The sequence below is a fragment of the Dunckerocampus dactyliophorus genome, chromosome 4 (assembly GCF_027744805.1).
Source record: "Dunckerocampus dactyliophorus isolate RoL2022-P2 chromosome 4, RoL_Ddac_1.1, whole genome shotgun sequence".
NCBI classification, from domain to species: domain Eukaryota; kingdom Metazoa; phylum Chordata; class Actinopteri; order Syngnathiformes; family Syngnathidae; genus Dunckerocampus; species Dunckerocampus dactyliophorus.
Genome location: NC_072822.1, coordinates 21,507,843 through 21,787,894, shown reverse-complemented (window position 1 = coordinate 21,787,894; position 280,052 = coordinate 21,507,843). Strand labels below are relative to the sequence as shown.

Genomic DNA, 280,052 nt, shown 5'->3' with positions numbered 1-280,052 from the left:
TTTTAGCGCTTGTTTTCTGTACACTGCTGTAAAGTATTACAGCCAAGTGTTTCACAAACACACACAAAAAAATGTACCTTTTCATTCCGCCTCTTCAAAAGGCAGCCAACTTTCTTCTGGGCATCCCGCTCATGTCTTTAAAGACGGCATCCCTCAGGTCTGGCTCCCTTTTTGTTTAGTCAACTTGAAGCATTTATCTCATGTAGATGTTTTGGGGGTTTATGTATTTTTGGTTTGGAATCATTTCTGTGTTTGGAGCGTTTGGACGTTGCTGCACATTTGCACCTGTCGCCCTCCGCAAGGCCTCGGGCTGTTAAAATTTACTGATTATGTAAACAACAAATAATGTGTCCCATTCCAAAAATGTTTTTGTCCACCCCGAGGAAGCTGAATGTACCATCATGGCATATCCACAGGGTAAAGTCAGGCTTGTGTAAGCTTACACGTACCCCTCTCCCTCTGCAACCAAACTGCCTGTAATGCTTTGAATGATTGATGACAGGCTTTTTTTTTTCACCAATAGAAACATGCTGTCATGTTTCGTTGTTGGCTTTACTTTCGCTTTCAAAGCTGGATTTATACCATTTAATGATTCATATGCAGTGTGAAGTCTGCACTTTTAATGCCAGTTGAAACGGAGCACCAGCGTGGCTGCTTCATCACACTGTGCCACCTACCATGCTGTGTCGGATCCCGTATACGAGGCCGTGGACTCCCGAGAGTTAAGATCAGAAATATTTAAGCAGCAAGCATCTACCATATGTAAAATACATACAAGGAAAGGTTTATTGAGTGACTTATGTTTGGTCTTTCAATAACTCTGCTGCCTCAGTATTATTGAAGAAAAACATTTTACGTGTCTGTTATATACCGAAAAAACAAGCAATTTCTGTGTGGATCCCAAAAATGAGAAGTTACCTCTAAAGTTATCTTACAAAAAGTTAGCTTTTAAAAATCCAAATTTAAACCTTCCAAGGGCAGTGCACATGGACTACAAAATAATGTGTGATACGTTACAAAACTTTATTTCTGATCAACAGATTTACTCAGGGTCATACTTTTCCACAGGAAAAGTTGTTCCTCGTTTACAGTTTTTGCCAACTGCTTACACCCAAAAAGTGAATGCTTAGACCAAAGCTTCAAAACCCAAACTTCTTGTAACAATAGCTAAAACACAATGTGACAATACCTTAAACACCTTCTCTGGTTTGCGCTTTGCTTGCAGTTCTTCAACACGGTTGTCGCAGACCATTACAGTTGTCCCTCGTTTATTTCAGTTAATTGGTTCCATAGCCGATAAGTGAATTTCAGCAAAGTAGGATTCAATATCAATAAATGGAATATTTTCATATTTAGAGCATAAAAAAACCTGTTTATGACTTTCTATATATGTTTTTTTTTACCAGTATTAGAGCCCTGTAGACATAAAACAACACCACTATAGTCACCTGTGCACTCCTATTATTCTTGGTTTACACCACATTGTGCAACACTAACGCGCAGGCTATGGGATCACTATGGGGACATAAAAGACGGCTCATAGCATATAGCAAGCTACGGAATTAAATAGTTCCAATTATTTGTTCCAAACCTAAGAAAGTGTTTCAAATGGAGTGGGAAAGAAGGACAAAATAAGAAGCCAAAAATGTACCACTTCAACGCGGAGGTTAAGGCTGCCATATAGCCATATAGAGTTGTGGTTTGCACACAGAGCTGACGCCACGCACCGGCGAAAAGCCACAAAAGGAGATCATGCCCAAAGGATGGCCCAGGCACCATCCATGGCTAATTTGCCTTTGGCCCATGGCTCACACCAGAAACAAAATTTGCACCGTCTCTTGTTGTGGTCATGGCTAGCAAACTAGCTAACCGTGCGAGCTGCTTGCTATCCGCCAATACTGTAAACATTAGAAGAAACAGAAAAAGCTAACAGTGTGTGACTCTGAACGCTGTATGGTTACAAGTTTTCTCGCCGAAAAAAACCCCAATGTCGACGAAACGTTCTGCACCCAAAAGACAGAGGAAGCCAGCCATCACACAAAAAGTTGGACTTCTGGACATGCTGAAGGAAAGAAGAAGTTACGCGGTTGTAGGGTCATTACAAAATACTGTAAATGAATCTTCAGTTCATGGAGGATGACTAGGACAAGTAAAATACGTCGACAGGAGCAATATGTTTTAACAACGATACAAAAACTCTACAGCGGAATAGCGCCAGGACGAAGAAGCATGGTCATAGGAGTGAAATACATGTGAGTCAATTAATAATTTCTTGTATCCAACCTAGTAGGTCGATCATTAAAATTCAAATGAAATTTGAACTTTGAGAGTTTTTAAACAAGAGAGAAATGCCTGTCTGAGAAAAGTGCATGAAGTGTATTGTGAGGGGTGTTACAGCCTTAAAACATATATAATAATTGTAAAAAAAAATAAATAAAGTTGGCCACTTGCCAATTTCACTTACTGTGGGCTATTTTGGGAGCCTAACCCCTGCGATAAACGAGGGAGCACTGTATTGGCAAAACTAGTCATTTTTATGCTGACACAGTGAGGGTAATTGTCAGCAGCTGCTGAATGTAACTAATAGAGAAACGTGTAATCTAACTCAGTTACTTTTAAAATAAAGTAACCAGTAAAGTAACAAAGTTACTTTTAAAATGAGTAATCAGTAATCGGGTGACTTTTTTCATGTATCTGTCTAAAGAACCGAGCAACAGTACAGTACCCTATCTATCTTCTATAAACAAAGGTTGCATTGAATGCCTCATAATGAATATTTCACTTCAGGTCAGAGCCATCGCTTTTAATGGTTCCCTTCACCCGCACACGTAATGACTTACATAATTACCAGTAAGGGATATTAATGAACATTCACACTCAAACTGCCTGTAATAAGTAGTCAGTGGAAACAAAAAATAAAAGTGATTTATGTTAAAAATAAGTGACAGCAACTGGTTTATCAATTATTAAGCTGGCGCTGAAGGCCCAGAGTAATTCAGTGCATACAGCACGATGGCACACAACATACAACACACTTAACACAATTGTATTTGTATTTCAGTGTAGCTTTTATACTTCTTACAATTATTTCATTAGAGCTGGAATTCCAAGGTTCTTTGACTGCTAGGAGGCTCAAAAACAGGTAATTACTAATAAAACTAGTAATTAATTACTGATAAAATTTGTTACTAATTAATAAAGCGGGGTTGGCAATGTGATTTTTTTGATGGCACCCAGAATTCCTGGCTGCACCCCCGCTACTGGCTATATGATATGAGAAAGACCACTGAGGAAGGCTGGTCATCTCATTCGATGAATTCAGTTATTTTTCAGGTTATTTGCTTCGCCTTCTGACTGTCACGCACATACGGGCGAGTGTTGTCCACATGGCTGCCTTACTGCAGTTGCCATTTGACTGAAGATCACACAATGAGCCTCGAAAACTCACCACACTCTGTCAAGTGTTTGTTCTTCAAATGCCGTGTTAAATTGAAGCTTTTTAACATGATACCCCCGCTGGATAGTTTTTCTGGCATGTGTTGGCAGTTAAGTTCCACACGGCAGACATGATTGTTTTCATTTTGGCACGCATGCGCACTGTGAAGGCAAGCGGGAGGAGGACGCTGCCCAAAGCAAGGCATTACACTGCACGCAGGGATCGCTGCAGACTGCAGTAGTACTAGCCACAGGTGATCGGCTTTTGTGATTGGTGTTGAAAGGCATTTATCACATGATTTTTCATGGAAATCGACCAAGACTGATTGGCAGCCGATTGGTCAGAGCACCCCTAATAAAAACATAAAATAAAAATAAATAAAATATTAATATTTGTCCATTGAACTGTTATGTTCTGCTGGAACTGCTCTGCTGCCCCCTGTCTGCTTTCTCTTGCTGGTCCTGCCGGGGCGGAGCCACCTGCCCACACCTGAGAGCAATTTCAATCAGGCCTTCTTAAGCCTTGCTGGGAGACTCACTCTTTGCCGGATTGTTTCACGGACTTCACTCGTTTCTCGCATCAACCATTACCTCGTGTTGCGCATTCTCATGTGTAGCTCTTTCCGGTCGCTTGCTTTCCTAGCATCCTCGTGAGCACTTTTCGGCATGGCTTTTCCAGCAGCTCTTTTTGTTCTGTGTAGTTGTAGCACTACTTCCCTGCTTTGGCTTTTTCCAGAAGGATTTTTGTTTCCTGTTTAGTTACCAGTATTTATTACCTGCTTGGCATTTTCCAGCAGCAGTTTTCGTTTTAATTTTTGTGTGGATTTGCCCGGCGTTTTGAGTTGTACTTTATTTTTGTGTTGTATGTTTTTTCTGACTCCATTGGAGGGCACTTTTTGTATTAAACTTTTTCTCTACACCTTGGTTTTGTCTTCTCTGCATTGGGGTCCAACCATTGGCTGTACGCCAAACTTAACATGAACTGTATTATAAATGTATTTTCTGTATGATTCAAGTACACGTTTGCACATTTCCTGATCACATACGGGGCAGAAACCTAAGATAAGGCCATAATTATATGCCATGACGCTAATCGGACAATAAAATACATAGAAATGTCAGATGGGAGGCACGTGCAGTTCCGCTGCATCCTGAAGTGCTTAGGCGTGTGTGAGCTGGAAAGTGCTTGTCACTTGCACTGAGGGAAACTTGAAATTCCAACTAATTCTCAAGCAGAATAGCAGCTCAGTCTTTGGGAAACTCGGCTGCGTAGCAGTTCTGATAGGAAGGTGAAGGTGATGGAGTGGCCAAGTGTCTCTCCACGCCTAAACCCAATTGAGCACCTGTGGAAAGCGGAGCAAGCGGAACTGTCCAAGGAGTAGTCACTTGTGTTGGAAGTTATTTAGACAATAATGGCTGTGCTGAATCATTTTCAGAGGACAGTAAATCTACATTATACTGCTATACAAGCTTTAAACTGAGTACATAAATCCAAATGTAATATTGTCCCCTATATATGGGATATAAACACGTATATGCATATATAATGTTTAAAAACGTATGACTGTGGGTTCCATGTAATATATATATTTGAATTTCTGGTGAGCGATGACTCATAACAACACAACTCCACTGGTGCTGCAAATAATACCTCTGCAGCCACAGAACTACAGAGCACACATTTGAATGTGTAATAATATATTATACAATACACAAGTTAGCCTTTTTTTTCAAAGCAGTTGATGTTTTGGTCTGTATATTGTCCCACCTTTGAACGATGTATGGAAGCGAACGCTTCAAGGTTCCTTTATCTCCTGCAGTAATCCCACGCTTCCGAATTGTGGCGTGTTGCTGCCATGCACTCACCCCACTAAATTCTTTTAATTTCCCTCTGCTCACCGCATCACGTCTCATTTATGTTGTGGAACAAATTTGCCATGACCTATTTTCACGTTTGGAGGTTCTTAGGCTGTGATAGGCAGATGTGGACAAGTCAGAAACGTCTGTATCAGACATGGGCAAACTACGGCCTGCGGGCCATGTATGTTAAGCTTTTTAATCCGGCCTGCCAGATGTTCCCAAATGTTTTTTTTAAACCTTTAACATCGACAATAGGATTTGCAATGCTATATTTAAATTACCTTAAGTCTTATACTTCCAATAGTTTCTGACATGAGCGACTATGATATACGAGTCATCATAGGCTATGTTCACGCTGCAGCAAAATAACTTTTGCCTACCGTACCTGAGTACCTTCATCCAAGTTTTGGCAAGCACGGCAAAACACCAATTTTGATGACGTATGGGTTACATACAATTGCACCGTTCAGACTGCAGTAGCTCGGATACATGCCGGATTTATATCTACAGTACATACAAATGAGGCCTGAGTCGCATTTGAAAAAAATCTGAATTGTATTGTTCACACGAACATGAAAATATTTGATCCAGGTTCACAGGTTCACGGAAGTAAACATGTCCGCAATTCGTGGGCTGTCCTGTCGCATTTGTGGCAAATTCAAGGATTTTGTGCAAAGGTCCACATTTTCTTAACCAAATGATTTCACGTCGGAGATTATGAAGGAAAAGAGCAAGATTTTGGCTATGGCAGTTTGTGGGGAACTTTTTTGGATGAAAAGAATAACTTTAGCCTACATCTGTGAATACGTTTCCCCAACAAAACATGCCTTTCGATGATGTATCGGTCGGATATACGAGGCCCGAACTTTCAGACTGCTGTAGCATCAGATATTGGATTTATATCTGCATACAAAAGATCGGAATTGTATTGTTCACACTAACATAAAAAATTTGATACATGTCACATAATGAGCAAAAAAATCGGAATTGACCTGCAGTGTGAACGTAGCTATAGGGACTACATCACAGAAGCTCCAGGAAGATGAGGCTTTGATAGAAAGCAGACTGCGTGGGGGTCTGTGTACAGAGTAGCTGGCGCCCATGTGATGAGAGGGACAGAGAAGCAAGCTTTCAACAACTCTGCAGAAGGAAGCTCTGCAGAAAAATTCTATTTTATATATATTATATATTTTGTATTTCGCCGTATTGTTTGTTTTGTTTTGTTTTGTATTGTTTGCTTTTTTTGCTGTTTTCCTTGATTGCAAGACATGTTGAGGAGGTTGTCTGGGTCATTTACATGTACATTCTCCGTCTTTTAATCAAGTAAAATTAAATTCAGTTTTTTAAGGTGATCTGTCGTAACATTTTTAGGATACAGTAATGCCAAGCAACCTCTCTAAGTACTCCTGAAAAAAGGGACCCAAGCACATACAGCAGATTGAGTAACACTTTTAGATACGGCTAAAATAAGATAAATAATTCCATGTACTTACTATTATACGTATAAAATTATGTATAAATACAGTTTTTGTCATTAATCCGTTCCAAAAGGTCCAACGAAAACTGTAATGTACATAAAACGATTAATTTTTTCCCATTAAACATTGTAAATCCAATTAATCCATTCCAGACACCCAGAAATATTAACACAAGGCACATTTTATAGATAATTATAGTTTTACATGCAGAAAACAAAGCAATATTGAGCAAAACCTCCATTAGCATCCGACCCGATTAAGTAACATCGAAAATGTACATTTTATATCACAAAACGTCCTTAGCTTCTAACAATGAAGCTAGCTTGCTAAGAAAATTGCAACTGAAATCAGCTAACCTGTCTATGATGTCATAAGACTCAAAAATGTTGATGATGTAGCAGTGAGACACAACACCAACAACATCCTCCTGTTTAGTCATTAGTTATTTCTTGAATTCAGTTCAATTCAACAGTGCTTCTCACCTTCTTTAACAAAATGCTGGCAAACTTTCCTTGCCTCCATTTTGCATTATTGAGGTTCGAATTACTGTTGAATTCAAGAAATAACTCATGGCAAAACAGGAAGGTGGTGTCCGTGTGGTGTCTCGCTGCTACATTAGAAGAGTCACATCAAGAATCACATCTTCAAAGAAGGCAAAAATAACCTTAAATGTTCATTTATACCTTTCATTCTTCATTTATATGTATTTATACTTTGTCCTGTTGCTGTCTGTTTTGGTCAGAGACGGACCTTCTGGAACAAATTAATGACCCTAACCAAGTTTCCACTGTAGGTATGAAATGAATAAATGAACATTTAACATCACTTAGTGGTGAACACAGTGATGAATCACTGTAGTTCAGCTATCACCAAATGGCGGACCTCAGTCGGGATACGGAGTCAGTGATGGCCCTGTGACCAGTTAAAATTAATGGGAATTAGGAGGAAGGAAGGAGACAGAAATGTAATTGTTCATGATTCTGTGTGTTCTATGAACAAATAAAACACCCGCACACACATAATAAAGATGATGAAAAGATTCCCTGGCCAGAATCTGTTTATTGTGTCCCAACTCTAAAAGAACCTCGATCTATTCTTCACAGCGATTGAGTCACCAACCTGTGAATGCTTTGTTTGGGCACTCAATTAGTTTTTAGGCGCACTGTTTGGCTGTACAAAAACTGAGACATATTTGTGGCAATAATTTTTGTCAAAATCAATTCTCTGAAAACCAGAGAATATACCAAAACCGAGGTTCCACTGCATGTACAGTATAGTGTGGCCCCCTTCAAAACCCAATGTTAACCCAATGTGGCCCATCCATCCATCCATCCATCCATCTTTTACTGCATATCCGAGATTGGGTCACAGGGGCAGCAGCCTAAGCAGGGAGGCCCAGATTTCCCTCTACCCGACCACTTTGACCAGCTCCTCCCAGCGGATCCCGAGGCATTCCCAGGACAGTTGGGAGACATAGTCTCTCCAACGTGTCCTGGGTCCTCCCTGAGACGGACCCAGGACACGGAGGAGTAGCGGTTCTACTCTGAGTCTCTCCTGGATGACAGTGCTTCTCACCTTATCTCTAAGGGAGAGCCCAGTCACCCTACTGAGAAAACTCATTTCGGCTGCTTGTACCCGCGATCTTGTCCTTTTGATCACTACCCAAAGCTCATGACCATAGGTGAGGGAAGGAACATAGATGTAGAGTCCGCATCACTGCAGACGCCGCACCAATTCACCTGTCCATCCTTCCCTCACTCGTGAACAACACCCCAAGGTACTTAAACTCCTCCACTTGTGGAAGGATCTCATCCCCGACCCGAAGATGGCACTCCACCCTTTTCCGGGTGAGAACGATGGACTTGGACTTGGAGGTGTTGATTCTCATCCCGGCCGCGTCACACTCGGCTGCGAACCAATCTATTGAGATTTGAAGTTCACGGCTCGATGAAGCCAGCAGGACCACATCATCTGCAAAAGGCAGAAACTCAATCCTGCAGCCACCAAACCATAACCCCTCAACGCCCTAACTGGGCCTAGAAATTCTGTCCATAAAAATAATGAACAGAATCTGTGACAAAGGGCAGCGGCAGAGTCGTGTCAACCAAGACACGCCTACAGCATCCAGGGCCTTAAGGAAGTCCGGGCGGATCTCATCCACTCCCGGGGCCCTGCCACCGAAGAGCTTTTTGATAACGTCAGCAACCTGAGCCCCAGAGATAGGAGAGCTTACCGTGGAGTCCTCATAGGAAGACTAGGTCTTCTAAGTATTCTTTCCACCGATCCACAACATCCAGAGTCGAAGTCAGCAGCACACCATCTCCACCATACACGGTGTTGACTGTGCACTGCTTCCCCCTCCAGAGACGCCGGATGGTGGTCCAGAATCTCTTCAAAGCAATCCGGAAATTGTTCTCCGAACTCCGAACCCATATCCGAGTTTTTGCCTCAGCGACTGCCAGAACCGCAGACCGCTTGGCCTGCCAATACCTGTCAGCTTCTTCAAGGGTCCCATGAGCCAAAAAGGCCCAATAGGGCTCCTTCTTCAGCTTGACGGCATCCCTCACCACTGGGGTCCACCAACGGGTTCTGGGATTACCACCACGACAGGCACCGACCACCTAATGGAACATGGTCGAAGTTCTTTCGGAGGTGGGAGTTGAAACTCCTTCTGACAGGGGACTCTGTCAGTCATTCCCAGCAGACCCTCACAATACGTTTGGGCCTGCATCCTCCCCCACCATTGGAGCCAACTTACCACCAGGTGGTGATCGGTTGACAACTCCGCCTCTGTCGTCACCCAAGTGTCCAAAACATATGGCCGCAAGTCTGACCACAAAGTCAATCATCGAAGTACGGCCTCGGGTGTCCTGGTGCCAAGTGCACATGTAGACACCCTTATGCTTGAACATAGTGTTTGTTATTGACAATCTGTGAGGAGCACAGAAGTCCAATTACAAAGGACCGCTCAGGTTCAGATCAGGGGGGCCGTTCCTCCCAATCACTCCTCTCCGGGTCTCACTGTTGCTGCCAACATGAGCATTGAAGTCCCCCAGCAATCCCCTCCAAAAAGGGCGGGTATTCTGAACTGCACAAACAACAATCAGGACCCGTCCCCTCACCCGGAGGCGGAGGGAAACTACCCTCTCGTTCACCAGGTTAAACTCCAACATTCAGGCCACAAGCCGGGGCGCAACAAGAATTGCCACCCCTGCTCGCCACCTCTCACTGCTGGCAATGCCAGAGTGGAACAAAGTCCAGCCCCTCTCGAGAAGACTGGTTCCAGTGCCCTTGCTGTGCGTTGAGGTGAGTCCAACTATATCTAGCTGGAACTTCTCAACCTTGTGCACCAGCTCAGGTTCTTTCACTACCAGAGTGGTGACATTCCACGTCCTCAGAGCTAGCTTCTGTAGCCAAGGATCGGCCAAGGTCCCCGCCTTTGGCTGGCGCCCAGCACACTCTGCACCCGACCCCTTTGGCCCCTACCATGAGTGGTGAGCTCATTGGAGGGGGGACCCATGTCGTTTGTTTGGGTTTTGCCCGGCTGGGCCCCATGGGTGCAGGCCCGGCCACCAGACGCTCGCCATCGTGCCCCTCCTCCAGGCCTGGCTCCAGAGGGGGGCCCGCATACGGGCAAGGGAATACGTGGTCCAATGGTTTGTTTCATCATCTGGATCTATTGAGCCACTCTTTGTCTGGTCCCTCACCTAGGACCTGTTTGTCATGGGTAGCCCTACCAGCGGCATAAAAAATTAGCTCCTAGGATGATCAGAACACGCAAACTCCTCCACCACGATAAGGTGGTAGTTCAGGGAGGAGCCAATGTGGCCCACGAATCAAAAAGTTTGCCCACCCTTGGTCTAGTGATGTGTGTGAAGTATCGATACTTTCGATACCAGCTCTTCATGCTGGAAAATTGGTAATAAAATCAAATATTGATACTTTTGATACTTTAGTCATTTGAGGCCCTGTTTGACTGTTGAAACGATGACCGACAGTAAACGGAGCCATGTGTTAACTGTGATTTAAGTTTTCATTCTTTTCAGTAGTAGTTCTTAATAATTAATCATTCATTGTAACGGTTTTATTATTTCATGTATTTTCTTTTTTTTATTGTTTAATATACCATTTTCACATATTTATATGATTTTGTCCTCGATTTTGTCCTCGCATATGTTTTTTCCTGTTGTTATATATTAGCTTGGCCCCACTTCCCCAATAAACTTCAGTGTATACTTAAATAAATAAAAAAAAATACATTGTTATTATTTTGTACATTTATTTAAATCAATAATTTATTTAATTCATAGATTAATTAAATGTCTTGTATTATTCATGGTATGATATGAAATACACTACTTTTCAGACACAGAGTATCGGTATTGGATGAATTTTACTCAGTATCAGATCGGAAACAAAATCAATGGTATCATACATCACTACTCTGGTCTTCTCTGTGTATTTATATTTATAACAATATGAAAAGCTATTTTTTGGACACTTATTCATTCATTCATTTATTTTTTATGCCGCTTGACCTCATTAGAGTCACAGGTAAGCTGGAGCCTTTCCCAGGTGGCACACTGGGCAGGTAAACAGTCACTCACATGACACATCCTGACACTTACTGAGAACAGAATATGCTATGAATAAAATTAAACTCTTTGCCTACTTCTCTCGTATTTGATTATTTCGCTTCAGGGTCCATTAGGGAGAAGTTCTCCCTGTTGAAAAAAAGTGTTGACTTCTCTAAGCAGAAGAGAAGCTTCTACCAGAACAAACAAAGGTGTAGTGTCACCACATGCACTCACCTCACTTTGCAAATAACTCAGCCACTAAATTGCATCCCATGAAACTTTAATGACTGTCTGTGACTGACTAAGCTCTGAATAATAGAGCAAACAGACGACTTGCTTTTCTACAATATAATGACTCCCACAGAAAGAGGGCGCGGGAATTTATAAATAGTCTAATAATTACAGCAAAAAAGACTATGACCCCGACTTCTAAATATGTAAACTAATTAACTGCTGAATTACACATACAAAATATGTGAGCAGCAGGTAAACATTTCTGACACAGAGGATGGCACCCAAACATCTGTCACACATTATCCCTTGATGCTTCTTTGACAAAGAGAACGTGCTGCACACTGTTTTTTTTCACTTTGGTTACAACTTGCATGAAGTCTCCTCAAACCTGATATCAGTCTGTGAGCAGCTTCTGGAAGCCTTTTGCTTCTCCAAACGTAAAGAGATCTGATAAGAATGACTCTTGTGGTTCTCTGATGATTGAAAACCGCACATTCAGTTTGTCCTGGATGCATATTCTGTTTTATTATAGGGAGCCTATGATGAGCATTTAATCACTATAAGTAAAGGCACATGCTGAGGCACCGCAAACAGAGGACATATAATATTTATTTAACTATTTGACAGAAATACTATTAAAACACATGTTTTTTTGCAACCAATGTTCAGCAAACTGCTTTTAAAAATGTTTAACGTTACTGGTTACTCACTAGTTATTCCTTCATAAATGTAATGCGAATGTAATTACCGCTTTATTTTTTTTTAAAAACGTCAAATATGTAAAAGAATTTGGATTTAGCTTTGTAGCGGCATGTGCTCTTGAGAGATGTTTGATGATATTAGGCCTGAGGCCTGAGCACGTGACTTGCAATATACCGAAACGCTAGCAGGCAGTATTTTCCCGATAGTGAGCAACCATCACCCTTGTTGACTAGCTACTTAGCTTCCTGTGTAGTAGTAGTAACAATGGCGACTGAAGCGGCAACCAGATTGTTGATATAGATATCAGTGCATAATCACGTGCCACATTTCACTATCAGTAACTGGAACGACATTGTAACGTTTGAAATAGCAATTCATTAGATTACCTGTTACTGGAAAACAATAATGGCGTTAGCAATGCCGTTATTTTTAGCACCATTACTCTCAATACTGTCTTCAACAATAGTTATAGGATTGTGATAACAAATCTTAAATACAGTAGTACCTCGCATAACGTATACCTCCTTTTCGTAAATTCCACTGAACGTAAAGAATTTATGTAAAGGTTTTGCATCGTATTCCGTAAGAAATTCCATATAACGTAAAGCGTCTTTTTTTTCAATCAACTTTATTAATGCCTTTCAAATTACAATAACAGTGCATCAAACCATGGGCTTTGAAAAATAACAGTTGGATAACAAAAACACATAAAATGAATCATACAGAAATCGAGATTAAAGAAATAAAAACGTAACAGAAAAGTGATACATAAATGTAACAATTTTTTTTTTAATAAAGATAATAATAATAATAATGAAAGTAAGTTATGCCAGGGGACATGAGCAATGAAAATTAAATTGAATTAAGGATATTGAAGTGGGAGCACAGATTTATAGTCTTGATAGCTTTCTTGTTATTAGCAGAGGATATTGATTTGAAGTACAGCTTCAGTTCTTTCATGAAAACATAAAAAAGGGGTTTCACTTTCACAAATTTAAAGTCGGTGCAAGTTTGTTTGTTTTTTTTTAAGTCGGTGCAAGTTCAGACTAACAGAGTACTTGTACACTTGGTGAAGCCTTTCAGTTTTATTCATTTACATTAATCTTATTTATTACCTTATTTTATATTGGAATGTTACTCTACTATGTCTATGCTAACGTTTTCTTATATTTTCCCACCATATTTGGTGGACTTTGAATATTTTGAAGGGCCGAAGGGGTGAGTTTGGGAAGATCTTGGAACAGATTAGGCTATTTACATGTATTTTACGCTTCGTATAACATAAAAACCCTATAACATAAACATTCTCGGAACGGATTATTTACATTGTATGGGCGTCTACTGTATATTGATTGTTCGCATGGATATGAAAATGATGTTAATAGACCTTTGCACTTAAATCTGAGTGATGCAACTATATCATTTGTATTCCACACACTTGTTTGTACCTTAAAAATGTGCTGGTACTGTACTTTGTGGTGGTAGGTATCCTGATACAGAAGGTCCTCGGTCTATGTCTGAATTCCGTTCTTTCGACGGCGATGTGAAGTCGAGTTTTAGTGAAAGTTCAAATTTAATTATACAGAAATTAACACCTAAGTCACTCACACTGTACACAAAACACATGAAAGACATATAAAATACAGTAATAAAACAATTAAATACAATAATGAAATGAAACAGTAATAAAAAAGAGAGCACTCAACACCTTGCTGTTATCCCTTAGGCTGTCTCGCACAGTAGAAGTGGCATTGCAAGGGAGGGCGAGACAGGCTTAACGGGAAGGGCAAGTTTCAACACCTTTTCATAGTAGAAGATCATCGTACCATCTTTAACCTTGATGATGGTTGCAGCATTTAAGCAGCTTTGAGTCTGCATTTCGCCCTTTCCGTAGCATTCCACGATGTCTAGTTTCACTTCACTTTTCACTTTCACTTTCTTTCAGTCTGCCTCAATCCATTTTCTGCATTTACAGCACAAATAATGAGGTCAATGAGGTGGAAGAAGTGTTACTCTTATTGTAAGTAAAAAAAGAAAAGAAAAACAGGATAATCACCCTGAAATAGAAATTTAAAAAAATGGTAGCACTTTACAATGAAGCTACCCTTCGTAAGGGTTTATAAACAGTTTAGAAATTGGCTAAGGATGTTATAAAATCTTTATAAATTGTTGATAAACTGCATTTTGTGTTGGCTTTCAAGCTACCATCTTAACAGTAATTGTGTTCTATTCTGTCACCAGGAGCTGATAGCATCCACAACTGATGTAAGGAAGGTCCTAGGTTCATAACAAAGTGTAATGAAGAGACAATTAATTGCATTAAGCACATCCTAAATGTGTAAAATAGTACTGTACAGAAAATACTGAAGGAACGAAGGAATAACATCCAGCACTGCTATTTAGGAATCTACTAAATAGTTTGAGTACTGAACACATTTAATTGCGTATACCGGGGTATCCAAAGTGCGGCACCAAGGCCATTTTTTGGCACATAGCTTTGTTTTTTACGGGCCCTCACATTCTGAAATTTAAATGAATTCATCCATTCACTCTGCCGCTTATCCTCACTAGGGTTGCGGGTATGCTGGAGCCTATCCCAGCTGACTTTGGGCGACAGGTGGGGTACACCCTGGAGTGGTCGCCAGTCAATCGCAGGGCACATATAGACAAACAACCATTCACACTCACATTCATACCTACGGACAATTTAGAGTCGCCAATTAACCTAACATGCATGTTTTTGGAATGTGGGAGGAAACCAGAGTACCCGGAGAAAACCCACCCACGCACGGGGAGAACATGCAAACTCCACACAGAGATGCCCAACGGAGATTCGAACCCAGATCTTCCCGATCTACTGACTGTGTGGCCAACATGCTAACCAATGAATCAATCATGAATAAAATATATGATTGATGAACTATTGTCTTTGTCACCAGTCACACCAAATGGATGTTGTGCTCAGATAGCTTAGCATATCTTGGTTTACACTGGACTGGTTCTAGAATCTTTTAATGTACAAAATGTATCAAAGTGGACCCCTGCAACCCTTCATTTTTCTGTATGCAGCCCTCGTTGGAAAAAGTTCGGACACCCCGTGTATCTGCTGTATATTACATGGCAGCACTGACGGCACCACTGGCAAATCCGTGCTCATAACTGTATACAAAATGAACTTTTGCAGACTGTCTACTGTCTATCCGCTGGGTGACATTGGGATGATCTACATTAACATCGTTTAGCAAAGGTGAATTCACCTCCTGATCTTGCTTAATGAGGTTGGAACAGGTTAATTGTGCTACATATCAAAGAAGTGTGATGTGTCGCCTGTGTCTTTGCTCTCGCAGCCTTCTGTTAGCAGCAGTTATAGATAGCGGTTATCACCTCTCTGAAGATGATTGCATTGTAAATTCCCCGCAGCAGCCACTGATGTGCGCGCACTCAGTTAATTTTGGATGTTTTCGCACAAAAGAGGAGATGCCGTCGATAGAGTGATCATGAAAGTGCTTTTTTTTATAAACCGATACAGTCTGCCTGAGCAGTCACAAAGGAACACCTTTGTGGGTAGTAGATTGGACTTAGATTGACTCGTGCCGTGGTTTTCATCAAGAAAATTGACATAAGTATTGGGACACCTTGCAATACACTTAAAATATGGATTTTGTCCGGCTGTATAATACTGTACAGCTTCTGCAATACTTTTAAGTTTAAATATTTATCCAGAAGAACATTTGAAAGGAGGTCATTGGCTCGTCATCTCTGGTTGAGTTTCATGGGCTTGAGGACACCATTCTTTGCCAGTTCTTCCACACCACACTTTATGGAGCATGCTTTGAGTCATGCTGGAATAGAGCATACCCTTTTTCAAAAGGTTCCCACAAAGTTGGAATTGTCCAAATATATACAGTACATTGATAACATTTAAATATAGATAGAAGGAAAGAATAACATTTAGGAGGAACTAAGGGGAAATAATCATTCATTCTCAGCCAAGTTTTGATACAAGTTTTGATACATGATTGCTTGCTGATTTTGTATTTCAGGATGAGTTCTCTTTGTGGACACAAGGGGTCGCTGATATCACACGGTTGTATTCCATGTAAGGTCAAAGCAGAAAGAGCCCTGTGTGGAAGAATAAACAAGATATTAGCACAAAATTCACCCTCCCTCATCTCCTAAATTGTATTCCTTCAGGCTGTAGGAGGATTTAAATTTTTGCATACGTCATCTTCTCCTGATGTCCGAGGCTATCAGCATCACACTTAAGTGGAAATAGTCATCAGAATATCTAAGAGGATGACTGCATTCATCATCCCTTCAACTTTATCATCAATAATAAATGGGAGAACCAGATAATTAGCAGGCTTTTGCTCTCTCTTTGTTGCATGTTTGTCCCATGAAAATATTTGACTTGAAAAAAGTGTTGCCATCACCACTTCTTCTCATTACAATTGGAACTGTGTTACTCTAGTAAATACGTGCAACGGCAGACCATGAAAGTGCACGTGTGACAGACAGAGAGCAAACGCGAGAGATCTTTGACCTTTAACAAACGGAAGTTAAGAAATCGGTCCTTTTTGATGAAAGAATCACTGAACCATTTTGAGCTACATAGCCGAGTTCAGTGGTTCTCACCCTTTTTTCAGTCAAGTACCCCCAATCCCCCAATGGAATATTTAATTTCAGCCAAGTACACCCCAAACAGAGAAAAGCATTTTTGGTTGAAAAAAAGATGTAAAACACAGCACTGGACCAACATTACTTGCATGCATTTTTTTCTGATTTAAATTGTACTTTTTACATTGTGTCCGTCTCAGTTGCAATAAACATACTATAAAAGTACTGCGCTTTATATAGCTTTGTCAGGAATTACTCAGTTATACTTATTTTCCCCCACTGTATAATTTTTTTTCACCCATTTGAGAACCAGTGCCAGGACAGTCATAAATAAGTGCAGTAGTGCTCTATTGTTGTGCAGATCTATACTAATGTATCCTATTCAGAGCTGGCTGACCCATTCGGCAATAGGGGTGGGGGGTGGGGGGAGGGGCGTATCACTGTATATTAAAAATAATTATTGCTATTAAAAGAAGACTGCACTTTTTTGCAATTTTGCCCACCATCCACAATCCTTGTGTGAGACATGAACACGTGTATTTCTCTTTTCAGTGCGTTCCAAAGATATAAAAACAGATAAAAAGACACAGCTCCTTACATTAATGCACGTAATGGGAAACACTTATTCGGCCTATAAAACCTTCTGGAAAGGGCTCTGAAAAAAGAGTTCCATTTGCATCTAATGTGACGTGCATATTAAACAAGCTACAGTGACATTGTTATTAACATTGTTACGCCGATCGAACTACGCTACTGGCGCATTGTCACTTCTCCATAACACATGGCTAGCTACCAGCTGGATAGCGACCAGCTTCACCACACACTCGCCTGCAGCGCCGTCACTCACAGTGCCTCAGACCACTACCAAAAAGGTAAGGCTACATCTTGGAGCTCGCCACTGGTGTAAAAAAAGTGCAGTTGTCCTTTAAGTCTTAAATTGGGTAGGCCCGGCTCTGACCCTATGGAGCCAATTGTAGGACTCCAAGGTAACTCTGTACTTCTGTTGCTCCAAAAAGCTACATGAATGTAGCTGCATTGTAATGTCAAGTGTAAGAAAGTAGAAGACAATAAGCCCGGCTTCTTCCTACTCCTTTTTGGGCACATTTAATTGTGCAAGTGTGACCATGTGATGTACTTCAATGTAACTTTGTTAAGCATGTTTGAAATCAACATATGAACCGTATTTTTTTCTTAAAGTAGAAGGCATATGGTTTGGTAATATCATTTTGTGCACAGTGGCCTCGTGGTTAGTATGTTGGCCACACAGTCAGGAGATCGGGAAGAGCTGGGTTCAAATCTCCGCATGCGCATCTCTGTGTGGAGTTTGCATGTTCTCCCCGTGCGTGCGTGGGTTTTCTCCGGGCACTCCAGTTTCCTCCCACATTCCAAAAATATGCATGTTAAATTCATTGGAGAGTCTAAATTGTCCATAGGTATGAATGTGATTGTGAATAACTGTTTGTCTGTATGTACCCTGTGATTGGCTGGCGACCAGTCCAGGGTGTACCCTGCGGGAAGGCAGCTGGGATAGGCTCCAGCATACCCTAGTGAGGATAAGCGGCATAGAAAATGGATGGATGGGGTTTTCTAACAGGAAATGCCTTTTAATATTGCTTATATACACATATAAAACCGGTGATTTTGAATCATGGGGCACACACTTACCTGAAAGAAACTTAGGGAGTTTTGCCTGTGTGTATGCGCGTGTTTGAGGGTGTGAGAGAGCGATAGAGAGAGAGGGAGACAGAGAAAGAGAGAGAGAGTGAGTTGCGTATCCCTCCATCTGCGCGCCACACGATCACTGAGCACAGAGAAGGTTGAACAAGCAACTCCTACCGCGCACCAAGAGTGAAGGCGTCCTTTTTTCTTCATTCCCGACGGAGGAGGATTAAAACTTCCCGTTATGTGTTGTTTCTCCTCCAAGTAACGATACCAGTGCGCAGGTCGACTCCCATCCCGCAAGAACTGCTTTTTTCCCCCACATTTGAGCACAGATTAATATGCTCTTCATCCATTTAATTCACAGCATTGCGCCTTCCCTCAGAAACCATGGGTAAGTCAACGAGATTTTTTTGTTTTGCCTCAACTCTGTTTTTTTTTTTTTATTACATCTTAACACATTCTTTCAACTATTTCACTGGGATTTACGTCCATATTCAGCAAGACTGCTATTTATTTCATGATGTTGTACTCCATCTTTCCCATAAGCCACCTCAAAATAGTTAATGTCAGGCTGCTAAATTCTTCATGAAGCAGCACATCTTGCACATCACACGTTTTTCTCACTTCATCATCCTGTGTTTGAAGAATAAAGAAATTGACCTCTTTACTTATTTAAATGTCTTTGAGCAAAAATTTTCTAAAAGCAATGCGGTGTTTTGATTGCTTGTGCCCCACTTTACGCCCAAACAGGTTCTGTGATGTTGGACTGGAGGTTTTCATGTGTTCTGGTGCAGGCAGCTGTTTGGCTGCTGCTCAGCAAGGGGGAGAGGACGTGCCCTGCAAGTTGTCGCTGCGAAGGCAAGCTCGTCTACTGCGAATCTGGCATTTTCCGAGACATCCCAGAAAACATCACCACAGGATGCCAAGGTCTCTCCCTGCGTTATAACAACCTGCTGCTTCTGACGCCATACCAGTTTGCACATCTCAATCAGCTTGTCTGGCTCTACCTGGACCACAATTCCATCAGTGCTGTGGATGTTTTAGCCTTCCACGGCGTCAGGAGGCTCAAAGAACTCATTCTCAGCTCTAACAAGATAACCGTCCTGCAGAACAACACATTCAGTGCCATCCCAAACCTGCGAAATCTGGATTTATCCTACAACAAGCTTCAGTCCCTGCAGCCAGGACATTTGTTTGGCCTGCGCAAGCTCCAGAATCTACACCTTCGATCTAATGGATTGAAGCAAATTGTTGTCCGTACCTTTCTGGAATGCCGTAGCCTGGAGTTCCTGGATTTGGGTTACAACCGCCTGCGGAGCCTCACCCGAACAACCTTTTTAGGACTCTTTAGGCTGAAAGAGCTTCATTTGGAGCACAATCAATTTTCAAGGATTAATTTCTACATTTTCCCACGCCTCACCAATCTGCAGGCTCTTTATTTGCAATGGAACCGCATCCGAGCCATCAGTCAAGGCGTACCGTGGACCTGGCTTAAATTGCAGAAACTGGACCTTTCAGGGAATGACATCCAAACATTGGACCCCATGGTTTTCCAGTCCATGCCAAACTTACAAACGCTCAATCTGGAATCCAACAAACTGAGGAGCGTGCCCGTGGAAGCCGTGGCAGCGTGGTCTTCAGTGTCCACCATCAGCCTGGCTGGGAACTCCTGGGACTGTAGGCCGAGCATCTGCCCGCTTATGGGATGGCTTAGAACTTTGAGGGATGCCAAGGACATAAGCATGATATGCAGCAGTCCCAAATCTGTGCAAGGAGAGAGGGTTGTGGATGTAGTGGCCAACCACTCCACCTGTGTGGACATGTCTCATGTGTTTTCCACAACTGCTCTTGTTATATTGACTTCAACCCCCTTTGAAAAGAACAGACCTCACCTTCCCCTCCCGGGTGTCACCCAACTGTCCCATAGTGAGCCACCAGTGCAGACGTCACCACCTTCAGCCTTCTGGCCTAATAAGACAGACATAGAGACAGTAAAACCCACAACCACGAGCTCCTCATCACCGCCCTCTCCGGAACCTTCTACCTCGTCCTTCCCTGAGATACCATTTGAGCATATGGCTTTCCATAAAATCATTGCAGGCAGCGTAGCCCTCTTTTTGTCAGTATCATTGATCCTCCTGGTTATTTATGTCTCATGGAGGCACTACCCTAACACCATGAAGCAGTTGCAGGAGCACTCTGTCAAACATAAGCGCAGGAAAAAAGGCCGGAAGCAGGAGCAGGACCTTAATTCTCAGTTGCAAGAGTACTATCTGAGCTACCATTCAAACTCTGAGACCATGGATTCGCTGGTGAACGAGACAAGACCGTGCACATGCACTATATCAGGATCAATAGAATGTGAAGTATGAGAGCTCTGCTCCTGGGACTAGATGTGACAGCTTTTTCATTAGATAAGTGATTTTATAAGAAACGGCTTCATGGGATGGTCCACTGCACTGACAGAAGTGTTTGCGTCAAATATAGTGTAACTATGTGGACAGAGCAAGGAGATATTTTAGGAAAGACCTCATTAGCGCCATGACTGACATGAGAGCAGTGGCAGTGTCAGCCAGGTTACCTGTGGATGACCCAAACTGACCAGAAGTCAGCTCTGTACATAGCTTGACCCTTTGTTAATCACCTGTATCATTATAACACATGTAAACCAACAGAGACATTTTTTACTACTTACATTGTGTTACTTACTTAACCTGTAAAGTATTTACTGTGTGGGTGCATCGTTGAGAGTAGAAATATGTACAGTGTGTGTATGTGCGTGTGTGTGTTTGGGAAGGGAGGGGGGCAGAGCGCGTGTGCCAAGCGGATGAGTTAATAATTTGAAGAATTACAGGCTGATAACAATTGGCACGGTTATTCTTTTAAATATTTCTCATACTAGTGCAACTTTTACCAGCATCATTATCATATCAATTTGGGAAACAAACATGTGTCGCTCTTGCATGGTCTCACCCACTTTATGAATGATTCCCATTCTGTCTTACTTAGATTGTTTGTTTTAAATCTGCATTTTCAATCACTCTGGGTTTGAATAAAAGCTCAGACTGTAAGTTTTAAAAAAAAATTACATATGGTCGTTAACCAACACATTACGATCACTTGCACAATCTAAGACCTAAGCTCCAATACAAGAGCTGTCTCTTTAAAATGATAATATTGCATAGTATTGATAAACACTGTTAATTAACAATATGTATATATATGGAGAGAGTAACAGTATGAGAAACGGTAAATTATAACTACAATAATGCACATATTGTGAAATCAATAGTGTTTCCCACAAGACTGCGGTCCATTCCTGACATCTTAATTGCATAATTGGCCATGTCGCATGTGCATGTAATATTTATGAATGCTATAGGAGACAACAAGTGAGAACAAAACATGAAAAGCAGAACAAATGTTTAGAAATACAAATTCACTTTTTCTTTCACTTCTTTTTAATGTCACAAGCAAGATGGAGCCACCTGTGAGTCTCCAAAAGTGTCCAATAAGACCCGAAAAAGTCACCAGGTTTGTCTCTAAATATAGCGACACTGATCCCTCCTGCTACATCTTCTTATTCCCTGGCAGAGCAGGTGCGTATGAGGTGTGGTAAGACGCAGAGTTACAATGACGATCTACTGTACTGAGTTGGAACCACAAGCTATATAGACAGTTCCATTATAATGTGCTTATGAGGAAGGACGTGTCAAGTGTGCACTATAACGCTGCATTCAAACATGAGCATTGTCATCTTTGAAAAAAAGACACATAAAGATACAATTCTTGCGTTCATGTGCAAGTGATCCTAATGTTTTGGTGTATTTGTCATGCTATTGATAATACTGAGCTTCCTTTTCTTATACTTATACATCATTTGTGTAAAGACGTAACAAATGTGGTTACTAGGCATTGTGTGTGATGATAACTTTGAAATTTAAAAAAAGTGCTGATGATGAAAATGTTTACTGGTGACAATATTGATTTTGTAAAGGAAAGGAAATAGCCTCAAATTTTGCACTTGCATTTAACGGGACGGCTACATCTGTCCCCTCCTGGCTGTAATATCATTGATAAGAGTATCAATGAAATGTGGCTCTCACACACAGCGTTATTATTGCTGGAGTTTAGAAATGAACATGTGTGTAAAGACTGGAGTCCACCTAGACAATGTTATACATAAAAAAAAAGTCAAAGTGGAAGAAATGATATTTGAGGCAGGGCTCCAGGAGGATTGTGGCTGCTCGGAGTCAAGTCAGAAGATATTATCTATCTTTATCTGTCATTTTGCCGGGCTGTACTTCCATCTCCGTTCATGCTCATTGTTTCCTTGAACGCCTGTCGATAACCTGCACCGGGGGACGTGTGGGCATGTGTTGAGTCAAGCAGGATTAACTGATGCTCTAGCTTATACTGTAAAACATATCAAAACGGTTCTTTGATTTCTGGTGCACTGCCATGCACTTTATTCCTCATTTTTGCTTCCTGTAAGTTTAAGGTATAAAGTTTCTGACTTGTCCGAATGTTTGATTTATGATGCAGTCTAATTGATATCTGCAGCATTACTGTTGTGTTTTTAAATTTATGACAAATTCCTTTGAAGGACCAAAGGGGAAAAAGACAGAACAGAACAGTACAAATGATTTGTTGATCCAGGTTTGACAGATATTGTAATTACTGATTGATTAGTCATATAGTGACTGATGAAAAGCAATTCCCTGTATTTTGAAATGTTTTGGTGCGCCGTGTAGCCCAGAGAAGAATGCTGATGAGAGCGTTGTGGTCTTGCAGATCATTATCGGGGTATTTGTTTGGGTGAAATATTACAGCAGTGCACGGTATTGACTTAGCAACAACAATGCACAAACAGTGCACAAATACAACCACGCTCCACCTGCTAATTCGGACGGCAACAACTCTATATGCTGCCACATTCCTGAAATGGAGTTGATGAAAATATCCTAGTGTGGACAGCACAAACAAGCAGATGACGAGGGCCAAAAACAGAATTGCAAATATCCTGCCGGCAAACATCCAGCTATATGATTGGTTTTCTTCATGTTCCTGTAAAGTCTGTGTAGACTGTGAAGGGTCAGCTCTCTTGGCAGGCGTGAAATTCTGATTTACATCTGTCACTGCACGCACTTTTTCGAACATAACACGAATGCAATGTTCTCCTCATGTTTGCCAAAGGTTGCAGCCTAATTTAGAAGGTATCAGAGCAACATTGATGGCACTTTTTATGTTTTTTTTTTGTTCGTGCTATTGCTTCATTTTCCATTACATGAGGTTAAAGAAATCAATAGATTGCCATTTAAGATTTTTTTCAGCAACTTTGTAGGGCTTTCCATTTGTTTGTGTTTCATGGTAATGTGCTGATATTGTACACTGCATCCCTAAGATTGTCCCCATTTCACACAATAGCAGTTCAACTGACACTGTGGAAATATGGTGGTAGATGACCACAATGTATCCCCCTGGACCTCAAATTGTTCTCAAAGTGACATTTTCATCAGCTTTCAAAAATAAAGTTTGTAACAGCTTTCATGCCTAATGTTTTTTTTTTGTTATTTGCATATGTCATGTCGGATTAGCATGGTTAGCATGTTGGTCACACAGTCATAGTCAGGAGATGGAGAAGACCTGGGTTCGAATCTCCGTTGGGCATCTCTGTGTGGAGTTTGCATGTTCTCCCCGTGTGTGCGTGGGTTTTCTACGGGTACTCCGGTTTCCTCCCACATTCCAAAAACATGCATGTTAGGTTAATTGGCAACTCTAAATTGTCCATAGGTATGAATGTGAGTGTGAATGGTTGTTTGTCTACATGTGCGTTGTGATTGGCTGGCGACCAGTCCAGGGTGTACCCCGCCTGTCACCCTGGAACCCTAATGAGGAGAAGCGTCATATAAAATGGATGGATGAATTACAACTATGTATAATATACCTTTCACATTTCAGCAATCATTTTTGTTACAGCATATGTTCTCAAGGGACAATAATAATGTATAATAATAATGTATAGCAGTATAAATTTGCTCTCCACTGAAAATGAACACAAATCAGTGATTCCCAACTACCTATGGACAATTTTAGACAGGTTCTGTGGACAGGTCAGGTGAGTAGGGAGGTGGCTCCAGCACGACGATGTTCTTCTTGGCCAGGAAGTGTCGGATGCCCTGGGCATAGTTAGCAGCCACGAGTTGTCCTGCCACAATTTTCGCCTCATCTCGCGAACTGAACAAAGCAAACGCTGCAGGATCTCGCTGAAGATGACAATGACAATATCAAAGAGTGCGATCAACATCAACAGTCCTGGAACTTTTCTGACACACCTTGTACATGTTGTCACTTGTTATAAAAGAGCGGTTGCCTTCTTTTTACACTTAAAGGTCTTTTTGCACTTCTTTAAGAATGAGGTGCATCTATGCCTTAAATTACCTTCACATTGGTGTTAAAGTACACGGTGGTTTGTTGTTTTTACGTCCTTAGATGAACATTGATTAACTTCTTATAAGTCAACACGCAGTCTGAATAGCTGGCAACGCAAGTGAGTACACGTCATAGTTAACAAATTATGCCCCAAGTTCCACTCTGTGAGCACTGCTTTAATCCTCTAGGGCGTGGATGTTAGACCTTGCACTTGAAGATGTCCCACAGGCTCTCAATTGTTGCGGTCTGGAGGAGACATACTCCATCACCTTCACCTTCAATTTCCTCAGCAAGCCACTTGGTGGTGTTTTGGGGCTTGTTGCCAAGCGGTAAAACCGCCATGTGACCCAAGGGAAGTTTTCCATACCTGTCAATATTTGCATAAACACTGGAAATGGTATGGAGAAAATAAGGGAAAATGAGGGGAAATAATGGAAATTCTGATCTTCCACAGTAATTTACACCAGGACCAACCTCCCCCCATCCTCCCGACACAAGAAAATGTTTTTGGGGGTAGGGACTGGTGCAAAGACCTGCTTGCGTACTGTGGTGCAACCGTGTTATTTTACTGCCGTGCTTCTTTAACTTTGAAGGCCTGACAGGATGTAATAAGCCAATGTTGCCTGCGTGTTGCCAAGTCAACTGGAAGCTGTGCTGCTTCAGCAGAACTGGGGAGGATTTTTTATTTTTCATGAAAGTTATCCATCCATCTATTTTCTATGCCGCTTATCCTCATTAGGGTATGCTGGAGCCTATCCCAGCTGACTTTGGGCGAGAGGCGGGGTACACCGTGGACTGGTCGCCAGCCAATCGCAGGGCACATATAGACAAACAACCATTCACATTCACATTCATACCTATGGACAAAGGTTTCCCAAGCTCATGGGGGTCATCAGAGGACCCGTTTTGAAGACGTGGACGACATCAAGATGGTCATGACAACAAAGCTACAGAAGATTCCTGAAGAATCCTTCCAGGAGTGCATGAAGGCTTGGCAGAGAAGGCTGGGACTGTGCAATAGACTCCACGGGGATTACTTTGAAGGGAAAAACTTGTTGTTTGGATTTGAAACATATCTTTTGTGACACCAGTCATGGAAGTTTTCTGCAACACAATGCATTTTGATACTGTAGTCCTACTGCTTTGAAAAGGATCGTATTTCAAATACCATCTTGTGTATATTCTTATTATTTTCACAAGTTCTTCACTTTACCCTCTGTGTTGAAGCTGGTCATTCTTTTGGAATAATTAGTTTAAAAGAAAACAGCATAAAGCATCATTTTAGAAGGTACTGTGTCTTTTTAGCTGACTTGAATACTCGCAAACAAGTGTTTTTTTTTTTTCAATACTGGCTACCACTACCATAATGAGAGGCAAATTAGTCCTAGGTTGTCAGTCATGAGTTACATGGTGGTCAGCATGCTGAACAGCTCAAGTGGTGGATTTTCGGATTTTCCATGGGGAGCAGATGCTGGTGACACAATGCACATTACCACGAGCTACGACATTTTATACCTAATTTATGACAAACATTGTCAACTGATGGTGGAGGTAGGTATATTATTATATATATATATATATATTGTATATTATTATTATCCAGAAAATGGGAACATGTTGTAAATGAAAATAAGCTGTCGGTGCACACAAATCTCCCAATTGGAATGCAGCTATTATTTTTAGGATCTGTCAACTCTCCTCAGGAGAGAAGGTCACTTATAATGTCATGGCTTGGTTCAAGCAATAATAACTGCTTAAAGGTTTGTTGGAGAACAGCTCCATTTCCAAATGAGAAACTAATTGCTGCTAGTAATGTCAGAGAGACATCTTCATTCATAGCTGGAAATCAACACACGCAGATACGACATTGCTGACATTGTTGCAAAGCTAAACAAACCATCTCTAGCTCCTGACTTGCTTGTCATTTATCTCATCCTTGTGTGATCTTCTCCATTATACCTGAATAAAACATTTTTCCAGATGCAGCCATTGGCTTACTTTGTGTCTGTGTCTCAGTTGGCGCACTTCCACACTTCCACTTAGCAATTTGAGTGCACTGAGAAGTAAATGCAGTGAAAATGAAAATGTAGTGTGCCGTCATTACTCAACATGCCCTAAATGTCATTTTTAAACTTTTTCTTAAGCAGAAATCACTGAATTTGCACATTCCCCGATCAAATACAGGTGTTTTAATGTCTTCTGAATGTCTGTATTTATATTTTAGTTAATTTAGCCATTTTTATGCTTAGAAATCCTTAATTTAGGCAAGAAAATACATGAAAATACATAAACCACGAACCGGCATGGTTTATTAATTAATATATTTTTTTAAATGTGATAGAAGTGGCAAAATTTCAATCTCAATGTGGCGCAGGACGACTGTCTATAAATAAACACTATATAAAATGATAATACAATTATTTTTTTCATTACATACAATTGCAAAAATAAAGCAAAAATAAAGTAAATATGTAAACAGATGCAAAAACTACTATTGGGTCTCATTTGTTTTTTTGCCCCTAAAGCCAATAACTTATTCCCTGAGTTTGTAGTCAATAAAACAATATTTATATCTAAAAAAAAAAAACATAAAAACAAAAACTGCAGATATTTGTGAAAATAAACATAGAAGACAACTGAAAAATATGAATCTCAATACGCTGGCATCAATCCGATACTAATACTACACTTGGTATCGATACTATCAATAATTGGATTGAATCATCCACCCCCTCGTGTTGGATTTGAGGACACAGCTGGAGGCTGCTGTATTTTATTCCACAGCCTCCTCTTTACTGCAGCGGCCCTCAGTGTCCTCTTGGATAAAATTCTTTCTCTTTACCGTGGCAAAAAGCCACAATTTCCCTTTTTAAAAAAAAAAAGAAAAACTAAGACGAGTAGTAGAAATTGTGCACTGTGTAATACAACTGCAAGGTCGTGGCAAGGGAATGAGAATGGTCACCATGTAAAAAGTCTCTTTAAAGTACCCACTGGCACATGTGACTACAAAAATAATATTACTGTATATGATTATGTTTGTTTAATCTGCAGAAGAGTTTGTATTTGAACATCAGAAGGCGGCTATGAGTTCAGCTACAGTATTTCTTATTTCTATAAAGGGTCACTGCTTTCATTATTGCTGCTTTTATACTTTGCAGCCTCCCATCCACTGGAGGGGATTTCTTCAAGGATGACTGAGTCCTAAATTGGACAAAATTAGTTCACAAGATAGACAAGATGTCCTTTCTTCCTCTCTGTCACACTAGTGGAATCGCAGCCGCTCGTGTATGAATTTAAACATTCAAACATTTACTTCCTTCCAGCTACCTGGACAAAATAATGAGTTCCCGGCTGTGAAATTAAAATGATTAAAGTCAGCCTGAAATAGAGTCAGCGAAGTATGAAAGTATATGGTTTCCTGTGTCTTGCTTCAACCAAACAGGAGTTCTTCGTTATGCCGCCTTTTGTGTAGCCCTTGTCACCTGTAAAATCCATTTCAATACTTTGCCGCTACTGTTACTTGTACAAGTGCCAGTAAAAACTCAAAGGCGAAGACTTTCCCCTTTCTTCCTTACAGTTCGCATCAAAGTGAGTATTTTTAGCATATTTGTCATATTTAGCAATGTACACATCTGTGTCCTGTCTGGGTGTTACTGCTTCTGTAATACACATTTCTAGACAGTTTTTCTAGAAGCATTCATACACGGCAAAAACTACATTACAGGAAAGTAAAAAAAGTCCCATTTTAAGCAACCATTTCTTTTTTTTTTCCCTAAAAAGAAAAAATATCTCATCTACCAATTTTCACTTGAAAAAAATAATCTTATATTAAGAAAGTATAACAAGCCAATTCTTTTGAGGTTATTTTTTTTTGCCAGAAATTGTTTTTCTAATAACAAGCTAAAAACCTTATTTGGATTATTCTTCAACAACAGATATATATATATAAATTAAATATAAATTTAAATATAAATTTATATAATATATAAATTAAGACTAAAACTGGTTTCTAAACTTTCTAAATTTAAGAACAAACTCACACACAGAAAATATATCCACACTGCAAAAACTACATTTCAAGAAAGTAAAAAAGTCCCATTTTAAGCAACCATTTCTTAAAGATTTGCAGATTTCGGACCAATGTGAAGGCTGCACAGCAAATTTCTAGAGCGTACCAGGATTTTCTATATTAAATGTAGTCCTAAAATCTGTGTAAATGTGTAAAAGTATTCAACTTGATTCAATAAAATATTATTCTCTGTTTATTTAGTTTATAAACCGAAAAACTATTGAATTTATATGCAAATCATGCCAAAAAAATTCTGATAGTGTTTATGCCAATTGGTTTTCCTAAATTAAGTGAATTTCAGATACCGTCACACTTTTTTCTTTTAAAATAAAAAAGTTCCATCCATATAATTTGCTTCATGCTTGTTGAAAAGCTCAGAGCGCTGAAGAAGTAATCGATGTAACTAACATGCCAACAGGAAGCTGTGTGGTGGTTGCACTGAGTTATGTTGGCCCACAATCGGGCACCCTGGGTTCTAATCCCTGTTGGACCCTGTACACTTCCTTGAGGGTGTTTTTTGTGTACTTTGGCTTCCTTCCACCTGACTAACAACATACATAATAGGTTAATTGGACACTCTAAAAAATGTGTGCATGTTGTAATATTAACATTTTATTTAAATCTAGTGATTAAGAACAACTTTGGTTATTTTAGGACTCATTATATTCTTAAAAGTCACAACAAAGATCTTGTAGATATAAGAACTCTAAGCCAAGCAAATTTTGCTCACAACACTGGCAGAATATTTTGCTTGAAATGAGAAAGGTGGTTTCTTTTTAATATGATTTGGGCTTCTTTCAAGTACGGCTGTTTTTGCAGTGTAGAGAGCAGGGGTCCCAAGTTCAACTTAGCTGAGTCTGGGGAAGGCTGGGTGGCATCAAGTATTCCACAAAAAAAGTGTTTCAAGTATGCCAGAAAAAAAAGTACAACTGATCCAGTCTTCTCGATGTTTATTAACAGTTCAGAACATGAGCGGTTGTTCAGCAGCGCTTCCTCTCACACAGCGTCACTGGGTGTCACAAAATGGCGCGTGGCCGGTAACAGGATTCCAGAATGCAGAGAAGACACCAGGATTTCGTGTAACAAAAATGTATTATAGTTCACAAAAGGGTGATAACAAAACAAGATAGTCCATGGGGCAAAAATCAAACACAAACACCGAGCTGAGCTGCGGGGAAAACGTAACAACCAAATACAACTAAGGACGCTGCAGGCACGGACTAGCAGGATAAAAACATACACGAACAAAGCGTCTGTGTAGGCTCTCAGTCGTACAGGGGTTGTCCATCGAGGAAAAGGCTTCTTGAGACGTTATCTGTATTTCTGTGAAGAAGGTGTCGGACGTTTCGCTCCTCATCCGAAGAGCTTCGTCAGCGAACTAATAAGTGCTGGTAGCTTAGGCCTTAAATACAGTAAGAGTGGGCGGAATTGGTGTGCCAACACCCTCCTACTATTGATTCCTTACACTAAGCCTGGGCGGAGTAGTGGTATAATCCTATCCTGCTGGCAACACCTCCGATAAAAGGGAAGTGTCGCTCCCTGAATTGGGTATGAACGACTCTGATACTGGCTCGTTAGCATCTATTGTTCTGGCTCGGCCCTGGCTTCACCTCATTAGCAAGACTAAGAGCTGTGGGTTTTGGTCTCAGTAACCTGCTGAACACAGGGTCCAAATTAAACCTCAAACCACCATTCCGATTCAATGATGGGTTCTGTTGTTTGACAAAAATAGCTTCCTTTACTCCTCTTTCAAACCATCTGTTTTCTTTGGCCAAAATCTTTACCTCGCTGTCCTCAAAAGAGTGATTGGTAGCTTTAAGGTGTAAGGTGTAAGGTACCAGCACTACCAGCACTTATTAGTTCGCTGACGAAGCTCTTCGGATGAGGAGCGAAACGTCCGACACCTTCTTCACAGAAATACAAATGACGTCTCAAGAAGCCTTTTCCTCGATACACGAACAAAAAAACACTACTACAAAAAGGTAGTGAGGGAAAAAAGTGATAAAGTAAAGTAACTGCTGAAAACCAAGCAGTAACGAGAAACGCAGGAAATAACCAAAAATCACTGCTGCTAATCAGCAAGCAGGAACAAATACTACAAGTAGTACTGACAATAGTAGACAGGATTGACCAGAAGCTAGGGAACAAGGTAGACTAGGCAAGGCGAGAGCGGGAATAAGGTGTGCACAAAAAGACAATCTGGCAACAAGTGAGAGGCAATGCAGGGTATAAATAGTCCATCGTTGATTGCCAACAGGTGAGTCAGAGCTCCTCCGCTAGGTCGGTTGGTGTGCTGCAACAATAGCTCGTTAGATGGCAGCAGAGCAGCACCCTAGCTCATGACACTGGGAGTGTGTCCGGCTTCCCAGCATGTCTTGCGGAACTTGTTTTGTGAAAAGTTGCCACCGTTACAGTACGTGTTTATTATTCTGCATAGTAGTAGTAGTTGTGTGGTTGCGTTTTCAGGCTGTGACAAAATGCGCATGACAGCAGGTGCATTTGTTTTTAATTATGTTTTTTTACTGTTTTTTTAAAATTATTTCACTCATGTATGGATTTTTTTTAACACTGGAGTGGAAGAAATTTTTGAAAATATCTGCATTCATGTCCATTCATTCTTGCTTGAAATTTCTTTCCGATTCTGATTCTTTCTTTCTGACAGTCTCTGAGGTGGTGAATGTATCCCGGCTGCTAATTGGATGAAACACGAAAAGGGAGGGGGATACCATTGCGGATATATAATTGTGCTTGTTTTGCCGTGGTTGTTTGTTTCAATAAAGTGTTGATCACCTTCTCATCATCCTTTCAATGTCCGGGCCAAAGCTACAGTATCTTATATCATCACAAAAACGTCACAGTCCGTGAGATGTGTAACTTGGAAGAGTTTGCTGCTGTGAAATGGGCTGGTTACACATTTCCCAGCATGCGTTGCAGTAGTTAAAATGATCCCTTTTGACTGCCTTATAGCTCTTCAAGGTGTTATTTTGTACAGACAATATGTAATAGTTCAAGTGGTATCATTTTTAGCCAGTTACATTTTTGTTACCTTTCGTCTGATGCCATAGGAGTAGTTGATATCGGAAGAATTACCTGATGAAGCAGATCGCTGCATGCACTTTTTTTATTGAGGTCCTCAATGCCGGCCATCTCAATGATATATTCCAAACAGTTCTGCGGGCTGGATTAAATTGCAGCGCCGGGCAGATTTGGCCCGCAGGCCTGAGTTTGACACATGTGGTCTATTGGTTGACTGGCAACCAGTTGAGGATACAGTTTGATTTTCGTGGGATACGCTGTAGCTCATGGCGAACCTGAACAGGACAAGATGTAAAAATGGGATGGATGGAGGGCAAATATAACCATAATATTTAATACAAATTCTTATTTTCCTCCCTAGCGATGCTTTGCCTGCTCTTTCACTTGCTGCTTGTTTGTGGCTGCTGTCACTTTGTCTTCAGTAAGTGGAAAAATATGCTCTACTGGCCTGAGATCAGACCACTGACTGACTGACAGCATTGAAGAATATTTAATTTCTTTGCAGTCTTGAGTTGTTTCTTCTACTGAACTGCACTAAGACAGCTGTGGATTAAGGCAGACTCCTTTCTTTCACACAAGTGAAGAATACTAATCTAAAGTATACAACATGGTCTGAACCACTAGTGACATTCAAGACATTTGAAAGGTAAATAAATTGAATATGGGCAACATAATGGAGGTGCTCCATTATGATCAGTATTTTATATCTAATGACTTTCTAAGTGGTGCCATAGCAACTTTGGTTCACTTAAAGGAAAACTGCACTTTTTTGGAATTTTGCCCATCATCCACAATCCTTATGTGAGACATAAAAACATGTGTTTCTCTTTTCTGTGCGTTCTAAAGATATAAAAACACATAAAAAGAGACAGCTCCTGACTGCACGTAATGTGAAACACTTATTCAGCCTATGAAGCCTTCTGAAAAATACTCAAAAAAGCGCCAACAGCGCTCCATTTGCATAGAATGTGACGTGCATATTAACAAGCTACAGCGACGTTGTTATTATTATTATTAACATTGGTACGCCGATTGAACTACGTTACTGGTGATTGACACTTTTCCATAACACACGGCTAGCTACTAGCCGGCTAGCGACCGGCTTCACCACACACTAGCCTGCAGTGCATCAGCGCTGCGCTCACAGTGCCTCAGACCACTACCGAAAAGGTAAAGCTACATATTGGAGCTACTGCTGCTGTGTCTTCATTTTTGAGTTTGGAAAAGTGAACTCTAGGTGTTCGTTTCTGTGATGCTATGTGATATCAATGTCCCCAAGAAGGCAGTTCTGGTAATGCTTAAAAGGACCAAAATACGGCAAAAATAAAAATAAGTATTACATGTTATCATGAATGTACCTGCTACTGCATGGTCACAGCATGTATATGAAACTAATAGTGGTCTTTATAGGCGGCATAGGTGTGTCCCATTACATGCAGTGATGAGCTGTCTGTTTTTATCTGTTTTTATGTCTTTAGAACGCACAGAAAAGTGAGTGTGTGTTCATGTCTCGCAAAAGGATTGTGGATGATGGGCAACATTTTTTTTTAAAGTTGTGCAGTTTTCCTTTAACATAGGGAATTATGTGCAACGTGATCCTAGTTGCCGCAAGGTGATCTAGTGGTTAGCATGTTGACCAACACAGTAACAGCCTGGAGATCGGTAAGACCTGGGTTTGATTCTCCTTTGGGCATTTCTGTGTGGAGTTTGCATGTTCTCCCTGTGCGTGGGTTTTCTCCGGGGACTCCGGCTTTCTTTCACATTCCAAAAACATGCATGTTAGGTTAATTGGCGACTCTAAATTGTCCATAGGTATGAATGTGAGTGTGAATGGTTGTTTGTCTATATGTGCCCTGTGATTGGCTGGCGACCAGTCCAGGGTGTACCCAGCCTGTCGCCCAAAGTCAGCTGGGATAGGCTCCAGCATGCCGCCGCGACCCTAAAGAGGAGAAGCGGTATAGAAAATGGATGGATGGATGACCCTAGTTAAAAATGGAATAGATGGGACTTCATGCCCCATTATGTTACTAAGTACACAGACTGTGTGTTGTAACAGTAATATATTGCTTTTCCCAACAATTGCTACCTCTTCATGTGATTTATTTCCCATGATTCTTCACAAGTTCTACTGCCAACATCTGGGAAATCCAACAAGCCTGACAATTAACTGCATATGATTCATAAGCACACTTTTCATATTGGCAGTTCCTGTGCAATAAAACTTTTACCTTTGGTAACTGTCTTTATAAAAACAATATATATATATAGTGGCATTTTTTCTTTCACTGTATTCACTGGATTCACTGTACAATTGAAAATATAGTTCAAACATCGCTGTGGTAAGCACACGCAATATACAATATATATACACTAAGTCCCCAACTAACGAACACAATTGGTTCCAGACGACCGTTCTTAAGTCGAATTGTTCTTAAGTAGGGGAAAAGGTAATATTACCAATCATATAGGTACTACATGTACGTGTATACATATACAGTATATGTGTATGTATGTAAATATGAGTTTGGATGCAGTAGTAATATTAAACGAGGATAATTAATGAAAAAAAACAATAATAAAAGTGATATAATAATACGTAATGATAAATGTTATTTACCTTTGAAGAGTGGTCGAGCATACGTCGTTGTGGAGGAGTTGGAGGAGGAGATATTGAAAAAAAAGGACAAGTCGTCGTCGTCGTTAGACTCTTCTAAAAGAGGTAGTGTTCTGTGGGTGGTGTAGAATTAAGCAGGCCTATTAACGCTTCATAAACTTTAATCACCCGCTCTGTCGGGGTTGTATCATACAACTACAATTTAGCTTTGCATTTAGCTTTCTCTCCCCAGCGTCTGTTGGTGCCATTAGCAGTGTCACAGTGCCCTCTACTGGTCAAGCATGTAGCAGTATAAATATGGAGTTACAAAAGGCAAAATACATCTCCAGTCAGCTTTGTTCGTATCTCCGAATGTTCGCTAGTCGGATGTTCGTAAGTTGGGGACTTAGTGTACAATGTACTGTGTACTGCAGGGGTGTCCAAACCTTTTCCAGCGAGGTCGGCATACAGAAAAATTGAAGGAACCAGGGGCCACTTTGATACATTTTGTACATCAACAGTCGCTCTAAAACTTTGCAGACTTTATTTGTGATTGTTGCAGCCTAAAATTCACGATTTTGCGGAAGCTTTTTAAAAAAAAAACAAAAAAGCATGGCAACTGTTTGTGATTTAATGAGTTTGTTATCAATGTTATAACCTTTATAACCCCAAAAGCAGAGGATTTCAACAAATGTATTTGTGTAATAAACTCAAATGCATAGAGACGTTTTTGAATATTGACAGAAATTTACCAGTCCCCCTTTGATCTTTTTCCCAAAAATTGCAACGGAAGTTACAGTGTTTTTTAAGTGTATGTTGCAATGAAATCAGGGGAGAAAGTGAAAGTTGTAATAAATGGTTGTGGTTTTCCGTCTGTGTAATTATAATCAGCGAGTTTGTTGAAGAATAAATAACCAATGAACAAAAAGACTTTGAAAAGACTGGACATAGCACACAAAAATATGCAAAATTAGCTTTATTCAGCATAGGGGTATCTTAGAATGGTCGACTATTCGACGATGTGATTCAGAGGAGGAGTCAAATCATATAAACATGTGATCAAGAGTGTGCCATTCTGGCTACATGAGGGTGGGTGGATCGATCCAAATATTATCGATGACAGGGTAGTATCAGTATCGGATCGATACACACGTGATGAGATTGATATTTTTTCATTCTCTTCTATGTTTATTTTCACAAATACGGTTTTGTTGTACTGTTCAAATATAATCTTATATTTATATTGTGTTATATTGTTATGTTGGTAATAAGTTCTTAGACACAGGAGGTCTTGGGGACTAAAAGCCTTTTTGCTTATGTTTATTTATTTTGCACGTTTGATTTATTTTGCTCAAACATTTATACAGTATGTAGTAAAAGGGACTACTTGTATTATTTTGATGCTATTGTTACATTGTCTTATGTTGTTGCATATACAGTATAAACAGTAATCCCTCGTTTATCACAGTTAATTGGTTCCAGACCCAACTGTGGCAAGTGAATTTCCGCGAAGTAGGATTCCTCCTTTATACATGGAATATTTTTGTAGTTAGAGCATAGAAAACCTATTTACGACCTTCTAAATACGTTTTTTAACATTAATAGAGACAAGGAATAACACCCCTATGGTCACCTTTACACAGGCATTATCCAATACAGTGAACATAATAACTGGAAATATGATATATTAGACATAAGTAAGGAAGCCATAACATAGATTCACTACAGATTGGCTACATAAGGTAGTGGTGAGTGGTGAGCATAGCTTTTTACAAAGAATGACTTTTTTAAAATTATAAATAGCCTATTTTGATACAAAACAGCCCAATTTGTACCAATAAAGAATTGAAAATGACATGCGTGTTTAACAGAAGACCAATACTTACCATGCATGAATAAAATCACCAGCTTATGTGGCAAAGGAGCTGAGGTGAGCGCTGGCTTTGAACGCAAGGAAGACCATCAATGTTGACTTACTTATTGGCTCAGAATGGCTAGTAAAAAATCATCCAAAGTGTGGAGTATTTTGAAAAGGTTAATGATGACTCCAGAAAGTGAAGTGTGTCTTGTGGCAGCAGCTTCTTACACATCACGCTTCAACCACTAACATCAATGGATAATCACTGAGTTCATTTCAGTCAAAGTTCAGGTTGGAATGTGTTTTGTGCGCTGCATGGATTTGTAGTGTGCTGAGAACGCGAGAGCAGTGCACGATTGCGCACGCACACAGCTTAGAGGAAAAATTGATATGCGCATATACCTTTTAAGCTCCTTTTCAATATATTCTTTATTCATAAATTGTATTTTAAGGAGTGGTGTATTTACCTACATCCCTTAAACAATAGTGTGTTCCATCTGCCTCCATTTTTACTCATGTGACCAATTCCCACAAATGCGTCCATAGTTTGGAAAACACATTATTGTGAAGCCCGGAAGTGTGCTATTTTTTATTTTCGGGCTCTTGGCGGCTGTGTGGTGTTACGGTGAGACAAAAAAGTGACTCCCAAGATTCAGGGCTGCTGTCCTTTTCAATGCGTTGAACTTGCACAACATCAGTGGATATCTTATTAAGACCCACACAATCCAAAGGACAAACTTGGAGATAATTCCAGACCGTGGCTATACGAACTGAGCTAGCGAGCTTGTTGCTGTTTGGCGCACTGGCCGATATAATGTTCAGCAGAAAAACAACATACTGATATGACCCCGCTATCTAATTTTTATACCCATATCGACATCCCTAGCAAAGAAAATGTAAAAAAAGGAAACAACATTTTTGAAATGTATCACTCTTATTTTCTAGGCCATATATTACTAGAAATTTTAAACTGTTGAACCACCAAGTCTGAGGGTCGAATGTGTTACATTCACGTTCTTCCACTAAGATGGTAGACACGCTTGTGTTGTAATAACTATGCTTTGAATTTATGTATGAAAGGTTATTGTCATTCTTTTTCTTTTATTTCAATGCTGTTGAGGCACATTATTTCCAAACCAAAAAACATGACCGTTAAAGATTGTCCCTGTGACAAACATTCATAAAGGTCGTTGCTGGGGGTTTCATTGTTTCCACATGAATGATGGCAGCCTTAGAGAAGCTGTGGCATTCAGCAACATGGTGCAAAATTAACTATCTGATCTTTATTACCACACCATAGGGTGTTCTAGACCAGGAAATAAACAAGAATTAATGGGTGATGAGTGGCTGGGTCACTAATGTTTCACCATATTTCACAATTTGAACCTTACGGATGCTGAGAGTCCCTTTAGGTCACCCTCAGAGTGCCGTGTAAAAGATTTGTTAAGAAATAAAATATTTACTGACTTGTAATGCCTCCCTGACATTTCACAATGATGATTAAACCCTCCCCACTCACAAAAAGCTTGTTTGGTAATTAAAGCCAAGATTATTCCAGCAACCAACATAATTGCACTGTAATGCTTGAAAGTGTAATCTCAGGCCAAGAATGTCTATGTGTAGCCTATTGTCATTGTGCAGGGTACAGGTACACAGATATACAGTTAGCATCTAACCAGAAGTCCACGCTGGCGAAAAGCCCTCCCAGCGACGTAATGTCCCATTTCCCACACTGTACTTATTTCAAGCGAGGGACAGAAAGGCAAGGCAGTCGGCTACAGAGTATAGGACAGTGTACATGTCAGAGAGTATAGGCGACAACAGCCGCGCGGCCTCGCCAATCTGTGTCGGCAATGAGCGAAGGTGACTCGCACGCGGTGGACCACCTCAGCTCTGTGCCCGCCTGGCCACGCACCTCTTGACCCAGGCATATAGGTGCGGTGCACCTGTTTTTGAACACTTGCAATCCGTAAATGGGTAAAGATCAATGTATAAGATGAGAGCAGCGTGCTTCCATTGCTCAGTAGGGATGAGAATGCTACAGCACGCTGAAACTATTAACGTGGCACTTCAGGTCTGGAACTTTACTAAAAGCTCGTTCTTTGTTCTTTCTAATGAAATATATTATTAGATATTACACAAATGTCCTTTTTCAGCTGTAAGATAAATCTTATATAGCCTGTAGTACAATATACTGACCTACATGGGATTAGTTTTAGCATGTTTAATGTACACAGCAAGGAGGCCTGTGTGTGCTCAGCAATCAGAAAAAAAAACGGTCTCATGAGCAATATACCTGGGATGATAATAAATTAATGAATTAATCACACAATAAATGAAAATTATTAGATAATTTTGCCGGCCTCAATACCTTGCCATGTGCACGTGTGTCTGTTTTCCTCATCTCCCGCCTCCAAACAGGCAGGAAGAGGGTTCACTTTGTGCATTGGTTTCAGTACCTTGGGGCGTTTGTTACTTAGAACAACGGCATGAATCCAGTGAGCCCTTTGGTCACTCATACGGCCGCTTTGTCTTGGTAGGTGGAGGCAGGGCCGCTAGCATACACACAGAGTGCAGAAGAGCGTAACGTTGTAGAAATTATATTAGTAGATTGCAATATAGTGTAATATATTTTTTCACTGTACTTTTCCTAAAAGTAAAGTTAAAATCGCATCTCGTCTCGTGATCTGAGTGTCTCGTGACACCCCTAGCATTAAGCATCTCGGCTTCCGTAGCGAGTGAACAATGGACATTGAAGAGAAGGTTCTGGAGCTGAATGTAATCTAATCATTTCAACAGTCACTTTTATGGCAAATGTTGATCCAAAATCAGAGAGTGTCAACATCAAGCTAGCAGGAGGTTTTGGATGGGAGCTGTGTGTCAAAAATAAAAATTTTTATGGGGATATCAATTAATCGCAGATAACTCGCAGGAACGCAAACCCTACGTCTTGGTATCTACTCTTTTAATCACAGATGTTGTGTGATAGCATCCATCCATCCATTTTCTATAGGGTCGCGGGGGCATGCTGGAGCCTATCCCAGCTGACTTCGGGCGACAGGCGGGGTACACCCTGGACTTGTCGCCAGCCAATCGCAGGGCACATATAGACAAACAACCATTCACACTCACATTCATACCTATGGACAATTTAGAGTCGCCAATTAACCTAACATGCATGTTTTTGGAATGTGGGAGGAAACCAGAGTACCCAGAGAAAACCTACACACGGGGAGAACATGCAAACTCCACACAGAAATGCCCAAGGGAGAATCGAACCCAGGTCTTCCCGATATCCAGACTGTTACTGTGCTGGCCAACATGCTAACCACTAGACCACCGTGCGGCCTGTGTTAAAGCAATTTCCTTAAAAACACCTCGCAATGCAGTCTGGTGGCTTGTTGATACATTTTGGGAAATGGGCTCAGTGGATGATGCCAAACGCTATCAGAGGACATTTTTGATATTTCTGACAGTACGCAGCAGAGTCTTTCAAAAATCATTACAAACCTTCGCTCAACAGCATCAAATATAAATACCAGTGACTTTCTGAACTACTACTAGTATGTTCACACTTCAGCTAATACAGGTGGATGAGTCAATGCAAGAAAGGTATAAGATACTATAAGCAGTCCAAGAGGCGAACGTGAATAGAAAAGTGCTGGGCTGTGCAAAAAATGATTTATTAGTGCAACAAAGACATGGTTATTTTGATGTGTTCAGCAGGGTCAGAACCTCTGGAAGAAGCTCTTCCCAAGCCTGCTAGCGCAGGAGCCGAGAGGGATAAAAAGTCCATGATTACTTAAGGAGGCATCTTTGATCATGTTCCTCGCCTTGCCCAAACAGCATTTTTGATAAATGTCCTTGATGGAGGGCGAGAGGGATCCACTAATCTGTTGAGCAGTTTTCACCACCCGCTTGAGGCTTTTGCAGTCAGATGCGGAGCAGATGGCCAACCATACTAAGATGCAGTTAGTTAGTATGTTGCACAGCAGTAGAGGTCCACCGCAATCGTAGGACAAACGTGAGCCTTCTCGTGGCTCTGCTCTCGTGCTGCACCTTCTTGAGGAGGATGCAGGGAAGATCAGCGAAGATGTGAGAAACTTGAAGCTGGATTAACACTCCACTGCAGCACTGTTGATGTGGATGAGAGATGAGATCGATCCAAATATTATCGATGACAGGGTAGTCTCAGTATCGGATCGATACACATGTGATGAGATTGATATTTTTTCGTTCTCTTCTATGTTTATTTTCACAAATACGGTTTTGTTGTACTGTTCAAGTATAATCTTATATTTATATTGTGTTATATTGTTATATTGGTAATAAGTTCTTAGACACAGGAGGTCTTGGGGACGAAAAGCCTTTTTGCTTATGTTTATTTATTTTGCACGCTTGATTTATTTTGCTCAAACATTTGTACAGTATGTAGTAAAAGGGACTACTTCTATTATTTTGATGCTATTGTTACATTGTCTTATGTTGTTGCATATACAGTATATACAGTAATCCCTCGTTTATCACAGTTAATTGGTTCCAGACCCAACTGTGACAAGTGAATTTCCGCGAAGTGGGATACCTTCTTTATACATGGAATATTTTTGTAGTTAGAGCATAGAAAACCTATTTACGACCTTCTAAATACGTTTTCAAGGATTTTTTTCTGCCTCAACGAATCGCTTAAGTCACCAACGTGCTTATGTCACCCACGCAAGAAGGAAGTTGACGGCGCGGGACAATCAAAGAGGCGAGAGAATGCGACAAGGCAACGAAAAGCACGAAGGAAAATAAAGTTGCAATTTAGTCGCCAAACAAAATGTAAAAAAAACAGACAGAAAATGTGGCTAAACAACCAGTTGAAGACCGTGAGGAGTATCCGTTGTAGCGCGGCACTTACATACCACACCAGCACGTCGTATATGTTGCATCATCTCCTCCCGGATGGAGCGTAAGATCCGAGACAAGGTTAAATTGACATAGGGCAAATCAGTGAGATTAAGGTTAATGTACCTTACTAACATAACGTTAGCCGTGTGGAAGGGCTAGCTTTCGCTTAATGACTACTGTTGAATGTGTGGCAGTTTATTACCATGGTAACGTGACTTCATACAGGGTTTATTTCATCTGCAAAAACACAGTAGCTGCTCATTTCTAGTAGACAAAACTGTGTAGTGGAACAAGGAAGTGCATGTCTCACTCATTCAGCTGAGCGTAATGTGTTACTACAGAAGGTGTCTTCATTTGAACACCACAAAAACTCAATATCTTATAAATCTACATCTCATCTTGTGTTGTTTGGAACCTGACTATCTGGATTTGTCCAGTGACTGCTGAGAAAGATCAACTGACGACAGGGGAAAGACCTTGTGACAGCATGGAGAGACAGCTGGCAGGAGGGGATAGACCCGACCGGGACAGTCTTGGGTTAGCTGCCCAGATTGTAGGTAGTCTCCCAATGCTTTGCAGCATGTCAGAGACACCCCTCATTAGCTACGAAGAAGCAAACAAAGAGAACACCTCCAGAGTCTGCTAGAGTGGGGGCGGAAGAAGACTCATCGGCTGACAAAATGGTAACGACTGGACCGGAAACGACTACGAGTAAAGACAGCACAACGCAAGTGAACACCACAGCAACCAACACAAGCTCTGCCACAGCAGCGGACCACAAGCTGCGGATATGTAGCTGCGGATGGAGGAAAATAACATCTTTCCGAGGTCTAAGGATTCACCAGGGAAGGAAAAGGTGTTTGACGGAAGAGAGGCAGGGGCCTCGCATTGACTACTTCCTGCGGAAGGGGTCAAATCAGTCGAATGAAGCTTACCAACTGGACAAAAAACATAGCTTGGAAGGCATCAGCACCCCCGTCATGGAAGAGGTAAGCTCAAGCACAGACCTAGCGGTGGAACAAACATCAGCAGAGGAACCCACCCAAACTCCCCGACTTGCAGTTGAGCGGAGCCTCCCAAGCTACAGACTGCGAGTGAAGTGAGAAAAAGCTGTGGGAAACAGTGAACAGTGACCTGTCTCTGACCCTCCATCAACTGCGAGGCACAGTGGAGAGGAAGTTGGAGAAGATGGGAAACATCATCTATCAATATGGAGCAGAACGCTTTGGGGTCCTACAGTCGAAAGGTGCTAAACAGACTCCCACTCCACCAGTCTCCAGAAGACAACAGAAAATCAAATGCCTTGTTCAAGAAAGGAGACAGCTCAGAAGGCTTTGGAAGAAGGCCTCGGAAGTGGAAAAGGAGGGCATAAGCACCCTCCAAGCTGACATTAAGACACGTCTGGCATCCCTCCGTAGAGCAGAGAATTCACAGAAACGAAGGACGAATAAAGAACAAACAAGAACTCGGTTCTATAAAGATCCCTTCAAGTTCCTGAAGACTTTTTTCACCAAGGAGAAAAGTGGAGTTTTAAAAACAACAAAGAATGACCTGGAGGAGCACCTAAGATCAACGCACTCTGATCCAAAGCGCTACGAACCCATGACCATCCCTCCAGACATGCCACCAATCGACCTCCCAGAGCATCAATTTGAGACCGGTCCTCCAACATGGAAAGAAGTGGAGAAGATCGTCCACCGTGCGCGAACAGCATCAGCTCCTGGGCCAAATGGTGTCCCATATAGTATAGTATACAAGAACGCACCAGATGTCTGCAGGTTTCTCTGGAGCCTTATGAGTACGATATGGAAGAAGAGGACCATACCCAAAGCGTGGCGTAGGGCAGACGGGATCCTTATCCCAAAGGAGAAGGATGCATCAAACATCAGCCAGTTCCGCCCCATTGCCTTGCTTAATGTGGAGGGCAAGATATTCTTCGGAGTCATTGCACAACGGATGGTCCAGTACCTGCACAGGAATGGGTACGTGGACACATCTGTGCAAAAGGCAGGAATATCGGGCTAGAAAAGGGATCTCCACGCGATCTTCCTGGATCTTGCAAATGCCTTTGGCTCTGTGCCCCATGAACTCCTCTGGACTTCCTTCGAGTTCTTTAACATCCCGGACATCATAACAACCCTAATCAAAGCCTACTTTCAGGACTTGCAATTTTGCTTCACTACGCCTGAATTAACCACCTCTCGGCAGTGACTCGAACTCGGCATCATGGCCGGATGCACAGTCGCTCCCTTGGCTTTCACCATGGCGATGGAGGTCATCATCCAAGCCTCAAAGTGGGTTGTCGGAGGACAAAGACTTGACTCTGGCCGGCGCCCTCCTCCCCTCAGAGCCTACATGGATGACATCACCACCCTGACTACCACCGTCCCATGCACCAGGAGGTTACTCAGAAAACTTGAGGAGAACATCAGCTGGGCCCGCATGAAGATCAAACCATCTAAGTCACGCAGCATCTCAGTGGTGAAGGGAGCGCTTACTGACTTGCAGTTCTTCATCGGTGATGACCCAATCCCCACACATATCTGAGCAGCCAGTTAAAAGCCTTGGAAGGCTCTATGATGCTAGCCTGAAAGACAAAGACCAGGTGAAGCAACTGCGTAATGACATCAAAGCAGGCCTACAGGCAATTGACAAAACCCAACTACCTGGGAAGTTAAAGGCCTGGTCTTTCCAGTTTGGTCTGCAACCCGGGTGTTGTGGCCCCTGGCAGTCTATGAGGTGCCCATCTCAACGGTAGAGAAGCTAGAGAGACAAGTCACTGTCCACATCAAGAAGTGGCTTTGAGTCCCGCTTTGCCTCACCACCATAGGCCTCTACGGAGACAGTATGCTCAAACTACCCCTCACGAGCCTTACAGAGGAGTTCAAGTGTGCCAAAACACGCCTGCAGATGACCTTGAACAAATCCAAAGACCCAGTGATCAGAGAAAACGCACCGACTTTGGCTACTGGGCACAAGTGGAGACCCGCAAGAGCAGTGGAGGAGGCAACAGCAGCTCTTAGACATGCTGATATCGTAGGGAACGTTCAGCAAGGAAGGGGAGGCCTTGGCCTAACAACTAGCAGCCCAGCCTGGAGGAATGCCACTGCTCCAGTGCGGAGGAAGATGGTGGTGAAGGAAGTGCGACGTCAGGAGGAGATGGCAAGATGGGCCAAGGCAGTCGCCCTTGGCAAACAGGGACTGTGGACACAGTGAGAGAGTGTTGAAAGGAGGAGGTTGAGCTGGAAGGATGTGTGGGCCATGGAAGCAAGGGGCCTGAGCTTTGCCATCAGGGCCACATATGACGTCGTCCCAACACCAACTAATCACCACCAGTGGTTTGGGGAAGATCCCGGGTGTGTCCTGTGCTCCACGTCAGCCTCTCTCCGGCATATACTCACGGGGTGTAAAACCAGCCTTGCTCAAGGACGATACACTTGGCGCCATAACCAAGTCCTAAAGAGCCTTGCTGCTACACTGGAGGAAAAACGAGCCAGCACCAACGCCCTAGCACTGCCAACGTCTAACACTCCAACAACACCATGGACAGCGGCCTTTGTCTGTGAAGGGGCTACAGCTACCAGAAGCAACTCAACTCCATCAGAGAGAAGCCAGCTGTCCCTTGCACGTGACTGGAAGATGCTAGCAGACATTGGCAAACAGCTGGTGTTCCCCTCAGAGATTGCCACCACCACCTTGAGGCCTAACCTGGTGCTCTGGTCTCCCTCCATAAAGAAGGTGTACATAATCGAACTTACCGTAGCCTGGCAGGATTCTATGGAGGAGGCTTTTGAGTGGAAGCATCTGCGGTATGCTGACTTAGCCGCCGACGCAAGGCATCGTGGCTGGAACACGGAAGTCCGCCCAGTGTAGGTTGGGTCCAGAGGGTTTGTGGGAACATCCACCACAAAACTGCTGAGGAACTTGGGAGTTAAGGGCAAGAACCAGCACGCAGCCGTCAAAGCTGCATCGGAGGCCGCAGAAAGAAGCAGCCAGTGGCTCTGGCTGAAGAGGAACGACCCCAGTTGGGCCAAGTAGGTTGACAGGAGGTATGCGGTCCGCTTAGGCTTGACTCAGGGAACAGTCCCATGAGCTGTCCAAGGTGATTCTCCTGGCTAATTGGACTTGGAATTGGACGCAAGCTGAGGACTGATCACTCTACAGCTGGCCGCCTCTGGTGAAGGTGTATAGTAAAGGCCGAAACACCTTATGACCCAGAGGAACACTACTGAGGATGCGTCCCGTGAATTTCAATTCTTCCCACAACCTCCATCAAGTCTACTGTCCACTAACAGTTATTTGCGTGTGCTCGCACAGGAAATCTACATCTCATCTTGTGTTGTTTGGAACCAAAAAAGAAAACTTGTCTTATTTATAGTCAGTCTGTCTAAGTGTAGGATTTATAAATGGAAAGCCATCAACATAATGTAATATGTAAATTAGTCTTAGTAATGTCTTAGTAAAGTAATTATTATTTTTCTCCTTTTCCAGGAAATAGTTATAGTCTGGGATGGATAAATTCATGTAGAAAAGCTCCTTCAGGTAGTCCATCAGCCCCAAGAAAATACAGTTTGTTCCTATGAACAATGTGACTTTAAGAAATAAAATGGTTGAGTATGTAAAAAATATAACCAATTGGTCATTCATTATTTTTTTAAATGCTTTATTTTCTATTGTGTATTTCTAATTGCTCGTTAACCAAGCAAAAACATGTTTTCCCGATTACTCTCATGGATATACATTTTAAAATATGTGGCTTTTATGGCTGTCTTAGCCAAAAAGGTTCCAGAACCCTGTTGTAAGCTGTCTCGTCCTTTCTATCTATCTATTGTCACCTTCTGGTTGGACTGCGTGACCCCAGGACGCAAAGAGCAAGTAAAAGAGTCTTTTTTGCTGCACGAGCAGGTGTAAAAAAATCACTGCTGCTGGAGAAGGAACAAAAAGTAACTAAGTACTGAGTAAAACTAAATAACTAAGGCACTAGGAGGAAAACAACTACACAGAAGTAGCAAAAGTGAATGAATACAAAACTTTGTTTACCGTAACCCGAAGGAAGACATGAGATGCAATGTCTCACCTGTGAAGTAAAGTCGCTGGCAATGGTGAAATCTATTGTATTTCATGCAGTGCAGTGATCACACACATGAATAAAAATACATAAATGTATACACCTACAGGTATGTCCTTCCCCAGCAAGAAAACAAGACTCATCAGTTTGTAATCTAATACCATCTGACCTTCAATTGAATGAACGTGAAACTAAATGGCATGTGCTGAGGCAGCACTTTAGTCATGAGTGGTGTAAGATGCTTGATGGACATCCATCTATTCATTTTTTTAAACTGCGTGTCCTGATGAGGGTCACAGGTGAGCTGGAGCTTATCCCAGATGACTTCGGGAGGCGGCGTACACCCTGGACAGGTTGCCAGGCAATCGAGGGGCGTATTGACAAACAAGCAATCACACTCATGATGACAACAAAAATAGCTCATAAGAGTTTACTTTAAGAGCTGATATGTAGCCATTTCCATAGTCACACAAAAAATGAACTCGATCATTTTGGCCGCCTCGATATATTGCCATGCGCATGTGTGTCTGTTTTCCTCAGGAAGAGGTTCACTCTGTGTGCTGGTTTCAGCACCTTGGTGCGTTTGTTCCTTAGAACAACGGCGTCAGTGGAGTGAGCCCTTTTGTCAGTAATACAGTCTCTTTGTCTCGGTGAATGGAGGCATGGCCGCTACCAGACACACAGTGCAGAAGAGTACAAAGTAGTAGAAATTATACGAGTTGTTTGCAATATATTGTCATATTTTTTAAATATATTTTCATTGAACACTATTGGTAAAAAATTTTAGAACACTCCAATTTCTCTGGAGGGAAAACCTACATGTTTAACTGTTAAGAAGGTCTGTCTCGCATCCATTGTTAATTCCCTTTTTTCTTGCCATTTTTGTAGCAACAAATTATTTTCTCCAGTCCAATGCCGTTCGACTGATAGGCACTAGGGTATAGTACCACAGTGTGCTCCAAACACTGTTTTTAGGCAGACAGAGGAGGTAGTAAGTGCTCCAGGACTTGGAACACCTGTAGGAATTAGCTGCACCAACTGCCAAGGCTTGATCGACCTCCATTTCTACAGAGCAGCTTTAAATTGTTGACCCATTTTGTTGTCCCTGAAACAGACCTTTTTGTATAATTCTGAAGTACACATTATTTTTCAGGTTTTTTTTAACTATGGTAGTTTTAGGTAAAAAAAAAATGTTAACCTCTGGCCCTTCACCACTTACCTTTGTACCATTTCAAGCTTTTCATTGGACAACTTGAATTTCAATAAATGACTGGAAAAACTGGGGTGTTCTAAAACTTTTGACTGGTAGTGTACTTTTCTTGAAAGTAATGTTAATCTTGTCTCATCTCATTCTTGTAGACCCAATCTCGTGTATTGTCTCGTCATGTGAAACCCCTAATAGCTATGGCATTGTACTGCCAAAAAATTAGTCTTATTTTTGTTGTCATTGTTATATTTGTCCAAACAAATGTGCCTTTACTTGTACCAGGTATTAAAATTAGCAAGGAACTGAAGAAACAAGGGTGGTCTAATGATTTTTTTCCATGACTGTATCAGTGTTGTGCAAAAATACAGAACCTGTCAATAGTTCGGACGCACCTTCTCATTTAATCGCTTGAGAAAGTACGCCCAAACTTTTGGCTGGTAGTGTTAATGCTTATACCTCATTGTATTGTGGTGAAAATCACAACACACATTAGCAAAATAACAAAACAAAATTGAACTGAATAACATTCACGTTTCGAGCTGATTGCAAGCTTCAATCAAACAAATGTAACTGCCAATGACTAAATGTTTCTCAAAACTGTGGTCCCTTGATGGTCCCTTGCCAGAGCTCCTAACCCAAAGACAAATGTGCTCCCTAAATAACCCACAAACATTAACTCCATCCGAGAGCAATATTTCTTTTTTTTCTTCTTCTATGGCAATATATAATCCACCATCCAGCTCATTAAGAGCACTTTCCTCTGCATTAAACACTGGAAAAACTCAATAAAATATGCTGTTAATGCTTCTAGCTGTTCGACAACTCTGTTTGGGAAATTGAAAAAGACAGTTGCGTATCTTTTTGTGAAAATATGAAGAAGTGTAAATAGTCGGCAAATGACAAGAAATAAAACACTACAGGGGCTAGAATAAGAACAAAACTTAGGGATCAATATCTGCGGTTTTGCTGATACTTACAATTGTATTTTGCATTTGTTTTTATATCATTAATTTTGCGTACTGACATGATCTGCAATAAGCCTTTTTTTCAACCACTTAGTCCAAGGGTGTCCAAACCTTTTCCACGGAGAGCCACATACTGAAAAATGAAAGGATACAAGGGCCACTTTGATATTTTGCAAACCTACTGTTTGATTCAAATAAATTTACTATAGTGCCCGACTGTGATCCAAAGCCCTGTAAATGAGGGATAGGACCCCTTGAAAGCAACTTGCATGGTTTTGACATCGGGTGCAAACTTGTCAAGAACTTTTGTCTTCGGGTGACTGCAGGGGTGGTTCTGCACCATTTAGCACAGGAAATAGAACAATACAAGACTTCATCATTGTTGCATGTGATTTCTATTTGAATACGTTGTGCAATATGTAAATGTGTCTGTTCTGTGGACTTAGTGGGATAATGGTATGGTAACCTGCTAGGTCATGTGTGATGAGGATTTGATTTGCCTGATTGAATCGACATTTTTAAATATTTAATTTTGTGTGTTGGTTTGTTAATGTGTTTGTCTGTTTGTTTATTTATGAATGCATGCAAAAATCTTCAGATGCAATATGGTTTCTGTTTTGGCTGCGTGCATGTTTGATGTGTCTGTGGCATTTATCAAGTCTGCAGGCCACCGAGGAAGTGACAGCAACTGTAGAAAATTTGACTTGGTAACATGCTATTATCAGCCGAGGACATGGAGGATGTGCATTTGGACTGTCCACCAAACACATAAAAAAGATGATGTGAAGCCATTTAGCAGCATATCACAGGGAAAAACATCATCTGCCTCTTTTTCTTTGAAATTGAGCTTGACAGAAAGTTCTGCTGCTTTGACGATGCTTTCATTTAGTTTACAAGCAACAGTGACACTTTGCTTCTCAAATATTTTATGTAAGAACTTGCAGTTACTGCCAACCAATCCCATCATTGCACTTGGATGACTATGTAATGTATAACTATTGTATCTATAGCAGAAGAACATAAAATGAAAAATAATGTACCGTAAATTCCGGTGTGTAAGCCGCTACGTTTTTCTTAAACTTTAAACCCTGCGACTTATACAGCGGTGCGGCTAATTTATGGCTAAATTATAATCTCGTGATATCTGCTTTACTTCAGAGCTACTACAAATAGTTTAAATACTGTGCCGCTCATGAGTCAGCGAGGAAACAGTAGCTCTTTCTTTGGTAGGAGCCAATCACAAGCTATCAGTGCACTCACAACGAGCTTGTCAACCCATTGGAAATTGCGGGAGGTCAGCATATATGACAGCATAACAATATAACAGTCTGACTCACTGTGTCATCTTACAAAGAACACTCAACTCATCACACTGAAACTTAACACTCAAAAGGTATAACTCAGAAATATACAAACATGTACCAAGACGAGAAATGGGGAAAAAAAACTACTTTTAAAGTTTTCCGGTAATGTATTGCGTCTGACCATCACATTCATTTGGGCGCTGCAGTGACGGTAGCCTCACTCTTGGCTCTGGGCTCCTCTGGCTCCATCTGCTGGACAGAGACAGCATTGCGGCGCCATCCACCACTTTCTATGCTGCTTGTCCTCCAATGAAATGCTTTGCTCAGATGCAATGTATTATGGAAAAACTTGAAAATGTTAAACTTGTATTGGTACATGTCTGTATATTTCTTAGTTATACCTTTTGAGTGTTAAGTTACTGTGTGATGAGTTTGGCATTCTGAGTAAAATGACACCATGAATCAGACTGTTACATTGAGTAATGACCTCCTGCAATTTCCAATGGGTTGACAAGCTTGTCACGAGTTTATTCATAGCTCATGATTGGCTCCGTCACATGAAGAGCTGCCAGGCCCTCACGGACTTGTGCGCTCTACAATATGCCATTTTATGACATGGACATGTGCGGCTTATACTGTACACCGGAATTTACGGTAGTTAAACTAGCCGATGTGATGCTATAATGATTTAAATAGCTCATTTTAGACATCTATTTGTCTAAAAGACTAACCTTTTCAGTTTATTTGCACATGGAGTGATGAAGAGACACTTTCTGTACTTTTATCACTCCCTCTGGGCTTTTCTGCAACAACTGCAGCTTGAAACAAGACAAATGAGATCATTTTATTTGCGTTTGCATCAGATTAGCACACTTAAAGCAATATTCACACAAAGGCAATTACATATAAAGAGCATTTTTAATGACCTTGACACTAAAAAGTTCAGTACAAGAAATACAGTAAACTATGAAGTGCATCTCAGGTCTATTCATTTGGAGTTGATCCAACATTGTATTTATTTAATAGGCCTCAGCAATTGCACCAAAAAAAGAAACTAATGAAAATAATGATCTTTGGACTTTGAAGGCTCCACTGCAACTCGACAGAGACATGGACTAGTTGCACTTTACCGACCTACCAATGTTTTTGCAGCATTTTGTGATGGTATAGCAGCACGTACAGCAGTGGCTTGACAGCATTCATCTTGTTCTTTCCTTTTTGGTGTTTAATGACGCTTAGCAAGAGGACGACAGCCAAGAGGACCACAAAGAGAAAGAAAGACATTACTGAACTGAGGATGTAATGGTAGTTCTTTTCACATTATGTATTCAGCAAAAAAATGAATGTTTAGGATGTTCTGGAGGAAATGCATGACATAGTGTCATAATGTGAGTGTTCCTCAGATACTCATAGAGAATATTCTATGACCAGCTACCATGAGAGAAAGATATTTTGAAATATACTGTACTGTATGGAGAAATTCCTGCTGTCCTGTTCTAAAGGTAACCAGGCAACACTGCACTACATTCGCTACTATTTTGCGAAGTAATTTAACATACATTTGTACCAAGCAGTGGTAGTCCAGCAAGGCCCTTCTCCTGGCCTAAACACTATCAGAAGCACTGACAAACATTTACAATTGAAAACCTAGTATTTGTTTCATTAATTTATGTCTATAATCCTCATCTTGCAGTGCATCTCTTGGCCCAGGTACCAAATGGTTTGCCTCCCACTGGTATAAAACAAATAGTAAAGTGCTGTTATGTTTCCAACAATGGCCATTCTGACTATGGACCATATGGACAATTGCCCAAAGCTGCATTCTCTTGGGGCGCAGCAAAGGGGAAAGAAAACAAATTATTGTGTTCAGCTCATTTCCTCATCAAGTCAGACTGTTTGGCAGATGGGTGCCCTCTACAGGCGGGATACTCGCGCCCCATGCTGCTCTGACGTCATAAAACATCCACCACGTGACAAAAGGGGGGGCCTCAGCCCTCAGGTTAATTACGAGGTAAAAAAAAAGGGAATTCCAACAATAATTGCTCAAAAATAAAACATTTCATTCTTCATATTATGTTTATTATATCGCAAACCAGGAGTGTCAAACAAATGTTATTTCACTACTGACGTGAAATAAAAACAAAAAAATAATCTTTTTAAAGAAAAACTAGTGCTAGTGCTAAACTAGTGTAAGGCCCTGTCCATACGGGAACGCTACTGAGATTTATTTTTGGTATTTTTCACTGCTTTAGTAAATAGTTGCATCCAGACGTTGCATCAGAAACAATTACGTCATCGACCCGTCTCCACCTCATCGACGTCACATGGACAGAAGTGAGCTTTGACGACAAGCCAACATAATATCTGAATATGCCCACGGACAAGACTCAGCCCGGTTGACATTCTCCTGATATTTTGTTGTCTTATACTCCATAATGACTTGTAGAAGAAGTAATTCCACTTTGTCATACTTTCTTCTTCTATGGTTTGGTGTGTTACATGGTTCCATCTGCGTGTCTGTTCACAGCGCCACACGTAGGTATGCCTTGTGTATTACATCGTTTTCACTCATTGAACTATTTACTAATCTGACACAGTGTGGACGTGAATTTTTTTTCAACTCGCCAAAAAAAAAAAAAAAAATCCCAGGAACGTTCCCATGTGGACAGGGCCTCAGGAAGCCATTTTCCAAAAATACCGTTTCACCCAGAACGCTGTTTCCGTGTAGATGAGAGGCTGAAACAATGAAATACTTTGCCATTTTGACCTGAAAACAGTTCCGTGTTGATAGCCCCTAAATTTATTTGTGTGTGTCTAGGGGGGCCAAAGCGTCGGTCCGCCTATGGCGTCATTCAAGCCACAACCGCCACTGGATACAACTGTCTGTCTTCAGTGGACTGAAGTGAGGTATTTCTGTTCCTTTCTCCCCTTTTTACTTCTGTGTGTATGTGTGTGTGTGTGTGTGTAATGTCTTTGTGGGGTTCTTTTTTGTAAATAGGTTGCGTTTGGTTTGGGTTTATGGTTTTTAATTCAAAGTTGAGGCAGCACGGTGGCCTAGTGGTTAGAATGTCTGCCTCACAGTCAGATCTCTGAGTGGAGTTTGCATGTTCTACCTTTGCGTGGGTTTTCTTCTGGATACTATGGCTTCCTCCCACATTCCAAAAATATGCAAAAAAAAGGCTAATTAGTGACTCTAAATTGTCCATACATGTGAATGTGAGTGTTAATGGTTGTTTGAATATACTCTGTGTGCCCTGTGATTGGCTGGTGACCAGTTCAGGGTGTACCCTGTCTCTCACCCAAAGTAGAAAATAGGTGGCTGGATTCAAAGTTGACTGTATCAAATTCAAATCTAAATACCAATACCCCGCCTCTCACCCCAAGTCAGCTGGGATAGGCTCCAGCATACCCCCGCGACCCTAATGAGGATAAGCGGCATAGAAAGTGGATGGATGGTAACATTTGAACATAGGAAGTGAACAAACTATCAGTAATTGCTAGGACATGTGTAAGTGAGGAAGCAAGTGTGAACTTCTGATGTTCCTCATTGATTACTTGGTAGGCGTGATGAAATAAATTACCACAGTCACGACTATCCATCCATTCAATTTCTATACTGCCTGTCCTAATTAGGGTCACGGGTGGTGATGGACACCTGTCACCTGTCAGTCACACGATGCATACAGATAAACAACCATTCACACTCCTATTCATGTTTAGATGTGTGAACCTATGCAGGAAGCAACAAATAATCGCATCATCAGTGAGTCCACAGTTATATATTGAACAATTTAATGGCTCAAGGGGTAATTTCCTACATCCTAGTTCTCTTTAATACATTATCAGAGAACATGACCAGACCATAAAAGATCAGCAGAACAAGGAAGTGATCGGTTGTAAGTAAACATGGATAAGAATGGTGTCGCTTTGGCTGCTGTTGACATGACGACAGCATTTTTGTGAGTAAAATGTTCATATTTGAAAACTCTATCATCATGAATGGCAGAGCAACAGCTGTGTGTGTGCGTGTGTGTGTGTGTGTGTGTGTGTGTGTGCCTCTCGACATAATAAGCTTCTCCAGTCAAGTGTGACCAGCGGAGACACATTATTGACGTGACTCAAATTCCTGACCCAAATATGAGTAAAATATAAAAAAGTGTGTTTTGGATAAGATGGTGTATACAAAATACAGCGTCTTCAAGCATCGGTGCAGATCATGGAGATCATTTTAAAAACTCTGTTGTATGTTCTCAGAACTTCTTTTTTAAATAATAGTTTTGTAAACGTTTTTCGTCTGTAAACATGCCTTGAAAGCAAGGCACATACCTCCCGTTTTCCCCCTATTTTTTCCATTCTTGCCCTCCCGTTTAAATAGTTTCCCTTAAATGTATATTTTTTTTTACTTTCATCCATTGCTGGAGGTGACAATGGTAACGGTGTCCACACTTGAGCTACAGAAATCTGTGACGAAAAGCAGTGGCATTGGTTAGTCGGAAAGTGTCCCTTATTTTCCAACGCAAATGTTGACAGGCATGGTAAGGCCAGAGACAGCAAATAGACACGAGCACAATACACAGACGCTCAGGGGATCATAAAGAGGCCATAAATAAAACAACAATTGATTGTCTGATTTGTAAGCCAGTTAGCCTCAGGCATGCTGAGTAAATAATCACACTGAGCAGAGCAGGGTTGGGTTTTTTTTAGATCTAGTCCATCCAAATGCAGTAGTTAACATGGTAAATCACAATATATAAGTAGAACACAATTCAATTTTCAATTATGATCACGATTCAAATCATGATAAGAAATAAAAATAATAGTCTCAATGCAGCTGGTGGAGAAAGATGGTTGGTTCAATCTCTTGGCGTACTGCTGGTGTTCACGCTATCTTTATTAGTTTTTCCTGTATTGTGGTCCGAAACTTGCTCTGCATTGACTTTTGGACAATATGTAGTTTTTTAACCTAAAACAACTGCAAAATTAGGACGCTATCAGACCATAATCAGCAGGTTTTATGGTTGTCCAGTTTATTTTGGGCACACTTGCAAGTGCAAAACAGTTTAGCTTTTGTGTAAACAGCTTTAATGATTATTAAAATCAAACATAAAAAAACCTGAAAACTGCCAGCAGTTAACAATCCAAGAAATAAAACACTCAAATAAAAATTGAAAAGCGTACAGAAAAACTGAAGATGAGGGGGAACACTTTGATATAGTTTAATATTCTAAACTATGTAAGCTTTTTTTTAAAGGTGACAAAGCACATTAGAATAATATACAGTAATATATCTCATTAAAATTTTTTTTTTTTTTTGGACCAATAAAAAACAATCTGTGGATCCAAAATGTGCCCGGGGGCACACTTTGGACAACCCTGGGCTATGTTTTTTTTGTGGGTGGGGTTTCTAGGAACGTGCGACAATACAGACAAGTGCAGCAGCAAGCATTTGAATAGAGTGTATTAGTATTGGATATTTAGTAAATGAAAGTTCCTTATTGGTTGAAGTGCAGCGTTTATAGTTCCAGCTTGTAGGGCAGTTCTCTACTGATCTCTACTGAACATTTCACACTGCTTTTGTCTTATCCACTTTGTTCTTTTATGTATTTTACTGGGAAGGCCAAGTGTTCAAAAACAGGAAACTTAAATGACAAAAGTCAAACCTGGCTTGTGGCCATGACTCCCGACTATGGTTTGAATGCAACGCCTTTTCGTCCACTTTTTGGCACACTACCCGGCCTTGTGAAGATGCATTGCAACTTCTGTTCCGAATGTGCATCTCCTGTCCTTCACTTTTAATGTGTAGCGTGTGAGAAATCGGTACACCTATGTCCCAAATAGAAGGTCCAATACTAAAAAACAGTGATTACAAATACACATACTGTTACATCCCTCTCTGATATCGTCATAGCAAGCCTGAATCACTGACTCTAGCTGTCTCCCATTCTCTAATATTACTGCATCTTGTCTTTACAGCGGAACCTCTAAATTCCAACACCCCTGAAGTCATGTGATTCAAAGATTGAAGCAACGTTGTGCAAGAGGTGACATTAGACGGCAGAGACTTCGATACCGCCACAAAGGTTACCAGTGATGGAGAGAGGAAAGGGTGATGATGAAGTCTGTGAATATTTGTCACTAATCCAGGTCAGTATTCTCAGTGCAGTGAATCAGTTTAAGCCTCCATTCACACTGCAGGTCAATTACGATGTTTTTGCTCATCTGTGACTTGTATCTGACTTTTTCATGTCAGTGTGAACAGTACAATTCCGGCCTTTTGTATGCAGATGTAAATCCGATATTGATGCTACAGCGGTCGGAACGTTCGGGCCTCGTATATCCGACCGATACGTCATCGAAAGGCATGTTTTGTTGGGGAAACACATTCACAGATGTGGGCAAAAGTTATTCTTGTCATCCAAAAAAGTTCCCCACAAACTGCCATAGCCAAAATCTTGCCCTTTTCCTTCATAATCTCCTACGTGAAATCATTTGGTTAAGAAAATGTTGACCGTTGTACAAAATCCTTGAATTTGCCACAAATGCGACAGGACGGCCCACGAATTGCGGACATGTTTACTTCCATGAACACATGCGCGTGACGTCCATTACGTTCACATTGTACACAAATGCAAGTCGCATTTTTTGGCAACCCCCCCAGCCAAGAATGGTTGGTTGATTGTAACAAACACGACAGACACTTTTGGTTTCAGGTGCCTTCATGACCATTGTTATAACTGTTGTTGACTGGCAGAGGTCTCCCTCCTCCATCTTAACGACTGTTGTTGGTTGGGGGGATAAATACTTGGAACCCATACCAAACTCTCAGACTAGACCCGCCCTATCTAGCACAAACTGATGAAGCCTGCTCGGATGAGAGGCGAAGCATCTTCTAAGACAACCTGAGCGGTCCAGTTGCAATGGATTCAATACCCAGAGAGTGATGATGAACATCCATTTCTATTCCACGTGAATGAGGGCCATTGTAACCCAGGAAACTTTGTCCTTGATGCTTGTTACAATAAGAGTGAATAAGTCCACATCACTGACGAAAGAAGAGCGCAATGTAAAGAAAGAAAGATTGTAAAGATTAAACAGCTTCCACAGCTTGTGTTCAAACTCCGAGGTTCCACTTTCAGGGAATCGAACTTTTTGAAATATTCTATGACATCATATATATGAAATATTGTGTACTTGTTAAGTGTTTTGGGGGTAAGCTGTCTGAGGTATAGTTGTTTTATTTGAGTCTTTAAAAATGGCTCCATCTCATCACAGCTCCCTGATGTGTTGGGGAACGATCAGCTGTCATGGCATCAGAAAGCAGTGTGAGATCACGAGGTTGTATATATATAAGAAAAAACAGTTTCCCTCCCACTCCTGCAAGCGAGATTTAAGAATTGTACTCTCCATGGACTCCTGCTGTGTGCCAAACTTGACTGGGTTTAAAACGGGAAGCACAATTTATTGGATTATAGGGGTCTAGCATATATGCTCACATTGCTGGCGGCTGTGTGTACGAGTGGGGATATGTGTGGGTGGGCAGCTTGAGAACTGAGAGAGGGATGGAGCCGTAAATACAGGATGCATTCCCACTTAACTTTCTATTTGAAATGCCAGATTCCTCATTGAGTCCTGTCTTTTTATGTCGGACCAGCACTCTCCCTGCAACTATTGGTTGAACGCAAAATACTCACATGAGAATTTACGGAAAAAAACAGTTAATACCATGTACGCCCTTCACACAATTCAGCCTAGGTGGTGTGGGTGTTGTTCCAGCTAGTGATACAGTAAGCTCTGGTGGTAGATGGTTCTCTGGAAGAACAACGGGACACCGCAGATAGGGAAAATTCATGAATGTGCCTCTTTATTAGAAATTCTAAAGCACCGAGCATGGCATTTAGCAGAACAGCTGAAAATACTCTCCTTACAGCGTGGGAGTAATCATACTGTATTGACAAAGCAATATGGTTACAACGTATTACAGACTATGCTGGGTCTATATTCATCACTGGGTTATTCACACCTGCAGTTTGTGCGTTTTTAATGTTCAGAAGTAATTAAAGCAATGACTGGAATAATTTTCACAGAGAGACCTTTTGCTCACAGTCATTCAAGTTGCTTAGGAAAACAGACTGGATTTCTCCCATGTCATTCCTTGACTTCCTCCTGCCAGAATCCTCATTTCATACCTTCCCCAGTGATTTCCTCTTTATAACAACTGATAAAAACACAATTATATTGTCCGTAGAGGCGTATATTTACCAATAATGTGTGTGGTCGTAGTTTGCAGTTGTGTGGAACTGTCACAGTGTGACTAATACGACAGATCCCCGCTTTTCACGGGGGGTTACATTCACAGGACCACCAGCAAATGGCAAAAAACTGTAAGTATAGTGGTACCTTGGTTAATGTCCGCCCCAGTCAGCGTGATTTTCGGTTAACATCCCAAATTTTTGCTAACATTTTGCCTTCGTTCTCCCACTTGCTTAGCATGCAATATGGCATGTAAAAAAAATTGTATTTGTGCTTGGTTTGTTTACATAGCCATCTTGGAATCTCGCTATAATTAGTTCACCCTTTACTACGGCACCCTGTGAGGCAATGAAGTGGCCATGCAATGGACCCTTGGTGTTGATGACACCTGTCAATGCATTTTCCATTGAGTGCCACGAACTCTAAATAAGCCGCTAAGAGGCCAAATAAGGTTGCGAGTAACAGCAACATTCCAAAAAGGATGAAGACCACTAGTGAATTTAAGAAAGACGTCATTGCAACGTACCAAAGGTGCCAAAGGTGTTGCTGATGTACGGCTGGGCGATATTATTGAAATGCCAATATTTCTTTTAATCACGATATCAAAAACAAACTAGACTTGATTTGCGCTGTTCTCTTGTATCTTGACACGGAGGTCTGTCTCATTGCTGTGTGTGTCAGCGCTCCTGAGCTGCCGCCCCGCACCACTCCGTGCTAAATCTGTCGAGATTACAAACATTCTTGGCAAAATATTTTCTCAAAAGCGACTAGCGACAACTCTAGCTACTTTTTCTGACATCGCTGGAGAGTTTTCTGGTATTTGGGAACTTAGAGTGAAAGTAAAGCCCCCGTTGCACACTGCATAGTGGAGATCAACATAAATACATCCGAATATGAGTTTTGGTCCAAATCGGCCAGCCATACGCTGATGTGGATCAACAGCTTGCGGGAGCTAGTTGGAGCTAGCTGGAGACAAAGCCGAGGCTGCTGCCTATGGATCTAACACAGTAAGAAATTACTGCGTCTGTTGGCGACTTTAAAGCAAGCAGAGGCTGGTACAAAAATGTAAAAAAAACAACCGCCATGCACAGCATCGTTTGCAAATGCAGACAAACGTGCCTCCAAACTTTATCCCACCCCTTTGTGGTTGTTGTTTGCCAAGGGTGTCCACTACAGGTAAAATGATGTGAAGTGTTCATTTCTCCATGTCATATGTCATGTTTGTGGCATTGTTTTTTTAATGTAAAACTGTGCATGTTAAAAAGCCTTTAACAGACCTCTCTGCATAGATTATTTGTTCCTCATGAGTGCAATTACCCTCCAAGCATAATCTCCTCTCCTCCCACTCCCTCTTTGCAAAACTGAGTCTGATGTTAAATGTTAAGTTTTCCATTCATTTGTCCTTTGTAATTATTTTTGCATCATTTTCTGCATGTAAAACTGTAATGAATTGTCTATAAAAATGTGTTTTGTGTTCACATTTTTGGGTGTCTACAATTAATTAATTGGATTGTCATTATTTTCTATGGGACAACTTGCCCTGGTTAGAGTCCGTTTTGGTTTGAGTCTAACCAAGACCAAGACACCGCTGTATCTGATTTCAGATCAACATTTGCAATAAAAATTATTGTTGGAAATATTAGATTATATTTCACTCCAGACCTTCTCTCTATCAACTCCCATTGTACACCCGTGACACATAGCGGGTTTAAACCCAAAATATGCCTCACACATTTATTAAACACATTTAAAGTATAAAATGTATAGTTACTCACCACTAATGCATGATAATGTGAGATCATCAGTGACTAATAAATAAATAAATAAATAACAGACTAAAATTAAGTTTTTAATTAATTTACTGTATGGGAGTGTGTTTGTAACCACAAAACATCGTAACATGGCAAGTCGTAAACCCAGGACCGTTTGTATACCCATTATTATTGTTGGTAGAGAGGTAAGTTTAATACAGTGAAGTGTGATGGGCATGTGGTTAGCATCTCTGCTCACATTCAGGTGATTATAGATTCAAATCACAGTACAGACTTGGATTTTGCGTGCTCTCCCCATGCCTTGTTTTCCTCAGGTGCTGCGTTTTCCTCCAGCAATCCAAATACTCGCATGTTAGGGCTCACGCAAGGTAAACATTTCAAAATGCATGTATTGGATGTCATTACACATTATTATAATGTTGTGGATTTCAAAGCCCAGATAAAAGATGAGAGATTATTTAAACTCTACAAAGATGGCTTCCCCTAACTTGGTTCTTGGACTTGCCTCCCTTACTGCTGCAGTGTCCCATTTTAAAAAGATGTATACGTGTTCTTAACTGGCTCTCTGACATTGACACACTGTGAGTCATGCTGTCGTGCTATTTCAGTATGCCTTCTGGCAAATGCAGCCATCGTCTTCTCGCATTGGTCATTTATTTGCTGCCTCTTGCAAAACCGGTTTCCTTCTGTAGTCCGTCAAGGTGATGTGTTTTATGGTCTGCGGTGTGATACCATGTGTAAGACATTAACACTCATATGATTATGCCAGCCTGGGTTGACAAAAAGGAGGATTCAGTCACAAAAATATTTCATGTCCATAATCAGTCTTAATAGTCGTCTTGTGGCTCGTCCCACCTTGGTCCTCTCAGATGGTCTGCTCATGCAGTTGCCAGGTACCCATCATTCACTCGGGGAGGGAGGACAAAGGCAATTAGCCACCTGCTGGTAAAGCAGCCATCCTGTATAGCATCACATTCCCGTGACATTTGCCGAATCACTCATGCACGAATGAACAGGTAGATTCATCGACGCACCCCCCAATCATGGACTCCGGACGAAAATGAGGTTGCAACATGAGAAGAGGCTCTGATTCCCGACGCACTGATCAGGCTTCTCGCTGAGCGTTACTAATTTGTTCATCTCCTTAATGAACATTATTGGCAGAATCGCATTAACTCAGCACTCCAGTGGCTTAATCACTACCGCCATGCTCACCGCTCACATCCCATACAACTCACTCTGACATGATCGATACATTCAACATAATTGTCTCTCTTTTAATTTTGCCATCATCAGCCACACTGAGTGTGAATGAGCAGCATGAAGCTGTTTATGTAAGCCGAAGCGCCAAATAACATAGCTCCTGTGAATCATTCATGAGTGATAAGAAGTTCAGGCTTGATGATAAGTCAAACAAGAAAACAAGTGATTTCCTTGATTGTAAAGGAAAGGCCTCGTTTCTCGCCCGAGTGCTGCAGACGTTCTGTGATTTGCAGTCGTGCCTCTCGGTGCTGAGCCACAAGCCAACAGACACGTCTCATTGTGTGTATGTGAACACTACACGGTGTGTATTTACAGCCGTGCCAGGAGGGTTTGTTGGGAACTGTAATGTTGAATAGTTTACTGTCTCCTCCTTGAAGAATTTACAACTATCCCGATGATGAACAATGCAGTAGAGATGGGCCATATTCAGCCCGTTAAGCTTTATTTATTGAAATTAGTTTTTTTAAACTTTTAACATCGAAGCTGAAGCCGGCAATTCTATTTTTTAAATTACTGTAAGCCTTGAACTATTTCATTTACTCCAATGGCTTCTGAAGCGAGAGATCCCGCGCTTTCTAGTGATATACAGGTCGTTACGGGAATCACACAGACTACGTCACAGCAGCTCCAGGAAGACGGGGCTTGGATAGAAAGCAGAGTGGGTAGGGGTCTGTGTACAGAGCAACTCCGGCCAGTGTGATGTAGAGCGACGGAGAAGCAAGCTTTCTACAACAAGTTTCTGCAGAAAAGCGATATTGTATTTTTTATGGGTGTTTCGTGTTTGTTGCTTTTTTTGCTGTGTTTTGCTTGATTGCAACATGTCAAGGAGGTTGTCTGTGTCACGACGGGGTTGCTGCTGTCGAAGACGTGACCTCCAGTATGCAGAGAGGAGTCGGCAAAGTGCAAAAATAAAAGTAATTTTATTGTACCAGACAACAAGAACGAAACCAAAAGTGACAGAGGAAAAGCTCTGTGGGAAAAATAATACAAAAGTAATATAGACAGGTAAGGCAACGAGGTCCATGCACAACAGCAATGACAACAACAATGAACCAGCGCTGGTCTTTTAACTGTCACTGATGAATATTGACCGCAGCTGTGCAGCCACCAGGCGTGGAGCGGCAGTCCCTTCCACCACACCGGAAGCACCGCTTGCCAGAATAATGGACAGGAAGTGCACGCTCCTGTCCTGCGTAGCGTGACAGTCTGGGGAGTAAACAAGGAGGAACATTCACACACTCTCGATATTCAGTGTTTTATCCCCCATCCCCCATCATTTATTCACGTACATTCTGGGCGTCTTATTCAGTAAAAACCTGTCAAATTCTATTGCATTCGGTCGTCTGTCATTGTAACATTTTTACCAAGCAGTTATGAAAAGCGACCTCCAGATGTTTATCGCGCTCCTGAAAAAAGGGATCTAAGCACATACAGCAGATTGTATAACACTTTTACAGCTCAAAAAAGACAAATAATTCCATATATATCACGAGATCTTGCAACACTCCTGATTAAAACGTGACACGATTTCTCATTTGGAGAAAATACTGCCTCGTGAGAACAGGGCAACCAGAAGCCAATCAGACAGTGTACATTAGTATCGCCATGCAATGCTGGCCTGATGCCGGTCTGAAAGCCTGCATAAACCCTTCCACAATGCAACCCAACCGCTGACCAGCAACAGAGCCAAGAAGCTTAGACACACTCCTCCGTTGCTTGGCAACACCTCACCTTTCTGGCAAAACACACATTGGTGTCCAAAGTGTGCCACAGGGGCCATCTGTGGAACGTGGCTCATTGTAGAAATAAAATGAACACAGACCCAGCAATAGTGGAAAAATAGAACAAAAAGACATCATGTAACTAGAAAAAGCTTAAATGTTGGTGCTAACTAAACAAAGATTTGTCTTACATATATGTATAACGTTGTGTTTTGAATCATAAATTGTTTTTTATTATAATAAATGATAATATTATTATAGCATTTCAAGAAATGCTGCAGATGTTTAACAGACAGTACGAATTGTCTGTGAGAAAATATACAGTATCAACGCCAATTCCACAACTTTACAGACTTAAAGATGACATATTAAAGAAACATTGCATAATTATGATATATTACTAAAAAACAGCGAATTTGCGAAAGTGAACCCCGATAGAGGGGGGAACATTGTATTATTATTATTATTATATATTGTCATAAAAATGTTGACAATAATATTGTTTAGCGTCAATTTGTGAGACAATTAACAATGAGAACGCACCTGCATTGTTTTGTGACTCGGTTGACACAGTCACGAGACACCTAACTCACGAGACGAGATGATGCACAAGATTGGGTCCGCAAGGGACAAGATGAGATTTTAACATTAATTTTAACATTAATTTTAAGAAAAGTACAACAAAATAATATGGCTGGATAAACAAACCTTTTTATTTAATCGAGTCACAAAGCCATGCAGGGGGTTTTGAAATTCATCCACTTTCTATGCCGCTTGTCCTCACTAGGCTCGTGGGGGTATGCTAGAGCCTATCCCAGCTGACTTTGGGCGAGAGGCGGGGTACACCCTGGACTGGTCGCCAGCCAATCGCAGGGCACATATAGACAAACAAACGTTTAAATTGTTGGATAGTCCTTGGACACAGGAGGGGCAAAAAGCGATATTATTTGAATGAGTTTTTGCTTTTGTTAATTTATTTTGCACGATTGACCTTATTTGGCTCAAACAATTGCAAGGCAATAATTTTTTATTTTGTTGATATTGCTACTGTATTGTTCCATTGTTCACAAATGAGGCGTGTTGATTAAAAAATATGTTTTTGTTTGCCAAAAATCTTTGTTCTGTGTTGAAAAATGAAAAAAAGGAAAAATGACAAAATCATTCAAGGATGTTGAAAAATGTCAAGTAATAGGTATCAGTATCAGGATCAGCAACACTTTCACTGGACTGTATTTACTTAATACTGGATTGACACCAGAATTTGCGATATTGCCTCTAGACCAGGGGTCACCAACGTTTTTCCTTGTGAGAGCTACTTGTACAAAATGAAAATGACCAAGAGGTACCTATTTTTGTAACATTTATTTTCAGAGCTTATTTCAAACCCAAACAAAGCAAATATGCTTGTTTTACCAGAACATGAACAAAATGCTGGTGTCCACAACTCACATTTTGTATTTCAGAATGCATTTCTTTCTACTGTTCTTTCATTAGTAACTGAAAACCTGAATGAAAAGCAGGCTTGCGGGCACCTCATGTGGTCGTGGGGGGCTACCTGGTGCCCGCAGGCACCACGTTGGTGACCCCTGCTCTAGACAATGACAATTACTTCTCAGTTGGCTTACATGATCGAAAGGAGGTTTTACTACATTTATAACAACCATCATATTTTATGTTGTGGTTCCATAAAAACAGGAAGAATTTTGCTGTAAAAAAAAAAAAACAAAACATGAGAGCTGTTAAACATGTTGATCATGAAACATGAAGTGGTGCAGCAACATAGTTGTGCACCTGCACAATGTGAAGGCGGGCAATTATTCACCTCCTGCACAGAAGAACATTTATGGACAAGAAACACTGGCAGAAAACAAATTAAACTCATTTCATACACTCCTTGATGATTCATATTTTTGATTAGCTTTAACAATTAAAAGCAGCTATTGTGTGGCTTTTTAATAGTTTGGTTGGCTTTGTCATTTCAAATATAAATCCTTCCACGTCTGGGAGTGGCCTCAAGCTGCCCTATGGACAGAGAAGGTGTGGTTTTAGTTAGTGCAGCTGAGTTTCACCTGACAACTTCAGCAAGCCAGGTGTCACACACTACACTTTTTCTGTTGGATTATTTTGTTTAAGGTATGTTGTGCTTTTTTATATTGCTTTACTACACCTTCTCCACAACACAACACAGCATAGTATACTAAGTGTCTGTGTTTACTTAAGAGGCAGTTCGTGTTGCTTGTGTTTGATTAACATTGGTATTCAGGTTTATTCAAGTGTCTAGCAGTTCAAAAACAAGGTACAAAGTGGCAGCATTCAAATGTTAAATTTAAGGCCTCTGAAGCTTTAAAGCAGCCTTTTGTTAGGTGATCAAATGAGGCAATTGGAGACAGTTTTTAAGACTATTTTCCCACTTGCTCTCAGGTTTATGATGGAGGCTGCATTGACAAGAACGAGGCTGAAGTTGGCTGTGTTTTTTCTGGTAACATTTCATCTGAAGACAGGTGAGTCAGATGAGCTCCTCCTCAGACTGTGGAACATATTCTATTTATACAACACATTCTCCTTCAAACAATGATAGGCTGATTCGGGCAGGTACAGGATACTTGATGACAAACAAATGGTTGGTGATTCATGCACTTAGCACTTAGCACTTAGCAGAGGGTCTCAAAGTAAAGCTGCTGCGTGAACTGAATTTCAGATGTGCAATGAAGCGTGTTTGTATCATGTGGTGGGGGCTGACTGGAAGCCTGCATTGGCATCCAGACATCCAGAGGTTTTTGTACGCCCCGGTTTTCATAGAATTTGGTTTTCGGGGAAATATATTATCATATGGCCAAAAATTGCACCTAACAAACTAGTCTGTTTGCCCGTGTATCATTCCGCAGAAGTGATTGCCCAAACAAAGCTTTAAAGCGTTTGTGATTAAAGGGATAGTTAGGATTTTCTGACATGAAGTTGTATGACATCCCCATCAGCAGTGTAGTGCATCAACAGTGACTTTTTCCCCTCTTTGTCCTGTGAGACTGGTCTGTTTTCGGTGTTGAGGAAAGTAGTTCTGGCTAGTTAATGGGGTCACTTAAGTAATGCGTTTTGCTTCTCAAAACAATGTGGGTTCAAAAGCGTAATACATTTATATCACAAAGTCAGACCTCACAATGGCTCTGTGTTATTTTCACTCTTTTGGTATCACTGTGGGCTGCTGCAAGCTGTCAACTGTTGCACACATTTCCATCACCTGCTTCACAGTGTTTACTGCTGGGATAGTGAAAGTAAACACGTCCCACTGTGAAACAAGTGATGGCAACATTCCTTCTAGCACGAAGCCAAAGGGATACCTTTATGAACAGGAACACGCTGATGCCGAACTTCGTCAGATGGGGTTAGAACGGGCAGAGAGAGAGGAGGGACAGAGAAGTGTTGAAGCTGGACCCACAGCTGTAGCTGTGAGTAGACTATACCTATATTCACTTTTTTTATGTTATTTTAACTGATTTCCAAATGACACTACACGTCTACGTCAGTTTTTTTTTAGAAACTCGCATACGGCTAACATACATTACTGTATATATCGTGACTGGAAGCATACACATAGAAACGTGGAGACGATCCACACGTCACACGTACATTACTATAATAATAATAACAGTCATCATATTATACTATGTTATGTAGCGGCTTCACTGGTAATATGACACTTGCTGCTCACAACCTTACCAGCTGATTCTTGATAGTCTGTTCCAAGAATACGTAAACAAGGATATTGCTTTGAGAAGCAAAACGCTGTGCTAAAGTGACCGCACCAACTAGCCGGAAGTACTTTCCTCACCAGACCTTGCCTCACGGGATGAAGTGGCGGTAAAGTCACTGTTGATGTACTACACTGCTGATGGGGGTATCATACAAATTAATGTCAAAAATATTCAGAAGTTGGGATTTCCGAGTTCCAAGTCGGAAGTTTGAACTGGAAGGCCCATGTCAGATTTCTTGCTTGGAAAGTTGGAGAATTCTCACTACGAATTGTTTTTGAAGATGGCTGCCCCAAGTTTAAACAATAAGTGGCAGCTCCTGTAGTAAGTAATAATCTGTTTATTGAATTTCTGAGAAGTTTTTGTTGAACTAAATCAGTCGTATTATTCCCCTTAGTATTGTTCACCCAAAGTCAGCTGAGATAGGCTCCAAGATGCCCCGTCGCCCATTGTGAGGACAAGCGGCATACAAAATGGATGGATGGATGGATGGATGGATGGATGGATAGATACAGTACATAAATTATATATGGCCTAGGTTTCCATAGGTACGCCAACTATAATTGGGGTACATGAATAACAATGAAAAACAATTAGCGCTTAACACTCAAAATTAGGAGTGCGCTTGCAGAACGGAGCAGAAAGGAGGGAGGGCACAAAGTTGTGCATTGCTCTGTGTGCATCATATGAACAAATAAGTAAGACTGATGATTGTTTTGCGTATTAAAAGTGTTTAATCTTGAGGATTTCATGCATATTGATGTTCCAATCCCCGCACGGTGTAGCGGTGAAAACCTCTCACTGTGAGTGGGGATTCTCCCAAAAATTAGGCTTTATCATTGGTTGTATGTATTTTTGTACTTCGGATGCTGCTTTATCATGATTGTTAAAGGGATAGCTCAGATTTTTTGGCATGAAGTTGTATGACATCTGCATTAGCAGTGTAGTACATCAATGGTGACTTACCACCCCGCTTTGTCCCGCAAGTCCAGTTCTAGTCGGATTTCCTCAACAAAATCAGACCTCACAAATCGCCTCAGCGTTACATTTGTCTCCTCCCCGCTGTGGAACACCCACCTAAACAAAATGGCCACGGCGCTCCATCGCAGAAGATGTGAGCGTCTTCACCACATACACAAGAAAGCACAGGCGACAGAGCGCAGGGATACGGCGGGAGACAAATATAACGTTGAGCGATTTTTGACGTCTGATTTTTGTGATGCAAATGCATTACTCTTTTGAATGCATATTGTTTTGAGAAGCCAAACTCTTTAGTGGCTCCAGCAACAAAATATCTACTACGTTCAAATATCCGAAGGGGTGCACGACTGTAAAAAGTTTGGAAACCATCGATAATGTTGCAGTGTTAATTACCTTTTTTCATGTGGTATATGCGAACTACAGCGCAGGTAAAAATAGCCTGGTCGATTGGTGCGAGACATGTTTTTATTTATGATTTCGTGACCTGTTTATTTAAACGCAAAAATAGCTTTCGTGAAGGTGGCCATCTTGTTTTACGACTTTGTAACTGGAAGCCGCTACCTCAGCTTTGACGTCATTCTCTGACTTGAATGTAACACAGCATCAGTCTCTGGTTCTTTTACAGTTGGGACACTATAGACACAATGCTTTAATCATGTCTAACTCTGAGTCTGTCTCCTTTCTTAGTGTGGGAGCAGGCTGTATCAAGCACTATGCTCCCTGCGCTGTGCGGATGCTGACATGATGAGGCAGTTCAAGTGCACTGCGTAACTCTGTTAGTCAAATAGGCTTTAAGAAAGTCTTTGTGCTTTTCTTTTTGAGGGCAGCTGCAAAATAACCCACCATGAAGCCAAAGAAAATTGTAGCATACTGTTGAGGGGATGCGGAGACACGACAGTGTGACGTGTTGGGCTGTAAACCGGCGTGTGTGTGATTGCATCAGTTGATGTAAACAAAGTTGTGTGAGCACGCAGTGGTTGTCCGTGCATTCTTGGATATAACACAAGTGCCAGCACTTTGATAAATAACATGAGAAAGACTTCTGAATTGAAGAGAGAATTTGTAGCAAAGTACAGAGGTGGCCTCCATGTGGCTCTCCGCTGCCCTCCTCCCATGCCACTCATTGATGTCTTTCACAAAAACAGTCTTCAGTCAATCAATCAGTAATTTATCCCTTTTATTAGTCATTTATTTATATCGTTTTATATAGTTATACACAGTGGTGTGAAAAAGTGTTTGCCCCCTTCCACACTTCTTATTTTTTTGCTTGTTTGTCAAACTTAAATGTTTCAGATCATCAAAGAAATGTAAAAATTATCCAGTGGCAAAACAAATGAACACAAAATGTAGTTTTTAAATTTAACTTTTTTTTTTTTATTACAGTGGGAAAAAAATCCAAACCTACATGGCCCTGTGTGAAAAAGTGATTGCTCCCTAAACCTAATAACTGGTTGGGCCAATCTTTGCAGCAACAACTGCAATCAAACGTTTGCGATAACTTGTAATGAGTCTCTTACAGCGCTGTGGAGGAATTTTGGCCCACTCATCTTTGCAGAATTCTTGTAATTCAGCCACATTGGAGGGTTTTTGAGTATGAACCGCCTTTTTAAGGGTCATGACACATCTCAAGGTGATTCAGGTCAGGACTTTGACTAGGCCACTCCAAAGTCTTCATTTTGTTTTTCTTCAGCCATTCAGAGGTGAACTTTCTGGTGTGTTTTGGATCATTGTTCTGCTGCAGAACCCAAGTTGGTTTCAGCTTGAGGTCACAAACGGATGGCCGGACATTCTCAGATTGCCCGATTGGAATTTGCACAAGAATGCCAAGCATGGGACATTGAAAGGCAGAAGAAAGTTTTATCTGATCAGAAAAAATGTAACCTTGACGGTCCTGATGGCTTTCCACATGCCTGGCTGGCATGACAAGGAGATCCCACCTAAGATGTTTTCTACACGGTGGAGGGGGGCGGCGGCATCATCATCTGGGGTGCTTTTTCCTTCCTTTTTCCTTCAGGTTGTGCAGGGGCGTCGAACGGCAGATAGCTATGTGCAAATGTTGCAGGGTGCATCCCTCATGACTGAAGGCGCTTGTCTGTGTGGTGATGACTGGGTTTTTCAACAGGACAACACTGTAGTTCATAATGCCCACCTGACAAAGGACTTCTTCCAGAGGAATCATGTCACTCTTTGGGACCATCCTGAGTGTTCCCCTCAACTAAATCCAAATGATAACAAGGGAAGTTTACAAAAATGGACATCAATTTGAGACAGTGTGTGCCCTCCGTGAAACCATCTTCACCACCTGGAGCAACATTCCCACTTGCCTCCTGGAAACACTGGCATCAAGCATGCCCAAACCAATTTTTAAGGTGATTAACAAAAATGGCACAGTCTTAAACTTTTGATCAGCTGATGAACAGCCTATATCAGTTTAATGGTTGTTTGCAATAAATGCATCAAATAGACTTTTTTTTCCCTTCTTTTTGCATTTTGATGCTCCACTTAGAACCTCCTTAAGGTTTTCAACTGGTCTTAACATTTTGATCAGGAGTATATGTAAAATTTGCTTTAATATATATATTTTTTGACTAACAATAGGCCGTATTCAACCAAAAGAGCATGATTTGTTAATTCATATATTTTGGAAAAACCTGTGATCGAGTGAAGCTATGAAATTGGTAAAACGCAAAATGGTGAAGGATTACAGTGTTTTACATTACGAAAATAGCTGAACAAAAAAACGAAGCACGTGAAATTGGATGACAGCTGATGATCTGTCGCAGCACATACAAGCTTTGATGACTCCTATCCTATCCAATGTAGACAGCATATGAATATTATCAAGTTTTAAGTAGTATAATTGCAATCCATGACAATTTAGCTTCCTTTCTGCTTGTACAACACGTCTTGAGAAGAAGCATTTTGCCCAAAGGGGTGACCAGTGGTTCTGTAGCTGTAAACATTTGACTGACTAATCTGAAGTTTCCCCAGAATGCCTTGATCACATTTGTCACTTTCAGGCTCTAATGAATGACTCAGTGTATATTTTGTTTGTAGCGATAGCATTAAGGTGCCTTCCGAGTGTTTGTGTGAGGAGATTTAACTGCAACGAGGCTGACAGGATTTATCAGCGTGGTCCATTAAGAAATTTAGTGAAGGTCAAAACATCTAAATGGGAAAATGGGGAGAAGATGAATGACAGCGTTGCTAAGTTTAAATGTGTCCAGTGCCGTCGTCTCTCCATAAAATGATGTGTTGCAGTTAAGATGCACGTCACAGTGTGGCTGCGGGGTTTTAAATGCACTCGCTTGCGATTCCAGACCATTTATGTAATCAGATGGTCTAATTTTAATGTAAACTGCTGTAACAAACCCTTTAGTCTTCAGTTGGAGTAACAAGGCCAATTATTTTCAGATCAGCGCTCTTCTCTTTTTAGGAGCACAGGCCCAGAGCTTGAATAGGCAAGAATTAGGTGGCAAACTGTCTTGCATTTTCAATATTTTTTTTTCTGTCTTGTTTTGCATTGCTGTTTGGTTGACTTCTACAATTCATAGAAGCAGCATTCTGGTGCGATATTTTGCATTCGTATAATCTTTTCACTTAATTTTTCATTTACATTCCAAAGTATTTATTTCATATTCTTTTTCGTCTTCTTTGTCTTCTTTTTCTTCTTCTTCTTCCTCTTAAATAGATAAATTTAATATTTTCGTAGTTAGAGCATAGAAAACCTGTCTACAACCTTCTAAATACTGATTATCAGAGCACTCCAGACATGAAATAACACTTTACTGTCACCTTTATGCTTGTATTATCCAATATAGTAGACATCACAAAAGAAAATAAGACATATTAGACATCAATAAGACATAAGTTAGACTCACACGTGAGCATTGGGAGAGTTCCTTGTTCTTTTCTGGACAGCATACTTCCTGCAGTGGCTACTTTCTCATGAATGTAACATTACTGACACTTTTTGACCAGTGTAGAATACTACATATCATGTCTTTGAATGTGTCTTCTGAATGCCTTATATATTTGTATTTTTGTTCATTTAGCCATTTTATGCTTGAAAATGATTAATTTAGACCAAGAAATTCGTAAAATTTGATTAAAAATGCATTATTTTTACTAATAACAATAGGCTGTAGTCAACGGTGAAACAGAGATAATGTATTCCTTCATTTATTTTGAAAAACCATGGTAGAGTGAAGCCGCAAAATTTGAACCGCAAAGCGGCGATGGACATTTTATACATTTGTATATGCACTTCTTTCAATGTTTCCCAAACATTCGCCACAAATGAATTCAGACCGCCACAGATAGATTTGAGTCTACCTGTTTGCCCTCGCATCGACAGGGATCGGTGTTGCCAACTTAAAGATTGTGTCGCTATATTCAGCGAGTAATCAGACCCCTGTAGATACTCTTGTTCAAAAAAATGCAACTAGCTACAAATATTGTGAAGAGACTTTTGGCGACTCCGGCATGAAAGCGAGCAGCGAATGCTGCTGTGGACCCCTCTCCCATCCAAAGCACTCACAGGAGGCTCGGCTCTGTCTTGTTTGTGACATTAATTGACAAATAGAAACGACAGAAAACGTTCATTTGTATTTTTAAAAATTGGACAATTTACCTCATTCTATCAAACCCGCCCCCGCAGCCCACAACACACGCACCCCCCCCCCAAAAAAAAAAAACAACTCACCACTGCCACAAATATACTGCAGTCCTGTGGGAAACACTACCTGGCACTATTCAACTATTGTGCAGATTGCGTGTTTAGGAATCTTACTTGTCTTGTTTGAGTAATGGAGCCAGATGCATGGATATATGAACAATATACTGTAGCTGAGCTGAGTCTTGTTTTGACCACATAGATTTGACAGAGGCGATGCAGGTGACATCTTCAGGCCCACAGACCATCCAAAAGGCCCAGGGAGAAAATGTCCTGTTGGGGTGCACTTACACCCCTGGAGTCCAAGACATTGGGGAGTTGGACATTGAGTGGTCCAACGTCAGCCCAGACATGACGCAGAAAGACAAGCTGGTACGCATGATGTTGTCTTAGCAAATATAAAAATGGAGTAGTATTTTAGCTCTGGGCTCTGTCGGTTGCAAAACCTGCTCTGCTCTCTCATCGTGACTAAGTGTGATGTTTGTATCTCAGCTTTTGACCTATACAGGAGGCAGAATACACAACTATGACCCCAGCCTCTCCAGCAGACTCCGCTTCATAGGAGACCCCAAGCAGGGGGACGCATCCATCTCTCTGTCTAATGTGAGGCTTTCAGACACGGCCACCTACCAGTGTAAAGTCAAAAAGGCCCCGGGTGTCGACATGCGGAAAGTGACTCTTGTAGTAATGGGTGAGGAAGAATTCTTCTCAACAGGTTTTACCTGTTCATTTTCCTCTCGCTCGAAAGGAATTTCTTTCGCATGTTGTTCCCACTCTCTGCCTTCCCGCTCCCAATGACATATCATTACTTTTCTTTCACCAGTACCCCCCTCTGTGCCAAAATGCTGGGTTGACGGCAAGGAGGAGAAAGGCAGTCCTGTCTCCCTCCTCTGCAAATCATCCCAGGGATCGTCGCCTCTCACGTATACGTGGACAAGAGAAAGCGGGGGCACCATGCCAACCGTTATGGCAGGTATGGGCTGAAACAATGCAGTTTTCTCAGCAGGCTTACAATACAATACCCAAAAGCATGCTTAATAATGTCTCCAATCTGAATGTTTCTCATTAAGCAGCAGACACTGGGGAGCTTTTGATAAAGAACCATTCTGACAGCTATGCTGGAAGTTACGTGTGTGAGGCCAAAAACCCTGTTGGCAAGACGCAGTGCAGATATTCACTGAAGGCACACAACCGTAAGTAAACGATAACATCATTCCCAATTTTACTTTCTAAACCCGAGTACATATTTTACGTATAGTTCGAAATATACAAATCATGACACAACAACAATATTATGACCACTTGTATAATATAATCTGCATCAACATGACTCCAAATATTACAACAGCAAATACAGTGCAGCAATATCCAGATGCAAAACACTATAATAAACATGTTAAGTTATTACCTCTCTGACTGTGTCACTCAAAAGTCAGAATTATATTTGTTAAGGGAGTCTTGTATTGGATCGTTTCATCTTTAATCCAAATGGCTTCTTCAATTTCCTATTTATGTCTCTGGTGGGTTGTATCCACTGGGGGTGGTCTCACTAGCGTTGTTGTAGTTGTTGCCAGACGTGGCTGGTCGTTTGCCTGCCTGGTGGCAACACAGCTGCTTAGTGATCGTGGAATGAGGCAACCTTTGGGGGAGAGGGTTAGGACATTGTCGTAAGCGTACCTCCTCCTCTGTTCAAGAAGTTTGATATAAATGGCTTCTTTCACACCTCTTTCAAACCAGCGGTCCTCCCTAGCTAGTATTTGAACATCGTTCTCAAAGGAATGTCCCTTCTTTTTGGAGATGCAAATGAACTGCTGACTCTGGGCCAGAAGAAACACTGTTGTACCATGCATTTGTATAAGGCAGAGGTCGGCAACCTTTACCATCAATGGAGCCATTTTGCTCCCTCTTCAAGTGAAAAATAAATAAATAAAAAATAATCTGGAGTGGCAAAACATTTCACAGCTTATAAACTTTTACAAGTTTTAATCTTTTTTTTTTTTATTTTACCAGCTTCAACAACAGAAGTCAACTAATAGAAGTGCAGAGTGCATGTGTAGGCCTACTTCTAAATCATTTAAACACTCAACGATACAGGCTTTTTTTGAGTCATTCCCGTATTTGTGTAAAATTAAAACAAGACATAGCCACCTTTTACCATAAATAAGCCCATTACATGTCTGCCCAATATCATTTACATCACTAGACTCATCACAGGTAGTTGAATATACAGTACTTGTGCTGAACTAATGTCATCAGTTTGTCTACTGGTGATGTTTGTTGCCATTCCTGTTCGTGTCCTGTTCATGACCGTCTTTGCAGAGAGAGGTACAGTATTTTTTTAATTTTCTGAATAATTTCCTGTTTATTTTTGAATTCAGAAAAATATATGCGGTGATATTTTTCTAATCAACGATTCTTTTATGTCTTCTCCATCTGTGAACAACTTCCCCCTCCTTACGATCTCATGCGCAGCCACAATGCTAGCAGCTGTAGTAGAGTTTGGAGCATTTACGCACTTCTTGAAAGTGTTTGATGTGCTCAACCTTCCGCAGTAGTTTTTTGTTGTTTGCTAATTCCTTGCCACATATCAAGCACACGGGTGGGTAAGCCAGTGTCATTGGCAGTGAAGGCAAAGGAATATGTCCATTTTCTTCTGTGATTTCTCATGGCTATGGATAGCTTACCGCGGGGGTAGCACACAAGATGTCCTTTTTGTGCCTGAATGAACACACTTGGCCCCATCTCCCTTCCCTTGCTCATCCAATCAGCAATCAGAACAAAGTGTAGATGCATTCATGGTCCATGCAGTGAGTCAGGTTTTTCAAACTCTTTTTGAAAATGCACATTTCCTCCAGTGAGGTGTTTTTTTTGTTGTTTTTTTTTAAATAAAAAAAACATGGAAGCTGAAAAGTTGCGTGCGGGTTGCTGACCCCTGGTATAAGGGTTGCCTGGCCTCTCCAAAGTAGAGGTCATTGCACTCTCCACAACACTGCACTGCATAAACAACATTGCTCACTTTGTCTTTGTGGTGAACCAGCTTTTGTCTGAGGGTGTTTGTGGGTTTGGTGTACAGTAGGTGTAGGTATAAATGCAGCTTAGAGAGAACTGATACTATTAACTTAACAGCTAAAAATTAGCTTTCAAGCTAGGCTAAGTTTGCCGTGATTTTTTTGTTTTTTTTTAATGAAATAATTTATGACATATGCTGGTCTCGGAAAGTTTGCTTGTTTTACACATTTGCCCCATTTAAGGGCTCGTGGTTTGAATAGTCTTCTGAAGTCAGCTGCCGTAGGTTATTAGGCTACCCGCAACCCTCAACATGATAAACCAGTGACTCCAAACGACTGTGCCACGGCACATCATAGTACTGAGGGAAATTATCCACATTCTCTTGATTTGTCCGAACTTGCAATTCGTTTACAACAAATAACGTATTCTTGTCCATCGATGTATAGCGACAGGCAGAACAATTAAATGCTGGATGGCAGACGGTACATAATTAACCTGTGTATACTGCATACTGTATTGTTGGTGACATTTTTGGCACGGCCTATTTTGGGAGAAAAAAAAGTAAATACACTTTTGATTTTAAAAAATCTGCTTATTTTGGGGGTCATGAATGCTGAAATCATGACTATGCGGGGATCCACTGTAATGTACTTGTTAACAGACTAAGTTAACCAACATCACATGCTATCTTCCAGCCACCAATAAAGTGGGCGTCATAGTTGGGGCTGTGATAGGTGCTCTACTGCTCCTCCTCCTCCTTCTGCTCCTCATCTGGCTCCTGGTGTGCTGCTGCCACAAGCGTCGCTATGAGAAGGAAGTTGCGAATGAAATCAAGTACAGAATATCAGAGAGCATTTGGATCATTCATGGAAAAAAAGCAAACATTTTCTGACAGAGACTTGTGTGTTTGTTTCTTCAGGGAAGACACCCATGCCCCAGAGAGCCAGCCCCCTAGCAGAAACTCCAGCTACCGCTCAGTACTGGGCTACCGCACCCACCAAGGGGTGTCCTACAGCTCAGTGGGGAACCGCCTGCCCAGCGTCAATGAATCGAATGCCAGTCACCCCAGCAACAGTGACAAGGCTTCAAAACTAAGCGCTGCTGCAGCAGCGAAACCGCTTCCTCGCCTCCAATATGACCATCGCTATGGTTACCCCGTGTAAGCACGATTTGTACACCTGACGGACTTCCTTAATGAAGCGCAGTGCATTTTATGACTTCTCAGTGTAGAACATGCTTCTTATACAAAGCAGCATGGATGTTTGCAGCTACAAGACTTTAAAAAAATCTTACCTCAGCTACTGGAGTGGATGACCTTCATGATGCACTGTAACATAAACTATGTGGGTATGAAGAATGCATATTGCCGTGCCATATTATGCCATATTAACTTGATTTATGCAAGATGTACATAGCAGATGGCTTGTATTATGTTGGAGTGCTTCCCTTTCCATGGTGTAAAGCTACATTTTTAATAAGCACACGCAATAAAAATGACTTTTAACTGACAAGCCAAAGAGAAAATCCCACTTGTGGTATACAAATCACTCAGAATTCAAAATCAGGTATAATGAAGCCCGAGAGAGGACACTTTACGTCCTTATCGTGGGACATTTCCAGCAAGCAATTTGGGAGAGTTTGGAGCAATGCATTAAAATGCAGATGGCGCCCAGTAAGCCATTCTGCTGTAAACAACTTACCATCTTAAATTCTGATGACATGCGTAAACAAGGCCAGACAGTCGCCTTGTTCTATGAATTTGCCTCTTGGAAAAATTGTATGTGCACAGAGTCGTGCGGCACCATCGCCTCGTTGTACGTTTCTTGCTCAGCGACCAGTAAACTACTAATGAGTCTACTCTAGTGGCGAGTCGGGGCACTAAGCCTCCGTTGCCACACTGTGGAGGCCGAGTCAGCACTCTGCCTGCGGTCCCACCCCTCTTCAAACGGCCCTCATTTAGCCTGATGGCGTTTTTTTTAGCGCTGTATGTTGAATTAATAAGAGCTGCAGGATGGAGCCAACATAGAGGCCTTCAATAACAAATTCTGCCCTGGGACTCCTTCTGGGCAGCAGTGGTGGAGGAAGAATTTCCATCCTTTGCTCAAGACCAAATAGAAAGCCACAATATATGCACTGAATATAGTACTGTATATGAAGTATTATTGGAAATACTGTATGTACTCAATACTCTCATGTGCAGTATTGGTAATCACACTGAAAATGTCTTTCGGAGACGAGATGATTGTGTTATTCTCTGTGTGCTGTTATCATGATTATATTTAGCATTTTCTGCATTTTCTTGCTTGGTTGAAGTGGATTATAAAGTGAATTATTTAGTTTTAAAATAAATTCCCTTCTAATGGATGCTATGAATGGGGTTTGTTTAGTAACGCACTGTGATGATTTCTTAAAGTACAAACTGTGCATGGTTTACCCAAAAGAAACTCTTTCCATTCTTCCTTTTTTTGATCATTTCTCCTGTGTTCATGCAAACTGCATGAGTTTTGTCAAGCTAGTGTGCTTGTTTTTGACCTTATTTCCATCTTATTTCTACGCTCAGTAAAGGAACTGTCACGTACTGAGAGTGTATGAGTGTGTTATGTGCATGCGTTCATGACAAAACCTGGCATTTCAAGGGATAAAATCTTTTTTTAAATTAAAGACTATTCTATATCTATACTTTGATCAGATGTGTTCAATGACAGTGGAATATACCATTGACTGCTATCTAAATTCATAATAAAATAAACACAGTAGATCCCTGCTTACAGTAGACTGTAGCCCACCAGCAAATGGTAAAAAATGTAATTAATAAGGTACATGGCTTGCTCGCCTCACACAGCAACTACGGTGCATTCAAGGACCACCAAACAAAGTGTGAAATCTCAACACTTGATGAAAAAACTGTCAGTGAAGCATAAAAACATAAACGTACAAAAAATGTACACGTATGCTGTACATTTTACCTGTATCATCACATATTTCTACATTATTACCGACTTATAGTGAATGAGATGTGTTTTCTGTTGAAAAGACGACCTATTTTCAGAGAAAAAAAACATAATTTTTTGACCAAAAACCCGTGACTTTGTGAGAAAAATTGCTAGAATTTGCATTTTGCACATTTGGATCTTAATGAGGTTTTAAGTAGAGCTACAATATTCAAAAACAAAAAGGGGGAGTGAGACAAAAAGCATTTTGAAAAAGTAATTTATTGAAAACAATTAAACTGAAATAGGCTGTTTATCAAGTGATCAAAAGTTTAAGACCACAGGCTATAAAAGCCAAAATCTGCTCAAAATGTTCATTTTCTGTCAGGCATTCACACTGTCATGCCCTCCTGATGGCTAAAGCTAAGAAGCTTTCTCTTTTTCAACGTGGTCGGATTGTGGAGCTGCACAAGCAAGGCCTCTCGCAGCGTGCCTTTGCTGGGCGCAGTAAGATAGTCATTCTACATTTTTTGAGAGATCCTGAGCATTATGGAACAAAAAAGTCAAGTGGTAGACCCAAAAAAATCCCACCTGCGCTGAGCCGGAGGATCTGATTGGCTGTCCATCAAGACAAAGGGCGATCTTCCACCCAAATTAAGGCCTTACTGATGCCGACTGCAACGCAATAGCCATCAGACGGCATTTGCGGGAAAAGGGTTTATAAAACAAAAAAGGAATTCAAAGACCTCATCTCCTTCAACGTCACAAAACTTCCTGTTTAGACTTTGCCAGGGAGCATCAAACATGGGACATTGAAAGGTGGAAAAAAGTTTTATTCTCTGATGAGAAAAAATGTAACCTTGACAGTCCAGATGCCTGCCAACGTTACTGGCGTGACAAGGAGATACCACCTGAGATGTTTTCTACCCGGCACAGTGGAGGGGGGTCCATCGTGATATGAGGTGCTTTTTCATTCAGTGGAACACTGGAGCTGCAGGTGGTGCAGGGTCGTCAAATGGCGACTGCTTATGTGCAGTTGTTGCAGCGGGCATCCCTCATGACTGAGGGCCCTCGTCTGTGTGGTAACAGCAGGGTTTTTCAACAGGACAACGCTGCAGTTCCCAATGCTCGCTTGACCAAGGACTTCTTTGGGGAGAATAACATCACTCTTTTGGACCATCCTGCATGTTCCCCTTATTTAAATCCCATAGAGAACATTTGGGGATGGATGGAAAGGGAAGTTTCTAAAAATGGCCATCAGTTCCAGACAGTTGATGCCCTTGGTGAAGCCATCTTCACCACTTGGAGCAATGTTCCCACTAGCCTCTTGGAAACACTCGCATCAAGCATGCCCAAACCAATTTTTTAAGTGATTAACAAGAACGGTGGAGCTACTCATTACTGAGTCCTACTGAGAACATTTTTTGTTCTGGTTTGGAGAGTTTGCTGGTGCCTCTCCCAGCTGACTTCGAGCGAGAGGCGGAGTACACCCTGGACTGGTCGCCAGTCAATCTCAGGGAGTGTATAACACTGCACAAAAAAAACAATAAAAAAAAATATCTGTGTTTCTGCTAATCACTGATATATCCTGAGGTATTTGAATTGGAAACACAAAAAAATATTTGAACATAATATAATGAAAATGATTCAAATATTCATTTTTTTTCCATCTGAAAGCGTGATGGCATCATGACTAAAGGCTGACATTCAGAGGTTTCAAATAAAAAAAATGTTAAATAATCATTTGATATCAATAATTAGATATGATGCAGGTCAATAAATATTCATGTACAATATATAAATAATAGAATAATATAATTTTTTATCGCTTGCTTTAAAAAAGCTATTTTATATGTAAATCAAAGCAGCTATGTCAAGACTTTTATTTAGAGTAAAAACATTCAATTTGTAATTCAAATATCTCGGGAAACGACATCCATTAGTGTGCGTGTTCAATTTTATGACTTCAACTCTATTTGAAAGCTTCTGTATTTGCACGATGCATTTTAAATACCTACCTTCTATTTGCCCTGTTGAAACTGTTTAAGACATGCACGTCGGAGTGACAGTGCTTAGATGGCTTCAGTGTGTTTATAGAGGGGTGTTGAACAGTGTGAATTCCAACATGAAGTGGAGAAATAGAGATGGTGGCTTGCAAATATTTGTCTGGCAGCTTCAACCAGAAAGCTCATTTCCTTTTGAATTTCAGTTTGCAGTGGCTGAACTCTTCAGCTTTAAATGTAGCTTTACCATTGCAGGCATTTCAGTCCCTGTCAGTGCAATGAGAAGCACAATATTCATTTCTGCTTGTCGCTTGACGACGTCAATGAGACATTTAATAAAACATAGATTGTTAAAAGCATAGCATTCAACTATTTCTCAAGGTGATTTGCTTTTCTTATGCAAATAGGAATGTGTGGTCTGGTGTTTGTAAATATGTGGTCAGGCTTCAGGAATAAGCTTGCATGCACACTCCTGCAGAGCTGTCATGGTGAACTAACCAAAGTACAGGAAAATCAGCACCGGTTAGCCACACTGAGTACATATCCTGTGCATGCTATGTCAATGCAAATAAAGCCTCGTCACTTCCTGTGGTCATGGCTGATGCAAATGACATGCAACACACGCACATATAAATCCCTGTCCATCTCGGAGCGTCACATTGATTCAACGTCAGGCAAGGATTAACTGTTGGATAAAGAAAAGCAAAGAAGAGGAGAGCAGCCGAAGGTGTTAAAACGTGTTGTGCGGAAGATGTAAGCAGACATCTTAAGTAGGATTGCAAGTATTTTTTAATCAGGACGAAATATTTACTCAGTTTATTTGAAAGACAAAAAAAGCAAGTTTTCTCAGATGTGCTAAGAGTAGATCTCATCATGCTCGGGACAAACAAAATGTCCCTGTGGGTCATGACGGGCCTCTTGGCTGTCACCACCGTGTTCTTTAACCTCTACATCTTCTTGATGAGCTTGCACAACTACAAGCAGAAGAGGCAGTGGAGCCCCAGCGAGACCATCATCGTGGCCCTGTCGCTGGCAAACATCACTCACCAGCTCATCTGCTACTTCTGGATGAGCATGGACGAGGTGGACATCAAGTGTCACATTGCCCAGATGCCCTACACCATCATGCTGGTGCTCATCTTCAGCTTTAAGTTCACAATCATGTGGGACAGCAGCCTCCTGACGTTCTACTACAGCACCAAGCTGGTGAGCACACCCAACCGGTGCTACATCAGCATCCAAGCCACCATCATCAAGCATGTGACACCTGCCGTGTTTGTCATCCTTCTGTGTGGCCTGGGCACCTGCATGCCCATGCTGGTGGTGTTCCATCCCGCTAATGACACCTCAGTAGACAAGGACTGCGGTGTGTTGATGCCCGACACAAAGCCTGGACATATTTACGAGGCTCTCTATCTGATCCTCGCTGATGTGCTGCCAGGGATGTTTATGATTAAATGCTGTATCTCCATCTCCGTGCAACTGGCTGTCCATCTTCGCCACATGAAGGCCAGCACCAATGGAGCACACGCCCCAAAGCTGGGCACCCAGATGAGAGTGATCCAGATGGCTCTGTCCCTGGTGGCTGTCTTCCTCATCTTTCTCGTGGTCGACCTGTACGTTAACTATCAGATAGCGGTCTATCACGAAAACGCCATCACGCTCACGTTCTTCTTCACATCCGTGTATACCACCATCAGCGCCATGGTGCTGATCTATGGGAAAAAAAGTCTCTGGAAGATTCTGCTCCATGAATGCAACATCTGTATGGATGCTTATCCGTGTCTGACATGTCTGAAGGTGCCAGAGGAGAAAGTCAATAGCCGCAGCGGTCCCCCTGCAAGGATCAAGAACTGAATGGTGTCGCTACTACCATCCATAAGTGCTTATGTGTTCATTATTCTTTAGTTTGTTAATCAACTGCTGTAAGGACAGCAAAAACACCAGTGACCTCCTGCTTGGCATTTAGTGAGCCCAAGTCTTTGCTTTGCCACTTTGTTCGTTTGAAATTATAAATAATACATTTTTACACTTTACAAACATTTAACATACTAGACAATGTGCCAAATAATGAAACTTGCCGTTTATTGATGATTTATTTTGACTTTAGAACAGGGGTGTCCACAGTGTGTGCGGCCAGAGGACCATTTGCGGCCGATGGTTGTTTTTTTTTTTTTTACTGGCCCATGGCACATTCTGAAGATAAAACAGCAGTAATTTTATGAGACAAAAGTCCAAATATTACCAGAAGAAAGCTGTGCTATTATGAGAAACAAAGTTTTCATCATGTGGGGAAAAAAGTTCTCATTTTACAAAAAAAAAAAGTCATAATATTCTGAGGAGAAAACATCATTTTTACAAGCAGAACGTTGAAATGATATTTTCTAAAGCCATAATATTAGGACAAACAATAATTTGGGAAAGTTAGTTCGGGAAAAAGTTATATTACAAGAATAAAATGTAAATATTATGGGATTAAAGTCATAATATTACAAGAAAATGTAAAAGTTGAAATATTTGGGAAAAGAATTGGAAAAACGAGCAAAAAAAAAAAAAGTAATTAGTGGAAAAAAGTTCATACTAATAATATACTTTTCCCACCTGTATTACAGAGCTGAGACGCAGGCCTAGATGTAAAATATTAAAGTGACCCGTCCACACTTTGATTTTTCAAAAAGTTTGGACACTCCTGGTTTAGAACATGTGGTAAACGTGTTCAAATTTGTGCTGTCAAATGATTAAAATGTTAAATCAGATTAATCACGTGGTCGCTGTGGATTCATTTTCGATGAATTACAGTTACATATCTTTCCCTTTTAATCTGTTTTAATCACACTTAATTTGGCATGAGCTAACAGACTCACGATAGAACACGGACGACATGTTAGCCAAAGTGCTAGCAGAATCCCAGACTAACATATGCGGTATTATTGTGGTATTTTAATCTATTGGTGCTTCGGTGAAGAGAAAAGTCTTTTTTTTTTTTTTTTTTTTTTTTAAGAGTGTGAATAAAATGTTGTCAGTCAATTCTTCCATCGTGGTTTTTTGGGTTAATTGTGTTAAAATTTTTTAATCAGATTAATAATGATGATGGATTAGTCCGCATTAACGCGTCAATAAATCTGAACATTGAGCTAAAAAAGGGAGTGCTGTAGTGCAGTTCTGCCACTGCAAACTACAATGATAAAACATATGGAAGAGGAATTAATTCTATACCTCATCAGGCGTATATTTGTCAAGGCGATAACTTGCACCACAGAAAAAATGTGTTCCATCAGAAGAGAGCAAACAATGAATATGAGATTAAGATTAAGAAATGATGCGTCTGTGCATACTGTGTTTTTGCTCTGTGTCACTTCACATTTTTGCTTCTACCTTGACAAATATGCTCTCCGGGGAGCAGATCAGCCATGCACACATCACGGCCACCGAGTAACCCATGCACTCGCTCTTCGGACACACACATGCACAGAACCTGTGTGTTAATATTTCATTGGAACAAATAACAGACAGGCATACGCAAGTTGCCTGGACCGCATGCAAGTCCCCTGAAAAAATGTTGAAAAATACATGTGACATTGAGGGCACAGAGCATATGAATAAATCAGCACTTCAACCCACAACCTGAATACGTTTTCTTTATCAGAGAAGGTGCAAGAGTTCTTCCTCAGGTCACAGATTCTTGTTTCGCTCCCACTCACAAAAGCAACAGCAATCGCAGTGGGGCACTCTCACTTAAAAAAAAGAAAAAAATACATACATTTACATACTGCAGTTTACCAGCAGAATTGATGGCTACATGGCTTGCATATGAGTGTGAGTGCATGGGGGCAGGGCAGTGGGTGTTCCCTAAAAAGAGCCCTCATGCCTACAGCAAACATATGCTCATGGTAAATAGGAAATAAACCTGCAAAAAATTAATATTTGCAATACATGAGGGGTTTGCACCCTCTGGCGCCCCCAAGTGAGGTTCAAAGCTGGAATAATCCCTCACCCGCCTATGACGCCTCCAGCAAGTGATGGGACAAAGTAAGGGAAGTCCATATTTTCTTTTTGATGAGAGCAGTTAAATCATCTCAAGGCCTCAGCCTCCATCTTTTCCTGTCTTCATCCTTTGGAGAGAAGAGTTGAGGCTCAGCATACTGAAATGGAACCAATGCCAATATTCTAAATTGTTTTGACATCAAAGAATTAGAAATGTGTGCTGTCAAAGCTCTTAATAGGCAAAATATTCATGTTTGGTCGAAATGAACCTCAGACATCTCACTAAGATTTCATTAGATATACAGAAGATCCTTGCTTTTCACAGGAGTTACATTCTGGGACTGGAAAATTCAGACAAAAATGACTATGTCCCCCACTCCTCCTGCTCAGAGTATATAAGGTAGTATACAAAGTATTTGTATTTTAGTTTATTTCGCCATTTTTGTGTTTGAAAATGCTTAATTTAGGCCAAGAATATATCATAATCATATGTGCTTTAATATACATATTTTATGACTAATAATAGGCCGTAGTTTAGTCATTTATTTGTTTAAACCATGATAGAGTGAAGCCGTGAAATTCAAACCTCAAAGTGGCAAGGGTCAACCTCAGTTGTACCGCCTATAGGGGTGATTCAATTAAGTGGCATGATGAACAGAATGCAGTGATTCAAGGCTATAACCGAATTAATATTTATTACAAACACATTGATTACACAGGGGAAACAGTGGCAAATATTTTCTTCGTGCCTGTTGTGTATAAAACACGATCTGATGTCAATTCCAGCCCGTTCGCACATCGTCATGTTGTGACATGCAAAAGTTTGTCTCAAAAACTATGGAATAAATAATAGAAAAGGGTGGAACTTACGTTGCAGCTGCTGTGATTTCTGAAGTATAACACCTCATCGTGCACCAAACGCATTTTTCTGCATCCAAAACGTGTACTTTCAATTTTAGCTACATTGTGTGCGGACTACACGGTGTACGTTCTACTTCGTTAAACTATTTAGGGGACTGTTTTTGTTTGTTTTTTTTTTACATCATGCTTCTGCGGAAGCTGAAGTGTGTTACTCTTGTGCTAACTAAAAATGCTTTAAAGCGTGTGTCGAACTCGTGCCATGGAAGCTCGAGACGCTGCAGGTTTTCTTTACAGCCAGTCACTAAAGCAGGTGATTTTAATGATCAACACCTCCTTCAATTTGACCGGAGGAGCTTGTCAATTAAATCACCTGCTGGAGAATCCACGAGCTCCATGTTACATTCAAGATACGTGGCCGTTTTGGAGCATGTTTATGACAATTTAAGGTCAATTTAAAGTATTTATAGTGGTAAATATATATCTACATATTATCGATGTCTAAGTGATATTTTTAATATGCAAATTGGTTAGAAAATAGTTTAATTTGTTTGCTATGTCATGCTTCTTCAGGGAAAATGGCACCCCTTTCAGCAGACTGACCCAAAAATGTAAAAAAAAAAATCAAAACCTTTCACTTAAGACTTATTTAGTCATACAAAGTGCAAATGAAGCTATAATCATGAAAATAAGTAAATAAATTAAAGCATTTTTAATGTACACTTTACAATTGTGGAAATGTGATATTTAAAGTTTTTTTTCCATATACTCAAACAGAACAAGTGATTTTTTTATTTTAATATGCTAATCGTTAGAAAAAACTTGCTTGCTGTGTCACACTTTTGGTATCACTTTCAGGAGAATGACAGCTATTTTATTTCGCATTTTACTGTATATAGTTATTGCGACTCTAAATTGTCCATAGGTATGAATGTGAGTGTGAATGGTTGTTTGTCTATATGTGCCCTGCGATTGGCTGGCGACCAGTCCAGGGTGTACCCCGCCTGTCGCCCGAAGTCAGCTGGGACCCTAATGAGAAGCGACATAGAAAATGGATGTATGGGGGTTATTTGTATCATGTTTCAGATTAGCATTTATTTGTGTAATTTGTTAACCATGTAAATTGGGTGACACGTTTTCTTACAAATGAAAGACAACAGTAAAACAATGCCATTCAATTTCTTTTGTAAGCTTCTATAAATCGCCGATGGAGGGGGCACCATATAAGAACTTGCAGATCAACATTTGCAATAAAAGTGAAAAGTCATAGTTGTTAGATTAGATTAGAATTGTGGGTTTTCTGACAGCGGTGCATGTATGCGCTACTTTTAACCTGTACTACCATGTATTTATGAATTACCGACTAAGGGCACATGTCTACTGTGGGGCAAATTGCCTATTTTCAGAGAATTACATTTTTTTTTAACATTTTTAACCAAAAATCTGCAAATTTTCTGGGCTGTGAATGTGCGGGTATCCACTGTATTGAATGGAAATTATAATACTGTTATAATTAAAATTTTAAAAAAGTAAAATCAAATATTTACTATAATTTTGTTATTTTAAGGTCTTTGTATTGGTAAGTGGTCTCGAATGATTTTTTTAAAATGATTTTTTCCAAAATTGACATGCTTATACATTTTCCACCCGACTGATTTGATAAGCACCTTTTAAAGGTTGCTTCAGTCACATCCACATTTCCACAAGCAGTGACCTTCTAGCAAGCCTCTTCATAACTCATGATCCATTCTACCCTTGGGCTTGAAACACATACGACTGCCGACGGCATCAACTTGCAAATGTAAAAGTATAGAGCGAGTCTCCATGGCGACCAACCACAGCATTGGGCAAGCAACGGTGACATCACCTCAAAGAAGTACTGCTCATGGGAGATTCAGAGTGATACCCGGTAGGGCTTTCCCTGACAGGAAGAAACAAGTCATTACCAATCCAGATTGGCTAGGAGAGGAACCAACACACATCTCCTAAAAACATCCCATAAACTCCTCACAATGGAGAGCCTCCTCTGTAGCTGCTTATAACAGGGAATATTTCCCATCACCTACACTAATTGTAGGTGCAAAGCATCCACCATTTGTTTCAGTGCCATGGTTTCGATGCTGCAGTTTCGAATAGGTCATGTTCCACAAGAGAGAATCTCTTGTTGGTATGGTAACACCATAATAAGTAGAAATAATCAAAAGGTTGCAAAAAGCTTGCTTACATACTGTAAACATGACAGGAAAGGCTTGTTCAAACATTTATTGATTGGTGTGTGCAGTAGAAAATGTAAATCCCTTGTAAAACAACTTAAAAGCTACAAATACAATGAAAATACTGACAACTTAATTGAAATCCATTTGATGCTTGGTAAATGTGTTGAGGTCACACTGTACAGTTTTTGGCAATCTGAAGGTACACAGTGTACTGTATATACATGTATGTTCTGATGTACTGTATGTTGCATAAAAATAAACCATCTCTCGACACACTGCTGTTGTGCAAAACAATACAAGTATTGGAAAAAAAAAAAAGATGAGCAATAACTTAAATTTCAGGAATGAAGTGAATAAAAAGGAAATTCTTCAACATTTCAAAACGCATCCATTCTTGTACCATACAGTGTTTAGGATTCTTCAAAGGAATAATTTGATATTGATATGCCCTGATATGCGCAGTTGATCACAGTTGCGTGTCACTTTTAGCAGACAGAATGGCAATTGACTTTTGGCATATCCGCAGCAGGATGCCTGTTTGATTTGATTTGCATGACAACTGCGACAGGGGGATGAAAACATTAAAGGGCCCTATCCTGCTCATTTCAGGGGCTTGTTAAGTGATATTGCATTCCATAACCCTTTTCCACTGTGGCTGGTTCGGACCTGGTTCAGAGTAAGTTTTCTGAGCTTTTGTTTTCCATTATCATGGCTCCACAGGGGTGCTGAAATGGAGACGCAGTTTTTGGTTCAACTCTGGCTTTAAAAGCTTGTTTGGCTGAGTGCTGAAGCCTTTGCATAATGAAGTGGGGGAAGGTGTTACCTCAAGTAAATACCTGCCTTTTACCTCCGTTTTGACTTCACTGACTCTTTTTTTGTAAATATGAGAGCCAGAGCAGATTTAATTTAGTCAGCAGATGTCACAATTTTACCATCCTATTATGCAAATGTCTGAAAATATTTTTGCTCCTCAGACCACAACGTCCGTCAAACAATTCAGTGAATGATGTTGAGGATTATTAAAATTTAAATGTATTACTAAATCACTATCTGATATGAAGTAGTGTGTTTCCACCACATACACACTAGAAATATAAACATGAAAGTCACCATCTAGGTTCATTTTTTAATCCACACTTACTGCATTCACATTATGGTTTTTTGTGGTTATTTCTACAATACAATCGCACCATCCTCGTGGACAGAAGTATTTTAGGAGAGCAGGAAGTGTTTCATCTCCGAGAGAGAGCTGTGTTTGATCACTGATTTATGGTAACATTCAAGAACAAATACTGTAGTTATTCTTGAAGATTACACGCAATAACAGCTGCAAGTATTTATTTTTTTTAATTATTGATGCCTGGTAGTTTGTCCAATTCTAGGAATCGTCAAAATAAAAGCTCCAGGCAACTCATTGCTTTTCATTGGGACATTTGACAAAATAAACATTATTTAATTTGCGTGACTCACGCTGATCTCCCTTTTGTTATTTCCTGATTGGAGGCATAAGCCTTGTGACGTAATGACACGGCTCCCCAGGATAATGGAAAATTAATCCTGTTAAGCCTGTTCACAGCCAACACTGGTTCAACTCTAGGGGGCTATCCACTCGGAAACGTTTTCAGGTCAAAACGGCAAAGTATTTTATCATTTCAGCCTCTCATCCACATGGGACCAGCGTTCTGGGTGGCCTGAACCGGTATTTCTTGAAAACGGCTTCCAGAGTGGGAAAATCTGAAAACGCCGGCTTGTCTTTGCCATGTACACAGCTCTACACGAGAACGATGACGTCAACGACCCACTGCCGCCTCGTCGCCGGCACGTGACTAGAAGTGAGCTTTGACGAAAAGCAAACATAATATCTGAATATTCAGGCTCACCGCAGTCCACATTCTCCTATTTTATTGTCTTATACTCCATAATGATTCGCAGAAGTAATTCCACTTCTCGAAAATCTAGACGAGCCTTGGAAAGTAAAAGATGACTGACTTATACGCATGCGTTCTTTCTTCTTCTATGGTTTGGTGTGTCACGTGGTTCTGCGTGTGTGTTCACAGCGGCACACGTACTGCAGGTGTGCCCTGTGTATTGCATCGTTTTCACTCAGTTATCCTTTCCCGTCTGGATGCAACTATTTACTAATCCGGCACAAAAAAATAAAATCCCAAGAACGTTCCCGTGTGGACAGGGCCTAACTCTGCACCAGCACCAAAGTTCGCTGCAGTGGAAAAGGGGTACAAGTTGGGCACTATAGTAAGTTTCTTTTAATAAAATACTCCATAAATCTCAAGTTGTGTACAGGGTAAATCTGTATTCTTCTTCTCTTGCCCGATATGCTCAAATTCTGCAGCCTCCTCCCCAACCACGTCTACTCTGTTGCTGTTGGTCAGGGATCAAAGGTTGGCCTCATGCCAAGAGTTTATTTTAAAACTTTTGAAATCCTAAATTTGACCAGACATGAATGTTTTATCTTCTATTTGACAAGAACTTGATGAAACATTATCATTTCAATGGCAAATTGTGCTAACCATTAAAGAATAAAACCATTAGTTGTAATATTGCCAAATAATGATTTGATTCAGTTTAGCTTTAAAGATAGCCAATTGTTACTCTGCTTGGCGGTTCTCCCTGTTTTCACTCACGTTTGAAGCTACACCAAATGACCCAGGCTATATACAATATTTACTCTACAGTTGCAGAAGTTTGCGGTTTGAGCTTGGTTTTGATATAAATGTCAAACTATTCCTTTGAGCAAAAAGCTTCCCTCCAATGTACATCAACATGATGCTATTTGGAGGCAAAAACGTTACAGTATCCACATCATAAACAAACAGCAAAAAAATGTGCAGCACATTTAATTATGCCATCCAGTGTCTTTGAAATATTAAGGATTAGATCATAACACCCACACCGCCATTGGACACAATAACAGCAACACTCAGCAGTTATATCATGCACAACGTAGTCCCTGCTTTTGATCAATATAAAGTATGCAGTACAGCTTCATCATGTTAAAATATGGAATGCCGTAAAGCAGCGCCAAGCTTTTTTTTTCCTCGATTGAGAAAAAATCTCTCTCTATATATATATAAAATCAATATACATACAAAACTGGTGGCCAAAATCGTATGCCACATTATCTTTCCTTGAGGTTTACAAAAAGATCTTTGAACTGCATATGAACCAGTAACTACGTGACTCAGATGATCCTGCATCTCTAGATAACCGTGGTGGTCTACTGTCTAACAGGGAAGAAACTTTATAGTCTGTGCTGCGCTACTGGGGGCTGTGCTCATATGAGGGGAACATGGACTTGCGTGTTTTTGGAGGCGGCGGCGGAGGCTTGCTATCAACTTTCATTGGTAGCGGAGGAGTGAACTGCAAGAAAGGAGAAACTGGTGTTATATTTCTGAATATTTTAGCGTTTATATAGCATTAAATATGCATTAGCGGGTGGGATGGCATTTTCTCTGAGCAGGTGCACCTCTGAAGAGAAGCCTGTGTTGTCAATCTCATGTGGGTGTTTCTTTGGAGGCATCGGTGGAGGGGTCCCTGGGGTGTCAATGGCATTGGCATCATTGTCACTGAGTAGTGATGAAAAGCCTACCACATAAGAGAGGAAATGAAAATCATCCAGAAGGTATGCATCTGTGAATGTGTGAGATCTAATTTGGGCTTTATACAGACTGTTCTAACACAAGGTGTTAGACACAACACATGTGTGTCATTTTGTGAGTGTAGGGCATACAATAAAAAAAAATAATAAAATGATGACAGAGTGGTGGTTTGTGTTCCATACTTGAGCTGCGTGGAGTATGAGGTGTGTGGGGAGAGGCAGGAAGAGGACTGAGGGGGTTGGACAGGCTGAGCTGAGAGGAGACACCGTGGAATAAGGAGAGAGTGAGCCGTCTGTCTCCTAATTGTAAACTCTTGGGTCGTTGCTGCTTCTCAGCAGGAGTCTGGGATAAAAGTGTAACACAAAGACATGAGTGAAACAGGCAAATTGAGATACTCCCAATTCACAGCTGGATAACAACACTTCATATGAGGATGCTATTGGTTGATGCATATTTGAATAGCTCTGAAGCAGAGGACTCACCTCATCTGCATCCGACTGTCTCTCCAGCAGGACCTGAGACTTGCTCACGCTCCACTCTTTCCTATTTTTCCTCGCAATCCGGTTGTCCTCCTCTGAGCGGGACAACACAGAGGTCCTGCGATCGCTGGGGCGGGACAACAAGGAACTGGTTGTGAATAATGGGGGCACAGAAAGAGATGCAGGAGGATGAAAAATACAAACAGGAGGTGTGGAGATACTGTGAGTCTATACAAAATAAGCCTCGCCTCCTCCAAACCAAACAACCACAAACATTGACTAAGGGTGAAAAAAGGAAGCAGCGTGGGGATGCAGGGACTAACTCTTGGGAGGAAATGCACGAAGGTCCGTCAGATGATGCCGAGCCACTAGAGAGGGCCGAAGAGGCGTTGGAGAGGGTTGAGACGGTGGACATGCGACGCAGTGTGGAGGACAGGATGTAGGGCATCACAACAGAGCCCACGCGACTCTTCTTCCTCTCAGTGAGGGAGCAGGGCTGGGACACACAAATAGGATTAAGCATCATTAGGGAATCCGGCAGGGGATGGGCACAATGACAGACGCGAGCCACAAAGGACCAGCTAAAATGTATTATCCTGGACTAATATAATGTACACTCTGCTTTGAATGCGAACAATGTGAGAGGGAGGAAGCAAAGGGGGGCCAAAGGCTTAAGTTGGCACTTTCTTCCTTTAAATTGAGTTTGCAGCTGGCAACACACCAAGGTTATGACGCCGTAATGCTTCTCCACTTTCTCCCGAAGGTCCTGGAAGCATGTAACCAGACGGTTGTGTAAGGGCTTCAGCTGCTCTGTCGTCTTCTCCCCGTGGATGCGAATACCATCTGCCAAGACAGGGATCTGGAGGGGAAGACGGGCACTTGAAGAATTACGCAACATGTTGAGCTTGAAAGGCCAGTGTCAGTAACAAAGCTGGTGCACAGATTTACCTGCAGGGCGATGAGGTGTTTAAGGACCTTGATACGCTCGCGGTCTTCTGGGTGCTCGTGGATGTAGGTGTCAGTAAAAAAGGCCTATGGAGGATAAACATTGGGAAAGCGTGGTGAGCATGCACACTTCAAACATTGCTGCGAGCTACACAGGACACTTTTCCGCATCTTGACAATGAGGCTAGAGTGGCTCCCATGTGAACAGAGCGAGCCCAAGGACACTAAGAACTGATGGTAGTTACCTGTGTTAGGTGTTAAACATACACTTCAATTGTATTTGAATAGGAGGAAGCAGATAATCACGTTTTTTGCTTATCAATATAATATCAAAGTATATATTATATATACACTGTATAATTTGTCAAAATATATAAATAAGACATCTGCATAAAAAGGACAATCAGCTGAAATGAAAACCCTATTTGTCCATTTGTATAAATATCCTGCTCCGTACAGACATATTTTTCCAATAATAGAACAGGCAAGCCTCATTACTTGTTATGTGCGTAATTTGGCATGCTATAGTAGCGTCAAATTATTTTCCAACTCAATTATTTTTGAGCACGTGTGCACACATGCAGAGCCTGATCCCACATGCAGCTAAAATCACAACAGTGTGACAGTGACAGTTGTGTCACTGGAGAAGAAAGCCCCAAACCTTCTCATAGTTTGAGAAGCCTCCCATGACGGCAGGGTCAACAATGCCGCTGAGCATCATGGACAGTGGGTTGATGGACAAAGAGCGATCACAGGCTTGCTGCTGCACCAGGTTACTCAGCTTTTCATTGGCCATCTCCATGGTCTCGATGGCGTTCTCCAATGGACTGATCTCCTCCTGGCAGGGAAGAAAAATTAAAAATGAAAGATGAGTTAGAGGAATGTTAGGCTTTGAATAGAAAAAAACATAAGGAGGCTGCTTCTTACCACTGAGACAGATTTGACTTCAAACCATTTCAGAATTCCAGGGAAGCGATAGGCGGTAAAATAAGTGGTTCTCTCAATCCACATGGTCTGCAAGGGAGCATTCATGTCAAGAAAATATTTTTAAAAAGTGATTTACGGCCACATAACACAGAGTTGTTTATACATTTTGAGGAATTTATGGTCATGGGATTACAAATATAATCTATAATCTGTCAAGAAAATTAAAAGGCACTCACTGCAAACTCATTGTCCGGATCCTTTTCCCCTTTTCTGAAAGGTCTAGAGTACTGGAATTGGTCAACTTCATTGGTTCGGTAATAGCTGCAAGAAAAAGGAAGTTGTGAGTCTGTGACCACAGAATTATAAATCACAGGGTGTCCAAAGGTACTGTTATTCACTTTAATATTTGCTCTGGAACCCCCTTGTCTTTAAACTGGTGTGGAACAACAAGTACTGGCTTGACAGTAAAGCACTGGATGTCTGAAGTTCAGATAAGGATAACGACAAGAAGTACTATGAAACAGAAGTCATTTAAATAACATTCTTTCTTTATTTGCTGATTGTGTGCCTGCATCCACAGAAAGTGTTTGGAGGTTTGATTGAAAAATCTGACTTTCCATTACCTCTCCATTGTCCCCACCTCCATACACATGACTAATATGTGTTTGCCAAGATTAAATACATACTCCCTCCTTGGGATGGGGGGCCACTTTGGTATTTTTTTATTCATTTTTCCAAAGTTTTGTATAAAGGCTGAAATAAAACTTATAACACAAAGCCTTGTCTTTAAATATATATTATTAGTCATTCCTATCAACATTTCAGCTGCCGGTATTTATTATTACATTAGCCTTTTGCTGTATTTGTCTGTTTTTTGCTAGTTCATTTTATTTCTACAATATGCCGCTGGCAAATAAAAAATGAGTCACGGGCCGCCCTTTTTTGACAGCTCTTCGTCAGGGATGAATGCATGGCGTCAACTCTGTGATAATACCACAACTGTGATAGACAATTAGCTTGTTAGCTTCCTTCGCTGCGAGTGAACAATGGTAATTAAAGAGAGAAGAGTGTTAATGCATCTGGAACTAATCCACGCATTATGACCATCATCATCATTTTTTTTTTTTTTTTTTGCAAATGTATATCTGAAATCGGAGGAGTATGCGGGGGTGGCCTCTACGCCCTCCGAACGAGTCGTACACACACGGGAAACGATGTTCTTTTGCGAGGTTAGATTTCTTTGGAGGTGCATGTCACGCCATGCTAGAGAGTTTCAAGGGGGATGAGCGAGCCGGTGCAGTGTACGCTGGTGCCTTGACACAGGAGCATTATCCAGGTTTCAGTTACACTGAACTGGTGAAATGCAACAAAATGCGTACTTGGAGAGCAGCGAACAAAAAGACATATTTTATCTTGTTTTAAAAAACATTTTCCAAAAGCTTCATATCAATTTACAATACTACCGAGTAATATAATGTTTCTTTAAAAAAATAATGTCATTAAAGGATACACTGTGCAGGGGAGTTGCTAATGTTGTCTCCAGGAGGTGCTGTGCTGGTCATCCGGACAGCATTTGGGAACTGAGAGAGCAGCTTTAAACTGAAGTCTTCAAGCCACTCATACTCTTTGCCTCTGTATATGAACATTTTATTCTGGAATGAAAAATGTGGATTTTAAAACATATTTATATATACATTCAATTAGTACCCCCTTTTATATGTGGTATTGCATCAGAATGTACACATTTCTTACATTCGTACATGTGTCACTGTCACACATTGATTGCTTTTTTGTTTTTGCTAATTAACCAAAAAACATGTCACCTTGGTAGAGGTTAAAAAAACAGTCTAACATAATCTATTAATGGGACATTGCTCTTGTACAGCAAAAAGGTGATAACATAATAAGAGCATCACTGCATATCTTCAGAAATGTCATTACACTGCGTAAGTACAGGAGCATGTTTCTTTATTTATTGAAATAAGCAATCAGTTCTTACCCTGAGGAAAGAAGGGAATCCAAGACCGTAATAGCCAACAGCAAAGTATTCTGGCTGTGGTCGCATAGCATGCATTATTTTTTCATAGAACTCTGCTTGCTTTTTCTGCAAAACATAAAAAAAAATGCTGACATATTATCTGTTTTTTTCTGTATTTCCACCATCAAAAGCCCATCTTTTGGCTGTTTACAGAATAAAACAATTCATAACCTGCTATTCTGGATAGCATAAAAAAAAACAATAAATGTGTTAAATACGATTCATTTTGCTTATTACACAAACACTACTGGGACACAAAGACAGTAAGGCAAACTGAATTCTTGAAGATACATTTAAACTTGCATTTGCAGACAGACTGGATGTAAAAGTGGGTAAACACAAACATGCGAGCACATACTTATCTCTGCTTCACATTCTTGTTTTGTTGTTTTAATTAATTGCACTCAGCCTCTAGCAGTGTGACACACATTTCCACTATTATTCATCAGGAACATTTACAGTACAAGTATGAGGGGGAATTTTAAATAAAGCACATCTAGGTTTGGTTGCCGTTTTGGGATGCTGCATTAAACTATTTCTATTGGTGAATTGTAAAGCACATGCATCTTCTTACCAGCAGCTGGCTGAGCTCCATGAAGTCAAACATGTGGCTCTCGTGCATTTTGGCCAGCTGTTTGCCGAGCTCAATGGCCTTCTCCCACATCTGGGAAGATGTGCATAACTCAGTTAAAAGGATGCATAAAAACATGTGCACACTACTTCTTGTTGTGGCTTCAATGACAAACTGCTGATAAGCAGCACTGAGTAACATTGGAATCATGATGAAACCTGCATATGTATGAAACATTGGCACCTCGTTAGTTTCAAGTATGTTTTTGAGGAGTTGATACATTTTGCAAAAGCAATTAATTTGTGTCCTTAGCACAACTGGAAATACACACCTTGCCTTTGTCCAAGTAACATATGATCTCCTGGAACAGCCTTTCTTTAAGTTCCTGTTGCGTCCACACATGCTTCCCATCTCGAGGAATCAGATGAGGTGCACAGGTTTTGTCCGACCACTGGGTCAAAATGAACAGGATGTGTGTAATAGGAGCAACATCTTAACATGTCAAAAGCAACATCTGAATATGTTACAGACCTCAAGTAATTCAGCATGTAGCAGCAGAGTGTAGGCAGCCTCTGTGTAGTTCTCACAGTCCAGGTGTAAATCCCGCAGCTTGTACAAGTACCTTGTTATGACAACACATGAGTAATGTGCATTTAATCCAAAATTCAGATGTCAACGGCTCTGCCTGACTCACCGGATATAAATGTCCTCCCTCTTCTTTTCCTTGTAGAAATTCTAAAGGAGAGAATAAATTAATTACATGTCTCTGACATCGGTTTGTGGGTATCACTGGCTTAGCACAAGCACAAATGTGTCAGCCTTCTGGTGAACATAGGAACAGGACGTACCAGCACATTGACAGTGCAGCTCATCCGATGCTCAGGACTTTCATCATGTGTGATGGTACGGTATGCCAGGAGATTCTCCAGCAGGCTGCTCAGCAGCAGCGCCAACTCCTCTCCTGACTGTGACAGATATCTGTGGCGTCTGCAGTGCTCTAGTAACCTGGAGGTACAAACAGTCTTTCACTAAACAATCTTCAGTAATCTTCACAGGATTTCGTCAAAGCTGTTTTCCATCTGACAAAGCAATTCTCAAAAAGATTCCCAATTATTCTCATTGTAAGACAATTTGCCAAAGTTTCCTACCAGTTCTATGTGAATTAACTTGCATGTTTTTCTCCAGAACTGTTAACATTTATTCGGATACAAGAAGAATAAGAATTACGTTTTTTCCAGCAGGACTTTGTACTGTTCGTCTCCTCGTCCGCCTTCAACCTCTTGATCCAGTTTTGTTATCAGTTCATTTTCAAACTGAAAAGAAGCAAAGGGAATTATGGGTATGTACAAAATATTTTTTCATGCACCTGTGCAAATATTTGTAATTTCTAGACTTCACACTTCAACAACACACATTGATCTTTTGATTATGTATTGATTATTGTACAGTATCCCCACATATTGAAGTGTGTCAGTCAATGCTGATAATGGCACACACTGAACCCATCTAGACAATTTTCCACTTTAAACATTATTTGCAAAGAATGAGATGGCTTAAATAGCTTAACTCTATAGTATAAATATAAACAAGTGGATGCAAGCTAAAAAGGCTCACACGGAAACACACCACAAATGATGCATTAAAACAACTTCGGCAGTATAACAAAATACCACAGTGCATAACATTGGGGACTGTACCGTTTCAAATGTGCGCCCAGGGCTGAAATTGTGCTCACACTGCATCATATCAAAAAAGATGGGAATGGTGGCCTTCCTCAGCTCAGGCTCAGGCACCAGAGTGACCTCCAAAATGGGTCCGACCATGGCTGGGATGAACTTCATTTTATGGGGGCCTGCAGGATGACAAAAGATTACCACTTAGAAGGATAACAGTGTGATTTGAGAAGGCAATAAGCTGCGTCTTCATCTACCAACAAACACAGGACAATTTAATAATGTGGCAAACAAAAGAGCACAATAAAACTGAACAATAAAAAACACTGTCTTGTAGTTCTCCCCCTGCATTACTGGCTGACACCAAATAATTTCACAAACAAAATAGATAAAAGACACAATATTAGAATATGTTAAATACTCACCAAGATTGTGCCACATATCTCTGATCTTGAAGCCAACTGCTTTCCTCATGTCACCATATCTGTAGCAAATTTGAATCAATAAGTAATAGCAGTAAATAGTTGTCTTGTACTTAAACTACGAGTCTATGTTTGTTTAGGTCCATGCTGAGATCTCAAAACGGTTATAAATGCAGTAAGCATGTGAATACCATGCTGTGACCCTATACTCTGCAAACCAAAATTTCTTCTGTGATAGTGGATGAACGGCGACAGGTGGTCTTCGGGTTATGAACGTGTTCCATTCCTAGACTGTGACGTTATGAGTTTTAGTGTAAGTCGGAAATTTTGTACACAGGACACATGACACATGAAGAACATATAAAATACGGTGATAAATATTAAATACAAGAATTTACCACCTGCAGATTTTTCATATCAATACAAAGACCTCACTTGTTTAACATCTTGTTGCGTTTCTCTTGGGAGAAGGATTCCAGTTGCAGTGTCTTATGAGTGAGGAATGCCACCGTCAAATGAAAGTAGTTATTCCACAGCTGTAAAAGGTGCAAAGGTTTCAAATAATAATCATATAATTGCCCTCTCACAAAATTAACTTAATGTTTGAATAAAAATTAAAAAAAAAACGCAACACCAACACAGTCAATGACAAAACAAACCTGTAATTCGAAATGCGCTTGGTCTAAAAAATACATGTTGAGGACATCTGAGTACTGGTTGATGGCCCTCAGGAAGACCTGCATCTGCACCAGGTTCATGATCATCCAGTCAGCAGGAAAGACTTTCCCCATGAGGTCCTTAAACATGATGAATGTCTCCATGAGGAAGTCCTGACATCAAAGAAGAAATTTAGGAGTGTGTGGCAGTCTGAGACATAACTCAGATCTAAACGTTGGGATTGCTGCATGTCCAGGACTCATGTTCTGATCACGTATAGTAATGAAGGCACCCTGGCACCCTCATCATGACATCCCCATCAAGCGCACAATGTTTTGATAATCAATTTTCTCTTAAGGGGTAGCAAAGTGGTCTGGGTGGCTTCAAGTCTGTTACTGATGAGTTGTTTCAGTAAGAGCAGTAGATGCAGCTCACAAGGGCAAAACTGGGACACTTACGATGATGTCCTGTCTCGTCTTAAAGGTGCTGATATAGTGCGCATAATGCATGTCATCCATCTGCTTCAGGATGGCCGTCATGCAGGCTAAATAGTGGCCCTGTCAAAGAAATATTACTTATATTAATTCACAGCAAAGCACCCACACAGAAGAACATTTACAGCACCTGCTATTTGTTGTATTCTAGCAAATGTAAAAGTGACACGGTCTAAATATGTTGTTCCTTTCCCGTATTTAAAAAGAGAGCAAATTTTGTGTACTAATACCAACAATATACAGTAGTGGTCAGAATATTACACACACTCATCATGGCCATGAATGTCACTCATCTTTTTCCAGGTTGGAATTATTACAGTTGGAATTGCTATAAATTCCAAACTGATGAAATTATGCATACTGTATTTCAACATTACACTTACAATGAGTGGGGAGGACCTGTCCATGCTGATCACAGTTCGATTAACCCTGCGAAGAAGCCGCTCCATTATCAGCTGAACATGCCCTCTAGTCGGACCCTGCATAGACAAATACATATGTGCTTTTTTTGAAAAATAAGATATCAGTTAAGTGAAAAATACTTATCAGGTTTGCAGTCTGTTTAGAATGAAAAATAATAATCATATGCTGTGGAATGCTCCCTCTATGCTAAAAAGGACATATATCGCTTGTGAAACTTCCAGAGGATGAGACCGCTTCTTTAAGGAGACTATGGATGTGAGAGTACATTAGCAGGTCTCCTTAGGCTTACAGTAGGTGGGCTCCAAGTGAGAGAACAGTCGGCGAACCTGGTGTCTTCCACCGCTGACAAAGGCTGCTCATCTCGTCCAGTGAACAGCTGTCACAAACACTCCGTCAAGTGTTTGTTCTTCAAATGCCGTATTAAATTAAAGCTTTTTAAATTGCTACCCCTGCAAGACAGTTTATGTGGCATGTCTTATCAGGCAAGTTCCATATGGCAAACATGAGTGTTTTTGTTTTGGCAAGGAAAGTGGGAGGAGGACGATACCCAAAACACTACACTGCATGTGGTGATCGCTGCAGGCTACATACATTAATGAGCCACAGGTGATCGGCTTTTGTGATCGGCCTTAAAAGGCATTTATCGGCATATGCGATTACATGATCTTTCATGTAAATCGGCCAATAATGACTGAAGCATCTCTATTAGCAACATTTAAAAACAATGGTGAAGACTGTCCAGCCAATGATAAGATCCTGTTTGCACGTGTTTACTTACACAGCAAATAATTTCATTAATAGCGTGTTATGTCGTACATGACGCTGTATTGCAGGTTAGTGTATAGCCACTGCTGCAGTAGAGTTAAGAACGCTAAATGCTGCTTGCTAACCCTGTATTATGACGAAATGAACAGGCAGTGCCACATCCACTTACCGAGCCTTTCACGGTGGACTGTCAGAGTATGTGCGAAGAGAAGGACAAGAGGTGAAACTGAGATTTTTTGTTTTTCGAATGAGAAAGGGCTGCTCTGAAAAACCAAAGTAGCAAGCAACTTTTCGGAGTGAAAAGTGGCGTATCCGTGCATGTTTTAGTGGAGTGCTTTTAGTTTGATGGCCGGACTTATCGAATATAGGAAGTGTTACGCCGAGTTTGCTCGAGTGTTGCCGAAGGGACTGGAAGGTGGTTGTTTTTTGCGGTTGAGATTTTTTTTTTTTTTTTTTTTTTTTTAGGCAAAAGTAAACGTATACGACAAATGTAGCATCAATTTCCGGACGACTGAGAGCCAGAACCTGCTTCTGCAAAACACAAAGGAAATATGGAAATTAAAGTATACATAATAAAAAAAATAAACGGTAAACAAGAAAAGAAATGGAAAATGAAATTATAAACGATGAGTTTCCTACAAGATTCAGCTCGTTAATCGGATGCGATAGTTGGTTTATTTTGTCTGAGGTTGACAATAAAGAAAGCTTCATTATGAAATACATCTTGCCGTCTGTTTGAACCCACACATATACAAAATACGACAGAATGAAAGTTGGACTCCCTCAAGTTCTCAGGTTTTGGACTGGTGTGATACTACAGTGTGCACGTCTGATGGCGCTCACAGAGGTCCAAGGAATTCTCAGGTCGTTTGTATGTATGCTCAGACTTAAAAAATTAGGGGCAACATTGATACTGAGGCTTTTGGGGTGTTTAACTTTCTCACAGGCAGACCCCAGTCAGTCAGAGTCCACAACCGCACATCCAGCTCAAGAATTGTGAGCACTGGGACCCCACAGGGGTGTGTGCTGAGTCCACTCCTCTACACGCTCTTCACCTACGATTGCGTGGCCTCCCAGAACACCACCAGCATCATTAAATTTGCGGATGACACTACAGTCATCGGACTGATCACTGGTGGTGCTGAAACATCATACAGAAGAGAGGTGGAGGACCTCATAGCTTGGTGTCGTGATAACAATCTCCTTCTCAATACAGATAAGACTAAAGAGATGATCATTGACCCAAGAACAAGGGAAAAGGAGCCGCATAGACCCCTGTTTATTGGTGAGACTGAGGTGGAGAGGGTGAAAACCTTCAAGTTCCTTGGCACACACATCAGCGAGGACCTCACCTGGTCTCACAACACCCAGCAAATTCTGAAGAAGTCCCAAAGGAGACTGTACTTCCTGAGAAGACTGAGGAAATTTGGCATGCCCACCACAATCCTGAGTTGTTTCTACAGATGCACTATGGAAAGTGTCCTTACCGCCTCCATCACTGTTTGGTACGGTAACTGTACAACACGTGATAGGAAGGCACTCCAGCGGGTGATCAAGACCTCACAGAACATTGTTGGGGCAGCCCTCCCCTCACTGCAAGACATTTATACATCTAGAGTCCTACGCAGAACACACAACCTCATCAAGGACAGCACACATCCACAACACTCATTCACACTCCTACCGTCAGGCAGACGCTACAGGAGTTTGAAGTCCAGGACCACAAGGCTGGCAAACAGCTTTTACCCTCAGGCCATCAGGCTCCTCAACGAAGCACTCGCACACGCCGCACGCAACACACGCACACACTCATAGCACTTTATTTATTTATTTATATTATTTACTTGTATTAATGTCTCTTCTGTTGTTGTTGCTTAATTTATTGGTATTTATGTTTATGTGTTTATGTTTCTTATGTTCTTATTCTTTCTTGTGTTTTCCTTCTTTTCTTGGGAGAATGAACAGAATAAGATTTTCATTGCATGGTATAACTGCTGTTTTACTATGCACATGACAATAAAACTCTCTTGAATCTTGAATCTCTTTGCTACATCCCAATTATCCAATAACATTGGACAACTAACATTATCGGCATAAAAATTTGACATCGGGTCATATTGATATTTCTGCCATTAATGATATCGGCACAAGAGTGATGATGTGCGCCACAGATTAACAACATCAGTATGTCCGCAGTTATTTCTGTGTTTTATCTTCAGATTATAACATAAACTCGCATAACATAAACCTCCACTGAACCACTGAACTCCACTGAACATAAAGAATTTATGTAAAGTTTTTGCATCGTATTACAGAAGAAATTCCATATAACATAAAGCATCAAGTCAGTGTAAGTCTTTTTTTTTTTCCCCCAATCAACTTTATTAATGTCTCAAGTTGGTGCACGTTCAGAGTAACACTTGGTGACGCCTTCTGACGCATCACGCTCTCATTGGCTGATTTTCGGGGCAGCGCCTCTGCTCTTATCTCATTGGCTGATTATCGGGGCACCGTCTACGCTCTCATCTCATTGGCTGATTATCGGGGCACCGCCGACGCTCTCATCTCATTGGCTGAGTTATACAGCACGTATGTGAGTTTGTGTGAGAGACAGGCTTGTCCCTTCAAACTCCTTCCTCTTCGTAGTCGTCCTTAAACTAACTTAAACAATTAAGTTAAGTTACAAATTAAAATTTTGCACACAGCATTATCGTGTAGTGCGTGTGCGTTTGTCAGTGAGACCAGCTGACTCTTAGACTCTTTGAGTCGCGTTTTGACTCAGGCTAGTCGTCCTCCTCCTTCCTGCCTCCACTTGCGTGCTCCTGATCAAGACATCTCGTGAACGGTAGGATTGTTTTTGTTTTTCAGTTTTATTCATTTACTGTACAGTAATCTTATTTATTACCTTATATTGGAATGTTACTCTACTATGTTTATGCTAACGTTTTCTTATATTTTCCCACCATATTTGTTGGACTTTGAATATTTTGAAGTGCCAAAGAGGTGAGTTTGAGAAGATCTTGGAACGGATTAGGCTATTTACATGTATTTTACGCTTCGTATAACATAAAAACCCTATAACATAAAGGTTCTCGGAACGGATTATTTACGTTGTAGGGGCGTCTACTGTATACAATTTTCAAAGTGTTATGTTTTGCTCCTTAGGTGTAATGTGGTTCCACCTAAATAGCAGTGCTGATTACTAATGAGAAACCTGTACCACTACACACGCTTTCCAGCAACCGCAAAGCAGCTGCATATCACGCCAAACACAAAACAGAAAACCGAATTAAGAGTACAAAACAGGAAACAACATGAAAACTAAGGAAAACCAAACTTAAAGTCCAATCTACCATGCGGAACATGACATAAAGTGCTGGTTATGTGATGGGATAGTAAGGTGTCTTCCTTCAGTACTACTAATCAAGTATCATAACTCAGGAAGAATCACTCGCACCCTGCGTTTAGGCACTTTTTAGATTAATTGTAGTGCATATTGCAGTATTTGTGTTATTTTTTATTTGTGAAATGCATCCAGTAGCATCACAGTAAATGAAGCATAATGGGTTCATTAAACGAGTTGATTAGTTCATTACTCATTACATGAGTTCATTAGTTTGAGGGAAGAGCTGCTGCCTATATTGGTATCGGTTGATATCGGTATCAGTAATGAAGCGCAAGACCAGGGGTCACCAACGTGGTGCCTGCGAGCACCAGGTAGCCCCCCACGACCACATGAGGTGCCCCTTTTCATTCAGGTTTTCAGTTAATAATGAAAGAGCAGTAGAAAGAAACGCATTCTGAAATACAAAATGTGAGTTGTGGACACCAGCATTTTGTTCATGTTCTGGTAAAACAAGCATATTTGCTTTGTTTGGGTTTAAAATAAGCTCTGAAAATAAATGTTACAAAAATGAGTAGCTCTTGGCCATTTTCATTTTGTAAAAGTAGCTCTCGCAAGGAAAAACGTTGGTGACCCCTGCGCTAAACAATATTTGATATCGGTAAGAAAGCCAACGTTGAGCATCTCTAATCTCAATCCAAGCTAGAAATTGTAATTCCATGTGAAAATTGTACATTGATAGACGATGCAGAAGATGCATATGGCATGTGTGTAAATGCTCATCTTCAGTAGTCAAACAATAGGAAGAAAACATTGTTTTTATGCACAAGAACATTAGAGTAAATATTTCTCTCTTACCATTCACATGGATTTATCTATTTAAAAGCAAATCCACACAATGCTGCACTTGATCAGCAACATTTTCACAGTAGAGCCTTTTATTTTTCTGTCTTCTATCTGCACATCTATAAACCTTGCCCACGTGTGCCTGTAATCTTGTTTTGACAAGATGCTTCTGAAATTGTATCCTGGGGTGCCAAATATTTTGATCTCTTTTGGTGTGACAAATTACCACATCCTTGCGGTCCAAAATGTCCAACACTGTGCTAAGCAGTTGGACACAGGCCTCATGGTCGGGTTTACTGGAGTGGTCATCCAGCTGCCCACTCAGCTGGTCAGTGACAAGTGGCAGAAGCACCTCTCGACAATCTGTGAGAACAGAAGAGAGAGAAGTGGTCACAGGATGACACGGTACATTTCTAGTTCTGAGAGGGGATGTGACAAAGTTGTATACGAGCGTGAGGCACGTGGTTGCAGTTTACATTCCATCTTGTGTGAAATGCCATTATGTGGCTTCAAGCTTCAAAACTCCTACCTGGCTGCAAGAAAAGGTCACTCTCCACCATTTTGCACATGCAGCCAAGCTTCTGACGTACAAGCTGAGAGTCAGGAATACTCTCGATAAACTTTGCAAGCAGAACGCTGAAAGAAAAAAATTCAGTGCATCTCAAATCATACGTTGTTATTATTGTCACATTCGACAGCAGTAGGATTGTGAAAAATAATAAGAAATAGCCCCCCTAGACAGTTACCTTAGTTCCACAGGATCAAACACAGACTGGATGTCATTAATGACGCCGGGGAGGTATTTCAATATTGCTCCCTGAAAAACAATGAGTAGGTTGTCATCACGTTGAAGTACAATAACACATACTGTAAACTACACAAGATTTAAAGTAGAGCTTTTCCTCAACCTGCTGACAATGACAGCAGCCAGCTCACAACGACTTTGCATATCATTAATTTGCCAAACCATGTAATAACTTATTGGTAATTAATCATATTTTGATAACTGCAATCAATGCACGGTTCTTTCTCCTTGCCAGCACAGTGAAATATTTTTAAGCTTTTAAATCAAGGACGAACAGGAAAAAAACCTAACCACTACATCGCTGACCTTTATTTTGACTCCCTCATCAAGTGGTCTGTCCATGAGAGTGTTGAATGAGAGGAACAGAGAGCGAATTGAGTTGAAGAAAGCATCCCCGTCTTCACTGTTTCCATAGAACCTGTCAAGGTGGATCACATTACAAGGTATTTTTACAAGATATAATAGATTATGACCTTCCTACCTTAGGTAGAGGATCCGAGACTGGACAATAAACCTGAACAAATACTTGAGAGCCTTCAGCGCTGCATAGAGATTCTCTGTAAGGGCAGGCTCCTCTGCATGGCCCACATAGTAGTTGAGCACCCTGGTTAGTTTCCTGAAAAAGCAAATAAGTCTGACTTTAGTTCTGCTGGTAATTACTCTATGATGTAGGTGGGGAAGATCAGAACAAAATAAAGAGTGCCGTGTTGCAGGCAGAGTGAGGTGAGAGAGACTCACATGTAAGCCAAAGTGGCACTGAAATGCTTGTTAATGTAGGTTTCAAGGACAGGGTTAAAGTGCTGGAATTTGATGTCGCCAATAAGTGTGATGATAAAAACCTGAAGAAAATATAGAGATTCTTGAATGAGTTCAAAGAATGGACATACTTTGTATGATTAGGTCTCGCCATTGCCATTGATAACGTAACAGGTGTCAGACCAAACACTAACCAAAGCATTAAACACTAGTGTGTCATAGGTATCTTTTTCTGATGTGTCCATCATGATGTTGAACAGAGCATCAAGAGTGTCCTGGAGAAACTGTGAATTAAACAGAAACCTATTATAAAAGTGCCATTAAAAATGTCTTTAATATACAGCAGCATATTAAATATTTAGTGTAACATTTGCTGTGCAGAGCACTCACTTTGACTATCTCCCCTCCTTCAACCTCCATCAGCCTCTGTAGGTTTTGTTCAAGATCTTTTGGGTTAGATCTCCAGTTCAACAGGCCAAGTAGATCCACTAAAGATTTTTAAACACATCATTAAAATATACAGTATATATGTTGCATCATTTAGGATTGAGTGTTGTTTTCCTTGAAATACAAATTACAGTATCTCTAACTAACATCATCACGCATGCATCAATAAAAATCAATCTGTTCACAGAATATAAGCAACAGAAAATAGCTGAATTAATTTCAAGGCAATGTGGGAGGCTCTGTGTGATGTGTCGCTATCCATTCTAGACCATCTTTTATCTCCAAAATGACTTGTGGACATGAAACATTTTAATTAGCAGCCAGATCATAGTTTGAAGAATTAATATTCAACACAATGCCGTGTTACCATTCTGAGTGAGTTTAGTGGAGCAGGTAAGCGTGGCAATCTGGAAGCTGTCCTTAGTGACAGGGATCACTCCTGAATGGTGGAACTGCTTCCCCATTTGTTTCTCTTTTTCTTCTACTTCAGCCCAGGTCCCTGGCAAGGTCAGATACACTTTGGCATCTTCTGTCTTTTTCACATCAACCTAAGAAATTCATAAAATAGGGAATCAGTCTTGAATCATACAAATCAATGGATATCTAATTCAAAACACATTGATTGAAGCGGATCGCATAATAATAAACCCACGCACTGACAGCAATGCATTAACTGCAATGTTTATGCGGTTACGGTAAATTAAGTTGATACATATTATGTGCTTATTTGGCACACACACGTTTTTATACAGTATGAATGTACAAAAATATGAATCTGCATTTGAAACTACCTTGTAGACGATAGGTTCATGCCTTCCGTCCCTGAGTGTTGTCCCGTCTTCTCTCATAAGTCGGACAAAAGCCATACCAAAGGGTTTTTCTGACTTGTCCCGAGCTGAGGGATACAGAGGAGCGTAAGATGAGCTCTATTTATCATGGTACAGGGATTACACGTGGGTGTTTGTCATACAAATAAGTCAGAGTGACTCACAGTCCTGGGAGGATCTATGTCGAAACATCACCCTGAGGTGACAGCGGCACACGTCTTCAATGGGAATTGTCACCTTGCAGAGAGGAGACAAAATTAGATGAATTAAGACTGCAAAATAAATGACTGCATATGAGAAAGATAAGTTGTAAGGTTGGAGATTATTAGCATATTCTCAGTCCGTAGCCTTCCTTGAAGATGAATTTATTGCACTGAGCGGCAGTAATTCTATTTGACAAACCAATTAGAAAGCAAAGAATGTCATGCTCTGAGTTACATGTTGGTCCATGACAAGCTTACCTTCACTGTTTCATTCCAACAAGGCTGCTTCACTTGGTAGTAAATGACAGACTTGTACTCTGTAATACCATCGTAACCAGCTCCAGGAAATATTGCTTTCTAGAAAATGGGATTTGAAATACACATTAGTGCATGTGACAGCAATAAACACTTAACACACATAAAGACAAAACCTATGGGTGAGGTACTACCGAAAAGAGGTAAATGCTTACTTCAGAATGCTAACATACTTGTACATCTCCTCTTTACGGACCTAAAAAAGTGTCTGGCTTGGGTTTTAAAATTCTCCAAGATTTTATGACCGCAGTTGAAAGGCATTCTTAGATTTTACCATGGCTTGCACTTCACTTTACCTTCACTTTACCTTCTTACCATTCCACCTTCTTGCTATCATGAGCCAGTCTACATGCCCATCATTATTACAGTGGATCCCTGCATATTGGTAGTTCAGCATTCACCACCCCATAAGTTAATGTATTTTTGGTTATTTTTTTTCTCCAAAAATACAAAAAATTTTCTGCATAAAGATAAAATGTACAGTATACATGTAGCACTGTTAAAAAAAAAACACACACAATGTGCAACGGCAATTGAAGAGACAGGGTTCTGGAGCTGAATCTATTCTAATAATTACAACAGTCCCTTTTATTGCAAATGTTGAACCAAAATCGGAGAACTTCAACATCATGCAGGAGGGTTTGGACGGGTAGGAGCCAGCCAAATTTTTATGGACGTATTGCTGATTTTTACAATTCTCTGGTGTGGAACATAACTCCCATGAAAGAAAGAATTTAAATGATTTACTTTAAAAGGCATCTTATAGAAGTAGGAAATGGCATTGTTTTGTTGTTTAAGACTTTAACGCCTGAATTTATATAGCTGTATATAAAAACAAAAATGTTTTATGTGTGTTTTTGCCTTTAAGTAGATGGTCAATTATGTTGACATTGTTCATTTGACTTAAGCACTAAAAATAAATTGAAATTTGGATATGTTGCAAATTTGCAACAACAAGCATAATTGTCATTAATAACACAGTAATATAACAGTAAAAACGATGTTGTATTTATAACAGAACATAAAACAATCCACAAATAACATACAGAACACATTCTAACACATTCCTCTCACTGGTGGAATGCACGGAAGCAGTTTTTGTTTCGGTTCAAGCACATTTTGAATGAAAGTGGAAGTGTTAAATGTTGTCATGTACTCATCTGTTTAATTCACCCAGGCTTCATCACTCAAGTGAATGACTAGATATGGGTGTCGACCGTTTAACTGTTCGACTTGATTTGGAGGTATCTGATTCGACTACCAACTGTGCTGTTGAATCGTATGGAAATGTCATGTGATCAAGATTGTACCACTCTGACAACATGCGGGTGCCCACAGTTGATGATGAGCATACATTTTTTACATATAACATCTGTTTTTGTTATAAATAGCGTATTTTGATGCAAAATAAGCCTAATTTGTGTTAATAAAGAATTGAAAATAAGGTGTCTGTTCAACTCTAGACATATACTTACTATGCATTAATAAAATCACCTGCTACAATCCAAACAAAGGAGCTGAGGTGAGCGCTACGACGATTGTCAACATCGGCTGACTTACTGGCTCATAATGGCTACAAAAAAAATCATCCAAAGTGTGGAAGTATTTTGAAAAGGTTAAATATGACTCCAAGAAAGTGAAATGCAACTTGTGTCAGCAGCTTCTTACATATCACACAATCAGCACGGCAAATCATTTAAAAAAGGTACGACTGTTACGCCCACTTCATTTTATATCCTGCTGTGGATTTTAATCCAAGAAAATAGGCTGCTAAATGAGAGTGTTGGCGAGTTGTTGTTTTTCAAGCCATGTTCCTATTTTATGTGCGCTTTGCTGATGTGTGAGATGCCCACTTGCCGACAGCAACCGTGTTTTCAATTTTGTTCATCTTGCTTTCTGTCTCACTACATAAATTAAGTTACTGTTGTTGCACACCTACCATGTTTATTGTTTGTCTGAGTGTTTATCGCAAATTACATCTGCTTATTTGTAGAGATCCTCATTAGCTGTGCTCTTAAAAAAAAAAAACTGCATTCGACAATTACTAGTCGACTGTGAATAAGAACTAACGCATCAGATTCATCTATGAAAATCCTGAGTCGAAGACAGCACTAGATGTAAGAATAATTTATTGCCAATGTATTCAGTAATTCAGCTGAAGTTTGAATCCGACAACTTGCTCTGTAAATTTAAACAGCATCCTTATTGTACAATGAGGTGAATACCTTCAAGTGAATTAGTGACTCTAGAAAGCTCGAATCATGAGTCAAAGACATAATTTGCTTTAGTCACTTGACAATTTTACCTCCATGGCATTGCCTTCATCATCATGCACACTCAATATGACCTCTACGTTCTTGGGTGTCTTCTTTTTGCCACGGTCAAACTCTCCCTGCAGCAAGGTTACGTAAATATCATTCCTCACGTTTCCTGGAGAATGGAGAAGAGATGATCAGGAAAATGTGCCTAAATTTATGTACTTCCTTTTGCTTCTGTAGGCGATGAGAATGAACATGACCCTATCATATGTAGAGCAGTGCCCAGCAACAAAGACTTAAGTCACCTGGGAGAATAATTTCTGGAAAGCCCATTTTCCTCACGATGGCTGTGCTGCGGTCCACAAAGTGAGGGTAGTCCTTCCTGACCTGTGCTAGATCCCCTGGGAGCAGCTTCAGGGTCACAAACAATCCTGCCAGCAAACATGAAAAGAAACTAAACGAGGCAGACACCAAAAAGTTACACGCTGTAGACACTCACACATGATTTATTTCCATCAAAACAAAAAGGTCAATTTAGAACGACCCTCTAAAATCTCAGGGGATAGAAAGTCTGCGAGTACTTCATTTTACCCTGGCCCTTGTGATTGACCTCCCTCGTGGCAATGACTTTGTTGAAAACAGCAGTGAGTGGCTCATTCTCTCCAATGACTCGAGATGGGATGAGAGGCGACATGATGAGCTGCCTCTGACGGATGTAGGTCTCCATTGCTATCCTGGAAAAATGCATCAGGGTGAAAATATGAAAAAATGAGCAACCACCCTTCCATTAGATGACAAACAAATGGACGGAAGCAAAGGCAATAGAAGGCTTTCTGGAGTTCATGTTAGTTATTAATAATTTGTGAATCTCATCACACATCACATCCGATTGTCAGGAGTGACAATCACACACACACACCACAGTTCCGCAAAGTATTGACAAAAATGGAAAAGACAGGCACCAGGGTATAAGACTTCAGAAAAAGTTGTAAAGATAGAACTTTTTTAAAGTCTTTTATTGTGTGTACCTACAACAAATATCTCACCCCAACTTTCACCATCGGCGAGGTAAAAGCAACAGTGACAAATATGTGCAGCTGCATTGAAAATATAGCATTAAGAGTGTCTCTGTCAGAAGCTGAGACATTTCTCTGCTTCTGTTTGTCCTTTGTTTGATCAAACATTGTGTAAAAAGCTAAATGCTGTTCTAGATATTTTTTCCATCACCGCTATGTGACATTCTAACACAAAGCTAAACCTGTTATAAAGGTACAAAAAGTGTGACAACATCAAAACACTCACTGCTGAAAAGGGATGAAATGCTGTTTGTCCTCGTCGTCTGTTTTGCCATGAGCAATATCTGTTATGTCCATCACTGCAAAGACAAAGACACCACAGTGTAAAGGAGACTGCCCAGGACAACCTACTGTAGTTTGCCCGACGTGGAGCATTTCCTTTCAAATATAAAACAACTGCAAATCAAAAGAGCACTTGAAAAGACTTCCACCACGACCAGTTCACATAAAATGTTGGTTCTATACAATTGCTGGCAATATTCAAACAACAACTGTTTGTGTTCGTGTAACTTGCTTTTTTCTTCCAAATGCTTACAATATTGTGCTTCTGGGCATTTCAAGTGAAACACTTGTGAAGTAAATTTAAATAAATACAGTATATACAGTTGTACTCCAAATAATTGAACCCCCATTGGAAATGACACTGTACAGGTATACATTTTCAAAATACACTCCAGATCAAAAGTTGAACAGTTGAAAAACAGCAAGACTTTCCATTTTGTGCTGTTGGATCTTAAGGAGGTTTTAAGTAGAACTTCAAAATGCAAAAAATATACATGAAATGGGAGTGACATAAAAAAAAAGACTGAGTAAGTGATTTATTGCAAACAACCATTAAGATGAAATAGGCTCGAACCCGAACCTCCCCCCAAAATAAAAATAAAATGTTAAAAAAAGAACTCAGTAATGAGTAGCTGCACCATCTTGTTAATTACCTCAAAAATTATTTTGGGCATGCTTGATGGCAGTGTTTCCAGGAGGCTATTGGGAATGTTGCTCCAGGTGGTGAAGATGGCTTCACGGAGGGCATCCACTGTCTGGAACTGATTTTTTCCCCCTCATCAGAGAATAAAACTTCCTTCCACTTTTCAATGTGCTGTGTTTGGTGCTCTCGTGCAAATTCCAAACGGGCAATTTTGTGCCATTGAAGGAGACGAGGCCTTTGAAGACGTTTCTTGTTGTTAAAACCCTTCTGTCGCAGATGCGATGGTCTGATGGATCTGATGGTTATCGGACTGCACTTGTGTCTTGATTGGCAGCCTCCGGCACAGGGCCGGTGAAATTTTTTTGGGTCTACCACTTGACTTTTTTGTTCCATAACCCTCAGGATCTTTAAAGAAGTTTAAAGTGACTCTCTTACTGCGTCCAACCTCAGCAGCAATGGCACGCTGCGAGAGGCCTTGCTTACAGCTCAACAATCCAACTGCATTCAAAGAGAGAAAGCTTTTTTTGCCTTTGCTATCAAGAGATCATGACAGTGTGAATACCTGACAGAAAATGACATTGAATCCACATTTTTGCCAAGATTTTGGCTTTTAAAGGCTGGGGTGTTAAACTTTTGATCAGCTGATGAACAGCCCATTTCACTATAACGGTTGTTTGCAATATATTATGTCTCTCTCCTACTTATTTTTTGTTCTTGTTTTTTTGCATTTCGAAGCTCTGCTTACAACTTCTTTAAGATTCAACAGTGTAAATTCTTGTAATTTTTCAACTGGTCCTAAATTTCTAATCAGGAGTGTATATAAACTTTCAACAGATGACCAGTTTACTTGCAGTTTACTTATGCCTTTGCAAATGAACTGAATTCACAATCAGGGTTGAATAATTTGGAGTGCAACTGTAGAATTCCTAAAACAACAAATCAAATGGTAGACAAACTGTATATACTGTATAGGACCAGGGGCGGACTGGCTATCAGGAGTACCAGGAGTTTTCTTGGTGGGCCAATTAATAATGGGCCGATTGACGACTGTTTACACCTTGCCTTGGTAACTATGGTAACTTGGTAACTAACTAAATGCCGCTGGGACACAACACAACAGAGGGGGTGTGTTGGCACAGTCAGAGCCACTACTGCTTACACGCATGGAGCAGGAGGGCCCTGTTTGTGCAAGGGGGGCATATGTGCAAAGGATGCACATTGCTGCTGTGACACAAACATGCAGTGTCAAGTCAGTCCGAGGCTCTGTCACGATTAACAGAATAAAAATGCAAAATCCATCCACTCTGCTGTCAGTCTCTGTTGGTGTTATGGTACATGTTTCTCCATGTCAAGGTAGAAGGTGCAGGTTGAATCGCCACCATGGATTTTTTTTTAATATATATATAAACAAGAGGAGGCCTGTAATGGGGGGGTGGGGTGGTGCCAGGCTGAACCAAAAAGTCCAGTGTCCAGTCCACCCCTGTATAGAACCATTAAAATAGTGTGCAGACACATTGACTTTTCTGTGCACTCAGCTGTTCAGCGTTTTTCAGGTTTAAAAAAAAAAAAAAAAGCATTTTTCAAAAAAGTTGGAGGAAATACTCTGTTACAGTATAAATATGAACCTATGTCCCGCACAAAACAAAAGTACAATTGTGTTCTCTCTAGCTGTGTACTAATTCCATAACTTTTGGTTTTTGCACAAAATAGGTTAAGTACTCAATGGAATTTGGGCCCTCATTGGGTTTAACATTCTTCTGTATGTGGTAATTTGAGTGTGGAGCAGACTGGTGACATCTTAAGAAATCAAAACTGTCCTGTTTTACTCATCCTCATAACCACATCTTTCTATCAGAAAATAGAACTTTTGCTAGAGCATAAGGAACTTTGTCTTTCATCAAACAATGTAACTACCACAACAGAAAGAGAATGAGTTTCAAAGTTTTGTCCCCCACACATTCCTCAGTTCATTCAGTAAGTGTTTCTACACTTTAAGTATGTTTACAATCCTTTGTTTCCAGATTTAGAGCTTACAGTTTAGAACATAACTGCTACTGTGTGTGTGATAGCTTGTGTCAACATGCAGCACAGTACATGATATTAGCTGTCAATTTGCAATACACCACTGGACTGATGGCCGCAGATGTATGACAGGTATAATAGCAAAGAACTAGAGATGTGTGTGTCTACTAGAGATCTTTGGTTTAAGGTTTACTGTCTGTACAGCTACACCAACAGGTTTTTTATCCTCTAAGACAGGGGCTATCCTCTAAGACAGCTCTTTGCCGAGCTCAATATATATATACACTGCTCAAAAAAATTAAAGGAACACTTCGAAAACACATCAGATCTAAACTGAGGGGAAAATTATCTTGAATATCTTTCCTGATAATAAGTGGGTGATGTATTAGTAACAAAATGATGCCACATAATTTGATAGAAATGAAAATGGTCACCCTATAGAGGGGGGAAATCAAAGACACCCCAAAAATGAAAGTGAAAAAATGATGCAGAACACTGGTCCATTTTGCTAAAATGTCATTGTAGCAACTCAAAATGATTCTCAGTAGTTTGTGTGGCCCCCACGTGCTTGTACGCATGCCTGACAACGTCAGGGCATGCTCCTAATGAGACTACGGATGGTGTCCTGGGGGACATCATCAAAATATATATATATATATTATTTTTTATTTTTATTTTTTTAATATAAACGCAAAGTGAAGGAAATGTGCATTTTCTAAAAGCGTTTCAAATATCCGACTCACTGAAAATCCCTGAATGCATCTACACTACATTCAGATCGTTGATTGGATGAGCAAGAGAAGGAGGAGGAGGGCCAGTGTGTGCAGTGAGACACGGAAAAAATGTCTTGTAGAGTGTGCTACCCCCGCGGTTAGCTATCCATAACCATGAATATGTTCCTAAAAATAAAAATCTCAGAAGAAAATAGAGAGCTTGTTTCTGAATGGACATAGTGTATTTCTTCGCCTTCACTGCCACTGATGCTGGCTTACCTGTGTCCTTGATATGTGGCGAGAAATTGGCAAACAACAGAAAATGTAACTTTGACAGACATTTTCAAAACAAGCATTCAGCTTTTTCTGAAAACATACTTCTGAAAACATACTTTCAAGAATATTCAAGAAACGCTCCAGACTCAACTTCAGCTGCTTCTGTGGCTGCACAGGAGATCGTAAGGAGTGGGAGGAAGTCATTCACAGATTGAAAATACATGAAAGAATCGCTCCTAAAAATATCAGGGCATCTATTCTTTGAATTAAAAAATAAGCAGAAAATTATTACGAAAATTAAAGAAATACCGTACCTCTCTCTACAACGACAATCAAGGACAGGACCAACAGAATGGCAACAAATATCCCCAGTGGGCAAATTGATGACATTTATTCAACGTAAGCATATTCAGTTGCTTGAGTCAAGTGGTGTAAACTATTTTGAGCAGACAGCACTGATATGCAGTGAACGTTTTGTTTTAAATTTACACAAATATGGGAACGACTCAAATAGCCCTACACACAGTAGCTCAGTGTTTAAATTATTTCAAAGTACAGTAATCCCTCATTTTTCACTGTTTGTTGGTTCCACACCCAACCGTGATAAATTAATTTCCGTGAAGTACGATTCCTTATTTATAAATGGAATATTTTCATAGGTATGGCATAGAAAACCTGTTTACCATCATCTAAATATGTTTTTTTTAACATTATTAGAGCCCTTTAGATATAAAATTACACCGCTATAGTCACCTTTACACTTGTATTACCCAGTATAGTATATATAATTACAGAAAATAAGCCATTTAAGATACCATAGTTTACCTTGTAGGAGAGCAGAATGGGTGGTGGACAGGCAGTGACGTGGGGGGATCAGAGTTGAGTTTTAGCTTGTTGTGGGCTATGGGCGCAACATTTATTATCATGATGATGATGATGATTATTATTATACTTATTATTATTACTAGGGATGTCTGATAATATTGGCCCGATGGCATAAAAATGTGATATAGGCAGACATCGGTATCAGAATTTTTCCTGATAATGAAACATTAAAAACGTGCTGTATAGATGGACATTTTATTTTTCACATGGCCAGGATGACACCACAGTTTGTTCGCATACAGTGCAAGCCCACCTCCTTTGCGCTTGCAGGCTCTTGTTTCTAGCCGCTCAGACTGTACTGAAGTTGGCTAGCTCCTCACGTTATCCACTGGGACACTAGCTGTTAGCCATTCAGTGAAGCACAAATTTTTAAGGTCTTGACGTTCTTGCCAGCTCGTCGATCTTGCTCGGTAGTGAATTCAAGTTTCCCGTGATAATATAAGGTACCGAAGGCTTGAATCTCCACTTCCTTCTGGCCTTAACTTTCATCTTAGCCCCGGTGTGGCCGCCTCGATATCAATGGGTAGACAGGGAATCACAACGACGCCAGACGTCGCTCTCATGGTACGTAAAAATGTGCTTGAATAAACAAACAGAGCTGCTTGAAAGGCAGCCAATTGTGGCGGCGGTGTTAATTCCACGACATACAGACATAGGCAGATAGATACTTTATTACTCTCCAAGAGAAATTCACATTTCCAGCAACTCTGAAAAAGTGGGCTCCCGTATTTGCCGACGTGCAAAAGATGACCTCATCAAACCGCCTCTCAAGCGTGTAAACAAACATGGGTGGCTAGTAGCAAACTAGCTTGCTCCTTCCATCCATCCATTTTCTAGATATGCCGCTTATCCAAAATATGTTAATTTTGGCCCGGAATTACTGTGTACAAGCAATTTGTAGTGTGATATAGAAATCAATACAGTGTGCTGATGCATTATGGCGGAGCTACGTGGTGGCCAGGGGTGGCCGTGGCCACCTCACTGGCCATCTAGACATTTTATCTAGATATCAACTTATTGCCACCCATATGCGAGTAATAATCTCAACTTGACTGAGAGTTAGGTCTACATGAAAATTATGACACTTAATTTTCTTCCCCGGACTTTTTGATTAAAAAAATAAATAAATGGCTATTCTGTTAACTTTTACAACAAATGTCACAGCCTAAGAAGCCTAGTGGAAAGTATTTCTCAGATGTTTTACAATGTTGTACAATGTTGTTTACAGCCACATTCAGAAGCTAATTGCTGACTCTGTATCCATTATCTTCACAACAGTTAATTCCACCACAGGAGATATGTCATGTTACACATATTGGTATCGATATTGGAAATTGAGAGCTGGACAATATTGGCAAAACAGCCAATATTGGACATGCGTAATTATTATGTTATTATTATTTGCCTGTGAGATAAATTAAACCTGCAATAAAAGCCTGTTGTTCCAGGCTTCGGGGGGACATAAGGACAAAGGACAAAGACTTCATATATATATAAAGGTGCAAGAATGTGTGGCCGTGTAATTGTCACTGAGAATGCATGAAAGGAAAGGGGCTGCCCTCCACCTCCCAGAGAGCCCCGCCCCAAATAGCCAGGCCAAGCCCCCGCCGCCAGAAGGCCACCAGGCCCACAGGGGCAGGCAGCACAAGGATCAGTGCCCCAAGAGCCAGCCCAGAGAGCCCTCCGCCCCGGGAAGACCAGCAAGGGGCCGAAGAGAGGTAATCCCAGCCAAAGACAGGGCGCCGGCAGGCCGGAGGACAGCCAACCCCTGAGACCAGCGAGAGATCACACCCCACAAAGGCAGACGAGTACCGGGGGCCACAAGCCGGCAGGCCCAGAGACGCCCCCACAACCGGAAAGAAGCCTGCCCATGCCGGAAGCGCCAATCCCCGCCACCGCCATCCCCACCCCCAGGGAGCGGAGCCCAGCCCGCCCCGGGCCAACCCCCGCCCGGCCCCTGACACAGGGCCTCCCCGCCCAGGGATGCAGGAGGCACACCCTCCACCCACCCGGCGGAGGCACGGGCGGCAGAGATGTATCACCCAGCACTCGACCCCACGGAGCAAACCCCTGCAGGCCCCCCCCCCCAAATAAATAACAAAAATAAATAAATAAATAAAAGTACACGCACGCATGCACATACATACACACTCCTACGCACCCACACGCACGCACATACACACTCCTACGCACCCACACGCACGCACATACACACTCCTACGCCCCCACGCGCACGCACATACACACTCCTACGCACGCACGCGCGCACACACGCACGCACACACACGCACGCACACACACGTACGCACACACACACACACACAGTGGTCGACTGCCCGACACCCGGAAGCCTCACCCTATCCCCCCTTGGTAACCCAAGGAGCAGCAGAGCCGGGGACCCCGGGGTCCCAGACATACAATCCAGAACCCAGGCGCGGAGAGCACGGACCGCCGCGGAGCAGGAAGACACCAGGCCACACCCTCCCAACGGTAGGACGTCGCCAGCAAGGCAGACAGAGGAGCCAGCGAGGAGGAAAGCGGGAAGCTGAGCAAGCGGGCGGGAAAACGGGCGAGCAGCCAGGCGAACCACCACACAGCGCCAACCGACACCCGCGGGCCAGCAAACCCCAAAGAGGGAGCGGGAGCACCGCACCCCAAGCCACAGGGAGGCCAAGCACCAGAGCCGAGAAGGCGAGACCAGCAGCAGACCAGCCGGCGGACCCCACCAACCACCATAAGCCAGACCAGCCACATGCCACCAGAGCCGACAGCGCACCACCAGCGCACCGGAGCCCCACCCCCGACCAGCCCGCAGACAGACCGGGGGAGGCGAGGACACAGACAGCGGCCCAGCAGAGCACAAAGCGCAACGGCGACAAACGCCCAAGCGCCCGGCAGAGCACAACCCCCCCCCAGCGGGCCCGGCACCAGGGCACACGGTCCCCCCCCACCCCCACACCACAGTACCCACAAGCATGACCAAGCCCCAACCCACCAGCCGGCCCGGCGCCCCAGCAGCCGCCGCAGCGCAGCAACCACAAGCCCCTGCGGCGGCACACGGGCCACCCACAGCACCGGCACCGCTCCCCGGAGACCGCCGAACCCGCCCCAAGAGCGCAGAGGCGCCTGCAGCACGTGTCAGTCCAGGGGAAGCACCACAAGCCCCGGCATCAACAGGCCCCAGATGGCCACCCCAGGGAAAAGCAGGTGAACCAGACAAAGGCATCCCACAAGCCAGGCCACCCCGGGCGAGCCATCGCAACGGCCAGGCCCCCGGCCACACCACCGACCCTGGCGGGCAGGCGCCACAGAACAGGTACAAGGCACCCCAATCCAGCCCGCCCCACCCGTGTATGTGATAAGGTGTGATTGTGTCTATAATGCAATTAAAAAAATAATAAATAAATAACATAAAATAAAAGAGGACAGCTATGAAGAGTTGGTGATAGGGGTGTATGTGGATGATAGCTAATGATGCAATTAAAATTGGGGGACAGCTGCCGCTTGGAGGGCCCCTCACCTGACCAGCCCCCCCAAACCCTAAGTGTCTACTCTGCGATTAAAATTGGGGGGCAACAGGTCAGTGGCACGGCAGGGGCAAAGGAGCCCCGCAAGGCAGCTCCCCTCCCCAACCACGCCCGACCGTAGGCCACCCCCCAAAGTCCTATATGTATGTGAGGTGGTGCAGTGGCACAGGAAGGACGGGGGCCCCATACCCCAACGTCGCCCAAACCGAGCAGGGGATGACCAAGGACACATGACCGACCGGCCACCCACCACAGCCCAGGCTTGGGCGAGCCACAGGCCGCAGGACACACCACAGGCCTTACCCGGCCCGCCAGGATGCCCAGTCCAGCCCACCCAACCCCCCAGAGGCGATACCCCCAGCGCCCCCCAACACCGGAGCCCCACCGGAGGTAGCGTCCACAGCGCCACCTCCAAACCGCCAAACACCACGGACCAGCCACACACCCCAAGGCAGATCCGACCGCCACCAGGACAGCGGGAACCGCGCCCACGCGACCCCCCCCTACCACCACAGCCGGCAAGGGAGAAACACTACAACGACCACAAGAGCACCGGGCCCCACATAGAGCGGAGCACGGCCACACCCACAAAGCACGCAAGCCAGAGGCGCCAGGGAGGGACAGAGAAGCAAGCACCGCACGACAGGGCCCACGAGAGGCGCCCAAGTGGATGCAACCGCCCGCCCCGCCCCCCGCCACGCCGCAGACCGGCCACCACTCCATCCCCCGCCCATCCACCAACACGCCAAGGGAGAAACCCCGGAGGGAGGGAGACAACCGCTGGCCAGGAAGCAGAGACCAGCCAGACACCAGAAGGTAGCAGGGACCGCCCGCCAGCCCCACCCCCAAGCCCCCGGCCAAAGCCACCCCCGACCGCCCCACCCCGAAGCAAGCATCGCCCCGCCGATCCCGGCCAGCGCCACGCAAAAGAACACCCCACCGCCCGCCCCCACGCGCAGTCGAATATGCAGTTTCTCATACATTCATTTATTTGTGGTGGTCTGCCACAAATAAATTTGGAACGCCACAAATAGATTTTGCACTACCTGTTCACCCTAGCTTGTAAACTGTGCTTCTTAACACACCTCATACACACCTGGTCCCCCCACCCCCGTCTAAAAGCACTAAGAGGCAAAAAAAAAAAAAAAAAAAAACCACGAAAAGAAGCGACAGAATGTTCTTTTTTATTTCTCTTGCTTTTCATGATTTTTGCTCACCATTTATTTCATACATGAAAATGACATGCATATGCATCATGGCCAATTGTGCAAATTAAATTAGTCGATGGTGTACCCTACGCAACCCACCGCCACATGTGGATTGCAGTCCTGTGGGAAACACTGATATGTATCAAACCTTCCCATAGTAGTACCAAGGTACTAAGTAAACTAAAATTAACTAAAATTTTAGCAATTTATCCATAAACCAAATTTCAATGCTTGCTATAAACTCTAAAAGGTATCTCCTTTGAGACAAAAGCTGTTGTCTGGCATGATATCCAATGAAAATATCCTAGCAGATTAAGTGTTCCTGATCTCCATCTTACAAGAATGGGATGCTTCAGAATTGTGTATTCTACCCAGCTCTTTTCTTTAAGTGTGCTTATTTTCCTGGCAGAGAAGAATAATGTGACTTCTGCGTTTGACACTTTTTTTTTCTGGCAGCGGTTTCATTCCATTTGCTGAGAAGAAGGCCTTTCTCGTCAAATGGGCTAATTGTCAGGCCAAAAACAAAAAGATGGTTGCTCAACTCATTTCCACAGACTCCTTGCCATAGCCGAATGGAATTTATTTTCTAGGTCAGAAAACAGGTGTCACCATTTCATTCAGCACATGCCTCCTTCATTTTACACTTCAGTACAAATCAAGAAGGAGCAGCGCAACAAAGAAATACCATTTTCACAGTTGAATGGGTTCCGAATTGGCTAAACAGATATTAGACAGAACAATGTGAAAAGCATCTCACCAGCTACACCAAACGGTCTCCTCAGTCCGCCAGTTTGTTTTTTTCCCTCTTTCAGCTCCATGCTTCCTACTCTGATGATCTGACACACCAGGAAGAGACGCTGCCTCATTAGGTCACTTCTGCTAAGGTCCTAGATGCAAAAAGTCAACCACAAATATATTTGTGCGTCTGAGATGAACTACAGTGGAGTTCATTAATATTAGGTGCTGAAACTCACAAATATAGAATCTTTCTATCTGTACATAGTCATCATTTGGATTTTTTTTTTTTTTTAGGTCAAATGAGTCTTGACTTGCTTTGAGAAAGGTTTGGCATTAAATGTGTCTCAAATCCCCTGCAGCACAATTGACAATGCAGTATTGTGTTGTATTGTGGCAATTTTAATTAAAGTTCAAGTCAAATGCTGACTGGCATAAACACAAACAACTGAAATATCATCTATTCAAATCGTGAATTATTTGTTAAAGATGTGCAAGGACTAAGAGCTTAGTTTAACTTTCAAGGAATGATATGCAATTCAGGAGCAAACTGTCCGACTTGTCACAGACTTCAGGTACCTATGGATATTATCTGTCTGAAGCAGAAGATACACAGCAGAAATACAGTCACTGGGTTGGGATTTGCTTACCGTGAATAGTGCCGGCAGATTGTTGAGTTTCTCAATTTCTTTAGGCATCCCCATACTGTCCCACCGCACCAGGAAGTTCTCACTGTACGAATTTAAACAAGAATCACTTTAGGAAATGCATTTTTAAAGCCTCAGGTTCCATTCAGGGAAAAAAAGCATCCAGTCATTCATGCATTAATTTTTTAAACTGCTTGTCCTCATTAGGGTCAGAAGTGAGCTGCAGCCAATCCCAGCTGACTTCAGGCAAGAGGCAGGGTACACACCCGGAACTGGTTACCAGCCAATCACAGGTTACATATAGAGAAACAACCATTCACACTCACATTCACATCGATGGGCAATACAGTCTCCAATTCACCCAACCCACAAACCGGGAAAACATCCAAACTCCACAAAGAGATGCCCAAATGGAGATGATTGTCTTGGCTGACATGCACTAGGACACAGTGCAAGCAAAGTAGAAATGTATGTAAGGCAAAAACTCTTCAAATATAAGTATCATTATATGAAGACTGTAAAGAAAAAAGCATAAAGAAAACAAAACTAATGTCCATGTCATATTTTGACAGAATAAATACAAGTAATGCTGCATATTAGGTTTTTATTTTTGACAGATATTGCAGGTATAACATGACACGATATTCGAGGGGGCTGCAATTTTGCATCTCAAAAATATTACTTCTGCTTCTTCTGTGTTTCTCATACATTCATTTATTCGTGGTGGCCCGCCACAAATAGATTTGGCACTGCCTGTCACCCTCAATCATAAACATTTTATTATAATACGTGTTGTTCCAACTAACCGCTTCTTAACAGACCTCATACATACCTGGCCTGCTAGAGAAGAAGAAGATGTAGCAGGAAAGATCAATGTTGCCAACTTAGAAAGTATTCAAACCCCTCTAGATTCTGTTTTTCAAAAAAGCAACTAGCAACAAATCTAGCCACTTTTTCTGGTCTTACTGGACACTTTTGGAGACTAACATGAAAGCACGCATCACTCCTCTCAATCTTGTCCGTTATTCAACTGCATAACGACAAAGTCTTTAAGTCTTGATAAAAAAATACAGTATGTACGCCCCATATTGAGCTATTGAGTTATTTCTACTTCTCATTTTCATTTGAGAGGTGTTTCATCATGCAGTAAAATTTGATGCTACTGTACATTCGATGGCACTCACTAGCACGACACGTTTTAGCTCATTAAAAATAATTGCTATCTACTATTTGGGACCAAGATGATCAGTCTACATTAAGTTGAAAATAACCTTGGCATCACACTATATAGTTCAAGGAAAGGTGAAGAGCTAACCTGATGAATTCTGACTGATCTGGGTCATAAAGAGACATGAGCAGCTCAGCATCTTCTCCAATGTTGCATACAAAGTTTTTCAGGTTCATGAGGAGACTGTAGGTGTGCACCGTATTGAACAGAGCCTGGCGCCGCATTTCAAGATTTTGTAGTCGTGTCTGCAAAAACCCCGGGAAGGAAGTATAAAGAGAGAAATTAGGTGAAACAGACAATTGCTGAAAATACAAATAACTTTATCAACAATGAACACTTATACCTTCTCTTCTTGTATCCTGTCATCAACACTGCGGGATGCAGTCTCATGGGCACGAAAGAGACTGACAGTGCTTGTGCAGTCAGGATCCAGTGTGTTTCCTGCATCATCTCGCACAACCAAGTCCAAGCCCAGAATTCTGAGCACCATAAAGAATAAGGTAGTGCAAGATGGAGTACTGAAGTACTGCAGTGCCATGACTAAAGCATATGGGTGATTCTCTTGAAAGTGGTACCAGGGAGGGTACGGTCACTTCAAAGGGCATAACGCACAGACTACAGTGATTTGAAGCTATAACTATATAATAATTTATTGCAAACACATTAAATAAACAGGGGAAACAGAGTTGAATACTTCCTTTGAGTCTGTTGTGTATAAAACATAATCTGATGTCAATTTCACCCGTTTGCGCATCGGCCTTTTGTGACATGCAAAGGTATGACACAATGATGCTTCAATAAAAAAAAAAAAATGTGGAACTTGGGTTTCAGCTGCTATGATTTCCGAAGTATAACACCTCATCGTGCACCAAACACATTTTGTGGCATCCAAAACATGTACTTTAACCAAACACTGTCTTGAACGTGCACGGTACACAATATAACTAAAATTTAATGGAGGGAAACTATATGCAAATGAGCTGACGTCTACATTGACACACAATGTGAACTTGAGAGTATTTCCGGGATGTTGATCCAGTTTTCAGTCAACAATTCAGATATAACGAAAGTGACGCTGATTCAAAATGAGAAATACGGCGTAGTCTCCATGATAAATATAAATATTTTTATTTATTTATTTTTATTATTATGATTATTATTGTTTATAAAATCAGTGCACTTTGGGGAACTCCTGTTTTACATCATTTTTCAGCATAAGGTGAAGTATGTTACTCTTGTGCTAACTAACAATGCTTTGAAGAACAAAGTGTTGTCATAAACTGTAATAGAGTGCACAATACTGCACAATATCATTTTTCCTTTACTGTTTATGTATATGCACAGACAAAGTAAAGAAACTGAGAGGCACTTGTTAATCACACTGACGCACATAAATGCACGTAGAAGTGTCAAAATATTTTTGAACTTAGAACTCATTTTCTAATACAAAGTGCAAATCAAGCATTTATCAAAATAATAATACTAATAATAATAATAATAAAAATAATAGGTACCGGTAAGTAACTTTGAGTACTTTTTATGTCAATGTTACAACTGAGATTTCAGTGAAAAACGTGCCCTGCTGCCATGAAGTATATCAAAATGTAATATTTTCTTGCAAGTTTTTCTTCACAAACTGAAACAAAAAAACTGATTTTCTTTTATTTATTAAAATTTATTATTTTGATATGCAAATAATTTAAAAAGTTAAAATTAAAAGGTTAGAAAATAATTTCATTTTTGCTTGCTATGTCAGGCTTTTGATACCCCTTTCAGTAGAATGACCCGTGTATATTTTACAATGGCGTCTGAGGGCAAAGTATTGCAGGACAGTTAGGTAACATGATTCATACCTGTTTCCGTAATCTATCTTGGCAGTGACTTTCTTTTTGAGTTCTACAAGGTCATCCTTGGGTAGTGTTCCTGACACTATCTGTGATCGATATTCAATGAGACTGTAGGCCATCTGCTGAACAGTCCGGAACAGAGTGCCTTTGTTCACCTGTCAGACAAACATTTAGAAACTTATAACACTGGAAAGGTGCATCTACTTAAGAAAACAGAGTGGCTTTAAGCATACTGGTGTACACCCTAGCTTCCCAAAGTGGGGTACGCGTACCCCCAGGGGTAAATAAAAATAAAAATGAAAAACAATTAGCTCCTAACATTCACAATTACAAGTGTGCAAGGAAAACGAAGCAGGAGGGAGAAAGAGCATAAAGTTGTTCATTGATTTGTGTGCATTATATGAACAAAAAAGTCAGTTTGATGATGGGTTTGTGCATTAAGTGTGTTTCATCCTGAAGATTTAATTTATATGGGTGTTCCAATCCCCGCACAACGTAGCGGTGAAAACCTGCCACTGTGAGTGGGGATTCCCCACGAAAATTAGACTTTATCATTGGTTGTGTGTATTTTTATACTTCGGATACTGCTTTATCATGTTAAACTTTCCCCTTCAATTTGGTATTAAATTAATATGCAGACTTAAACCATAGCCTTCGTGGGTGGACAAAAAAGTGAAGCTCAAATTCAACCCATTCATACGGAAGGATTCCATCATCAGGCTGGACTAAAAGATATGTAGGATGATTACCCATCTATTTATCAGTGCTGTAAAATTTTATCAAAATGTGACCATGTAAAATACACATTTTTAATTTTATTCAATATTGGAAGTTAATAAGGATAAATAGGTTTACATTTTCTAAGTGCAGGAGTAGGGGGTATGGCTTCAAGTCAAATGTTTGAAGGAGTACGTGACTGTAAAAAGTTTGGGAACCACTGGTGTACACAATTGTATGCAGAAAGACATAAGGTGCAGTGTACATACCACAAAGAGCTTGTGCCATATCTGCGCCCATTCCCTCAGAGTAGCTCCAAGCTCCTGCACCAGTGGTAAATCTGCTGGAATAATTATTTCCTGCTGGCTACCAGCCACAAAAGCAGAATAATAGGATATTGGAAAAGTTGCTCATTGCTCATAGATCACATCACATTATATCATTTGGAGAGGGACAAGAGTATTTGTACACATGATGAATAGATGGACGCTGTTCCTTTCACAGCCAAGAAGAGCACTTCTCAACCCACACTTAAGATAATTGTAAATGCACTGCTATGTCGCTGGCTTTGCAGCACACTAAAAGCAAAGTGTATTATTACAAAGATGGCATGCTTGCTGATATGTGATCTTACCCTATTCCCTCCACTGACGCTTCCTTTAAATGGATGTAGGAAGCTGGAAAAATGCCCTGAGGAAACAGTTAGTTACAATGTAAGGGTTGTTCATGTATTAGTACAATACCGTAAATTCCGGTGTATAAGTCGCACCGGTGTCTGAGCTGCGCCCGCTTAATTTAGAGAAAAAAAACAGATTAGATCTGATATAAACAAGCGGTATACAAGCCATAAAGTGGCATATTGTGGCACGCACGAGTCTGTGAGGACCAGTCAGCTCTTTATTTGACAAGAGCATATCATGAGCTATGAAAAAAAACTCACAACTTGCTTGTCAACCCATTGGAAATTGCAGGAGGTCATATTTCAATATAACAGTTTGACTCAGTTTCATCTTACAAACAACATTAAACTCGTCACACAGTAACTAACACTCAAAGGTTATACCTCAGAAATATAGAAAGATGTATCAATACGAGTTTTATGTGAAACAAAAGTGTTAAAAAGTGTTTAAGTGTTCTCATAATGGATTTCGGCTAAGAAAACCATTTCATTGAAAGAGCATCACAAATGGTGCTGCAATGCTGCTTCTGTCCACCAGAGGGAGCTAAAGGACCCAGAGCCCAAAGCAAAAAGAGGGAAGCTGATGTCATGGCAGCGCCCCAATGAATGCGTTTCTCAGACGCAATGCCTTATGGTAAAACTTTAAAAGCACTACAAAGACATATATGTTTTTATCTTCTCATTCCAGCCTGTACAGTTAATGATTGTCGTCCTGGTGTTTGTACTTCCTTGCTCGCGTGCCAGCTTTCACATTCAGTTTGAGTGTTGGGCTCGATTGTGGAGTTTTTTGGCATGAAATTAAATTGACCAAGAACATGAAAACAATCAAAATTGCCTAGCAATGAAACAGTTTTAGGCGAACCAGTCTTTGGTCTCAGACAACTTCCAGAGTGAACTTCCAAGTGAACCAACGATAATAATATTGTAAATTTCAATATTCTCTATGATGTTGATGTGTTTTCAGTATGTTAACACAGCCCTATCGCCTCCCTATTGACAAAATGCCAATACGAGAGAGCAAATGTCCCATTTCTGCACGCAGTATGTCACTCTATGTAGGAGTACGACATTGAAGTGGATGGGGTCTGCACTGCTAAGTAAACAATAACAGGTATTGTACTCAAGAAACACCACTGTATTTAAGCATTTTCTTTCAACATTTCCTTATATTCCGTATAATAGACAATGTGATCAAGTCACCATAATTGCCACCTTGGTATGAGGTTTCTAAAATATAAATATCTTGTTAGAGAATATTTTAGAAGACATACAGTAGAAAGGTCACATTTGTCATTTTGCAGCCTGTGTTAAGATGAGAAAAATGATACACTAATGATGCTCATACCTTATGTGATTTCTGGCGTAGCGTGTAGCCTCGATACCACCCTGAGGAAATTTCAATTAATAGAGTATCATGTTAGAGAGAGACAGTGAGAAGGGGGTAATGACAGTCCAGGCTATCAGGGGTACAATGTGGCAGACTTCACATTCGTTTCAATTATCACACAGAGCATATTTAATGACATTTAGCTCAACATCTCATCTTAGTTCCTGTCACAGCTTGCTCACAGAAGAAATAGACAGATGTGTTGAGGCCTGTTGCATATTCAGTATCACTCACCTTCCAGTTTCTCCAGTATGTGTACTGTGTCCCCAACCTGTAAGCACAGCTCCAGCTCACCACTGGGATCATAATTGTAGATTGCTAAAATAATAAAAAGTTTTAGTTTAGCTATTAGTTGTTACAGAGTGACTTACAAAGGTACTGCAGCAAGTTAAACTCATTTTGCAATTGGAACCATGTCCTGAGTTTAACTGGTAGCTTAAGACAATGTTTTAAAGGCTGTGGCTTTATGCTCTTTATTTCATCTATCATCATGTCATTGTGGCTATTGGTCAATATTTACACCCTGCAGGTTCTGTTTCTGTCAGCTGCCTCGCTCATAAACCCTAAACTTTCCTACAATCATTCTGCCCAGCAGTTATCCTGAAGGTCACCCCCTTGCGCTGTGCTTTTAAATTATCACCATTACAGAGTTATGGGCGCTATCAAATGACAATACAAGTGTGCAGGCAAACACATACACAAAAAAGCTGATTTCCATGGAGAAATTCATATCACACATCCTTTTCATGACTTGGGGGAGCAGCAAAGGCCTGCAGTAAGTCATTCACATTATGAGCAGGTCTCTGTCCTGACTTGCATTGGCCAGGGGCTACATTTCACTGCACGTTTCAACTGGCTAAGGTAATCATACTTTGGTCTGAAGGCCAAATGTTGACAAAACATTGAATGTTACAATCCTTCTCTTGCAATGAGAGTTCTATAATCTTTACAAAGACAGATCTCCACAGTGAATCAGTTTAAGAGTGTTTGTATCCTCTGCTCCTGGGCTCTTATAACATGTCAGAGTCATATCTAACAGCACATTAACTGCAAAGACTCCAGTGACTGGCACTTTCTTGCAAAATCATTCATCCACACACAAAAAAAGAAAAGAAATCCTGAAACCAGCATGACGCTACAATCAATGACATCAGTGTGACATTTCTGAACAAATGGAACTTCTGACCAACCCAAGTGAATCTATAATTATTCTTTACTTTACTAATCTCTCCGTTTTCTTTAAGAATTCCAAAATGCTGAAAGATGAGTGAGTTAATGCCCATGATGGCAATCAGAAGCTTAACAGTGTGTACAGGACTGGAAACAGCATTGTACATCCACAAATAACAATGATAAAAATGTATTGATTTTTCCAAATGTTGACTGTTAAGAATAATTAGTCACTACAAGATCATTGTATCATGAATACCTCTGTATTTGTGCAACTTGTGTAGCTTGGGAGCATGTTTTCAGCTGATCGACTGACACACACACACACACTGGGGTGTTCCGTACTCACTCCTCAGCATGTTGACATGTAGTCAGCTTTGTGAATGGAAAAGCATTTAGCTGAAAACAGCCTTTCTGTTACATTGTCTGCCAAATTAGGCATTTAACGTTACATGCAACAATGCATGTGTCTGGTCTTGGTTCAATGGCACTATGCATACTGTCACCCAGATGTAGATGTCACATGACATCAGTCAGCTGACATCAAAATCCCCGCAAGTGGAAGCAATCAGCGGCTTCTGATTGCTGGCAGGCAGATATAGCTGCACCAAATACATTTAATTTAATTTAAAAACTGGACTACTTGTTTTTTATTGCCCTTCTGCTTATTCTAAAAAAAATTATTACTTCATGACTAAGCAGATATCAGATATGTTATTAGATATTACACTAAGTTGCTTTAACACCAATAACACAAAGCTTATATGTCTCTTAATACCTACATTGGATTGGTTTTAGCATCTGTAACGCACCAATTGTATACAAGTGGCCCCCCCCCCCACATTCTTCAATTGTCAGTTTGAAATTTGAAGTTTTTTGTGTTTAATTTAAAAAATCATTAACCTGCTTACACAAAAGCTATGCAGTTTTATATGTTGCCTTTTTAGGGGTGTAACGATTCATTCACTACATCAGTGCATCGATGTATATTTTTATGATTCAACTACATCGATCTGTGTTCAGCAAGTTTCCATTCGTGACAACATATATCGATCGAACGATCGTTTAAAATGTAATCAATATAGAAGCATCGATTGAATCAATAATAGGAAATAAAGCACTGAATTTAAGCACTGTAGGCTTTATACAGATGGGTGTTTTTCTTATTATTTACTCTTACTATTTTAATTTTTTTTACTCTTTTTTTAGTTACTCTTTCTTTTAGTTACTACTTTAATGTTACTCGAAGGTTTGCCTGTATGTGATGTCATCGTCTTCCGGGTATGTGGTGGTCATGGGAGTCGTAGTGGACCTGTGAAATACAGTTGATTTGCTGCTACTTCTTTCGGTCATTTGATTCACTTTATTCAGTATTTATATTTAACTCATCTGTCCTTGTTTGAAACTCCAAACTTTATTGATCCATTTTAATGCCTAGTAGAACTAAAGGCACATTTGTTTGGACAAATATGATAACATATATAGCGCATACGAGTTTAATTTAAGAGCTAATACCTAGCAACTTCCATGGTTTTCTTGATAGTAACCAAAATCATTTAAGTTCTTACATGAATAGCAATAGCATTGTACTGCCAAAGAATTTAACTCTTACGAGCTATTTTTGTTGTCATTGTTATATTTGTCCAAACAAAAGTACCTTTAGTTGTTTCAGGCATTAAAATGAACAAAAACTGAAGAAACAAGGCTGTATATGCGCTGCGAAACTTCTGTCATTTGTGTATTCTTGCTTGTAGGAGACAGGTTGCAAGTTTGGCGGAGAGCACTGTATTTAGTCTGCACGGGTGTAGAAGGGCGTGGTCACGTGGGCACGGGTGGGTGTGTACGCTTACATACGTGGACGCAATAAATGGCGCGCACTTGGTGAGAGAAGAAAGGTTGGGAAGCCATAATTTTTGTTGACCGTTTATTCGTTTTGTCACACATTTACATTTATGTCTTATGTATTCTTCTTTTACATTACCACATTTCCTTACACTGCTGCACGCCATCTGCCATCACTTCACAAGATTATAATAAACCCACCACACTATGGTATCCTGTTCAGTGTCTCTGTTAAGCACGTCAAGACGGAGTACCCATCCCGACCCTCTCGCAGCAAAAGGTACAAGGAGGCCACATTACTTGCTAGTTGCTGCACCATTCTTTCAAATGTCTGCTCTGATCTGGTGAGAAAGTTTCAACACCTAATTGAAGATAGCACACCACATTCATTTGCTGAGGTATTTGCATAATGTCCCTCACCTGTGGGTGCAAAGCGCAGGTTTGGATTACACTATTTAAAGTAAATAATCATGGCAAGCTATACCAACCTTTGATCATCCTGATTTTGTATTGCATTTTCAACTAATTTTTTGTACTCATTGATAATTTATTCTTTAGTATGTCAGCATTATTAATCATTTATACCAGATGCCGTTACAAAAAACAACGGGAATCTAGGAAATTTCACCTGCCCTGTCCAGTATTCAGGTATTTATTTCACAGTCACACTGGTTGAATTTTTGGATAAAAAGTTACTGGGTCGATATAAAGTTACTGAATGTTTTCGGAGCATATTGTTCTAAATAAACCAATATCACCCTTGAATCGTATCGGCAACCACGGATCGTGATAAGAATCGAATCGTTATTAAAACAAATCGTTACACCCCTATGCCTTTTGTTCCCTTACTGTAACGAAAATGGTTCACTAGATAGTCAATCAAAACGTTGTCTTCAAATGCTCATTCTGTAAGCGATGACTCACTGTCTGAACCAAAGGCATTTGCCAGCATAACTGAGCTGTTCAACTCTCAGACACACTTTCTTCCTAAGACAGCTGCTGTTGTAACTTCCAATTAATATTTCTATAGGTACAGGTTCAAATTAATGTGCCCGCTAATACAAAATCAGAGTCACTCTGATGCACGCTAAATAATTTACCATACTGTAGCAGTAGATTAGTCAACAATTAAAGAATGTCACAGCTGAACAGTTTGAGCAGCTGCTGGCAGCTCATTAAAGTTAAAGAAAATTAATGAAGGTCTATAGTTTTATACACTGTCTGGATGAACCATAAAAAGACATTCCAAGTTATGGCAAAACTGAATAATTGATTCTGAGCGAGAAAGCTCTTCAGTCTAGACTATGAAAGACAGTAAATGTCATGCTCCTTCAAAGAGCTAAAATAACTATTGTGTAATTTAGTTCCACAGTCCAGTTTCATCCATCCATTTTCTATTTTATTTTAAGTCTTATTTAAAGTCGTTGCGCATACAGTCGCCCCTCTCCACATTGCGTTTCGAATTTCACGGCTCTACTCTATCACAGTTTTTCAAAAATGTTCTTTTTTTCTCTTGGAGAAAATCTCTCTCTCTTGGAGGTAAAAAAAGTATCTATCTATCCACTAAATCATGCTATTTCGTGGTTGAATATGAATTATTATTAGTAAAAGAAAAATGCCTGGTTAGCAAATCATAGTTGTTTTTTTTGCCCAAATTGAACTGAAGGTGTGCGTCCCTTTATATCTGGCATAAATTTTGCATTTGCATTTCAGAAAAAGAACATCATACCAACAGCAAAATATGGTGGTGGTAGTGTGATGGTCTGGAACCGTTTTGCTGCTTCAGGACCTGGAAGACTTGCTGTGATAAATGAAAACATGAATTCTGCTGTCTACCAAAAAATCCGGCCATCTGTTCATGACCTCAAGCTGAAACCAACTTGGGTTCTGCAGCAGGAAAATGATCCAAAACACACCAGCAAGTCCACCTCTGAATGGCTTAAGAAAAACAAAATGAAGACTTTAGAGTGGCCTTGTCAAGGTTTTGACCTGAACCCTATTGAGATGTGGCATGACCTTAAAAAGGCGGTTCATGCTTGAAAACCCTCCAACGTGGCTGAATTACAACAATTATGCAAAAATGAGTGGGCCAAAATTCTTCAACAGCGCTGTTAGAAACTCATTGCAAGTTATCACAAATGCTTGAGTGCTGTTGTTGCCGCAAAGGGTGGCCCAACCAGTTATTAGGTTTAGGGGCAATCACTTTTTCACACAGGGCTATGTAGGTTTGGATTTTTTTCTCCCTTAATACTACAAATTTTCATTAAAAACAGCATTTTGTCTTCGGTTATGTTGCCATTGACTGATAATTAAATTTGTTTGATGATCTGCAACATTTAAGTGTGACAAACATGCAAAAAAATAAGAATTCAGGAAGGGGGCAAACACTTTTTCCACACCACTGTATATGTATTTTCTGCGTACTGCATGGTCTAAGCAAGTGAGAGTGCACTAGTCAGCCTTTATCGTGCATTGGATTTAGTGGCAGCCCTTGGAGGAAACTGGTAGGTAATTATGAGAGGGAGTTACAAGCAACTGTAAGGTTATAGGTATTAATCAAAGATGTTAATGATAAAGGCATAGCGTCTTTCATACTGAGGAAGTCCTAGTTAGAATTGAATGATATGCACCACTGACAGACACTTCATCAACTGCAATAAAGCTAATTCATTTATATTTTTACACAAAGGCAACACTGTAATGCAATGCAGTTCAGCCGAATACAGTACAACAAAACACAAAGCATGATAAATAGAGTGCAGATAGTAATCATTGTTTAGTTTAGGTCATTGCGGGATGTTTTTGGCTGATATTTTGTGTGCTAAATTAATTGGTTACATGCCTCATTAAGTAGTTCAATTCCTTTTTTTTTTTTTTTCTAAATAGGCCATTTGCAAAATTTGACTGAAAATATTTTCCAAGTAGTGCTATGCTTGGTACACTTAAATTGTGTTTTTCAAGCAGTGCTTAACCACGTTTGTTCAAAGAATACAGGAATTCAGTTGTTCTTTTTTCCTTTTACAAAGCACAGTCTTGTAATACAAGTTTTATGTTTAACCTTAACAAATACTTCTCCACACAGATTTTTTTTTCCCCCAATGTAGCAAACTTTTTTCCATTTAGTGGAACTGAACGCAGATTCATACAACACAACATATCTTTGCAATTCCCACAATCAATGCCAATATGCTTCCTAGGAGGCATACGATTTCAGAGCGATCTGAATGAACGCACAGAAGGTCCCTCTATTGAGCGCAATATAAAAGAGCAGAATAATGGTAAGTGGAACATTACTGTATGTTTTTGATGACGAATAGCATTAGTGTGAATACTAGTCTCTCAGTACTGAAACTATTTACTACTGCAGGGTTTCTTTTCTATATTCACATTAATCAAAAAAGTGAATGTATGTGAACTTTAAATTAAATATAGGTTTAAAAAAAACGAACTATTACTATCTCGTTTTATTTAGACTGAATACAATGACCCTGCATCCTGGGAAATAGGGCTTTGTATACAGCTGCTCATAAAGAAGGCTTTGCTCAACAAAGCCATAAAATGTGATTATGGATAGCTACAATACAGTAAGCACAGAAACTGTACCATGTAGGAATAACCATATTCTTCATCTGCTGATGCAAATACACTGTAATAATCTGTAGCCTGACCACTAATGTTTGAGAGAGGGCTATCCTATTATCATGGTATGGTTCAGTTCAGATTGCTGCGGTACAATCAGGTAAAGTACAGTAAACCCTACGAAATCTGTCTTGGTTGTCTGAGAGTCAAGTCCCTAATCCAATTAAAAATACAATTGGAAAAAATGGGTGTGAAAAATATTTTTAGGGGAGGACTAATCATTTGACATGGTTATAGATCAATTTGTGGTGTGAGAATATATGATTTTTTTTAACAAACTCTTGTGGGGCCTGATGAAAACTGTTATTTTTGTTTCCCAAATTCTGTTTTTTCCGTTTTAACTTTTTAGAATTCTGTTTTTTACGTTTTCCACTTATTTTACCAGCATAGAGTGTGTGCTATTCGGGTTAATGAATGAAATGCAAAAATGCTTACGTTTATTGATGCAATACACCACTGGCCAATTTTGTCCAGTAATTGAAAAATGGATGTAACTTAGCTAACTTTTCTAATGTCAGCCTCAGCACATATTGCTACAAAATCTTTAACAAACTGTAATGCCCATGCTTGTGCTTAAGGAAGATGGCGTCACAGATTTTGTTTACACAATTAGACAAATGTGACAAATAGTGCTCTTACTTTGAAGGACAAATGTGACAAAGAGCTCTCTTATTTTGAAGGCTGGAAAGTGTGCATTGAGAATGGCAATTGACGGTTTATATGCGCTGGGTGCAAGAGTAAATGTGCCTCCTGTCTTTTTTTCACTTAGAACCTGCACATTGTCAGTAGGCATTGTAAAATGGTCCTTACATTAAAAAACACAACACGGTGAAAATACTGTATACTCTGTATACTCGCCAGCCTGAGTCGCGCGCACACAAACAGCTGCACTAGCTAAACTAAGCAAACCCCGCTAGTTTCCATTCACGCTCTGTAACAGAGGAGTTTCCAAGGTTTTCCGCCACCGTTTCGACATGTTTAGTAGTGTTTGTGCAGTCCCTATTTCACCAACCAGCAGTTACAGCAGCAAGCTCCCTTCACCATGACGCAGCAGTCCGGGCACAGTGAGAAGGAACTACCGCTGTAGCTACAGAGCCAAATAGCCGACGTCCAACGTGAAACTAACTTCACCATGGTACACTACGGACACGTCTGCATGTCGGTGTTGAGTTTTCATCTTCTTGCGGGTGGCGCGAGTCGAGTGGCAAGCAGCTTTGAGGAGCATTACACCCACCATTTTGGAGTGTGGCTCAGAGTTCCAAACGTGATACGGCAACCGGATCGGCCCGATCTCGTGGCGGAAGTCGATATTATCTGATCTTCACAAATACAGCGGATCGGCAGCCGATCCTGATCCTGAAGATCAAGCTTAAAATATTTTGGAAAAATGTTTGTGCAGTCAGCTGGGATAGGCTCCAGCATACCCGCGGCACTAGTGAGGATAAGGCATAGAAGATGGTGGTCAAATATGTAAAACCACATAGCACTTTCCACTCGAAGTAGGAGAAAAAACAGCCAGCAGAAGTTGCTGCCGACCAGAGAACCATCAAGCAGGTAGTAACTAATTTTCCACCCAACTCGGAAGAAAAGGTGCTGTTATGTCACCGTAACCACGCACTTCATTACTGATGACTGGAAGCTAGTGTCTCATGTGCTACAAACAAGAATAATGAATGAGAGCCACACGGTTGCGAATATGGCTGAGCTATTCAATAATGTTGCAGAGGAATGTTGATTTCTGGTGCCCTATTCATTTGTGTTTTTTGTATTATTTTGTATTATTTGTATTATATTTGTATTATCTGCATCTATATTTTGCATGTTTTTGACTTTACTGTAGAGAAAAAATATTATTTTGTCAGATATTCTCTGCTTTTGTTTGAATTCAGAAGTCTATTATTTATTCATGAATAATGGCAGATTTTTTTATGTTGGTTATTCAGAATATGCTGAAGTTTGTGTTAATTTTATACATGCTGCTGCTGGCGCAATTTACTTTTCCTGGTGGTTCTGTACAATAGGAAATATGTTGGTAGCTGTAACCTTCCAATTATTAAGATAATGGAAGTAAATTAATCTGTTTCATGTTTATTTTAATTGTGGATAATTACAAATATGCTTTGTTTTAGTAGTACACGGTGACTAAAAAGAAATTATAAATAGAAAAAATTACACATAAAAAAAATTGACAAACTATTGATCACAAAAAAAGATGCATCGAGATGCATCGCTAATCATTTTATCCTGGCATCGCAGGCCTCTGAATCGTAATCTCATCGAATCGTGAGGTGGCCAGATTCCCATCCCTAGTCTGTAGGTAGGATAGTGATAGCTGCATCAACTATGTAAGCAGTTTGATATCATACCAGTGTGACAGTGTGAGACACCAGTGAATTGAACAAAGAAGCTAAATGGAACACAGTAAATAATGGGCAATGTTGATCTCAGGATTCAGGAGGATTTTTATTGCCAGAAGATAAGCTCTGTTTGACAAAACACATATTTTGTGTACTTTCCACCACAATGATCAAACTGATGTGATGATTCTCTGTTAGACAGCCAACATACTGGCGTCGACAGCGTGACATCATGTATGAGAAGTTGAGATACACTCATGATGACCACCACAGATAGATTTGGCGCTCCCATTTTTTTTTGGCGCTACCTGTTCACCCTCACTCGTAAACACATTATAATGGGACTCGCGAAACGCTTCTTAAACACACCTCAACGCACATACCACAACTGACTTGGTCACACATTGTAACGCATATGTTCAGCAATAAAGTGAGACATTAGATGGACAATCACGTTATCTTTATGACATTACACATTATCTTTACTATCTGTGCACACACTCCGTGTTACAAATCTTACGCATGCATTGCACGAACACCATAAGCCAATAACGATGTGTTCTGTTGTTAAATAAGGTTTAAAAACATGACATAATGTCCCATATTTCTTATGATCCAAACCCAAAAACTCTGTTTTACCTACCACAAAGTCACAAAGACACAAAGTCAGAGTTTGTGCGGCAAACCAGCGCCACTGATAGATTGCAGTCCTGTGGCAAACTGCTCAGGTAGCATAATCCTGCTCAATACAATACTAAAAAAAACAGAAAAGCTTCTTTCACACAGAAATTCCGTAAAAATTGACGTATCACAGAAGGAAAGCCGGCATTTATTCGCTTGTATTTATCACACTAAACCAGGTAAAGCGGGACTTTGCCGAGTCTGTGTGCGGGTTCACACTGAAACTCGACTTCCTTTTGCGATGTAAAACAGGGGTCTCCAACTTTCATCACTATTAGATAAACTTTTTTTATTAGGAAACTATGACAAAAAGAAAGAGGTGAGATATTTGTGTTTTATTTATATGACTGGAAACATTTACATGGTGCTTTGTTTATGAAGCAAACACTGCAGCCATTGTTTTTATGCTATTTTGTGGTAATTTGTCATTAAATAGAGGGATAAAGCTTGAATTGAACAGTTGTAAAAATACTAAGAGTTGCAGCAAATATTTTTTGACCCTTTGGTGAGCTACTCAGAATCAGGTAGTGAGGTACTGTTGGAAATCCCTGATGTAAACAGTCAGACAACGAAAACTTCTTTCAATGGAACAGGGCGGAAGAAGCGAGCCTCGGCTGTTAAACTTCACACTTCTGTTGCAGTTTTCCGCTATTCACTTCCACACAGCCGTGCCACCTCGGTTACACCTCTGATACTCCCTCAGAAACTACCAAATCTGCAGTTAGACCAACATTCCATGACAGCAAAAGAAGGAATTTTTCAGGCTTTAACAGGCAAGTGTGAAATGAGTTAGAGATTCCCGCCTCCCATTAAGTTCATATTTAGAATAACAATGAATCAGTTACTGTGGTAAAAAGACGGAACATTTCCGGCTTTAACAGGCAGTGCATAAAGTTAATATTGACAAAATAAAAATGAATCAAAGAATTGATTGCTAATTTTCCACATAGCTGATCAAGACATTTTAGTCAAATACCCAACCCAAGTCAGTTGTCTTGCCTTTGACAACAGAAGTGCAAAAACTGTCAACCGTACTGCTCTGCACTGTAGTTTACTGTACAGTACTGCTTGGAGTATATGGGCATTAAGAGGCTGAGAAAAGTTCAAAGGGTATGATACCTTAAGCTCCACGTTAGTCACAGCTCTGATGAACCGACTTGAGATACGATATGATAATATCAAATACCTTGTAATCTCTTCTTTCATTTCTGTTTGGCAGAAAGGCAAAAGCAGACTAATCGGCTTGATAAAATCAGATGTTGTTTCAGGTTTGATGGCTATTTTTAGGATGAAATACAGTGTGCCCCCTGGGTTTACAGCTTTGTGGGGTCGTATATTAGGAGGGTGGGGAGGGGCCCAACTGTAATGTGATTGCTCCTCACCAGTTTCATATATTAATCAGCCCCCCCCCCCCTAAATGAGAAGACACTGAAATAGAGTCTTAGTGAATCCTAGCCTGCACCTGGTGGAGAATGGCAGGAGAATGACACCGACTACAGAATCAAGCAGAATAACAGCTTAAAGTCACAACAGTTGGGAGCTAAAAGGATTAACTCAAAAATTCCCCAACCTCTGCCGTTAAACACAAGGTCATGTCTCGCCAAAATGGTGATGTTTGTGCTTGTGGAGCACATCGTACTCCACATTAGGGCTGCACATTCTGCAAAAAAAATGTAAATCATGATTTTCCTGCTTAGCATGTTAATGTCTTTGTGTTTACGTTTAAAAATAAATCAAACTTACTTTTACTGATATTATCATTATTGTTAGATGCTCATTGTCTTGTTCCGCTTACAAGAGTTCATCATGGGAGGTCCCCTAGGGCCCTATGATTAGAATTGCGGACGGAATCGCGGAATTGACCAATACAAACGGGATCTACTGTTAAACGTGGCATCTCACAGAAATTGACATAATGTGAACGAAATGCAGTCATTGTCAGAAGAAGGAATGTTTATGTGGGGAATTATTTCATTGGCAGACCGCTCAATCATGGCGGAATCTCATCCCAAACAATACCTTGCCTCCTCCTGAACTAAGCATGTCAAAACGGCGACCTGAAATACCGGCAAACGTTGGGGGGAAAAAAACTTTGAAACTCCTGTGAATGGAAGCTAGCGGGGTTAGCTTAGATTAGCACAGCATGCTAGTTGGCTCTGTGTGTGCGACTCAGTCTGTATGAGTGCGTTTAGACAGTGTTGTGTTTTACCGCTCGTTAATGCAAACAAGCGTCTTACGATGCCCGTTGACGTTGTACAAGTTGTGAGTAGAATAAAGATGAGAGGCATGTTTATTCTTTCTCCCAGCTCGTCTTAACCGTCAGCAGACATTCTCAACACACACAACACATTTCCGCCCTCCAAAATAAGAGTGCTTTTCACCACATACTGTCTAATTGTGTACACAAAATAAGGGTGTCATAAAAAATACAAATATCTTAAATTAATAACACAATTGGAATTGCATCAGGGACTACATCTGCCTTAACGACAAACATGGGCATTACAGTTAGTTGAGGATTTTCTAGCAGTGTGTAGAGAGGCTGACCACCCACTAGAAAAGTTAGCCAAGCTACATCCGTTTCTGAAATACAGGGCAAAATTAGCCAATGTTGTATTTCATTAATAAATGTCAGGATTATTGCATTTAATTAACGGACAGTCTATTTACTGTCACAAAAGTACACACTCTATGCTGGTAAAATAAGTGTAAAAGGTAAAATAACGGAATTTAAAAAATTAAAACAGAATTTGGAAAAAAATAAAACATATTTCATAGGGCCCTAGTCATGGAAGGACAAATGAGGAGGGACTTTCTTCGTAGAAACGACTAGAAAGACTAACAGTCATTCATTCATTTTCTATGCGGCTTGTCCTTACTAGTCCTTGCTGGAGCCTATGCCAGCTGACTTTGGGCGAGAGGCGGGGTACACCCTGGACTGGCCGCCAGCCAATTGCAGGAAGACTAACCATAATTAATCAATCAAAACATGGCACGCTCAATCATTCAACAATACGTTCATGCACGTAATAAAGACAAGGAAAAAGAAAAGTCAATTAATTCATGTGATTACTCCTCCTGCGACCTGATGAACGATAGCCATTGAGCCAGGGCAGGAGAGCCGACTCACCATGACCGGCTGTGATACGCAGAGAAGGGAGAGGAAGTGTTGGCCGTCATGCCAATGCCAGAGCAGCCTGAGTACTTGAGTAAAATGGCAGTGCTTGTTAAGTTGCAAATGTTTTAAAAGTGCTATTAATTTCGGAATTATGATGCATGTTAGTGTGAATGGCGATCGCAATGGGGTTTTTTTTAATTGTTTTGCGCAGCCCTACTCCAGATCAGTGTTTCCCATAAATATATGCATTTGCGGCGGCCCACTACTAATAAATTAGGACCGTCACAAATGGATTTCGCACTACCTGTTAGGTGGCAATATGCATCGGAACTCGAATTTTCCCACACAACACGGATAAAAAGTGAAGGAATCGAAGTGTTTCTTGCGTTGTGCATTTAGTCTGTAATCAAATACAAGCAGTCATGAAAGGCAAAGTATTTGGCACGGGAGCAGAGATCCTGATATGCAGGAAACTTCCACAAGTGTGCATTACCACCGCTATGAAAAGTGGAAGCATGCAGAACCCCAAAAGCATGAAGCCCAGCCTTTGACTAGCAGGAAACATGACTAGCAATAATGGTAAAAAATTTAAAAAATAAAAATAGAGCCTCTAGCCTCTTCCTTCATATGGAATAACGATGTCTTTCCAGTGAAATATGTAAACCAGAGGTGCCCAAAGTGCAGCCCGAGGGCCATTTGCTGACTGCAGCTCACTTTTTTTAATGGGCCTCAGGCACATTGTAGAAATAAAATAAAAAGAATGTCAAAAATGGAAAGTGTAAAAGGGCATAACATATTGAGAAAAAGTTGAAATGTTGATACTAATCGTTTATAATAACAAAAGCATTTATTTATAACTTTTAGTGGCCTTTTTAATAAACGACATGCACATGTGTCATGGCCAAATTATACAATGTCACTGTTACACACCGCACGCAACATACCACCTCTGATAGATTGCAGTCCTGTGGGTAACACTGCATGTCATTGGGAATACTGAAATGATATGAGCTGAAACAGCAGCAGGGCAGTTAAAGAATACTACTGGCATTAAAATACACTATTTTGGGCACCACGCAGATGGACAACACACACTTCCACAGCATAACCTCATGGTAGGCAACACATCTGCACATATTTAGCTAGATCACGCCGGCCGACCTGTGCAGAGCATAAAGTCATTACGGTGACAGCAAAGGATTTGTCACTCAGACAGCAGTTGTGCAGCAGATTTGCCTTGAGGGTGTGGAGGACGAACAGCCTACACACACACACATACACACACATATACAGTACAGTACAGGTAACAAGGCCACACCTTTATGAAACCACAAGCAGTAAAAAGTCAAGTCCAAGTGTTGCCAAAGGACTATTGTGAACAAATGCATTGCATGCATGCAATTCTCTTGAATATAAACTACGACAGTCCCGCTTGTCCTCATGTGGCACCCTGCAGGGGTCCTAGAGGGGGCTTTCAAGCAAATCTAAAATTAATGTGGACACTTACTCCAAGTAAGAACATACACAAGAATGGTTGGCATGCCCACTGAACTCTTGAATCCATCGTTGCAAAGCTCCTTAGGTAACTACCGTGAATTAACTAGCGTTTAAAATAAACGGTTATTTGTATCCACCATCATATAAGCAACAACAAAGTCGCCATAAAGCATATTTTTCTTGTTGTAAAGTCTCCTTTATCTTGAAATGACTTCACTTGGCTGCGAGTTTACTCGGCAACAAACATGAGCTCACTTGTTTGGAAAACTTACCCACGCCGTACTTCTCTTTCTTTGTGGGAACCCAACGTGTCATGGCGTTGGACGGCGAAGGGGGATAAAAATGTGTCTCTAAATAAATAAATAACTATTTACAATAGATAAACGAGGGCGGGTGTTGCACTTTTCCTGCTCGTCCCGAACTCTACTACAGTAGTTCCGCCATCATGCCTGCTCCACGGGGAGGGGAGGGCGAACAGGCTGAGAAAGAGGAGGGGGAGGGGGAACGTTACATTTGAAATAATATACTCTAGTGTAACTTTTTTAATTAAATACTGTGTGTGTAAACTTGTGCATGCACAACTACAAAGGTTCATGGCTGGTGAGACACAGACTATTTTGGAGGGGGTTTTTTTTATGTTACCACAGGTTGCTCACTAAGAGGATAGCCAAAAAAAGAGGACAATAATTCACTCTGGTTAAAAAAATGTTGAGAGAATGTTTTCAGAATGTTTACGTCTTTTTTTTATAAACTGAGAAACATTTGTGTCCTTACCCTATATTTGTGTATGAAGTACTTGCAGCCTTTTCTTATCCAGGAAAAGTTCTGATACCTTGTTGTAAAAGTCTGATCACCTCTTGGTGAGTTTCAGTATATAATCCTCCAGTCAAATGTCAGTCAAATTCATTCATTCATTCTCAGCAGAACAAAAAATATATTGAATGTATTTGACTGACGGAAAAAAACCGCTGTCTTTTCCACTGTGGAAGGACGTCGGTGACCGTTCACATACGCCCCAGGATGCAGCGGTAATGCAAGTGCCTCCCATATGACATTTGTATATATGTTATTGTCTGATTAGCAAGAATAATGACGTCACATTTACATTAAAAACATGACACAGACTGTACAAAGTCATGGTGTATAATACATGATTCTGCAAAATTATATTATTGGCAACATACTGACAAACACAAACTGGCAGGTGCCATGATCCAACTCAGTGTGCACTCAGATGGTAGGCGGAGTTTGCGGGGCCACGCTCACAGTGGCCTCACCTTAGGTTTCTATAATGTATTTGATCAGTAAATGTGCAAATTCAGCCATTTTTAATGAAGAAAATGTTAAAAACGATGGAATCATACATAAAATAAATTTATAATAAAGTTCAATGGACAAATATTAATATTTATTTTATGTTATTATTTGTTTTTGTATTTTTCATCATGAGCCTCACCTGGCTCCCCTGTCCGTATATTATCTACTAATATGCAATTCAAGGGATAATTGTATAATTATACTGCACGCCATTGTCTGAGAAGTTATTACATTAATTATACTGTGTATAGTATATAATATACCGGTACTTGTAATTTGCAGTGCGGGTAAGTACTGGCACCCCGGGTCGCACTTTGGACAACCCTGCATTACACCATGCTGAGGGGTGTTTGAACATTTGGGTCACAAGTACTTTTACATTTACACAAGAGGGGCGAAATATTACAAAGCTCCATAATATGATGTAGTGCAGTTCAACACATGCTACAATAATTAACTTATTAGATTTATTACACTTTATTATTTTACCAAAATGGAATTGTCTTTAGACCATGCTGCTTTAATGTGTTTGGTTAGTTGTGTTAGTCATAGAGGGACATACTGTATGCACAATTTGATTCTGAAGGCTTTACAAGCAAAGGAACGATCAGTTCAGGGTTGTTGCATCTCTTGGCAGTTTTTTTTTTTTTTTTTTTTTGGGGGGGGGGGGGGTATCCTTCACCTTGCTCAAGGGGACCTTCAGAAGCAGACAACAACTAGTCTTCATTCCCATATTTTTGATCTGCAGCGAGACCCAAAGCTGAAATTGCCTAACCAGCATCCTTAATCCTAAGCAACCACTGCGGGCCCCTAATAGTAAAGCCATCCATTCATCCTTTTTCGACACCACTTCTCCTCATTAGAGTCACGCGTGAGCTGGAGCCTATCCCAGCTGAATTGGGATGGACAACATGGAAAATTTAGACGTTTGGTTTTTTGGATGTGAGAGGAAGCTGGAACCCACACAAACTCCACACAGCATAATAGAGTACTAAATGGAACCATTCTGCTCAAGTGTACTAAATTAAGTGTATATTTTTTATCTCCATAATTAACATCATGCCAAAAGCTTTGATGTTAGCATCAAAAACGACATACTACATAGCTATCAGATCCTTGGAAATTATTTTAAAATGCCAGACTGGATGTGTATTTTCTATAATTCAATTCTATTCCTGAAATTAACATTTTATATATCCCTCACTGGCAAGCCTACTTAATATAAGATAAAAGCATTCCTATTGCATTCATGAGTAGTGGGATTTCAGATGTCATATATCTGCAATTACATCTGCAAATGAGATCTTTTGAGGAAAGAAGTCCCATTTCAGATATCTACAATCCAATTAGTCATAATGTTTGATTACATAATCCAAAAGGAAAAATTGTTCCAGCTACCCATAATGCAATTTCAAATAATATTGATTCCACCACCAAAACAAGGCATCTGTACCTACATCTGTCGATAATGACAAGCCGATCAATTACAATTGGGACATTTTTTCAATGATGCAAAGTAATATCCTTCAAGTATGAAAGTTGGACTGCACTTCCCACAAAATTACCTCCCACAGACACACACCTCAGGGCAAATTATCTTGTTGAAGACCTGGAAAATGACATTAAGACCAAACCGTTCCCCTTTTGCTGCCCTGATGGTGTTGGTTCTGTTTTCAGTGGCAAACTATCAGACAACGGAGACAATAATTTGCAGCTCTGATTGGTCATAAAAACAGGTTATTGTTTTTAATTTCAAATGCCTCTCATAATTGCAAACAGATGCGCACCCTGTCACGAGGCCCTACAGGAAATAATTGGAGAGATGTTTCAACTGCAACCCAATTAATAGATGAAAATAACACATATGCATGGCCAGAACAGCAGTGTTTAACATGTCTGTCAGTGAGGCCATTTGCTTAATGCTGCCTAATCATTGTCTGCATATTACAAGACACACTCATGGCCTTTTCCCTACTCATGCAAGTATTTTCCAGCTGTTGGTAGAAGTCTGGATGTCCTCTTAGCCTTTTGTTTGCCTGTCTTGTGTATCTTTTTTTTCCTCCTGCCAAATGGTGCTGTCAGTAATGTTTAGCCACCCGATGCTTTTGTTGCTCCCCCTGACAGGTCAGAGTACTTTTTTCCATCTATTGAGTGATCTGTCTGCTTTAAAATACAGCCGATTGCAATTAGGAAGGCTACACATGTGACAAAAACAAATTACTGAGAGGCTGTTATTGAATAGTATTGCAGTATTTCACAAAGGGGTAGAATAAGTGGAAAGGTAATGGGGGAAAAGCATTATTTCAATCTTTTTTTCACAATTTTACACCACCCATGACAGGAAAGCAATGGTTTGCATTCTTATCGAGCAGCTATTCAAACACATAAACTAAACTCATCCGAAAACCCTTGCAGTTTGCAGTTTGAAGTAGTATTTTTATAAGCATTTTAAAGGCTATGACTTCAAGTCAGGAGATTTCTGTGAACTATTTTTGTTTGATCTGGGTGAGTAAATTTATTGTGAGTGTACACAAGAAATGCTTTGACACTTTTCACTTCAGATCAATTGTAGTGCTTTCTCAAACTAAACCTGAAAAGTAAAGATTTGCTGTGGGTTCCTTTGATCTTTGGGAAAAACTAACAACTAACATCTGCAAAACGAATACACTATTGCCACCACCTGACTACTCAACGCTACTGCACACAGTAGGTGGTCACTAAGAAAACCTGAATTTTTTACCTTTATTCTATCAATTATCATAGTTCTGTGTCTGAGTGACTCTAAGCTATAATGTCGTTCTACAGAGTCACTAAAAATAAATAGTATCATTCAGACATTGATGGATATCATGCATCAGTATTGTAGTATAAGAAGCAGTGCCACCCGTCCCTGCACGCAGAACATGCAATGTACGTACTCCAAAACATGCATTTAAGTAAATTCAGGTTCAAGTCAAATAGTATAAAAATAGCTTTTAATGGGTCAGTTAGGTCCTAAAGATGTGGTGACCACAGCTGCCGGGGGGAGCCGAATGTGATTTTTTTTCATGGGGCCCAGAATTCTTGGCAGCCCCCTAGCTGTTCATAATACAGTCATTATAATTTGGCCAGGGGCGCCCTGATATGAAGGCTCTGTCGGGAATAAGGACAAGCTTCACCAACAAGTCCCAGTCATGTAGAAATCAAGAATTGTGCAAGAATGCAAATATGTGTGACATTCTTGCATACAATGTAAGTTAGGCAATGCTTCAGCAGATGGTTGCTATAGTAAAAAAAAAAATCTACATTAATTCTTTTTTTTTCCCACAAAGTAAAGATTCAATTGTAATAATTATCAACATGTTGTTTGGGATTGATTTCCTTAGAGTCTCACTATTACCTTCTCTGGTGGTTTTCCTGATCCATCTTTCCCGTCTTTTGTCTTCTGTGTGGTGCAGTGAAGCTCCAGGCTGCCAAGGAAACAGCACAATTCACATGACTGTTGCATGTGATGTTGTCTATAGCAGCAAGTGGCTGTGCACTTGTGTGACCTTGAATAAGAACCAAGCCTTTCTAATTTTAATATTATCAAGTATATTGTGGAGTTTTATGTAGTAAATTGCAATTGTAAGTTTCAGTTGAAAGAAGTTGGTAGCATGACAGACAATAAGAGAGAGTATTACAGTTTTCGAAATTGTGAGTGCCCCACTGAAAGCAAAAAAGACAAAAAAAAAAAAAACCCACACAGCACTAACTTTGTTCACTGAGTTTCTTGCCCTCAGACAAAAACAACCAGACTGATGAGTCCACAAAGAGACTAAATCAAGCTGGAGTTTACTATTCACCTGTCTGGTAACAGTTTGATCAGGCAATGCTTGGTGACAGCACATCTTGAGGCAGCATTTGATTGTTATTGACTTTTAGTCCTGATTTACTTAGGTTTTATTAAAGAATCTGGCATCTGCTGCAAATCCTATTAAGCTTCTTTTGTATTCACAGGTTTCACAGTCTTATACGCTCCCTATTTGTATCCATGGTGAATATTTAGAACCTTTCTAATGGACACATTCGGAGCACCTGAAAACACACCATAGAAAGCAAAATATTGCTTTTCATCGTTAAATAGTATTGAACATAAACAGTGTCAGTCTTCCTGGCCAACACAAAGGCTTGTCTGCACACTCATTTAATTACGGGTTTCACTGAGCTCAACAGAGGGAGCCAAAACTCTTATCAAAGGCATCCTTTTCTTGATGGAACAAAAGCCTGCCTGTGCAAAACCAGGCAGCATGGCTGCCATCACTGTCTGGACTTGGTCTGGTGCAGTGTGTTTCTTTTAGTGCTGGACACACCCAACAGCAGCTGAATAACCACAACTGCAAGTGCACCTTTCACAATGAAAGCATCATTTGTCCAATTGTGTAAAGGGTTTTTCTTAAGTAAAAATTAAGTAATGTAGTGCAGCAATGTTTCCATCAATGGCATTGTATGTTTCCTGAATTACTGGATTCTATTGTCAGACAATTTCAGCTCAGTATCAACTTAATTAATAATTCAAAGGCCATTCCTTGCATCAAACTGCAAGGCAATGTAAGACTCTGCTGCTAGTACTCCAGCTCATAGAATATATTTCAAACTTAATTCCAACACATTGTTTTTCTGTCTACACCATCCTTTTGAAACGTAACATGATTAAATTGCCATTTGAAGCGGATCAAGTAGCATTCAAACTCTTAGTTATCCACAAGAGATGTATCTATTTGGGTTAAATGTAGCAAAACGTCTTTGTTTTACTGATTACAAGGCCCCATGTAGTGGAGATGACATCTCGTCCACAAGGAAAATAAAAGACACAACTCATCAACAATTGCCTATAACAACATTGATTAATAAACAAGACTAAACTATGCCAAATTAAACTATTTGTATTAAAGCAATACATTTCATTCATTGATGCATTCATTATTGTCAATGCCATTGCTTTACTTGTTTTTATTTTAATGTTTTCACTTTTTTATTTTTTTTTTTATTAATAACGCATTCCTATTTTTTTGCTAAATTTTACTTCTATTTACATTTTTATTTCTTCCTCTTCCTAATCGCTGTCATTTTTAACTCCTGTTTTGATATATTTTTCAACACGTTTCTTTCTTTTTTAAAAAAGAAAGTGAACTAAATTTAAATGACAAAAAATAAACAAATAAAATATTATAATCGTCAACATGTACAAGATATGGTGTGAAAAGCAGGAAAAGCAACACCAAAATGGAAAAAACAAAGACGATACAGAAAAAAACAATGACAAAATGGGAAAAGCAATGACAACATTGAAAAAGAATATGACTACATTTGTATTTTTTTATTATTGATTCTCTTTGTCTTTCCACGCGTATTTCCTTTTAATTTTGGCACTCCTGTGATTCCATAAATAATATTGGTTTTCGTGCCAAATTGCTAGCTAAACAACAATCACTGTCACTCGTCTTCACCTCTGTGCAGTAAGCATAATAGAGCTGAGCTATTACTGCTAGTAAAACAGATCATACTCATCACAGCATAATATCAGTGAATGTTATTCTTGGGTAATTGTGACTATGTCACTTTGTTAGCGTGCTTTCATAGCTGTGTTTGTTTGCTGTGCTTGTAGGCTGTTCTCAATGTGAATTGCTAGCTAAACATGGATGGCTGTCAGTAATACTTAAAGTATTAGTGACTGTTATTATTGTGTTATTGTTGTGAACATGGCGCTATTCTTGGTTTTGCTGGTAGCTGTTACCTTCATTCCTCTCCTTTCCAGGGCAAACCTCCACCTCTCTAGCTTCTCCTCCACCTGTTCCCTGCTCTCACTGCAGATCACAATGTCATCTGCAAACCTCATTGTCCATGGAGATTCCTGTCTAGCCTCGTCTGTCAGTCTGTCCATCACCATAGCGAACAAGAAGGGACTTAGAGCTGATCCCTGATGCAGTCCCACCTCCACCTTGAACTCCTCTGTCACACCTACAGCACACCTCACCACTGTCTTACAGTCCTCATACATGTCCTGCACCGCTCTAACATCCTTCTCTGCCACTCCAGACTTCCTCATACAATACCACAGTTCCTCTGTGGGCACCCTGTCATAAGCTTTCTCCAGATCTACAAAAACACAATGCAGCTCCGTCTGGACTTCTCTGTACTTCTCTATTAACATCCTCAAAGCAAATACTGCCTCTGTAGTACTCTTTTTTTGGCATGAAACCATACTGCTGCTCACAAATGCTCACTTCTGCCCTTAGTCTAGCTTCAACTACTCTTTCCCATAAATTCATTGTATGGCTCATCAGCTTTATTCCTCTGTAGTTGCCACAGCTCCGCACATCTCCCTTGTTCTTAAAAATGGTCACCAGCATACTTCTCCTCCATTCCTCAGGCATCTTTTCATTATCTAAGATCCTGCTGAACAACCCAGTCAGAAACTCTACTGCCACCTCTCCTAGACACTTCCAAACCTCTACAGGTATATCATCAGGACCGACGGCCTTTCCACTCTTCATCCTCTTCAATGCCCTCCTCACTTCATCCTGACTAATCTTTGCTACATCCTGGTCCACAAAAGTCACCTCTTCTAGTCTTTGTTCTCTCTCATTTTCCACGTTCATCAGCTCTTCAAAGTATTCTTTCCATCTTCCCATCACACCACTGGCACTTGTCAATAGACTTCCATCCCAATCCTTAATCACCTTAACCTGCTGCACGTCCTTCCCATATCTGTCTCTCTGTCTTGCCAACCTGTATAGATCAGTCTCTCCCTCCTTACTATCCAACCTAGCAAACAAGTCATCATAAGCCCCTTGTTTGGCCTTTGCTACCTCTACTTTCACCTTACGCTGCATCTCCCTGTACTCCTGTCTACTCTCCTCAGTCCTCTCAGTGTCCCACTTCTTCTTAGCTAACCTCTTTCTCTGTATACACTCCTGTAGTCTACCTGTGTGCTCCTACCTCCACTCTTATAGGTCACCCTATGTTCCTGCCTCTTCTGGAAGAAAGTATTCACTATAGTCATTTCCATCCTTTTTGCAAAGTCTACCACAATCTGTCCTTCTGCATTCCTCTCCTGGATACCAAACCTGCCCATTGCCTCCTCATCACCTCTGTTTCCTACCTAACATGTCCATTGAAGTCTGCACCAATGACAACTCTCTCTCTTCTAGGTATGCTCTGCATCACTTCATCCAAGTCCAACCAGAATTTCTCCTTCTCCTCCAGCTCACATCCTACCTGTGGAACATACCCACTAACAACACTGACCATCACACCTTCGATTTCTAGCTTCAGACTCATCACTCTGACACTCTTTTTACCTCCAGGACATTCCTAACAAACTCCTCCTTCAAGATAACTCCTACTCCATTTCTCTTCCTATCTACACCATGGTAGAACAACTTGAATCCTGCTCCTAAACTTCTCGCCTTGCTAGCTTTCCACCTGGTCTCCTAGACACAGTATGTCTACCTTCCTTCTCTGCATCATGTCAACCAAACTCTCCACCTTTTTCCTGTCATAGTTCCAACATTCAATGTCCCTACTCTCAGTCCTATACTCTTAGCGTTCCTCTTCTCTCTCTTCCTACGGACACACTTTCCTCCTCTCCTTCTTCGACCAACTGTAGTCCAATTTCCGGCACCATGTAGGTCAACAGCACAGATGGCGGTCGTTCATAGGTTTTATTCGCATGTTTGATTTGGCAAAGGTTTTACGTTGGATGCCCTTCCTGACACAACCCTCTGTATTTATCCGGGCTTGGGACCGGCATAATAAGACACTGGCTTGTGTCCTCTTGCGTCCTTGTCTTGTCTTCCTACATTTTGCCGCAGGCATCATGAAAATGCCTCCTCAAAAAAATCAGACCTCACAAGTCGCTCTGCGTTATAGTTGTCTCCCGCCGTGTACCTGTGCACTGTCGCCTCTCCATTTGTGTGTATGTGACGGAGCGCCGCGGCCATCTTGTTTACGTGTGTTCCAACATCTTTGCAGCAGATTCCTAAAAACAGTGCTGTCATACAGAAAATCTTTCACTAGCTTTTTTGCAATGAATATGTTCTTAAAAACAGCAGTGTTCCTTTCATATAGAACATCTTTGGCTCACCATCCTTAAAAACAGCAGAGCATTCCGTTTTGCTGTGAGTCCTTAAAAATGTGTAGCCTTCCTGTATAGAGGATCTTTGATGAGCATTTTTGCAGTATTTCCTTAAAAACAGATGCTTCTGTCATATAGAGGATCTTTCCAGTCTAACATACTGTATTTCTTGTTTCTTGTTTAAATTAATTTAGACTATAGCCATTGGATGAGGTAAATGTTTAAAGGTTTGACAGAGCCTTACATTGAGATTATATACAAAAGTCGACTATAGTACACTGACTACAGTACACAGACCACTAACAAATGACAAAAATCAGCGAGTAATATGGACACGCAGAAAAATTTATATTTTTGACATGACTCGCTCCCCCTGCGAAGCCTGCTGCTAGCTTGACGTTGACATTCTCATCTGAGTGAGCTGAGTGATTGTTAAATGTAATGTAATTATTGCGTTAAATTTAGCTTCACGACCCTCCTCACAATATGCCTCACACACTTAAACTTGAACACATTAAAAACATTATCATTGAAGCATAAAAACATACTTCTTCTTCTCCTTTCAGCTTTTCCCTTCAGGGGTCGCCACAGCGAATCAATTGCCTCCATCTAACCCTGTCTTCTGCATTCTCTTCTCTCACACCAACTACCTTCATGTCCTCTTTCACTACATCCATAAACCTCCTCTTTGGTCTTCCTCTAGGCCTCCTGCAGTTCAAAACTCAGCATCCTTCTACCTACTGTATATATTCCCTATCTCTGCTCTGGACATGTCCAAACCATCTCAGTCTGGCCTCTCTGACTTTACAGTATCTCCAAAACCTCGAACATGTGCTGTCCCTCTGATGTACTCATTCCTGATCCTATCCTTCCTGGTCACTCCCAGAGAGAACCTCAGCATCTTCATCTCTGCTACCTCCAGCTCTGTCTCCTGTCTTTTCCTCATTGACACTGTCTCTAGACCAAACAACATCGCTGGTCTCACCACAGTTTTGTACACCTTTCCTTTCATTTTAGCTGAAACTCTTCTATCACACATCACACCTGACACTTTTCTCCACCCAAACATAAACATAAACATGTAAAAAATTGTAGGCTTTTCTAACAGTGGTACACTAACAGTGGTACATGTATGCTGCAGATTTTACCTGTGTTATCACGTATTTATAAATGATTACCGACTTACTGCGGAAAAAAACTGCCTACTTTTGGGGGAAAAAAACAAAAACTAAAAAATGCACTATATGTTTTGGACCAAACATGTGAGAATTTGTGGGGCTATAAATGATGACCTTAGCTTTCTAAAAAGTGGGGCCCAGTGATTTAGCTGAAAAGATGTGTATTTATCCACAAAGAGCTCAGCTCCACTTTTAGTACTCTGCTCGTGGTTTATGTATTTGAATCCAGCTTGAAGAGCATCATTAGTCTGCTTGAGTGTTTTAATCAATAGGAAAACATTTAGCATATTGCTATTGCTTTGAGTGGCAAAAAGGGTGGGTGCAGCCAAACTCTTTGAAAGTAGTATTTCTGATGATTAAATTGAGTGCTCTGCTGGAATGGCCAATGCCACACAGAAGGAGGCTGATCATGTTGTTTGGCTCAGGGCGGGGTAAACCAAGGACAAAGTGGACAACGAGAAAGAGGAGACACATGCAGTGTAGTTCAAGTCATTGTCATGTCGAATGCGGGCTCTGCGTCAATATTTCATAAATGCACCAAACGTACCTTTATACGTGTTGTTTGTGTGTTCTGCACATGCTCAAACTCTATTTAATTTCTCAGGGGGTGTAATAAGAAAAGATATTGAGCGTGTTATTTATTTAGCTGATATAGATTGAGCCTCTGCAGATGCCGAAAGGAAAACCTGACATCTTTTTTCTGGAAATAAAACAGTCTGCCCTCTGTCAAGGTTTAATGCAATGAGATATGTCTCTGCTGCTCCTCCCTTAGTCATTTCTCCTCCAAATATCCAGCGTCCCCCACCCCCCATCTCTGTCCCCTCCCTAATGAAATAATGAAATTTCCATTCCTGGCTGTCCTGCAAGAGCTGACACTTGGACAGATTCACTGGTGCAGTGCACTAGCTGAGTCATAAAGGTTTCAGTGTGAGTCGGTTTATAGACAGGGAAGAGGATGAGGGTGAGACATGAAAGAAAAACACTGACGTCAGCTCAGTGATCAGACAGACTAGAGATATATCAGAACAATGATACGCTGACTCAAAATAAACACAACACCTCTTTTACTTTGCTGCTTTATTCAGTTAAGCTGAGTCATGCAAAATCTCAAACTTCTCGGCAGCTGAACAATCAGAACACAATCTCATTTTATACTATATATGCCATATACACTCCCTTCCAACGTTTTTGGAGGGGAGGGTAGAGTATTCTATTCATTATCCATGGGGCAAAAATAAGGCACTTTTCAAAGCACCTTGACATGAAAATATGTTTGGCCATTTTTCAGTTTTATATTAGCATGGTACAAGGGAACGTTTTAATTTGGAAAACAGACCTTGTGTTTTACCAAACATTTTATTTGTATAACAAAAAATTAAAAACACTGCACAAGCTTCAGGTTTATAAGGCTTCACGGCTTTATTATTGCAACACATTATGGATTGCGAGTAGACAGTATGACTCTATTGCATGAGCTTTCAGGCATATTCTGACGCAACAGCACAAAGGTGCTTGCAAACAAATCTCCATAAAGATTTTTTAGTTTTGATCCTTGTGACATTCTCATAGATTTGATAATGAGTGTACATGCAACAGATAGGACTTTCTTCAGCTGTAGCATACAAACATGAAACAGTAGGCTACTCGACTTTGCCGTTTTTGTCGTCAGCCTCTTCTTCCACTTCCATTTCACTTTCTTCCTTCTCATCTTCACCGTCCTCGCCATCCTCTTTCTGATCAGATTTGTTCTCTTCTTCTTTGTTACCCTCTCTGGCGGACTCCTCTGCCTCATATTCTTCAGGAATAAACAAGATTATTATTACAATATGACAGTATGATGTGTACTACAATATATATAAGAATTAAATCAACATCACTGTGACCGTGTCCCTCAAAATTGATGATGGTTATTTGGAAATTATTCATTACATTATTCGTTACATTGTGCAGTGTTTTAGCCAGTGAGTTTATACCCGTATATGAACACTCTGATAAATAAAACATACTCACCTTCCCCCTCAGCTTCATCCGTTCCCTCTTCTTCAGCTTCCCCTCCCTCCTCCATTGTTTTGTCCTCTTCTTCTTGAGGAGGGCTCGCCTCCGCTTGCTGTGCATCACTTGCAGATATTTTCTCCTCGGTGGGAATTGTTGATCTATACAAGCGGGGGGTCAGTAGGTATGGAGCGGCAGAATGCAATTGGGATTGCATAGAGACCACAGTTCTTCCAGGAGGTGCACCAGCAAACATAGTTTGAGAGTAAACAACAGAGGACTTCTGGCCACAGCGATCTAAGCGGTTCTCTTCTCCTTCAAGCAGCTTTCTAATGTTGAAATAAAAACACACACACAGCATGGAAATATAATTATTAGTGGCATTCATTTCTCAAAAATCATACAGTGTGTACAAATATGACCTGTAGGCTGCAATTTCAATATCCAAAGCCATCTTCACATTCAAGAGATCCTGATAATCTTTCAAGTAGCGAGCCATGTCATTCTTGTTTGCTCTCAATTCTTCCTCCAATTCCTTTATTGCATCCTGTGTTGGAAAATAAAATTGTACATTATTGTATACAATTCACATTCAATTTAGGAACGGATTTAAATCATCTTTAATATTATAGTCCTTGTAGCAACACTGTCTTTCAGTTTCTCACCTGCAGTGCAGAAATCTCAGCACTCTGTTTCTCCTCCACTTCCTGCAGTTGGTTTTCCAGAGCTTGGGTTATCTCTCTGCAGGCATCAATCTCCAACGTCCTATTTTTGATCTGCCTGCGATATTCACCAGCCTCGTCTTTGACATTACGCACGCTCTCTGTATTGCGAGCAGTGCCTACCGCCATCACATTCATCTTGTTGCAGAACCACTCCTCCGCTGACTGCCGATTGCGTTGTGCCAACGTCTCATATTGGGCTCGGATGTCCCGCAGAGCGACTGATAGGTCAGGTTTAACAACATTCATCTCCACTGACACCTCTGTGCTGTATTGTATTTGGGCCTGGAGTTCTGCAATTTCACTCTCGCAGAGACGCTTCAGGAAGGCCAGCTCATCCAGCAGGATTTCAACTCTTTTCTCAAGTTCCACTTGTTCCATGGCTGCCTCATCTGCCTCCTTCCTGGCATCCATAAGCCTGCCCTCTGCTTCCTCCCTACCAAGCACTTCATCCTCATACTGCTTTTGCAGGTTCTTCAACAAGCCCTCCATCTCATCCCTGTGGTGTTCGGCAGCTTGTCTGTCATGACGGGCCTCATCCACTGCAGCATTTAGCTGGCGGATCTCGTGATCATAAAGGGCCCGCAGGTTTGATGGCTCTATTTGACGCTGCCTGAGCAGCAGGCGTTCAGTCTCCAGAAATTTGTTTTGCTGCTCCAGTTCATGAACCCGATCAATGAAGCTTGCAAAGCGGTCATTGAGGTCTTGCAGCTCAGCCTTCTCCTGGGTCCTTAATCGTTTGAATTCAGAGGTGACTTGTGCTGCTTGGTCAAGGCGCAGCCCTGTGGCAACTGTCGACCCCGGAGTAGAGAGCAGGAAAGAACTGGGGGTAGCTCGACCGTATGTAGGAAAAATTCTGTATGACGATGCATAAGGCGGTGGGGCAGAGTGACTGGCGTATGCAGCCCTTGACTCTGCACCTCCACTAGATCCATATCCCGCACTTCGCACAACCACTCTCCTCTTGTAAGTAGAAGGGAAATAAAGGTCGAAGCCAGAGGAAGTCATGACTTGAGACAATCTGCTCTCTGTCTTGAGATGTAGCTGTGTCAACTGCGCAGTGATTCTGCATTACACTGGCTTTTATAGAGCCTGTAATGACTGTGACGTAAGATGCTTTTTGCAGGCATGCTGACAAAAGGAATTGATAATGGAGCCAGCAAACCAGTCTCCGCCAAGAGAGAGAGGTGGGGTGATGATGTATGTGAGTGGCAGAGGCACTGCAACAAGAAAGGGTCACCGAGGACAAAACCCAGTGTTACTTCTAAAACTGCAGGCGATTCCATTATGTTATTAAAAACGTGTTATCCGGCGAAATCATAAAATGTTGGTTGTTAAGGAGAAAAAAACATACAGGGGACATCATTGTATCTATGTTATCAGTAAATACAGTTAAATCCACTGATGGGGGTGAGGCTTTTTGCAGTGGAGCCAAACAGTCTCAAATACTGTAATAGAAGACCCTTTCAAAGATTATTGTACACTTTTGCCCTCTGGTGGGTGTTTGATTACTATGCAGGTTGATCATTTTACCTTCCTAAGAATGTCTTGCAGGTCAAACACTAAGTCGGTGTTATTGTTTTTCAGATTTTCTGTAAACTTTCAATTTTACAGAATACTAAACCACGAAGGCAGTGTGCTGTTATCGGAATTGTCGTTAAAACGATCTCTGATTAATTAATTTACGAATAAACTCGTTCACTGCAATATTATACATCTGTTTCAAACATATTTTTACTTGAAAAACGTTGCTCAATATGCTAATATATGATTGGCCAGGCGATTACTAAATTGGCCAATGAGCGATGACTTTACTAGTGAGTTTCTTACGTCAGGCGCCGCTGAGATGCTGCTCACTCACAAGAGCAGCAACAAAGGCTGATGAATTGATTAAGTTTCTAGTTAAGCTTGTACTCCATTTGAAATCATGGTTGCGAATATTGCCTGAGTAAACTAACATTAAAGCTATAGTGCCTGTCGAGGTGGGAATGAATGGTAAGTCTGATTTTCTACCGATAGATTCCACCGGTAAATGAAGCACTGGCCATCCCAAATTTACGTCTGCCAACATTATGGAACCCATGTTTTAGTCGTTCCTACTACGTTGAATTTCTATTCGTTACAATTATAGCACCACTACTTAAACGGAGATTGGCGAGACTTTTTATTTGTAATCCAAAAGTGTTCCCTGGCAGAGCTAAGCTAACTATGCTATACTTTCATTGACGTGAGCCAGGTTAGCTAACATTAGCGGTAGTGTTGTATTTGACCTATCCAAGCACAAATGACTGTAACATTTGTTGGCGTCGCATCAACCTTGCCAACTCGTTAATAGAGCCAGCCAAGAGGTGCTGAACAAGGAACAGAAGCAAAGGTGGTTGGTCTGCTCTCAGATAGCACATCATCTGTGTTCTAAAAATGGTAAGGTGCTTTATTGAACGGCTGCACGGTATTAAAATTGTGCAGTCCCCACACATAAACGTCTGACTTTGGCTCGTTTTACAGATTCGGATCGCAGCATTGAATGCGGCTTCGACAGCTGCAGATGAGTCTCAAGACCCCCTGAGAAGTAAAAAAAGTAGAACAAAAGAGGCACAGGTACGGGCACTGTGAATCAAGCCATACAATGCCTGCTCAATATTGCAAATATTTTGCTGATGTTATTCTGTAATTTCTTCAGGAAGCAGAAGCATTTGCTTTGTATCACAAAGCTTTAGATCTGCAGAAACATGACAAGTTCGAGGAGTCTGCTGAGGCGTATCATGAGCTGCTTAAAACACCACTTCTCAAAGAGGTAAAGTAGCATGCAACAGTAGTTGTGGAGTATGACACTTGGTGACCATAAAACCACAAACAATGAAAGAAATCCTGCAAGTTCACAGACAAAACCAGACTACCAGGAGTGCCTGACCCACAGTGCATTTAACAAAGACATAAAGAAAACTTTTCATTCCACCTCTTCAAAAGTCAGCCACTTTCTCATGGGCATCTCTCTCATGTCTCATGTCTAAAGACAGACATCCCTTAGGTCTGGCTCCCCTGGGAGCCTTAATAATTTCTGTTTTGTTCCGTAAACATGCAGTATTTCTGTCCTGTTTTTGGGGTTTGTGTGTATTTTCGGTATTTGCAGCATTTTTCTTCTGCATTTGTTTTTGATCTTGCAGCATTCACGTGGTTGCATTTCCTGTTGCATCTGCTTTATGTTGTTTGTGTGTTTTTGGTTTTGGGTCCTTTCTGTGTTGGACTGGTTTGTCGCTGCATGTTTACCCCCATCAGCCCCCATATAAAACTGAGCTTTTTGACTTGTGTCATAAGAAATGTGCAACATTATATCATGTATTTAAATCTTATTTAACAAAAGCACAGGAGTAATGAAGTTATAGACTTACAGGTGCTGATTTAACTTCGTGCAATGGTAGATCCGTGCGCATGTGTGACGTATAACACACATGGGTGATTACAAAAAAATGCATTTTTGATGTCTCAAAGTACACAGCATTGTACATCTAATATGTCACTATATTGTCCAACTGGGGCATCAGAAGGGGCGACAGTCACCTGTGGTTCCTTTTTCAGGTTTTTGATTGGCCAAAATACGCATGACAGTAGGTGAATGTGTTTTTTTTTTGTGTTTTTTTTAAATACCACTTTTGTAGATGGAGATATTTTATTTTAACATCAGAGTGGGGCTAATATAGGTTTTTGAAAATATTCACGTTTGTGTGAACATGGCGTTAATTGTAAATAAATGAATACATTTACTTTGAATGTTTAAAAAAATAAACATTCACAATTTAGTTTGTTATTTAAACTGTGTCCATCTATTTAAGTGCCTCAATAGATTATTTCTCTTATTTTAGGCAATGCCCTCAGAAGATCAGAGCATGGGTCTCAAGCATCCCGGACTGATGTTGAAGTATTCCACATTTAAAAACTTGGCCAGTATGGCTGCATCTCGAGATGACCTTGATACTGCAATGGAGTTCTACTTGGAGGTCAAACAATAAAGCATTGATACAGCCACTACAATTAGAGCACGACCGATATGGGATTATTGGGGCCAGTGCCGATATTGGGGGCTGAAAAAAGCTGATATCCGATATACTCTATTGGCCTATCACCGATATACAGTATCGGCCGATATATGAGCCCCTGTAAATCCTGCAATGGAAGTATGAAATGAAGTGGGACACTGTGTAGCTTATTTTAATGGTGGACATGTGGGTTAACAGTTGCATCTATCTTTGTTTATCTGACAGATGCACAACAGTTAAAATGCTGTAAAATTTGTGTAAAACTTGCGTGAAAAAAAATAGAATGTTCTTTGTGACGGGCCCTGACAGGCCGTGTCCGCAGGGATGTCATCCAGTATAGTGTAGTGTTATATTGTTTTACAAAGTCACAGCTTACCATTGTCTCGTATTCTCTGCAGCAGTCGAGTGAGTGAGACAGGAAGAGTTGTGCTTGCGTGTTAGGGGCGGGGCCAGGTACTCCGGCAGGGAGCAGCACAAAGACACACACGCAGGAAGGGAGCGACAGAATCTCCGTGCAGCAAAAAAAAAAAAAGTTTATATATCGCTATATTGGCTGATATTGATTAGTCGGTGATAAGTCAAAATCGGCCCGCTGATATATCGGTCAGGCTCTAACTACAATGGAGTCACTGTTCAACATTCTAAAGTTGTTCATACCCTGTTTATAATCTTTTCTGTGTTTTGTAGGCTGTTTTGTTGGATTCCACTGATGTGAACATGTGGTACAAAATTGGCCAAGTGGCCGTGCGGCTGTTGCGTATTCCTCTAGCTCGGCACGCCTTTGAGGAGGGATTGCACTGTAACCCGGACCACTGGCCGTGCCTGGACAACCTGATCACTATTCTCTACACACTCTGTGACTACACCTGTGCGTTAAACATCGCCATCATCTCTTAGCTATTTTCTCACATGACATGTCTAAAAATGATGAGCATCTGCATAAATATTCCAGGTTGTTTGTACTTCATCAGTAAAGCCCTTGAAAAGGATCATTGTTACACTAAAGGCCTGGTGTTGAAAGAGAAAATCTTTGAGGAACAGCCCGGTCTTAAAAGGGACACAATGCAGATGTTCAAGAGATGGTGACTGCAGTTGTCGTTCTCTTCTTTTTAACTTATTTAAAAAAAACCTCTTAGAATGAGCTATATCACTTTGAAACCATTTTGTGATATGTGTTTTTATGCAGTGATATGTCTGTTCACTATGTGGAAGTGGAGGAAGAGGAACACAAGACCATTGTGGAAGAAGCTTTGGATTTACGGAAACGCAGACAGGCTCTCTCTTACACCGAACCCACCCCTGATCTTGTCCTGATTAAGCCCATCCGCTGTCTCTCGTAAGTTTTTGAATTGTTTTTTTTTTGTTTGAAGTACAATATTTCCCCGCTTTTCATGGGTGAATAGGGAAAATCTGTGTGCAATTCAGTCGCCCATAAAAATGTCTATTTTTGACACACTGCTCACTCCTACCCTTTCAAACTTTTCTGCTAGCTTGTCTGGCTTCTGATTTTTTTTTTTTTTTTTTAAATCCAGGTAGCCCCCCACAACCATATGAGGTGCCCGCAAGCCTGCTTTTCATTCAGGTTTTCAGTTAATAATGAAAGAACAGTAGAAAGAAATGCATTCTGAAATACAAAATGTGAGTTGTGGACACCAGCATTTTGTTAATGTTGTGGTAAAACAAGCATATTCGCTTTGTTTGGGTTTAAAATAAGCTCTGAAAATAAATGTTACAAAAATGAGTAGCTCTTGGCCATTTTCATTTTGTAAAAGTAGCTCTCACAAGGAAAAACGTTGGTGACCCCTGGTGTAAAGTGTAAAATGTGTTGGTACTCACCACTAATGCGTGATGATGGTGATCGATAAAACAGATCAATTGGAGTGACGTGCTAGTGCGACAACCAATGTTACCCCAAATTTTTGAAGTGTCTGAGCATACACAAAAATGACCTGAGCATTCTTTGGAACTCTGTGAGTGCCATCAGACGTGCACAGTGTAGTATCGCACCTGTCCAAAACTCAGGTAGTCCAACAATCATATATTCACTAGTGTCCACCTTGCTGCAAGTTTAAGGCCGGATTATCACATAGAAGTTCCACTTTTGATTTGTTTTAATATTTGTTACCTGGAATGCTGAAAAAATGTTTACCAAATACTTGATGAAATGATAAAGTATGGCGGTAATATTGATAAGATTATGTTAGTTAGTATGTTAGTTATACCTGCAGAAACTACAACCATAACATCTATCCTTCTGGAAAGACTTTCTCTAGATTTGATAGTTTGCCTGTGGAAATTCTTGTCCATTCATCCAGAAAGAAAATCAATAAATGATATATGTTAATAAAATGTACTAAATATTAGAGATATTTCAGACATAGTTGCAAATGGTGATTAATCCGTATTCATTTGAAAACCGATTTAATCTGATATAACAATTTTTTTTATTAATTTGACAGCCATAGTTGTTCACTAATGAATTGATTTAGTAGGTGTCATCCATCCATCGATTTTCTATGCCGCTTATCCTCACCAGGGTCGCGGGGGTATGCTGGAACCTATCCCAGCTGATTTTGGGCGAGAGGCGGGGTACACACTGGACTGGCCAGCCAATCGCAGGGCACATAAGATAAACAACCATTCACACTCATACCTGTGGGCAATTTTGGAGTCAGGAGGTGTCATGTGTTTCTATAATCGTGTCTGTTTAAAGTACAGTATTTCAGGACATTCTGGGTTTTACTTCAAATACCTGGTTCCACAATTTGATGTGACATGGGACTGTTGTATAAACACAGGTGGAAACATGTTGGTGAAAGCCTTGTGGCAATGTACAGACATCAGACTACATGCGGGCCACCACGACTGAGTCTTGGACGCAGGATCGACTTATCGTTATACCGTGACCCAAACCTCCTCCAAAACCTTCCTGAACCCTGCAGTCCAATCAGCACCGTCCAGACAACTGTGCTGAGCAGCAGCCCCAGCTCATCTCTGCCACCTACTGTCCTCTCTGAGCCATCAGCGCTTTCTCAACCTGCCACACAGATTTCCATTGTGGAAATCACTACGGCAGCTGCATCTGTTGGTTAGTTGTAGAAACAACTGCTGTTTTCTTTCTTGATGCCTAATACTATTGTTTAAAAACTATTGTTAAAACTATATATGCCTTTTAACATAGTACCTATTTGCAGTTACAGCTATGGATGTTTGCCTGACAGACAAGGCAAAGAAAGCACCAAAGAGGAAACGTACGGTAGAAGATAACGGGGAGACGGCCAAGCGGCGCTCTGCACGTGTTCGGAACACTAAATGTAAAAAGGAAGAGAAGATTGATTTCCAGGAATTACTTTATAAGTATCTTCCTTCTAGGTAGCCATCATCTCTGATAATATCTCTGTCAATTACAGTATGTTTGTTCTTTTGTGTTGTACTGTATGCAGTTGTATTGATTGATATTTGTTAACTGTCTTGCTGTTGCAGCAAATTATTCCTTTTATAACAGATGGGTTGAACTAAAAAACCCATGCTCTGGTTTCTTAAAGGCTAAAGAAGTTTGATCCCGATAATGAAGATGAAAGTCTGAGTAATATTGAGACACAGTGTGACGGGAAGGAGGACATGCAGCCTCGACATGGGAGCTCCCTTCCAGTTGATGCAGTTGAATACATGGAATCTGGTACACTTGGCTTTCATAGATGTTTATGATTGTCACATCTTTCCTTTTTATCAAATCATTTTCTTCTTTGTAGAACAACAGGATGTTCATAACTTCCTTCTGAGAAATATGACCAATGGAGGAATACTGGACCTGATGTTGTGCTATCTGAAAGCCATGGGTCAGAAGTTCATGGAGAAGTGGCCTCCTGGTCTGACTGCTGTGGTGCTGGAGGTCTACCAGGCTTGGAGGAAACACAGCTGTGGTCTTCCTAACCCTTTGTTGCGGGACTGTAGTAACCAACATATCCGGGTAAATGAAAGATAGCGGAGTAAATATGTGCTTTTGTATTTCCTGTAATTCAGAAACACAGTAGCAATCAGTTTGGATTTACCTACAATTTTGTGATCACAATGATTACATTCCAATGAGTCGATACATGTCTACTTCATGTGCAGGAAATGTTAGAAATGAGCTTGGCCTGTATGGAATTGCAGTTGGAGCAGTGGTCGCACAATAAAGGCAAGACTGGTGGGTATGGTTAGTGTTCTTTAATTAGGCACTCATCAACCAAATTGGAGTGTTTAAAATGTGTTTAATGTTTTTTTTTTTTCCCCCTCAAAAGTGCGCTGTCAAATAGAGGCCTGCATTTTGAGTACAATTGATAATATAGATATTTTGTTATATTTTGGAAGGTTGTTAGTGCCGAATAGCAAGTAAATAACAAGCTTGTTTTTCCTTTTTAGTGTCTCCTAGAAGAAGCAGCAGTGGTTCCTGCAATGACACAGATGAGAATGAATTCCCTGGGCAACATTTCCAGGCTGATTTGTTGCTCCTGGCTTTAGGTTCATCCCAAAAAGATCTGTTTGAGGACAACTGGTTAGATGTCATGGTGCGTGTCTACTGGCTGAAGGCTCGTTCCCTTGCCCTCCAGGTAGGTACATGTTTTTTAACCTCTTGACTGTATGAGTCCTTTACACTCATCTCAACCAGATACGATAAGGATATTTGTCTCTTTCCTCTTTCTAGGGAGACATGGACTTAGCCTTGGAGAGCTATGATGTCTGTACAGGGCTGTTGCAGAGCAAACCCAAGTCCCCTGAAGGGAGATATTATACAATCAAAGTGCCAAATTTAAGGGTAGATGCAGCAATCTCTGTAGAGGAGGTCCGTGTACTGGTTTATTGCCCACAAGATGTTTTAATCAATTTGTTGCTTTTAATCCTTTATTTTAATCAAAATATTATTTTTCTGTTTTCATGGACAGATTGACAAAAGACTGAAGTCTCTGGAACGCTGTCAGTCATTGGAGGAAATCCAGCGGCTCTTTGAATCATCAGACTTTGAGTCAGTTGTGCGCCTGTTGCAGCCAACTCTTAATTACGGCAGCAGGAGTAAACATTTGGACTTTGTTAGTTCAGCACCAGAACGTCCTGCTCAGCTTCTGCTGCTTCAGGTTAGATTATGCTGCATCTCTTAATTTAACATCAATGCATTTCTTCATGGAATGTAATATACTGTATGATTGCTGGTTCATAGGCCTACCACGATAATCAGATCAATTAAACGCACGATAAATAAAAACACTCGATAATTTTGCCGGCCTTCGTAAAATGACGTGCATGCGTGTTTGTTTTCCTCCTCTTTTTCTACCAAACAGGCTGGATGATGAGGGTTCACTCTGTGCCTCCGTCGCAACACATGGGCGTGTTAGTTCTATAGAAGAATTAACAGAGTGCATGAACCCTCTGTCAGTCATACAGTCTCTTTGCTACACACTAGCGAGTGCACTACTTGCTAGCTGTGTGTGTTGTGTGCTACACGATCAAATACTTTTCGTCCCTGTTGTGCATAAAGCACAACCTCATGTCAGTTTCAGCCCGCTTGTGCATTGTCATTTTGTGACATGGAAAAAGGTTGACAATTAAATAAATTAGGGATTCTCAGATCAATTGGCCACCAGTCATTATCAGCCGATTTTTCCATGAAATCATGTGATCAGCATAATGCCGATAAATGCCTTTCAACGTCGATCACAAAAGCTGATCACCTGTGACTAAAACTATTGCAGCTGGGATGGAACTTAACACATGCCACGAAAATTATATTGCGGGCGTAGCGCGTTAAAAAGCTTTCATTTAATACGGCATTTGAAGAACAAACACTTGACGGAGTATGGAGCGTTTTCGAGGCTCACGGTGTGATCATCAGTAACGGCAGCTAATGCGGCCATGTGGACACTTGCCAGTATGTGCGTGACAGTCAAAACGCTAAGCTAATAACCCGAGAAATAACTGAATTGATTGGATGAGAGAACCAGCCTTTCTCAGCGATGGAAGACACCAGGTTCGCGGGGCGCTCTCTCACTCAACTGGAAGTACTGCAAAACTCCACCAATATACTCTCACATATACTCTCACATCCAAAGAAGCTGTCTCATCCTTTCAAGAGTCATATATGTTGTCTTGAAAAAGTAAGTGAAATGTTTTTTTTTGTCTAAATTAAGGTGATTTTATGGTTCCTTTTTTTCATAGCACATAGCCAATAGCGCTTATCATAGATAAATTTTAAAAAATTATAATTAATCCATGTGATCGGTAGTGGTATCGGACGATTTCAGTTCTGGATGATCGGAATTGGCAGCAGAAAACCCTGATCGAAGCACCCCTAAAATAAATTATACAAAATCGTGGAACTTTCGTTCCAGCTGCCATGATTCCCGAAGTATAACTCCTCATTGTGCAAGAAACGTGTACTTTCTGACAAAACGTTTCACCCCATAAAACTTAAACAGCGTACTCCACACATAATATAGATAAAAGTGAATCAAGGAAGTGTATATACACAAATGTGCTCACATCTGCCTTGACATACCATAGTATTAACGGGTTATTTCGCATTGAAAAGCAGAAATATTGTGATCGATTGTTTCTTTCTGCTAAAAGACTGAAAGGCCATTTTATTTTAAGTTTTTTTTTTTTTTGTCTTCTGTCAAATTTAGTACAGTATGTTTGTTTAATTTATTTTATTTAAAAAAATCTTGGCAGTCCAATTAAAATTGTAAATACTCTTGAGAAATTAAAGTTAATGGCTTTTAATACGGTGTACTCGCATTATTATGCCATATATTATCATTACATTAATGAAAAAATGGTCTCAAAATAATGTTGACAATAACATTGTTTATTGGCAATAATTTGTAGCACAACTATCGTCCATCAAAATTTGTTATCGTGACAGGCAATCTTATTCTGTCATGCCATCATATTTTGCCACAGAATTCCCTGTTGAAGCTACAAGACTACCAACAATGTCTAGAAGCAAGTGAGCTGGCTATGAATGAAGCCTTGCAGCAGCTAAACTCCTCTCCAACTAGTTCTCCACCTGCGAAGGAGGAATGGGTTGGCACCATTGCAAAGCTGCTGGATGGCATTGAGGTCTGCTTTACTAAGGACTCACAGCTCCTTAGCAATGTCTCCCACTTCTCTAGTATGGCTCGACTGGCAAACAATCTAATTCAGGTTAGAAGAGAGCTGATATCGTATGAATACAAATTCACTAATTGTATGGCATTAGTTTGTCTTGGATGTTAATATATCCTGTGTTTTTTTTCAGCTGATTGACCTTAGCATGACTATTTCCGACGATCCCAAAGAGCCTTATTTCTTCTCAGTGCTGCCATGGATTATTCTATATCACATAATCAAACATGAAGAGGCTGCCTTTAGCTGTATACTTCAACAGCATATGGCTGTAGGGGATGATGAAGGTTTGTTGAGTCTTTGTTTACATGCAAGTTTGTGCTTCGCCATGCTAGCCGTTGCACTGAGTGATTTGTGTTAACATGAATTTCCAGATGACTCAGACTCACCGATGCTGCCATCCTCTCTGATGCTTCTGAACACTGCTCATGAGTATCTTGGCCGTCGCTCCTTGTGTTGCAGTTCAGATGGAGCACTTCTCAAGTTTTTTGTAAGTGTTTCTGTGGACATACAGTATTGTATACTCCTTGAGACTTCACATAACATAATTGTCAGTGTGACTTATTTATAGCTGGAACAAGTTTGACAATAACTGAATATTATACCTGCTTCCATATAGGTTCACATTTTGGAAAAAGAGTTTGCAGCCACTGCCAAAAATGATTCACATCCCTATAAAGAGGAGCTGGAGATGGCCTTAGAGCAGTGCTTTTTTTGTCTATATGCCTACCCTAGTAAGAAGAGCAAGGCCCGCTTCCTTGAAGACCACTCATCTCCACAGGTAAGATACTCCAGTTCTCATGGAAGTCATAGACATGCAAATATATAGTATAGTATAGTGTATATATGGTATAGTATAGTAAATATACGTTATATGGCATTTTTGGACTGCAGCAAAATACTTGGATTCAATTGTAATTAAATGCTACACCTCAGTTACTGTATATACCACTGAAGCAATTTATTGACATATGTTTCATCATATGAATAATTTTTTTTAAACTATTAACCAGGACATTATTTTTCTCTATCCAAAACACTAGTGATAATCAAATAAATAGACTTTGTAAACAGTAGGTGATTTAATCTCTGCTTAATTAGTAAACCTGCCTGGTAGGGAGATTTAACAAAAGGGGTAAATCAAATACCATCTAAAGATGACAATTTTCAGTTTTATCGTTAATGGCATTAAATTACTAGATGAGAAATTGATCAAAACAAAAGTTACTTACAGTACTTGTATTTTTTTTATACATACGACCACTAGGGGGTGACATTGGTTGCAAACGTATTTGAAGGACACCCTTTTCAGTACTTATTCAATACAAAACTCTTCAAGAGGTTCCACAGGAAATCCCAATACAGTTTAGTGCTTTAAATATTATTTGCTAGTGACAGTTTGATACAATAACATTACAATGAAAAGTATAATCTTGTGACTGGCCTTTGGAACTAATCAATGTGTTGCAGGTGGAGCTGTTGTGGAGTGATGCCCTTTTCATGTTCCAGTATTTTAAACCAAAGTCACTGCCTGAGTTTGACAGCTACAAAACAAGCACAGTATCTGCAGATTTAGCTAATCTGTTGAGGAGGTTTGCAGGAATTGCCCCCCCAAGTGAAACTCCCACACTCACCATGGAGGAGGTAGCTGCCTACATCGAGGATATGACACATAAGGTCAGTCTGGGAATGTGTAGAGCAGACAATGCTCAAGTGTGACAAGCTGTATTTATTTCTCTATAAATGTGTTGTGTCAATGGGATATACTTTTCATTGATAGTTTTTGTGTTAAATGGGTTTTCCGCTTCTTTTTAAATACTATTTGGCGTTCAAGTTTTTCAAGTAAAATTTTGTTGTTTTCAGCCAAACCTCCAGTACCTAACTGAATTAAACTTTACACAAACTCTTATGTATTAAAAGTATAAAAGTATTGCTGACCCACATTATCTATAGAAAACAGTTCCACTCATATATTTTCAATGTGTTGTTTTCTAAGGTTCCAAGCCTTCCCGATGGAAGCCCTCCTGCCCCTCCAATCATAAATGAGATCTACTACCTGCTGGCTGATTACCACTTCAAGAACAAGGAGCAGTCCAAAGCCATGAAGTTTTATATGCATGATATCTGTGTGTGTCCAAACAGGTATGTCATTTCTCTTTTGGCAGTGATTAAGTTTGGGTTTTGTATAAGTTATCGAATTAGTCTGCTTACCTTTGTAGATGCTGCTTTTTTTTTTTTCTCTCCACTTTGCTTGCACTGATGTTCAATATGTCTCTCTTGGCAGGTTTGACTCCTGGGCAGGAATGGCCTTAGCAAGGGCCAGTCGTATTCAGGAGAAACTCAATTCCAATGAGCTAAAAAGTGACGTGCCCATATGGAAACACTCACAGGCAGTGCTCAACTGCTTTAAGCGGGCCCTGGAGATAGACGGCTCTAACCTGTCGTTGTGGATTGAATATGGAACCATATCATATGCTTTGCACTCCTTTGCTTCACGGCAGCTAAAGCAGTGGCGTGACGAGCTTCCCCCAGAGGTAGTAAAACAGGTGAGGCAAATGTTAACAAGCTCAATTTCAATTTCATACCGGATGTCAGAGGTGTCACGTCACTTGGTGGTGGTAGTAGCTGCGTAGTCATCAAAATGACATACAAAAGCTCTGCTGTGCCTTTGTTTTCAGATGGAGGAAAGGAGAGATTCCATGTTAGAGACTGCATCTCAGTGCTTCCAGGGTGCTTCACGTTGTGAGGGAGACAGTGACGAAGAAGAATGGCTCATTCACTATATGCTGGGGAAAATAGCAGAGAAACGCAAACAGCCGCCTGTGGAATATCTGCAGCTTTACCAAAAGGTAAACGGCTCTGGGGACTTCACTTGTTGTGTTTGGTCGTATCTAACCATCAAAGACCTCTGAATACAGTGTATTTTTAACAGTGAAGTTGGGTATTTACAATAATAGACAACAACCATTCACACTAACATTCACGCCTATGGACAATTTAGAGTCTCCAATTGGCCTAACGTGCATGTTTTTGAGATGTGGGTGGAAGCCGGAGTACCCGGAGAAACACACGCCAGGGTTTCCCTTAGAATTTTTTGAAGCTGTGTTGGTGGGCTGCATGGGAGGGCGAACTGCCACTGTGTCGTGCCGCTCCTGCATCTTTTTTTTTATGGCAAATTGACAATTTTATGATTTATTTATTAACTTATTTAACTACAGAGATGGGGGGGGGGGGGGGGGGGGGGGGGAATTTTAGTTCATAAATGCTTGCCAACTCTTTCATCTCAAATCAACATGCGTAAAGGTACTAAGCAATTTCAAAAAGAAGAATAAAGACGAAATCTGAACTTTGGCATCTAGATCTTTAATATTATGGCTAAGCACAGATTAATAATAATAATAATAATAAAAAAATCCAAATAAAGAAATTAGCAATTTTCAGAGATGTTTTGATATCTTATCTTTCACTGCTTCTCTTTTTCTCTTATTATTTTATTTCATTGCTTCAGTGTGAATTTGAAAAAACTCCAACCTTGTATTGTATTTTACATTGGAAGTTTAGGTTAGCTTCAGTGTATATAGCGATCGGTTCACTGTGTGAAAATACAGACAGCCGTCAGATAAGTTAGTTGCATACACAAGCATTTTCAGCAACTGTACAGCAGAGGGCGCTAAAGTCAAAGCAACTGTCTGACCCACAGACGGCTATTCTAAAATGGACTTCTTGTCAATTTCTGCGTCAGGTCACAGACCTGTCATCGTGTATAAACCGCACCTTGATTTTTTGCTTCTTACCAGTGGAAAAAAAGTGCGGTTTATACACGGTGCTTTACGGTATATACTGTATCTAGATATATAGAATATATATCCATTCATACAATATATTACTCAACATTGTTTTCAAATAAATTAAAAAAAAAAACCTCGTGGTGGCTTTTATTTTGTTGTGGCACTGCGCCACAATCAATTACATGTAGCGGAAACCCTGCCCGCACAGGGAGAACATGCAAATGCCACACGGATGTTGCAACAGATTTTAACCCTTGATCTCCTGTCTGTAAGGCTGACATGCTACCCCACAAAAAGTTTAATTTATATTTTGTTTTTGTTAATTAGAAAACAAGGGAATCCAATTGAGGTCTTAAGTTATTATCTATTCTTAAGTTATTATTACTATGTAGGCTGCAAAAAAAGGAAGGTGGTTTCATAATCCACCTACAGAAACAAAGCTTACCGCATCTCTCCTCTCATAAGACACCCTTGTCATTTGTGTTTTCCCAAGAGAAAAAAATACATGGCATTAGTCATAGCTCTGTTATGATTAAATTGTTGGAGGCAGGTGAACTTTTGAGATTTCAAACACGATGTCATTGAGGTTGGGTGCAATTGGAGGAGAGGGGGCGTAGTTGCTATCTTACCAAGCATAGAGAATCCTTATTACAGCACTCAACAGTTTCCCCTTTTCTGTATAAAACCCGTCCTGTCATTTCATCTGTTTATTGATATTGTCATTTGATTCTTTACCGGTTTGTTGAGTGTCATCTTTTTACATTTGAAGGCAGCACACTTTCTGCATGAAGAGGCTGCCAGATACCCTCGTAAAATCCATTATCACAATCCACCTGACCTGGCTATGGAAGCCCTGGAGGTAAATCACTCGTAAATAGCTGCTATATTAGCCTAAGTGCCTGCAGGTCTGAATTATGAGAAACTTAATGGCGTTTGTGTGTGAAAGCACTCAGATTGAAAGGAATTGTTAAATGTACTTCTTCTAGTTGCATTTTCGTCTCAGCACCACCATCCTAAAGCTACTGGAGTCTAATGAGCCCAGTCTGGACCATGAGGCCTTGTTCAGTTTGTTGGTTGAGGCAGCTTTAGGGCCATTTGCCAGAGGGGAAGAAAAGAATATGCCCAGCATACCCAGGTCTAATGAAAAGTAAGTAACCATTAAGACCCTACAGGAATGACTAAAAGCGTATTTTATTGTATAAATACATTTATTTGTTTTTAATTTCAGGGAGAAATCTACCTCTCTGATGGATGAAGACTTTAATAGCTCTTCAATAGGCATAGGGAACGTCCTCAGCTCCTCACTTCCATCAGTTGCCACCCCAGGTGTGACATCCCCTCTCTACGTGGCCACGCCATTTGACCACGATTACGCCAAACGCAAAACACTTCGACGGCAGCAGTGGCAGCAGCAGCGGCATGAGGAACAGCAGGCTGATGGTACAGTCCCAGTCCTAGACACTGTCTCTGGGCTTGGGCCCTTTGCCCTTTTTTTGCACTGGGAATGGAATTCCACTTAGGAGTGCTCAGATTGATAATTCCCATGTTATGTGCTTTGGTTAGAATGATCCCTGTACACTGGGTGGTTGGGATGTGGTGAAATGGGCAATATGGCTACTTGAATTCTTTTCTAACGGCAGTAGACTTGCAAAGGCTACAAAGGCCTGAATGTGCGCATGTAAGTGTTTGGCTCATCATAACCTTGTCCTTTTCAACTTTGCTAACCAGCTTGCTTCTCCTTATATTCTACATAAAGCCCATTGATTAGTCAAATTAAAATCAACAAACAAGCTTATTTACATGTAATAATAATGTAGAAACGGGTAATACAGAAACTGATGTCAAAAATAAACCTTAAGTAAATAGTCATAAAAAGTATACGGGAAGATTAATCAATCAAGATAAATGAGCAGATTATCGAAATAACAAATTATTTAATAATAATAAATAATAATATAAATAATAATAATAAAATATAAATATAAAAAAACAACTTCCACACACAGTCAGACAAAAGTGTTACTTTATATGAGCATTAATTACATTAGAATGAATTAAGGATGGACCTTCATTCAGTAAACTGAAAAAACTTGACTCATCAAAAGGAAATTATATATGGACTTATCTTGTAACACACCACTTTTCAGTCATTTAATTAATAAATCTAGGATGGTTCCCTTAACTCTCCCTGATTCTCATTTTGTCATCTTAACAAGACATTTGGGCAATTCCGTCCTTCCAACTCACAAGATCCACATAGGCATTTTAGGATGAGTTTGGTGTGGAAGAACTTGAGTGGTCTGACCCATCCCTGTCAAACACTTTTGGGATAAAGAAAAGATATTTGTAGTCAGGCCCACTTGTCTAACATCCAAAATGTCTGACCTGACAAATGATCCAATGCTATATGTCCCAGTACTTAGTCTACATAGTGTATATTCTCAGGCTCAAATAATCCTCATGCAGATATGTTTGTAAAACTAAGAAGCGAAAGTTTATTAATGATTGTGTATGTGCGTGCGTGCGTGCGTGCGTGTGTGTTATGTTTTCCACATGCTCACGTGGGTTTTTCTCCATTTTCCCTGGGCACTCTGGCTTCCTCCCACATCCCAAAAAATGTATATGTTAGGTTAATTGGAGATTCTAACTTGATCATACATGTGAGTGTGAATGGTTGTTACTCTGCATCTGCCCTGCGATGCGTTGGTGACCAGCCCAGGGTGTACCTCGTCCAGTCTGTTGGGATAGGCTCCAGCTCACCCACAACCCTACTTGAGGTAGAGAAAATGGATTAATGAGTTAATGTTAAGTCTTATACCTGCGATGTTGTTTAAATATTTTGAAATTGGCATTATGTCATCCAGGTATCACATTACACAAACATTTTATCCTTCTGTGAAATACATGGAAGAGTTTCCACAGCTGGGGAGGATTTAAAGGAAATTTTGTTGAAATGATTAGACTAAGATCATGTCCACCAGGAGAAAAACCATATACTGTATTTACATATTTCCATGCATCACATGTTCATCTTAAGCTTGAATGTGTGAAAAATGCAGCCATATTGCCCATGTTGCCAGTTTTGTCCCTCCCTTTTCCAGATTCTGTCCTACCTCCCTACCTACATTCCTACCTACCTACCTACCTACCTGCCTGCCTGCTGCCTCTTTTGCCTGCTTGCTATTACCACCTGCTTTGCCATTTTTATGCATGTAGCTCTGATGGGGGGATTGTCTCCACTACTGGACGAACTGAGTCCCTTAACACAATTCACTCCAGTGTCTGGTCTGGTGCTTCATATGGTGTCTTTTGTAGATTTGGTGTGGGCTCAATTTGACGAAAAAATCTGGACTCCCTGCAGATGTCTTGTCCTGTGTGAATCATGTTTTTCACACTAATGAGACATAATTGGAAATTATATCCATTTAGTACAAAGGAGCAAAGTCAGAAACAATGTGGGTGGTCTGTTATTGGCAAAGAACTGAAACTCGTTATTAGAAATGTGGGACTATGCGCATAATAGCCAGTCTCTCTGCTTAAAGCACATTAAGGTGATAAGATTGTAGGGCCTGATTCAGACATTCAGTTATCAGTTGTTTTCTCTTAATTGTGTCCAGGACAACACTAGGATATGCTGCTGTCCTGTTGAGTGTAAAAAGCACCTCGTCTTACATTGATTATTTTGAAGATATAGGCAATCTTGTTTCAGGCTTAGATGTGAAAAGGTAACTTTACATCTATTGTAATGAAGAATAATTGTCTGAATTAGGTTCTACAGGGGGAGTGGCTTTTATCAAAGTGCCCTCATTTGTCATTTGATTTTGTAACTTTAAATGCAATGTATAAAATGCATTCAGAGGTACAGTTCTGTTTGATATTGTTGTAAAATCAGCTCCCCATATCTTCAACAGCCTCACCAGAGTTTGACCATGATTACTGCTTGCCCAGGTCTTCAATATGGCTGGCCTCCCTGAATGGTACTGCTCTCCAAACCCACCAAACTCTCTCAGAGGCTATGTCTTCAGTCAGAAAACAGCTCTGTAATGAAGTGCATTCTTAATAGAGGCACCCATTTACACAATTTTAACTTCACATGAGGCTTACAGTGCTGTAAGATATTTGCTGTTTACTCATGACTGTGAATCCTTTGAAAACTCCTGTATGTGTTACCCTCAACTCCTGATTTGGTCATCTACAGTTCTCTGCCAATGATTCTCCAGATTTCTGATAATAACATAGCAGTTAAGAACTCTGGCATAGATTTGGACTCCTTTCCAAACTAACCACACCCAAGCCCACCTTTACCCAAACCTCCTCGTGTAACAACCTCCTTGTATTGTGATTACTGATATTCTAAGAAGGATTTGTTAATTTTGCATTTTGCACCAGAATCTTTGAACAATATAGACAGTATAATAAATGTAAACTAAAGAACCATGCATACCCACATTTTAGGAAAAAAAATTGTATATGCCTTTTTCATGATTTTCCAACAACAGTTATTCATGGGGGAAAATGACTTGTGTTGTTTCTCATTTTCACAGAGCGCAGTCAGGACAGCGAAGTGGTCTTGCTCTCTGACTCCAACTCTACCCAGGATGCCTTCACAGATCCCACCAGCTCACAAGACAGCAGCCACATACCAGCTTCTGGGAAAGTCACTTCTTCATCATCAGAGAGCACAACGCCTGTGAAGGAAGGCCAACCTGCCCCCGAGGACATAGGTACACACAAGGACCAACATACTCGCATTGGTGATGACAACGCTCCCAATCTGAATTGAATAAATGCCAGAACATCGTTATATAGTTATAATATATATAGTTATATAGATATAGTTATATAGAGTTGCTGTACATCTACGTGGATCCCCACATATTCGCGATTCAGCATTCATGCCCCAGCAAATTTGTGAATTTTTGGTCAAACAATTTTTTGTACATTTTTACTTTTGCAAATAAGCCATTTTTTCTGAAGAAAACAAATATAATTCACCCTATTCGGTAATAATTTATACATGCGTGATAAACAAATAAAATAAAATGTTCACATTTATACAGTACAGCATAATGTAATGACGTGATGTCAGTGCAAGATGGTGGCGCCCTTTTCGTGTGGCCTTAACTTAGTCAACTCTTGAGAGTCGGGCCTCAGAAATTGCAGTGAGGTGCACAACACAACACAACACAAGTTAATATATTATTGTAAGTCGTTACTGGAATTACAACAGGGAAGATTTGTGGCTTATGTGGACATGGCAGAGAGAATCATCTTATCTAGCCTGCTAGCCTCATGACCATGCTAAAGGCCTACACCGGGACTTCGATTCCATCTGTTCATCCATCATTACATTATCGTTCATTAGAAGTGACTACCTAAATATTTTATACTTGAAATAATAATAACCTCTAATAAGTGATGCATATTTAGGTCTTAAACCTGGATTGTGTTGCGAGTGAATATTGGCAATTGAAAAGAGAGGGCAGGGTTCTGGAGCTGAATCTAATTCCAACAGTCACTTTTATCGCAAATGATCGAAATTTGGAGAATGTCAATGACAAGCTAGCAATTTGGTTTGGAGGGCGAGGAGGACATTTTTATGGACATCTCAATTAGTCACATTGTTTTTTTGGGTTTTTTTTTGCCATTTGCGTGTGGTTCTGGAAAGTAATAGTGGGGATCTACTTTAAGCTCATTTTGTTCACTCACATCAAAATAGGTCTCCTTCCATTTGACGTCAGTGCTCATCTTGAAGAAGAGTGTTTTGAGAACTTATGTTTTTGCGGCTTCCTGCTTTTAGAGTCACGTGAAGAACATACTGGTGCCCAGACAGAGGAGAATGTGATTGAAGAAATTGTGGAAATGGTGGTGGTGACACTGCCTGATACTTCAACTCCCAAAGTCTCGATGGACTCCTGCCTTCCTCCCATGACTGTCCCAGCCACCCCACCAAAAGTAGCGTCCTCTCAACAGGCTGGTTCTCAAACCCTAGCGAGCGAAGGCAAAAAGAAACCAGAGCCCCCCGCCGAGTTGATTGAGGTACCAAAGGCCCTGCCTGCAGAACACACCGACCAGAGACGAATGCTGGTGGAAATGTGTGTCCGCGCTCTTTTCCTCTGTCTTGGGCGGTTCCCTCAGCACTATAAGAGTCTCTACCGTCTGGCTTTCTTTTACACCAACAGCAAGACCCACCAGGTCAGTCTACCTCTTATTGCAACTATCAACTATGACAGTCTGCCTTTGTGTATACAACCAACAATGTCAGTCATTAAACTGAAACCTTTGCAATAACATTAGATGTGGCCTTTTATACTAGGTAGTGCTTGCTATTTACTGTGGTATTCTTGGACACTAATTACAATATCAGCTGCAATGTCTTGTTGTTTTTTTTCCTCACACTAGTTGCAGAAAGAGGTTGCATTAGCTCTGAGACTCTGTGGGTAGAGGTATACGTGGGCGTTAAACCATGCTTTCTCAGCCAGTTTGGCACAGGGAGGTTGTGTTGCACTTTACTGTGGTGGCATCCTTCTGTCAGTACTCTGTTAAGCCATTGTAATACAAGCTCTGTGCCCACTTAAACTATAGAAGGTGAGGAAAGCTCCCTGTTTAAATGTTATAACATTTCACAATGTCATTATGCCTTTTTTAGGTTTTATTTTTTAATGCAGCATCAGCTATTAAATATATTTTAGGCTTTACTAATTGCAGATTACTGTTTTTGTAGATGTTTATACAACATGCCAGTATGTTTTAAGGAAGGTCGTCACCTGATTCCTCATTATATTGAAATGTAATCATGTATGTTTTTTTTTATTAATTTATTTATTACCACAGAACCTACAGTGGGCCCGAGATGTGTTGCTAGGAAGCAGTGTCCCATGGCAACAACAGAAGCACATGCCTGCACAAGGACTCTTCTGTGAAAGAAACAAGACAAACCTGTTCAATGTACGTTCAGCTCACATTGCCTTTTTCATTTGTTGTGTTTCCCATGTCCGTTTCTAAACATAAATATCCTATTTGCTTTTTGTTGACATTAGCCATGTTGTCTTAAACACTCCCAAGACAATAATAATTATGCTCACTTTTGATTGACACTGTCAGAAATTGAAATTGAAATATACTGAGTATTCCTGTGATCTTTTGCTTTTCCTTATTTAGTTACATGAAAAGGCAAAATATTAGAAACATCTCCCAATATGCTTTCCCAGCTCATTGAATTGATTGCAACTGGTCTGTTCACGTTGTCATAGATGTTTCACCCCTCATCCGAGCAAGCTGTCCGATGTAGTCTTTGAGAATGAACTGATGAAGCCTGCTCGGATGAGAGACGAAACGTCTTCTAAGACACTCTGAACAGTCCACTTGAAAGCTGAGAATACAATGAATTGGACGAATGAGAATATTCATAGACATACCTCCCAATATGATGCAGCACATTTCTACACCGCTGCAAACTACAGTAAATACCTTCTTAAATGACCTCTCATTTGACATTTTCAATCAAACATGAGCATTATTACCGCCACTAAGCTTGAGATTATGAGTTGAGAGTTTGTGTTGGTTGTCATTTGTTGGTTTGCTAGTTAATAAGTTTGCTTTTATACAAAACTACACAATAAGTATTGTAAGGGCCAAGATTTAAAAACATGTATCCAGGTGCAAACTGCAGAGGCATCTTTTACACAGTTCTTGTATTGGATCTTATTAGATTTTGCAGTTGTTTCTAATGCAGCATCCAAAGTGTAACATAACTCTGTGTGCAGCTAAAGCAGAATCTCAGGGGACATGCTTGTGAATTTCTGTCTGTCCTCACATTTGTGACTAATGATCTGCCGCTGTGTTTGCAATGAGTGGAGGATTGGCATGCCATTGGGTTTACCCTTTTTACACCAGTGGCTGACATAATTCAATTGGCCGCTCAAAAATCAGGACTGAAAACTGATCATAAGCAGCTCTATAAATGGAATTTCACAGTGGGAGATTAGAGAATGGCTTGTCTTGGCTTCCTGTGGAGACTACTAGTACTTTGTTTGTCATCTGTTTTTCCACCTTTCCTCTCTGTAATTGAAGGAGATACTCTGGGAGTTGAACGGTCCCTACTTACTTTTCTCACAGAACAGATAACCCATGCTTACATTAAGTCTAAATCAGGTTACTGTCAGTGTTTTTCTGTAGTGTATATTATCTTGTACATAGGTGTGTACACTGAAGAACCCAGTGACCAGTCCCATTGAGTTTCTGATATCAGACTGTAAAGGCGATGTGGGCCACGTCAGAGCAAGAGCTCTGCAGTGAGCTGGCTCCCACAGGGTTCTCACAGAGCCCCTTCTGGAAGCAAGCCTTCCATCCTGGTATACCAACTGTCAAAGCTTTACTGTTCCTTACAAAGCAAGCACAACCATGAGACAACCTTTCTTAAATGATTGCAAATAGGGGTGTAACGATTCGTTTGAATCACGATTCGATTCATATCTTGATTCATTGTTGCCGATACAATTTAAGGACAATATTGGTTAATTTAGAATGATACAATCCGAAATGATTCACTAACGTTGTGTGAAATCCCATGGCGCCTTAGTAGGTGGTTGGAGAAATTTGTCGTGTTGCTATGTTATTTTTCTTGACCTTTACATATCCTACAAACAGCGAAAGACTTGGAACATCTTCCTCTTTGCAAAAGCCAAAGTGTTTCTACACACTGGACCGCAATGGTGGCTTAATTATTTCTCGCTTGCCAGTTTGTCCTCTGCCATCCGCCACGCTACTTTTTGTTGTCTGCTGGCTTATGGCGATGACATCACAGACAGACTGAATCGAGTAACGTTTAATGTCTTTATCATTAAAAGTGCTTAAGAAAAAAACAAAACACATTCATACAAAGCCTGCCGTGCTTAAATCCAATGCTTTATTTCCCAGTATGGATAAAATCGATTGATTTATCTTTTAAACAATGTTAGATAGATAAATGTTGTCCGGAATGGCAACTTGCCGAACACAGATTGATGTAGTTGGATCATAGGAATAGAAATTGATCCATCCATGCTGTAGATCGTTACACACCTAATTGCAAATATATTTTCCTCGAGTCACTGAGTTTATGGTGGGTGTTGCATTAGCAATGTCTTCTGAATCTGCAAGCCTTTCGTTTCCTTGTTGTCACAAGGGATGTCAAATCTGTGCAAAAGTAAGAGTTGAAGGATAAAAAGTCCTTTCTCTGCACCGACTTTTTTGCCTTGTTGATATGGGTGTCAAAACTGTGGAGCGGCTAACTTCTCTTAAGTCGGTGTCGGCTGACAGGTGTACTGACATCCTGACAAGTCTTTATTGTCTGTGTTTTTAGAAGACAAAGTTTGTGCTCGAGTCATCTCTCTGGTGACAGAAACACCAAGGTAATTCACAACTTTACCAAGCCAACACAGTGCACAATGTATGACATTTTGAAGTCAGGTGACATGAGTCTGGAGTTCTCAATTGAGGTCACAATGCCCTACTTTTCCTACTTGCCATGGTTGAGCTGCATTAATGGGGCTCTGTATAAACTAACTTATTTTACTTCTGTTTTGAAAGGATGTTGTAGCGTGGCTGTAGAAAACATCCATTGGATATGCATGTTTAAAATTAAAATAGCACTTGCACCATATGGCCAAACTTCAGTTGGAAGATAATGGGGTCATTGAGTGGGATTTTTAGTCCATTACAGTCATCCCTCGTTTATCACGGTTAATTAGTTCCAGATCCCACAGCGATAACTGAATTTCCGTGAAGCAGGATTCACTATTAATAAATGGAATATTTTCGTAGTTAGAACATGGAAAACCTGTTCTGACTTTCTAAATACGGTTTTTACCGTTATTTGAGCCCTGTAGACATGAAATAACACCTCTACAGCCACCTTAACACTCCTATGATTCTTTAGCGGTTATAATATTGAGGAATCAGTGGTGTCTGCTCGTATGAGATATTTCAGTAGTTGTGATGAGTCTTCCTCACATCTCCAACATACACACTCGTGTATGTTTACATGCACTAAAATTAGATCATGTTTGACTTTTTAAAAGTCAGATTAAAATACCAAGGTTATGCGATTGGAAAACGAGTTCTCTCTCTTGCTTGTAATAAATTGAATAGAGGGCAACAGTTGTCTGGCAGGTAATTGTTTTGCGTAATCACTTCAATTTTATATTTTTATTTTTCAAGTGATAGCACAGCACAACGTAGCTCGTAGAATTCCTCCTTATGCACATTTGCAGCCAAGACACAGTTGCCAACATGTCAATTGGAAAAGTCAAACTTTTACCTGTGATGAAAGGAGCATTAGCGCCATCTAGCGTTTTGGGAGGCATACAGCGCACGGCCAATAATCGCAGTGGCGATAGTGCATATAAACAGGGATGTCACGCTGAGGTGTGAGAAACTGAGAAACCAAATTACAAAGTCTTCCACCCACAGGTACATGCACACTCACCCTTTATCCTCTCATGTTTCAAACGCAAATGTAAATCTCATATTGTTACAGCCTTACTTAAGCAGTCTTATTGAGAGGGCCTTTTGTAGAATGTTACAATAGTCTTACATGGAGTAGTTAGTCTTACATAACTTCCTTCGGTGTGATGTATGACTCAAACGTGTGTGTTCAACTGCATAGTGTGGTGTATGTAGGTGGAGCTCCACTTAGGAGAAAGTTTTTTTTTTTTTTTCTTCTTAGGGGAGGGTTATTGGACAGTGAAAACATTTTGCTAATGTTTTGATTTCCATGTTGGAGGGTTAGCCCTGGCTTCCAGAAGGGATTCCACTGCCTCTCAGCTCTATTTGGTTGAGCTTGACCTTTTTCAGCACTTTGCTCTTCACTCACACAACAGGAAGCAGGATAAACAAGTGTGTGTGTGTGTGTGTGTGTGTGTGTGTGTGTGGAGCATGTTTCTGGTGGCCATTTGGAGAGACACAGCCAGTGTTGAAAAAGACAGGAAGAGAAGAAGGTGAGGGCTCTTAGCTGAGGAAATATTGTACATGCAGTTAATGCTTGTCTTTTCGGGCAACACGGGAAGTTATGGTGTTTTCTGTGGTTAACGTGGAATTTGTTTATACAAACCTCTTCTTTGCCTTTCTTGGTGTGCCAGCTTTGCAGTTGCTGCAGTAGCACCCAATTCCTCTTTCAGCCAGTTTGTGTTCTCGTGCTGTCTTCCTGTTGCTCTCTCTTCAGCACGATCATGCTCTACCCCTCCCCCTGGCTGCTGTTCGCTCCACTCATCTCCTCCCTGTGTTGCTCTTGTTCGGTTTCCTCATTAGTCTCTCACTGCTCTGTTTGTGTGTGGGTGTGCATTAATAGGCGGGACTTTCTGTTGCTTGTCTATGATTGGCTGGCATGGACCTACAAGGGTTGGCTGTACACTGTGTATAGTGCAAGAGAAAGCACGGGAGGAGGGGGGGGGGGGGGGGGGAAGAACTCCAGCAGGCTGGGGTCAGGGGAGAGTGGAGATGGAGTGCGTGGGTGTTTTTGTTTTGAGATGGCAGCATCTGAAAGCTGGAGCGGAACGAGTCAGCTGTGTTCTGCGCTCATAGGCCCTGACTCCAGTGCTGGTTCTCCTCTTGCCAAGGCAGCTATCATATCTTCCTTCTTCTGGTCTTCTTCTGCCGTGTGCAGCTCTGCTTCCCGCTTTTCCTCCTCTGCAGCTCTCGCTGCCCTCGCACCCAAATGCAGCCCAACCCTTGCTCTCTGAGCTTGAGCCTCTTTCAGGGTGGAGGCGCTACCAGTGATGCTGGTACTGCGAACGCCAGCAAGGAATCTTCCCCCCACCCCAAAAAATACTAACACCGTAAACAAGGAATAGCCTTCTGTGGTGATGGTGAGTCGCTTTCTGTCTCCTACTCAGACTTTTGAAGAAACTAACTCTTAAGTTGTGGCATTTTGTAAGACGTTGAGTTGTGGTAAGGGTGAATAGATGTGTATAGATGCTTAGCAAATAGTTGATTCTTGATTTCATCTTGATGGCTTAAGATGACAAATGGTACCACCCGCCTTGTAGCTGCCATGTTGGGTTAAAAAGAAATGTTTTTCTCAAGTTGCACGTAACTGGTTCGCAGAATGCTAATGTTGCAATTGCTTAACTGCGGCAATGGCTGCTGGTTACTACTAGTCACATGACCAATGATATCATGAATTTCTTTGTATCATGAGAAAGCTACACATAGAATGCTCTCTGCAGACTGAAGTCTGAGTACGTAAAAGTACAGCTCATAAGTTGGACAGTCTTGACAAATAGGGTAAAAGTCTTACATGTGTATGTTTACTCCTTGCTACAAATACCTGGCTTTTGGTCAAGTTGACATCCACCTGTTCCATGGAAAGTATATAATTGCGGTCTGCAAGTCAGAATCTTCATCATTAATTGCTTGTCCACTATGTATGTAACAATGACGCAATGTTATGATCCAAGCTCTATATAAAGTTGTCTGGTACAGTTCTCCATCAAGTAATCTGTCTGTTCATTGCATCCCATGTCCATTGCCATGCTATCAATCAACCAACTTTTTCTTTGTTGTACCAGGGGAATTTTGTTTTTTGTGCATTCAGGAAAGCCACATTAAAACGTGCATCCAGTAAGATTTGACCACAGCCAAAATGTTTTTTTGTGGAAGTATGTTTGCGTTTTGTCATGGCTCACACTTCTCACAAAGCTTAAGGGCTAGATGGCTGCCTGTGTGTCATACTATTTTTGTCAAGCTGCTGCATTGAGCAAACCGTATGGTTGCTTGCAATATTTTCACCATTTAATGTTGCATGTCCGCTGTTCCTTTTCGTCAACCAAACGATTTCTGCAAACTATTAAAGTTTTGATAGTCAATGCATGTCTGATTATGACCAATATATAATTTATATTAATTATATTATTTGTTTATTTATGAATTATTGTATGTATATTAGATTTATTTTATATTGTTAATTATGTCTGCTGTACTGCCACTGGCACTGGTCATATTTTCTCACCAAAAAAAGATGCTTAAAATCATTTCAGTTAAAGTCTTACAAAGCTGCTTTAGCTGTTGTGCCACATAATAATCTGCATAAAGCCACAGCTTTTCATTCCCAAAACAGATTTGATGATGGTTTGATGGTTTTCTGAACAGCTCTCCTCCATCAGAGATGTTATTCCAAGTGAATAACACCCACCCCCTTGTCATGCTTATCCTGCCGCTGCTGGAACCTTCTGATAATCTTTACCACGAGCGTCCTTCTACTTCATATAATTCCACACAGTTGTTCCTGCACCTTTTGGAAACTTTGCTGGCCTCACAGATTTAATCATACATTAGGAGATGCATCAAGGAGTGTGAGAAGAGTAAATGAGGCATAACCTTCTGGGAGGCTGTTCAATATAAGCATTTCAAATACAAGGTCTATTTATGGTAGTAGCTTTGTCACTATCTCTGTTGGTGGGAAGTCTGTCTTTAGATATGTATTATTGTTTGATAGGGTTCCTTTGCCATATTTTCATGCTTAATTTCCCTCCAAAATTTTTGAAAATGTCATCTGACAATCTGGAGCTGTTTGTTCAGAGGACCACCAGGCTCCCAAGTGCCTCACTAGCTGGTAGAGCCATCTCATTTGTTTTGTTCCATCCTGAGAAGCTCATCTTTGTTTTGCCTGCCGCACATTTTGGACTGCCAGAAGCTACACTCTGCGCTGTGTGCTTTCTGACTGTAGCCTAGGCCGCCATCTGGACTTGCATTGTTAACTTTGTAGTGTAGAAGTTGGCTGTTTTACCTGTCGAGCGGACATGTGCTTTTTGAAAAGGTGGACTCATCCATCAAAGGACACTTTGTCACGCCTTCTGCAGAAGAAGGCTTATGGTTGTTGGCGGGTAGTCTGCAGATCTGTTGGCCTGTTTGACCACAACTGAGCACTAATGAGGCTTCCTATCATGCGCCCAGAGAGACGCTCCCCCGTCCCTTCTTGCCCACCTCCTACATGTCCAGGCAGTCTGCAAGATCTCCCCTGCAGCCTTTCCATCCCTCATTAGTGCTTCTTTGAATGCCATGCTTTTCACTCACACATTAATTTTGTTACTTTCAGCTCTGTTGCTTCTTTCCTTTCAGATATTCAGATATTCCTTGTTAATTGTTGCCTTACACACTATACCCCGCAAAATCTGTTGGCTTTCATACATCTTGTGCAGCCAACAGTTGTGTGTAGGAAGCTCACGCCACTCTATGTTGAAATAAAACTGCAAATTGTTATAAACAGCAATTACTAGTAGTAGTGCTGTCACAAACTGTTGCTCTTTTTGCTGCTTTTGTTTTTAATCTCGTCTCCACTACCCCCAGGGCATCTGGCGTATTCCAGTAGATGAGATTGATCGCCCGGGAAGTTTTGCATCTCATATGAACCGATCCATTGTCCTCTTGCTAGAGGTGCTGTCACAGCTTAAAGATCACGACACCTTGCTGAAAGTCTCTTTCATGCTGCAGAGAACCCCTGATCAGGGAAAGTAAGGAGTAACTTCCTGTCGGACTGACGTGTTTATAGAATTTATATAAATGTATTTTTTGTCTGACATCCCTCCTTCTCCTCCTTCCCTTCTTGCTTCCTTTCACCCATCAAGGAAATATTTACGTGATGTTGATCGCCAGGTTTTGGCCAAGAGAGCGTTTTTCCTAAATGTAAAAGTCCTGGAGGACAATCTAAACAGTCTCACAGGGGTAAGGAAATAATATAATGGCAAAACATACTGTACCTTTTGCTTTTTATGACTTGTTCTGTTCTCCTGAAGGTGCAGCTTCCCAAAGCAGCAACCCCCTCCATGGGGGAAATGACCACGACGGCCGCATCCAACAGGCCAAGTTCAGATGACAGCAAACATGCATTGCCGAAGAAGCCTGGGCTCACAGAAGGCACTTGTACTACCAACAACACAGGGTCCAAGGAAGTCCCCCAGCCACAAATCACTTCATTCGCACAGTCTACAGATAAAGGTGGCAAGGTTGAGAATCTACTTGAAAAAGCAGAGCTTGCTGGGAGTGAAGGGCACGGAAGAAGGGCAGAGGAACCAATGGAGTTGGAATCTGGCCATTGGAGGAGGTCATCCCCAACCACAGATACTCAGGGCAGGGAAACAGAGGCACATACCGCTTTGGGTTTAATGGAGCCCCAGCAGAGAGTGACTGACATCAGCCGGACATCGGAGCTGTCTCTAGAGGAGCTAAGTATTAGTTCTAGGCAGCAGCAGCTCCAGTCCACGGCAGGCAAGGTCACTGTGCCAGCTGGCGGAACTGATCAAGGTTTACTACGAAGACCTAGCAGAAAAAGGAAACTTCTAGAAGATGTGGAGTCCGGAAAAACCCTGTTGCTTGACGCCTACAAGGTGTGGCAACAAGGCCAGAAAGTCATGACATACGACCTGGGTCGCATTGAAAAGATCATGTCAGAGACGTACATGCTCATAAAACAGGTAAATCTCCTTATTACATATTATACATTAGTATTATTCTGACTTGCCTCTGAATTTATTCTTCTGATTCTGCCGAGTCATTCATGCGTTTTGATCCCCTCTTATTAGATTAAATGACTCCTCTTATACATGTCTCTGCTCAATTTGGCATAGAACAGGGAGTTTCCTTCATTCAGTTTTCAAACAGCAAATTGGAGTCCAAAGTTTTGGTTGGAAGTTCTCATATTTAAATTCAGTCTCTTTCACTTTTTATTAATGTTTTTGACCAAAGCATGTCAATCAACAACTTGTTGACCTATTGCTGTACTGTATTGTTAAAAAGGGTATACAATGTGTTAGGGATGTCCCGATCCATATTTTTTGGCATCCGATCCGATTTTTTTATAGTCTTGCCGATCCAATCCGGTAACGATCTTTTTTTTTGGGGGGGGGGGGTTGTTTTAATAAAAATAATAAGCTTTTGTTACAAACATTAATTTGTGGAATTGAATATAGTTATGAAAATAGCTCTTCAAAGCTTTAAACATAATGCAAACTAAGTATTGCTGAATTTACTTTTTTATTACACAGCATGACCAACAATATTGTTTGGCTTTTGTAACAAACCTCTGTGAGTCAGGTCCCTAATCCAATAAATGATCCAATAAAACATAAAATGGAAAAATGGGCATTCAAAATACTTTTGGGGTAGGACTAATCATTTGACATGATTATAGCTCAATTTGTGGTGTGATTTAGAATTTTTTAATTAAGATTTTTTTTTTTTAACAAACTCTCTTAGGGCCCTATGAAATCTGTTTTATTTTTTCCCAAATTCTGTTTACATTTTTTAGAATTCAGTTTTTACCTTTTCCACTTATTTTTACCAGCATACACTCTGTGCTATTTGGGTTAGTGAATAAAATGCAAAAATCCTTACATTTATTGATGCAATACATCATTGGCCCATTTTGTCCAGTAAGTGAGAAATGGATGTAGCTTCGCTAACTTCAGCCTCAGCACATATTGCTACAGTATCTTCAACAAATTGTAACCCGTGCTTGTGATTAAGGAGGATGGAGTCACAGATGTAATTCCAATCACGTGATTAATGTAAGCTATTTTAATGACACCCTTATTTTGTTTACACAAATACAAGAATGACAAATACGTGCCCGGGTGCAAGATAAACATGCCACTCGTCTTTTTTCACTCTGCACATCGTCAGTGGGAAATGTAAAATGGTCCCTACATTAAAGCGGTAAAACAACACAGTCAAAATATAGTCATTCAGCCTGAGTCGCACACAGCTGCACTAGCTAAACTCAGCGAACCCCGCTAGCTTCCATTCACGCTCCGTCACAGGAGTTTCCAAGGTTTTTCGCCCCAGTTTCAACATGTTTAGTAGTGTTTGTAAGGTCCCTATTATCTACCAGCGGTTATAGCGGCACTTGCCGTGCGAGCTCACTTCACCATGACACAGGAGTCCGGGCACAGTGAGAGGGAACTACCACTGTAGCTACGGAGCCGAATATCCGACGTCCAACGTCAAACTAACTTGATCACGAACATGTCTACACATGGTGGTGTTGCGTTTTGTTCTTGCGGGTGGCACGAGTCGAGTGGCAACCAGCTTTGAGGCGCATTGCTGCACCTACCATGTTAGAGTTGTGGCTCAGGTTTAGGAACATGATACGGCAACCGGATCTGCTCGATGTCGTGGCGGAAGCCAATATTATCCGATCTTCATAAATACAGCGGATCGGGACATCCCTACAATGTGTGCTAGTCAACAAGTTGCTTCCATTGCTGCTCAAAAGTCAAAGTGCATTGTGGCGTGAACTGTGGAAATATTGCCAACTGAAATTCCTATTGAAACTTTTGTAGAAGTTGGAATTCTGCATTATAGATAACAAAATATCCTCCAATGAGGAAGCATCATGTGTGTGAATGGTACGTTAACTGTCCCGACTGAACATCAGATTATTGAGCTGCAGATCAATGTTGGCTCCACAGAACTCCACTGCTGTCTTTCTCACTTTCTCTTTCACTTAGAACCATGTTGCTGGTACCTATTATTTAGTTACTTTTGATTTTATATGTACTTGCAGAAACTTGTCAGGCTGGAAGTATGTTTCACATTGTAGTACATACCATCCCTCAATCACAAACAGTGCTGTTACTGAAATGGTGCTTGAACCACTTTTATTAAAAAAAAAAAAAAAAAAAAAAAAAAAAAGGAAAATGTACAAATTTTGTCCCATTTTTGTGTTATGGAACTTTGTGACATGCAAATTGAACAGAATAGAATAGTAATGTATATATGTCAAGAATAAATAAAATTACAAGTAATAAATTCACAAATATGAAATAACATTCACAACTTTTTTTTTCACTTTCGGATTTTCCTTGTCAGGTGTCGCCACATCGATTCAGACCACAGGGAATGAGATTTTACACTACTTTAAGTGCATAAACCAATTTTGAACATAACACAAGTTTATACACAATTCTGGTAACATTAGACTTACCAGTCTTTGCTATTTAATCCTACATGCACGAGTCATGTATTAATTTGAAGTTACTTATACGACTTTGCTTGCACAATATTACATTCAAGCACTTGTTGTAGTTGGCTGAGTCTGCACCTGTTGAGGTGAAGCACAACCAAACTTTCAAGCGTGAGCTTAGATGTTCACCGTCGCCTGCAAGTGAACACCGTCAGTTGACTCCAGAATTAGACAGCAGTAACTATAGACTTAACTCATTTTGCCTCATTTTGGTCACGGTTAATAGTAGTAACTATTAGTTGTTAATAGTAACACCGAAATGAGGCACTGATATCTACTTACTTTTTTGGTCTGGATACTACCATTTATGTCAGCACTGGTGCCATATTGATACCCATCCCTAGTTTTAAATTCATTTAAAAGATTAAAAATTTGAATTCATTTGACTTGACCTGTAATGTGGTTGGTAACATTGGGATTGTGTTATTGTGGAGGATTGTGATAGCTAGTTGAATTTTTCCAGATGAAAATAGTCATTTTAATACAGTGATGTTTAAAACTAGTTTGTGCATTGAAAGCAGAGGGATGTCTTCTGTAAGACATTAGAAACTAAACTATAGACATTTAACATTTAACAACCAAAATCCCAGCTTTCCCAGCTTTTATCTCATCTGCCATATCCAGCAGGCTTCTTGAGCACAACAGCTGTTTGAACACGATTACTGTTAATTGCACCATGTTTTGCTGTAGCCGAGATTGACAACGCCCACATGCCAAGCGTCCACTCGCAGCACACCCGCTGTAAATGGAGCCTTGCTGCACCAGTGCTCAAATCGATTCTGGCTCATACACAAAACTAGAACTCCATTTGGTTGACAAAGTGGATAATCATGCTATGGACATTGAAATGCATCAATTTGCATACATGTAATACAACAATAGTACATTTTGCACAAGCAAATAAAGACAAAGAGATGAGTAAAGATGGTGCATAGATGTGTCTCCCTGTGCTAATGTTGCTCTTCTTATTCTGCTTGCTTCAGGTCGATGAGGATGTGGCTCTGGACCAAGCTGTGAAGTTTTGCCAGATACAGCTGGCTACTTCTACCCAAAGACAGGTACAGGCAGCTCGTCTCTTACTCATTTCACTGCTTCCTTGCACCCCTGCGGCACACACATTCATTCGGAGAGCTACATGCACAGTCACACGGTCATTTCGGTCTTTCTTCACACTAAAAACTTGTCATACCCTTTGGTGACTATAGCCGTTGAGCTTCCAAGATGTCGGCTTTTAAAGGCCAGTATATTACCTAATAATTATGAATGTCAAACAATAACGTGTAGTCCTTTTGAAGATCTTACAGGATTTGCAATACATGTCTCATGATAATGATAATATCTCGATAGGGCGGCAGGGTGAAACAAAAACATGAGACCACAAGCTGAGGTTTCTGGTTGGTCATTGAAGTCTGAAAACACTGTCTCTCTCAAAGTATTTTAGGAAATCTGGGTCTTTAAGTAATGATGTATTAAATGTCCAAAATTTCGTAGGTGCGCTTATAGTTGAGTTAGTGAAAAAGAGAGAGATTGGGGCGTGGTCACTCATGGTGATAGGCTGTATGTAAATGTTGGATATGTCTGATAAGATTGAGCTACTTGTCAAAAAGTTGTCAATACGAGAGTAAGTGTGGTGTTCTGTTGAGAAATACGTATATTACCTGTGAGTAGGGTGATAAGAGTTCTACCTCTTCCTTCCAATGTTCTGCCACACTCGTGAGGAGCTCCTCCTGGATGACATGTGCAATGATGACTTAACTCACTGAGGAACAATGGTGAAAGATGTTTATAGCAGCTATATTTGAATAATAAAAAAAAAAACTATACACTGCGAGAGCGTATCGATAATCCATTGTCGGGTTCAATATTGTGATACTTTTATATAACGATATTTCGTCACACTACTACTACGCATACAGCCCCATTATAATGTGTTTGTGATCAGCGGTGAGCAGGTAGTGCCAAATCTTTAAAAAAAAAAAAAAGTGCTGAATCTATCAAATAAGTGAGTTTATGGGAAACACTACAGGAATTGCGAGCCAGGCCCTTTTATCAGTGACTCCAAAAATAACTTAACTCTGGATTAATGGACAGACTTTGCAATCATCAACAAAGAGGAGACTAACACCATCTTTTCTTACATTTTTACTGTCAGTATAATGGCGAGGTGTCCAAAATCTTCTGTTGAAATATTAGGGTGTAGAATAAGGAGTTCTCATGTATCATGAGATAAAATGTGCCAAACTGATGAATAATTTGGTAATCCCCAGACTTATTCAAGTAGATGCCAGAGCTAAATATAACATGGTGAATCTCCCTTTTGGCACTTCAGCCTCACTCACTAGTTCCCATTATGTCATTGATCTCAGCAGAGCAGCGCTTTGCATGTCACTTGCCTGCACATGCGCACTGGCAATGTGCTAACAATCTGACCAGGCGTTAGTGTTTTTTGATTGTTTGTTTTTTTTAATCAAATTTAATGTAAACAAAATATTCAGAATTGCTTCACTATTTAGTACTTTATTCCCATTGCCAGTGACTTCTGCTTGTACTGTAGTGCAATCTAACAGCTGGCCATGTGGAATCATTGTGCCGCCTGCTCACGTCGTGCAGTAGCAAATATGAGGAGACACCTCGGCGCTCTCGGCTCAAACATGAAAAATTTGTGCTGCGTGCTTCTTACACGTCTGTGCATTCTTTCAAGCCCACGCAAGTACACAGTGCCTGTGTAGCGCTGAGGATGAAAATGGGCAGAGCTGGGTTTTATTTCCTCCATCAGGCATGTGATTTAGGCGTGTCTCGATATCAACAAAGGCCCTTTACCGGATCACCTTCTAGTTCAATTTGTACAGTTCAGGCAGGACAGTACTGTAGATACGTAGTTGCGCCATCTGCTGGTTACTGCCAAGTAGGATGGTCTCTTACGCCTACATTGCTTTAGTTTAAGATGTAGCAACTACACAATGTAAAGTAATTCAGAGGGCTTCAATAATTGGACTCTGGTCCAGATCCGGACTCACACCTATTATTAGGTTATTTTGATGAAAATATTTTAAATTTCTGCAATTTTTTGATGGCTGACAGCTGTTTCAGTTTTAAATTAATGCACACAGGAAACACAAAAACTCCCCACCATGTGGCAACGAATTGCTTATTCAGAGCGGCTTTGTGTGTGTGTGTGTGTGTGTGTGTGTGTGTGTGTGTGTGTGTGTGTGTGTGTGTGTGTGTGTGTGTGTGTGTGTGTGTGTGTGTGTGTGTGTGTCTCAAGCAGAGTAGTGGCAAGGACAGACGTACAAGGAAGCAAATTGAGGCTGAACAGACAACGTGCCATGCCATGCATAATAACAAGAAGCCAAATAAGAAAAATGTATTAAAAGCTGTTTGTTGCTATTGTTTCAGGCTGTTTATATAAAAAATATTTATAATGAAAATGCTCACAATTAAAGTAAATATAGTATATATTCAGGAAAAATACCATCCATCCATCCATTTTCCGCTTCTTCTCTTTAGGGGCACAGGGGTATGCTGGAGCCTATCCCAGCTGACTTCGGGTGACAGGCGGGGTACACCCTGGACTGGTCGGGAAAAATACCAATATATAATAATAACAAAATAATCAAATATTTGCCTAGTGCACAGCATTTAATTTTTAACATACAATACTGTGAAAAAGTTACAGGCCACCATTAGATATGCTGCATTAGAAAGCAATACATTAAGGCTACATACTGTATAATTAGAATGTCACTTCACTTTGGCCGAAGTTTGAAAAAAACATTGGTAGAGTGTACTTGTGTTGTGGAACATTGAGGATGACAGACAGGGGATGCCATTAGGATTCTCGAGGGTGGATCGTTCTTTTTGATGCCTGAGTGACTCAACCTGTAATAATAAATTCTTATATTAGTTCCTTTATCCTCACTAAAATGTAATGGATTCTTCCTTGGTCCATGTGCCACCCCTCGACAAAGTTTGGTGGAATCCTGCTAATCATGTCGGTCCTAATTACTGTTTTACTGTGTCAAAACTTCATTAGTCCCCGTAGTATTATTGGAATACTTATAAACCGGATCAATCAATGAATCACGTGCTCAAAATAAGCTGCTGTAATGAGTGATTTTGTCAGGTACAGTTTTTGCAAAACACTGAGTATCCCCTGTGCTGATGATTAATTAATGAGTGAATCATCAAAGCTTGTGCATGCTTGAAGCTCCTGACAATGTTCTGTATTGTTGTCCATCGTTTTGGAAGTCTGCACCTTTTCATTCAATTATTCTGATTTCTGCAATATGATTCTCCTGGCAGGCTCCAACTTTACATGCCATCAGAGATTCAGAAGACAATTGCATGAGCATCATCACTTTGCAGATATAATCAGTTTGCAAAAAAACAAGACAGGATCCTTCAACTTTGTTTTTTAGCTCTTGAAATGAACAAAATTAGACAAATGGGCATTAAGCTTAAAAAAAGGCTAGCCTTCCTCCAACTTCTCATCCATGTTAAAACAAGAATTGGAGAAGGTATTTGTTTCTGCAAACTGCGCTCCTCTGTTGCCATGACAGCGTCTGTGGGAGCAGGGCCGCTGTTGTCACAGGTTGTTTGTGCAGCTCTTGTGTTTTGCAAGTGGTCCTCTAAAGGACATCTAGAGAGAGAGAGAGAGATCTCTACAGTGAGAGATTCAGAGCTGTGGTCATTACCAGCACATATGGTACAGAAACACAGCTTCTCATTGCAGATGCATTCAGAATCATTTTTTCAGCAGAGAGGTCTTTAGCAGGATCTCGCTCTGGGAAAGAGGAATGGTTTAAGTCTGCCTGAGCACAGGTCAGTAAGAGCTCTTCATGACGACCCTTCTTCCTGTGTCTCCTGCAGATTGCATGCGATGCCCCAAGCACGCCTAAGTACACCAAGGAGCACAGAGACCTCTTCTTCCCTGCCTCCCTGCCAACGCCGCTCCTGCTCAGCCACACCACGTGTCATCCACTGTCCAACCAGGACGGCCAAGCCAAAGTGGTGTTTGAGCCCCTGAGCAAGTTAGCAAGACCTCAATCGTCGGGCTTCCAAGATCAAACACCACACAGAAGAGCAGCTTGCCACCCTGCAGCAGCAGCAGCAGCCATGTCCTGCCTACAACACACAGGTACAGTGACCTTACTTCCTCTAGATGGCTGTCAGCTACACTTTAAATTGTCTTCATTTATACCTGTTTCTCAAAAGACTGGACTACTCAAGCAAAGCCTCACAGCTGGAGCCAAGTGTCTGCCTTGTTTTAAGTGACTTGACCAGCAGAGGGTGCCTGTGCACTTGTATAGCTCTGTTACATAACCTGACAATAATATGCTGCACTTACAATTCATTTTTGGAGGTTTGTGATTTTTTTTTTGTGGTTTTGTCTTAGTTAATGTCACGCATTAAAGTAAAAATATGTTAGGTGTCAATTAGATGAGTTTGTCTTGTTTGCTTGTGCGCCAATCAGTACAAAACATTGTCACGTTTGTCTGACGAAACTTAATTACAAAAATAAATTATGCATTAAAATACTTACTTTGAAAATAATGCCGCTTGGTAGCAGTAAATAGCACCAATATAGTGCTTTATACAGTGCAGTAATACCCCCTTTATCTTGGTTAATTGGTTCCAGACCCGGCCGTGATGAGTGAATTTCCACGTAGGATTCCTTATTTATAAATGGAATATTTCTGTAGTTAGAGCTAGGGCTGGGCGATATGGAACAAAACTCATATCCTGATATATTTATGTTGAAGATCGATATACAATATATATCCCGATATTTTTCCATAAACTGAGTTTAATACCAAAAGCACAAAAGAACAAAACATGACATAAACTGCCCTGTTTAAGAGGAAATTTTTAAATGTCAGCAGCAACTCAAAAATGTTGTTGAGTTGGGGCATTTTGTGGGTTTAATGCCCGATTAATCATGTCTTTAACAGCACTAAGGGTACAGCTGCCGATGGCGCCTACGTGCAAGGGGTGGCTGTTCTGGGGCTCAGTGTTAGCCTCTGCTTCCAAAGGCAGGTGCTAGCGGGCGATGACGACTGTAGTGAGATGTAGCTTTTCCAGAGTTACAGCACAAATCCAGTCTATATCAATATGAACGATATGTTTGTTTTTGATATTCTGCTTAAAAGAAATATCAATATTTCAAAAATATCAATAAACGGCCCAGCCCTAGTTAGAGCATAGAAAACCTGTTTACAACCTTCTAAATATGGGTTTTAACATTATTACAGCCCACTTGTTAAAGTCATAAAACTCATGCTCGTGTTTTGCAATAAATTGTTCTGGACGTATGGAAGACAGGAAGTGACTTCAGGAGTTCAGAGTTAAGTTTTAGCTTGGCCGCAAGAGTAGCCTGTGTTATTATTACAATTATGACGTTTCAGTTTGCCTTTGTAATTAGTTTAGCAGGTTTTCTTAACATTTCTCAAGCTGCTGTGTCTCCCCTAAATTCTTCTGCTAGCATTGAGTATCTGCATATAGTAGCACACAAGGTAAATGGGATGTCTTATACAACCACCAGCCCCATATTGTTGACACATTGGAGTCATAAATAAAGAGGTACTTAATTTAAATTAGGGCTGTCAATCCATTCAAATATTCGTGATTATATTGTGATTGGTCGCATTTTTTCATAGCCTCATAATTAATCGCAGATTAAAAAGTTTTGATATATAACTACATCAGATTTTGTGTAAAGGAATATCAATTTTGGAAATATGGGCCATTATTTTATTAAAAAATAATACAGTTAGAAACCCCCCAGTTTTTGAATGTTCAATTCGAGCAGCGATTTCTCCCACTTTGTTTGCTTTCCTTGCACGCACCTTCTCCCTTTTTCACACGCTGCACAGATGGATACTTTATTCATCTCCAAGACATTCACACAGATGGACTACGATACTTTACTTTAAATAGGGAAGTCACGATCCAATCTTTAGGCTCGGGATCGGCTGCCGTTCCGCTGTATTTTTATCGGAAAATATCGTAGGTGCGGTAATGCACCTCAAAGCTGGTTGCCACTCGACTCCTGCCAACCATAATAAGAAGAAAACGCAACACCACCATGCAGACATGTCTGTGGTGTACCGTGGTGAATTACAGCGGTAATTCCTCTTCACTGTGCCCGGACTGCGTTGTCAATGTGCAGGGAGCTTGTATGGGAAGTGCTGCTATAACCTCTAGTGGCTTATACTATGGACTGTCAATAAATTACTATTGGATTGAATAGAGTGTAACCGAGTGGGTGAGGATTCCTACTAATGTTATGGGAGTGCAAAGTGAGCAAAAGGACATTTTATTCTTAGCCCGCTCATCTCGCCACTGACTCCCGTCAAGTGACCTCAACACACGCAACACTTCCGGCCTTCAAAATAACAGCACAACCTGTGGGGGTACCAAATAAAGGGGTCACAAAAAATAGTTTACATGAGTTTCTTAAAAATATCATATTCTCAATCACAACAAATTGATCTATAACCATGTCAAATAATTATATTTATTGGGTTAGGGACCTGACTCACTGAGGTTTGTTGCAAAAGCCAAACAATATTGTTGGTCATGCTGTGTAATAAAAAGGTAAAGTCAGCAATACTTTGGTTGCATTATTTGTAATCAAAGGCTATTTTCAAAACCATATTAAATTCCACAAAATTCATGTTTGTAACAAAAGCGTATTTTAAAGAAAACAAAAAGTACTAATAAAAAAAGGATTGGTATCGGATTGGCAAAACAAGTTTTTAAAAAAAAAATAGGATCAGGGCATCCCTAATTTTAACCCTTTTTCTTTCACCTCATATTTGCTCGCAAATGCTAATACAATGTGGGAATGCATAAAAGGTGAGATTTGATGACCATATCGAGTGCTAATGTGCATATTTGTGGTACACAACCTCTCTGAAAAACATGTCCAGGCTCGTACTGGTGGATGGTGGCCCTGTATTCATTTTTTGCTTTTACTTTGATGTTGTTCCTGTCATAGTTTTACAGATAAATTAGATCGCTATAATGTACGTATGTTTTATTGATGTGTCGATGACTAGCTAGTGCGCCGCTAATGACCAGTCATGGTCACATTGACAGAAGACCCCACATAGCTGTCCTCCGCCATGGCTGCCGTTAACTAGCAGCTCATGCCCAAAGTTTAGCTTGCAGTTTCAAATAAAAAAATAAGCCCAGAGACGCATGTAAAAAAAAAAAAACAAAAAAAAAAACTTGTTTGGTACAAGGTACCACTGTAGAAATTACAATTTAAAAAAATAAATAAATAAAAAGTACCGGCAGTTCTTCAGTACCTTCCCGCTTCTCTCTAAGTCCACAATGACTAGTCTGTGACAATTCCAATCACAGTGACAGTAGATACAAATAACTTTGGTCTTGTTGCAAGAGCCATCTGCCAGGGCTTTGAAGCTAAATGTACCAATCAAAATACCCCTTTCTTTCTCCAATTCTACTGAATATTTGCTCCCGCTTGTAGCTACACGGTCACCGCTGCTTCCTCAAACTACGGCGTCGGCTAAGGGTAATGGCCAGTCCAAAAAAAATATGGCTGTTAATCGAAGTTTCCTTTAACTTTGACAGGCCTAATTTAAATTACATTAAATTATTGACATACATTACTACAGAGTGATATAAAGGATTCTTTTATAATGGCAACATCAACATTTGGTGAGATGGATTCTTTCTAAATGGAACAAATAAAGTAACTTTCATGCCACTCTAATGGAAATGGAAATCTATAGTCACATCTGAGATCTGAGTTTAGCCAGGGTTTATTAATTGCATATTGTATTAAAAGTTAGATTACCTTTACAAATTGTCATAATGTGTCAATATTCAACTTTTTCCCGAATTTTAAGGTTCATTATCGACAAAGGTTGAAAGTGTATCAAAGCTTTTCTATTTAGGTCCATCTGAGCTGCTGGAGAGTTGTTGTTTTTCTCTGGCTGCATCTTTAAAGCTTTTGTCAAGTGTAAAATCACTTTAGAGCTAGTCAGTGAGTTCTCAGAATACTGACATCAATACTGTCATAGAAACATTGCATTCTTGTCTCAAATAGACTCTATCAATAAACGATTAGCTGTTGTCATTCTTGACATCAAATATGTCTGATGTTGTGTTCTGCTTTGAGTGGTAATTGTACCTCAGATCACATTTGATGAACACTGCTTCTTTGTTGAGAACCAATAATGTCAAGCTTTTCACAAAGCTGAAGAAGCAGGCTATGCTGTTGGTAGTCTAGAATATGTATTCCAAATAACAATTAAAGATCAGTTGGATCTGATTGTGGATTGTAACACGTTTGGTTTCGGATCCCACAGAGGAGCATGAGGAGCCCACTGAGGGACTCTTGTACCAACGGCAGGAATCCCACCTTTGTCAACAGATGAAGCTGGCCACTGTGTCCCAGGCACAGGAAACATCCTGGTTCCGGGAAGAAACAGCCACATGTAGCAGAAGTACTCAGCATTGTCCAGGTGAGCGGAGAGCTTGAGCTTGAAGAACACAGTCCTTTGTTGCTCAGCCTCTGATATGTTCATGTTTACAATGATTTATTTCCATGTCAACTAATGGAATTGCATGAATTGTCATCATAAAACCTTTATTAACTAATACAGACAATTCAAGGTACCGATTGAACATTCTTAACTCTACTGGAGTCAAAAGAAGTGAACTGCTTTATAGTAACAGTGTAAAAACAATACTCACTGTACTCACTCTTAACTTAATGTTTAGAGGAAGTAGAGCGGGTGGGCTGATGAAGGCTAATCGACTTCGTGCATCACGCTTTTTAACAACTTTAGCAGTCGTACAAGTGTAAAAAGACTTTAACGGCTGTATAATGGACTGACAAGCATGAAGAGGGAGATTACTCAGGGCGTACTCACAGAGCACAATCAAATCCTGCTGGACTGAGGCACAGTTCCCGCTCTCTCCATTGATCCCCGCTGGCCTGCACTCACACTGAGCGCCCGTGCACATCACTTGCACATACTGTAGCTGTATTTCTTAAATTTTTCTGACTATTTCCAGTATTATTATTTCAAGTCATTCTCTTTATTTCTGTTGTGCAAGGTGGTGATTATTCTTAGGCCGTGCACTTGCGCATATATTTTATAATCAATCTGTCATCAGAAATCTCATGGATTCATCCACATCGAGACTTGTTTATTCTAGCACATTTTTACATGCCATGAGGTCCCACATTGGTGTGGTTCCCAGTTTACTCATTGAGGTAAAGAAGCCGTATTGAGGCTGCAGAGCCGAAGCTAAGATCAAAGCAAAGCAGACTTCAGCACAGTCAGAGCGGACGTGGACACAAAAGCCTGTGGGCTTGCACTGTATGTGAACGAACGGTGGTGTCATCCTGGGCATGTGAACATTAAAATATTCATCTGCAGTAGGGACATTGAACTCCTGGCTGTCAGCCTACGTCCCTACTACATGCCCAGGGAGTTCAGTCACGACATTGTCATCCTTGTGTATATATACCTGTACAACCGCACGCTGACGCGGAGGCTGCATGTGACATCATCCACTGCGCGACAGAAACTCCAAACACAGCACCCTGAGGTTCTCTTTTTGATCTCCAGTGATTTCAATCATGTGACACCTGACAAAACACTGGCTTCCTTCTACCAGTATGTGGACTGTAACACAAGGGGCATCAGGGCTATAAACCTAATGCATGCAAACATCAACGATGCATACAGTGCTCCCCCCCTACTTGCAGGGTGCAGGAAACAATGTGCCTCTCGTCTTTTTTCACTCAGAACCTGCACGTCATCAGTGGGCATTGTAAAATGGTCCTTATATTAAAAGCATTAAAACACAACATGGTCGAAAATATACTCATCGAATATACTCATCCAGCCTGAGTCGCGCACACACACAGCTACACTAGCTAAACTAAGGGAACCCCACTAGCTTCCATTCACGGGCACAGTGAGAGGGAACTACCGCTGTACCTACGGAGCCGAATATCTAACGTCCAACGTGAAACTAACTTCACCATGGACATGTCTGCATGGTGGTGGTGTGTTTTCTTCTTCTTGTGAGTGGAAACCAGCTTTGAGGCGCATTACGGCGCCTACCATGTTGGAGTGTGGCTCCCGCTTTGTATTTCATGTACAGTCTTTCCTCAGTACATCTCGCTTTGAATTTTGCATCTTCACGCTATCATGTTTTTTGGTTGATGTTTTTTTTATATATATTACCAAATCATTGGTTGACTATTGTCTATTATTAGTCAAAAATATGTAATAAATGTAATAAATATGTATATTTAAGATAAGACATTCAGAAAACACTTTGAAAGACACATTGATATGTAGTATTGTACGCTGGTCACCAGGTGTCAGTAATGTTACATTAGCCACGCCAGAAGTCCCGGAAGTTAAAAAAAAAAAAAAAAAAAGGAACTCTCCCAATGCTAACGTGTGAGTCTATATCATATCTTCTCTGCTCATGTTAAAAAAAAAAATGTATTTATAAGGTTGTAAACAGGTTTTCTATTCCGTAACTACAAAAATATGCCATTTGTAAATAAGGAACAGGGTTTCCCCTAGGATTTTTTGAAGCTGTGGTATTAGGCTGCACGGGAGGCGTCGTGCCGCTACTGCGTCGCTGTGGCAGGAATTTTTTTTTCATATTTAAATTTACTGTCTGTAATAATGTCAACATTAGGGTCGTTTTCACAGGGTTGAACAACAAATGCATTAACTTTGAATGCCTTTCTCTATGCCTTTTCTTTCACTCATTATCTGTTAAGTGCCATCAGGGCAGACAGGATTCCGGTGCTTGTTTTTCAAAATAAAGTGTAGTGAAACGTTTTTATATTTGATAGATATTTTATTTCAAACTACAGTAATTGTGGTCAATATGTAAATACATGTATGCATTTATCTATATAGCACAGAGGTGCTCACACTTTTTCAGCCTGTGGGCTACTTTGTCCTAAAGATCTACCTCCTACTATAAACATAGAATACATTTATTTTTATTCATAAATATGTAGTATGTACGTCAGGGGTACACACAATCAAATTGATCTACCTCTTACTATAAAACATTTCTTGTGTATATAAAGTTTAATGGTAAACTTTGCAACAACTATACCAAATACTAATGATTAGTATTTCACATTCACAGTTTCAAAGTTTACAGGTCATCAACATAGTTGATATTCACAATTCAATTCAATATGGCAATAAACACAATTACACATAATTCTTCAATAGTTGTGTACATAAACTGAGTAATATGTCAGTAAAAATAGCTACGTAGCTTTCATCATGTATTACGTCCAGTTAGCATTTGCTATACAAAATTACAGATATATTTGAGAAATTAAAAGGATTATGCAAAAGACAATGCAGCCGTAGTCAAGGGAACATATTAAAAAGCTTTCAGCAATGGGCACATTTTCCAATTCGTGAAATCGTAGTTTAACAAATTAAGTTGGAGAAAAAACATTTCGTGACATGAAGCGCAGCCGTGAAACCATTTACTTTTTTCTCTACATAACTAGCCTTTACATGTGAACGGATAACTTTTGTGATAGATATAGGCACTTTACCGCTGAGTTACTTTATCTGTAATCAGAATAATAAAGATGAAAGTTGCATTATCCGTGTGTGACTGCCGAAATCTGTTCTCCGCTTTTTTTATGCCGCCACCGCAGCACATGAGTGAATCAGGAGGGGGCTTAATGTCAGCTGACTGATGTTGATGTCATATGACATCTACGAAGTGACGGTTATGATGTAGGTTAGACGCGACCAACACTACCTTAGCGATCGCCGTAAAGGGCACACTTGATATAGCATATACTGTATGTCCATTCATACACTGTATTAGTTAACGTTTTACGTAAAAAATAAAAATAAAAAACTAATTTCCAAGGGGTGGTGGCATTTATGGAGCGATCCAGGAAACCCTGGGAAATATAAATATGGAATCCTGCTTTGCGGAAATTCACTTATCACTTCAACCAATTAACCGTGATAAACGAGGGATGACTGTAATTTGCTCGTTATAATCCTACAAGGATCAATTAAATTATATTATTTGTTATACATGAAATACACAACATGACTTGACATAATTCACGAATACAGCGGTGTGCAAGTGATGGCACAAGCAAACGGAGGGTAGTACGAATACTCAGTGTAAGCGCATTTTCACTTTAGACATATTGTGTTAAGCAGCTAGTACAGAGACATATTCCCCGCTGACCTCACTACGGTCCTGCAATGTTGAGATGAGATTTTTCAATGGTCGTCATTCCACATTCACATATTACTATCAATTGTACTCTTCTGTGGTGGCAAAGACAAAAGCCCAAAGAAAAGCAAAACAAGTTAATGCTTTAAATTCTCGTCGAGCTGACATCTTGCTGGATTGTTTCCTCAATTCACATCTGATATCATTTCATTTTTTGCCGTTATCGTATGTAATAATTAGAAATATGTTGTGTTTTCTCTCCAGACCAGCAGCAGTATGCCAGCAGTGATCAGTCAAAGCTTCCAGACCTTAGCCGAATCCGCTCCCGAGTTCCACCCAACATGCCAAAGCTCTTCATCCCGGCCACCGTTACCAAGTTCCCCCCTGAGATCACAGTGACTCCGCCCACGCCCACACTTCTTTCTCCCAAAGGCAGCATCTCTGAGGAAACCAAACAAAGACTCAAGGTAGGATTTTCCCTGCCTACTCTGGTTGCCACTGCTTTACTTGACTCTCCCCACCTGAGTTTGGGATGGTCACGGAAAACTACTGATGTTACCAGTGAGAAACAGCAAGAGAGATAACAATCATGGGGACTATGCTTTTTTTTCATCATTCATACACTGTCACACATCTCAATTAACAACATTGCATACTGCTGCGGTGATGGTGGGACAAAATTAATGAAATATAAAGCCAATTAAATAGGTAATTCCATTATAAAAGAATGTCAATCAAATGTGAAATATCATAAATAATTCTTAAACCTATTTAGTAGTAATTCATTGAATTGCGGATATTTATTAAATGGCCTTTAATTTTGCATTCCAAAAGCAACATAAAAACGCAGTTACGGCCATATAGGAAGCAACATGAATTAAATGACTGTCAAAGTCAACCTGCAAAATACTATTATTAGATAATTAAACATCCCATTAAAAATATTGGTAAGTAAATAAATGAAAAAGTAATATTTTGTAATATTGTCATGTATAATGTAATATTTTACAGTAGAATTCATGGCAAATTTAATACATTAATTCACAATAAAATGTATCCATGTATTTATTTATATTTTATTCTATTTAATTTGGCACAAAAAAGATGCCCGTACTAGGGCCCAACCGATATATCGGCGGGCCGATTATGACATATCACCGATTAATCAATATCGGTGAAAATGTAGCGGATACCAAGAGCAGCGTTCTCCCTGCTCTTACATTCTCTCACTCCGTTCATGGTAGGAAGAAAAGACGTGAAAAGAAACTGCACCATGGGAAGCAGCGACTTTGTAAAATAATATGACACTACAGTGTAGTGTCATACATTAGCATTAAAGTTAATGTCTTCATGCAAATTATTTTGAAAATGTTCCAAATAATGTATTCAATTGTCATTTGATATATTGCACGTTTTGAAAACAGCTACATAGTAACACAAAATGTAGTTTAGACCCTTGTATTAAGTCTAGTAATGTCATGCATGTTTTGATATGTCTTATTTTGTTTGTAGTCAGCTTTTTTTCCCCCACTTTTTAATGTTTGCTTCAGCTGTTTGGAAATACTCAGTGGCTGGAGATGGAACTTTTCAATAGCTAGTAAATAATTGGCTAATTGGCTAACTAATTGATATTGGTAAGATGTTTTTGTTAATATCCATCCATCCATTTTCTATGCGCTAAGCCTTTTGTAAACACATCAAGTATTAGTTGAAAAACACCTCACATTAGCCTATGTATTAACACTTTCAGCCCAGTGCAGCCACTTGTTTTTATTTGAAAATGCTCAACTATAGTATCAAATTCTAGGCTAATTACCAAAATTCACTAAATGTATATATTTTAATTTGACAGGCAGAAGCGAAAAGTGTGGCGGTGTTACGTTAGATGCAACATGTGCGGTGTGCAAGTTATGCAGGGCTCCAGCAAAACAAAGCAAAGAACACTACAAATTTGCGGCAACACCTAAAAGTAAATCACAAAGAGTCATGCCCTTATGTTGACAGTGTTACTTATTCAACTTCCATATTTTAATTTGGTAGTCTTCTGCTTCTTTGAGTTGAATTGTATTTTGGGGATTATTAGAATTTGTGTCCATGAACAGTATATATCCTGTGTAGATCAATGATCTTCTTTCATATATTGGCCGATATATCGGTTATGGGCCGATATATCGAATATCGACGTTTTTTTTTTTTTTTTTCAGTCCTCAATATTGGTATCTGCATCGGCCCCAAAAATCCCATATCGATCGGGCTCTAATCCGTACAGAACACCACCTCTTGCTTTAAACGTTCAATAATATTAGAAGACAACATGGTTCCCACAGGACTGTGATCCATTTGTGGTGGTGGGTTGTGCGGGGTGGGGCTGCAGATTGTCATAATTTGCATAACTGGCTATGATGCATGTGCATGTCATTTTATGGTTGCTGTGGGAGATAACTTAAGCAAGAAAATCATGAAAATCAAAACAAATATGTTTAGGAATACAAATGAATTTTTTTCTGTTGCATCTTTTTGTGTGTGTATTTTTTTTTTAATGTCACAAACAAGACAGAGCCCTGTGAGTGCCCACATCAGTGCCGGCTGCTCGTTGAGATGAGTGATACGTCTCAAAGGTGTCCAATAAGACCAGAAAAAGTTGCTACATTTGTTGCTAGTTGCTTTTTTAAAAAAGAGAATCTAGAGGGGAATTTAGGCGTGCAATAGTTGCTCCCTTGTTCTTATTGTATGGCAGAACAGGTGTGTATGAGGTGTGTTAAACAGAGTTACGATGCCATCTACTGTATGGAGTTGTAACGACAAGCGACATTCTGAGCTAGTCCCGCTGTGTTAATGAGCGAGGGCAAGCAGGTAGCGCCGAATATATTTGTGGCGGTCTGCCACAAATAAAGCAATGTATAGGAAAAACTGAACATAACTACAAGTTGTTGCAAAAAAGTGGAGTGCAGGATTTCAATTCATGACTACAAAAAAAATTGTTTATCATGCTGCTCTAGTGCTCTTCCGTTTGTTTCCTACTTGCAGCCATGTTGAGCCGGGTAATTACCGCTACTGACCTTTACTGTGTTTCTCACACAGAACGTCATTCTGTCGTCGCAGTCTGCTGCCACAGTCAAGAAGGACACTCTGAGCCAGCCGTCCTTGGACGTGCAGGAGACATCCAGCCAGGAGTCGTCTCTGGAGAGCGAGTCTGACGAAGAGGACGATTACATGGATATATGAGCCTCTGAAGGCCTCACGCAAATTGGGAGTGATTCTGAAACACTGCTCCAATGTCTTTGAGGGTGAAAGGGAAGAGGGGTACATGTCACTGCAGCTTCAGTCTTTATTGATGCTACTGTTTTTTTTTGTTTTGTTGTTTTTTTTTTAACTGAGAGAATGCAGTATTGTGATTGGCTGCCATGTTACCGCGTTGTCCAGCTTGTGATGGTGTATGTTCACCATAGCTGTCAAAGCATGCCTGTAACGTGACATTTATGCAGATCACGGCGCAGCCCGTCACCTGTTCACTGCTTATTGCACCTCCGAACTGCACCTTCATCCGTCTGAGGTGCCTCGATGAGGACACAGCAGCGTATGGCATCTGCAGTGATGCATTTCAATGGACACTGTGGCGACGTAAGGACAGTCACCACACAGTCCCGTAAACCTGTAGCACATCGGAAATGTTTACACTCAACATTTGGGTCAGTCAGCACTCAAGTGTGCTTGTTTTTGTACTCCCCTGTATTTCCTGCCAGACTTTATATTGCTTTTTTCTCTCGTGTGCATCTGTAGCTGTGAGGTTCTCACTAAGAAGACGGCCATCACCAGCACTGGTGTGAATGATGTCTTTTGTACATATCATCCAAATATGTTTGGCTTTAATGGTGTGTGTGTGTGAGTGAGTGTGTGAGACAGAGAGAGTGAGCTGGAAGGTGAGGCTTGCTTTAATCCCAAACAGCTCAGGAGACAACCTCCGCTTGAGGATCTTTCCTAAATTCATTAGAATCAAGATGCATGCTGATGGTCAGTTGGTCGCAACCTTCACGACGTCACTCAGTGGAAGACAGTGGAATGTGTTTTTTTTTTACTGATTGTTTTCTATCAAACGAAAGATATCTAGTGTTTCTTAAAAGGTGAAAATTTTATGGGGGGAAATGCAGATGAATAACTAAATTACATTTAAAAAAAAAAAAAAAACTTCTGTATTTTTATGTCCTTACATTAAGTTGAGATGGGAAGATCATTTTCTACCACTTCTCTGAGGTGAGCTGTTCTTTGGCATCATCATGGAGGTCCAACCAAAAATATATGATTGAGAACAGCATCCAAACGTCACCGCAGCAGAAAAGTCAGCCTTCAAATTTGTCTGAGTTGTGTTTGAGGCCTGCGGGAGAGTTGGAAGACGGACCCGGAGTGCCGGCGACACCCCGGTGCATGCTGATGTGTGACATCCTACTGAATTATCTGTTCTGATCAAATCAGATAAATGACGTCTTACCGCATGTCTAAGCACTTCCTTGTTTTGTTTTTTTTGTTCCCTCCTAGTCTTGTAACATTTTCCCATGTAAAAACAAAGCTTCCATTCTACAGTATTAAAAGTAATTGCTACATCTGGTCAAAGGTGCTTCACAAGTCATGTTTTATTTTAAATCTTAATTGGAATGTGCACATACTGTATATTAATTACGTTTGAAACCTAAAATAATGACTAACTTTTTGCTCAGGGTCTAACTTTTTGTATTAAAAGTACATATTTAAGCGAATTTTACATATTTTTTTGCCTAAATGAAGCATTTTAAAGCATTAAAGTGGCTAAATAAACAATACAAATATTAGGCATTAAGAAGATGCACTGAAAGACATGTAGTATTCTACACTTGTCACAAGGTGTCAGTCGGTACGCCAAACGTTACTGCTGTAACAGGCTTTTATTGCAGGTATAAATGCAGGTACAATAACATAAAAATAATCATAATGTACAAGTTTTATTTGTCCTAAATGGCTTATTTTCTGTGATCATTTTTACTGTATTGGGTAATACAAGTGTAAATGTAACTACCTATACTGGTGTTATTTAATGTCCAGAAGGCTCTAATAATGTTAAAACCCACATTTAGAAGGTTATAAACAGGTTTTCTATGCTCTAATTATAAAAATATTGTATTTATAAAGAAGAAATTCTACATTGCAGAAATTCACTTTTCACAGTCGAGTCTAACCAATTAACTGCGATAAGCGGGGAATTATTGTACCAAGGAACAGAAAAACAGCTGTCGAAGACTCAGCGGAATGCATCCAACACTGGTAAACAGAGTCCAAGGAAAAGTAAAGCAAAAACACAAGTCCAGGGGCGGGGGGTACACTGTGAAGCGAGTTTAGTGGGTTAGCAAGGTCTATTGAGTCTAATGCTGGGCTTGCCTGTACAACGAAGGCAGCTCTCTTTTAAAGCGGCTCTATCACCATGGTAACTTAGGCTAACTCATATATGTCCAGACTTTCATCTTAAAATCTGCTATGAAAGTGACGCTGTTTCACTGTTAACTCATTTGGAGATGGTATAACCATTTACTGAGAACTCGGTGGACGTGGGAGCAAGGATATTTTGAGCAGCACTATGACAGGAGTGGCTAATTGATACTTGAGATCACACTGATCCACTAGTATTGCCTGATGAAATTCTATATAAGAGATACAGATTTTCAGCTAAGGGAATACGCTACCTTTGCTCACCTTTAAATCACAATATGTGCAGCGCAGTTCAAACACCATATATGTACTTCCAACTCTAAACAAACTAAATTAACGTCTCTATAGTAGTCCATTCTTCATTGCAACGACACTTACTCGTTGTCACTAGACAGACCGCGAGATGCATTCAGGGACACCCCGAACATCACAATCACGTCCTTATCATGCGTGTATTTTTGGTCTAAATCGGGTCAACAACAAAGTGCCCACGTGTACCTGGTGGCCCCTAAGGACCACATGAGTGGCCCGACAGCCTGTTCTAAAGATAGCTCAAATAGTACCACTTACCTGCGAGCTGCATCGAAGTTTTTTGGTTGCTATTCTTCTTTAAATCACACTTACATGTAAACTGGAAATTACAATATATAAAAACTTAAAAAATGTATACAAGACTGTTTTAGTAGTGCCCATTTTCTTTCGTTCCTTTAAGTTAGCATATGATTAAACATAGCTATCAATTACGACGCAAGACGGGTGTGAATGCACCAGGGGCAGCTGTGGAGCTCTGAGAGTTGTTGCCAACATGGACCTTGTTTTGATGTTCAACTTACAGTGTGCGTCTATAATTGTGAGTAACCTGTGTATTTGTAATTCGTTCAATGCTAGACGCTGTTTGCACCGTGATATTGTATGTCTTGTGTGCCTTAAGCATCCAGCCGCCGAGCTGGTCACGTTCACTAACGGCTGGGCAAAGTTAGCCTCGTCAGCATTGCCACCAATTCATTATATTGTTAGCATGCTATTTCAATGTGTTTAGTGTACTACTCATAGCTGAGATGTTATGATGCTATTGATTTGTGTTTATGTCTAGGGAGGGGGCGGTCGCGGTGTGAAGCTCGCCAATCACAGAGCGTGAAGGGTGAATACATAGTGAAGATTTTCCTTCATCGTGATTACGGACAATGTACTCGTTTCAGGCTCGTACTAGACAAAAATGCATTACAGATACTCGTTGTAGACGAGTCATCAGGCTCACCCCTACTTAATACTCATATTGAACGATAATACTGATAGAACATAAGCTTGCCATCACAACAGAGAAAAACATCAACATGTTGTCAGTAGTACCAGGTAGGGGATTTCCTGTACAGGAAAAGTTCCAGCACCAGTAAGTTCTTTCTGCAAAAGAGATCTTGGAACCCTCTATGGAGTTAAATAAAGGGGAAACTGACCTCGTAGGATTAGCTACACATCCAAGGTCAACACTCACTCACTTTGCTTATCTCTCTCAAACCTTACGCTGTATCAAACCTGTGACAGCTAGGGCCCTCTAACTTGATGGAATTCTCCCTAGAGAGGGAATAAGCCCTGTGCTGGCCCAAACTGGTCCACGCAGGTCAGGATCACTGGGTATCCATTGAACTGCTCAAGATAAGCGCAAGAAGACGCCGACGCTCTCTATAAAAGGCGGCATGCACAGCGGTCGGGGCTCACTTTGCGGAGTGTGAGCCCAGTGCTGGCCGCTTGACGGAAGAGATCCGACATGCAACTTGTGCCCAGCGCTGTCAACTTTATGACTTATTCATCAATAAAAGTTGACAAGGTGAAGGTCATACGTATCAGCATTTGCATTTGAAAATAAGGGACATTTTTTGGAAAATAAGTAGAAAGGAAAATTATGGTTTTTCTACATTTCCCTTATTTTTGCTTATTTTCCTTCATTTTCTGAAAAAAAAATCCTTATTTTCAAACACAAATGATCCTGATTAACATTACAAATAAACTGAAACACAGTCAGAGATGGACTGCTATGATATGCTGGGATGTGTTAAAGTCTTCACTGCCCTGACAGCATCAGTGAAGGAGTCGCTTATGTCTGTAGAAGAAAACAATAAGTATTGAGTGGAAGGGCAGCCAGCAGACCACCCCTCGGACCACTTTGGTGCTCAAAGGACTTGTACACTGGGGTGTGAAGTCTGCGACACGAGGGAAGTCATTAGTCTTCATTAGCATCTTCCAGGAGTTTTTTATGAAGTGCCGTGAAGTTGTCATTTGCCCCTCTGCTGGAGTGAGATGCGAAGTTTGTTTTCTTATGTGGGGGCGGGGGGGAGGGACCAAATGTGAGAATGATGTCTTTGAGAGCTCACAGGACAACAACACACTTTTATAGGATTGAGCTTTTTTTGCATGAGGAGCATTTCGAGCCATGCAGGAAATGAGTACTGACTCATGGTAATGACTTCCTGTTGTTTGCAAAGTACGCTTCATGGTGGAGCTCTTCTCCATCATCATGTGGCATCAAGGCATGAGGCTCCTAATTCCACACACTCCTCAAAGTGGCCATTTCAGCATCAAAAGGGCATGCTGCATGGCTAATGTGAGCGAAAGGTGTGAGATTTCTCGTCAGTCCACTCCGGGGGCTCTTTATTGGGCCTCTAGAAAGCCGTCTGATCCTCGGGCCTGGCTGTATATTGGCAGCTGTTAACAGCACAGAACAGGGGGATCCGTGCAGTCAAAGCAAATGGCCAAAGACTGACACCTGGGAGCTGGAAGGAACATCAGTGGCCAAGGTGGCTGCTGGGCAGACGCGTTGAGGTCGCCTTCTGTATCCGACTGACTGCAAGCAGCAGGTAGCAACAAGACTAACTGTCACCACTTGGGTTCACAACATCACGTGACCCTCCTTTGCAGGGGCCTCTCCAGTCCAAACCGGAGCTGACCCAGTCACTTGTGAGACACTGAGCACCTCCTGTTGGCTCCTCCATATATCCATATATACTGGAAACGCACACTCATCAACATAAGTCATTCTACTGTTAAGAAAGTAAGTCACATGCGATATGAATGCATTGTAAGTAAGCAAGTACTTAAGTAAGACAACTGTAAAGCTGTTCCACCAATTCTTTATCATTTAGCGTAGTATTTCAGGTCTAAGATAAGTATAATAGTATAAGACCAAAGCAGGTGTGAATTGTTAGCCAACGTTTTTTCATCTCATTCACCATAAATCGCTAATAATATATAAAGATGTGATAATACAGGTCAAATGCATAGGATGCATGTGCCACTGTTGAAAAAGCCCACATTTTTCATGTCATTTCCAGATTAAATATCTGAAATCAAAAGTCCAAAAATACTACATTATGACTAACAAGATATTTTTCTGTCTATGTGAGGCCAGTTTGCTTATCTTGAGTAATATGTACTCAAATCTGAAATATATCTATTTACTTACAATAATCAAAAATAGTCCGCTAACAGAACACAAAGTTTGACTTGCCAAAATACTCGAAACAAATAAAATGGTATTTTGGCGAATGTACCCATTCTGTTGGCAGATTATTGATGCTTATTTGACGTCATTCATCTCAGATTTGAGTACTGTACACATTACTTCAATTTGGTCAAACATAGTAAGAAAAGAATAGTTTTTTGAAAGTCATTTCATCTTTCAGTTTTGCTCATCGATTTGCAGTATAACTACAAACTCATGAAAACATGTAATTGTTCATGAGTAACTATGTAAATAATAATAATAATGGACTTTATTTTCTCTGTTTTTGTAACTCATATAGTTTCCATTCAAAATGAATTATGTACACTTGTATGTAATGGAATAAGTAATTTATTTTCATGAATTTGCTGCATTTAAGATATTAAAGTAAGCCAGCACATTCTATTTATGCAGCACCAGTGCTTCCCAGTAAAGTCGTCGCTCGCTATATTGCGGTTCAAACATCACTCCCTCACTCTTTCGTGGTTTTTCAAAAATTAATTAGGAAACGATTGGTTGACTGTGGCCTATTATTGGTCAAAAGAATGCATATTTAAGCAAATGTTATGTAGTCTTGGCCTAAATTAAGCATTTTCAAGCATAAAAATGTTCTGTATGAACTAGAATACAAATAGAGTTTCCGGCAATACAAGATGTTCAGGAACTGTAGACTACACTGGCCACTAGGTGTCACTAGTAACACGCACCAGACTTGGTTGCCAACGACAGGCTTCTATTATTTTTATAATTATTTCTCTCACAACAAGTAAAACATAATAATAACATAATATACATAAAATAATCATCATCATCATAATAATATGAGCTGCACTCTAGCTAAAACTCAACTCTGAATCCCCCACGTCACTTCCTGTCCACACGCTCAGAAGTCATTTATTGAAAAACACACAAGCACAAGTCTTCTTTATGTCTCAAATGGTTTATTTTCTCTGATTATATCTAATATATTGGGTAATATGAGTGTAAAAGTGACTATAGGGGTTTTATTTCATGTCTACACGGCTCCAATAATGGCAAAAATCATATTTACAAAATCATAAACAGGTTTTCTATGCTCTAATTATGAAGTTTATTAATATTGACTCTCACGTTATTAATATTGACTCCGGAAATTCAATTATCGCGGTCGGGTCTGGAACAAATGAACTGCAATTAAGGAGGGACTGTATGTGTATAGAATTATGGGAAGTAAATTAGGGAAGTACGAGATAAAACAACAAAGACGCATAATAAAACATACTAAACAATAAAGTACAGGGATTTTTAATTAATTATGCAAATTTCCTATAAATAAGGTACAAAAAATGCCTTTTTTAAATGTTAATGTTAACAGGTAGTCTGGCTTGTACTTCCTCTAAGCTTTGGGTAATTAAAATAAGGGAACGTTTCCCTCATTTTTTTTTTATGTAAATTAAAACACAGGAAATTCGCGTGAAACTATTTAAAGGGAAACAATGGCAAAATACGGGAGTTTCCCTGGGACACTGGGAGGGTTGCCAGGTATGATCCAATGTGATGACTATGGGCCGTTGGGTGGGTGTGAGAGATAGTTACTAAATGAAGATTATTAGCTCTTAAGCAGTGTAAAGAGGCACATTGGTGAATTAAGAGACAAGTTTCCAAACACTAAGATAAACCTATGACCTCTGAGGGTGAGTTGGTGCAAGGGGACACCCATGCAGCCTTGTGCTAAAGTGCTAAATGCTAAGTGAGGAGAAGCACACTCAACCTGTGATGAATAACTCCTTGACAACATAAGGAGGGGAAAAACACATCACACGTCTTCAAGGCCAATGTTGTAAAATCATCTCTGCATCTTTAAGTGCATCATTCCACGCTGAGTGTCGCTTTCCCTTTCATTCCCCATCGACCCGCTGCAGGAGTGTGAAACCAGGCCGCCAATATTTTCACAGGGGATCTTTATGCACCCTAAAGCGCACAGACTGTCCTCTAAAGCGTACCCGTTGCATTTCAAGTGGGTGTTCTCCATACAGTTGTGCAAAGGTGTGACGGAAGGCTCTGTATGCAGCACGGGAAGAGGAAGTGCAAAAAAAAAGCTTGACTTCAATTCAAATTTAGTCAATAGGAAGACACTATGCTAATATCTGTAGCCTTTCTTTGTTTGGCCTCTTTTAACATGCTATGGCACAAGTGGAGACGGGACCCATGCATGTATGACACCCATGGTTGTTCATTGTCCGTCCCTCCTGGTCCATTCAGGGCTGACTTGGGCTTGTGGTGCTAACTGGCCGTTAATTGCCAGCCTACACACAGGCTTTCTCCACATGCAGAAAGTAGCTCCTTGCAGGGAAACTAGCCTAATGAGATTATCTGTCAGAGCGTGGGTCTGTCTAGACAGCCCAATACACAAGCACACACCCACTGGTGGCGTCAGAGGACGCCCTCAGGTAAAACGTACCTGTGGAAAAGTGCATGGTATCATCACACCATTATGGATTTATACACACTTTCCCTCCCAGTGTGTTATTTCTCATATGGAAAGGTGATCATGTGTTTCAAAGCAGTTCTTCTTTGTTTTGGAATGGAGTCATTTCAATCAGGGGTGTCCATAGTGAGACCCAGGGGCACTTTTAGGCAGACATCTTATTTTTTTATTGGCATATTCTGACAATAAAATTCACTATTAACGAGATATATTGTTAGACGTTACACTAATTTGCTTTGTCACTTATAACACAAAGCTCAGATGAGGTAGCTCTTTAATATGTAAAATGTATCATAGTGCATCCCTGCATCCTTCAATTATCTGTATGGGACCCTCTTTGGAAAGAGTTTGGACACCCAGATCTAAATAATGTGTAGATTGGGCCATTTTATTTGGTATACTGCAGCTTGGGTTTTTTTTTTACTTAATTCCATGCTAAGTCCAACGCAATGTATGTTCAAGTATGCTATGTAGTTAAATAAATGTATATATAACTTAGCTTTGTATTACGGGTAACAATGCACATTGTGTGTAATTGGTCTTATTTTTAGTTTTGTGCTCCGAACAGTGGGGTCCAAAGTGTAGCCTGCGGGCCACTTGCGGCTCGTGGCACGTTGTAGAAATAAAAGTGAACCGGAAAAACCCAGCTAAAACGGGAAAAATAGAACAAAAGGGCACACTTTAAAAAGAAAAAGCGGACAAGTTGATGCTAATAATAATCATTAAACATTAAAAATATATATTTAAATATATGTGATATAAACATTTAAAAAATAAAAATATATTTTTTCAGTAGCAAAACTATATTAAAATTATATTACTATTAAAGTGGTCCTCCACATCCTTTGATAGTGAGCCAATATAATATAATATAATATAATATAATATAATATAATATAATATAATATAATATAATATAATGTAATTTTATGTAATAGAATGTAAAGTAATGTTATGTTATGTTATGTTATTTTATGTAATGTAATGTAATGTAATATAATATAATACAATATAATATAATAATAAGTATATTATATATTTTATTTACATATATATCATATATTTGTATTTAAAAAGATAACCATGAAATCTAAATATATTTATTTAATATACAACTATATAAAAATATTAATATCCTTTGATTGTGGGCCAATAAAAAATGAGCTGTGGGGTGCACTTTGGACACACACCCGTCCTCGTCAGTAGATCATTTGTACCCTCTTTTGCAAGATAAAGTGAACTGTGCATTTAGAAACGTTGCACAAACACACTAAATGGCCATTTTTGTGCGCGGTCGTGTGCACGTGAGTGTGTGAACGATCTTTACACAGCCTCAGACGTGCATATTTGTTTAAAAGTCTCTTAGCAGTTAATAAAGATGCATTTCCTCGGCCCCTCTTCCTGTGGGGACGGTATCAAGGCTCTGTTAAGTTTCTTTGATTTCTGACACCCTCCAATCACAGCGGGGCCCTCACTCATCAATGTGCCGCTTCAAAGCCTGGGAATGGCCGTCTTGACCCCACCCACTGCAGGAGCCCCCTTAAAAGTCATGGTCGTCCCAAAGCCAGGGACTGAAGGACGTTCACTTGGATTCTTTACACAAGAAGAAGACTGGATATCACCACCTGGATTCCTTATTGGATTTTTATATGCTTTTGAATCTTAAGCATGCAGTCCATCAGAGGTGAGTGTTATTATGATCCGTTTCATTTCTAAGACACTTGAACTTAGTCGGATGCATCTTTAGACTTAAAGACCAACTTCAGTGGCCCTCCGTCCTCCACCATGGCTCCTGGTGGTGATGCTTACCTCCAGGGTAACATCCGCATGACTTTGGAGGACCCCAACCTGTGGAGGACTTTTCACGAAATCGGAACAGAGATGATCATCACCAAACCTGGCAGGTGAGAAAAAAGAAAAAAGGAAAAAAAAATTCTTGCATGCTGACTTGCTGGCTGTTTTTCCAGGAGGATGTTTCCGCACTGCAAAGTGAATCTCTCTGGTCTAATCCCATGTGCCAAGTACATTTTACTGGTGGACATGGTTCCAGAGGACGGCTTTAGATATAAGGTTAGTAAAGGTCGTTATTTGTGTTGCCCCCCAGACAAGTTTGTCACCTCCTCCTCTGCTAATATTGAACATCAAAGGCTGCTATCTCTTCCTGTTTTTCTATCCCCTGCTGGGAGACCACTGTACTACCCCCCATCTCAGTGGGTGGTCCAGCCGGCCATCACTCTCGCCTCTATCGTCCTCCTCGCACTGTGGGAGGATCAACTTCTCCCTCTGTATGACAGATTAGCCTTTAATGACGTTCTGTCTCCTTCCTACAGTGGAATAAAGAGAAATGGGAGGTGGCGGGAAAAGCGGAGCCTCAGCCTCCCTGCAGGACTTACCTGCATCCTGACTCTCCTGCTCCGGGGAGCCACTGGATGAAGCAGTCCATCTCGTTCCTCAAGCTCAAGCTCACCAACAATACGCTCGACCAGCACGGCCATGTAAGCCAGAAAAATTCGATTGGCTTGAGCCAAATTTGGTGATAAAATACACGATTTAACCTCATCTTGTTCCATCTGCAGATTATTTTGCACTCAATGCATCGCTACCACCCTCGCTTCCACATTGTTCAGGCCGATGACCTGTTCAGCGTCCGCTGGGGCGTTTTCCAGACCTTCACCTTCCCGGAGACATCCTTCACAGCCGTCACCGCCTACCAGAACACAAAGGTCCGTATCTGTGTCCAGCAAATATACACACATCGGACTGATGTCGCAACTGACTTGTGTTCACCCACAGATCACCAAACTGAAGATCGATCACAACCCGTTCGCCAAAGGTTTCCGTGATGAAGGCACAACGAAGAAAAGGTAGAGAATGAAAGAATGAAGATGTTGAGCGTGGTTTTAATCACCTCAGTGATCCTCTGTAGGCGTGCAAGCAAGAACCCGGGTGGTCTGGAGAAGCAAGCCAAGATCTCAGAAATGACCAGAGACTCTGAGGAGGACAGTCCACCAGGTATTAGATCATCATACCCTGTCAACCCTCCCGTTTTTCCTGGGAAACGCTCGTATTTTGCTCTTCTTTCCCAGCACCCTCCCGTTTTAATCCATCCATCCATTTTCTATGCCGCTTGTCCTGACTAGGGTTGCGGGGCTATGCTGGAGCCTATCCCGGCTGACTTTGGGCGAGAGGCGGGGTACATCCTGGGCTGGTCGCCAGCCAATCGCAGCCCGGTTTAATAGTTTTCCATATTTTAACTTTCACAAAAAAAATGAATTTTGATTTTTTTGGGGGGGCAGTCCAGACAGAAGTCCAACTGTAAATCTGGAAAGCAGGGGTGTCCACAATTGGCCTGGGGGCCATTTGTGACCTGCAGCTTGTTTTTTATTGGCACATGGCACATTGTAGGAATAAAACTGAACAAAAATCCAGGGTGTACCCCGCCTGTCGCCCAAAGTCAGCTGGGATAGGCTCCAAAATGCCCCCGCGACCCTAATATACTTATATACTATACTATACTATACTATACCTTATGTACTATACTTTTAACAGTTTTCCGTATTTTTAATTTCATTGAAACAAAAAATCCTCTTCTCGGACGTCCTTCAGGTCCGCTCAGCAACGCTTGGCCAACATTGACCTATCACATCCTGTAGCCGGTAAAGCCAGATTTTCGAAATAAAAGCATGCCAGTAAAATGCAAAATAACCCAGCTGCACCCAGCTGGTGGGTGTGCTGGCCAAAAGACCAGAATTTGCCTTCTTTTTATGTTGATAGGTATGTGGATAATCTCTTCAGATGCTTGAGTTGTCCTTCAAGAATAAATCTGTTTGTTATTTGGGGATGGGGATTTCCTAAAATAGTGGCCTGTGCTCTAAAACAGGGGTGTCCAAACTGCAGTCCAGTGGCCATATTTGGTACACAGTTTGTTTTTATTGTCCCTCAGCAATTTCAAAATAAAAAAATGTGTTATTAATGAGACATTTTATTATTATTATTTATTTATTATTAGTCTATAATTGCCACTATAAATTCCACCAGATGTCTAATGGAGAAGTCATTTTTAATTGGCTCTCACAAATTAGGAGTATACATTTTGATGCTTGAACTCATCTGAGAGCTTTTGTCCATGCAGAATTCTGCCGCTCCTCTTTTGAGGGTTACGAGGGAGATGAAGGAGAGCTGCAAAAGAGGAAGGAGGAGGATGAGATCAAGGAGGAGCGCTACTCCCCCTGGTCTGCAGAGCGGGAGCACGGCATGAGGAACGGATCGCCTCCTACTGCTGATTCTCAGGACCTTTACAGCACAGAGCAGCTGGTTCCTGCTCCAGCATCCTACCAGCCTTACAGGTGACAAAAGTAACCAACGCAGCATCTTCTCATTGTCACCCCCACACTGACCCTCGTCTTCTCCTCAGGTTCCATGAGTATGGAAAGTCCCCCTCCCCGTCCTCCAGTGTTGGCAGCAGTACCAGTGGATCAGGGCGCAGCAATTTTGAGTCCAGGGTCCCCGATGTTGCCACCGTCCCCGAACATGACTCGTCAAAGCCCCGCACTCATGAGGTCACCCCCTCCCCCTGCATCCCCCAGGACTACCCCGGGGTGCTCAACATGAGCATGGCCCAAGCTGGCAAGCCTGGCGTGATTGGCCACCACATCTACAACCACTACAGCGCCGAGCAGCCCCTGGCTCAGTGGAGCAGTTCTGGTCCTGCCCAGTACCCGCCTCCTCACCACCTGACCGCCGACTACACCACGCAGGCAGTGCACCACGGCTATCACCATGGCAACGTGGCCGAGTGGAGCCAGTACCCGCTGTTCTCGTATTCTTGCTGGTGAGGGCATCCGAGTGACGTCCTCCATGCCGCTGCTCCTTCACGTTACCACAGTGTTGCGCTTGAAGCCACCAGACACGCGGCGTGCACCTTTCGAGACCCGCCATGAGAACACCACACCTGCTGATAGACTCGCTATGACGACTAAAGTGTGCAATGCCATACTGCGGAAGTGTTTTATTGTTGAGTTGTCTATTTATTTTGTATTTCATTCCATTCTCAAGTGAATATATTATTTTTGTAAAAAAAAACAAAACATAAAACATAAGTGTGCAATTTATTTCTGTCTCCCAGTTGTGATGTGATCTGAAAATAAAAATGAAAACTTGTTGTTACCTGGTGCCTCTTCAATTAAAAAAAATACATATACAGGTATATATATGTATACAGTATGAGTATTTATTTATATATTACAAAAACAGCAAAAGAGGGCAAAAAGGCAGAAAAAGGTGAAATAAAGATACCAATAGCACTAATAATAATTTTGTCACCTTTTGTCTTCAAATATATAAAATAGATTTTTGGGGAGCTTTTTTTTCCCCCACACAATTCATTAAAAAAAAACATTAGAGCCCGCTGCTCGTTTTTTATTGGTCCGTGGCTCATTGTAGAACTAAAATGAAACAAAAAATAATTGAAAAAACCCCACCAAAAATACATAAAAATATCCAAATGGAAATGTAACTAAATGCTAATAATAATAGGCTTTGGCACCTATAACACAAAGCTGAGATGCAGGTTGTTATTTCAATTTAAATATACAAGTGCATCTCAATTCATTAGAATCTCTTTGGAGAAGTTCATTTATTTCAGTAGTATAGTCTGTAAATTTACTCCACACAGAGTACTTATACAGTATTTCAACAAGGTATATTTTTATTTATTAATCATTTTGATTTTATAAAAAACACAAATGTAGTACTTCCTAAAATGTGAAAAATGGTCAAAAAATTGAATTTTGTAAGCTACTGCTTCACGCTCTAATCTAAAAACCTTCCTGAGCATTGAATTGCTCTCTTAGTCTGAACTGATCTCCTGAAATGAAATATTTAAATTGAATGAGCTTCACCTGTAGATAACGTATTGCCTACATAGGTTGCTTTTAGCCTGTTACAATATGAAAAATATCAAAATGGCCACCAAATTCTTTCATTTGTCAGTATGCAGCTCTCAGTGGTAAAGGTTCGGACAGCTTGCGATGGATGAGATGGATGATGTCTCCAGTGAGGGTCAGCATCTTTGCTGGGAAACGTCTGCATGTTGCCTGCTAGACGAGGATTACTCAGCGCATCCTTCAGTGGTGTTTATTTGTGTTACTCCATTGTTGCTCTAATGAGGACCACTCTGTAGTTTGGACGGGCCCAGCATGCATTAAAGACACTGTGTAACTGTAGCTCACCTGCTGAGGTTGAGCCACTAGCATCATAAAGCAAAGCACGACTCTCCTTCTTCAGGTCAATGACTGTAAAAGGCGTGACAATGGGGGGTGGTCGGAGCCTTTTCACAACTTGAAAACACAGGCTGAGCACTTTGCCTCCACTCTGGATGGATATGAGCTACTAATGACTGTTGTAAAGGAGGAGGTGGGTACAGGGGCAACCACCAGAAGCAAATCGGGCGTGCAAGTCGTTACCTTGGGGACTGCTGGAACCACAACGTCCTGCCTCTTTCTTAGACTTCTCCTGCTGTGCAATGCAATCCATGTGTTCCATCATTGCAGTTCATGACAAAAGAAAAGGGTACATGATTTAAAGGTCAACTCCAACTCTTGCACATTCCTAAAAATCCTCATCGTGGTACTATGCTCTCACTGGGAATGTGGAAAATGAACATTTGCTTAAGAAAGCATACCTGTAGCATTTGTATTTGAAAATGGGAAATAAGGGGAAATTTCCATACCCCCTGACTGGAAAGACTGCCCACTGCCAATGCGCTACACCATTGTCCTTGCATACTGTACAGTATATGGTGTAGCGTCATTGTCACCTAAAGCACTGGAGAGAATTATTTGGTTTTTTTTTTTAAATGAAAGTTAATATACAGGAACCCTCTATGTATATTTTCACAAATATGAAGCATTTTATGTTGTGTTGTTCATATTGTAAGTATATGTTGTTATATTACAGCATTTACAAACTTGGGGGCTAAGTCATTGCACACAGGAGGAATTTGGGGGCAAAAAATTCAAAGGATTTGAACGAGAGACACTAGCACTTTTTGCTTTTTGCTAGTTATTTTGCAGTATTGGTTTTATTGTATTGTATGTAGTGCAAGAGAATAAGGGAATACAGTAATTGTATTATTTTATTGATACTGTTTTGATACTGATATTGTTTGTCTGTTGTATACTGTCGTATTTATATATTTGTTATATTATATTAATTTATATTTATATATTGTTCACAAATACATTTATTGATAAAGTAATTTTTTTGCTTTGCCGAAAATATTTGTCCTGTGTTTTATTCTGATCATATGATCAACAAATGAGGCAAACTCATTCAATGATGCTGAAATATTTTGAAGTAAAACGTATCATTACCAGTGGTACTGGCCCTGTATTTACTTGGTATCTGACCATCCCAAACTTTGCAGTATTGCCAACCCCTAGTGCGCACCAGCTCAAAATGAAGTTTGGGAAATCGAGGTAAAATAAGTGCTTTGGTGCCTTGGTTAGTGTCATTAATCCTTTCCAGAACGTCCATCTCAAACCAGAACGGCCTCTCACCAAAGCAAATTTTCCCATAGAAGATAATGTAAGTCCAATTAATCCGTTCCAGACACCCAAAATGTTTTATCACAAAACACATTTTATAGACAATAATGGTAGTTTTACATGCAGAAAATGGTGCAAAAATAATTACAAACGACAAATGAATGGACAACTTAACATTTAAAATCTCATGGGGCAGTATATGGCCCTGTATATACAGTATATATATATATATATATACATATATATATATATATTACTGCCCCATGAGATTTTAAATGTTAAGTTGTCCATTCATTTGTCGTTTGTAATTATTTTTGCATCATTTTCTGCATGTAAAACTAAACTAAAACTAAAACTAAAACTAATAAAGTAATATATATATATATATATATATATATATATATATATATATACAGGGCCATATACTGCCCCATGAGATTTTAAATGTTAAGTTGTCCATTCATTTGTCGTTTGTAATTATTTTTGCATCATTTTCTGCATGTAAAACTACCATTATTGTCTATAAAATGTGTTTTGTGATAAAACATTTTGGGTGTCTGGAACGGATTAATTGGACTTACATTATCTTCTATGGGAAAATTTGCTTTGGTGAGAGACCGTTCTGGTTTGAGATGGACTTTGGACTTTGGATGGACAAACTGGATTTTAAACTGAACATTTAAAATCTCATGGGGCAGTAATATATATAATATAATATTATATATATATATAGTGTTATTAGTATCAGTATATCAACTTATCAACTTTTTGTCATTAGTCATTAGTCAATGACAACACAACTAAACACAAAATGTTGTTTTCAAATGAAACTTTTTATTAATAAGGGAGGGAAAAAAATCCAAACCTACATGGCCCTGTGTGAAAAATTGATTTCCCCCTAAACCACCATATTTTACTGTTGGTATGATGTTCTTTTTCTGAAATGCGGCGTTACTTTTGCAGATGTAATGGGACACACACTCCAAAAAGTTCAACTGTCTCGTCAGACCAGAGTATTTTCCCAAAAGTCTTGGGGATCATCAAAATGTTTTCTGGCAAAATTGAGACCAGCCTTAATGTTCTTTCTGTTCAGCAGTGGTTTTCGTCTTGGAACTCTGCCATGCAGGCCGTTTTTGCCCAGTGTCAAGTGAGGGTTGAACTTTTTGGAAGATGTGTGTAACGCCGCATTTCAGAAAAGGAACGTCATACCAACAGTAAAATATGGTGGTGGTAGTGTGATGGTCTGGGGTGGTTTTGCTGCTTCAGGACCTGGAAGACTTGCTGTGATAAATGGAACCATGAATTCTGCTGTCTACCAAAAATCCTGAAGGAGAATGTCCACCCATCTGTTTGTGACCTCAAGCTGAAACCAACTTGGGTTCTGCAGCTGGTCAATGATCCAAAACACAAAAGCAAGTCCACCTCTGATTGGCTGTAGAAAAACAAAATGAAGACTTTGGCGTGATCTTGTCAAAAGTCCTGACCCGAATCCTATTGAGATGCTGTGGCATGACCTTAAAAAGGTGCTTCATGCTGGAAAATCCTCCAATGTGGCTGAATTACAACAATTCTGCAAAGATGAGTTGGCCAAACTTCCTCCACAGCGCTGTAAGAGAGCAAGTTATCGCAAATGCTTGATTGCAGTCGTTGCTGCTAAGGGTGGCCCTACCAGTGATTAGGTTTCGGGGGCAATCGCTTTTTCACACAGGGCCACGTATGTTTGGATTTTTTTTCTTCCTTAATAAAAAAAGTTTCATTTAAAAACTGCATTTTGTGTTCAGTTGTGTTGTCATTGACTAATATTTAAAATTGTTTAATATATATACTAAACCCAGTAAAGGATGTAATGCTGGACGCAAGCATGCATGTTAAAAACTTGACACCTTTTAATGCTACATCTTGTTTGTTTAGCAGCCTAATGTGTTGCTTGCAGTGAAGCAAAACATGTCCAAGAGTGAAAGAAAACAAACAAGCTTTGGATGGCTTCCTCTCCTATGCAATAAAAGACACAAAACTAAAAAAGCAAATACTTTTTCCACAACTCCACGGGGTTTAATCTATGCAGCTTCACTCTAAATGGTCATTTGGGACTTTTAATTGCTGTGGAAATGGTCAAAGAGCTTCACATCGACCTGCACTAAGACATTCGTAAAGTCCACTGGCCTGGTTAAGTGCGAGGCGTGTGTAGTAAGTATTCCCTTGCTGGTACTACAGTGAAAAGAAAAGATTGACGTATAGTGGATTGTTAATCGTCAATGCTGGTGTCGCCAGACAAGTGGCACAATCGTGTTAAAGCAAGTGAAGGGGGTAGGGGGGGCTCACTCAGGCCTTTTGGGTGGGGTGGGGTGACAAATGCAGAGGAAATACCCAGGAGAGGAACCCTTCATAAACTTGATGGAGTGTAGGAGCAAATGGAGAGGAACTAGAAGAGACTGCTTGTCAGGAATGAAGACAGTAAGTACTACTACTAGTACTACTAGCATGTGCATGCCCTCTCAGGCCCACCTTGTACCAGAACATTTCGGGGAAGTGATCTGTGACCTTGCTCAAGCGCAACTCATTCACATCAGTCCAAATATCGATACCAACTTTATTATTGGTATCAGATCAATGATGTCATGAGATTGATGAGATCTTCTATTGTCATTTTCAAATAACGTTGTTCATATTGGTATATTGTTTACAAACTCAGGGTATACAGTAAGTTTGTGGAAACAGGACGACACTCACAGCCCCACATATTTGCAAATTTCTGGTAAAAAAAATGTATATTTTTTTACGGCTGTCAAAGTTAACACAATAATAACGAGTTAACGGAAATTCCCTTTAATGATAATGAGAAGACTGAGGAAATTTGGCATGTTAAGTGGAATGCGCATTTTGAGTGAGATGTTCCGTGTTTGGCGTGCTCATGAATGCACCTCGAGAATGAGGAAGGGTTGTTCCCATGACGGACTAGAGCAGGGTTGGCAAGTGTACATTTTAAAATTTACTATTGGCTATGTGATATGTAAAAGGAAACCATAAAATGACCTTCATTTAGACAAAAACATATTTGATTTACTTTTTCAAGCCAACATACATCACTGATGAAACTAGGATGAGACTTTAAGGAGACATTGGATGTGAGCTCGAGTAGTAGTATTGCAGGGTGCAATATTTATACCACTCTCACAAATTACAGCTAAGTCCCACATGGGGGACGTGATTTTTTTGGGTTTGGGTTTGCGATAGTACGAGCCAGAGGTGATCGACTTTTGTGATCGCCGTTGAAAGGCATTTATCGGCATAAGCCAATCACGTGCTTTTTCACGGCAATCGGCCGATTTTGATCGGTGGCCGATCAATCGGAGCATCCCTACTTTCTGCAGCAACCGCAGAACAATATGTGCTTTCACTAAGTCTCTAACTACAAGTGCCTACATTTGTCGCTAGTCGCTTTTGGAAAAACATGTCACCAGGAGGGTATGCAGAGTTGCCGGATTTAGTGAGAAAATGGCCAAGTTGGCAACACTGGGCTGCACATGAGATGGGAAAGAGGGGGAAGCCATTCACAGATGGAGAATACATGGAAGAATCGTTCATAAAAATATCAGAGCAGCTATTGTCCCAATTAAAAAATGAACAAGAAATGATTCAGAAAATGAAAGAATACCTCTCTCTCTGCAAAGACAGTCAAGGACCGGACAAGCAGAATGATCACTGATGACAATTCAGCACAGACGTAAACGCGAATGAGCAAACACTATATGCAGAAATGTGAACTCTGATGAGCTTTTCTATGTTAAAGTTGGTTATGTTTTGTTTAAACCTTCTATATGGGAACCACTCAAAAAGGCTCAATCCTCAATTAATTGCTACAGTCCCTAATCACAAGACAGAAAAAAGATTGGAAACTATTTTGGTAGTGAAGAAAGTAACTAAGTAAGAAAGTCAGAAGCAATGTTTATCAGGCTGGGAACTTAAGTTCAGTGTTTCCCATAAGTTAATGTATTTGTGGTGGCCCACCACAAATACATTTGGACTGTCACAAATAGATTTGGCGCCACCTGTTTGCCCACACTCATGAACACATTTTAATGGCACTTGTCAGTGAATGCAGCTTGTCATTCCAACTCTGTACAGTAGATGGCATCGTAACACACCTCATACACACCTGGTCTGCCAGAGAATAAGAAGACAAAGCAGGACGGATCATTGTTGCCAACTTTGCAACTGTGTCACTATATTTAGACAATATTCAGACCCCTCTGGATTCTGTTTTTCAAAAAAGCAACTAAAAATATTGGACACTTTTGTAAACTAACATGAAAGCACGTTTTTTTCCTCAACAAGCAGCCAGTTCTGAAATACATATTTTTGCAAGAAATCATCTAATCTCAGTCTGGTTAACGTATTTATTATAGAACAAATCCCAGCGAGTATAAACGAACCATTAAAAAAAGACCTTTGTGGTATGTTAATGTGTTTATTCTTTTCAACAGGAATACATTTCCATATCTTGGGTGATGGAGAAAAGCATATTAAATCATATGTCAGTTGAGGTTTTCAAAAACAGAGGATACAAAGAACTATTTAGCAACTTATCCGCATACTTAAATAACTGAAAATACTCTTCATCATGCTCTTTGGGTTATGTGCAGAGGAAAAGCCATCCAAAACTGAGCGAAGGAATACAAAAGCCACAGCAGTGGTTTGCTTTGATCACACAAATAAATATTGTTATTCAAACTCTTGATTTACATACACTGACACATCGGCTTAACAATATTTCAGTGTGATATGAGAGGCACAATGACCTAAAGCTCTTATCTATATAAAATTAAACACATAAGACATATAAAGTTTCACAAGTGCAGGACAACAAGGCACCCTGTTGATGATGCCTTCAGTGTACGTATGTACCTCGAGTACTACAGGCATGAACCAGGGAAAGAAAAAAACATCGTCAAGATGCGCACAGTGCATGTGACCACTACTTTGGGGTGAACAGCAACAAACAAGCCCACAACACATTTACCGTGATTGTGTGTAAGCCGTTACTTTTTTCTCACGCTTTGAACCCATGATGTTTGGAGTGCAGCTTCAAGAAATAGAACGTGGACGAGTGAAGTGGAAGCTAATATCACTTTTTGAAGTCTTATGCAATGATTTCTAACACATCTTGAGTAAGTTTGATCAAGTGTAGGACTACTACAGCTACTGTTTGGACTGCTTGGACCGACAACTGTCCACTATCACCAATGGGTTTCGAAAAACTGGACTACTGTGTGATGAAGAGGATAGCTCAAGCTAAATGTCTGATTTGCCTCGAGACAAAAGCAACAACAAGAGCGACAACACAAGAGAGAGAGAGACTGACAAAGTGTGTGATGAAGGAATTATGAGGCTGTTCAATTGTGATGCTGAAGAAGATGACTTTAGTGGTTTTAGTTCTCAGGAAGAGAAGGATGGCGATGAATGACTTTTCTGGTAGGCTACTGTTTAATTAGACATGTTACAAAGCACTGTTTGGGGAAAAAAACGTTTATTTAATCAAAAGTTTAAAAAATCTTTTGTGTGTGTAGTAAATATCCCATGTTATAACGTGGACATGTGCGGCTAATAGACAGGTGTGGCCTGTATATGTACAAATCTTTTTTTCCTCTTTAAATTTAGTGGGTGTGGCTAATATACCGGTGCACTCTACAGTCCGGAAATTACGGTAGTAGGATCCTATTATTGTCAGTGTTTAATGTGACTGGATGTTTCTACCTACTGCATAGTCAGCAGACGTCGCTGCTTTTTCAACAGCATAAAGGCACACTCAGCACTGCAAGTATTCTGTGTTAAGTGCTCATTTCAAAATAAAAACAGTATCCAATTCTGTATTTCATTAAAATAAATTGACAAGCTAATGCAAATGTCACCACATATTTTTCTCCTATTTTAGGTAGCTGACCAAATTTTCATCTTCTCATATGGTTATATACTGTATTATATAAGTATTGATGCCATTATGCAATAGGGGTATAAAGGTAAACCACCAGCACAGTCCGGTATGTACATTGGTTTGGGGAGTGAAGAGATGAGAGGGCTGCGTTATCACTTCCCATAGCTGACATCATGCTCTTCTTCGAGCTACATACTACTTGAAACTGAATCAGCAGTTCCTCTGCAGGTTGCAGCCAAGCAGTGTTCTCCATTTCGTCTCAAACACGCAACAATCTTGTTGTGTTTTCTAAAGATGTTAGTAAGCAAAGACAAAATGCTGGAATATTTACATCCTTGTCTACAATGCTCATTACGTCACTTTGATACTTAGAAGTCTTCATCTGTGCTATATCTATCTGAACTCCGCTCTGAGCTATAAAAGTCTGTATCGTCCGACGATATCTTGAGGTATTGCTCCCAGCTCCCGGCAAGTGCCATCACAGTTGGAGGCATGCGGACGATGCAGGCTGCCAGGCCCGAGACACACTCCAACAATGGCGTGTCACTCTCCCAATGATCCGTATCAGTGTTGAACACGTGAACATATTTCATTCGGACGCCTCTGTCATGAGAGCGTCCTCCCAGTATGTAGATGCGACTGTCCAGTACTGCTATGCCGGGTTCCCCATGTCCAGCGGGGAGTGGGCTCAGTAAAGACCAGGAGTTGTCTGAGGGCACAAAGCAAGCCATCTGAAAAACACAACAAATCAATTAATGATGTATTTAATTTTCGGCAATGTCATAAACTGCATAATAATCAGGAGAAAATTCTACATTCAAAATCGACACCAAGTTAAATGGAGAACTGGAAGACACCAAAGTACTTGTAGTCAAAGAAACTGGAAAATACACTCCTGATCAAAATTTTAAGACCAGCTGAACAATTGCAAGAATTTACATTTTGCACTGTTGGATCTTAAGGAGGTTCTAAGTAGAGCTTCAAAATGCAAAAATAAGAAATGGGAGTAAGCAATTTATTGCAAACAACAACCAAACTGAAATAGGCTGTCCATCAACTGATCAAAAGTTCAAGACCACAGTCTTTAAAAGCCAAGATCTTGGCAAAAATGCAGTGGCTCAGGTGGGAGAGTGGTTATCTCCCGCCCTGAAGGTTGCGGGTTCCATCCTCCGTCCTCCCGTGATCATGTCGAAGTATCCTTGGACAAGATACTGAAGCCTCAGTTGCTCCTGATGCTGCCAACAAAGCGCTTTGAGTGCCTTATAGGTGGAAAAGCACTATAAAAGACCATCAATGTCCCCCAGCTGAGGCTGGATGCAGTAGACAGTCATTTTAAACTTCTTAAAAGATCCTAAGGGTTATGGAACATAAACCTAAAAAAAATGTCAATCCAATTGGCTGTCCATTTAAGACACAAGACAATTTTAGACCCAAATGAAGGTTGTTACTGGTGCAGAGTGTAGTCCCACAATCAAGGACTTCTTCCAGAGGAATAACGTCATTCTTTTGGACCATCCTGCATGTTCCCCTGATCTAAATCCAATTGAGTACATTTGGAGATTTACAAAAATGGACATCTATTCCAGACAGTGGATGCCCTCCGTGAAGCCATCTTCACCATCTGGAGAAACATTCGTACTAGCCTACTGGAAACACTGGCTTCAAGCATGCCCAAAGCAGTTTTTAAGGTGATTAAAAAGAATGGTGCAGCTACTCATTACTGAGTCAATTTACTGAGTATTTTGAAGTTTACATCATCACGACTACATCGTCAATGGAAAGACAACACAAAGAATAATGCAGTCTAGAGGTGTTTAATCTGGACTGTAAAGTAAATGTGTTGCAGATGTAATGTCATCAAGAGCAATATAAACACTATGCACCAACTTAAAAAAAAAAAAAAAAGTTATGTTCTACCTTCAGCACATCTCGCCGGTAACCATGCTCGTCATTGCTTCCTCCAATGACATAAAGGCGTCCATTCACAGCAGCCATGCCATGCCACGCTCGACCAACTGGGCCATCTGCACATGCTGTCCACTGGTTGGCTGTTGGGTCAAAACAGTGGGTCTCTTGCAGGTACGCCCTCCCTCTACGTCCACATGTGATATAAATTTTGCCATCTAGCACAGCTCCAGCGTGGGCAAAAACCTAGATAGAATGTTGAGGGACTGGTGACTGTGTAGCACCATCATGTGCACAAAGAGAGTATTGCGGTGTTTTACGTTTCGCCATACCTTTCTGGTGAGGGGGGACACCAATTCCCATTTGTTAGTGTGTATGTCGTAGCGCTCCACTGTGCACAACTCATTGCTGTAGTCTCGACCTCCTATGGCGTAAATATGGCCACCCACCACGCACACGCAATGATCGGCATGCTGGTAATGCAAAGGCTGGATGGAGCACCAAGTGTTGTGACGAGGGTCGTACCTAGAGAACAGTGACAGGAGCAGATAGAGCATGACTTCACAGCTAAAGCTACCTTGAGAAAATGTCTGCAGGCTGACTTCAATAAAAACAACACTTCTATCAGAGAAGTTCATGCAGAGCACACCACACATTTCGACTTAAATAATATCACATCTTCTTTAGACACTACAATAAGCAATTACAGTATCTGCATATACCTGTTATTGTTACAAACAACCACATACAGTACCAAGAAGAAAGAACAGTTAAACTCAAGTGTTTCCCATGTTCATTATTTGTGGTGCACATAAAGTTGGACCGTCACAGATAGATTGGGCGCTACATGTTTTCATGGTACAACATTTAAGAAACAACACTTTGATACAATGTAAAGTAATCAGTGTACAACTTGGATAACAAAAAAAAGGGTTAGCCATTTTTGTTGTACAGTTTCATAGAGAATACACCCTCTTGTTGCCAGCGGTTTAGACAATAAGTGTAATGAGTTATTTTGAGGGGACAGTTATCCAAGCTGTACACTGACTACATTGTATCCAAGTGTCATTTCTTTAGTGTTGTCGCATGAAAAGATATCATATTTGCAGAAATATGACGGTTGTACTCTTGTAGCATTCTCTATTTTTAAAATCAGAGCACACACATATATGCAGTCCAGGAAAGATCATGAATGCTTTTTTTTTTTTTTATCACTCAAGCATGTTATAAGGCACACACACACATAGGTCTACCGCAAAACAGAATGAAAGCAACAAACGGATGTCAATAACTTCATGTTATGTATTCTTATTCTGCGGCAGACCAGGTGCGTATGAGGTATGTTAAGAAGCAGAGTTACGATATACAGTATATGCCAGCTAATGTACGGGAAACATTGATACACTGGCCAAATTAAGAGTCTTTTTCCCACTTTCTAGCATCATTTTTATCTAAAGGGTTCCTATTTAACAAATAAAAATGTACTTTAACTCAAAATGTGTTCAACCTCGGTTAGCGAATTTTTTTTTAATAACGCTCTAAACTAGCGATTCTCAAGCACTGTGTTGTGACACAGTCGTGTACTATAGATCATCATGTGTGCTGCAAAAAATTATCCAATTTCATGTAAATGCTTTGAAAATTATTATTTATTTACGAATGACAATGTTTATTTTTTCATCTCTGGTGATGTAATGGTACACGCTTCTGCCTTTCATGGCAGAGGGTACGGGTTTGATTCCCAGCTAGGGTTGTCAGGATGGGCATCTGGCGTAAAAACTAAGCCAAAACCTCCCATGTGAGTGTCTCTCACCCACTCCCCAGAGTGCACAGGACACACTTAACTTTACACTAAACTTTGCTGTCAAATAGGGGCCCACAAATATGGTTTGAGACCCCTGATATACAGTAACTATGCCAGCAACATACAGTCACAGGTAAAACAATTACAGTATATGCTCTTCCACTAGATGGAAGAAGGTACATAATTAAACTGTGCATCCACTTGTTGCCATTTTTCATGCATTTTTGTTGGGTGATGTGCCTTGAGATATGCATCTGATGTAAAATCTGTTCTTTGACTCAATAAAGGTTGGGAAGCACTGCTCTAAACAAACTCAGACTCCTATGAAACGAACCGAACTGAGAAAAGCACAGGAGGAAGGCTCAGTTTTGGAGTTGTTAGCTTAAAATGTGCAAACATTGTGAAACAAAACACTCCATGTTGACTGTGGACCAAGAAAGTTGGCACTCTTTCAAATCAACTTGAAATGCAGGCTTTCTGTTGATTACCTTTTTGTCCTTTACAAGTAAGTTTAGTTTTTTCCAAAAAGACTAAATATCATAAAGAGGTTTGGTTTGTGTTAAGAAAAGGTAGTATTGGTTACAACAAGTTGCAAACTTAGTGGCAAGATTGTTTGGTAGGGTCAGCAGCAAACGAACAGAAAGCTGTTTTGATTTAAAAGTTGATATTTAAAGAAGCCATATCAGGCGTCCTCACCTCCAGCAGCAAGTCTCTGCACGAAATCCACTGTTGTTCCTGTCTCCACCAATAAGATAGACAAAGTTATTAAGCACGGCAATCCCCTGGTTGGACATCCTGGGGCAGTTCACTGCTTTCAGAATCTTCCACTCCTTCCACCTTGGGTGGAACACCTGGAACATGTGCTCATTGTCCAAATAAGAAGGTTGGCGGAACATCCCGCCGAAGCCCAAGATGCAATCGAAGGTGGAGCGAGGCTGGGTGAGAGGACTCTGCAGGGCGGGCTGCCACATCTCTTGTTTGTGGTACTGCAGGGCGGCGGACACAGTCTCTTTTAGAGGACACTGCTCCAGTCTACTGTGCAACTTCTGCAATACTTGTTTCTCCATCAAGCAGAAACGCACAGCATCAAGCATCTTGAGACTGTCCTGTGGTTTAGTGAGATTACCAACATTTAGACATAAGATAAAACAAAGCAAACATTGAATATGTATGCAACAAACAAGAAGAGAAGAGAACACACCTGACTCACCTTCAAGTACACCTGGTCAGTCTCCACCTGCTCAGGACTGTAATGGTAGTGAAGCGCCGCCTCATACACTTCATTCTCACTTTTCACCTCAAGCTCATCACTGCTCAGGACCTGGAATATTTCCTCTTGGGGGAGCTGTCGGTAAACATCAGTAAGGGACAGAGCCTGGAGGTTCTTCAAGATGTGGGAATGCACCGCAGCTTTGAGCTGCTGTAGTCCGTACACATCAGCGAGGTGATGCATCTGTAAAATGTTGCTCTCATCCACCCAGGAGGAGAGGAACTCACAACAGAATCCAATGACATTCTCAAGCTTTAAAACACACAAAATACAAAGATTGACGAGTGACTTTATTACACTGGTGTCCAATTCCTGTTCGTTACCCATACATTAAGACATACTGTAGTTCAACCCTACCTGCACCAATGTGGCAGCCATCAGGACTTCCTGAACGCAATCTAGGTCCAATTCAATCTTTGACGTGTAGACATAGTCCAGTAATTTTTTCATGCCCAAATAAGACACGCCATGAATTGGGATCTCCTTTTGTTGTGTCTCCCGCAGGCCTCCAGTGAACATCCCCCTGAGAGGAACATAAACATTTTGGAACTTAAGGCCATGACAATGGCGCACCAATAGTACTTAGAAAATGTGTCACACAGTTGTCATCATTGCAAAATAATGTATAGTCATGATTGAGTGACTTGGTTGCCAAAAGAAACACAGAAAGGTCCATACACGCAGGCAAACAACTATGAAACCAATTCTGTCACACTAATATCCATGTATGATAGGGGACGCTACGTATATCAGGATCTGTGGGGTTGTATTTGGCACGGCAAATGTAATGTTTGTAAGTACAGTGAGTTTCCTACACGCATCTTGTCATTCGGTCATGGTCATGCTTTGTATTAACTGTAAGCGCACTGAAGTTTGCACATTATGAAACATACTGCATGCCAAGGTTTGGTCGCAGTGACGTCACGCTTCCTTGAAGTGGTTCTACTTTCATTTTGCAAAAAAATTGAGTGCTTTTTTTACCTGAAGTAATCACAAGAGGCGGCGAGAAGCACACGGTGGCCATGGAGTGCTCGCCCCTCTACCAGCAGCACCACGTCAAAAAGGATGCCAGCTTGTCGGAGCGCCAGCAGGCTGTCCAGTAGGCTCTGGAAATGGGACGAACATCGGTACGTACGTCGGCCAAGACGAGCTGAAGAGTCAGCCGATCGGCTCATGAGACTTAGCTGTCCATTGTCGGCCATCACACTACACTGTTGTTCAGGCTTCATCACCCTTCGCTGGCTAGGACTGGCATGATAAAGGCTACTTTCGCTTCAGAGCATTATCACTGCGTACTAAGTACCCGGAAAATACAAACAGGAAGAGGCGGAGGAGGAGGGCAGGTTATCAAACAATGGTGGTTACAGTTAGGTCACACCAAAAACTTAGTACCGAAAATAAACTACATTATTACACATTTAACATGCTAGCTGTTGAGAGCTGCTAAACTGCGGTCTGTCGCCAATAAACTGGTTAAACGCTGCTAGCAAGCTAACGTTGACAGTGTCATTGCTGGAGCACAAAATACACGTTTGTCAGACAAGCAGCGAGTATAATTACCACAACAAAGAAGTCGTTTTTTGCGAACTATTTGATTCACTTTGATAACAGCGATGTGATTTTTTTACATTAGCAGATCTATTTACATCGGTCATCCCTGTCAACCTATCAGCCCGCCCATTTGTCTCCATGAGCCAATCAGAATCGTCCAACAGGAGGGTCGGTTTACGCTGTTGTTGTTGCTGTAATATCTTTAACACCAGATGGTGCTATTGCCATCTCAAAAATCAGTGACCGCTTGCTCAAACTACAATGTAGAGCAAGCAACACTTCTCTAAGTTTGGAAAACGCCACGAACATTCATCAGAAACTTAACTTAGAAACTATAAAAAGGATGTGGTCTATATTTATAAATTGTTTTCATATTCATCAGTTCTATTTAAAGTACATACATAGACATATAGATGTATACCTGTATATGTGTATTCTGTATACAGTAAACAATACTGTATATTCATACAGTGGTGTGAAAAAGTGTTTGCCTCCTTTCGTCTCAGTTGCTCGTCTCACTTTTGCCAGAAAACATCTTGATGATCCCCAAGACCTTTGGGAAGATACTCTGTGGTCTGACTAGACAAAAGTTAAACTTTTTGAAAGGTGTGTGTCCCATTACATCTGGGGTAAAAGTAGCGCCGCATTTCAGAAAAAGAACATCATACCAACAGTATACATATGTACATCCACCCACTTTCTATATCGCGTGGCCTCATTAGGTCCACGAGTGAGCTGGAGCCTATCCCAGCTGACTTTGGGCGAGAGGCGGGGTACACCCTGGATTGGTTTTGTATATATACATGCACACACACAAACATATATACCATATCTGATGTGCACATAGATCATATGCATATGTGTGGATACATTTGTATTTAAAAAAAGGTTTGTCACTTTCTGAATTGATTTTGCATGTTTATCCAGAATGGAGAGTCAGAAAAAAAAAATCACATAAAAGAGAACAATAAGTTATTTTGATCATCTTCCATACCATACAGCCAGTGTGGGTTGAGTTCCCACTCATGCAGTAAGAAAAACCTAACTAATGCACAAAATCAATTAAAACCAGCTTTTTAAAATGCATGTCAACGTTTTAATCTGATTGTGTTTTAGTTTTAAAAAGTCAAACTATTTGATTGGAAACTCTTATACAAGTTCATCAATGGATCATCAGAACGGGCTTCTTCCGCCTGGGCCGGTCTCGCGGGAAAACTAATGGCGCAGCCTCTGCTAATATTAAATTGCAAGAGAAGAATATAAAGTCGGAGGGAGGCCCACAACGTTAGACTTTGAAACCCCCTTGACAATGGATGGATTTTTCAGGTTAACAAAGTGACTCTGCAAGTTGCGAGGAGGGGACTGCATGTTGTATTTTGTCTTTGTCATGAGAAATCTCATTTTAAATTCTCAATAATTAAAATAATGTGGCATGTCAGTGCGCTCCAAACCTGGTTAGGTAATTAGTGGGCAGCCCGAACATGACCTATAAAGCCTGATAGGTGGCCAGCGCACACCCTTTTTCCGTGACTTGGCATGGTGTGGTGGTGTGGCAATATTAAGCCAACCACATTACCTTTGTGAAAGCATGTTTGTGTGCCTGGGTGCTTCGCTGCGATGTGTCGTGAGTCCAGGACGCCGGTTAACGCGTTATTTTTGACAGCTCTACTTTATATGCTGTATATATTTTTTTGTTCTCTCCAGCCATTGGGGCAGATACAGTAGTATTGTTAATCCAAATGCCTGCTAAACACATTTGCTCTGCCAGGAAAAAGTGTAAGATAGTCTTCCCATTTATTCCGATTTCCGATTCCGGATTTTATTAGGCTTTTTTGTATGTTTATACTTATGCAAATTTGCAGCGGCCGGACAGGAGCAGGAGGGGATAGAAAAAAGAGAAAAGAAAACAGGAGGGAGTGCGGGGACAAGAGGAGGACAATACAGCAAATGTCTATGACGGCCATAAAGACCATAATGGAAATGACAAAATAATATCAACAGCCACAGTGATGATACTGAATTAAAACAGTCATATTTATTTGTGGTAATAGTAGTAATGAAAATATTAACCTGAATAGTGAACAGAATGACAATAACTGTAATGCACACAATTGTAATAACTATAATCTTATTGCTGTCACTGTACAACCAACATGATGACATGAACCAACACCATGGATAAGTCAGTGAGTTATGTGAGTAAGTATATATGTACTGTGAGTGCGTATATGTATGCGTGTACAGGTATCTCTGTATGTGTGGATGTGTGTATGTATGTCTGCATGTATACTGTATATACGTGCATAAATGTGCGCCTATGTGTGAACGTGTAATTGTCACTGAGAATGTGTAAAAGGAGAGGGACTGCCTCCTACCACCCAGCAAGCCCTGCCCCACACAGCCAAGCCGAGCCCCCACCCCCAGGAAGCACCGGCCCCACGGGGGCGGGCACAACCAAGACCGGGGGCCGCAGACAGACAACTCAGACCAGAAACAGGGCGCCGGCAGGCCGGAGGACAGCAAACCCCGAGACCGGCGAGAGATGACACCCCACAAGGGCAGACGTACGTACCAAGTGCACCAGGGGCCACATACCAGCCGGCCCAGAGCCCACCCACGGCCGGGAGCGCCAGCCCTCCACGCCACCCCCGCCCCACCCCCAGGAAGAGGGGCCTGGCCCGCCCCAGGCCATCCCACGCCCGGCCCCTGACACAGGACCGCCCGCGTAGGCAACGGAGGAGGTATCGCCCAGGGGGCCGACCGTGGACCACCCCCCAAAGTCCTATTTGTATGTGAACTGGTGCAGCAAAGCAGGAAGGACGAGGGCCGCACATTCCCATCCCCCAAAACCGCCTTAAACCGACAGGGGAGGAACTTAGGACCCATGACTGACAGGCCACCCAAAGGTGTGACCACATGATGACCACATGCCAGGCCCCACATAGTACGCCAGGGCTCCCAGTCCGGCCTACCCGACCCCCTAGAGAGCGTCCCCCCAGCACCCCCAACACAAGAGCCCCCGCCGGAGATAGCACCCACAATGCCCAGATAGCATCCCAAACCCCTGAGGCACCCCCGAGCGTCACCAAAACGATAGGAACCGTGCCCACGCGACACACACACCACCACGGCAGCCCAAGGAGCAGCGCACAGCCACGCCCACAAAGCACGCAAGCTAAAAGTGCCAAGGAGGGACAGACAAGCAAGCACCACAGGGCCCACGAGTGGAGCTATTCGCCGCCGGACGCCAAAGCATGCACACCCCCCACTCATCCACCAACACGCTGAGGAGAACACCCTGGAGGAAGACAGACCGTCACAAGCCCCGGAACGGAAGAGACCAGCCAGACACCAGCAAACAGCGGGGATTGCCTGCCAGCCCCAGGCCAGAGGCGCCTGTGCCCGTGCCCGTACACAAGTGCCCCTGCCCCCACCAAGGGCGGGGACCCCCCCCACACCCCAAATCAGACGACCCCATGCTGCAGCCGAGCAGGAGGGCCCAGCGACGGACCCGGCCCCGCCCCCAGAGGCAAGGGAGACCGAGGGAGAACCAGCGTCGTTGTTGTAGTTCATAAGTTTCCCTGTGATTGACGGGCAACCAGCTGGGAACGACTCCAGGCTCTGCCATGATCCTTGAACTATGATGTAAAATTATTCACGTTTGTTAAAAATTTTGGTTTCAAATACTTCTTATACTTTACGTACTTTACGTACTTTATTGTATATAAAGTACAGGCGCCCTCTCCTTCAACAGGAAAAGTTGTGATACATTGTTGTAAAAGTATGATCACCATCTGGTAAGTTTGAATATATAATCCTCCATCTTGGCAGTCAAATTCATTCATTCATTCAGCAGAGCACAAAAATACATTGAATGCTTTTGACTTCAACAATTTTTACTTAATATTTGTTTTTTATTCTGAGGTTCTGCCTCCCCTGACTGCACATCACTGCCAATATTCTATTAGAGGTAAAATCACAGTTTCCAATGCTCGAGGTTCATTTAATATGTGGCCATTTTTGCATACCACAGTTAGTATGCATTATGTATAATTCTCTTTTATATTAGTGTTTGTAGTGTCTCTTGTTTGGATCATGATCATGGCTATTGTACTGTTTACAAGGATACACTTGGATGGCTGTACAGAGCTCCTGTAGAAGAAAGTAAAGGAATAAACACAGTAACAACTAATTAGTTGGGGACAGCAAATCTCCAATGGTGCCATCGACAGTATTCTGCTTCAATTGTATCCCAGATGGTTTCCATGCCAACTACCTCATTATATTCATGTGGCCCAAGAGACTTTGACAACATGCATAGTATGTTCTTTCTTGATTTTACACATTCTAGTGACATGGTTAGCAGACTATATTTCCAGTTCTTCATTTTTCTAACATAATAGGAGCACAGTGGAATCTGTTGTGTCCACTTAGTGAGGCATTTGTGCTCCCCCCACTGTGATTTGCAGGTGTAATTTTACTGTGACTGTGTTGTGTTTCAGGCACCAGCAATCCATTTTCTTTCATCTTGCACAACTTCAATCTCTGCTGTTTGATAAGAACTGTGAGATGGTTGCTCCTGGGTGATGTATTTAATTCCCCTCCAATGATAAACAGTGGGGGTCACATAGAGAGCTGCTACAGGATATTTCAAGATATTTCCTGGTTCTTCTCAATCATTTTGTTACAAATTTTCACCTGAACACTGAGCTACAATAGTGAATCACATTGGCGAAAACATGGAGAAAAAATCTGACATTTGCAACAATAAGAATTTTAAAAATCCCACATCATATTTTATATACAGTAGACACCCCTACAACGTAAATAATCCATTCCGAGAACGTTTACGTTATAGGGTTTTTACGTTATACGAAGCATAAAATACATGTAAATAGCCTAATCCGTTTCAAGATCTTCCCAAACTCACCCCATTGGCCCTTCAAAATATTCAAAGTCCACCAAATATGGTGGGAAAATATAAGAAAACGTTAGCATAAACATAGTAGAGTAACATTCCAATATAAAATAAGGTAAATAATAAGATTACTGAATACTGAAAAACAAAAACAATCAACTAGTTTAAGGGCGACTACGATGAGGAAGGAAGGTTGAAGGGAGAAGCCTGTCTCTCACACAAACTCACGTATGCGCTGTATAAGTCAGCCAATGAGATGAGGGCGTAGGCGGTGCCCCGATAATCAACCAATGAGAGTGTGAAGCATCAGAAGGCGTCACCAAGTGTACTCTGTTAGTCATGGAAAATGTTTCCCTCTCTCTGTCGCGCAAGCTATTCAAATCAAATTTCTGAACTTGCACTGACTTGACGCTTTACGTTATATTTCTTACGTAATACGATGCAAAAACTTACATAAATTCTTTACGTTCAGTGGAATTAACGTAAAAGGAGGTTTATGTCATGCGAGGTACTACTGTATATTTATATTTAGCAAGCTGAAACATCAACGATACATACAACGATAATCCGACAAAATGCAATGCTGATATTACCAAGAAAGCACGCGACTTAAGGACGCAAGGGAAATTTCAGGGGACTTGGCGCGCCAACTGCAAAATCGACTTCAAGTTAAACAGAGGACGGGAGAATGGAAAGTACCTGTTGTCAAAGACATCAAGGAAGTGGACATCATCTCGACTACAAGGACACAACTGTTGGAAATCAACCACAATCAACAACAACTCCACAATAACATAATTATGCCAAATTCAACACTATTTAGAAACACATATTATGGAAAGGAAAAACATGTTCATTGGTCACACAGTCAGACGCAGCCTGTTTCAAACTCAACTCCTAAAAGGAAAATAGAGGGAGAGAGGAAAAGAGGTAGACCAAGACCCAAATGGATTGATACCATCACCTCCAACCTTCAGCGAGAAAATGGAAATAAATGATGATGAAGAAACACATTCCAATTGATTGATTATCACCGAATGGTTGTTTGTCTATATGTGCCCTGCGATTGGCTGGCGACCAGTCCAGGGCGTACCCCGCCTCTCGCCCGAAGTCAGCTGGGATAGGCTCCAGCATGCCCCCGCGAGCCTAATGAGGATGAAGCGGTATAGAAAATTGAATGCATGATTATCACCGATAGGTTATTGCTTATTTTACTGTGTATACAGAAATTACTTTCAAATTGTGGGATTCTCGTGAAAAAATAGTTTTATTCCAGTATTTCTATATTTATCCTCAATGTTACTTGTCTTATTTAATGTCGTAACTTTAAGTAGTTTTAATGCAATAAAATAAGAATATAAAATAAGAACATGAAAGTTATCAATCAAAAATAATAATCAGCAAATTCATGTATTTTAAACAATACCCCTTTAACTAAAAATACATTTTTTCCAAAAATCACAAATCAAGGCACAAGAAACACAAATGTATTCTTATATAAAATATGTAATACATGAATTATCTACTCAGGAGATGAGTGGAGTAGCCAACAAAACAACTGTACTCATTTAAGAGTATTGGTACTTTAGAGCAATTTTACTCAGTGCTTAAAGGAATTCTGAACAAAACGTTACAACAGGAGCATGCTATTCTCACATCATTTTGCTCAATTTATACACAGCTCTTGCATGTAGGATTAATTACATAGAGTATCGATTTCTGATCCAATTGTGTGGAATACCCTAGGTCCCCAACTTACGAACATCCGACATGCGAACATTAGGAGATACGAACGCAAGTTCACTGGTCTATATTTTCATGTATTTTGCCTTTTGGAACTCCATATTTATACTGTACATGCTTGGCCAGTAGAGGGCACTGTGACACTGCTAATGGGACCAACAGGTAGAGGAAAAAGAGGAAGAGGAGAGAGGAAGGCTAAGTTGTAGTTGTATGATACAACCCGGACAGAGCGTGTGATTAAAGTTTATGAAGAGTTAATAGGCCTGCTCTTTTAGAAAAGTCTAACGACGACGACGATTTGTCCTCCTCCACCACCACAACAACGTATGCTCAACCACTCCTCTTCAAAGGTAAATAACATTTATCATTACGTATTATTATATCATTTTTATTATTGTTTTTTTCATGAATTATCCTCGTTTAATATTACTACTGCATCCAAACTCCTATTTACATACATACGCATATACTGTATATGTATACACGTACATGTAGTACTTATATCATTGGTAATATTACCTTTTGTTGGACTTACGAACAAATCGACTTGCGAACGGTCATCTGGAACCAATTGTGTTGTAGTAAAGTAAAGTACTGCAAAATCTTGCATTTTTTGCATATTTTGTGTGTTGTGTGTGCTGGTTTTGCTGTGATAATTATGATAATTAGCTGTGGCCTTTATTTCAGTGGTGAATTTGTTGCTTCGTTATGATTTTATTTAAACAAAATTATGTAAAACTAAAAAAGGCAGTGTTTTTGAAACATATATTTGTATGTTTTTCTTTTTTAAGTACCAAAAGTAGCGATTCAGGCACTGCCTAAGCACCAGAAACGATTCAAACGTACCGATTTGGCACCAGTATCCGATCAAATCTAAACGACAGCCAACTCTAAACTGAGCGTGAGGTAGGTCATGCCAATTCCTCACTTCCTTTTCTATCAGGTGACTCTTGCACATCTGTTTCCAACACACTTAAGCCCCCAAATGGTGTGTGCTGCTTTACAATGTTAATTCAGAAAAAAAAAAAATCTGATTTTAAATTCATCTGTGTGTTTCTCATCAGCACAATATTACAAAATGATAACAACACTGTGGCTTCGCACAGGGAGAAACAAGAAGACAACATGGTGGATCATCGTCACTTGTTTTCACACGGGGCCCACACACGGTGGCTCAGTTTAAAAAAAAAGTATTACACAAGACATCACGCAGGCAGTGTAGCAGCAGAACACTTGTCTGGACTCTGCTTGGACAGCTGCTCTCAAGGGGGAGACTTTTCCCCATCCCTCGTGGAATATCAGAGGTAAAATAGGGTTTAACGCTTGCCAAGAAATGATGAATTCCCATGATGCTCCCTATGCCCAACATGCTGCATTTCCTCGCAAACTTCATTTCACAAACGGTAACCCTGGTAACGGCTTTCTTCTAAAACACTGACAAGGAAGCCGTGCGTGTGGTTGCAACTGCTTGGTCATATGTGCCATTTGTCATTGCAGTTGGGACACTGACACTGATCACTGATTCTGGAGAATAGTGGTGCTATGACCATAATTGTTTCCTCAAAATTCACCATACACCTCTTCCTTGGGATATCTATTTAGGCGGTGACAGCCACCTTCTTATTCATTGAAATGAAGTAGAAAACAAAGGAGTCATCTGTGGGTCCATTACACTGTGATGTGAGGAGCTGGTTGGAATATGTTTGTGGCTTTCAAAAGCAGGAAGCATGTGCAGACTATTTATATGAATTAAATAGGCTGATCAGGTCGGATGCGCGCCACATTGAATCTTCCCTTCAGTCTGCTCATTCTACTGTTAACAATCCTCATCTCAGGTCCAGCTCGCAATTGAACGTCTTCTTCTGTTAATGGCATAACAATACATATCCTCAGCGCTGCGTACGACAATAGTATTCTTTTTAGCTCAGTTTTATTCCTTACTAGACTTAATGGTCCATAAGAAAAAGTGTATTTCCGACTAGATCGTGATTTGGATACATTAAGGAAGAATAGAATGGAGAAATTAAGTGTCACTATCGAGCTTGGCTATGTTTGTCCAATAATGAGATGCTACTCACAGCGTGGTACAAAAAAAAAGGCCATTATTAGACGATTGTTTGTCCATAATATGTAACATTATGGACTGCATTCTGTCTAATAACATTCTGGTAGATAAACAACCAAACTGAATGTAATTTGTAAATTAGTAGATGTTACTTTTTCCGTTTGCTTATAAAAACTTAATAAAAAAAAATACTCCTTTTTGATATAAAGGGAATCTTTATTGTTGAATGGGTATTGTATCTTCTGGAAATAGTGGCAAAAGACTAAAAAGTATTACATATTTACTATTTTCATTGTTTTTTTAAATAATCACTCAGGCAGTGGTGGAGCTATGTGGAGACATTTCAGGTATCAACTTATTGCCACCCCTATGTGAGTAATGGTCTCACCTTGGCCACCTCATTGAAAAATTTCCACTGCACTAGGGGTGTCACAAGATCGGGCAAGATTAAAACATGCCAATATTTCTCGTTTCGAGAAAATGTGTCTCGTGGGAATCAGATGCCAGATGGATAAGACAACTCATCTGCAAATGCATGTAACAGAGTGTGGTGCACAATGGAGCAAGTCGGTCACGATGATAAGCAAGAGAAGAGAGCTGGGCGGGGCTCGGCGCACAACAATGTACAATGCATTCACTAGCTCTGAGCTGAATGTAAAATGAAGTTGTCCCATTTTAATCTCGTGAGATCTTGTGACACGAGATCTTGTAACACCCCTAGCAGATGTCAATAAAAACCTGAACAGCAGTGTGAATTTTTTCTTCCTTACAGTGTTTCCAATGCTTAACAAGTAACATACATAATACTAATACATAATAATAACATAATCATAACAGTTTAAGTGAACTTGGATTTACACATTTGAGGTAGAACCCATCAGTGCGTTTACATTTTTATTTCGTAGAAAATGTTTTACCCCAAAATACAAAGATTTTGGACACGTAATTTCATACACAGACGATAGACAATACACAGATAAGATGGTCAGGCAAAGAATCACCAGAGATTGACTCTACTGCAGTACAATAGCCTAAATCATCATCATCACTGGCTTATCATGAATTCAACTAACCACCCAGAAAAACGAATTAGCTTAAATCTATATTGTGTGGGACAAGACTTTTCAGTCTTGGCCACCGTCCTGTTCATTTACAAATACCAGTGTTATAAAGTCTACGTTTTTATGACACATACTGTACATGTCTTTGTCTTTGGAAACCTGAAAAATGACAAATCTGGTCTTTTGGACCGTCTAATAATGCGATTAATGGCTGCACGGTGTGCCGAGGACATCTTCGCAATGCAATGTTTCTGGATTCTGGTTCCCATCATGTCGGCCAAACCCGCGCAGGGTGCACTCCAAAATAAAGTGCAATTAGTCTTATTTGTTGAGCGTCTTTGCTGTGAACGATGGCATCGCTGCTATGAATGATAATACACGCAATATGGAAGTGGCAGTGCGTGAGGCAGGATTGGAACCGCACATGAAGTGCTTTACGCACATTATAAACCTTGCAATCCTACCTACACTCGGCGTTCCCAGCTTCCCTCGCTCGTGACATGTGAGTTTCATCTGAGTTCAACAGCTGCTATTGTGTATTATCTTGTCTCGTGACACATCTCCATGACCATTTAAATGCAATCTTTTGCACCATTTCAAAGGTCCCTGGCAAACTCTTGCATAATGTAGAGCAGTGATTCAAAACTGGTGAGTTGTGACCCAAAAGTTCGCTTGCCATGCCACCACCATTAAATAGGTAAATGTAACATATTCAACAGCTTTTATATTGACTCAATATTTTTTTGGGTGTAAAAGGTTTCATCAAAAAAATTGAGTTCAGCACTGTTTTAGTTTTTAGAGTGTACTGAGGAGTTGGCAACACAGCAATCATGTCGCTTGTCACATCCATGCTAATGAGCCAAACCAAACCATTTGTATGTTTGTGTGAGAAGTTGGTTATTGGGCCTTTTTTGATTAAAATGAAAAAGAAACTACCTAGAATTTTCCACAATGGCACTGAAGATGTTATTGTCATAACAACACACAGCCCCTGTCACACACACATATCAAATCACATCATTCTTATTTTATCTCTGAAACACAAACTCCAGGTTCATATCAATGATGAGTCAGTCTTCATTTTGTGGATTTAATTTGATGTTGTGTTTTCTTTGTTTTATACCTTGGTAATTGACAATAGCATTAGATTACTGTAAGATCAGAAGGACAACTTGAGCACCATTGCTCCTTAAATGTTTATTTCTTTCTGTAGGAGCCAAAAATGTGTTTGTATGTCTTGTGGGTGTGGCTTGCTCACATACATAAAGCAAAGGGGTGACCGGTCGTCGCCATGTGCTGACCTGGAAGGGCTTACAAGTTTCGACCGCTCTAAGCAGAGTGTTATGGGAAAATGTTGTTGTGCTAATTGTGAAACTTGTAATGTTATGGGACTGGTGAAGAAGAATAAACGGGTGATGCGGCATCAAAGATGACCCTTGGATTGATTTTCTACACACAAAACAACATTAGCCGCCTAGCGTGTCGTAAATTAGCAGCACATAAGTTGCACAACATAAGACTGGGTTACTATCCAGTCGAAACTTGCCTTTTTTGTATTTGCTTGAGTTACGATGCTTTGAACGAGCGGTGAGGATGGCAGCGATAGAGTGGCATGGCAATAAATGTTACTTTGCTTGGAGCCGCTGTGAGTTGTCCCGCCAGACCCGGTGGGAATGTCGAAGGTGGTGATGGATAGATGGCACGGAGACGTATAACTATTGGGAAGGAAAAGGTGGGGTGGGAAACCATTTGCGGTCTTGAAGGGAGACATACCTGTGGCCAAGCAGATGAGGGTTTGTGGGCGTACTCGATCCAAGGAAAATGAGTGGACCAGGCAGAAGGGTGGCAATGGCACACACAGCGTAGCATGGCCTCCAGGTCCTGGTTAGCTTGCTCCGTCTGGCTGTTGGACTGGGGATGATGACCATAAGATAAGAAGAAGCTTCAACGCCTTACAGATGATCCCCCAGACCTGGGAGATGAACTGTGGCCCCTTGCCAGAAACCAAGTCGGAGGGTACGCCATTGATGCGGAATATGTGTTTTATGAGTAATTGAACCGTTTCCAGAGATGAGGGGTGCCTGGGCAGTGCGACAAAGTGAGTCATCTAGAAAATTGGTCCAACACCGTCAAAACCACCGTGTTTCCTCTTGAGCCGGGGAAGCCAGTGACGAAGTCCAGGGAGATGTGTGACCATGGCCGCGGTGGGATGGGTAGGGGCCGGAACAGTCCTGCCGGAGGGCGACGGGAAGCGACAGAACAAGCACTCCTTGACATCCGAGCTTAAAGATGGCCACTAGAATCTTTGAGTGATGTCGAACAGGGTACCACTCACGCTCGGATGACATGCAATCTTAGACTCAACACCTCGGACCTGAGTTCGGCAGGGACGACAAGCTTACCCCTAGGGTATCGCGGTACGTTCAGCTGCGTCTGCCACCCTTTTCGCCACCTCCCACCGGAGAGCTCCAACTACTTGGCTCACAGGTATGACTGGTTCGCTGGTGGTGTCATCAATCGACCATCGCCTGGATCTTGGAGGGGTTGGCACAAAGTTGACCTTTCTTCCCTATGAACCCAAGGAACGAAACGGAAGAGGAGTAGAATTTGCATTTCTGGGCTATAACAAAGAGATGGTTCTCGAGTAGCCTCTGCAAGACCTGGCAGATGTGTTGGGTATATTCTTGTAAATTCCTGGAAAAAATGTCATCCAGATAAACAAAACAGAAACGGTTTATCATATCCCGTAGGACATCATTGATAAAGCTTTGAAAAACTGTGGGGGCGTTAGTGAGACCAAATGTCCCATGGGCGTATTGAAAACCATCTTCCATTCGTCCCCCTCCTTTTTCCTAATAATGTGACACGCCTTGCGCAAATCTAACTTGGAGAAGATGGTGGCAGAGTGAAGGGAAGCGAAGGCTGAGTCCATGAGAGGAAGCGGATACTTGTTTTGAATGGTTACGTCAGTGAGGGCGCGGTAGTCGACGCATGGATGAAGTGTTTTGTCTTTCTTTTCGGCAAAAAAGAAGACGGCAGCCAGTGGGGAGGAAGAGGGACGAATGAGACCGGCAGCGAAAGATGACAAGATATAATCTTTGAGGGCCTGTTTCTCAGGAGCAGATATATTATATAATTTGGAATTTTTTGGACATGTGGAATTCCAATGTAACTTGTATGCATGTTAAAAATAAATGAAACCATTACCATTACCAATTTGTTTGTCTTTTTTCCACCAGTGTGTTCTGCTCCCAGGAGTCACATTAAAGCAGAGTAGTATTAGGCTGAGCTGTGTGTCAGATGTGACCTGTGCGACTGATGGGGTTGTTCGTCATCAGGCGAGTACCTGCAGCATTTTGGCATTTGTTCTTGGCTGAGGTTATTTAAAGCCTGGGGGGATTTAAACGAGTGTGTTGCGTGGCAATGTCAAGGATCACTTCAATTTGCCTCATGAAAAGGGCTGTAATAAGACAGCCGAGTCTGTCCTCCACTCAATTGTGTGCTGCGTGCACACAATACACCATAGATTTAGCACGACAATGAGAGGAACCCAGAGAACCATTGAGCCACATAATCAATGTCATTTCCACTTTCTGTGGATTGTACTTGGCTTGGGTTTAGTTGAATGCATTTACAATTGTATATTTTCTTTTGTTTAGCAGCAGCAAGCAAGAGCTGTGTTGTTTTGCTATTGTTTTATATTGCATTTGTATGTGATTGTAATGCAGTGTTTTGGATTTCATTTGTTAACGTGTCATATAACTATAATTGACTTACTAAGGTAGTTGGAATAATCATGGATTAGGTGGATGGTAGACCCCTTGCACTCCTTCTTCATTCCGCTTGAGGATACCCCACAGGTACTCAGATATACTTTTGGCCACTCCATCACCTTCAGCTTCCTTAGCAAGGCACTTGTCTTGGGGGTGTTTTTAGACTCGTTATCATGTTGGAAAAGTGCCATGTGGTCCAGTTTCCCAATGGATGGGGTCATGCTTTGCTTCAGAATGGATTTCATGTTTCCCTCAATGAACCAAAATCAGGCAGATGAGATACTGTGTGGGGGCCAACTGGAGGGTGAGTCTCACAGTGCCTGACATGACCCACACCTTCAAGTAGGCCTCCCAGCTGAAGCTCTTCAGTATTGAAATAGTTGTCTAAGTTTCTTCATTATAAAACAAAATTAAGTCCAAATCAGAGTTTCTTTAAAAAAAAAAAAAGAGTTTCCCCAGAAAAAAGTCAGACTCAAAGCCTTTTCACAAAAAAAACCTTCTTCCAAAAAGGAAAAAAAGTTGAAATCAAAGGTTTTTTCAGGAAAAAAAGAGACAAAATGAGTCCACAGAGCTTTATTCTCAGACAGAGTCAAAATCTACGGGTGTCCCAATCCAATATTGATATCGGATATCGGGTCGATATCAGCAAAAACTCGGATTATATCAGCCTGCATCTAAAACTTCCAATATTTGCACTCCGATAAAAGCAGTTGTTTCCATACTCCGCACTAAACAATGACCAAAACATTAAAATTGTCAGATCATTTAGTGTGCCGAAAACTTAGTATAAGCACACTGAACAGTAGAAAAACACATTATAGATGTGTCCTCATGGCCGGTCCAGGGTATATAATATATACAGTATAATATTAGAGACCCCTAAAGGCTATCTGGGGTTGCCATGGCCGAGACAGAGACACTAGTCTACCTATTACAAGCCAATGTTCCATCAAAATGCTGAGCATATGAAAACATATTGTTGCTTAAATATTTACAGAAGCTGAACTAATCGGGATGGTGGTTGACACCCTACACTATGCTGGCTCTCACCAGCTTGCTCAACCAGTCTTGTTATTGTCCTCTTTCTTCAGTACAGTGAGCTACACACATATGGCAGTCCATATGTCAGTCCATAAAGCAGCTGCACGGATAAACATAACTGGTGCTGGAGCAAGCGGGTCAAGCTCAGCCAATTCTTTATTGATTAATTCTGCCTGTGACGTGTCCAGCCTTCCCATTGGTGTAAATACTACCTTGTGTAACACAAGTCTCCCACTGAATCGAAATATGTTCATTCATACTATATTATCTTTATGTAAGCGCACACGGGCAGAGTGTGCAGAATACAGGAGGGCATCAATGAGCCACCAAATAAATGTTTATATTGTCTTTTATATACATACGGTATATATGTATATACACTGCTCAAAAAAATTAAAGGAACACTTCGAAAACACATCAGATCTAAACTGGGGGAAAAATGATCTGGAATATCTTTCCTGATAAGTGGGTGATGTATTAGTATCAAAATGATGCCACATAATTTGATAGAAATGAAAATGATCACCCTATAGAGGGGGGAAATCAAAGACACCCCAAAAATGAAAGTGAAAAAATGATGCAGCAGACTGGTCCATTTTGCTAAAATGTCATTGTAGCAACTCAAAATGATTCTCGGTAGTTTGTGTGGCCCCCACGTGCTTGTACGCATGCCTAACAATGTCAGGGCATGCTCCTAATGAGACTACGGATGGTGTCCTGGGGGATCTCGTCCCAGATCTGGACCAGGGCATCACTGCGGTACCTGGACGCATGGAGGAGATTCCAGGAGACAGGTAGTTACTCCAGGAGAGCTGGACAGGGCTGTAGAAGGTCCTTCAAACCTCAGCAGGATCGGTATCTGCTCGTATGTGCAAGGAGGAACAGGATGAGCACTGCCAGAGCCCTACAAAATGACCTCCAGCAGGCCACTGGTGTGAATGTTTCTGACCAAACAATCAGAAACAGGCTCCATGAGGGTGGCCTGAGGGCCCGACGTCCTGTAGTGGGCCCTGTGCTCACTGCCCAGCACCGTAGAGCTCGATTGGCATTTGCCATAGACCACCAGAATTGGCAACTACACCACTGGTGCCCTGTGCTCTTCACTGATGAGAGCAAGTTCAACCTGAGCACATGCGACAGACCTGAAAGGGTCTGGAGATGCCGTGGAGAACGTTATGGTGCCTGCAACATCATTCAGCATGACCGGCTTGGTGGTGGGTCAGTCATGGTCTGGGGAGGCATATCCCTGGAAGGACGCACAGACCTCTACAGGTTAGTTAACGGCACCCTGACTGCTATTAGGTACCGGGATGAAATCCTTGGACCCATTGTCAGAACCTACGCTGGTGCAGTGGGACCTGGGTTCCTCCTGGTCCACGACAATGCCTGACCTCATGTGGCTAGTGTATGCAGGTAGTTCCTGGAGGATGAAGGAAGTGATACCATTGACTGGCCCCCACGTTCACCTGACCTAAACCCAATAGAACACCTCTGGGACATTATGTTTAGGTCCATCCGGCGCCACCAGGTTGCTCCTCAGACTGTCCAGGAGCTCATTGATGCCCTGGTCCAGATCTGGGAGGAGATCCCCCACGACACCATCCGTAGTCTCATTAGGAGCATGCCCCGACGTTGTCAGGCATGCGTACAAGCACGTGGGGGCCACACAAACTACTGAGAATCATTTTGAGTTGCTACAATGACATTTTGGCAAAATGGACCAGTCTGCTGCATAATTTTTTCACTTTCATTTTTGGGGTGTCTTTGATTTCCCCCCTCTATAGGGTGATCATTTTCATTTCTATCAAATTATGTGGCATCATTTTGTTACTAATACATCACCCACTTATTATCAGGAAAGATATTCCAGATCATTTTTCCCCCAGTTTAGATCTGATGTGTTTTCGAAGTGTTCCTCTAATTTTTTTGAGCAGTATATACAGTATATATATGTAAAATGTCGACTATATTGGGTAATACAAATGTAAATGTGACTATAGGTTTTATTTCATGTTTAGAGGGCTCTAATAATGTAAAAAAAAAACATATTTAGAAGAGCGTAAACAAGTTTTCTATGTTCTAACTCCGAAAATATTCTTTTTATACAGAAGGAATCTTACTGTGCGGAAATTCACTTACCACAGTAAGGTCTGAAACCAGTTAATCGCAACAAACAAGGGATTACTGTATATTTAAATATTTTGTGGATGTTATCAGCTCTTTGTTCTGTATGGGCCCCCTGACTGATATGTTTTTTTTAAGAAACCACGCTCTCTTTTTCTTATATGTTCCTCCCTTTCAGATGACTAAAGCATATCTGACTTCCCTTTGTTGCTTTGAACAACTTGGAGCAATCAACCTGTCACAAATCGCTCACAACAAACTTTGTTGCAAAAACACTCCCAAAACAATCTGCTGTCAACTTGCAGACATTTAAGACTCTCTGGGAGAAACGTTTCCCTTTTTCAATCACGACAAGAGCAGAGCCATAACAAAATGTGAGTGACAGTGGTGCAGAGGAGATGAGGGGTACAAGCTACGGTGAAAAGCTTCTCATTAACGGGACATTTTCCCGACTGTTGTACCTCAATTCTAACGCTGAGTAACAGTCTTAAGCATCTTATCACCCATGTCTCAGTGTCAAGTGAACACCTACAGAGCTGCTGGTGGTTGGTGCAGACTGGCTCCACAGTTCTGCCTTGCAGACAAACAGCTATTACTGTGCTCGCCGAAGACCGCCACTTGAGACGGCAGTGTGTGCGGGGACAGTGCGAACAAGCAGTTAACAACAATCTGTTGCAAGAATAAAAGGTGTGGAAAAAAAGAGGTTTATAATAGTTTGAAGTGTGAGTGTCGGTGGAAGCTGGCTGCAGATTGTAATCGTGATGTCGATTCGATTGGAAGCATGATGCAAAAGAGCAAGCCGCACATGGAAATATTTCTTTTCCCCCTCCATATATTTCACACATAATCACAAATGGCATGCAAAAATATTCTGCTTCCTAACAGCAGTGATATACACCACCAAAAACTGGAAGCAAGATCATATTTCTGCATGCAGGTTATGGCAGGAGTTAGAGCGGGTCGTCCAGAAACCGGAAGGTTGGCGGTTCGATCATCGGTCCCTCCACCGAGTCACTGTTGTTGTGTCCCTGGGCAAGACACTTCACACACTTGCCTGTATGAATGTGAACAAATATTTGGTGGTGGTCGTAGAGGCCGTAGGCACAATTTGACAGCCATGCTTCCATCAGTCTACCCCGGGGCTGCTGTGGGTACAGATGTATATTACCACCCCCAGTGTGAATGAATAATGGAATCACTTCACTGTGAAGCGCTTTGGGTACCCCTGAAGAGAAGAGAAGAGGAGCTGGAGCACTGCAGGGTTTTTTTTTTTCGTACCTTGGCATACGAGTGTCCCAACTAACGAGTATTGTTTGGATACGAGCCATCTCCCAGCTGTTTCTTTGCTTTGAACTGCGAGCTAAAATGTGGGTTACGAGCTGCTAGTTACCAGCAGGCATAGCCGAGGATAGCTATCTGGGGGCTCGTGTCAGTGTGACAAAGGCGGAAGTAAGCGAGCACAACAGACACACACAGCGCTCAGTGAGATGGCAGTAAACGCTCACGACGGAATTTATTCGCGTTATTATTATAATTTATTAGCGATTTATTAGTATTTGTGCTTGAACTGCTGTATATGTCAAAGATGACAGAATAAATGTTGCATATTGAACGACCGGCGGTGTCATACTTCCACATCGCTGAAGTCGCCAGACTAAGAAAAGTGTGATAAAGTGTAAAAGAGTGTTTGTGTCTCTGCATGTCTGCATAAAATTGGAAGTGAAGTACAAGCTATGGCCTGACTGCACTACAGTATATGGACGCAGTTGTTCATATTTATTTTTCTAACACCCTGTTTTCATTTCACTTAGTTGGTGGGTGTTTTCGCAAACTTTTTTTCTAATGTGTGTCACAATTATATTTTGTGAGGATATTTGCTTTGAAGAAAATGATATCTGAGTGATCGAGTGCACTCGTACATTGTGTTTGTTTTTTATACATTGAGGTCCATTTTGTGTTTAGCGGTTTAAAAAAAATACAATGTTTAATCAACAAAAATTTGCATAAAGCAAACATATTATCCAGTCTCATGTTGATAGGTGTATTAAAAAGGTATACTTATTTTAGATAAAAACAAGTTTCAATCCGCGATTAATTTCTAGTTAAATATGGACAACATGTAATGAATCGTGATTAAATATTTTTAATTGATCGGCAGCCCTAATTTCTATATAATATATATTTATATATATCATTGGGGCCCACCATCCTGGTACTGCATAGACAGCATTTTATTCTCACACAAGGTCTTCAATGTGGGCATCAGCTCGTTACACAGCAATGTTTATATGCCCTCCCAAAAACCATTTTAAATATGAATGTTTATCATGTTAGTAGATGATAAACATTCATATTTAAAGCAAAAGTGCACTTTTTTTTTATTTTTACCATCATCCACAATCGTTATGAGACATGTCTCTTTTCTGTGTGTTTTAATGATATAAAAGCAGCTCAAAAGAGGAAGCAAATTAAATGCACATAATTAGACACACCTATTCCGCCTAAAAAGCCATCTGAAAAGAACTAACCAAGCCACAGCGACATTCTTATTATTGTTGTTATTACATTGTTACAACCAATAAATAATACATTACTGGCGTAGTGGCACCTCGCCACACCACGCCAGCTAGCTAGCGACTAGCTTCACCACACACTTGCTCATACTTGAGCTCCCTCCACTGCTGCTGTGTTTTAGAGTTTGGAAAAGTTAACGCTCGGTGTGGCGTTCCTTTCTATGTTGCTATGTGAAATCAATGAACCCAGGAAGGAAGTTCCGCTAATGCTTGAAATGACCAAAACAGGGCAAAATACAGTAAACATTACATGTTAGCATGAACGTGCTTCTTACTACATGCTCACAGCATCTATTTAAAACCATAAAACCTTGTTGGAGGTTTTTGGAGGTGCCGTCTCTGTAGGCGGAATAGGTGCGTCCCATTAAGTTTATTAATGAGCTGCCTTTTTATCTGTTTTTATATCTTTAGAACGCACAGAAAAGAGGAAGACGAGTTTTGATGTCTCACATAAGGATTGCGGATGATGGGCAGAATTCCAAAAAAAGTGCACTGTTCCTTTAAGATTTTTTCATATTCACACCTGTTAGTAGTACTACGAAGTGTGATTAATGAAAAAATTCCCAGGAACTACCTCCGTGGTTTACATTGACAGCTACTGTCAGGAGCGTCTGCTTCTTGTCGTGTGTCGTGTGTTTGTACTTAGGACTATGAAAAAGTTTCACACCTTCTCTAGTTTTGATAAAAACTTTTTACTTTCCTCTCGATTCCTCCGCTCCACTCAGGAACTCCACTTGAAACGGTAATATGTACTTTAAATCGAAGGGGAACAAAATCAATAACCAATTTTTATGAGACGTTTGGGGGCCCCTGGTAATCTCGTAACCCTAGGCAATTGCCTGTGTTTGCATGCCCATTAATTCAGTGATTTGTTGTTAGTTTCCAGAATTAACCACACCAAAGATGCATGCTGCCACTCTAATGATAATGTGCAATTTTCAATAAAAATGCACAATGTGACTCACTTTTACGCATGCAATGAGTAGTTCGTGCAGATGAAGTGATACAGGAAACGGAATTGCCCTGCTAAAATATCACATGCATGTAGCTGAGCAAAGAACGAAGGGAACAAGTGCAGACCATCATGGAGAGAGTGCACATTTGAAATCATTACAGTTCCCCACTGGCACCACCTGTGTGTGTGTGGGCGCGTGGCTGCGCGTGCGTGTGTGTGTGTGTGTGTGTGTACCACAGAGGAATTGATTATGTAACGTGTTCCCAATCACATCGTCGTCTGAGTGCGAGGAGCGAGGACGCTTTCAGGAGTATTCGTGCTGCTGCTATCAGTCTCCCGGTAGTCTTCTCTCCGACGCCACAAAGTCCCTGTCGCTTACCTGGTGCAAAGCTGCTCCAAGTCTCGGTAAGAAACTATGGCGCTTTCATCCAGAACTGTTCTCCAAGTACAGACATTTTTGGCTTCTTTCATCAACTTGCTCTGCCTTATTGGTTCGCAATTTGCATGTGCAGCTGTTGCTAGTATTGAAATTGAAGTATTTATTTTAAAAGTTTTTCAGTGGATTGTTTTTTGCCTTACTTTTTTTCCTTACTAAAATTAATTATATGCTCGTTTAGGAGGAGAGCCATAAATGCAACATTTGAGAAGGCTGCAGAGAAGTCTCCCCGCCAAACAAACCCCTGCTGAGTTCCATGCATTCTCCAGCCGGGATGGAAGGTAGGACACGCATGCATGCTCGCCTTCTCACTTGCACACGAAGATTGACAATATCACACTTTTCACCCCGTCATCTTTCTCTTCCGCCACTGCTGTCTCTCATTAGTGCATGAGCAAGCACAGGCTGGTGCTTGTTTTTTTTCTGTGTCATGACTGATGTTGTCTTCATTAAAAGTTGTCATTTTCAATTTACTCCCCCAAAAGTCATGTGTCACATCCCATAACCATATGGTGGTGTTGGACAAGGTCAAATAATCAAAATAAATGTGCGATTAATTGGTTCTAGACCCGACCGTGATAAGTGAATTTCCTCAAAGTAGGCTGCGATATTTTCGCGGTAATGGCACAGAAAACCTGTTTTCTAAACATAATCTAAGCCCTCTAGGCAGCCCTCTTTGTATTACCCAATATAGTGTCATGTTCCGCAAGACAGGAGCGAGCACTTCCTGTCCCGCGCTCTTATTTTAGTGTGCTGCACTTCCTGCTGGGGCGAAGCTGCACCGCTTCACCTCTTCACCCCAGTGGTTTGTTGCACAGCTAGCAAATGTGTTATGACTCATGTCGATTTTTCATACTTGGCTCTGAGCTACGTTACTTTGCGCACTCTCACATCAGACTCCAGTGGATACTTCCCCTTCCATGACCTGTGGTATGTCAGGTTGTTGGGTCACATTTCCGCTTTTGACCACCCCTACATTTTCAGATCATATAAAAGGAGGAATGAACATACACCACGGTCCGTTTCATACGCCATTAAATGTTCGGTTTTCTCCATCAACTGTTCTTACTTTCGAGCAAGCCATGGTTCTCATTCGCTCGGCAAGCTCATTTTGAGTGACGTCACCGTGTTTGCTGTCACGTAACCGTAATAACTGAAGTAATTACGCCCGCAAACTGCCGCCGTGATCGGTCCGCGAGCATGATTATATGTTATTTTTATACTTCCCATTCGCTTAAATTGGTCACCGGTCCGTAAAGGGCCATCACTGGGTCAGGATCATCAGAGAAAATAAGCCATTTAAGATGTCTTTTTAATTTAAGATTAAATAAAACTTGTGCTCATGTGTGTCGCTGTACATGTGTTCCGGTGCTAGCAGGGGAGAAAAATGAGTGGGTGGTGGATAGGAGGTGAGTTTTAGCCTATCTTGGGTTATTGCCTGCAATCAAGTCTGGTGCTTGTCTCACTGAACAATTACTGACACCTGGTGACCAATGTAGAATACTACATTCACAAATTCAATCATCTTCTTAATGGCTTATATATGTATTTTAGTTTATTTAGCCATTTTTATGCTTGAAAATGCTTAATTGAGACAAAAAAATATGTACAATTTGCTTAAATATGCATATATAGACTGTATTCAATATTCCTCAATTCAATATTCAATAATATATGTTTGAAAAACAGTGATAAGAGTGAAATTCGTACCACGATGTGGCGAGGGCTGACTGTAAAATGTGAATGGAGCTTGTTGTTCCAACTCCGTACAGTACATGTATCCTAACTCTGTTTCTTAACACACGGCATACACGCCTGGTCTGCCAGAGAATAAGAAGATGTAACAGGAGGGATTAGTGTTACCAATTTAGCGACTTTGTCATTATATTTAGCGAGTATTCAGACCCCTCCAGATTCTGGTGGATAATTTTGAGTGCGCTTATACTGTCCAAATTTTCGCAAATTGCACATTTAATATGTTTACTGTATTTTTCCTTCTCCAGCTAGATGAATGAATTGAACGCTAGTGTACAGTATTTTTGAAGCGTTTCTTGAATGAAGTCTTTCATCTACATTTTTTCTTTCAATACAATAAGCAAGGCCATAGATATGAGATCAGTTTAAAAGACTCATTTACCATTCCAGGAACTCATGTCTAAATATCCACATAATCTGTATGAAGTCTAAACATTGTTGTTTAGGCTCCATGAAGGTACAAGCCCATACTTTATCATTACCCGAGCTTTGTTTAATCACCACAGACAACACAGCACCGTAATAGGACATTACAGAGATAGCAGTGAGTCATTTGTGTCCCACCTGCCAACCGCTATCAGCGTTAAGGACTCTTTAAATCAAGGTAATAAATCTATTATATCAGGTAGACTTCCCTCTGTTAGCATAGCTGCTGCAAAGCTTTTTTGCGGGACTGAGCTGTGGGCCAAACAGGGTATTTAATCAGCGTTGGAATAAATACCACACACACACACGCACTCACACACGCACACACACACACACACCGATACGTGTTTTGCTTATCTTTTTACAACAAACCTTTCTTTGTGTAACCATTTGGACTTGAATTAGTCTGCAAACATGGATGTTAATGACATTAAAGAAGGCCCTGTTCTTGTGTGCAGAGCCCTAATTAACATGATTAGGCCTGGCTTTATTTACATCATTACATGGCAAAATGGCTGCCGTGCAATTCTGTTGTTTAGTTCATTTGATAGTGTCTGCATAGGTATACAGTGGTGTGAAAAAGTATTTGACCCTTCCTGATTTCTTTTTTTTTTTTGCATGCTTGTCACACTTCAATCCTTCAGATCATCAAATTTATATATTAGTCAATGACAACACAACTGAACACACAATGCAGTTTTTGTATTTTTAGGAGAGAAAAAAAAATCCAAACCTACATGGCCCTGTGTGAAAAAGTGATGTTGTTAAAACATAACTCTGATTAAGTTCAGTTAAGATCAGTGTTCACGACTCCACCATAAGAAAGACACTGGGCACTGGCCTGCATGGAGTTCCAGGACGAAAACCATTGCCTTGACCTTAAAAAGGCGCTTCCTGCTGGAAAAACCCTCCAATGGGGCTGAATTACAACAATTCTGCAAAGATGAGTGGGCCAAAATTCCTCCACAGCGCTGTAAGAGACTCACTGCAAGTTATCACGAACGCTTGATTGCAGATGTTGCTGCTAAGGGTGGCCCAGTTATTAGGTTTAGGGGGTGATCACTTTTTCACCCAGGGCCATGTAGCTTTGCATTTTTTTTCTCCCTTTACAATAGAAAGTTTAATTTCAAAACTACATTTTGTGTTCAGTTGCATTGTCATTGACTAATATTTACATTTGTTTGATGATCTGAAACATTTAAGTGTGACAAACATGCAAAAAAAAAAAGAAATCAGTAAGGCGTCAAACACTTTTTTACGCCACTGTACATACAATAAGGATGCAGCAAGTTAATGACAGGATAATTACAAGATTTTAACGATCAAGTCATAGATTTGATCATTTCCAGCAACAAATTCATTTCAGGCAAGATTACTAAAATGATGATGAAAACACACAAAAAAAAGTCAATGATATGGATGCCCACTGAGGATGCATTTTTCTTTCTGAACACATTCTTCCACTCAAGATGATTGAAGGAGTGAGATAGGATGATTGTCTCAGAGCAGCCATTATCTCTGTCATTAGGGTGGAAATCACATGCTATTTTAGTGATGCTACAAAGTCTTGATCTGCACAGTTGAACTGATGTGTCGTGGCCAAGATAGCGATGAGGAAAGAGACAAGATAGGACAGAGACAACTGCTGAATGACAGCACACAAATGAGAACTTGCCTATTCAAACACTGCTTCTCAGTGGGAGAGAGCCTATTGAGTCTCATGCTGTGGTTATTTATACTCAGATTTTTCTCCACAGAGTGATGATCCAGGTTTTTAATATCCCAAGATGATATTCCCTTTTCTTTCCCCCCCCCCCATACAGAAAATGAACTGCTGCTGCACAGAAGATAAAAATAATGGGACGCCCCAGAGAATGCCACCATTATTCATGAAGTAAATGCAAAAAAAGTAAATTAATAGCAAATTAATATTAAAGCCAAGATAATGGAGCAGGAGCCCAACAGCAACCACAACCAAGCCTTGTGGAAAGAGATTCCGTGGGATTTCACAGATGACTGTTCGCTCTCACTGAGCGGAACCACCTTCCTCATAGTGGCGTACAGCGCTGTTCTGGCGGTGGGTCTTGTGGGGAACTCATGCCTGGTGTTTGTCATCGCCAGGCACAAGGAGATGCGCAATGTCACCAACGTCCTCATCGCCAACCTGTCCTTTTCCGACATCCTTATGTGCATCGTTTGCCTGCCGGTTACGATCATCTACACGCTGATGGACCGCTGGATCATGGGAGAGACACTGTGCAAGCTGATGCCCTTCATCCAGTGTATATCGGTCACAGTCTCTGTCTTCTCCCTCATCCTCATCGCTATGGAGCGCTACCAGCTCATCGTCCACCCCACTGGATGGAAACCAATGGTGAGGCAGTCCTACTTGGCGGTGGCTCTCACCTGGATCACAGCCTGCCTAATCTCGGTGCCTTTCCTCAAGTACAGCATCCTTACATTGCCTTTCCAGAACCTTAGCGCCCCCTTCCCAGTCAATGAGCAACTTGTTTGTATGGAACGGTGGCCATCTGTGAATGCACGCCGGGCTTATACCACCTCTCTGCTCATCTTCCAGTATTTCCTCCCGCTCTCCCTCATCATGCTCTGCTACCTGCACATCTACCTGCGGCTTAGGAGGAGGAAGGACATGGTGGAACGCAGTAGGAACGCCACGCAGAAGAACAAAGGCTCCACGAGGATCAACGTCTTGTTAACCTCCATAGTGGTGGCCTTCGCCCTTTCCTGGCTCCCTCTCAACATTTTCAACACAGTGTTTGACTGGAACTACGAGGCCATCCCGTCCTGCGGCCACGATATCATCTTCTCATTCTGCCACCTTATCGCCATGGCATCCACCTGTATCAACCCCATAATCTACGGGTTCCTCAACAACAACTTCCAGAAGCAGCTCAAGTCCACCCTGCTGCACTGTCGCTGCTGGGGGGTTACAGAAAGGTACGAGAGCGTACCACTCTCCACCGTCAGCACAGAGGTTACCAAGGGGTCAGTTTTGAGCAATGGCTCCAACAGCATCAATACCTAAAGCAAAACCTTTTGGCGAAAAACTACTGGGGCACTCCCCAGCTGTCTTTGTCTCATTCTTTGGAGCTTTTTGTCTTGTTCAATGGAAAAGTGAGGTTGACATTTACAGAAAACTCCTCAATAACTACCCAGATGGACATAAAGACACTCCACCAGCATAACCGGTGCCCTCTAATCATCATGGTTCACAACGAAAAGGAAGTGGGTAACAAAATTATGGGACAAAGTTCAGAGAGGCTTGACTTATTAAAGTATGATGATGAGAAACACTTAACATAAGAACTTTGTGCAAACTGCACTCTGTACAGTGCTGTGGGACCATAAAATATTTATTACTGCCATTTAGAAATGAGGATACATGTCACACAGTATCCTTATGTACAGATGTCATTGTGGTTGAATAGCTGCAACTCTCTTCGCAAACCTGACTTGTGAGCATTGGAAAACCAACAAACAACGTGGAAAGGACAAGGTGTGGACATTTCCAATGCTAAAAGTACTGATGACTACTGTATAAAACAGAGTGCGACCCGTGATGTGTTAATGATTATTGACTGACTAGCCTATTACAAAGTTGAAGGATAGAACATAATAGTGCTTTCACCGTGGCTTCAGGCGTTTACTGGCATTATCTTAATGTGTTTCTTATTACCCAAACATACAAACAATGTAATAAACCTCACAAAAAAAGGCATTCCATATTGCCCACTAAGGTCTGTGAATCATATATTTTGTGAAAGGTTGGATGGTGTAGATTTGCTGATAAATTGTGACATGCAACAATATATCAAGTGCCATAAAAAAATGTGAATTGAGCAGCTCAGGCCCAATGATGGTTTCTCTGCTGTATATAACCTTACGACATAAATGTATGGCCTGTAAACCGTGACAGATTATTGTATAGTCGGCAATAAAGGGCATTGTGTAGCATAGCCTGAATCTTTGGTGATGTATTAATTTATTATTATTATTAATTTATTATCTCCTCTATTATAGACAAAATATTACACTGACTGAACATTTTCTACCTTGCCCCAAGATGAACCCTGAGCCAACAGATATTGTATATGTCAGCCCTGTGATATTTGAAAAAGAACACACACAAGGTCAAAGGGAGTCTTTTTGCACATTATTCAGTCTCAGATCACACATTCAGATGATGAATAAATGAATGTTGCATCTGGTGTCTGAAATGTTAAATAGTGTGGGGAGGAAAAAACAACACTCAGCTCAGAGCTCAGTGGGAATTGTGCTAAATATTCATGCTGATGGAACACATTTCAACACATGATCACCCGCCACTTGATTAGGTACACCTACACAATCCAATGAGATCTAAATGAAGAGGCATAGCGAATCATTTCACTTTTACAAAAATAATGTTCCGTTTGGATATATTATGGTTATTTTTGCTGTTGGAACCTACAATAAAGTAAAAAAACACTATCTGCCATGATGTTGGTTGACTTCCAAGTTGTTGTAATTTAGAAACAATTTATCCTAGAGAAAATAATATACATTCAACAAAAATACAAACGCAACCCTTCTGTTTTTGCTCCCATTTTTCATGAGGTGAACTCAAAGATCTAAAACTTTCTGAAAGTACACAAAAGTCTTTCAAATATTGCTCACAAATCTGTCTAAATCTGTATTAGTGAGTATTCATCATTCATGATTCATAATCTGTCCACCTTACAGGTGTTGCATATCATATCAAGATGCATGATTATTGCACAGATGTGCCTTAGGTTGGCCACAATGAAAGACCACTCCAAAATGCGCAGTTTAATATGCATATATACCATTTTCTATGCTGCTTATCCTCACCAGGGTCGCGGGTATGCTGGAGCCTATCCCAACTGACTTCGGGCGAGAGGCGGGGTACACCCTGGACTGGTCGCCAGTCAATCGCAGGGCACATATAAACAAACAATCATTCACACTCACAATCATACTCCGAATGGAGTCGCCAATTAACCTAGCATGCATGTATTTTGGGGAGGGAACCGGAGTACCCGGAGAACATGCAAACTCCACACAGAGATGCCCAACGGAGATTCGAACCCAGATCTTCCCGATCTCCTGACTGTGTGGCCAACATGCTGACCACTTGGCCACCGTGCTACCTACACCGATCCCGAGCATCCCAAACATGCTCACTGGGTGGCATGTCGGGTGAATATGCCGGCCATGCAATTACTGGGATGTTTTCAGCTTCCAGGAATTGTGTACAGATCCTTGCAACATGGGGCCGTGCATTACCATGCTGCAACATGAGGTGATGCTTGCGGATGAATGACACAACAATGGGCCTTAGGCTCTCGTCACAGTATCTCTGAGCATTCTAAATGCCATCAATCCAGTAAAATGTACCTGTTGTGAATGGAGTGTCACATGATAAAAAACTTAATAATAAAAAGTAACTGCTAATAAATACCCCAATTTCAGTATCTCATCAAATTTTGAGGAAAAAAGTTTAATATTGTAAACTGCTGGTTCGTGCTCCAATTGGCAAATGAACTGCAAAAACTTCCTGAGCCTTCAATTGTTGTCATCTGAATTGAACTCCTGAAATCAATAATAATGCATGATATTCAAATTTATTGAGATGCACCTGTACATACAACAAAAATAAAGTACGGTCAAACTAAACTAAACTCTTAAAGACGTCTGACGGAGAAATTCAAAGTGTACCAACTAAGAAGTCATGTTATACCTTCAAGCTCCTTGTGTTTTCAATGATAATGTCATAAAGTCATACGATGGTTTTCACCACTCTAAAAGCGCTCCTCACAACCTGTCACAAATGTTTACCAAGGGCAGCTTCTTAAATTAGCTCTCTGAAGGCCATGTTGACATAATTGAGTGTGTGCTTTGCCTACCTCGGCTCTCGATGACCTTTACCGACCTCTACAGTCCCCTGAGGTAGGATGAAGGGTCCAAAAGCAGACATAGTCTAGCAACAAATTTATAACGATGCTGTCTTCCGACAATACTCACTGGAGAGAGAAGATGGGGGATTCTGGGCAGATGATGGTGCAATGAAAAACATGAGACTTAATGAGTTCATGGTGTCTGACGCTCCTATTTTGAGTTATTGCGGAAAGATTTGCATCTTGGCTCCCTGCATTTTAAATTTGAGAGATTCTCTTGAAAGCAATCAGATCACAGGAACAACACGAGCTACAAAGTTGGCAAGATACTTTCTGAAGCTGTTTAGGAAATTACATTTTTTTCAGTCTTAACACAAGAAGAGAGAAAAACTTTATTTTTTTTTGCCTTGTTCCCCAAACAATAAGTGCAGACATTCATTTATACACTGGGAGCCGCTAATGTTGCCAACCCATCTACAGTATGTCGACCAACTCATCAAGTCCTGGTCCACTGCGTTATTATTCAAAAAGTGCCCACTTAAGTGGATGTTGACAGACGTGATCGACATGGACTTGTTGGGGGTTTGGGTGTGGGGAGTGACGGTGGAGGTGACACCAAAAAACAGTCAGTATCTGGTGTGACCACCATTTGCCTCAAATACCACATACGCCAATCCAGAGCATCCCAAACATGCGCAAAAATGGTTGGTCTTGCTTAAAAATGCACGCATTTAGTAGGGACTGGGATGTTTTCAGCTTCCAGAAATGGCGTAGAGATTGTTGCAGCATTGGACTCTGCATTATCATGCATTATCATACGATGGTCATGGATGAATGGCATAACAATGGGTGTCAGGATATTGTCATTGTCAAATAAAATAAAATAAAATAAAATAAAAGGGGTGTCACACGATCTAAAAAGGTTAAAACGTGACAACATTACTTGTTCAGAAAAAAAAGTTTCACGGGCACTAGCACTGGAATAAATAAATGAATTAATCACACCATCCATCCATCCATTTTCTATACCACTTCTTCCTCATTAGGGTCGCGGGGGCATGCTGGAGCCTATCCCAGCTGACTTCGGGTAACAGGCGGGGTACACCCTGGACTGGTCACCAGCCAATCGCAGGGGACATATAGACAAACAACCATTCACACTCACATTCATACCTATGGACAATTTAGAGTCGCCAATTAACCTCACCTGCATGTTTTGGGAATGTGTGAATCGAACCCAGGTCTTCCCGATCTCCAGGCTGTTACTGTGTTGGCCAAAGTGCTAACCACTAGACCGCCGTGCAGCCGAATTAATCACACAATAAATGAAAATGAAGTCAATAATTTTTGCCAGCCTCAATACATTGCCATGTGCATGCATGTCTGTTTTTCTCGTCTCTTGCCTCCAAACAGGCAGGAAGAGGATTCACTCTGTGCACTGTTTTCCGCAACTTGGCTCAATTTTTCCACAGAACAACGAAGTGAACCCTTTTCTCGGTGCTTGGAGGCAGGGCAGCATACATACGACTTTGGGCACATTTATCATATCATATCATATCATATCATATCATATCATATCATATCATATCATATCATATCATGTCATGTCATGTCATGTCATGTCATGTCATGTCATATCATATCAAATCATATCATATCATGTCATGTCATGTCATGTCATGTCATGTCATGTCATGTCATATCATATCATATCATATCATGTCATGTCATGTCATGTCATGTCATGTCATGTCATGTCATGTCATGTCATATCATATCATGTCATGTCATGTCATGTCATGTCATGTCATGTCATGTCATGTCATATCATATCATATCATATCATATCATATCATATCATATCATATCATATCATATCATATCATATCATGTCATGTCATGTCATATCATATCATATCATATCATATCATATCATATCATATCATGTCATGTCATATCATATCATATCATATCATATCATATCATATCATATCACTCATTCAAACTCTGCAACATATGGAAGGGGTATGAAAGACCAGACATGAGATATAAAAATTACACATTTTTGAACAATATCTGTATCCTCGCAGTGGTTCGCAAACTTTTTACAGTCGCGTACCCCTCCAGACATTTGACCTGAAGCCCCTACTCCAGCACACTTAAAAAACATACACCTTTTTATCTTTATTAACTTGAAATATTGAACATAATTCATTGGTTAATTAATTTATAGTAATTCCAGGTCAAAAATGTGTATTTTGCATGGTTGATAAAGTTTGACATGAGCACGATAAATAGATAAGTAATCATCCTACATATATTTGAGAAATATTTAACATAATTCATTGGTTAAATCATTTAATAGTAATTCCAGTCTAAATTTAGTATTTTGCATGGTTACATTTTGATAGTTTCACATGAGCACTGATAAATAGATAAATAATCATCCGACATATCGTTTATTCCAGTCTGATATTGGCATCCTTCTGTTTGAATGGGTTGAATTTGAGCATCACTTTTTTTGTCCACTCACAATGGCTATGGTTTAAGTCTGAATATTAATTTTAATACCAAATTGAAGGATAAAGTTTAATAGTCACGATAAAGCAGCGTCTGAAGTCCAAAAATGCATACAACCAACGAGCAATTACCAACTTTGTGTTGTATCTCCTTTCTGCTCCGTTCTCCTTGCGCCGTGAGGCGTTCAGGCGCACTCGTAATTGCGAGTAGTAGGCGCTACTTGTTTTTTATTTTTATTCACGTACCCCTATTACAATTGGCGTACGCCACTTTGGGAGCCTAGGCTCTATCGTATTCACAGCAAATAACACACATGCCAAAAGGTTTTAGGTTTTCCCCCATTTAAGTGGATATAAAAAACTAATTAATCTTACTGTGCATAGATAGTATAGATGCAGAAAACACACTGGTGTAATTATTTAGATAGTTTTTCTAATGTGTTCCTAGGCTTACTTACTCAGAGCAATAAGCTACGGAAGGCATTTTATTTAACAATTAAACTGAAGTAGTTGAAGCCAGCTCAGTCAGCTCACGTACTTAAAAGAAAACAGTGTGACGCTGATAATGAATTCCTGGTAGACACTTCATTATAGTTGACTTTGCTTTTGGCACGCATTGGCTTACTGGGCTATAGCAGAGCCCTTGACTCACACTTGCTACTTGCAGAGATGCATCTTGCATCTTGGGACTATAATCAGAATTCCCTTTCTTGCTCAAGAACACTTGTAAGCACATTATAAGGAGGGCATAAAAATGCACTTCTACATCAACGCCACACTAGACAGACAAGCAAAACATGCACTTAATAATTAATGGCTGTGTCCCCTGTTCATGCATGCTGATGTATAAGAATTGGTAAAAAGAATAGTCCACTTTTGATGACATATGCTTGTTAGATGACAGGAATTTATATCCATATGAGTGATTGCCTGTTAGCTTATCTTGACATAAAGACTGAGAAAAGAGGGAAGTGATAATCTGGCTAAGAGCACCTCTTCAGCTCACTTGTAAATCCATTATGTGATCACATTATCACAGCGCTTTAAAATCTGAAGACTAAAAGCGACAATTTGCCATTTGCTCGGGTGTCATTTGCCAGACTACGCCATGACAACCAGTTGCTAAGCAACCAGCAAAGACCTAAGCAAGTTACTGGTCCCAGGCAAAGTTGTGCTTCAGTGTTTGCATGTCTTAGGGAGATCCAGGAGTGTTGGTAAGGGAACTTTTGTAAACAGATCTGTTTTGTGCAGTCTTTATATTAACCACACATGCAAAAACAGACAAATACTCAAAAATGTCATCTTTTGATTTAAAAACATAGGTATTTTTATATGAAACAAATTGATGGGGAACCGAACACTTTGTTAGCTATGTAGCAGGTAGACTACAGTCTGCGTTTCCAGTACATTCATTTATTTGTGGTGGCCTGCCGCAATTAAATTTGGGCCTCCACAGAAAGATTTTGCGGTCTTTTATTTTTATTTTATAGTTTTGGAGCCAGCAAGCCACAAGCACCAGACTTGATCGCCGGAACAACAGGCTTTTATTGCAGGTTTGAATTATCGCACAACAGGCACAGTAATCCCTAACACGAGCCACTATTGCGGCCGTAACTCACGCCAAGCTAAAACTCAGCTCTGAACCCCTGACGTCACTTCCTGTCCTTGAGCAGCAGAGCACATTTACAGCAGCACACAGCAGAGTCTTACAGTATGTATGTCTTAAATGGCTTATTCTGTTATTATGTGTATATTGGGTAATGTAATGAAGGTAAAGGTGGCTATTGGTGTGTTATTTCATGTCTAGAGGGCTCTAATATTGTTGTTAAAAAATATATTTAGAAGGTTGTAAACAGTTTTTCTCTGCTCCAAATATGAAAATATTCCCTCTATAAATAAGGACTCCAACTTTGTGGAAATTCACTTATCACAGTCTGCCGCAGTGGCCGAGTGGCCACACGGTCAAGAGATCGGGATGACCAGGGTTCGAATCTTCGCTCGGGCATCTCTGTGTGGAGTTTGCATGTTCTCCGGTTTGAGATTGGCTGGCGACCAGTCCAGGGTGTACCCCGCCACTCGCCTGAAGTCAGCTGGGATAGGCTCCAGCATACCCGTGACCCTAGGAGGATAAGCGGCATGGATGGACCATGCGGGACCTTTGCGGGCCTCTCTCAAATCAGTAGAATTTTCCTGCACTTTTAAATCAGATATTTTTTCATCACTCAAGTGTGCCTTGCTCTGCTGTATCCACTTGAAGAATTTGAAGTAATTGCATTGATTGAGGTCTTTTAATTTATTGTTACAGTATTGTATCAGTGCGTTACAGTATTGTATTAGTGTGTAAATCTTGTGCCAAATGACATCCATTAAAAAGCAACATCGGATGCATCTTCAGTGAAAATGCTGTAGCTGTCTGGTGTGTTTGCTTATTAACAGCAATAACAAAGAGATGTAAACTACTACTTTCCACTGACACATTCGCTCCATAAGCACGTCAGGATATTAAAGGCTGTATGGCTGTCAGATGTCAGTGATTAATTCCATACACTTGTCAAATAATCTTTGTGTCGGTTATTAATGTGTGAACAAGCACAATTATAAGCCAAGTGAAATTGGGGCAGGTCAAGCAAGCAGGTATCAAAATACAATAAATGACCCTCATGCATACTGTACATACACCACCGGACGCAAATAATTATTGCGGCAATCAATGCTGATTGTAAAGATTTATTGTCAACGGGAGAAACTGTACAATGCTAGCGGTATGATTCAAAGAGGCAAAAACAACTTTCCACTGAACAATTGACAAGTGACAAAACAAAGGGAATAATTCAAGTAGTTTTCTAGCGCCATCAGGTGGTAGGTTACAAAACAATAACTAATAGAAGTGCTTTAATACTTCTTGTAGTACATACAGCATCTCAATGTTTTATGTTAAGAATGCGTGTGCTATTTTTAGTTCACCTACAAGAACGATGTAAAATGACAGCGAAAAGAAGAAGTCTATTTCCATCCATCCATTTTTTATGCAGCTTGTCCTCACTAGGGTCAAGAGGGTGAATAAGAGTATTTCACATCCATAATTGGATTAAAAAGAAGTGTAGAGGCAAATGTTGGGAATATGACAAAAGATGCAAGAATGAATGTTGTCTTAAACAAAGCTGAACTGTAGGATGGAATAAAGGCCTTAAATCCTGCTCTATCTTGTTTATTCATCTTGAGAATGCATGGAGCACAATGAGGAAGAGTGGGTGGGTCAAGGTAAATGAAGATGGATGTGAAAGGGCCCTAACTGCCATCAACAAAAGATAAAGAGATTTAAAAAGGCATACAATGACATAAAAGACTTATGAGAAGGCTGGGAAAGACAGACAAGTGCATGACTGGCCGAAAAACAAAGTAGAAAGGAAAGGTAGATGGGATTAGAATGGAGATAAACAGCAAAGAGAGTGAAGCGATGGAAAGATTAAGGGAGGAAATCAGTAAGGATGAATGAAAGCAAGGCTCAGAAGAAGAATCAAGGAAGATAAATGGACGTTCAATAGCTGAAAGGTAGGAATGAAGGGTTTATTTGTGCAGCAGCAGGGAAGTACATTGCTCCATCTCTCACCAATACATACTGTGTATTTACAATAAATGTGAAAAATGAATAATGTCACACCTTGACATCAAAGTTTAGTGCACTTCATGGGCATTTTATATTTATTTATTGTGGCGAACTTGAGGCACACGAGAGGTGGTGTGAGGAATTTCAGCTTTTGCCTACACTGAACCCAAAGTGAGCTTGTCGCACAGTGCAATTAATGCGAGGTGGGGGATGGGGGCGGAGGGGGGTGACCGGTCACGTGACAGAACACTTACTACAATCATGGTGCAAACACAAAAATGACAGCACAACATGTAACGGGTAAGTAAACACAGCTGCGATGGGGAATAATAAACAACAATGTTAACTCTAAACATGCAACTTTTCATTAAACAAGTGCCGCAAGGCATGCTGGGAAGCTAGAAGCACTCTCAGATATGATGTGTAAGAGGAAGTAAATCTTTGTTCTGAAGAACCATCCATGTTTTTGTTATTGATAAAGAATGAGAAGATTGGATCAGAGTTTTTTTGGAAAACTAGATGAGACCCAGACTGTACCTCTAGTGGCCCCCAGGTAAGTTGAGTTTGAATGGCTGAAGAAAAACAAGTTATTAGGTTTAAGGGGCAATCACTTTTTCACACAGGGCCATGTAGATTTGAATTTTTCTTCTCCCTTAATAATAAAAAGCTTCCTTTAAAAAAGGCAGTTTGTGTTCACCTATGTTGTCATTGACTAATATTTAAATTTGTTTGATGATCTGAAACATCTAAGTGTGACAAACATGCAAAAAAAACAAATCAGGGAGGGTGCAAACACATTTTCACAATCTATATTACAAAATATAATTATGAACTTATGATATTTGTTTTCATGTGAACTAATGGTCTTACTAACTTATCAAAGTGGTTACACTGATAAAGACGGGAACTTTTGCAGGTAAAATCTGTTTACAATAACTGATTGCATTCAATAAAAAAGCCATCATGTCTTTTAGGGAATACAAATTTTATACTGTATTCTAGATACTACTTTAATGGGCATCACGGTTTTGAGGACATCAAAAGGCTCAAAAGGCAGCAGCTCCACTGTAAGGGCTGACAGGTGAGCAGGTGAATTCTTTGCATTCTGTCAATCATTGTGGTGTGTGTCAGATTACGCATCTCTTTTTTTCCTCTCCTGCCTCAGGCTGACTTGGTGCTCTACGCCTCACGGCAGCAATCGGCATCCTTTGCACATTTGCAGAAAAAGCACCCTCTTAAAGGGATAGTTCGGATTTTTGGACATGAAGTTGCATGACATCCCCATCAGCAGTGTGGCACATCAAAAGTGACTACCCCCCCCCCACGTCCCCCCCACACTGAGCTGAGTTCTGGTCAGATTTCGGTGATGAGGAAAGTAGTTCCGGTTATTTGGTGGGGACACTTAAGTGAAGAGTTGATATGCCTTTAAAAGAGTAATACATTTGCATCACAAAAATGCCTCCTCGAAAAAAATCAGACCTCTCAATCGCTCACCGTTATTTTCTCTCCGTCGGCATCACTGCATGCTACCGCTTATCCATTGTTGTGTACGTGTTCGACAGTGTTTACATGCGCGGATGAAGACCGCTGCAGTGCGAGAGACTGAAAGTGACATCTACGCTACAGTGATATTGTCAAATAAAAAAATATCTATTAAAAAAATGTGCGGACTTGTAATTATCTGGGCTGTAACAAGAATGTGTCTGAATCTGTATTCCATCGTTCCCTGTACGGACTTTAGACAACTTTGGCTTCTTTCCATATACTGGATGTGTATAAATTAGCTAAGATGAAACATAGTGCACACTTCAGCAAGAAGGATTATGTTCCTACATGCCCAAGACAGAGGAAAGAAACATGTTTTGAAGCGATCTGCTGTTCCAAGAACTAGCTATAGTCATTTGGAAAGCAGTCAAAATAAGATCACATTTACAGCTGTCCCTCCTCTCTCTCGCTGCCCGTCCGTACTCCATCCGACGAAGTTTGGCATCCGTGTGTTCCTGTTCATAGATAAAATAACTTGAAAAAAGCAACAATATTCAGCCAGGGCTCTCCAGTTAACGTTTGCAGACATGCACTACATTATACAGTGTTATGATTATATGTCCTCAAAATCAGACTACCACAATTTTTCACATCTTATATTCATTTTATTTTTGAAAAAAAAAAAACCCTCAACCCTGATTTCAGTGGATTCTTTCAAGTAAAGGCTGCCATTTAGATCATAGGAACATAATTTTGGTAACAAAACCATGTGAGTGCCCTGCATCAGAAGAGGCTAACAGACAAATGCAGTGCATAAATGAAAGAGCACTTCCTTCATGCAGATTATTTACATGCCATTGCTTAAAACGGCAGTTTAATACTATGCAGTACCTTATGATTTGTTTGAATATATTCATTATTATTTTATCTATTCATGAGTAGCTCTCCCAAAGCCAACACAAAGTTGGCATTTCATCAACCTCATAAATCAAATTAGCAAGTTAGTAATAAACAAAGCCAACTAAAGACGAAGGATCTTGTTTTAGTGGCAAGCACAGTGTTCCTGGAGGATTGTGTGACTAATGTTGTTGCACTCTCGCCAAAATATCCACAGAGCAAAACCTTCCAAAAGGTGAAAGGGGAAAAAGAAAAGCAGAAACAACATATGTGGTGCAGTTCTTTGTTTGTTTGATACATTTCTTTGGTGAGCCTCAGTGCTGTGTCTGGTTAGTTTCACCCAACTGGTCAGGCTTTCACCAATTTATCTATTTACTTTTTTGCACGCCACCTCATCTTGAGCTTCTTGCATCTAAAGTGTGCTAGATCCATAACTCAGGCTAAGATACAACCACTTCTCTCTCAAAGTGAAGCTCACACAGATGAACGGTGATGCTGGGGATGGGGTAGGTCTTAACCGTGTAAGGTACATAAAAAAGGATACAATAAGTTAACATGGCTAAAAACAGTTTAAAATGCATAAATATGCTTAAAGTAGTTAAAAGTGGTAATAATTCATAAAGATGTTGGATATGTAAAATTCAGTTGTTAAAAACAGACACCCCACTATTTTAAAAATATGTTTGTCTCTAAAATAATTCAAATCCCCATTGTTGGTGTTCAGGTGTAATACCGCAAGTCCACTAGGGGGTGCTGGTAGCGATAGTGGTATAGAGGAGGTATTAAAGCGACAGAGGAAGAATAAATCCTGCTGGTGAAGATACAACAACTCATTGTGGATTGTCTTCCTTATTCTATACCACAGGTTAGTAGAAAGTAGAAATAACTCACACAAACAGATGTAAAGAGTGGAGAATGTTGATAAAGTAAACAGCTACATGTAAAGTGGTACGTTATACAATGTATTGTTGAGCATTTAAGCACACGCTAAATGGCTAACGCTAACAGGCCTTGGTGCATGGTGAACAGCACTAAGCAGGCTAATTGAAATCTGTGAATTGACTGTGTTGATGATGTTATTGTGCTAAAGTTATGTTATATAAGTATACATTTTGTCCCTAAATTGTCACTTGATTGACATGTGAAGAAAATGCCTTAACATCAGAAATGCTGTTGTATAACTGTTTAATCAGTGTTCAAATGAAGGTTAAACTGATAATACTTGAAGTGTTATTTTTCTAAGAAGAATAAATCCTGCTGGTGAAGATACAACAACTCATTGTGGATTGTCTTCCTTATTCTATACCACAGGATTATAATTCCCACCCCTCTTCAGGCGGGAGGGGCAACATTTTGGGGGCTCGTCCGGGATGATTTCTGTGTCCTAGAGCGCAGTTAATCATCAATCCATTGAACCTGTCATCAGTACCTGGACAGACGCACCATCACCGTGATCCAAGATGTCAGCACTACGCGAGTTGCAGCGAGGCATTCAGAAGAAACTGCACCAGCTGATCAGCTCTTCAAACACCGACGTGCTCCACAAGTTGACGGCTTCCATCGAGGGAGAGGCGAGGGAGGACGCGCCAGGTGACGACGCAACCGAGGTAGAACTTTATGACTTCATTGTGGACTTTGTGAGAAGTGACCAGTTGGCAAGTCTAGAGGACCAAGGTATGTCACGGCTCCTGCTCTTCAACGACCTCCTTACGGAGCTTCAGCAGCCAACAGCCAGTGTGGAGGAGCAAGAGCTACAGGCGGAGGCTGTATTAGCAACAGGATCACCAGTTGTGCATGTTAGGGTGGATAAACAGCCATCCCTAAGTAGCCAGGCTTCTGATATTGTCAAGCTATCAGATGTAGCAGCTTTCTTACCAAGAAGGGAATTCAAAATTCACAGCGGACAAATATCTGATTCAGACTCTGATGTTAGTTATGGTGCCCTATGCAAACAGATCGATGAGGGGTTAGCCGAGAACTTTACTGAAAATGAGATCATCCGTGCTGTGTTAAGAATCATCAGACCAGGCACATTTAAAGATATGCTGTTGACAAAATATGACTTAACGGTAACTGAGCTGAAGCGGTTTCTCAGAACACATTTGAAAGACAAAAGTAATTCCGAGTTATTTCAGGAACTCAGTAATGCAAGGCAACTTGACCGTGAAAGCCCACAACAATTTATGTACCGGTTGATGGGACTTAAGCAGCGTGTACTGTTTTCCGCACAGCACAACAGCTCAGGTTTTCAGTATGACGGAAGGCTAGTCCAAGGTGCATTTCTTCACTCTCTGTACCAAGGAATAAGCGAAAAATATACATATGTCAGGAGAGACTTAAAAGCGCTCATGAGTGACAACGAGGTGACTGATGACTATATCCTAGAGGTGATCACTAAGTCAGTTCATGAAGAAGTTGAGAGACAGACACGAATAGGTCAGACAACAAATAAAACCAAAGTAGTCACTGTTAATGCCACACATCAAGGGGAAAGAGAACAAGTAGCCCAGCCTGTCGCTGAAGTCCAAGCCACTGTTCTCCAGACCCAAGCTGAAGTCCAAGCACAGCGTACAGCCATACATGAACTGACAGCCAATGTGTCTGCTTTGGCAAAGACTCTAGAAAAGGCATTCACACAAGCAACAAAAACTCCAGAACCAGTACCGACAATGTCAGTGAATGCCACGCCACCACTCAAATCAACAAAGCTGCGGAAATGTCAAGTATGCACAACACAAGGACTTGATATTTGCAACCACTGCTTTAGGTGTGGCAAGGAGGGACACCGAGCCGTTGGTTGCCTGCTCAGAAGGAATCCAGCGGGAAACGGGGAGGGGTCACCGGGGAGGGACCACCAGTGACCACATCCAAGCCAGTGTCCCATAGCAAAGCAGTAAGTCACAAAGAAATGATTACAGCTGCACACCAATCACCTGCAAAGCAAAGAAAAAGACAAGGTAACCGAGTAGCACAACTGATTGGGAAAAGATGTATGCTTACTTGCTACCTGAATGGCGTAGAAACTGACATGTTGTTGGACAGTGGGGCCCAAGTAACCATACTAACCAAGTCATGGCTCCAAAGACATCTCCCTAACATTGAGATCCTGTCCCTGGAAGACCTTCTGCCAGATGATCCACTCAAAGTAACAGCAGCTAATGGGACAAATGTACCTTTTGAGGGGTGGGCTGAAATACTAGTTGAGATTAAGAGCCCCACACATGGTCAAGTTGCTATACAGGTACCTGTCCTCATTACTCAGGACTGCGTTAGTGGACTGCTGTTGGGATTTAATGTTATAGAAGAGATCATCTTAGAGAGTCTTGAAAAGCCAGGCAGTGTCAGTTTGAGTGATTTGCTTGCTGAAGCGTTAAAGCTACAGAAGCACACGGCTGAGACAATTGTATATGTCATACGTGACAATTCAATTGAAGAGAGCATTGTGAATGACACACTCAAAGTTGGAAAAAAAGGTCTTACTATTCACAGTGGCCAAGTTTGTGAGATTAGGTGTCATGTCAAGTCAAGACCACAAGGTGACACCGTTTTATTTGAACCTACCTTAAAACCAGACTTACCAGAGGGATTGCAGTTGTTTCCTGCTTTAGTTAATGCACCCAAAGGCTCATCCAGAGCAGTTAAAGTCCCAGTCTGTAATCAGAGTAAACATGATATTTTTCTACCAACTCGCACCATCTTAGGTCACATTGAAGAGACGACTGAGTGTAGACCTGTGAAGTTGGATCATTTTCAGCAGCCTAGAAAGTCCGATAGAGACACACTAATGTGTATGGCACAGGTCGACCAGACTAACAGGGAAGGAGTGTCAAAGGCCTCTGAAAAGTGGCATCCCCCTGTTAACCTAGACCATTTAGATGCTGAACAGCAGAAGGTAGTGCGTGAGATGCTCTTTGAGGAATCCGATGTATTTGCCAAAGAGGAAGGAGACATAGGTTGTATACCAAACTTGCAGTTAAAAATCAGTGTAGTTGACAACAACCCAGTCCAGAAGTGCTACAACTCGATCCCTAAACCTCTCTACAAAGAAGTCAAAGACTATGTGCAAAATCTTTTGGACCGAGGGTGGATCCGCAAATCAGTCTCATCCTATTCCTCCCCAGTGGTATGCGTGAGGAAGAAAGACCAAAGTTTACGCCTGTGTGTCGACTTCCGAGGACTCAACAAAAAGACTGTTGCAGATCGCCACCCACTACCAAGAATACAGGACTTGCTTGACAGTTTGGGTGGCAACTCATGGTTCTCCATTCTAGATCAAGGAAGCGCATACCACCAAGGATTTGTAAGTGAAGAATCCAGGCACTTCACAGCCTTCAGCACACCGTGGGGGCTGTATGAATGGATAAGAATACCGTTTGGACTCACAAATGCACCGGCAGCATTTCAGAGGTGTATTGAGGGTGTGCTTGAGGGTATTCGCGATGAGTGCTGCGCTCCTTATCTTGACGATGTGCTATGCTATTCCAAGACATTTGAGGACCATGTAAACCACCTAAGACTTGTTCTAAGCCGCATCCGAGACCATGGAATCAAGCTGAGACCCACCAAGTGTGAACTCTTCAAACGTGAGGTTCGTTATCTTGGACGCCTGGTGTCTGGAGAAGGAGTAAAAATGGACCCACAGGACTTGGACGCTGTCTTGGCACTCGGGGACAAAAAGCCTCAGACTGTTGGAGATGTGAAGTCACTGTTAGGCTTCCTGGGCTACTATCGCTCCTTCATCCAAGACTTTTCCCGTGTGGCCAAACCGTTATTTGAACTGTTACAAAAACCAGAAACAGACCGTATTACTAGTCGAAACAAGACAGTCAAAGGTGGACAAAAGAAGGCAGATAAAGGACAGTTACCATCAACAACACCTATCACATGGACTGATGAGCACAAGAGGGTGGTGACTACGCTCATAGACATTCTGACAAATCCCCCTGTACTGGCTTACCCAAACTTTGACTTACCATTCATTCTCCACACTGATGCATCCAATGAAGGGTTAGGTGCAGTGTTATATCAACGACAGAACAACAAGCTACGTGTTATTGGGTATGGGTCTAGAACATTAACACCAGCCGAGCGAAATTACCATCTTCACTCTGGCAAACTCGAGTTCTTGGCGTTAAAGTGGGCCATATGTGATAAATTTAGAGATTACTTATACTATGCACCCACATTTACCGTATACACAGACAACAACCCACTGACGTACATTCTCAGCACTGCCAGGCTGAACGCAGTTGGTCATAGATGGGTGGGAGAATTGGCCGATTTTCATTTTGACATTAAGTACAGACCAGGTAGACTCAATACGGACGCAGACACGTTATCACGTTACCCCTTAAGATTACAGGACTGTATGAGGGACCACACAGACAGCATCCCAGCTGAAGTTGTATCTGCTGTTTGGCAAGGCAGCAAAGCTGTTCAAGAAGACAATGTACCCTGGGCTGCAGCACTACAATTGGATGAGACCCGTAAGGATGACGGACCACCGCAGAATGTGCACAGCGTCAAGCAAGCAGACATACAAACAGCGCAACAAGAAGACAAGGTCATTCAGGAAGTTGCTTCATTGAGAATGAGGAACTGGACCCCGAATGACAAAGACAAACGAAACATGACCAAAGAGACAAAAAGGCTATTGTACGAATGGACAAAGTTAGAGGTGGAAGATGGGATTCTATACAGGAGGACTGACAGACACAAACAGCTTGTCGTCCCAGAGAAGTTAAAACCTTTAATCCTGAAGACACTGCACAATGATCTGGCACACATTGGAGCAGAAAAAGTTACCCATCTCGCCAGAGAAAGGTTTTATTGGCCAAATATGCAGCGGGAGATTGAAGATTACGTTAATAAGAAATGCTCCTGTATCAAACAGAAACGTCCCAATCTGCCCCAAAGAGCTCCAATGGGCCACATTTCCACAAGCAGCCCTTTTGAACTTCTGTCCATAGACTATCTCCACTTAGAGCAAAGCCAAGGCTATGAGTACATACTTGTGCTTGTAGATCATTTTACAAGATTTGCTCAAGCTTACCCAACACGGAATAAATCTGGGAAAACCGCAGCTGACAAGATTTTCCACGACTTTATCCCTCGCTTTGGTTACCCTGATAAGATTCATCACGACCAGGGCAAGGAATTTGAGAACAGTTTATTCAGCAGACTCGAGCAGTTGGCTGGTATTGGGCACTCCCGGACAACGCCGTACCATCCGCAGTGTAATCCGGTAGAGAGACTCAATCGCACACTACTGCAGATGCTGCGCACCTTAGAGGAAGAAAAAAAGAGGCAATGGAAAGATCATCTTAATCACGTAGTGCACGCCTATAACTGCACAAGACACGATTCCACTGGGTTTTCGCCATTCTTCCTCTTATATGGTCGCCCTCCTCGATTACCTGTTGACTTACTGTTTCCCCCAAAGAGCTCTGACTCTGGGACGACTGACCGGCAGACATATGCACAAAAATGGGCTGACAGAATGCGAGCTGCGTATGACATTGCTGAAAGGAACAGTGAGAAAACATCTGCTAAGAGCAAAAGACAATACGACAAAGCTGTCAGGGGTGTAATTCTCCAACCAGGTGACAGGGTGTTGGTGAGGAACATGTCAGAGAGAGGTGGACCTGGCAAGCTGCGAGCATACTGGGAGCAGGTAGTACATCGTGTTGTGGACAGAGTTAATGATGGACCAGTCTACAAGGTGCAACCTGAAAGAGGCTCCAAGACACTTCGGGTGCTCCATAGAAACTTACTACTGCCGGTTAACGAACTGCCCCTTGAAGAGAACATCCCCGCTCAAAGTCGTCAGAAAAAGCCAAATAAACAACAAACAAAGTCGAAAGAACAAGAGCAGAGTGAAGAGAGCTCTGACTCGGCGGAGGAAGACTACACATACACGCGGGTCCCGTGCTACCAGTTAGTGCGAAATCAACATACTCATCAACAGAAGCCAGACCACAGTAATGCGGCTGATAAGAGACTACGAGTTGCTGCCAGAGAGTTTCATCCACCCGTACCACAAGTCCCGCAGGATTCCGGTCACGGGGAGGATGTGCATCAGATAGAGGACTGCAGTTGTGACAATGGAGAACCCGTAGATGGACATCAGTCAGAAGAGGAACAGTTGCAGGAGAGACCCCTTGAGGTACAGGTGTCACAGGAGGTAGAGCAGCCAGGGAGTCTCCTCAGGAGGTCCCAGAGGACCATCAAGCCCAGAGAAATGCTCACTTATGAAGCACTAGGACAGCCTTCGTACCACCAGTGGACTGCAGGAGTGAACTCTGTGCTGCCAGGATACCCAATTACAAGTACTGTTCTCTTGCCTTATATCCCTAACCTGTGTTATGGTTACACTCAGGTATATTGATAAATGTCAGGAGACATTTCTAAAAGCAGGGGAGAGTGTAAGGTACATAAAAAAGGATACAATAAGTTAACATGGCTAAAAACAGTTTAAAATGCATAAATATGCTTAAAGTAGTTAAAAGTGGTAATAATTCATAAAGATGTTGGATATGTAAAATTCAGTTGTTAAAAACAGACACCCCACTATTTTAAAAATATGTTTGTCTCTAAAATAATTCAAATCCCCATTGTTGGTGTTCAGGTGTAATACCGCAAGTCCACTAGGGGGTGCTGGTAGCGATAGTGGTATAGAGGAGGTATTAAAGCGACAGAGGAAGAATAAATCCTGCTGGTGAAGATACAACAACTCATTGTGGATTGTCTTCCTTATTCTATACCACAGGTTAGTAGAAAGTAGAAATAACTCACACAAACAGATGTAAAGAGTGGAGAATGTTGATAAAGTAAACAGCTACATGTAAAGTGGTACGTTATACAATGTATTGTTGAGCATTTAAGCACACGCTAAATGGCTAACGCTAACAGGCCTTGGTGCATGGTGAACAGCACTAAGCAGGCTAATTGAAATCTGTGAATTGACTGTGTTGATGATGTTATTGTGCTAAAGTTATGTTATATAAGTATACATTTTGTCCCTAAATTGTCACTTGATTGACATGTGAAGAAAATGCCTTAACATCAGAAATGCTGTTGTATAACTGTTTAATCAGTGTTCAAATGAAGGTTAAACTGATAATACTTGAAGTGTTATTTTTCTAAGAAGAATAAATCCTGCTGGTGAAGATACAACAACTCATTGTGGATTGTCTTCCTTATTCTATACCACAGGATTATAATTCCCACCCCTCTTCAGGCGGGAGGGGCAACAACCGCAAGTATAAATTCCCTTGGCCTTGAACGCAAAGGCGGGTCATGCGGGTCATGTGGTGTTTTACAGCCACCTCCCTTGTCTCCCTCTGCAGTTACAAGACACATCCTAGCATCATTTCTTAAAGTTGCTTTGTTCAACAAATATAAAATTTCCCTTGAAGCAACTCTTTCAACCCTCCTGAAACAACAAAGATAGTGGATGTGATTTGTGCGTTGGAGGGAGATACCAGCATTAGTCACTGTAGTTTCAGCAGTACTGCCCTCTACTGTTGAAGAACTGTAGCTCTTATTTAACAATGCTACTCAATGGTGGAAAGCAAAGGAAACAATTTTTTGCTCGTGTTGGACTGGCCATTTGTATTTGTGCCTGGCACAAGCACGGAATGTGCATAAGATATGAAACAATGCCATATAAGGTCAGGTTTATGAAATTACATTTGAATCAATCATCATATCCCTGAAATCTATTATTAAAACTAAATTATGTGATCCTTTCGTGCCTGCAGACACATTGCAGGCGAGTCACAGAAAGCTATGTCTATTTTATTGAGTTTGCATTGTGCATGATTTAAACTAAATATTGGCCTCACATCCCCCACAGTCTGTTAGAAAATGTGATCTCAAGCAGCAGTTCTTTGTCATGTCAAACACACTCTACGGGCGCTTACTTTGTCCGTACGGCCAATGTGTGTCTTTTGTACGTTTTGCTGGTGTCAGGTTTAGGCAAAATGGCAGCTTTTTTGTACATCAAACTTGCAGCCAAGATCTTCCTCCTTTGTGCTATTGGCGATACCGAACCAATACACATACTTTTGTGCAAATTCACCTACACTGGTACATTTTAAAAAGCAGTGTATTTTCAAATCATATAATAAAGAATACAAGACATCAGGGTAATTTATTTATTTGAAACCCTGAAGAATAATGAGGTAATATTTACCTCATATATTTACAACATAGCCAAGCCAATAAACAACAACAGAAAAAAAACAAAAATCTAAATCATATAAGATATATGAAAATGGTACTTTAAACAATAATAAAAAAAAAGTCATATAATAAAACCATTGAAATAAATGAAATATTAAGAACTACTAAAAGAAAACTTTATTCATAGTTCACGCAAGGCTGCGTTTGTGATAGGTCATCGATAAGACAGACAACCGTTGCCTCAAATGACTGA

The 280,052-nt window shown here is 40.8% G+C and overlaps 9 protein-coding genes across 22 annotated transcripts; 6 read left to right on the top strand and 3 right to left on the bottom strand.

Annotated features, from left to right (window-relative positions):
• The first annotated feature begins 18,655 nt into the window (after positions 1–18,655).
• lrrtm4l2 (leucine rich repeat transmembrane neuronal 4 like 2) lies at positions 18,656–24,104 on the top strand. Its single transcript, XM_054774464.1, has 2 exons — positions 18,656–18,956; positions 19,316–24,104. Exons 1-2 carry the CDS (start codon positions 18,953–18,955, stop codon positions 20,935–20,937), a joined length of 1,626 nt encoding a protein of 541 aa, XP_054630439.1. The 5' UTR covers positions 18,656–18,952; the 3' UTR covers positions 20,938–24,104.
• A 40,918-nt stretch (positions 24,105–65,022) lies between these two features.
• On the top strand, positions 65,023–78,055 carry vsig8b (V-set and immunoglobulin domain containing 8b). 3 transcript variants are annotated; one of them, XM_054774466.1, is made up of 8 exons: positions 65,023–65,126; positions 65,415–65,494; positions 72,598–72,767; positions 72,888–73,086; positions 73,219–73,368; positions 73,466–73,588; positions 76,100–76,238; positions 76,324–78,055. In XM_054774466.1, exons 2-8 carry the CDS (start codon positions 65,419–65,421, stop codon positions 76,565–76,567), a joined length of 1,101 nt encoding a protein of 366 aa, XP_054630441.1. In that variant the 5' UTR covers positions 65,023–65,126; positions 65,415–65,418; the 3' UTR covers positions 76,568–78,055. The 3 variants fall into 3 exon arrangements, with proteins under 3 accessions (XP_054630441.1, XP_054630442.1, XP_054630443.1); XM_054774467.1 differs by having other exon boundaries at positions 65,028–65,126; positions 73,469–73,588; XM_054774468.1 differs by lacking the exons at positions 65,023–65,126; positions 65,415–65,494 and adding an exon at positions 66,895–70,089.
• Positions 78,056–81,058: 3,003 nt separating this feature from the next.
• On the top strand, positions 81,059–82,282 carry LOC129180227 (uncharacterized). Its single transcript, XM_054774469.1, has one exon. It carries the CDS (start codon positions 81,211–81,213, stop codon positions 82,192–82,194), a length of 984 nt encoding a protein of 327 aa, XP_054630444.1. The 5' UTR covers positions 81,059–81,210; the 3' UTR covers positions 82,195–82,282.
• Positions 82,283–87,432: 5,150 nt separating this feature from the next.
• On the bottom strand, positions 87,433–142,830 carry dock5 (dedicator of cytokinesis 5). Of its 3 annotated transcripts, none has more exons than XM_054774460.1 (51): positions 142,655–142,830; positions 128,313–128,396; positions 128,037–128,077; positions 126,647–126,702; positions 126,282–126,378; positions 125,302–125,450; positions 123,792–123,927; positions 123,536–123,693; positions 122,224–122,305; positions 121,596–121,725; positions 111,509–111,581; positions 110,798–110,940; positions 110,512–110,637; positions 110,254–110,378; positions 107,892–107,990; positions 107,595–107,667; positions 107,395–107,498; positions 106,971–107,151; positions 106,547–106,644; positions 106,351–106,440; positions 106,139–106,239; positions 105,882–106,016; positions 105,707–105,818; positions 105,342–105,412; positions 105,125–105,231; positions 104,822–104,958; positions 99,602–99,697; positions 99,183–99,281; positions 98,727–98,897; positions 98,503–98,603; positions 98,071–98,129; positions 97,670–97,824; positions 97,200–97,285; positions 96,821–96,977; positions 96,667–96,707; positions 96,504–96,594; positions 96,304–96,423; positions 95,976–96,065; positions 95,363–95,467; positions 94,874–95,015; positions 93,762–93,843; positions 93,600–93,684; positions 93,364–93,450; positions 93,098–93,274; positions 92,440–92,523; positions 92,213–92,350; positions 91,815–91,987; positions 91,495–91,639; positions 91,195–91,354; positions 90,880–90,998; positions 87,433–90,773 (listed from the first exon to the last, which is right to left on the bottom strand). In XM_054774460.1, the coding sequence occupies exons 1-51, from the start codon at positions 142,695–142,697 to the stop codon at positions 90,672–90,674; spliced, it is 5,616 nt and encodes a 1,871-aa protein (XP_054630435.1). In that variant the 5' UTR covers positions 142,698–142,830; the 3' UTR covers positions 87,433–90,671. The 3 variants fall into 3 exon arrangements, 2 of the variants coding, with proteins under 2 accessions (XP_054630435.1, XP_054630436.1); XM_054774461.1 differs by having other exon boundaries at positions 91,495–91,618; XR_008570119.1 differs by lacking the exons at positions 87,433–90,773; positions 90,880–90,998; positions 91,815–91,987 and having other exon boundaries at positions 91,209–91,354; positions 91,495–91,618.
• Positions 142,831–154,124: 11,294 nt separating this feature from the next.
• neflb (neurofilament light chain b) lies at positions 154,125–156,732 on the bottom strand. The gene is made up of 4 exons (XM_054773597.1): positions 155,633–156,732; positions 155,390–155,514; positions 154,986–155,296; positions 154,125–154,770 (listed from the first exon to the last, which is right to left on the bottom strand). The coding sequence occupies exons 1-4, from the start codon at positions 156,695–156,697 to the stop codon at positions 154,616–154,618; spliced, it is 1,656 nt and encodes a 551-aa protein (XP_054629572.1). The 5' UTR covers positions 156,698–156,732; the 3' UTR covers positions 154,125–154,615.
• An 803-nt stretch (positions 156,733–157,535) lies between these two features.
• On the top strand, positions 157,536–206,499 carry cabin1 (calcineurin binding protein 1). Of its 7 annotated transcripts, none has more exons than XM_054773371.1 (39): positions 157,536–157,684; positions 158,025–158,110; positions 158,195–158,287; positions 158,370–158,483; positions 159,550–159,684; positions 160,411–160,591; positions 160,676–160,805; positions 160,910–161,059; positions 162,522–162,811; positions 162,918–163,095; positions 163,269–163,402; positions 163,476–163,693; positions 163,840–163,912; positions 164,227–164,315; positions 164,411–164,548; positions 164,649–164,837; positions 166,660–166,902; positions 166,997–167,150; positions 167,238–167,353; positions 167,483–167,644; positions 168,334–168,540; positions 168,860–169,005; positions 169,148–169,409; positions 169,542–169,712; positions 171,421–171,510; positions 171,638–171,798; positions 171,880–172,091; positions 174,563–174,628; positions 175,196–175,375; positions 176,452–176,846; positions 177,486–177,599; positions 184,977–185,140; positions 185,255–185,351; positions 185,423–186,100; positions 189,633–189,707; positions 193,519–193,786; positions 197,988–198,143; positions 202,156–202,358; positions 204,973–206,499. In XM_054773371.1, the coding sequence occupies exons 2-39, from the start codon at positions 158,108–158,110 to the stop codon at positions 205,114–205,116; spliced, it is 6,579 nt and encodes a 2,192-aa protein (XP_054629346.1). In that variant the 5' UTR covers positions 157,536–157,684; positions 158,025–158,107; the 3' UTR covers positions 205,117–206,499. The 7 variants fall into 7 exon arrangements, with proteins under 7 accessions (XP_054629346.1, XP_054629347.1, XP_054629343.1 ...); XM_054773372.1 differs by having other exon boundaries at positions 164,128–164,315; positions 171,880–171,977; XM_054773368.1 differs by having other exon boundaries at positions 164,128–164,315.
• Positions 206,500–208,096: 1,597 nt separating this feature from the next.
• On the top strand, positions 208,097–218,408 carry tbx16 (T-box transcription factor 16). Of its 2 annotated transcripts, XM_054773575.1 has the most exons (11): positions 209,707–210,197; positions 210,259–210,391; positions 214,772–214,992; positions 215,056–215,212; positions 215,276–215,378; positions 215,639–215,803; positions 215,885–216,031; positions 216,102–216,172; positions 216,235–216,320; positions 217,441–217,654; positions 217,723–218,408. In XM_054773575.1, the coding sequence occupies exons 3-11, from the start codon at positions 214,977–214,979 to the stop codon at positions 218,141–218,143; spliced, it is 1,380 nt and encodes a 459-aa protein (XP_054629550.1). In that variant the 5' UTR covers positions 209,707–210,197; positions 210,259–210,391; positions 214,772–214,976; the 3' UTR covers positions 218,144–218,408. The 2 variants fall into 2 exon arrangements, with proteins under 2 accessions (XP_054629552.1, XP_054629550.1); XM_054773577.1 differs by lacking the exons at positions 209,707–210,197; positions 210,259–210,391 and adding an exon at positions 208,097–208,195.
• Positions 218,409–225,109: 6,701 nt separating this feature from the next.
• On the bottom strand, positions 225,110–233,463 carry klhl22 (kelch-like family member 22). 3 transcript variants are annotated; one of them, XM_054774818.1, is made up of 7 exons: positions 232,748–233,463; positions 232,124–232,289; positions 231,698–232,018; positions 231,193–231,602; positions 229,025–229,217; positions 228,705–228,938; positions 225,112–227,518 (listed from the first exon to the last, which is right to left on the bottom strand). In XM_054774818.1, exons 1-7 carry the CDS (start codon positions 232,993–232,995, stop codon positions 227,156–227,158), a joined length of 1,935 nt encoding a protein of 644 aa, XP_054630793.1. In that variant the 5' UTR covers positions 232,996–233,463; the 3' UTR covers positions 225,112–227,155. The 3 variants fall into 3 exon arrangements, with proteins under 3 accessions (XP_054630795.1, XP_054630793.1, XP_054630794.1); XM_054774819.1 differs by having other exon boundaries at positions 225,114–227,518; positions 231,707–232,018; positions 232,748–233,462; XM_054774820.1 differs by lacking the exon at positions 232,748–233,463 and having other exon boundaries at positions 225,110–227,518; positions 231,698–232,274.
• A 20,143-nt stretch (positions 233,464–253,606) lies between these two features.
• Positions 253,607–261,043, top strand: npy8br (neuropeptide Y receptor Y8b). Its single transcript, XM_054774956.1, has 3 exons — positions 253,607–253,975; positions 254,188–254,287; positions 258,011–261,043. Exon 3 carries the CDS (start codon positions 258,133–258,135, stop codon positions 259,231–259,233), a length of 1,101 nt encoding a protein of 366 aa, XP_054630931.1. The 5' UTR covers positions 253,607–253,975; positions 254,188–254,287; positions 258,011–258,132; the 3' UTR covers positions 259,234–261,043.
• Positions 261,044–280,052: the final 19,009 nt, after the last annotated feature.

What these genes read in the sequence shown, in the direction of transcription:
- dock5 (XM_054774460.1), bottom strand. Translation starts at nt 142,697, where the DNA reads ATGACACGTTGGGTTCCCACAAAGAAAGAGAAGTACGGCGTGG. An exon ending in TATGGCACAAGCTCTTTGTG is followed by an intron (nt 125,451 to 126,281) that starts GTATGTACACTG and finishes TTTGTCTGACAG; the next exon opens with GTGAACAAAGGCACTCTGTT. An exon ending in TAGCAACTCCCCTGCACAGT is followed by an intron (nt 93,844 to 94,873) that starts GTATCCTTTAAT and finishes TCTGAACTTCAG; the next exon opens with ACATCCAGTGCTTTACTGTC.
- npy8br (XM_054774956.1), top strand. Translation starts at nt 258,133, where the DNA reads ATGGAGCAGGAGCCCAACAGCAACCACAACCAAGCCTTGTGGAAAGAG.
- vsig8b (XM_054774466.1), top strand. Translation starts at nt 65,419, where the DNA reads ATGATGGAGGCTGCATTGACAAGAACGAGGCTGAAGTTGGCTGTGTTT. An exon ending in AACATTTCATCTGAAGACAG is followed by an intron (nt 65,495 to 72,597) that starts GTGAGTCAGATG and finishes TTGACCACATAG; the next exon opens with ATTTGACAGAGGCGATGCAG. An exon ending in CATGCCAACCGTTATGGCAG is followed by an intron (nt 73,369 to 73,465) that starts GTATGGGCTGAA and finishes TTTCTCATTAAG; the next exon opens with CAGCAGACACTGGGGAGCTT.
- cabin1 (XM_054773369.1), top strand. An exon ending in CTCAGCTTCTGCTGCTTCAG is followed by an intron (nt 164,838 to 166,659) that starts GTTAGATTATGC and finishes ATTTTGCCACAG; the next exon opens with AATTCCCTGTTGAAGCTACA. An exon ending in AAGACCACTCATCTCCACAG is followed by an intron (nt 167,645 to 168,333) that starts GTAAGATACTCC and finishes AATGTGTTGCAG; the next exon opens with GTGGAGCTGTTGTGGAGTGA.
- neflb (XM_054773597.1), bottom strand. Translation starts at nt 156,697, where the DNA reads ATGACTTCCTCTGGCTTCGACCTTTATTTCCCTTCTACTTACAAGAGG. An exon ending in ATTGAAATTGCAGCCTACAG is followed by an intron (nt 155,297 to 155,389) that starts GTCATATTTGTA and finishes TTTCAACATTAG; the next exon opens with AAAGCTGCTTGAAGGAGAAG. An exon ending in GGATGAAGCTGAGGGGGAAG is followed by an intron (nt 154,771 to 154,985) that starts GTGAGTATGTTT and finishes TTATTCCTGAAG; the next exon opens with AATATGAGGCAGAGGAGTCC.
- tbx16 (XM_054773577.1), top strand. An exon ending in GAAGGCACAACGAAGAAAAG is followed by an intron (nt 216,173 to 216,234) that starts GTAGAGAATGAA and finishes GATCCTCTGTAG; the next exon opens with GCGTGCAAGCAAGAACCCGG. An exon ending in TGAGGAGGACAGTCCACCAG is followed by an intron (nt 216,321 to 217,440) that starts GTATTAGATCAT and finishes TTGTCCATGCAG; the next exon opens with AATTCTGCCGCTCCTCTTTT.
- LOC129180227 (XM_054774469.1), top strand. Translation starts at nt 81,211, where the DNA reads ATGCTCGGGACAAACAAAATGTCCCTGTGGGTCATGACGGGCCTCTTG.
- klhl22 (XM_054774818.1), bottom strand. Translation starts at nt 232,995, where the DNA reads ATGAAGCCTGAACAACAGTGTAGTGTGATGGCCGACAATGGACAGCTA. An exon ending in TGGCTGCCACATTGGTGCAG is followed by an intron (nt 232,019 to 232,123) that starts GTAGGGTTGAAC and finishes TGTGTTTTAAAG; the next exon opens with CTTGAGAATGTCATTGGATT. An exon ending in TGTACTTGAAGGTGAGTCAG is followed by an intron (nt 231,603 to 231,697) that starts GTGTGTTCTCTT and finishes ACTAAACCACAG; the next exon opens with GACAGTCTCAAGATGCTTGA.